This window comes from Eubalaena glacialis, chromosome 1, assembly GCF_028564815.1.
Source record: "Eubalaena glacialis isolate mEubGla1 chromosome 1, mEubGla1.1.hap2.+ XY, whole genome shotgun sequence".
In the NCBI taxonomy this organism is placed as follows: domain Eukaryota; kingdom Metazoa; phylum Chordata; class Mammalia; order Artiodactyla; family Balaenidae; genus Eubalaena; species Eubalaena glacialis.
In genome coordinates, this window is record NC_083716.1 from 85,922,458 (window position 1) to 86,167,442 (window position 244,985).

The window sequence follows — 244,985 nt, forward strand, 5'->3', positions numbered from 1 at the left end:
CGCCCACCCCCATGCCCCACCTCTGTATCTATGAGTTTTTTGGGTTTTGGTTTTAGGTTTTTTTGTTTTTACGTTTTTTGTTTTGTTTTGCTTTTTAAGATTTCTCATATAAGTGAGATCGTATGGTATTTGTCTTTCTCTGTCTGACTTTTTTCACTCAACATAATACCCTTAAGGTCCATCCATGTTGCTGCAAATGGCAGGATTTCCTTCTTTTTTTATGGCTAACATTCCATTGTATATGTATACTACATTTTCTTTATCCGTTCATCCATCAATGAACACTTAGATTGCTTCCATGTCTTGGCTATTGAAAATAATGCTGTAATGAACATAGGGATGCATAGATCTTTTCAATTTAGTACTTTTGTTTCCTTCAGATAAATGCCCAGAAGTGAAATTGCTGGATCATATGGTAGTTCTATTTTTAATTTTTTGAGGAACCTCCCAATTGTTCTCCATAGTGGCTGCATCAATTTACATTCCCACCAACAGTACATAAGCGTTCCCTTTTCTCCACATCCTTGCCAAAACCTGTTATTTCTTGCCTTTTTGATAATAACAATTTTAACAGGTACGTGATATCTCATTGTGTTTTTTTTTTATTGAAGTATAGTTGATTTACAATGTTGTGTTAGTTTCTCCTGTACAGCAAAGTGATTCTCTTATACATATATACACATATTCTTTTTCATATTCTTTTCCATTATGGTTTATTACAGGGTGTTGACTGTAGTTCCCTGTGCTATACAGTAGGACCTTGTTGTTTATCTATTTTATATATAGTAGTTTATATCTGCTAATCCCAAACTCCTAATTTATCCCTTCCCCATCCCTTTTTCCCTTTGGTAACCACAACTTTGTTTTCTATGTCTGTGAGTCTGTTTCTGTTTCTTCTTTGGAAAAATGTCTATTCTACCCATTTTTAATTGGACTGTTTGGTTTTTTGCTCTTAAGTTGTGTGAGTTCTTTGTATATTTTGGATATTAATCCTTTATCAGATATCTGACTTGCACGTATTTTCTCGCATTCAGTAGGTTGCCTTTTCATTTTGTTGATGGTTTCCTTTGCTGTGCAGAAGTTTGATGTAGTTCCCCTTGTTTATTTTTGCTTTTGTTGCTTTTGCTTTTCGTGTCAAAACCAAAAAAATCTTTGCCCAAACCTCAGTCAAGGAGCTTGCCACCTCTGTTTTCTTCCAGGAGTTTTATGGTTTTAGGGCTTATGTTCAGTCTTTAATTCATTTTGAGTTGATTTTGGGGTATGGTTAAGTTTTATTCTTTTGCATGTGGCTGTCCAGTTTTCCCATCACCATTTATTGAAGAGACTGTCCTTTCCCCATTGTATATTATTGGCCATATTTCATGGGTTTCTTTCTGGGCTCTCTATTCTGTTTCACTGACCTATGTGTCCAATTTTATGCCAACATCATACTGTTTTGATTACTATAGCTTTGTAATATAGTTTGAAATCAGGAAATGTGATGCCTCCAGCTTTGTTCTTCTTTCTCAAGATTGCTTTGGCTATTCATGCTCTTTTGTGATTCTATACAAATTTTAGGATTGTTTGTTCTATTTCTGTGAAAAATGTCATTGGAATTTTGATAAGGATTGCATTGAAGCTGTAGATTACTTGAGTAGTATGGACATTTTAATAATATTAATTCTTCCAATCCATGAGCATGGAATATCTTTCCATTTATTCCTGTCATCATCAATTTCTTTCATCAATGTCTTATAGTTTTCAGTGTACAGGTCTTTCACCTTCTTGATTACATTTAGTCCTAGATATTTTATTCTTTTTGATGCAATTGTAAATGAGATTGTTTTCTTAACTTTTCTTTCTGATAGTTGTTGTTAGTATATAGAAATACAGCTGATTTTTGTATATTGATTTTTTATCCTGCAAGTTCACTGAGTTTGCTTGTTAGTTCTAACAGTTTTTTGGTGGAGCCTTTAGGAATTTTTAATATATAATATGTCATCTGCAAAAAGAGACATTTTTACTTCTTCCTTTCTGATTTGGATGCTTTTTATTTCTTTTTCTTGCTTAATTTTTCTGGCTAGGATTTCCAATACTATGTTGAATAAAAGGGGCAAGAGTGGGCATCCTTGTCTTGTTTCTGGTCTTACAGGAAAAGCTTTCAGATAGATAATACTTTATTGCAGTATTTAAAAAAAAATCAAATTGACAAACTATGGCCTGTGGGCAGCCACCTATTTTTGTAAATATAGTCTTACTTCTAATTTAAAACAGAACTCTTATTAACACTCTCATACCAGCAAGCATATAAAAGAGTTCTAGAATATTTCCAGACCTTCACTGACACACTGATAAAGGTTCATGTTCCTAGCTTTGTATGTTTTTTCTTTGAATGCTTTATAACAGATCATCATTATCCAGCTTTGGATATAACGTCAGAAAATATAACATTACCAAAAATTTACAGAAAAAGCTCTCTATAAAATGACTAGCTGATAAAGTCAGTCTTGGATTATTCCCCAAAACTACATAATGACACTACATAATAAAGTTCTTTTATACACAAAGTGTTTCACAATATACTATTCAACCTTAGAAAGCACGAAGGGAGTATGGGGAAGGCCTATTCAACCGTGGAGTAGCTATAACACGTGTTATCCACATGATTTGTGTCTTTCCTAATACGCGCATTCCCAAACAAAGGATATTTATAGGAATTGTGTGCGCATCAGAATGATGGCACCCTGCCATACTCAGCAACGTTTTTTCAGTTTTGAACCCTAGTACTTAAGAGAAAAATGATAATTAATTCACGATAAGGCTAATTGGACTCTAGACCTCATTAAAAAGTTCTTTCTCCCTTCCGTCATTCTTTAAGGCCCAGAAATGTTAACAAGCAACACTACAGCTGCCTTTTTTGTCTCTAAGAGAAAGACAGAAAATGAAAGAAAGAGCTTTGCATCTGATTTATGAAGGATGAGCAGCTCTCCTCCGAGAGAGAGAATTGTCTCCACGTAACAGTGGCTACACCTGCTTATCAACAGTCTGAGCTGCGGCAGGTTGCTCACCTGTGCATCAGTCCCATCATCCCCCCAAAATGGGGAGAACACCTCTTGCGGCTTTTGTACTGAGTAAAGAAATCAATGCAAGCAAAGCACTTAGAATATACGTAGCACATAGTAAGTGCTCAATAAATGATAGCTATTATTAGCAATTAGCGATTGGTTACCGAAGTCTAGGGGAAATTGGAAGGCAATGGGAACAAGATTAACAAGCATGGAAGAACAGATAACTAGAGAGGATGCTAACTACATCTATCTTTCTCTCATTCCAGCTGAGGACAAATGTTGGGGTTTCCCTGGGTACCATCCTTGGGCCACTGCTTGTTGCATTTCACATGCTCTCCGGAGAGTGACGACTCCCAAACCTTGAGTTCCAGCCCTCCTTTCGGGGCCTGTTTCTCCCAGGTTCCTACAAACACCTCAGATTCAACACATCCCAAACCTGATGGATCACCTCACTCTCTCTGGCTCACCAAACCTGCTTCCACAGTGTGCCCTTGGTTGATGCAATCCCATCATCATCTCTGCATCCCCCAAGCTCTTGACTCTTTCTCAGCAACCTTCAGCCAACCTGCCCCACACTTCATCAGTAACCGAGTCCTACCAGCTTGACTTCTTAAAGGTTCTGGAAACTGTTTCTGACTCTCTCTGTGACCTCTGCCCCAGGTCAGAGCCTCATCAAATTCACTGCGTCTCCTGCCTCAAAATGCATCCTCTCAAATCCACCACCTCCCGCCCCACCACCCACCCCTCATTAAAACTTTCAGGGACCTCTCTTCCTACTTAAACGTCCAAGCTTCTAACCATGACTCCAGTGCCTCCTCATCGGGCCCCAGCTCATTGCTCTGACTTATTTCTCTGACTGCACTTGATTTTCTAGCAATGCTAAAGGGCTGACTGTTTTCCTGTCCACAGAATGTTGCTCTTCTGTTCCATATCTGGGCTCATGCGGTTCCCTGTGCTTGTAATGCCTTCCTCCCCTTTATCTGGCTCAGATCCGATGACATGTCCTCCAGGAAGAAGGATCTTTCTCTCTCTCAAACTGGATTAGATCTCCTTCCCCTGTGAGACTGTCTTTGTCTTTTATATAGCAAATCATTGCACCTGCTACAGAGTATTATAATTATGTGCTTCCGTTGCTAGACTGGGAGCTCCTTGAAGTTAGGAAATGCTGTATCTTATGCGCCTTTGTATCCTGAGTAGTTAGTATACTGCCTGGCCCTTCATGAGTAAATGCTGAGTGAATTAATATTTATTGAACCCCCGTCCCAGTGCCCCCTGGGATGGAGTGCCATTTGAAGAAACTAGATTAGTGTTATGAATGGTTCCCTAAGGTGAGGGGAGGGACTTCAAACACTGAACAAACAATACAAAAGAGCAGATACTTCACTTCAGAGCTGCAGAAGGTGACATAGAAAACAGGAACTCAGGGACGGGGGAGATGGGAGGGATCAGAAATGGCCTGGGGGAGGCTCAGATCAGAAGGAGAGCTGCCCAGAGGGACAGGTCACAGAGATTTGACAGCTACCTTGCATATCACAGTGCTATGGGTTTATAAGCCACCAAACCAGAGGAAAAGTGAAATGGCTATTCGCTCATTGAACTAGTGTTTATTGAGCATCTATTAAGGAGGCAGGCAGTGGGGATACAACAGTGAACCAAACAGGCCTTGTCTCTGTTGTCATTGAGCTTACCAGGAGGTGGGGAGACAGAAAATCCCCAAGCAAAGAAATATATAATTACCTATAGGGATAAGAACTGTGAAGGGACGAAACAGGATGCTCCGTGAGAAAACGGCAGGCAGGGCACGGAAGGTCTCTCTAAGGGCGTGGTTTTTAAGCTGAAGTACAAGGCCAGGAAGGAGCTGGAGGAGGAGCAGTCCAGGAAACGGGCCTAGGGACTGAGAAGGGAACTGAAAGGGGCCGGTGCAGCCTCGAAAAGCCGGGCAAGGCAAAGCGAGGCCTGTCAACATCCAGCACCTGCCGGGGAGGCGGGCAAAGGCAGAGCGAGTGGAGTCAGGTCAGACGGGTTAAGGGGTTTAGATTTTGTTCTATGTACAGTGGCCGAGGAAGTGTTTTAAGAAAGGGTGTGATGGAGTGGTGGGACGCGATTTACATTCACAGGGGAACATCCAGGATGCCGGGAGGAAACGAGAGAGGAAAGGAGTTTCAGAGTCAGAGGTGGTCGTGACTAGTGTTGAGCTATCGAGCTCTTCTTTTTAGGAAATATCATTTATCTCATTAAAAAAAAATCTTTGGCCACGCCTCACAGCATGTGGGGTCTTAGTTCCCCAGCCAGGGATGGAACCCACGCCCCCTGCAGTGGAAGCGTGGAGTCTGAACCCCTGGACTGCCAGGGAAGTCCCTCAGTTATCTCATTTTATAGCTGAGGAAACAGGTTCTGAGCTGGAAGGAGGAGCCAAGTCTGTTCTATCCCGGAGTTGGAACTTCAACCCCTGTTGCCTCTTCTGTGACGCTTGTGCTCAGTTACATGAAATTTCCAGACTGGCAAAGATTAAAAAGAATGATAATATCCATTTTTGCAAGGCAACAGGGGGAAGGTGAACTTTCAACCCCTGTAGGTGGGAATGTAAATCAGTGCAGTCTTTCTAGAAGAAAACCCAATGCCTTAAAGATGTGTGCCCTAGAGTCGCCAATTCCATTTTCAGAATCTTAAAAAGATAAACCAAATACTGAGCAGAGATGTCTGAGCAAGTCTTATTTATCAGTGTTTGTAATAACATAATAGGGCATTGATAAAATAGACTCCAGTACTATGCAGTTAATAACATGCAGTATTACTGCATGGACCCTACAGTATATTGCCTGGTGATAAAACTGGGTTACCAAAAGATGTAGAATGTGATTTCATTTTCACAAAATATATGTTTACATAGAAAACATTCTGGAAGGATCTACATCCAAATATTTAGAGTAGCTATTGTCAGGGAGGAAAAAATTCCCTTCTAACCCTTAGGTTCTGTGGCTGGTCTAACAATAAAAATGACATAAGGCAGATTAATGGGAGAAAAGCAAATTTAATTATGTACGTACCATACAGGAGCCCTACAAAGACAGTGAGACTCAAGGCAAGTTGGGCGGTTGAGGCTCTTACGCCATCCAGAGCTAAGGAACTACAGTGGGATAGGGGCTTCAAAGGGGAGGAGGGCCATTCACAGGACAATAGGAAGAGCAGAGGTCTGGTCATTAGATGTTCGCCCTGCCATACAGTAGGTCTTTCAGATATAAAGTTACCTCTGGTACAAGCTCTCTTTCTGGGCCAGGCCCTGATCTAAATTATTTTAGGTAGTCAAGAGGGGGGTAAAAGTTCTCCTCCAGTCTGCTGTGTCTTGATTGCCTTCTGCCCAAAATAATCCATGTGCCAAAGTGGCACATTTTGGGCAGGCTTGTTCGGAACGCCTTCACTGTCTCTGGAAGATGGCGAAATCTGGAGATTTTATCGCTGTTGCTGTTGTTTTTTATCCGCGGTATCTAATTTTTCTAAATAAAAAATTTTCAGTTTTTGTTGAAGTAAGACATACGTACAGAAAAGGGCACACATCCTATGCTCAGAAGGGATGAGTGATCGCAAACTGACCACACCCGTGTCAACAACACACAGATCAAGAGAGAATGTTCCCAGCGCCCAGAAGCCCCTCTGTAGAATCACATAGAACCTACTGCATTGAGTCTGGCTTCCTCCACTTCACATTATGTTTCGTGCAGTTCTTCCATGTGGTTGCACTGAATTGCAGAAGATTAATTGCTTAAAATCTTATCATGTTAATACTTGTCTTTTCTAAATATGACACCTTAGAATGATAATCATCAGCATTTTGGTCTCTGTATAGAGTGCTTTTCATGGGCACTAGCTCCAAGCATTATTGTTATCCTCACGGGTGCCTTAATAGACAAGGGAACTGGGAGCAGAGGGTCATTTCCCTCCCTCCGGTTCACGCACAAAGCGAGAAGTAGCAAAGCCAGGACAGGCTCGTATCTAAATACATGCCCTTTTTGCCCCACCTCATGGGATTAAGAGCAAAGGTAGCAGTGGAGTAAATGAAAGGAATAGCTTTCTCACCATTAGGCTCATTTAGACATTGAGACAATTACGTGGGAAAGTTGTTTAAACTCCTTTTCTGAAAGTCATTCAGAATAGAATACACAGACCCTTCCAGTTCAGAAGCTGAAGGTCCCATCAATATTCAACCAATTTCAACATGCATCATCTCTGGAGAGAATTTCTTTTGCTAATAATCTGTGAGAGCAACACTTCTCATTTCACATTATTAATCACAGTGCCTTCATCATTACGTTGTGTATGTAATCTCTGTATACTTGCCATGTGGATTTTGTGTTTGCCTACGTCCACTTTGCTCTCCAGCTTTATGAACAACATTGATTACAGCCTCTTAGCGATCATATACAGGTGGTTCACTTCTCATGTACGGTCAAATATCTGGTGTCAGCAGGACTGGGGTAGAACTCAGGCGTTCCGGTTCACGGGTCTTAGGACCACACGTCAGTGCCTGAAGTGAGAAAATCCATTTCTACTTGGAAACATAAACGGTGATGGTCCTGATTGTTAAGAAACCTGTGAACGTGGTTTTTTTTTTTTTCTATAATGTAGAACTTCATGACTTAGCTTTATGTATCTTATCATCACGTTTCATTCTAAAATCCACAATGATCCTTCTTTAAAATCTTGTGATTCTAGGTGTCTGTAGTGTGAAACGAATTTCACAATCCAGCATGCTTTGTAGACTTTTCAAAAGAAATTAGGTAAATTAGTAGAGAAAACAAAGACCTATCACCTCAGATATTTACTTCAGTGCTGGCACAAGTAGCCTTGTCTTACTGGTTAGGGTTGTCAGCCCTTAAAAGCTGAAGTGAGGTAAACAAGCGGCTTAGTCTGAACTCCCCTTCTCCTTCTTCCCCATTCCTACTCCCCCTCCTGTGGATATTCTCTTTTTTGTGTTAATTTTAGAAAAAGCACAGACAAGTAATTCGTGTCTGCTGTCCTTCTGCCTCTGAACCTAGCACTAGATGCCCCGTGTGTGGGAGAACGTAGGAGACACCACTCCTCCCACTTTGCCTGGGTTACCTTTCAGGAATCCAAAGACTGCATGGTCTGTTTTTCCTGACAAAAGAACAGTATCTGCAGGTCAAAGGATAACTGATAAGCCTATTTATTTTCCCAGAGACTTTGGCCAGACACTTCCCCTTTCTTAACTCTCCGGGTCAGCCTCGCACAGCCCTGACCAGTCCTACTTGGCAGGCTGTCTATGCCTCCTCTGTGAGGGCCTCTGTGAACCTCTAGCTTCACAGTTACTTTTTTATAAACAACATGAAGGGGGAATCTTTTTTTTTTTTTGCTTTTATTTTTTTATAATTAAAAAAAATTTTTTTTATTGGAGTCTAGTTGATTTACAATGTTGAATTAGTTTCAGGTGTACAGCAAAGTGAATCAGTTATACATATACATATATCCACTTTTTTTTTTTTTTCTTTTAAGATTCTTTTCCCATATAGGCCATTACAGAGTATTGAGTAGAGTTCCCTGTGCTATACAGCAAGTTATCATAAAGTTATCATTTATCCGCACCCCCCTTACCCCCTGGTAACCATAAGTTTGTTTTCTACATCTGTGACTCTACTTCTGTTTTGTAAATACGTTCATTTGTACCCCTCCTTTTTTTTTAGATTCCACGTATAAGCGATATCATATATTTGCCTTTCTGTGTCTGACTGACTTCACTCAGTATGACAATCTATAGGTCCTTCCATGTTGTTGCAGATGGCATTATTTTGTTCTTTTTTATTGCTTAGTAATATTCTGGGGGAATCTTTATTTATTTATTTGTTATAATTTATTTATTTTATTTATTTATTTTTGGCTGCGTTGGGTCTTTGCTGCTGTGTGCGGGCTTTCTCTAGTTGCGGTGAGTGGAGGCTACTCTTCGTCGCGGTGCGCGGGCTTCTCATTGCGGTGGCTTCTCTTGTTGCGGAGCACGGGCTCTAGGCGCGTGGTCTTCAGTAGCTGTGGCACGCGGGCTCAGTAGTTGTGGCTCGCGGGCTCTAGAGCGCAGGCTCAGTAGCTGTGGCGCACGGGCTTAGTTGCTCCGCAGCATGTGGGATCTTCCCGGACCAGGGCTTGAACCTGTGTCCCCTGCATTGGCAGGTGGATTCTTAACCACTGTGCCACCAGGGAAGCCCTTTTTTTTTTTTTTAATTAATGGAACCTTAAATAAACAGACGAATGAGGTCTCAGAGCTATCGCCCTTCTAATGACCTTTAGACATAAGGGAAATACCTTGGCCTCATAAGCGAGGAAAGGGGCCCTCAGAGCCCTGTCCCTCCCCCGTCCCAGCGCAGGACCCTGTGTGTGTGGGCGGCTGGAGGGGGGGGAGTTGTCCAGGCGCACAGTTTGAGTGCTGAGGAAATAGCCTTCCGGGCTTTCAGTGGGAGTTCTCCCATGTAGAACACGCCACGTGGCATGACTCTTGTCTCTCCTACAGAAAAGGGCTGAGCCTCGGGGCTCTTGTCTGCTGGCCTGGATTGTAATAGAGACTGGCAACTCTCAGAGGTCCTCATGTGTCCTAAAGCTCAGAGAAATTTTGTCAGGGAAAGGTTGAGGGGAAGGGACTGCAGGGGGGCAGTGGCAATGGCCTCCTCGATGAGGTCTGGGGTGGGACCACGGCTGTGGGCTGGGCAGCTGGTCAGGATGAAGGTGAGTTGATGAAGGGGAGGGGCTCAGAGCAGTGCTGCTGCCTGGAGGAGGGGCAGGGTCTCTAGGAGGAACCTCCTTCCTGACCTCTCACTGAAGTCCAAAGGCCTTAAGAAATCTTGTTTAAGAAGTGGCACATATATACGATGGGATACTACTCAGCCATGAAAAAGAACAAGATAATGCCATTTGCAGCAACGTGGATGGACCTAGAGATGATCATACTAAGTGAAGTAAGTTAGACAAAGACAAATACCATAAGTGGAATCTAAAATAGAACATAAATGGACTTATCTATGAACAGAAACAGACTCACAGGCATAGAAAAGAGACTTGTGGTTGCCAAAGGGGAGGGGGTTGGAGGAGGGATGAACTAGGATTTAGGGATTAGCAGATGTATGTTATTATATATAGAAGTGATAAACAATAAGATCCTACTATACAGCACAGGGAACTATATTCAATATCTTATGATAAACCATAATGGTAAAGAATATTTTCAAAAATAATGTATATGTATATCTATATATATATATAGATCTATATCTATATCTGAATCACTTTGCTGTACAGCAGAAATTGACACAACATTGTAAATCAACTACACTTCAATAAATAAATAAATACATTCATCTGAAAAAAAAATCGAAAAGAGAGAAATCTTTAAAAATTGCTGCTCTTGGCCAACAGTTCAGTATACTTGCAGTTAGTTCTGTTAGGCATTTTTTTTTAAACTTTTTATTTTATATTGGAGTATAGTTGATTAACAGCAAACTGATTCAGTTATACATATACATGAATCTATTCTTTTACAAATTCTTTTCCCATTTAGCTTGTTACATAATACTGAGCAGAGTTCCCTGTGCTATACAGTAGGTTCTTGTTGATTATCCATTTAAAATATAGCAGTGTGTATATGTCAATCCCAAACTCCCTGATGTGGTACATATATGCAATGGAATATTACTCAGCCATTAAAAAGAATGAAATAATGCCAGTTGCAGCAACATGGATGGACCTAGAGATTGTCATACTGAGTGAAGTAAGACAGAGAAAGAGAAATATTGTATGATATTGCTTATATGTGGAATCTAAAAAAAAAAAAATGATACAAATGAACTTATTGACAAAACAGAAACAGATTCACAAACTTAGAGAACGAACTTATGGTTACCAGGGGGTAAGGATGGTGGGAAGGGATAGTTGTTAGGCTTTTTGAATGATTAGCATTACATTCTGGATAATGATTACCTCTGGGGAGGAGCCATAAGAGAAAGGTATCGATGATGTTTCATATCCATAATATGGTTATTATTATTTTCAATAAATGTTTTATTTTGGAATAATTTTGGATCTATAGAAAAATTGCAAAGAGAGTACAGAGAGTTCCCATATACCCTACACCAGGCTTCCCCTAATGTTTACATCTTCATAACCATCATAACATGGATCAAAACTAAGAAATTAACATTGGTACAACTAAGTATTAGACTTTATTCAGATTTTACCAGTTTTTCCACTATTTTTTATTCTGTTCCAGGATTCAATCCAGGATACTACATTGCATTTAGCACAGCCGTACTGTTTTATATTTTTAAAGAGTCTGAAGAAATTACAGCAAATATTAAGATTTGATTAAACTTTCTGGCAAGAACAGAAAGTTCATTATATTACTTTCTGGTTAATATAGGAGAGAAAGTATAATGTAGTGGCTATCAGGGAGGCTCTGGAAAGAAACTGCCCAGGTTCAAATTCTGGCTCAAGCACTGTCCAGCTGTGTTACTTGGTGGTTACTTAATCTCTCTGTGCCTAAATTTCCTATCTCAAAAATAGGGGTAACCACAGCACCCTTAGGATTACTCTGAGGCTTAAATGTACTAATTCCTGTAAAGCAACTAGAATAGCACTCAATAAAGGTTAGCCATTATTATTAATTACATATATAATATTTCACAATATATTTTAAATTTTTAAAAAATTTATTTTACTCAAGTATAGGTGATTTACAATGTTGCATTAATTTCTGTACAGCAAAGTGATTCAGTTATACATATATATGCATTCTTTTTCAGATTCTTTTCCATTATGGTTTACCACAGGATACTGATATAGTTCCCTGTGCTATACAGTAGGACCTGGCTGTCTATCCATTCTATATATAAGAGCTTGCATCAGCTAACCCCAAACTCCCAATGCATCCCTCCCCTGTGCCCCCTCTCCCTTGGCAAACCCAGGTCTGTTCTCTATGTCTGTGAATCTGTTTCGTAGATGAGTTCATTTGTGTCCTATTTTAGATTCCACATATAGGTGATATCATATGGTATTTGTCTTTCTCTTTCTGACTTACTTCACTCAGTATGAGAATCTCTAGTTCCATCCATGTTGCTGCAAATGGCATTATTTCATTCTTTTTTATGGCTGAGTAGTATTCCATCATATATGTGTACCACATCTTCTTTATCCATTCATCTGTTGAGGGACATTTAGGTTGTTTCCATGTCTTGGCTATCATAATATATTAAAAAAAAAAAAATAGGACTTCCCTGGTGGCGCAGTGGTTGAGAATCTGCCTGCCAATGCAGGGACACGGGTTCGAGCCCGGGTCTGGGAAAATCCCACATGCCGCGGAGCAACTAGGCCCGTGAGCCACAATAGCTGAGCCTGCGCGTGTGGAGCCCGTGCTCCGCAACAAGAGAGGCCGCGATAGTGAGAGGCCCGCGCACTGCGATGAAGAGTGGCCCCCACTTCCCGCAACTAGAGAAAGCCCTCGCGCAGAAACGAAGACCCAACACAGCCATAAATAAATAAATAAATAAAATTAAAAAAAAAAAAAAAGAATTCAGAGTTTAAAAAAACAAAAAAAAGCTCCTTTGAGCTTTTCTGGAGCCCATTTTAACAGGAAATCCCAATCTTCTTTGTGCATTCACTACCTGTGTTATAAAACATACCACATTGTATTATAATTTGCTTCTGTTGTGTCTCCAACAGTGGACCCCACCTAGCCCATCATGGCATGCACAGGATTAAAGTGTTTTCAGTCTGGAGGAAGGACAAAATGAGGAATGGGAAAGCAAGCTGAGTGAGTACGCAGCTCTCCCAGCAGCTTTAATGGGGGGCTCAGGCCAGAGCAGGAGCACAGCATGGGTTGGGATTGAGAGAGCCACATTTTTCAGAGCAAGGCTTTAGCAGTGACGGGAAGATGGTGTAACAGCGTGGAGGGCTCCCAGCATAGAGCAGGGGTGCCTGGACGTGTGGATGAAGACGCAAAGAAAGAGTTCTCTGCACAGTTCTTTGCAAGAGCATGAACAGGGCAGAGGCCTGGAAGCACTTTTCATCCCCAGGGCTGAACTGAAGACTCCAGTGCATTCTCACTGGAGCTCTGCTGGGACCATGTCCGCAGTTAGCTTTCATCCTTGGACACTGAGTAGCAAGTCCCCGCCAGATCGCTTTCTTCTTTAATTTATCCTTTTAAGTGAATAGTTCTGTGTGACTGAGCAACACTGACTCTGTTTTGTCCGCTCCATCTTAGGCCCGCAGTCCTACCCCCTCCCTTTTCTGGGTGACTGAGTTTTAGCCTAACTCACAAGCCATAGGCCCAAGCCAGATAAGTTCCCTATCAACTTTTACCCTTGCCTTCATCTGATATGAAAACTGGAAGAATGCCTTTTGCTGATGTAGGTGGTTAATGGTCCTCGAGGAAGGGAAGAAAAAACCCCAGTTCTCATTGGTGCGGACCTGCTTTTCCCTTAGTAATCAGATTCTGTCTTTGTCTTTGGCCCCTTTAAATTCCCTTGAACCCCTTTGGGTGTCCCGGGGTGCAACTGTGGATGCCTCTGGATCATCTTCCTCCTGGTCCTCCCTGTATGTAAGTTGCCTACAATAAACTTCATGACTGCACTTTGAAAGGATTCTAGGGGATGCGAGGGTGGGGAAGAGGGATGGTAGTTCTAAGAATCAAGAAGCAGGATTCCTTAGAAAGGAGGTTAACTGAGTTTTCAGTCCTCTCTGTAGGGCAGCGCACTACACGCCACCCAGCAGGGGAGTAACCATTACATCTTTCCTACCCAACTGCTCTCTCAACCCTTCCAAACCACGTGAACAGGTACTGAAGGCTTATGAAAGATAGTAACTTGAACTTTTCTCTCCACTCCACTCCTCCCCGTAACTCTGACTTTTTTTTTTTTTGGCCGTGCCACATGTGGGATTTTAGTTCCCTGACCAGGGATTGAACCTGCGCCCCCTGCAGTGGAAGCGCGGAGTCTTAACCACTGGACCGCCAGGGAAGTCCTGACATATTTTTAATATGCCATTCTCTCATCTCTAATAATAATAGTAGACAACCTATAAACAGGGGAAATATGTAATAACTTTTATCGTTTCCTGTTGATATGTTTTAAAGAGTACAATAACTCTTTAGGGATAAATGGTTTATCCCCCCCTTGAATTTAATGCCAATTAATTTGATGCTGATTTAGTGCCATTTATCTTTATCAGATACAAGATTAAAACTTTTTCCCTTATTTTGGTCTGACCTATGGCAACCTATGGCAACCATCTTCTTTCCTTTTGTGCATTGGTTACCTGGAATCTAGGCCAAATTCAGAGCCCAACTATAATAATCAGTTCATCTCAGGTAACTGGTTATATTCACCCCTTTACAGAGTCCCTATTGTATTTTCAATCTTAAATTACCCTATTTTTTATTATGTTTATGTGTGGAAAACTGTCTTGTGCCCTTTCAGAACTCGGCAGGATTATAAATTCTAAATAAATGAAAGAATAACACACCTTTACGAAGGTAACTCTTTCAAACTACCTGAGTCCCATTTAGTGCATTATAGTAATTGAGCTGCACAGATTCTGCAAGTTAGAAATATCTTAGAGAAAATCTAGTTTACTGTTTGTGTTGCCCTGACTGTTTATCTGGCAAAATCAGGACCTCTAAGACCTCCAAGGAAGGATCACTGCTACTGAAAATATATCAATAAATCAGGCATTTTGGAATCTGCATCAACTTTCAAGCCATTCGGTATCATTCTGTGCCTCAGAAGAGTGTTTAACTAAATGGTTGAAACCTGTAAAGGTACTCTGTCTTCCAGTGAATCATTTGCACCCTGTTCATTAACAAGGGTCTCTAAGTTCCTAATTGGGCCAAGACAGTTTTTCCTCCAGCAAGCTTCCAGGAAGAAAACATTAATTCATTACATCGAGCAGTAGTAAGTGATCATACAGCAGTAGTATTAAATGAGACAGGAAGCATCATGATAAACGCAAGGAACTCTTGGAGAGGCAAGCCTTCAGAGGTATTCAAAATACTTCAGGGCTTTTTTGTGTGTTACAACGTGAAACACAGGTAACAAACCTTTCAAAGTAAAGAAGGAATTTTTTCCCCTAGAAGTATACATTGATGGTGACTTTATTATCTATAGCATTCAGACAATTTTCATGTTGGAAAGATAAGGAACTTTCTCTCAGTCCCTTTGACCCTGACATCTCTGTTGGGTGTGTGTCACTGTGTTGTCAGCTAGACACGAGAGCTGACACAAGGATGGTAATACAGTCCACCTACACTCATTTCACTGAGCGTGGCTGGGGGAGTCCCAGACACGGCCCAAGCAGTGACAGTCACTACAAGCAGAGATTGCAATCACTATTCATTGAAAAGATATTCATCAAGGGCCTGATACGTACATGGCACATAATATATTTGAATACATTTACAGCTATTTGTTTAGGAACTATGCCAGGTGCTTTGGTGTTCAGCTGGGCATGGAAACTGAGAACCATAAGTAATGTGATAAAACCTATTATAAGCATCCACTTTAATAGCCACTGTTCTAGGTGCCACCATGATGTTATAATATGAATTTGTTTAGCTGTAATCTGTGTCCAGAATATAACATAATTAGCATCAATTTCTAGGTACAGTAATAACACTGAAAGTTTGGAGCAAATACATATAATATATAATAGTAACAACAAACATTTATTGTACACCTTCTTTATAGTCTATGTATACTTATATGTATTATGTATCTCACACACACCACACACACAGAGCAGCCTAGTAAGTAGTTAAGAGCTTGGAACTGGAAGTTAAACTAACTAGTGCTACCATTTAAAAGCAGTGTGACAAACTTATGGTTACCAGAGGGGAAAGGGTGGGGGAGGGATAAATTAGGAGTTTGGGATTAGAATATACAAACTACTGTATATAAAATAGATAAACAACAAGGTCCTACTGTATAGCACAGGGAACTATATGCAATATCTTGTAATAAACCATAATGGAAAAGTATCTGAAAAAGAATATATGTATGTGTATATGTGTGTGTGTGTGTGTGTGTATGTGTGTGTATATATATATATATATATATATACACTACTGAATCACTTTGCTGTATACCTGAAATGAACACAACATTGTAAATCAACTATACTTCAATAAATTTTTTAAAATAAAGTAAATATTAAAGCAGATAATTGACAGGAATAAAGCAACTACTTGAGAATAAAAAATAAATAAATAAATAAAGCAGTGTGACATTGGGCAAGTCTCAGATTTCTTATCCGTAAAATGAGAACAAAAATACTTATTTGGCAGAATTGTTGTGAGAATTAAATACAATAATGTTTGTAAGGTGCTAACCTAGGGCCTGGCTTAAATGCTGAATAAAAGGTAACAATTTATTGTTTTATATACATATATGCACATGAATTTGTTAATAAAAATATTAGTCCAGAAATCCATAACAGGCATGAGATTAAAAAGATGAGAGTATTTTTAAATCAAAATTTAAAAAAAAGAATAATAGCAGAAAGAAAAGGAAAGGGGCAGATTTCAGCACAAAAGAAGGGCCAAAAAAATCTACACTGCAAGTTTGGTGAAAGTTTGCAACCAGATGGTGAGTGGCAGCAGCCAGGCTCAGGACCCACTTTCTGGCATTTAGTTTGGTTCTAGGTCCTCCAAGGACTGCAGAATTCTCAGAACAGGAGTAATGATGATCCTCATGGTGTCAAACTCAGGCCCTCACCCTCTGCTGGAGAATCAGGGCGCTATGACTCACCGCAGCCATCACAAAATCACTAACTGGAAATCCTTGCTGCAGCTACACTGCAAAGGAATCGGACTCAATTTGCCAACTTCCCCATGTGATCCAAGCATGGCCATCTGCCAAAGAGCCAGAGGGAGAGAGGGCCACTCGCCTTGCCGGCAACACAGAGATTGCCTAGCCCCATCACCAAATGAAAAAGCAGCAGAGGGCTCACAAGAAGTCCTTTCCAATGACGATCTGGCTTTGAAAAGAGCAGCTGTAGTGCCGGAGTGTTTGGTGCATTGCCTCTTTTGGCCGAGTATCCACTCTTCCATGGGGAAGTGGTGTTGGGAGGTTCTTGTGGTGCACGAAGCTATTCCTCTGCCGTCTGCTCCCAGGGACGTCAGAGAGCGCAGCAGGATTTGCCTTTGCCATTTAATGGGGTTTCAGTTTGTTTGACTCAACTGGGCATGTTCTTATAATGCCAGGAGAATGATTCTATCCTAAGTCAGCTGCACAGAAGCCAGAAGTGAACTGCAAACAAGAGACCCGGCTTGCATAACAGCATGGAGTTTCACTGCAGCAACACAGCGTAGGTGGTTGCTAATGAGCCTGCAGTGAAGATGCCTGCAGAGTGACGACCAAAGGGAAGAGTTCCTTGCCCACCTGAAAAAGACAATCACTGTACAGGTAGGTTAAAGTGTTTCTGAGACCTCCCAGTGCCAGCCAAGCAGTTGCGCAGATTTGGTGGGCAGGCTGGGTACAGGCTGAGAGCTTTAGAACCACCGAGGAAGATGATTAACAGCTGAATTCCTGGCAGCCTTGGTGCTTTCAGGAGCTGGTTCCTACAGACTGCTTGCCCGGAGATACTGCGCAGAAAGGAAGGAGAATGCGGTGAGCCAGTGACCCTTATTGGAGAGAGTCCAGCTCTGATTCTTGGATGCCAGTAAACTGAGGTTGACTGTCATGGGCATGGCATAGGTACAAGGACTCACGCAGTAAGTGGGTGCAGGTGGACTTCTGTGAGATGTTATTAGACGAGGTACATCAAACCCAACATATCCAAAGTGCATTTTCTTTCTCTCTCTCTCTCTCTCTCTCACTCTCACCCCCACTGCTAGATCTCTAACCCTTCAGCCTCTACCATATTCCTGATCTGTGCTAAGGATAGCTCAAGTCCCTCTATCTCAGAGGCTAGAGACTGGTCTAGGAGGAGGAGGGAGACAGCACAGAACTAAGGATCAGAGTGGGGAATTATGAAGGGATAAATAAGAAATTCTGTGGCTGGAGTTGGAGGGGAAGGGAAAGACTGCGGGTGAGATTGGAGGGAAAGCTAGCAAGAGCCAGAATGCCTGCCAGATGGAGAGGCGGCTGAGGACAGTATGGAAGTCAGGGGTTTAGGGATTGGGAGGGAAGAGTAAGCCCAAGTAGGGTCAAGGTTGGGAGGGGTATTGAGCGCTTGTTATGAGACAGGAGACCTGGAGAACTTGTGGGTGGGTCAGCTGGGCTGGGGATGTGGATGAAGATGAAAAGACGGAAGTGGATGAAAAGACAACTCCGTGCACTCAGAAGCCAAGTAGCCTGGGCTGTCCTCCACTCCACAAGCCTTCTCACTCCCCACCTCCTGCTGGTTTCCACGTCCTGCTAAACAGCCCCCTCCATTCCATGTCCTCTCAACTCGGCCCTCATTGTCTCTCTCTCAGGCTATTGCCAGACTCTCCACCAGCGTCCCTGCCTCTAGTCTTTCCCCTCCAACCCATTCTTCACTTAACTACCAAGCATTATCTTTCCAAAATGCAAGCTTGATCGTGTCCCCAAGCTTAAAGGACTCCAGTCTTCCCATTGCCTACAGAATAAAGCCCAAACTTCTTGCATGGCATGCAGGGGGCGTCAAGATTCCCCCCACCTTGCCATTGCAGCTTCATCTCTTGTAACTTACCCTTAAGTGCGCAGTCACCTGCAAGTGTCCAGTCACCTGGATAAGTTGCTATTCCTTGAATATGACCTTGTAATTTGCCTTCCTACTTCCCGAAGTTATTCCCTCAGCCTAGAGGAACTTTTCCTTCTCTCCTGCCTACCAAACCTCTTCTCATCTTTCAAGATGAAACCACCTCCTCTGAGAAGCCTTCCTTATATTCCTCCCTCCAGATTAGGGTTAATTGTTCTGTCTCGTGTGTGTGTGTGTTAAACTGTATAAAACAGAACATTTATCATTTTAACCATTTTAAGTGTACAGTTCTGTGGCGTTAAGTACATTCACACTGTTATGCAAACTTCATCACCATCCATCGCTAGAACTTTTTCATCATCCCCAAGTAGTACTCTATCCCCATTAAACACTCACTCCCCATTATTTCCTCCCCCAGCCCCTGACAACCATCATTCTACTTTCCGTCTCTATGAATTTAATTATTCTAAGTGCCTCATATATGTGGAGTCATATATTCTCCTTTATGACTGGCTTGTTTCACTTAGCATAATATCCTCAAGGTTCCTCCATGTTGTAGCAAATATCAGAACTTCCTTCCTTTTTAAAGCTGAATTATATTCCATTGTATGCATAGACCACATTTTGTTTATCCATTCATCCATGTATGGATACTTGGGTTGCTTCTACCTTTTGATTGTTGTGAATGACGCTGCTATGAACATCAGAGTTACAAGTATCTGTTCAAGTCCCTGCTTTCAGTTCTTTAGGGTGTATACCCAGAAGTGGAATTGCTGGATCATATGGTAATTCTAACTCCCATTCTTTTCCCTCCCTTGAAAGTAATTGTGCATGGTAAGTGTGCATCTTCAGTATCATAATATAAATACCCTTGGAGTAATGCTCAATAATTAAAGCACAGCAAAGACCCTGGAAAGAATATTTAACTCTTCTCTGAAGTAAAAGTATGTTTTTCACATAGAGAAGTTACAAACCAGTTGAAATGTGACAATGCTGTTAACACTTGAACTCTAAAATTAGACTCTGGCAAAATGCTTTTAAGAAAATCCTTTCAAGAAATCCGGTTAGTAAGTTTTGTAGTTATTACTCTGTCATGACCTGCTTAGGAATTTGGAATCAGGAAACCTGAGTTCCAGCCCCACCCTGCCAGTTACTAACAGTTAAGTTACCTAATTTCTCTAGGCTCTAATTTTACCATCAGTAAAATAACAAATGCCCCTGTACATTCACAGGAGAAGAGCAATCCAAATGAAAGCATTCTGGTAACCTCAAAAAAAAAAAAAAAAAAAAAAAGGATCGTCTGAAATATCACAGTGACTGGCATCCCGTGCAACATCTGGGGCCTATTTAGCCAAGCTGAGCGATAGTACATTGAACTCATGTCCTTCCTCAAAGGAAGCTAAATGGAACTCTTTAAAGGATAAAGTGCAGCCATACTTTTTTTTTTGAGGTTTGAATAGAACTTTTTTTAAAATTTAATTTTTATTTTATATTGGGGTATAGTTGATTTACAATTTGCATTAGTTTCAGGTGTACAGCAAAGTGTTTCAGTTATCCATATACATGTATCCATTCTTTTTCAGATTCTTTTTCCATATAGGTTATTACAGAATACTGAGTAAAGTTCCCTGTGCTATACAGTAGGTCCTTGTTGATTATCTATTTTATATATAGTAGGGTATATCTGTCAATCCCAAACTCCTAATTTATCCCTCCCCCCTCCCACATTTCCCCTTTGGTAACTATAAGTTTGTTTTCTAAGTTTGTGAGTCTGTTTTGTGAATCAGTTCATTTGCATCCTTTTTTTAGATTCCACATATAATGATATCATATGATATTTGTCTCTCTCTGTCTGACTTACTTCACTTAGTATGATAATCTCTAGGTCCATCCATGTTGCTGCAAATGGCATTATTTCATTCTTTTTTATGGCTGAGTAATATTCCATTGTATGTATGTACCACATCTTCTTTATCCATTCATCCGTTGATGGACATTTAGGTTGTTTCCATGTCTTGGCTATTGTAAATCGTGCTACAACGAACATTGGGGTGCATTATCTTTTCGAATTATGGTTTTCTCCGGGTATATGCCCAGGAGTGGGATTGAAAGTGCAGCCATACTTCATCATTCCCGTTTGGATAAGAAAAATCTTTGAGTAAGAAGTGGAATTCCAGGGACATTTGAAGAGTGATAGGAAAACTGCTGGAGGAATTTTAACACTGGGCAGTTAAGGAGACAGCTTTCTATAAATAAGAAATAGGCACAGAGAAAGAAAGCCCTGAGCCAAGATTGCTAAAAAATACTCTCGGTAAAAATAGATGGTAATAGTCCTATACACTATGCGTGTATTTCATCCAGGCAGTCTTTATGTTTTTATGAAAACTTGTAGATAGAAGAAAAAACTCGAACCTGCTTCACATGGTTATTTCTGGCCTATAGTACATATTACATGTGGTAAAGACTGTGGAGAGTCACTGTTAAGATGTTGGTGCCAAACCATGAAACTTTTCCTGAGTCATAAATCGGCATAGCTTTCTTACCTTAGAAGAAATGACCAGTGAACTTACTTTTAGATCTTACAGCCTACATTCTTCTCTTCTGTGTTTTCAGAATGTCTGTGTTATTGATTCTTTAGAAGGGAAGGCAGGATAAGGCAAGACTACTGATCTTTTTTTCACATAGACTGGTAAATTACCATTGAATGGGATATATTCTTCCTCCTGCATTTCTCCCTCTTCACTCCCTGAAATTGAAGAAGTGGCCAGTAAATAGAATACAGGTTTGGAACAATTACAGAATTCAAGTGATGTAATCAATCACCCGTGTATACAAGACAGAAGGCACAGTGCTACATATGTAATAGCAGTGAAATCAAAGAAAAAATGAGACAGCAGTTATTCCTCTGAAGATTGAGATCCATTTTCAGGGCTATCAGTTTACAGGTGTATATTTCTCTATTTTAGAGAGTTCAGAAACAACCTGGAAAAGAGAAAGAACGTTAGTATGGAATAAAGATGACATTTCTAATTAGAGGGGGAAAGATGAGTGTAATGCATGGTGTTCAAACAAGAGACTATTTGGAGGAAAATCTTTCTCCCTGTTCTCTTTCCCTTTAAATGGTGTCTTTCACACTAATTCTCAGGCATCTGGTTAGGGAGCCCAGAAACAGAGGTGGCACTTGGGATGATGGCATTTTCCATCAAATGTTCCTGCTTGTAAACCGGTCTCCAGTGGCCAAGGATTTATCTTATTTTCGAAGACATCTATTATAGGTCTGACTTGAATTTATCCTATTTCAGGAAACTCCCACATACCTGCAAGTGCATTTGCCCTGGGGATGAATGTTCTAAAACCAGGTCTCTTTATTAAGAATCAGCCACAGGGTTCAGTGGTTAAGACTCCGCGCTCCCAGTGCAGGGGACCCAGGTTCGATCCCTGGTCAGGGAACTAGATCCCGCATGCCGCAACTAAAAGAGCCCGCACCCTGCAACTAAAGATGCTGACAACTAAAAAAGATCCCGCATGCCGCTAAGAAGATCCCGCAGGCAGCAACGAAGAGCCCGTGTGCTGCCACTAAGATCTGGCACAGCCGAGAGAAAAAAAAAAAAGCATCAGCCACGGTGGTGGGTAGGATACTTACCTGAGAGCTGCCTTCAACGTGTGAAGAGCTGGCTTCGCTAAATTGCCTGAGTTGGGCGTGGTGGTGGAGAGCAAGCATAGGGTCAAAAGCCAGGTTTCCAACAATTAGCAGAGGCACAGCTGCCAGCAAACACAGTGTTGTCTGCATCCCGTCAGGAAACTCTTGCTCTCTATTAGACCTAATCATCAGTCAGCAGCTGAGTTCCACAAATGGTGCTATAGGTTGGGTAGGACAAAAGTCAGGAGAGGTTATCCTGAGGGACGAGTGGTCCTGTGACAGTGCTTTATAGTACATTTCCTGGCCATTTATTCCTTTGATTTGGTGACCTCACATTCTTGGTTGATGCTTTTAAGGTCTGGAGAAGAAACTCGTGCAGTCTAAAATCATTCTTTTTCTTTCAAGTGGCTGGTATCTGATTCTTAGGGATGTTGGGTGGGGGAGGGAGAGTGGGATGGAATAGGGGAGTATATTCCAGAAATCACATCGAATTCAGGAGAATCTGAGTCAAATGGCAGCTTGTACCCTGGCCACAAAGACCACCCAGAGAGCCAGAGCCACTTGCCACAAAGCAGCTCTCCCCTTGCCCAGGGAGGCAGTGCATTTTGGCAAGACTGTCTCGTGGCCAGGAGTCTTTATCCAGCTGAAGGCTGAGCTCACTTGCTCCTGAGTGTGACTGCTTGGTGTGACTGCCTTGGGGCTTTGCTGACTAAACTACTCTACCACAGTGACCCATGTGAAGTGACATGATCTTTTAAAAACTATGGATGAAAATCCAGAAGATTATGTTATTAAATAGACCCAGATGTTTTTAAATACCTTGCTTATTTAAGGTCCTTTACAGTTCACAAAGGTGCTTAAAAATGTCTTACTTGTATTCCTCAGATTTTTAGAATTTTTTTCCGCTGCGCCACGTGGCTTGCAGGATGTTAGTTCCCCGACCAGTGATCAAACCTGGGCCCTCAGCAGTGAAAGTGCCGAGTCCTGACCCCTGGACCGCCAGGGAAGTCCCCACCCTGTCTTCTTCATTTTATATTTCAGTGATTGATTTTCCAACATAATGTCTGCATTTTTCCCAATATTATTGTGTGTTTCAGATTACTTTTTACAGGTTGGATATTGTTATACTTCCAAACAGAGTCTATATTTTATTTTCAATAAGATAGCATGCCTGGGCTGCATCTCTACTACTAAGTGATACAACTGTCTCAGAACTTTACTCACGGAGTAGCTGCTTGAAAAAGGCAAAAACTGGCCACAAGCTAGCTGTTTACAAAGTGAATTCTGTGTTCCCGTGGAGTCCTTCATTTCCTGCATTGCTCTAATGTCAGCGCAAGCTGGGCAGGGAGAAAGGTTTTTGCTTCAAGCCAAGGCTCCGGGCAAATAGCTAAGGAAATGAGTGCCCTCCCTCCGCTGTGGCTCGCGTACCGCAGGCCCCTCCCCATGGCACAGTAGAGCTGTTCTCTTTTCTCTGGTGTGACTGCTTGCTTGCATGGATCTTAAAGGCAGAGCTGCCTGGGACCAGGGATTCTACAGACATTTTAGTGAAAACAGGCCTTTCAGTTTTTCATCTCAGATCCCTTTGAAATATCTTTGAAAGCTCAGGACTTAGAAATATCTCAGATGCTGGTGAGGAGCAAATTTGGATACCAGACACCATGCTGTACATACATTCATCCCTTCCCTTCTGCGGCCCAAGTTTTATTATTAGATGAGCTTGTGTACCAGAGAAACTTAGAATGAGAGCTTCCCCAGAATACTCTTCACTCGCTCATGTAGGCTATTCCTGGACAGCCCCACCGGGACCCCTACAACTCCCACAATCTGAATTCGACAGGTAAATATAGCTTAGGCTGAAGATGGGGTCACACTACATTAATATTCAGTTCTGATTCCAAATATATGACAGGTCTATGCCTCTCAAATTAGTTTACATTGTGAACTGGGGAAATGATTATGTAATTTTTACAAGTTTGATTTCTCGTTGCATAAAATAGCACTATTTTTTAAATTTATTTTAGTGAAGTATAATTGATTTACAATGTTGTGTTAATTTCTGCTGCACAGCAAAGTGATTCAGATATATATTTATATATTCTTTTTCATATTCCTTTCCATTACGGTTTCTTATAGAATATTGAATATAGTTCCCTGGTCTATACAGTAAGACCTATCCATTCTGTATATAATAGTTTGCATCTGCTAACCCCAAACTCCCAATCCATCCCTCCCCTCCCCTCCTTCCCCCTTGGCAACCACAAGTCTATTCTCTATGTCTGTGATTCTGTTTCTGTTTTCTAGATAAGTTCATTTGTGTCATATTTTAGATTCCATATATCATATGGTATTCATCTTTCTCTGCCTGGCTTACTTCACTTAGTATGATAATCTCTAGGTCCATCCATGCTGCTGCAAATGACATTATTTCATTATTTTTTTATGGCTGAGTAATATTCCATTGTATATATAGACCACATCTTCTTTATCCATTCATAAAATAGCACTTTACTATCAGGATGCCACATCAGAATGCACATAGATATGAAATATTCTGATATTCCAGGCACAAAAGTCAGGATTTAAATGAAATCTCCCAAAGTGTAAAAGATACATAACCTCTAACAACTATTGACCATGAGACCACAGGTCATGGAGGATTCTTTCAGCTACCGTATTCTTCTGTATCCTCCTCCTCCTCATTAAAAAAAATTATTGAGCAGCTACTGTCTCAGGCACTTGGGAATACAGAATGCTAAAATGCAGTCCTCACAACTTACTGAACTCAAAGTATATTTGAGAAGACAAACAAATTACAAAAATAACGATAGGTACTGGGAGTTAAGGAACATAGGGAAGACTACTGTATTCGATTGTGTTCTGGCTTGTCTGTCACACTCACTTGGGATATTCTTTCCCTATTAGCAGATAAAAGAGATAATGCATACTTTATATCTTAACTTATAAATACCAAGAGGGCAAGATGTGCCTTTTGTGCATTCAGTACAGCCTTATGCTGGCACAGGACAAAGACTAATTGAGACATCACAGCAGTTGGGTGGGACAGGCTCCTTCCATCTCTGTGATGTAGCAGTACCCTGGCTTAGGGTAAACCTTTATCCTTTGGTGTCTGGTCCTTATTAAAACAGACTCTCCACCAGTCCCTCTGGAGAGTCAGCCCAACCTATGATTATAGTTACGATATGCTTTATCAGAATCCCACTAATTGCCACACAATAGGCCCCAAATAAGATATTTACCCCACAAGAGTTTAACCTGTGTTTTGTGGTTCTTCAACAAGTGATTAGACGTTTTAAAAAATATATTTATTTATTTATTTGGTTGCATGGGGTCTTAGTTGCATCTCCAGACCTCCTTAGTTGCAGCTCACCAGCTCCTTAGTTGCGGCACGTGGGCTCCTTAGTTGTGGCATGCAAACTCTTAGTTGTTAACGGCATGCATGTGGGATCTAGTTCCCTGACCTGGGATCAGACTCGGGCCCCCTGCATTGGGAGCGCGGATTCTTAACCACTGTGCCACCAGGGAAGTCCCTAGTGATTAGACATCTTAAGCAGCATGGAACATGGCTTAGTTAAGAACAACCAGGATGAAATAGGGAGCAATTATCTATCTGGCTACAGTTGGAGCAGAGGGAAATATTAGTTATCTTCACCCACCTGCCCACCTGCCTTCCTAACATCACTCTCAACCTCCCTGAAATGTGGCCTTTACTCTTTCTATTTTAAAAAGGATCTTCAAGCCACCACAGTCTCTCTCACCAGTTTTTTTTTAATTGAAGTATAGTTGATTTACAATGTGTTCATTTCTGCTGTACAGCAAAGTGATTCAGTTATACATATATATATATACACATTCTTTTTCATATTCTTTTCCATTATGGTTTATCACAGGATATTGAATATAGTTCCCTGTGTTATACAGTAGGACCTTGTTGTTTATGCAGTCTATATGTAATAGTTTGCATCTGCTTACCCCAAACTCCCACTCCATCTCCTGCCCCGCTCGGCAGCCACAAGTCTGCTCTCTACGTCTGCTCTCTCACCGGTTTTTACACATGTTTTTCCCCCTCCTAAAAGAGTGCTTCTTAAACTTTAATGTGCATAGAAATCACCTGAGCATCTTGTTGAAATGCCCGGTGTGACTCAGTGAGTCTGGGGCGTGGCCTGAGATTCTGGATTTCTCACATGCTGGTGCTGCTGGCCTGAGGAGGAGCATGGGCCTGGAACTCCCTGCCGGCCCATCCTGGTTTCTGGACACATGGATTTTATAGACTGCTACCAAAAAGTAAAAAATTAGGAACAAAACAATAAACTCTTTCAGGGACCAATCAGCTCGCCAACTTTTTATTGCCACTTAATTGGTCAAGAAAGGCCATTAAACATATGCATGGCTCTGATTGCCGTATCATGAAGAAAGGTTATTTAAATTCCAAAAAGTAGGAAGGGCATAGTTTCAGAATACTAGAGGACAGTCTTTTGAATTGAATAAACTCAGCTTTGCGGAAAAACTGACTACACTGATCTCATTTTTAAAATTTTGTCCTAGATTGGGGGCACTAAAAGCAGTTAGGAAAAATTGGCCTGCCTGAAGCCTACTGAGGCTTTTAAGTCTGAAGTCTAGAGTCAGCTTTTCCAAGATGTCTTTTCTGATCCCAGAGGTGGGGTTGGACGTCCCTCCACAGTGCCTCAGGGATCGCTGTGCATGACACTGTCGTAACCTTCATCACCATTCACTGTAATTGCTTGTTTACTTGTCTGGAGCTCCCAATAGTCCTAGAATGTCTTTTTTTAAAAAATTAAAGTTAATTTACAATATTGCGTTAGTTTCAAGTGTACAGCAAAGTGACTCATATACATATATTTGTATATTCTTTTTCAGATTCTTTTCCATTATAGGTTATTACAAGATATTGAGCATAGTTCCCCATGCTATACAGTAGGTCCTTGTTGTTTACCTATTTTATATACAGTAGTGTGTATCTGTTAATCCCAAACTCCTAATTTATCTCTCCCCCCACCCTCCTGCTACCCCTTTGGTAACCACAAGTTTGTTTTCTATGTCTGTGAGTCCATTTCTGTTTTGTAAATAAGTATCATTTTTTTAGATTCCACATGTAATTGATATTACATATTTGTCTTTCTCTGACTTACTTCACTGAATATGATAATCTCTAGGTCCGTCTATGTTGCTGCAGATGGCATTATTTCATTCTTTTTTATGGCTATTATTCCATTGTATGTATATATACCACATCTTCTTTATCCATTTATCTGTCGATGGACGTTTAGGGTGCTTCCATGTCTTGGCTATTGTAAATAGTGCTGCTATGAACATTGGGGTACACGTATCTTTTCAAATTATAGTTTTCACTGGTTATATGTCCAGGAGTGGGATTGCTGGATCATATGGTAACTCTATTTTTAGTTTTTTAAGGAACCTCCATACTGTTCTCCATAATAGAATGTCTTTTATCTACCTCTATATCCGAAAGCCTCAAACATTGCAAGTACACAGAAAAGACTCAGTAATTGAATGAAGGCCTGAAATAAGGCATCAGTGTTAAAATCTCACTAGTGGATTCCGTTTGTGGTGTTAGGTAGAATCAGAGACATTTTCTGAAGTGGTCCAAACTAGTGGCATGTATGAAATTATAGAGAAAATGTACATTAAGAATATTCTTATGTAGCACAGGTTTCTTTGAGTAGGCAGTGAAACACACACACACACACACACACACATATATATGTATAAAATCTTTACCTGTGCCTTACTTTGAACCTGACTGGCCCTTTCCAACTCTTGCTTTGAACTGGTCAAGTAATATTCTGTTCTGTGAACTTGCTGATACCTTGAACTGTTTCTTTGTTTTTCTGGTCTGCTGAATGAGCTACCATGAGCTTTAGAGGGTTCTTATGAATTTTTAATCTGCTCTGATCCCCTGGGCTCTTGGCTTTTAAACAGGAATGGATAGCAAACATGCATTTCTTATGATAACATTTCTTAATTTCCTTCCACTTCTTAGCCTGTCTGTTGTATAGGATAGACTTAGTGTTCTCTTCCAAAATAAACAGCTCATGCAGCTCATAGCTCAAAGTTAATCAGAAACTTGTTTACCACAGGAATATATTGGGAATTAAGACAAATATCAACTATAAAAATAAGAAATGGCAAGTGAGAAAGTAGGACACTAAGACACACTCAGTATGAACTTTCCACAGCAAAGAAGGGAATATTTGGGTTGTTTTAACACTTTTAGCTGGTTGAAAAGATCTTCCCATAAATATTTTTTTGCTGTTTACCAGTCTTTTAATGCAATGTCATAAGAGTTTTAAAGTAAAGTATACATATTTTGGGGGATTTAAAATGTTATCAGTGATTTAGTAGAGAAAAGTACATAAAAGAATCTTATTAAAACCTACTCTGATAACCTTTGCAAAAAAGAGTGGACGTTACTAGTAACCTAATGGAGACATTAATTATGAATTCTTCAATAAAGTTTCAAGGTACCTATTAAAAAGCATGTTTTTTAAAGATCCATATACATCCTAATAAAGCAAAGCACTCCAAAACTAAATTTATACAACTATAATTTTTTAATGTAGCAATTACTTGGTCTGTAGGCAAAGGTGGACCATCTGTATAATTTTGAGCATGTTACTGTTCCTGAAATGACAGCCCTGCATCCCCTCTACCACTTCTTTACAAATCCGTTTCTATGCCAGTGCAGTGCAGTAGGCATTAGAGTTGTCAAACGTCATCTCAAAGTATGAATAACTTATTCTTTGGATATTTACTTGAATTTGAACAAAATCTTCTTAATTAAACTATTCATTCAAAAAATATTTACTGAGGGCTTACTATGTACCAGGTACTGTTCTGGCACATGGGATACATCATAAACAGAGCAAGTGTTGCTGCCTTCGTGGAGCTTATAGTCTAAATGCAGGAGACAATAAAAATAAACATAATAAATGGCTAAAATATGAATGTTTGAAGCTGATAGGTTCAATGAGAAAGACGATGTTTAGGATCACACAGTGTTGACTTCGGCACCAGATCCCAAGCTGACAGAAAACCCGTATGTTCTTTAATAAAATTATTTTGGTGGGTATGTTAGTCTGCTAGGGTTGCCATAACAAAATACGACAGCCGACATGGCTTAAACAACAGAAATTTATTTTCTCATTGTTCTTGTGGCTGGGAGTCCCAGATCAAGGTACCAGTGGGGCTGGTTTCTGGTGAGACCTTTCTTCCTGGTTTGCAGACAGCTGCAGTCTCACGGTGTCCTCACATGGCCTTTCCTCTGTGCATGTGTGGAAAGCTCTGGTGACTCTTCCCCTTCTCATAAAGACACTAGTCCTATTGGATGAGCCCCCTACCCCCTTATGACCTCTTTTAACCTTAATTAAAAGGCTAATTACCTCCTTTAAGGCTCTGTCTCCAGAGTCATGTATGGGTTAGCACTTCAACATATGAATGTGGTCAAGGGAGCGGGAATCAATTCCACTCATAACAGATGGCATTTGTGACATGAGGGAGACTTAAGTATGGGGCCTAGGGCAGAGTCCTATCTTGTTCAGGTTTAAGGGCAGTGTTGAGGTAAACTTCATTGAGAAGATGAAATTTGAGCCAAGACAGGAAGGAGGTAAAGGGGTTCTCTATGTGGCTATCTGGAGAAAAAGCATTGCAAGCAAAGGGAACAGCCAGTGCAAAGGCCTTAGGACAGGAATGTATCTGGAATGTTTGGTAAACAGTAAAGACGCCAGTATGCTTGCGGGATGGCAGAGTAGGGAGAGATGAAGTTGTGAGGAGCTGGATGGTGCAGAGTTCTGCAAGCCATTGTAAGGACTTTGGTTTTACCTGAGTGAAATGGGGAGCCATTGCAGGGTTTTGAGCAGTGGTGTGACATGGTCTGATTTACATATGCATGTAGTCACGAAATAAGTATTTTAACATATTTTGGTGAATTCAGTGTGAAATGATGCACATATACATTAACCGCATCTTTTAAAACCTTGATTTTAATTTTATTTTTTTATTTATGGCTGTGTTGGGTCTTCGTTTCTGTGCGAGGGCTTTCTCCAGCTGTGGCAAGCGGGGGCCACTCTTCATCGCGGTGCGCGGTCCTCTCACTATCGCGGCCTCTTTTGCTGCGGAGCACGGGCTCCAGATGCGCAGGCTCAGTAATTGTGGATCACGGGCCTAGTTGCTCCGCGGCACGTGGGATCTTCCTAGACCAGGGCTCGAACCCATGTCCCCTGCATTGGCAGGCAGATTCTCAACCACTGCGCCACCAGGGAAGCCCAAACCTTGGTTTTAGACTCTCCTTTTAGATTCTAATTTTAGAGTCAAATTATCTGGAGAACTGCCCACTTACAAAGTTTTCCAGTATGCGATAAATACATAAGTAGGGCTTCCTTCTAGATCTCTTATTACTTTTCTTTATTCTTTCTTCTATTGCATGCGCTTGATTACACATTATTTTGTGTGTTCATTTGAAATATTTTAAACTAAGTTTTATCTAATACGTATACTTAATATCTACGTTCTAAGATACTCTTGCACAGAGTCAGTACTATGGTAGCTTGGTTTAAATACTTTGTAACTCAGATATGAAGAGAAAAGAATAGTCACAAAAGACATTACTTTGTGCGTTTTACAAAAAAATAATACCTTGAGGGCCGGTTGTGTACCATTGTCATATAAAGTCTGTTTCGTTCTCTTTGACTTTAACGAAATCATGACCATCTATTATTTTCCATTCAAGAGAAACAGAAACCGGCTTGTTACTTAACACTTCTATGGCTTATTTTTTCCATTAAAGAAAAAAAAGAGGTGTTTTTGAGATGAGTGTGTGAAAGTTGACGTATAAACAAGAGTAGGTTTAGTTATAAGTAAAACTGTGAAATATGTCAAGTTTGGCTTCCTCTGAGTTCAGGGAAATTCACCAAAGCACCTTGGGCACTTAGCACACAGTACCCAGCACATAGTAGGTGCCCATTACATATTTGTTAGGTGAATAACATCTCTTTCACTAACTTGCTGGGGACTTCGTGTGTTGCCCATCCCTGGAGTATTCCAGTTTTACAAGATTGCTGTAGGAAGTGTGCGACCTCTGCACAAACGTATGAATTGCTAATAGTTGCACTTCAGATGTCAGTGGGGAGATATTTTAAAGTACAGGATCTTCCCCGAGAGCCCCTTCAAACCACATCACTGGGCACCTATTTACTTGGTTTGTCGTTGGGGCAGATGGAAGTTGCATTTGGTATACAGCCTTAGGATATAATATCCTGAATTATTTCTATTTCTTGATTCCTATGCAAAAATTACTGGAGTTGTTGATTCTAAAGCAGCTCCTGTCAATTAGTAAACCATTGGTTATACAGCTGACCCTTGAACAACAGGTATGAACAGCAGGGGTCCACTTACAAACAAAATTTTTTCACTACATCTGTTTTACAGTACTACACCATCTGAGGTTGGTTGAATCCACAGGTGGAAGGCTGATTATAAAGCCATATGCAGGATTTTTAACTAGCAGGGGGTCAGTGCCCCTAACAACTTCCCTCTTGTTCAATGGTCAGCTGTACTTTGTATAAGGTAGGACTTGAACCCCCGACCCTCAGACCTCAAAGCCCAAGCTCTTTCCCAATACCTTTGACATTCCACCGCAAGGCCAGCCTCAGTGACTGGGTGGTGACGAGGGGTGTCCTCTAAAATGCCAGACTGTCGGCATCAGTAGTCTGTCAGCCGTGTGCTGGACCTGACAGTCAATGATGCAGCTAAAACATCCTTATATGTAACCTAGGGTTCCCGCCCTCTGGAGGCACTGCTATTATAAGACATACAACGTTGACAGTGCACGCTGCCTACAACTGTGTTTTAAAAGGGCTAAGTTGGGGCTTCCCTGGTGGCGCAGTGGTTGAGAATCTGCCTGCCAATGCAGGGGACACGGGTTCGAGCCCTGGTCTGGGAAGATCCCACATGCCGCAGAGCAACTGGGCCCATGAGCCGCAATTACTGAGCCTGCGCGTCTGGAGCCTGTGCTCCGCAACAAGAGAGGCCGCGATAGTGAGAGGCCCGCGCACCGCGATGAAGAGTGGCCCCCGCTTGCCACAACTAGAGAAAGCCCTCGCACAGAAACGAAGACCCAACACAGCCATAAATAATAAATAAAAATAAAAATAAAAATTATAAAAAAAAAAAAAAAAAGGGCTAAGTTGAAACATACACCTTTGCGCTGAATTAATTCTAGGGTAGCTTCGTAAACCTCTTTCCGGTTTTGTAAGAAGCCTACAGTAACCTTTGTAAACTGTTTTTTTTTCCAGCCCCAAAGGAAGGGCAGGGTTCCTCGTGGGTAACCTTTTCTCCCTCTCGCGACCCCTTCCCATATTTCTTCTACCCCCATCCTCCGGAGCCACACAAGGGGGACGGGATGACAGTCTGTGTTGAACAGAGAGAGAGGACGCTGCGCATGTGTTTGGTGCTTTTCAAACTGAGCAGGCTCACCCTAGGGGGCGACGCAGCCTCCTCACAAGCCCCTTGGAAAGTGAGGACTAGGCGAACCTCCCCCGCGCGGGGAGGAACCCCGCGGCCCCAGCCCAGTGGCTCGGCCCGCCCTCCTCCCTTCCTCATTGGCTCCCGTGCTCTACGTGTCACGCCTGCGACGCTGCCGCTGCTCTACCGGCGAGGGGCGGGGCTCGGGACGCGTCCGGCGGGCAAGTGCGCAGGCGCAGGAGAGCGGGTCTGGGGCCGGACGGGGGGAGGGAGGGGGTGGTGTTCCCGGTTTCCTGGGTTACCTGAGGGGGCGGTGGTGGGGAGTTCACGGCGGCTGTGGCAGCGGCAGCGGCAGCGGCGACGACTCGGTGTTTTCCCTGTGAGACGGAGCGCGCGGCGCCGACGGCGGCCAAAGAGCAGGTAAAGGCGGCCCCCGGGCCCGGCGATGCCGGCAGAGGGCTAGGGGTCCCGGACCCAATCGGTGGCCTGGAGGGAAGGCGGTTGGCGCGGGGGGCGGGTAGCAGTCAGCCCGGGATGGGGGTCGCGGAGGCCGGGCTGAGGGCGCGGGGGACTCGGCCCGACGCGCCGGCCCGGGGTTTCTGTCCGGCTCCGGGACGTCTCCCTGCCATGCCCGGGCCGCCTCTGACAGCAGCTGAGCCGCGGGCAGGAGCACTGCCCGGCCTCTCCGGACCTTTGCGGTGGGCGCGCGGCCACCAGCCACTAACTTTATTTCCTGGCGCTTGGAGGGCGGAGGTCAAGCAGGCTGGGGGCGATTTGCTGCGATCTTGATTGTATTTTTTATCCTGTGCCGCGGCACAACCTGCACCCCGGCCGGGCCCACACTGGCAGGTTGACGGTTGGAGTTGACAGTTTCCGCGCCACCACTCTGCGGGTCGCTCTTTACGATCTTGCCCCGCGGTTGCTCGCCCACCTGTCATCTCCGCCGTGCGCCTTGGTCCGCTGCTTTTCTCCTGCCTGTAACATCCCTTGCCCGGGCGAGAGACTCTCCAGAGGATCCTCTGAGACATCTGCCGTCTGTCCCGGGCATCATTGGAGCCTTGGCTGAGATGCCTGTTGGCCTCTGGTGGGATTAAACTGTATGGGAAATAACCCAGGGAGACCCCGGCACCACTGTGTGGAGGCCAACGGGTTGCTTAGTGGCGGAGTGGGTAAGCTCAGAGGCTTTAAAAAACGCTTCCTAGCTCTGAGTCTTACCAGGTTAAACAAAACAAAACATTCCCTATATGCTCAGCAGACCATACACACCCAGTAACAGCACTTGGTAGTTGATGAGGTTGCTTTAAGCAGATAGAACATTTTAAGGGAGTTGAATCTCGTGTTGAATACGTCGGTGTTGAATTCAGACCAGTGTTTCCTCGAATATTGAATTCAGCTTGCACTTTCCTTAGGGTTTGTTTAGCAGACTGATAGGACAAACTGAATTGGGCTTGTCTTCCTGATGATCCTTGACTGTTCTGCTCTGTTACTTTAAACTTCCATACCCAGGAACCTTATGCTAATAAAGATGTTGACTCTGAGCTTTCATTTTATAAATGTAGTTAATTACTATGGGAGATCTGTTTTAAAGAGCTTTGCAAGTAGCCAGCAACTTTTCTTTTCTGATAGCTTTGTTGTCATCCACATTGTTACTGCAAAGATTGGAGAATTTGGAGAAGGGGGGGAGCATAAGGAGAAAATGAGTTACTATATAATTTAATTTACATGAAAGCAATTTGTAAACTATAAAATTGTATATGAATATAGTAAATATTTTTTGAGCACCTACTGTGTGCAAGACAGTTTCCTAAACAGATAAATATTCCCTCCTACACGGAGCTTACACTAGTGGGGAATCGCAGATGATAAACAAAATATGTGCTATGTCAGATGGTATTAAGGACTATGGAGAAAAAGCAGGGAAGAGGGAGAGACTTGCAGTTTTATTTTATTTTATTTTATTGAAGTATATTTTGATAGTTGATTTACAATGTTGTATTAATTTCTGCTATACAGCAAAGTGATTCAGTTATTTATATATATATATATATATATATATATATATATATATATATATATATATATATATATACACACATTCTTTTTTTAAAATATTCTTTTCCATTGTGGTTAATCGTAGGATACTGAATATATTTCTCTGTGCTCTACAATAGGACCTTGTTTATCCATTCCATATAATAGCTTACATCTGCTAATCCCAAACTCCCACTCCATCCCCTCCGCCTTGGCAACCACAGATCTGTCCTCTGTGAGACTTGCAGTTTTAACTAGAGGTAGCCAGGGAAGACTTCCTAGGGAAGATGACATTTGAGCCCAAGACCAAAGGGAAGTGAGAGGGTAATCCATGCACCTCTCTGAGGGAAGAGTGTTCAAGCAGAAAGAAAGGCACTTGCAAAAAGCTTAGAGGCAGGAGTGGACTGGGTACGTTTGAGGACAGCAGAGAGGCTGATTTGGCTGTGGTGGAGTGAGCAAAGTAAGAGAAGTAGAAATGAAGGAGAGCGGTAAGTGGGAATGGGGAATCAGATTGTGTAAGGACTTGGGCTTCCACTCTAAGTGAGAAGGGGGCTCACACTTTTGAATGGAGAAGGGATATAATCAGACTTGCCTTTTAAAAGGGTCACTCTGGTGGCTGGATGGAGAATAGATTTTGTCTGGGGTAGGGTGAGGGGTTGGGCAGAAGCAGGGATATCAATTCCAGGACGCTTGCCATAATCCAGGCCAGAGAGGATGTACCTTGGACCAGAGAGGAATTGATGGAGTGGTTGATTTCTGGACAAATTGAGGGTAGGGTCAACAGGAGACTTAAAGGACACCAAAATTTTTGTCCTGAGCAAGTAGAAAGATGGAGTAGACATATAGCGAGATGAGGTTTATGAGAGGAGCAGTTTGGTGGGGAGAAGGTTAGGAGTTGTTTAGAAAATAATGAAATTAGACTCCAAGTGGAGATTAGTAGTAGTAGACACTAGTGACTTTGTATTGAAGACACTTTTTATGTTATCCTGACTATAACAGGGGTTTAATATTTTCAACCATGAACTCCCAACGTTTTTTCACGCTCATTTTCTTTTTAGCCATTTGGACCAGCCTAATCATTTTTTTCACCAAATGTAGCTTTGCTTTTATTTGCTTGCACTTAGAGCATCTGTTTGTTAGTTTCATTTGCAGAGAAAGCCATATAATCCAGAATTTCAGAGTGTTGTATCTATAACTTGAACACCTTCATCTGATTAATCTTTTTCTGAATTATATTTAGATGCCTGGCTTAAGTTCAAGAACTTTTTTTTAAGCCTCAGAAATCTTGTTATCAAATGTGGCTTCACTTGGCCATTTGCAAAATTACAATGGTAATGACCTATATTTTTAATACTTTACTAATAGTCAGTAATATACAGGGATTATCCTAATTCTTCTGTTTCATTAAAGATGGCTTGAAATAAATGGGCCATCACATGTTAAATGGAGATCTTTTTCATCAAATTATGCAGTATTTGGAGCAATAGAATTTGACCTGTAAAACTTGTATGAAAAATATATCAAGCTCTTAGAATTTATGGCTGCCCCTTACATTTTAAGAAACCAGGTAATATGCTGATATTTTTAAATGGATTTTTAACCTAAATGTGTCATGAAAGTATATAAAAATCTGTTAGATAAATAGCTATAAACCGATCTTAGAGTTGATATATTCTCTTTGATACTACTTTCTTTTGCTATTGCTTCTCAGCAGTGTTTGTCCTGTGCCTCTTAATTCTCCTGGCTTTGTTTTACAGTAATTGAGATATTTGGAAAATTTGAATGCTCTCCAAATCTAACTTCTGGGAAAAGGAAAACAAAAACAAAAACAAAACAAAGAAAAATCTTATCCTATAATATGAAAGAGTAATGCTTAAAGTGTAACCATCTTAATTAGCCAAGAAAGGAATCAAACAATTTTCCAAAAGACTAGTCATTATTCCATTCAAATGTGATTCTTTGAAGTTGAAACTCAAGATAGACCAGGAAATAAGAGACCTTCTAGCCACTTTAGAAGAGTGGAAGAAATAGATGAATGATAAGGTAGAGTACTACACATACTTCTACAACTACTGCCACTTGTCTTTAAAAAGTAAAGAGAATAGAAGATTTTTGCCAGAAACCTGAAGAATTGCATATTTTAAATTAAAAAATGTGTGGGGAGGTGAAGCCCAGAAGCTATACATTAAACATCTTGACACTGACTGATTCCTAGAAAAATTGTAGACCAGATTGCCAAACAGATGCTTTGTGATTTGTGATTAGAAAAAAAAGCACTGATTACTAAGATGCAGAGTTGGTTTTTAAAGAACACGTTGTATTACGCTAACCTCATGCTCACTTTGCCAAAGATATAATAATATTAAATAATCTTTGTAAGCACCTCACATCTTACAGAGTGCGTTCCCATTTATCATCTCATTTAACCCTCACGTCATCCCCCCTGTGAAGTACTGTTAGGTGAGGAGGGCCTCAACAGTAAGAGTCCTGGGGAGACCCAAAGGGACAGATATGGGAGATTTTAGAAAGGAATTGCTTAGATATGGGGGAAAGTTGAGGGAGGAATCAAAGTGGGCTTTAAGGATTCTAGATTGTCTGGGGGAATGGTGATGCTGGTAATTGATCTTAATTCTAAAAATACAAATGGGGCTTCCCTGGTGGCGCAGTGGTTAAGAATCCGCCTGCCAATGCAGGGGACACGGCTTTGAGCCCTGGTCCGGGAAGATCCCACATGCCACGGAGCAACTAAGCCCGTGCACCACAACTACTGAGCCTGCGCCCTAGAGCCCGTGAGCCACAACTACTGAGCCTGTGTGCCACAACTACTGAAGCCCGCGCGCCTAGAGCCCGTGCTCTGCAACAAGAGAAGCCACTGCAGTAAGAAGCCCGTGCACCACAACGAAGAGTAGCCCCCGCTCGCCGCAACTAAAGAAAGTCTGTGCGCAGCAACAAAGACCCAACGCAGCCAAAAATAAATAAATAAATAAATAAATTTATAAAAGTAAATAAATAAAAATACAAGTGCAGGAGTAGATGGGGAGACGTGAAATTCATCAGTTCACATCAGTTTGGTGGAAGTAGCTGTTTTCTTTCTTGGAACTGAATCTGGAATGAGTCACATATAATTAAAAATTTTAACATATGTAGGTCTGGAGCTCAGGAGAGAAGTCTGAACCAAATAAAAGAAGTCTTCATTCAGTAAATATATTCTTTCAAATACTTTTGGTAAAGAAAGGAGGACAGTGGGTAGAAGCTTGAGTGGGGAGGTGTGATCAGGGAAGGTTTGTTTTTCTTTAAAAATGGAAGAGATAAGGATACTTTAGTGGACTGAAGGAAGGGGGCCATTGAAGAGGTGAGAAAATTGAAGTCACAAGAGAAGGAAGGTGATTAGACATAATCTCAGAGGAAGTGGAAGGATTGGGAACAAGAGCACAGGTGAAAGGGTTATCCTGAAGAAAAGCAGTGATGCATATTCCTTTAAAAAAAAGAAAAGGAAATAGGGAGTAGATACAGATACAGATTTATAGATAAGTATCCAGGATAGCATCAGTTGTCTCTGTGAAGCAAGGTTATCTGCTGAGATTGAGAAGGAAGAGCGTGGATCGGGGTAATTTTGAGGGGAAAAGAAAATTTACCATTGTGATTGGAAAACGGCCTTGACCAGGGACCAGTGACCTAACTGCTGATACTGTTTAACACCCCTGCAATCACAAATGTAGGAAGAGGCTGTCAGTGCTGAAGCAGTTTTCTCTAGCAGCTCCCCATAACAGAGTAGAAGGCAAATAGGCTGAACCTGGAAGGGGATTGGAAGGGAAGGTATGATGGAGAACTTGGGTCGGGGTGCTGTGAAGTCAGGGGATTGCGGGTGGTAATGAGGTGGTTGATTGAAGGGCTGAACCTTAGGTATCCTGCTTGATTAAGGAAGAAAGCGAAGAAGCCAAGACAGGGCTGATGAATGTGGAGAATGAAGAGGATGAAGAATCCCAGTGAGTAAGCTGTAGGATTAATGGAAGTGAAGGAGAACTAGAGACACAAAAATGTGATGTGAGAGTCCTAAATTTAAGATTCTGGAGTTGGAGCAATTGCAGGTGATGATAAGGGCCAAAGTACGACCGATGGTGGTGAGTAGCTAAGATCAATAGTGCTAATTACAACAATAGTAATATTAATAAAAGCTACTGTTTATTGAGTACTGTATACTAGTCACTATACTGAATGCTTCCTGTAGGTTATCATACTTATTTTTCACAACCATCCTGTGAGGTACATAGTAGGAGCTCCATTTTTCAAATGAGGAAACTGGGGCTCAGTGAGGTTAAGTAATTTTCCCCAAGGCACACAGGAAGTACCTGAGTCTTTCTAGCCCCATAGCCCTTATGCCCAGCTATTGAAACCATGCTGGCCTTCTGCAAAGTAGGGGTCACTGAAGGAAAGGAAGTCAAAGTGCTCTAAATCCCAGTGTGTTGGCATTAATTTTTCTTATAGGTAGTGAAGCCCCCAGAATAACAGATCTTGTGTGGAGAGGAAGATAGGAGTTGTATCACAAAATTCTCAGTAAATGCAGATGAATGACTCAAAGGTCAGTCATGTTAACTTTAAATACGGTTATAATATAACATTAAAAGTAGACGAAATGGGATAATAATAATGTGCAAATCACCTTGGGAAACCAGGATAGTACTGACTTGTCCTCTGGCCTGGGATCTGGGTGTGTATAGGGGTTTATTAAGAGGAGGAGATGAAGTGATCTTCCTGTGTGAAGGTAGAGGATATAGGGAACTTTCCTAGCAACAGAACTAGGGATCCTAAAGGTAAGGGAGTAAAGAATTCAGGGGGAGGGGGAGGACTCATAGCTGTGAATGAAAAATCAGAAAGGATGATGGCAGGTAGGGTGATTATATAATATATTGACCAAACAGGTGTTATTTCGAAAATGAAAAGAATGTCATTAATAATTACTCTGGGACAAGAAGCATAAACTAGGACTGTCCTGGGCAAATAGAGATGTTTAATCATATCAGTCATGGGTAACCAGAGGACCTGTCACCCTGGAAAGGGGTTGTGGATGTTGAGAAGGAATGAATTGAGCCTTAAATTTGAGGGCTGTGAATGGAGCTTACTAGCCTAAGATTATTCTCTAGCCCCATAATACTGCTCCAAAATGCTCTGGGCATGCCTTGTTCTATAAGGGTCTGAAGGAAGTTATGAATTCATCTCTAGACGAAAATTTGGAGGCCATTAATATATAGATGGTACCTGAAACCTTAGAAGTGGATGATATTGTCACAGAACACAAAGGGAAGTGAGGCGGAGGGGAAAATGCAGAGGCTCACCTACATGAATGAGCTGGCAAAGAAGCATCCAGCCAAGGAGACAGAAGGAGTGGTCAGAGGGGAAGGAGGAAAACCGAAAGAGATTTGGCATCTTCCAAGTCAAGAGAGAAGACAGATTTAAGAAGTGAGTGATTGGGACTTCCCTGGTCGTCCAGTGGGTAAGACTCCGTGCTCCCAATGCAGGGGGCCTGGGTTCGATCCCTGGTCAGGGAACTAGATCCCGCATGCATGCCGCAACTAAGAAGACCACGAACCACAACTAAGATCCAGCGCAGCCTAGATAAATAAATAAATATTAAAGAAAAAAAGAAGTGAATGATTAATAGTCTCATATGCTTCATGTTCCTCAGAGAGGTCAAATGAGATAAGGACTGGAACATATCTGTAGGATTGGTCTTGACCTGAGCAGTTCCGGTAGAGTAGTGTGGGCAAAAGCCAGACTGCAGTGCACAGAGGGGTGGAGGGGAAGTGAGAAGACTACTTCCAGTGCAGATTACCCTGAGTAATCTTGAAAGAGGAAGGTGTCAACAGGATTTTTTTTTCTTTTTAAATATAGGCAGTGAAGAAGCCAAAGGAGATGAGTGGTTAAAAACTGAGAAGGAGATGGAAGTCCAAACTGTGCCTCCTAATATTGTCTAGTCAGTAATTTTGTAGTAATCAGAAGAGTGAAAGTAAGAGGAAGAAACATTTTAGATCAAGAAAGACAAACTTCATAATGACTATAATTTGTCAGAAGCTGGAGTGGGGAGTGTTTACTGAAGGGATCAAAGTCCTAATTTAGGTGAAATATTGGAAAGTGACATCTAGGTTGTGGACTAACTCTAGGATTCGGTTTTTTCCGCCTTTTTTTTTTTAAGACTTTTATTTTTATTTAATATTTATTTGGCTTTGCCGGGTCTTAGTTGTGGCATGAGGGATCTTTAGTCGCGGCACACAGGATCTTTAGTTGTAGCATGCAGGATCTTTAGTTGTGGCATGCAGGATCTTTAGTTGCGGCATGTGGGATCTAGTTCCCTGACCAGGGATCGAACCCGGGCCCCCTGCATTGGCAGCATGGAGTCTTGACCACTGGACCACCAGGGAAGTCCCTTTTCCTCTACTTTTAAGCCTGTTTTTTTTTGGAATGGTTTAACCATGTTCCATCCCCAAGATTGTTGTTGGGATGGGTTTGCTATTTTCTAGGGATTTGTCCTTATACTTCCTTCTTTTTAAAAGTTAACTGTGTCTTTGTACATTGGAAATATATTCTGGTTAAATATATTTAAATTTTCTGTTGTGGTAGCATTTGATTCTTGGCTGAATTCACTGCTCTTGGTAATTTCTATTTAGCAAAAGTGAATTCCAATCTATATGCTTGTTTTATATTATGAACCTTTAAAGAGCAATAATAGTATATTAATTTTTTCCTTTCTCGTCCCTCTTTAAAATTGCTCTGATCAAAATGTGATTTGCTGCAGTGGAATTCTTACTAAGTTTTGTAGGTTCACTTGTCTTGGTTCCTTAGATGGAAGAGTAATAGTCGTAATTGCATAGATATTATTTCAACAGTATAATTATTATACAAAGTTTAGATGAGTATAAAATTAAAACAATGGTGAGAATGACTTCGTCCTTTATTATAACTAGGTGCTTTATTTGAAAGGCCAACAAAACATGTTTATCAGTTCATAAAGTGCATTCATTGTTATTGCTTCTGGGTATTCATTCATTGAAGTACAAAATTCAGTGTATCCTCACCAATGGTAAAAGGAGGTTTTACTGCTGTGAATTGTAGGACAGCTGTTTATATTCATCAGCTCACTCTTATACTGCTTTTTGATATTTGCTTATCTGAACCTTTAATGCACTGTGACTTTATTTTTATTTTAGTCTATTAAAGATTAAAATCCTTTGCCATTTTCTGGATTTCCTCTTAATGATGCTTCCAAAGACAGTAATGCTGATAACTGTTCTTGTTTTTCTGTTAGCTTTATTTAAATATTTTGGAGAATATTTCTAAAGTCATATGTTCCACACTACTGAAATAAATTTATTTTTTTCTACACCTTATTTTTTTAAAATAAAATCTCAAAAAAAAATCTCAGTGGTTTTGACAAAACCTGATTATGCACAATTAAGGAAACATTTAGAATGTGTAATTTTAATCCTAAATTAATCTTGATGTTTACTATTACTGTATGACTATTACTATATTGCTATTTTCTGACTGTTGTACTGTCACAAAAGTCCATAGCCTAAAAAATATTTAGAGATCATCTACTTTTGTTTTTGTTTTTGTTTTTGTTTAAATATGTATAAGAAGAATGGGGATCAGGAAGGTTAAGCACTTTGCCTGAGATGCTAAAGAGTTTGAGGCAAAACATAAAACCAAATGTCTCTTGACTTTTAGTCTAGTATTCTTTCTCCTATACCACCAACTTCTTGAACATTTTAATGCATTTTGAGAAAGTAATCCCACAGCCAAAAGATGCCTTATACAACATGGAAAACAGAAGGGTTTGGTTTCTAGTGTGTAGTTTATTTCTAACTTTAACCATTTTCTTTGCACGTGTCTACATATAGATCACAGTGATAGAAACTAGATTGTAATGATACCAATGTGGTCGAAAAAAAATATTAAGTGTAGGTTGAATTTGAAATGCATTCACTCAGGAAGTGTTTAGTACATATTCCTGTTTTATTTCTGTTCTCTATCACTCCCAACCCCTGTGCCTTTCTTTCCTGCTGTCTATCCATCTTCATGAATGGTTAGAGAACAATAGATGAAACAACTGGATCTCAGTTTGGTCTCACTGTTATTTTTCTTGGTGTGAAGTGTTTTGTAACAGTAAACACATTTGTCTGTAATTGCCTCAACTAAATCTTTTTCTTTAGAAGGGAAGCGAATTTTCATTGTGTCTGTAAGAATTACAGAGCAATGAGGAAACTAGTACTATGTACATTTGCAAGGGGTCTTTAAAGCTTGTAAATATCTACGTTCAGTATTTCTGAAACTTATTTTGCAAACTCTTTTACCGTATGCAAAGTATATATTAAAAACTGTGGATCATTATGATGTTGCTCTATAAATTATTTTTTATTTTTTCATTTCACATTTAGGATAAGGCTCCAAGATGTTTTTTAGTGTTTCTTTGGGAGGTATGGAAAACCATCATGTCTACTACTGATTTGAAAGAACTTTGAAACTGTAAACTCTGAATTATACTCTTTAACATAGGAAGAATAAACATCCAAGATTTTATTGCTGAAGTTTTTTGTTTTTAATATCAAAAAATTTTGGTAAGGTTTTTAGGTGTTGCTGTAGCACTTCCTTAATACATCAAATTCTTGCTGTGGAATGGAGAAAGACTTTTGTAAACGTGCCTGTTTATTTCTCCATGCTTTAGCTGTGGGAATATTTCCTAAAGGAATTTGAATAACAAAATGTTTCCTATCAAAGTTAGTATTAAATGAATTGGTTTTAATTTATTGAGCTCTTCCCATTTGTGACAGTATGTCATGCACAAATGATTTTTTTTTTGAACAAATAAGACCTGATTTCCCTTCTTAAGGAAAGTACAATCTAGCTTTGAAAGAAACAGTATAATTCTGTAATACAATGTGGTGAGTCCTAGGATTAAGGCATGTAGAAAAGTAATTGGGAATTAATGGGAATTTCTGTAGCAGCAGCAACGTGATTTAAAAAAAAACAACAGCAACAACAGTGAAATGGTGTTGAGAAAGTATGTACCCTTAGGAGGAATTATGGGGTAGTACAGTGTGTTTGGGGATGTGTTGAGAGATTAAAAAGGTTAGATGGGGGAGGGAATCCCATAGCATGATAATAAGGAGTCAGGATCTTATTCCCTAGGAATTGGAGTGTCATTTATGATTTTTAAGGAATGTGGCTGACATTTTTAGCAGTTGTAGAATTTGAAGTGAATGGAAAATAGACCAGACAGGGTGACCAAATAAGAGGTTGCTGGTATGGCAAGTGAGGGAGATGAGGGCCGGAGAATGCTTAAGCATAAGTTTAGAGGGGAAGGACCAGACTCAAGATGATGATCATAATAGCTACTAATTATTGATCTTCCGACAATCTGCCGGGCCCAGCGCTGTCTCATTTAGTTTTAATATTCACAGCAACTTGAGGTGCCCTTAGGAACTCAGTTTTATAGATAAGAAACTGAGACTTAGAGAAAGTCAAGTACCCAGGGTCATAGAGATAGCAAGTAACAGATGCAGAGGTGAATCAGCAAGCTGTCAAGAGGAAAAATTGACTAGGCCCCGGACGAAGTGCTATTCTGTTTTTGCTTTTGTTTTTTTCTTTTTCCCGGAGTGACTGGGTAGAGGCCATTAACTGAAATAGGAATGAGGAAGGAAGAGCTGGTTTGATGGAGGTAGGAGTCACTGTTTTGGAGAATAGACATTTGTATACAGAGTACAGAGAGACGGCCTGGGTCTGAATCCTGCCTCTGACACTTGAAGCTCTGTGACCTTGAGCAGTTACCTAACCTCATGTGCTTCAGCTTCCAACACGTGACAAGTCGGGATCTATCAGTATTTGTACCTATGAGATTGTTGTGAGGATTAAACCAGCCACTCTAGGAGAGTGCTTACAGGAGTGCCTGCTGGGTAGTAGTTGATCTTGGTAGGTGTTAGGTGTATCACCATCATTATCATTCTGTGAAAACCTAGAGATCTACTATGAAGATGGATGAACTATTCAGTATAAAACTTCTAGCACAATTCCTTCTAGTAGGGATGTAAAGCCAGGGGAGATGCTTTACCTGGATGGGCCTTCAGAGTTCCTTCTAGTGCAGCCTTGCTATAACCACAGTGTCTCAGAATTTCCATGCTTTTATGGTGTTCAGGATCAAACACAGGTTCTTCTGAGTTATCTGGTTGCCCAATTTGTTTGGTTTAGAGAAAATGAACTGCTTGTTGAAGGGCTTAAGTTTAATACGTTTTGGTGTGACTTCCTCAGAATTTCTTTTAAAATTCTGCCTTGCTACACTGTTCCTGGGTTTCCTTTATTTCCTGGCCAGTTTTGTCATACAAGGAGCCAGGATGACCTCTCCTCTTTGAGCCAATCACAGGTTTCAAAGCAGCTGTGAAGGAAAGCAAGAATCAAGACTTCACCGGTTTGGGGAAGGGGAGGGAAACAGGCGGTGGTATTTGTTGGCTCCCTGAAATGTGAAAAAAATAGTATGTGCACTTTTCTGGAGCCATTGCTTTCTTAGATTTCGATCCTTCCCCCGCCAGATCATTTTATTGAGTTTTATTTGAACAGCCTACACAATTCTACATAATTTGAAAATATTTCATTCAACACATTTTTGTACTTTGACTTAGCCTAAATGCATAATACAGAATAGAAGTAGGAACAGTATAAACATGTTCTTCCATATTTATTAGTTAAGGATTATTATGGTCCTATATATTTTTTTTTAAGCTTCTCGAAACATTTTTAAATTTTCTGCTTTTCCCACCAAGACCTAAGTTTTACAAACAGGTGTAAAATTCTGAACCATCAGGGCATGAAGCGTGACCTCATGTGGTCCAAGTCCTTTCCGCTCTCCTTTCCACGTGTTTTCAAGTTGTGTCCCATTCAGTGCATTGCTTTCTTCCATGACATATCAGCCATAGGCAGCAAGAGCGCTTGGAGGTGTGGGGACAGTGGGGAAGGCACATGTGCCAGGAGCAGCGAGCTCCCACACCAGCCGAGAGCACTTCAGAAACAGCCTCAGCAGGTGGGTGCACAGAGAAGGGAGGTCCTGGCTGTTCCAGCTTCCTTGTACTCGGCTGGCAGGCCTGGGCTACTTTCTAAGGTGAGAAAGACCTAGGGGCTCCCAAGGAAAATGAGCTGTTAAGAATCATTCACAACCAGGCAGTGATTTCAAGCGAGATTAAAAGTTCTCTGACTATCATTTTCTATTGGAGAATGGAGGAGCAAAATCAAGAAGAGGGTTGAATCACCTTTCATTCTTCCATTTTTGTCATTCATTTGATGGTTCTTGGCTTTGATACAGCAGAAATAAAAACAAAAAGGCTTCAAACCAACCTATCACCTGGGTCCAGGCTACTGCATACAAAACTCTCCCAAGGACTGAGATAAAAGAACTTTTTCCCCCCAAGCCCTGAAGAAGTCCTGTTTTGATTAGGGAAATTTGTTGAAAGCTACAGCCAGCTGAGAAGCCATTGGTAACAGAGACTGAAAGCAGTGCACATATACTTATTTCATTGAATTGTAAACTGACAAGGTAAAGAGAATAAAAATCCTACTGTTTATGTAATAGAACCCTATTAAGTGGTTTTAGGAAGGGACTAGAACTTAGGTAGCAATCTACTTTCCAGAGATTCCTGGGCATTCGTCATTCGTGCATTCATTTCTGGCAGAGTCCAGTTGGACACAACCTTTCTCCCCATCCCACCCTAGACCCTTTGGAATTGACTGCATCAAACATTCTGTACTGCGAAGTCCCTTTAGAGTTTATATGAAAAGCCAAACCTAAAGAGAAAAGAATCCTTACACCTTCTCTCCACTCAAGCATCAGTGTGAAGAAAACTCAGTCAGCTTAGAATATACCAAATAACATACCAAAGAAGGGAGTGTGACCCAGCAAACCAAAATGACCAGTCCCCTGCCCCCCTCCCACGGTGCACCCCACCACACTGTAGTTATTTTCTTATCCTCGGTGGCTTGCTTGATGGCCGCCTATAGTCCTATATTTTTAATATGGAACACCTAGGTCAGAGCCAACTTTTACCCCTCTTATGTTGCAATCCTGGTTAGAGCTGAGGGTGTTACTTCTTGTTAAAATGTAAATACTTGTTTCTAGCAGGAGCAGAATTTTCTTTTTTTCAGGTCACTTCTTGATGTAAATGAGAAATGGGGAAACATATGGAAAAGGATAACATGAACCTGTAGAAGACTAGGGTGGCAGGATATATTGCCTGGAGGACAGACAGACAGGCAGGGTTACTGCCTAATTACAGTTGCACTTAGTGCCAGACGTAATCACTAAAATGCTCTGACAGGTAGCATTCTAAAAGACATAGTTGGGCTGTGAGAAGTCTCTCAAAAATTTCATGCAGTATTAGGAAGAACATTGGACAGGATCTGAAGACCCAGGTGTGAAGCCCTATGACTTTTGGGAAATCTCTTAACCTCCATCTGCCTTAGGGTTCTTATCTATAAAATTCTGAGGAGGTACTAAGATCATTTAACTCTCTGTGTGTTGATTCTCTAATAGATTTTCATTCTCAAATAATTCATAAAATGTAAACTCCATGGCAGTTTTCCTTTACTGGCAGTCAACCTGTTACTTACTTCAGTGTTAGTTGAAAAAACTTTAAGGATGGCAGTTACTTCTTATAAATGGTTGTGTTCCAAAGGTTCATGTCTAAGATAGTTATTCAGACTGTAAACGATTTGCCCTTATAGACAACGTTATATGAGGTATTTATATCCATAAGGCTGTTTAATCTACAGTATACCTGAGAGTGGCGTTGTGGGAGAACCCCGGGAAGAAGGTTTGGGGAGGTGCTGCGATTACCTCATCAAGCTTAGCTGGCCTACTGTTTGCCTCACATGCTGCTACCCTACTTTTGGAGCCATTTCCCCAGACCATCAGAGGCACCTCAGATGGCTTGGCGGTGCGGGAACACCTTCTCCCCTTGCCTGACAGGGTACTGGGGGGGAGCGGTGTGGCCAGCTGTGTTGTTAGCAGTCCAAATTGGAACTGTCAGTTCAGTTCCCCAGGGGGTCTGGGGGAGTTACTCAGACTCTGTAGGGTCTGGCGGAGTTCAATGCCTTAATGACATTTTTTTCATGAGACCACATTAGTATCTAAGGAGCTGGAGGCCACAGTCCAAACTTCATAAGGATGTGTGTGTGACATCCTGACTTCCAATCAGATATTCTTTAAAGCAGAATTCAGAAAGTCAAATTCAGTATTTGTCAAGAAGGGCCTGAGCTCAAACAACTGCTCTAGTCTAAAACAACTGTTATAATTCCTGTTGAAGTTATTGATTAAATGGAAGTTGAGCATCCTCCTCAAGTATGGTGACTTATCAGTAATTACGGGATTGTGCAAAAAAGATTTATCTTATTGCTAAAGTGGTTTTTAACGGATCTCTGATTCAGCTGTTTAATTTAGAGCTGTGTTAAAGTGTCACAACCTTTCCTAACTCTCATTTTATTTTATTTATTTTTTTGATGTGGACCATTTTTAAAGTCTTTATTGAATTGGTTACAGTATTGCTTCTGTTTTATGTTTTGTTTTGTTTTTTTCGGCCCCGAGGCATGTGGGATCTTAGCTCCCCAACCAGGGATCGAACCCGCACCCCCTGCATTGGAAGGCGAAGTCTTAACCAATGGACTGCCAGGGAAGTCCCCCCTAACTCTCATTTTTTTTTTTTTTTAAATGTTCATGACATTTTAATTATTGTTTATTTTTATTTTTTGGCTGTGTTGGGTCTTCGTTTCTGTGCGAGGGCTTTCTCCAGTTGTGGCAAGCGGGGGCCACTCTTCATCGCGGTGCGCGGGCCTCTCACTATCGTGGCCTCTCTTGTTGCGGGGCACAGGCTCCAGATGCGCAGGCTCAGTAGTTGTGGCACACGGGCCGAGTTGCTCTGCGGCATGTGGGATCTTCCCAGACCAGGGCTCGAACCCGTGTCCCCTGCATTGGCAGGCAGATTCTCAACCACTGCGCCACCAGGGAAGCCCCCTAACTCTCATTTTAAATTCCAAGAATTTTATAAAAATAAGCCCACAAAATATATTTTAATTTTTAATATTCAATGACTATGAAACTTTACTTCAATTTTCTCAAGAGAATATTTATTATCTACTATAACATAGGTTGTAAAGATGCTTATATTAATAAAAATATACATAATAAAATGGATAAGCAACAAGGATATATTGTACAGCACAGGAAAATATAGCCATTATTTTATAATAACTTTAAATGGAGAATAATCTATAAAAATATTAAATCACTATGCTGTACACCTGAAACTAATATAATGTTGTAAATCAACTATACTTCAATTAAAAAAAAAGAAAACAAACTACTTGCAAGAAGAAAAAGAATTTTGGTATGTAAGTAGTATCCTAATAAACTTTCTGTCTTAAGTCTGTAGTTGGGAATCATTCTGATGGTTATTACTTAACATATGTAGTATGACCAAAAATTTACAGGGTAAAGCCTAGATTAACAGACATGTGCTTGCTTAAATGTTGTATAATTTAGTGCAACCGATATGCCTTAACTAGCTTATTCCTTAAAGAGAATTGTGTTGATCTGAACAAGCTCAGTTCATAGTATCTTCTCCCCTCTCCCACACAAGTTTCCTGTATTTCAAACATATGGCTCTGTGTTGTGGTTACAAAAGTGTGTAGAGAGAGATTTTTAAATCTTGTTTCCTGGTGTACAGATTGCAAACTAGTGGACTTGAGTAAAGGTTCTGGGTAACATTTAGAGATAGCATTTGGTGTTAAGGAAACTTCTTTGCCCACTGTCTAATTTTTAATTGACCTGACAGAAGAAAGGCTGTGTCTTCTAAACTTGGGTTATTTTAGTTCTAGTTAATTAGCTCCAAAAATATCGTATAACTCCCAAGACAACTGTCATGGGATCTTGAACCTGTTGGCTTCAGTTTTTGTCACCTATAGAATGTGGGGTTGGAGAATATGATGTCTAAAGTTTCTGCCATTGTGCAAATGTACGCTTCTAACTTATTCATGTTTATTCCTTTATTCGTGTCATTTACGAAATTGTATAAATAGCGTTATCATTTTTCTCCTCCTAAGTTTTTTTGATTTTTAGTAATGTATTGCAAAGAATGTGTGAGATCTTTGGGAAAGTCATTAATTAGTCTCTAATCAATATATATTGAACTCTGGAGAGATGGGATTTAGCATAGTTAAGAGTCCATATGAACCAACCCTTATTTTCATGAAGGCTGCTTCAAATCGTAACAGATTCTGATTCAACAGAATTCATTGAGTACTAATTATTCTGTGCATTATTTTGTTTAAGCCTCACAATAGTCGTGTGATTTGTAGTACTCTCCTCCTTTTTGGTATATAGTACATTTCTGAAAAATATTCTTTCTAATGGCAATTTCTCTAATACTGTTGTAATTAACAGATTTAGGCAAGTACATAGTATTATTTTAAAAGACAATTTACCAGGATTTTTGGCATTTGATGAAAGATTAGGAATTGAGTCCTTCAGGTGGCACTGTTTGATGAGAAAAAAATATGCTTTTTAATCAAGCTATAAGAATAAACTTCATTGTTATCATCTTTTTTTCTTGTCTTTTTCCTTTTCTTGTTTTCTGTAGAAGTCACAAGGTAGGGAAAAGATAAAAAATGCAGGTACCCTCTGCTTTTATTTTCAGTGTTTCCTTGGAAACTACATCATCATAAAGCAGAACATTAACATTTCCATGCTAACTGGTCTGTGAGGAAAGGTTGTAGTGATCTTTTCTTCCTCCAGATGGCACTCTCTGTTGGAACATGTTCAGCTAGTGCCAAGCATTTAAAATAGAACTACATACAACATATTCCAAGAATGTTTACTGATATTATATAATCTCCGAAGATCCACATAGCAACTCTATGGGATAGACATTTTATGGAAAAGGAAGCCAAACTTCACACACCTCTGTGTGACGGACTAGTAATTGCTTGATTCCAAATCTGCCGCCTTTGTTTTCACCACTGTCACAGTGCTGACAATCTGACTATTCAGAACAGATTCAGAAACTAACAAAAATAGAATGAGTAATCAGACTCGTAAATATTTATTGAATAAGTAATAAATATTGATTGAATGAATGAATGAATGAATTAGTGAAAAAGTGAACTGTAGCACAATGGACTCCACCCTTCTTATCACCATGGCCACTTGTTATGTGACAGTTCTTGAGAAGGAAACTTGGTGACCTTTAGAATACTTCTTGCCATATTGTTGCGCTTGAGATTTTTTTTTTTTTAATTTATTTATTTACGGCTTTGTTGGGTCTTCGTTGCTGCGCACGGGCTTTTCTCTAGTTGCAGCGAGCGGGGGCTACTCTTCGTCGTGGTGCCCGGGCTTCTCATTGCAGTGGCTTCTCTTGTTGAGGAGCACTGGCTCTACGCGTGTGGGCTTCAGTAGTTGTGGCTCGCGGGCTCAGTAGTTGTGGCTCGCGGGCTCTAGAGCGCAGGTTCAGTAGTTGTGGCGCACGGGCTTAGTTGCTCTGCAGCATGTGGGATCTTCCCAGACCAGGGATTGAACCCATGTCCCCTGCACTGGCCGGCGGATTCTTAACCACTGCGCCACCAGGGAAGTCCTGTTGAGCTTGAGATTTTATCTTCAATGGTAAATGTAATATCATTGGTTGCACTGATTAAAACACAGAAGTGACAAGGTCTTTTCAAATGCCGAAAAGTGAAGAATGTATGTAGTAATGGCTTGGTGTAGGGGCAGGTGTAGTCATTCTATATGTCAAGAAAATAAATGTTTGAAAATCCACAAGACTGAGGGTGAAAGTTTAATTCTGTGATCTTTTGGATAATAGGTTGTGGAAGTTAATCACAGAAGCGGATCAGAGCTAAAATATCAAAGTCAGCTATCCAAATGTCGTGGGAAGTCTCACTCAATAAAGCAAAACTTATGTTGTTGACCATTTCATTTCCAGAAGGTAAAGGAAATAATCGGGGAGCTGATACTCTGAGCCTAATTTTGACCCACTGTGAGGGCTTAGTTAGACAGTGAACATAATGGGAATCCTGAGAGAAAAGTCATGTCATTCATTCAACAAATTCCACAAATGATTGCCTTCTCTGTGCCACATACTATTCTAGATGCTGTAGATTTAGCAGTAAATGCAACAGAAAAATTCCCTGTCATCAAGGAGCTTTCAAGAGCTTACAGTGACCTGTTGTCCAGAAAACTAGCTTCATGGTTATTTAGCTACAGTGACCTTTCACTTCACCTCAGACACTGACTTGCAGGGTCACACTCTGGATGTTGTCATCATCTGGAACTGCTTGCTTCAAAAATCTGCGAATTCCAGTGTCTTCCGTAGCACATTCTCTGTTCTTCTCTCTCATAGGGATTGATTACCTGTGTGTCAACATTTGCCTGGCGTCTTTCTCTTCCCTACCCAGCCTGTACACATTTTGACCATATGGATTGTTCTTTCACCTGTACCCCTGATTCCCTTCCACTTATGCTTCTGCTGCCTCCACCCACCAAAACCCTCATCAAGATCAGTGATACAATCTGTATTCTCTCCTGTTAGATCCAAGCAGCTGAATGCTGCTGGAGAATCTCAAATAGCTGAGGAAATTGACACCATCAGAAATTCACGTTTTCAGCACATCAGTAAATCCTTTTATTTATCCTTGGTCACTATTCTCTCCATCCTTGTTTTCCTGCTTCTCATTTTGCTTTTTGATACCAAACTTATTGTAATTCTTCCAAGGACTTGACTTGAGCCTCTCTTCCTGTCTGTAATGCCTTCTCTCCTTTTCTCCCTTTACCTGTTCTACTTTTTCTTGAAGATTATCTCCTTCATGAAGCTTCCCCGACTCCTCAAATTGGGTTCAGTGCTCCTGATCAGTATGCAGTACCCTGTGTGTTGGTTTGCCTTTGCTACCATAACGTGATCTTCCTGAGGGGCAGAGACTGGGACTGCTTTCAAAGGGAGTGTTTGGTAAATGATAGCTAAATGAATAAATAATAAACAGGAAGAAGTATATGAAGCAAAGCTGGAATATAGAGAATTGGAAATACAGAGTTCCTAAATTTCAAACAAAAGATAGGTAAGGTGCCATGGATACGGTTTCTAGAAGGGAAAGTGGTTGTAAGATGACCATGGACTGGTCTTTATGGAACAATTGGAAATAATATGTGAAGAAAGGTAGAGGTAAAGTGGCCAAATGAACTCAGATTTTAAAATAACATGTGCAGAAGAAGGAAAGAAGGATATGAAACAAATAACAAAAACAAAATTATTTATATATAAAAGAGGAACACAAACCTCTGAAAATAATGAGCTGAGGTTTTGAAAAAGGTTAAGGCTGACCTTTTTACATTTTATATATAGAAGATGAAAACAACAGGCCAATAATAGATTCTTCTTTGAAACAAACTGACCCTATAATCAGATACAGAGAGTAAGTGAAACTTCTCAAGTTCTGTTTTCTTTCTGTCTTCTCTGAGACGAAGAACAATCTACACACAGACTTATAAGGGTAGAAGTAAGAAGAATAATAGAAAATTTAAGCCCAAGAGTGAGGAGGCGATTGTATCAGAATCTCTGGTTGCTCTAAATGAATTCACATCTCAGGTTCAGGTTCTGAGAAAATTTGTTAATGTCATTGCTGAACTGGTAATCTTTGAGTTATTATGGTAAATTTGAAAAATTTCAGAAGACTGTGGAGGAATAAAGTTCCAAAATTATAAAAAAGAATGTAGATCCCATAGATTTTAGTGAGTTTGAAGTTACCTTCACAAAAGATTCTAGCGATCATTTTAAAAGATTTGCAGACGTTTACAGAAGGACTAGATGGGCAGTAAAGGTTAAGGGGATTCTCTAAAACGAATTCATGCCGATCACCCAGTTTCTACTTTTGATGGGGATGTACAGATACACATCAGGAGAATGCTGCAGCTGTAACATACGTAGATTTCCACGAGGTGTTTGACATCATCTGTTCTATCATTCTGTTCTTGGGGACACACTGGAGAGTGGGACTATAGTATGGGTACAGTTACTAAACAGCGGAACTTGATCTTAGTTACTAACTGGCAGCCGTGTGGGAAATCTCTTAGGGGCTGCAGTTTTGACCCTGTTCCACTCATCAGCTTAAAACACCTCCCACTTCTGACTCTCAGCTGGTAAACTTGTGGTTTATTTCACCGAGAAGATAGAAGCCTCCAAATCTTGGTCCTCCCACTGCCAGATACACGAGTCTTCCTGCATCTGTACTCATGAGCTCTGTCGCGCTTCTTACTCCACCGGATGAACTGTCACCGTCCCTTCCACTTGCACTTGGATCCTCTTCATTTTGCCTCCTCACTGTCCCTGATATTATCTTCTCTCATTCTAGTTTTTCGTCTGTTTTCCTTTCTCTGTTGGAGAAACATGCTGTACAAACATGCTATGATATCTCAGCTTACAAACATGCTGTTATATCGTTTTTTCTTAAAAAAAAAAAGAAAAAGCCAACAACAACTCCCCTATCCAATGTACTTTCAAGCTGCCACCCATTTCCTTGCTACCCTTTTGGGCAGAGCTTCTCTAAGGAGTTTTCTAAACCCCTTGCCTCCATTTCTTCACCACTCTTTGCGACTCCACTGAGGCCACTCTTTGACACGGTTGTCTGTAACTTCAGTGTTGCTAAATCCAGTGGTCAGTTCCCAGTTTCCATCTTACTCAACCTCTCAGCGATATTTGACACAGTTGATCAGTCTCTCCTATTTCAAGTTTTCCTCCCCTGGTTTCTGGGAAGGACCACTCTCCTGATTTTTTTTTTCCCGCTTCACATGTTATTTCTTCCTGGTCTCCTGTGCTGGAACCTCCCTGAGTCAGTGATGTTAACCCCAGAGCTCAGTCCTAGAACCTCTTCTCTGCCCCACTTACACTCATTCTCTGGGTCCCCACTGTTCAATACTGTAGCCACTAGGCACAGTCCCCATCATTGCAGGAAGTTCTGCCAGACAACACTGCTCTGGGTTGTTTCATCCATCTGGTCTCATTAAACTCCATCTATATGCTGATAACTCCCAAACTGACTCACCAGTCCCAGCCTCCCACCTGAACTCCAGTTGGGTATATCCAGCTGTCTGCTTGACCTCCTTTACTTGCTTCCTGAGAGACCTGTCAAACTTGACGTAGCTAAAGGCGAACTTTATTTTCCCTCCCAACTAGTCTTACCTATCCGTGAACAGCGCTATTCTGTCTCTTTTTTTTTGGGGGGGGGTGGGCAAGGAAAGGAGGGTGGGCAGCAAGGAGGCTTCCATTCCTCACGAGAGACAGTTCCAGAGGAACACTCCTGTTTCTTCTTTCTACATCTTACTTCAGTCCCTGAGAAGTAGGAGCGAGAGACTTTTCTCACTTTTGTGGGAATGTTTAACTTCTCTCTTTCTTCTCGTTACTCAGTATCCAGTGCGTCAAACATACACTAATCTCAGAGCCCTGGAATGCTCTTTCCCCGGATACTCACATGGGCTGTTTTCTTACGTCATTCAGGGTTTTGCTCGGATATCACGTCTTCAGACGTTCCTCGCCAGCCCTATCTGAAGTAGCATTTTTGTCACTCTGTACCCTTATTCTGTTTTACTTTGTTTCATAGCGCTTAGTACTACTACCTGATATTACAATAGGTTTATTTTTTCTGTCTCTGCCCCACTAGAATCCATGAGGGTAGGGATTTTATTTTTGCTCTATACTCAGTGTCAAAATAGTAGCTGGCGTATAATGAATGCTCAATAAACATTTGTTTAATTAAATGGCATATTGATGAAATTTCTGATGACATAAAACTAGGGGGTATAGCTAATACATTGTCAGGTTTTGTTTTGTTTTGTTTTGTTTTGGGCATTTATATTTTACACTGTACCAGTCACTGAATTAGAGAAAGTGAAACCTACTATTTTTCTGGGAAGGTCATTTATATGATTAGAGGCATTTTGTTATTATGCTTTTCATTTATGGTAAATTTTAAGAATATAAAAATTCTAGTAATATTGTTGGGAGCAAGTCTTATTTATTATGTCACTGTAACAATAGTTGTATTAGAAGGTGAAAATTGTAATGATGATGAATTTAAAATTTGGTATGATAGCTATAAAGTGCAAAAAGTAATAAGACAGGGTTCCTGGCCTTAAGGAACTCATGACCTAGGAGGTAAGACAGTCATATAGATAAGTAGCTACAGGATGTCCATGTAGTTTGGAAACAGGGGCAAAAATATATAATGTCCTAAGCACATCTTCAATTTATTTTTTAAAAAACCCTGTATTTTCAGACTTTATGGGCACCCAGCATAATGTAGGGTGATAAAAGTTAGAATACAGCTGTGAATAAAGCGTGATGGCAGAGTGAAGGAGGGCACAGCTGATTGTGCTGGCAGATAGGATTATGATCTTGGATGGAATGAGACTCCATGGATATCCAAGCTGGGCTGTGTAAAATATGGAGATAAAGAAGCCATGTCAGTTAAGAGCATTAGAAAAATCCCTCAGCTTGGCCTAGAAATGTCCCTCGGTAAGAGAGAGAAACAGATGGATCCAGTTGTCTGTCAGCTTTCACTTCTAATGGCCAGGCTGAGTGAGCTGGAATCGTTTCAGTATCGTGAGCTAAATGGCTCCACCTTGTAGCAGTCCAAGCCAGAAGGTGCCGGTAGTCAGCTCAATTCATACAAGCCCTCCTCATGCTCATGATCTGATTGATAATTTCCCTGCCCAAATTTTAGAGTTAAAACTGCAGGGATGATGCAGTAGGAGCAGGTCTGGAAGGTGTTTTGAGACTCCATTCCAGGGCTCTTTCGTGTGGTTGAGCGGTTGATGCACTGGTGCTTGGCCAGTGGAGCGGGCGAGTAGAACTGAAATCTAGCCTGTGCTTTGATAGCTGTGTGCCATGGGCTGCCTCAGCCTAGGAGGAAGTGTTTTTTCCCTAATTCACACGAAGTCCTATGTAGTCTAACAGCAGCTCTGTCCTATTTCCTGCCTACTTTATTCTCAAGGGCCTAGAATAGTGTGGTACAAGAACTGTTTGTCGTGCTGAAAGGAATTCAAGACGGTTCTCTAGATTAAGCATTTTAAAGCAATTAAAGGTCATTTTGATTTTATAAACTTGTGGTTCAAAATAAACCTTTATGTTTGCCTTATAACTGTAATAAGGAAATTTTTTCTCATGCCTCTGCCTGGTAAAAACTATAGAGAAGGAGAAAACTACAGAGAAGCACCTTCTTGCTACCCCAGAAGTAGGAATTTATCCTTTGATATTCTAGAAATAGCCTTCACTGTGTTATACACAGAAGTTAATTCATTTTTAAAAATTCAACAAGGATAGGAAATTTGGTGGTGGTTTATTCATTGTTTGGCTGTAGTATTTTCTGAATTCTCATATATCCTCAACCTAGATTTCATTGTTAAGAAGACTGATGTTGCCTGATTCTCCTTCCTTTGTAGTGATTTACCTGGAGGTTATAAGTTGGGGGTTGGGAGAAGAGCCATGGGGAGCTACAATCAGGTTGCCTTTTTCAGATCAAATATGTTCCAAGACTCCATCTCTCAAGACACCATTCTTGAAGCTACAGGCATTTTTTAGTGTGTTCTTGAGATTCAAAAAAATCGTTGTCTGTTTCATACATCAGATATGAAGACTGGCCTCTTGTTTTTATGTCAGAACTTCAGTTGTTAAAAATATTTGTTTTACTATTGCTGTTAATATCTTTCTCCCTTTTTTTTTTTTTTTGGTAGGTGAAGCTTTGTTCTAAGATTGTTTGTTTCGTCTAGTTCATGAGCTCAAATCATAAAGACCCTAAATGTTACAGAAGTGTTGAAAGATTGGTAAGTATTTAATGTAACATATATTAGCAGTCAAAATCCTTGGTTCAGTCCAAGACTTTGAAACTATATAGTTATGTGACATTAAATTTTTAAACCACAAAGTGAAAACAGCTAAACTTTCTAGATATGTAAATTGTGGTTTATTCATACCATGGCATATTGCACAATGGTTTAAAGGAATGAACTTAATGTCGAGAGGGAAAAGCAAAGTTATGAAATGATGCATATATTATACTATTTTTTATTAATTTTTATTGGAGTATAGTTGCTTCACAACATTGTGTTAGTTTCTGCTGTACAGCAAAGTAATCAGTTATACATACACATATATCCACTCTTTTTGAGATTCCCTTCCCATCTAGGTCACCACAGAGCACTGAGTAGAGTTCCCTGTGCTTTACAGTAGGTTCTCCTTAGTTATCTATTTTATATATAGTAGAGTATATGTATCAATCTCAATCTCCCAATTCATGCCACCCCCCTATAATATACTGTTTATATAAAGTGTTAAAAATAACTAAAACAATACTGAATATTTTATGGCTATAACATATCAAAATTATAAAAATATGTATGGAAAAGGTGTGGGTGGAGTGTGGCTTTCCTGTACTATAAGGTTTGATTTCTTTACACACATACACACACACACACAGACACACCCACACATGGGAACTGAACGGAACATAGCATAATGTTAATACTTGCTAGATCTGAGGTCTGAGCATTGGCTATAACCTCATGTTATATGTTCTTTGCACTTTTCTGGGTATTTGAAATATTCCAAAAAAATCTTTAAAAATTACCATGCAATCATCTTTTCAGTTGACATTCAGAATGGCTGAAAGGCAATAGGTAAATTCAGCATTCCTATTAGATGCATAGGAAGAAATAAGTATTTCTTAATGTGCAAAGCAAAAGTGTCCCCATCACCCCTACCAGTGTTGTTCTGCTAGTACTAATGCAGTTGAAAGAGTGGAAAGTGTGTGAATATTGGATAGAAAAATTCAGAATTTTTGTTATTTGTAGATGATAGGGTTTTGTTTATTTATTTATTTTATTTTTATTTTTTTATCTGGAAATTCTGAGAAAATCAATAAGAGAGTTCAGTAAGAAGTTTGGACATATGAGTAAAGTTTGGATATCTCAAAATAAATCTACTTCCTATAGGCCTCCTATATACCAGTTTTCTATCCGAGTAAGAATGTATCAATATAATGGAAAATAAAATCCCATTCAGAATAATGGCAAAAACTGTAAAACACCTTGGAATAAACCTAACAGAAATGTGTGAAGCCTATTATATGAAGTAACAGCAATTTCTACTTCAAGGAAATAATAGGATAAATGTGCAAATATTGTAAGGATGTTTATTGCAGCTTTGTTTATGATAATAAGAAACTAGAAATAACCTAAATGTTCAACAGTGACAGATTAGCTACATAGTGATAGTACATCTAATAATGAAATATATGAACTATATGTAATATATACATGCAGTGGAATGTATTAAAAAGAGTAAGCATGCAGCTATTAAACAGAGTAAAAGAGAGCTCATGGGAAAAGATTTCTGAAATATCTAAATGAAACAAGCAGGTAATAGATCATCTATATGTAATACCCGATATATGTAACTGTGTATATATTTTATACATGTTTTTAAATCAGGAAAAATGTTTCTGCATATATTATAATACTTTTTACTGACGTGGCATCTTGTGCTTTTGGGAAGTGGAATTGAAATTATTTCCTCATTAATTGTCTAAAAATTCACGTCAATTTTCATTATCTTAATTTCTTGAAGATAGGCCCTAATTATTGCCACAGTTTTTTAGTTTTTCACATTTTTATTGTTCCTAAAGTTGCAGTGTGCCTTGCAAATGATGGTGTCTTAGAAACACTGTCAGAGGGCTGCACTTGTGGAAGAGTTGTTCTTGCATGCCCATGAGGTGACCTTGGTCATAGCTGTTCACATTGTCAGCGCTTCAGTTGAGTAACATGAATTGTTGTACTATATCTGATGAGTTTTCAATGTTTCCTGGTTATTTTCTGAAATTTTCTACCAACCTCATCTGGTAAGGTTAAGAAGGCCACCAGCATCAAAACTTACAGAATGATGTCAGCCTCTTTGGAAGAAAATCCCCGGAACAATAGGGTAACACTCTTAAGAAATGTTGCATGGTGGATGGTCCTGATGGTCTAGAAGGTGATATTGTATGGAAAATTCTAAGTGATAAGAAAGCATTGTATTATAGTTTAATTGGCAGTGTTTTTTCTTTTGTAGTGGTACACTAAATAATTATGTATCTTAAAATCAATGACAGATTAAGTGAAATAAATTAATAAAGTTGGATGAATATGGACTGAATATAAATCAGGTTATTTGATTTATTGAACAATTTTACTTTACAAAAGCTTATAAAGAAGTAATATTATAAATAATAGCGGCTGTTGCTGCATTTTGGGATAATGAGCGATGTACCTTTTTTTATACTTTTCTTTTCCTAATGTTCAATATTTAAAATAATGATACTTGTTATATTATAGAGGGGATTGTTATTGTAACAGTACCTAGAATTCTGATGGGAATCCAGGAATTAAACCATCAGGCTCTTGAATGAATAGGAACCAAAGTAGTATTAGGAATTTCATCGGTCTCTCCCTTTCATGTTTATCTGTTTCTCTCTGCATCCTCTTGGTTAATTTTCACTCAGTTAGCCTCAGCTACCTCATAGTGATCACCACAAGGTCATCTCTCTGTGACTTTCCAGCACAACTATGCCCCTAATCCAAATTCCTATGAGAGAGAAAGAAAACCTGATTGGCCAAGGCCTCTTTGCAGGCTGCACCATATGAGTCACATCTTGCAGCCATCGTATTTGTTGGCTGATCCTGAATCAGGTGTGTGTCAGCTGATTCGGGCCCAGAGACTGGCAGTGCCTCTTGGTAGTAGACATAGTCACATGGCCCACTGCCTTCTCAGCAGGGACGATGGAAGGTCTTCCCCCAAAGGGTGAAGGAAGACTGCAATACACATTTCATTTAATTTAAGCTGTCAGGTTACAAGGGTCTCAGGGTAACTGGATGTCTCAAAATTACTTTTAATCCTAAGATTAAACTATTTTGAAATTCTTTGGGGATTTTGTTCTTCATGCTTTTTCCTTTTCTGAAGATTTATACATGTGTTTCTTTACATTTGTGTTTTGCGTCTCTTTTGTCTGTTTTACTATACTGTTTTCCTTAATCCTAAAATGTCACACTGCCCTTTATTTGATTCAGATGTGTAGCAAGAAGTGAAGTGCCATAACTTCAGCTGCTAGAATTCTTGTATTTTTATTCACCTGGTGGTAAATCTTTTCCCCACCCACCCCGCATGTGTTTGAGGACGTGGGTCAGTGATTGTGGCTTCTATCAAGTGAAAAACAGTTTATATTTTTAAAAGATCCATTTATCTTTCAAAACATGTACAGCAAGAATATTTTATAAGTTATGTGTTTATTTTTATTCTACAGTGAGACGTTTAAGAGAGGAAGTCAGCATCTACCTTAACTGCCACCACTCCCTAGTGTCTTCTCTCCCGGCGCTTTCACGTACCCATGCGTGGTTCCACTCAGCCATTTCACACCCAGGACTAATTTCTGCCATGTAGGAATATTTAAGGAGCCCCTGACTAGGTCGGAACTATGTCTGAAAAGATTATAAGGTTAGATACCATGCCCAGTAATTTAAAGTCAGTCTTCAGTTAAAAACAAACAGCAACAAAAACACATAGTTTTAAACATAATTTTTAGTTTTTCTAATCTCTTTTGTATTACTTATTTTATAGCTCGGTCATGAGCACTGACAGTAACTCATTGGCACGTGAATTTCTGACCGATGTCAACCAGCTTTGCAATGCGGTGGTCCAGAGAGTGGGGGCCAGGGAGGAAGAAGAGGAGGAGACACACATGGCAACCCTTGGACAATACCTCGTCCACGGCCGAGGATTTCTGTTACTTACCAAGCTAAATTCTATTATTGATCAGGTAACATTTTCATATCAAATCATTTTTTTCATCAGTAAATTTTAGTTAATTATAGATATGTAATTTCTGGGTTACATAATTTCTGAGTCTCTTTGAGATAAAGTTCTATCTCTCACATCACTCAGACAAGGAAAAGTAGCCCCATTTGTGAACATATTATTTATTTGGTTACTTTTCAAAATGTCTAAAATACCTTACAGTTATATATAGCCTTTCTTCTAAAATGGTTTCATATATACTATGCTTTTTATCCTAATTCCAGTGTGAGATAACTATGATTATTAGTAGAGATAAGATCACGATTCAGAAACATCATGCATTTGCACTTTCAGTAAGTATCAGGTATGTTTTTGAAAAGTTTAGTGTAAATGATATTTAGGGGACTTGCCAATTCTGGGGTGAAAAAAGTAGAGAATCCTTTGTGTAAACTGATAATTACTAAGTCTTTCATCTTGTACACATCTAGTTTTTCATACACTACTGTGTTTGCTTAAACTATGGTAAGACCATATGGTATTTTGCTGTTTCCTTATTATAGAATTAACAGAATTTTAAAGCTAGTTGGGACTATGGAGATGTTTTCATCTAACCTCCTTTGGTAGGTGAAAGACTGAGATCTGGAAACATTAAGTAGCTCAAACAAGGTTAACTTGAAGCCCAGATGTGATTTATATCTATTTCATTTTAGTAGAAAACAAACACTTATTTTATGAAAGAAAAGTCCACCATCTGCTTTCACCATCTACTAATTAATGCAGTTAGATAATAATATTTCAATTAACTTGAATTTAAAGGATAATAAGGGCTCTGTAGCACCAATATGATGGACAGCTTTAAACACTTTAAATGTTACTGGCTTTAGATGTAAACTTAACCATTGTAAAATAAAATTTCTTTGCCATGAAAGCATTTTGCTAATAAATACATATATTGGTAAATATAGATACTAAAACTAAACAGTATCTGTTTTCACTGTAAGCTAAGGAACCTAACAAATATAAATCAGGATGTATTTGTTCACTGTGGTGTCTACCTGTGATGGAATTTTCCAGAATATTTGCAGGTTTATGTATTTTTAAATTTTATTTTTATTGAGGTAGCATTGATTTATAACATTATATAGGTTTATATAATTTTATTCTTTTTTCTGAATGTGGTTTATCAAATGTGACTAAATGTAATTTAATTTTTATATATTTGTATGACTTTTCCATAAATAAATTTTCAAATCAGAAAAAATTATTTGTTAGACCACGTGTAGTGATTTTTTATTTCAAAATTTTTATGACTTAGTATGCGTATCATGCTCTATTCATCTTCTTACCCCACATTAGGACAATTCAGTGCTTTCTCTCTTTTTTTTTTAAGATACTATGTAAGTAGCATCAGAAATATCAGTTACCCAGGAATAAATCTGATAAATTATGTACAAATTTCTCTATAAAATTCTATAAAACATTGTTGAGAGAAACTAAAGAAGACCCAAATAAGGGCAGAACTACATAATTTTCATGTATTGGGAAAAATTAATATTGTAAATATATCTGTTTTCTCCAAATTGATCTATAGATGCCAATGCAATCCCAATCAGAATCTCAATGGCTTTTTTTAAATGACAGCTTTTTTGAGATATAGTTCACATATCATAGAATTCACCTATTTCATATGTACAATTTGGTGGTTTTTAATGTAGTCACACATATGTGCAACTGTCACCACAGTCAATTTTAGGACATTTTCATCCTCTCAAATAGAAACTGGTGCCTTTTAGCCATCACTCCCCTATCCCTCCCATCCCCCTTGGCCCTAAGCAAACATTAATCTACTTTCTGTCTTTCTCTTTTAAGTTGTGAAATATCTTTTAATGTACTATTAAATGATTGAACGCATTCAAGTCATAATTGCAACAACATTTTTTCCTATGGTAATATTTTTTAATGCCCTCTTTCGCCTAGTCACTCACTTTTTGGAATATCTGTAGCAATGGTAGTAGGGACAGTAGAAGTAGAAGTAGAGTGAAAATAAATAGCCATTTTAAAAATGAGACTTCTCAAGATTTAATTGTTTAAACCAGAAAATGGAGAATGATCTTTTGGCTCTTTAAGGGGAATTTAATTGCATAAGATTTAATCATTTAAAATGGAATCAAAACACTAGATGCTGTACAGGAGGAACTTTAGCTTTTTTTTTTTTAAATTGGGGTGTAGTTGGTTTACAATGTTGTGTTAGTTTCTACTGTACAGCAAAGTGAAGTAGAGTTCCCTGTGCTATAGAGCAGGTTCTCATTAGTTATCTATTTTATACATATTAGTGTATATATGTCAATCCCAATCTCCCAGTTCATCCCACCCCCACTTCCCCCCCTTGGTGTCCATACGTTTGTTCTCTTACGTCTGTGTCTCTATTTCTGCCTTGCAAACTGGTTCATCTGTACCATTTTTCTAGATTCCACATGGAACTTTAACTTTTGTATCTGTGCTTCTCATGAGTTGGAACACTTCTTGGATACTCTAGAGAAGAGGCAATTTAAGCCCTTGTCCTTCTATGCAATACTTTTGCTTTATTAACAGATATTTAATATACAGAATTAAGCAGACTTTTTATTGATATGTAATTTACATATAGTAAATGCACAGATGTTAAGTGTATTGTTGGATAAGTTTTGACAAATACATACACCTCTGTAACCACTACCCAGATCAGTGGTTAGAACATTTCCACCACCCTAGAAAGTTTTGTCATACTCCTTTTCAGTCAGCCACTCTCCTTCCCCCACTGCAAGATAACCACTGTTCTGGCTTTTAACATCTAAGTGTAGTGTTGCTTGTTCTAGTACTTCACGTAGATGTAATCATGCAGTATGTACCCTTGTATCTCGGAGATTCATCCATGTTGCTTGAATCAGTAGTTCACTATTTTTTGTTTCTGGTTAGTATTTTGTTGTATGGATATACCATAATTTCTTTAACTATTCACCTGTTGTTTAACCTTTTGGGTTGTTTACATTTGGCTATTTTGAATAAAACTGCTGTGAATATTCTTATAGATGTCTTTGTGTGAATATATTTTCATTTCTCCTGGGTAAATATCTAGGCATATGATTTCTGGGCCAAAGGGTAGGTATTTAACTTTATAAGAAATTGCCAAACTGTTTTTCCAAGTGGTTGTACCACTTTTCATTCTCACCAGCAGTGTATGAGAATTGCAGTTGTTTTACGTCCTCTCTAATATTTGACACTGCCAGTCTTTTTAGTATTAGCCATTCTAAGTGAATATGAAGTAGTATCTCACTGCAGTTTTAATTTGCATTTCTCTGACAACTAATGATGTTGAGCATTTTTATGTGCTTATTGGCCATCTGTATATCTTCTTTTGTGAATGTCTGTTCAAGTTTTGTGCCCATTTTTTTTTTTAAAACATCTTTATTGAAGTATAATTGCTTTACAATGGTGTGTTAGTTTCTGCTTTATAACAAAGTGAATCAGTTATACATATACATATGTCCCCATATCTCTTCCCTCTTGCATCTCCCTCCCTCCCACCCTCCCCATCCCACCCCTCTAGGTGGTCACAAAGCACCGAGCTGATCTCCCTGTGCTATGCGGCTGCTTCCCACTAGCTATCTATTGTACATTTGGTAGTGTATATATGTCCATGACACTCTCTCACCCTGTCACATCTCACCCTTCCCCCTCCCCATATCCTCAAGTCCATTCTCTAGTAGGTCTGTGTCTTTATTCCCGTCTTGCCACTAGGTTCTTCATGGCCTTTTTTTTTTTTTTCCTTAGATTCCGCATATATGTGTTAGCATACTGTATTTGTTTTTCTCTTTCTGACTTACTTCACTCTGTATGACAGACTCTAACTCCATCCACCTCATTACAAATACCTCCATTTCATTTCTTTTTATGGCTGAGTAATATTCCATTGTATATATGTGCCACATCTTCTTTATCCATTCATCCAATGATGGACACTTAGGTTGCTTCCATGTCCTGGCTATATGTAAATAGAGCTGCAATGAACATTTTGGTACATGACTCTTTTTGATCTATAGTTTTCTCAGGGTATATGCCCAGTAGTGGGATTGCTGGGTCGTATGGTAGTTCTATTTGTAGTTTTTTAAGGAACCTCCATACTGTTCTCCATAGTGGCTGTATCAATTTACATTCCCACCAACAGTGCAAGAGTGTTCCCTTTCCTCCACACCCTCTCCAGCATTTATTGTTTCTAGATTTTTTGATGATGGCCAATCTGACCGGTGTGAGATGATATCTCATTGTAGTTTTGATTTGCATTTCTCTAATGATTAATGATGTTGAGCATTCTTTCATGTGTCTGTTGGCAATCTGTATATCTTCTTTGGAGAAATGTCTATTTAGGTCTTCTGCCCATTTTTGGATTGGGTTGTTCGTTTTTTTGTTATTGAGCTGCATGAGCTGCTTGTAAATCTTGGAGATTAATCCTTTGTCAGTTGCTTCATTTGCAAATATTTTCTCCCATTCTGAGGGTTGTCTTTTGGTCTTGTTTATGGTTTCCTTTGCTGTGCAAAAGCTTTTAAGTTTCATTAGGTCCCATTTGTTTATTTGTGTTTTTATTTCCATTTCTCTAGGAACTGGGTCAAAAAGAATCTTGCTGTGATTTATGTCATAGAGTGTTCTGCCTATGTTTTCCTCTAAGAGTTTGATAGTGTCTGGCCTTACACTTAGGTTTTTAATCCATTTTGAGTTTATTTTTGTGTATGGTGTCAGGGAGTGTTCTAATTTCATACTTTTACATGTATCTGTCCAATTTTCCCAGCACCACTTATTGAAGAGGCTGTCTTTTCTCCACTGTATATGCTTGCCTCCTTTATCAAAGATAAGGTGACCATATGTGCGTGGGCTTATCTCTGGGCTTTCTATCCTGTTCCATTGATCTATATTTCTGTTTTTGTGCCAGTACCAAACTGTCTTGATTACTGTAGCTTTGTAATATAGTCTGAAGTCAGGGAGCCTGATTCCTCCAGCTCCATTTTTCGTTCTCAAGATTGCTTTGGCTATTCGGGGTCTTTTGTGTTTCCATACAAATTGTGAACTTTTTTGTTCTAGTTCTGTGAAAAATGCCAGTGGTAGTTTGATAGGGATTGCATTGAATCTGTAGATTGCTTTGGGTAGTAGAGTCATTTTCACAATGTTGATTCTTCCAATCCAAGAACATGGTATATCTCTCCATCTATTTGTATCATCTTTAATTTCTTTCATCAGTGTCTTATAATTTTCTGCATACAGGTCTTTTGTCTCCTTAGGTAGGTTTATTCCTAGATATTTTATTCTTTTTGTTGCAGTGGTAAATGGGAGTGTTTTCTTAATTTCACTTTCAGATTTTTCATCATTAGTGTATAGAAATGCAAGAGATTTCTGTGCATTAATTTTGTATCCTGCTACTTTACCAAATTCATTGATTAGCTCTAGTAGTTTTCTGGTAGCATCTTTAGGATTCTCTATGTATAGTATCATGTCATCTGCAAACAGTGCCAGCTTTACTTCTTCTTTTCCGATTTGGATTCCTTTTATTTCTTTTTCTTCTCTGATTGCTGTGGCTAACACTTCCAAAACTATGTTGAATAATAGTGGTGAGAGTGGGCAACCTTGTCTTGTTCCTGATCTTAGTGGAAATGGTTTCAGTTTTTCACCATTGAGGACAATATTGGCTGTGGGTTTGTCATATATGGCCTTTATTATGTTGAGGAAAGTTCCCTCTATGCCTACTTTCTGCAGGGCTTTTATCATAAATGGGTGTTGAATTTTGTCGAAAGCTGTCTCTGCATCTATTGAGATGATCATATGGTTTTTCTCCTTCAATTTGTTAATATGGTGTATCACGTTGATTGATTTGCTTATATTGAAGAATCCTTGCATTCCTGGGATAAACCCCACTTGATCATGGTGTATGATCCTTTTAATGTGCTGTTGGATTCTGTTTGCTAGTATTTTGTTGAGGATTTTTGCATCTATGTTCATCAGTGATATTGGCCTGTAGTTTTCTTTCTTTGTGACATCTTTGTCTGGTTTTGGTATCAGGGTGATGGTGGCCTCGTAGAATGAGTTGGGGAGTGTTCCTCCCTCTGCAATATTTTGGAAGAGTTTGAGAAGGATAGGTGTTAGCTCTTCTCTAAATGTTTGATAGAATTCGCCTGTGAAACCATCTGGTCCTGGGCTTTTGTTTGTTGGAAGATTTTTAATCACAGTTTCAATTTCAGTGCTTGTGATTGGTCTTTTCATATTTTCTATTTCTTCCTGGTTCAGTCTCGGCAGGTTGTGCATTTCTAAGAATTTGTCCATTTCTTCCAGGTTGTGCATTTTATTGGCATAGAGTTGCTTGTAGTAATCTCTCATGATCGTTTGTATTTCTGCAGTGTCAGTGGTTACTTCTCCTTTTTCATTTCTAATTCTATTGATTTGAGTCTTCTCCCTTTTTCTCTTGATGAGTCTGGCTAATGGTTTATCAATTTTGTTTATCTTCTCAAAGAACCAGCTTTTAGTTTCATTGATTTTTGCTATTGTTTCCTTCATTTCTTTTTCATTTATTTCTGATCTGATCTTTATGATTTCTTTCCTTCTGCTAGCTTTGGGGTTTTTTTGTTCTTTCTCTAATTGCTTCAGGTGCAAGGTTAGGTTGTTTATTCGAGATGTTTCCTGTTTCTTGAGGTAGGCTTGTATTGCTATAAACTTCCCTCTTAGCACTGCTTTTGCTGCGTCCCATAGGTTTTGGGTCGTCGTGTCTCCATTGTCATTTGTTTCTAGGTATTTTTTGATTTCCCCTTTGATTTCTTCAGTGATCACTTCGTTATTAAGTAGTGTATTGTGTAGCCTCCATGTGTTTGTATTTTTTACAGATCTTTTCCTGTAATTGATATCTAGTCTCATAGCGTTGTGGTCGGAAAAGATACTTGATACGATTTCAATTTTCTTAAATTTACCAAGGCTTGATTTGTGACCCAAGATATGATCTATCCTGGAGAATGTTCCATGAGCACTTGAGAAAAATGTGTATTCTGTTGTTTTTGGGTGGAATGTCCTATAAATATCAATTAAGTCCATCTTGTTTAATGTATCATTTAAAGCTTGTGTTTCCTTATTTATTTTCATTTTGGATGATCTGTCCATTGGTGAAAGTGGGGTGTTAAAGTCCCCTACTATGATTGTGTTGCTGTCGATTTCCCCTTTTATGGCTGTTAGTATTTGCCTTATGTATTGAGGTGCTCCTATGTTGGGTGCATAAATATTTACAATTGTTATACCTTCCTCTTGGGTCGATCCCTTGATCATTATATAGTGTCCTTCTTTGTCTCTTGTAATAGTTTTTATTTTAAAGTCTATGTTGTCTGATATGAGAATTGCTACTCCAGCTTTCTTTTGATTTCCATTTGCATGGAATATCTTTTTCCATCCCCTCACTTTCAGTCTGTATGTGTCTCTAGGTCTGAAGTGGGTCTCTTGTAGACAGCATATATATGGGTCTTGTTTTTGTATCCATTCAGCCAGTCTGTGTCTTTTGGTGGGAGCATTTAATCCATTTACATTTAAGGTAATTATCGATATGTATGTTCCTATTCCCATTTTCTTAAATGTTTTAGGTTTGTTATTGTAGGTGTTTTCCTTCTCTTGTGTTTCTTGCCTAGAGAAGTTCCTTTAGCATTTGTTGTAAAGCTGGTTTGGTGGTGCTGAACTCTCTCAGCTTTTGCTTGTCTGTAAAGGTTTTAATTTCTCCATCAAATCTGAATGAGATCCTTGCTGGGTAGATTAATCTTGGTTGTAGGTTTTTCTCCTTCATCACTTTAAGTATATCCTGCCACTCCCTTCTGGCTTGCAGAGTTTCTGCTGAAAGATCAGCTGTTAACCTTATGGGGATTCCCTTGTGTGTTATTTGTTGTTTTTCCCTTGCTGCTTTTAATATGTTTCCTTTATATTTAATTTTTGACAGTTTGATTAATATGTGTCTTGGCGTGTTTCTCCTTGGATTTATCCTGTATGGGACTCTCTGTGTTTCCAGGACTTGATTAACTATTTCCTTTCCCATATTAGGGAAGTTTTCAACTATAATCTCTTCAAATATTTTCTCAGTCCCTTTCTTTTTCTCTTCTTCTTCTGGGACCCTATAATTCGAATGTTGGTGCGTTTAATGTTGTCCCAGAGGTCTCTGAGACTGTCCTCAGTTCTTTTCATTCTTTTTTCTTTATCCTGCTCTGCAGTAGTTATTTCCACCATTTTATCTTCCAGGTCACTTATCCGTTCTTCTGCCTCAGTTATTCTGCTATTGATCCCATCTAGAGTATTTTTAATTTCATTTATTGTGTTTTTCATCGTTGCTTGGTTCCTCTTTAGTTCTTCTACGTCCTTGTTAAATGTTTCTTGCATTTTGTCTATTCTATTTCCAAGATTTTGGATCATCCTTACTATCATTATTCTGAATTCTTTTTCAGGTAGACTACCTATTTCCTCTTCATTTGTTAGGTCTGGTGTGTTTTGACCCTGCTCCTTCATCTGCTGTGTGTTTTTCTGTCGTCTCATTTTGCTTATCTTACTGTGTTTGGGGTCTCCTTTTCACAGGCTGCAGGTTCGTAGTTCCCGTTGTTTTTGGTATCTGTCTCCAGTGGCTAAGATTGGTTCAGTGGGTTGTGTAGGCTTCCTGGTGGAGGGAACTAGTGCCTGTGTTCTGGTGGATGAGGCTGGATCTTGTCTTTCTGGTGGGCACCTCCACGTCTGGTGGTGTATTTTGGGGTGTCTGTGGCCTTATTATGATTTTAGGCAGCCTCTCTGCTAATGGATGGGGCTGTGTCCCTGTTTTGCTAGTTGTTTGGCATAGGGTGTCCAGCACTGTAGCTTGCTGGTCGTTGAGTGAAGCTGGGTCTTGATGTTGAGATGGAGATCTCTGAGATTTTCACCATTTGGTATTACGTGGAGCTGGGAGGTCTCTTGTGGACCAGTGTCCTGAAGTTGGCTCTCCCACCTCAGAGGCACAGCCCTGATGCCTGGCTGGAGCACCAAGGGCCTTTCATCCACATGGCTCAGAGTAAAAGGGAGAAAAAATAGAAAGAAAGAAAGAAAGAGGATAAAATATAGTGAAGTAAAATAAAGCTATTATAAAGCAAAGCTATACAGACAAAATCTCACCCAGAAGCATATACATATATACTCACAAAAAAAGGAAAAGGGGAAAAATTAATATATGGGCCCATTTTTAAAGTCAGGTTATTCGTTTATTATCCAGTTGCTGTAATTCTTTATGTATTCTGGATAAAAATCTTTGTTAAATTGCAAATACTTTCTTTGTGGCTTGCCTTTTCATTTCTTTCTGCATGCAGGATCTTAGTTCTTCCCTGACTAGGAATGGAACCCATGCCCCCTACAGTGGAAGCGCGGTCTTAACCACTGGACCACCAGGGAAGTCCCACCTTTTCATTTCTTAACAATGTCTTTCGAAAAGCAAAAATTTTTTTCCTGTGTGAATAGTGCTTTTTGTATCTTGTCTAAGAAATCTTGGTCTTGCAAGTCCAAAGCTGCAAAGATATTCTCTGATGTTTTTTCCCCCTAGGGGCTTTTTTGTTATTATTTTTACTTTTAGGTCTGTGATCCATTTTGAATTAATATTTGTGTATGGTGTGAGGTAGGAGTTACGGTTCATTTCTGCCCCTCTCTCCTGTATAGTTACCCAGTTGTTCCAGCAACATTTCTTCTTAAAAGTCTGTTCTTTCCCCCACTGAAAAACCTTGCCACCTTGGTTAAAAATCCATTGACCATATATTTATGGTTTATTTCTAGACTCTCTATTCTACTCCTTACCTGTCATCTATTCTTTCACTAATACCATACTGTCTTGATTACTATAGCTTTTATAGTAAGTCTAGAAATTACATGGTGTAAGTTCTCCAATTTGTACTTCTTTTTCAAGAATGTTTGAAGAACATTCTAGATCCTTTGCATTTCCATATACATTTTAGAATCAACATTATTTCTACAGAGTGCCTGCTGTGATTTCACTTGTGATGTCATTGAATCCAGAAATCAATTTGGAGAGAATTGACATCTTACATCTTAACAATCCTGAGTTTCTCAATCCATGAGCATGGTATAAATCTCTGTTTGAGTCTTCTCAAATTTCTCCGCAGTATTTTGCAGTTTTTAGTGTAGCAGTCTTATATTTTTTGGGGGTAAATTTATTCTAAATAGTTTATTCTTTTTTATGACATTATAAATGGCATTTAAAATTTTTATTTTTCTGTATACTGCTCATAGAAATACAGTTGATTTTTGTACGTTGACCTTGTGTCCTATGCTTTTGCTAAATTTATTTATCCATCTTAAAGTTTTTCTGGGTTTCCTTAGGATTTTCTGTGTAAACAATCATGTCATCTATAAATAATGATAATTTCACTTCTTTTCAAATTTTTATGCCTTTTATTTCATTTTCTTGCCTTTTGCACTGGCTTCTCGTACAAAGGTGGATGGAAGTGATGATAGTGGACATCCTGCCTTGTGTCGACCTTAGGGAAAAACGTTCAGTATCTCACCATTAAATCTGATGTCAGCTCTAGATTTTTCCTAGATGCCTTTTATCACAATGAGGAAGTTCTCTTTTATTTCCAGTTTGTTGAGAGTTCCTATCCTGAATGGATGTTGGATTTTGTCAAATGCCTTTTCTGTGTCTATTCAGACTATCGTATTATCTTCCTATTAATGTAGGTGAATTACATTGATGGTTTCTAAATGTTGAAGCAACTTTGCATTCCTGGGATAAACCCCATTTGGTCATAATTTATTATATACAGACATGTTAATCTACTTATTCTTAGGGAAAAAATGCTCTGCTTAAATAGAAAAAACGTAACCTTTTTAATGGTTAAAGATAGAGTGGACCTATACTGAGACCTTTACAAGTTTTAAACTTGTAAATTTGAAAACTGCCCAGCCTAAAAAGTAACAATTATCCTTGATTTTTTAATCTTGGTACCAATATCAACCAGATGGGTGGCTTTAGTGACTTAATTGCTCCAGATCTCAGTATCCTCATCAGTAACATAAATACATCTAGTTGGATGACTTAAAAGATCTCTTCTAACATAAAAATGATTTGTTTCCATGTAATATTTGATAATAATGGTTTCTAATTTCTTCTGTACCCTAATTATGAATGTATATATAGCTCAATTCTAATGTAATCGGTAGAAAATTACATGATTTATTACCAATACAATATACCAAAAAAGAGCTAATATACACAACCATGTGTTATAAATATACTTTAAAAATTTCCAGTATGTATAATTTCCATACCTATTCACATTCTATGGATGTTCTATAAAGTTGTTACTTATTTTGCTGAGTAAAATATGAAGTTTTACTGAAAGAGGCTGTACATTTATGGACAAAATGTAATTTAAAAAATAGCTATTTTATGTGTAAGAGAGTACTTTATTCTTCTTACATTTCTGTAGCATTGTCACTTTAATATATAGTACTATATAAACGGCCTGTCATAATAATACATAAAATAAGTATAATTGGAAAATATCAGACTTTTAAAACTGTGGCTACACAGTTCATTCACTGGTTTATTCAGCAGACCATTAAGTACCTACTATGTGCTAGCACCTCTGCTAGATGCAGAAATACAAGAGCAGAGACTGTCTTTACCGGGAGCTCATAGCTTTTGAAGGGATGGACAGATATATATTTTTTTAATGGTGACAAAACAGTGTGAAAGTATTTGGGGAATGTAAAGGAGAGAGTCCTCAGGAAATGCTTCTTAGAGAAATTGACATGTCTAAATAGGGATTGGCAGTGTAAAGGGGGGAGGCGGCATTAGACCAAGGGAACTGCAAATGCAAACACACTGAGGGTTGGAGAACGATCAGCTAGTAGGGTAAGAGCAAAGGCTGCATGTGGGGGGTTGGCTAGTCGGGAGACTGGAAGGCATAGACCATGTGATGGCAAGCCTTGTCTACCGTAGTAAGGAGTCTTAATTTTATTCTCACAATATTGGGGAGGTTTTTAAGTAAGAGAATAGGCAATGAAAAGTATTCTTCAGATTGGACGAGTCAGTCATTGATAATATTATTAGCAAGAATTGCTTCTCTTGGAGAATAATGCAAACTTTTAAATTTAGTAAAGGTAATAATAATAAAATAAACTTTAACTTACTACATCTAGTTCTACAGATTCTGTTTACACACATGCCAGGATTTATCTATGTATGGTTGGTCTGGCAGGGATGAGGGGGAGTGTAGGGGATGCTGGCATTCCTACTTATTGGAGGAGTGGGAGTATGAGTGCAGTGGAAATGTTAGCCACTGGACAGCAGTAGATAATCCACTGCATTATCTCCCTTTGCACCCAGGCTACTAGATAGGAGCAATGAGTACATCAGTTGATTGCTGTGTAACAAACAACATTCCAAAAACTTAGTGGCATAAAACAATGACCTATTTGCTCATGATTCTAGAGCAGTTCAGACAGGCTCAGCTGGGATCACAGGCTCTGCTCCTGTGGTGTTGGCGGGGCTTACATCCGAATGTGCAGTTGGTTGGCAGAAGACTGAGGGCTGTCGGATGGGGCCATAGGCCAGGCTGCCTCAGTTCTCACCCACGCAGCCTCTCATCTTTCAGGAGGCTAGTCTCAGCTTCTTTCCATGGGTGGACGCATTCTAAGAGGGTGAGGGGGAAACTGCAGGAAGTCACATAATCTCACTTCTGCCACATTCTGTTGGTCAAAGCAAGTCACAAGGCCGGCACAGGTTTAAGAGATGGAAACAGAGTCCAGCACTTGATGGGAGGAAATGACTTGTGGCCACGTTTTATCTACGTAGTCTCCCCTCTGGCCACGATTATTAACGTCCCTCCCACACCCGCTCCCTACCAGAACTCTCAAAGTAATGCTCCACAGTGGCATCAGGCCCAAAGTCCATGAGCTCACGATGTGCGTCACTTCCGGATGTACTCGGGGCTTCCAGGTGCAGTACTTTGGTTGCAGCTCTTCTTGATTGAGAGGCTTGTGAATAAAAAGACAAGTTGTCTGCCCCCTGCACACCCTGCACACAATGATGAGATAGGAACAAGTTAACCACACTACATACTTGTATTCAACAAGCAGGTGACAGGAGGCACGTAGCAGCCATTAATCCACTGAAATGCAGCCAGGCATGCGTTATCACACACCTTGCTCTGGAAGCAGGAAATACTTTTCTATTCCTTAGGAGTGGTTCCCTAGTCTCTGGTTCTCCAGGACTCTTGGCTCCACCCTCTGAGATGTCCTCTCTTTTCCAGAATAGATAGCCCATAATTTCAGCTTTCTCATTCTGCCTCCTGCCTGTAAAAAAGTGGGCACCCAGAAGTCTCATCATTTTAATCTGTCTCTGCCCCTTTTAGTCCAAGCTGTTAGTATTTTTTAGTAATACAACTTCTTGAAAAATATTGTGAGTTTCTTCTGAACCTTAGTGGAGTTCACTCCATGCCCCCAAAGCCACATCTATAATAGTTTTTGATACAGACCTCTCTCTACCTTGGGCATGTAAGGCTTGTGTGGAACAACGCCCTCAATATTCTTAGTAGTACTTTTGTCTAGCTAACAGGGTCTGCTAGGTACCACCTTAAGTCTTCCTGGAGTCTTAACTAAGAGTATTGCAGCCATTTAATAACCATTTTTGATGGGAGAGGAGGAGGAGAGGGAACGGGGGCTGGTTGGGCGAACTATGGCCTACAGGCCAAATCCTGCTGTCAGTGATCTCTTTTTGAGCAGCACACAAGCTAAGAAGAGTTTTGGCGTTTTTAAAGCATTGTTAAAAGAAACAAGAATATGCAACACAGACCATATATGACTCACAAAGCCTAAAATATTTACATTCTGGCCCTTTACAAAGTGAGTTTGCAACTCCTGGTCTAATGCAAGAAAAACTATTAGCATGATGTTTGACATCAGTGGGAGAAAATACATACAATTATCCTGAGACATCAGAATAACATTTGACAGAATTCATCTATTCTTGACAAAAACTCTAAAAATAAATTAATAGAGGGTTTCATATACAAAGAGTAGAAAAACCAAAAAAAATTTAAAAATTTATTTTATTGAAGTATAGTTGATTTACAATGTTGTGTTAACTTCTGCTGTACAGCAAAGTGATTCAGTTATACATATATACATTCCTTTTCATATTCTTTTCCATTATGATTTATCATATGGTATTGAATATAGTTCCCTGGGCTATACAGTAGGACCTTGTTGTTCATCCATTCTATGTATAATAGTTTGCATCTGCTAACCAAACTCCCAATCTATCCCTTCCCCACCCCCTCTCCCCCTTGGCAACCACAAGTCTGTTCTCTATGTCTGTGACTCTGTTTCTGTTTCTTAGATAAGTTCATTTATGTCCTATTTTAGATTCCACATATAAGTGATATCCTGTGGTATTTGTCTTTCCCTTTCTGACTTACTTCACTTAGTATGATCATCTCTAGGTCCATCCATCTTGCTGCAAATGACATTATTTCAATCTTTTTGGCTGAGTAGTATTCTGTTGTATATATATGTACGACATCTTCTTTATCCATTCATCTGTCCATAGGCATTTAGGTTTCTATGTCTTGGCTATTGTGAGTAGTGCTGCTATGAACATAGGGGTGCATGTATCTTTTTGAATTATAGTTTTATCTGGATATATGCCCAGGAATAGGATTGCTGGATCATATGGCACATCTATTTTTAGTTTCTTGACTAGCCTCCATACTGTTTTCCATAGTGGCTGCACCAATTTACATTCCCATCAACAGTGCAAGAGGGTTCCCTTTTCTCCACACCCTCTCCAGCATTTGTTATTTGTGGATTTTCTGATGATGGCCATTCTGACTGGTGTGAGGTGGTACCTCATTGTAGTTTTGATTTGCATTTCTCTAATAATTAGTGATGATGAGCATCTTTCATGTGCCTGTGGGCCATCTGTATGTCTTCTTTGGAGAAATGTCTGTTTAGGTCTTCTGCCCATTTTTCGATTGGGTTGTTTTTTTTTTGTTGAGTTGTATGAGCTGTTTGTATAGAAAAACCAAAATTATTTTTAATAAGAAGCTTTGTAATAGAACCAATATAAGAATAACTCTTTATTATTATTCTGTTTGACATCATGTTTTAAAAACATTCGATAGTAAAGTGGAGTATGAAAAGTAATGACAGCTAAATGTGAGAAAGATGGAGAAATAAAAATTTTTAAAGTGATGTGTACAGAAAAATCCAAAAGATCATCCCGAAAACTGTTCGGCAAAGTTATGGAATATAAGTCAAATATATTGTTTCCTTTAGCTAAAGCTATATAGCTAGGAAATTTTAAAAAGATGCTGTTTACAGTACTATTGAAGAAATGTTCACATATGTGTGTATGGATACACATATTTTAGAAATAATTATAAAATTCTGATAGAAGAAATAAAGGACTTAAATAAATAGCACTTGGGACTTCCTTGATGGTCCAGTGGTTAAGACTCCGTGCTTCCTCTGCAGGAGGTGCAGGTTCAATCCCTGGTTAGGGAACTAAGATCCTGCATGCTGTGCAGCACGGCCAAAATGAATGAATGAATGAATAAATGAATAAATAAATAACACATATTTCTGCTATGTCTGGAACATTAAATTTAATTAGCATGTCAAAATTAAAGGTAATACCATTAATACCAATTAAAATAACTTCATTCCATGTTCCTTAGCATGTCATCCTGAGGTCCTTGATCTGGTGCCCACCTGCCTTTGTAGCTTCCTAAACATCACCTCTGGTTTGGGATCTCAACCTTTCCCCCCAATAAACTTGCCCTTTCTCTCCCATCCTGCCACCACTACTTCTGGATGGTTAGGATAGGTAGTTAATATAAAATCCAGTCAAAACAATAGAATTGTGAAAGGGATGGTGCCTGGCACCTGGTAGGTACTTACAATATGCTTCTTACTACCTGGATGAGAGTGATTTCACTGTTTATTATTGGTATGGGGAATTTAAAAATGTATGACACAGTCATTTTCCCTGCACAGTGGGAAACATAAAAATGTAAGTATTAAATGAGGAGTAGTATGATCTCTGTAGATTGGACAGTCTAGGAATAGCCAAGGAATGGAGCTGTTTGTGTCATGTATTGCCTAATTTGGCATATTGAGCCCTGAGCTAAGTGGGAAGGAGCGAGAGAAGTTCCAGGCCGCGTGTTGCAGAGGCCAGGGGCAGGAATGCCAGCTCACACAGCAGTGGTGATTTGCCAGTGTACTGTGGGGAAACAAGGGTTGAATTATAAGGACAGCGTGTCTATAGCACTTCTTCACACACCGTTGAGGTTTCACCAAGCTCTGTTAGAAAGTTATTAGTTCATCTGCTAAAGATAAAGACTCAGCTTAGGAGGACTCTGCAGGAATGACCTGCCCAAAATCGGTTTACATTTTTTTTTTTAAAGACTGTGTATCTTTTGCTGGCATCTTAAAAAATGTTGAGATACAGAGTACAAGCTATACGTGTGAATGTTATATAGACATCTTTAGTCTTATTAATCCTGAAGTAAAGCACATAAAAATGGGGCCCTTTGATATAATTTTTACTTCACATCCAGAATTCAAAGTCATTCATGCAGGTAATGTTTATGGATATCTGACTACATACTAGGCATTGAGTGGCAGAAAAGGGAGGTGATTACTAAGGACTAGCGCCTGAGCCCTGGAGTTCATGCTCTGAGAGAGGCCTGGGAAGTATGTTTGGAAAAGTTTCCCATCGTATTTAGAGATAAATCCAAACTCCTTCACATGACCCCCAAGGCCACATTGGATCTGGCACTGTCCACCTCACTGACCTTCCAGGCTTATCTCCTAGCGCCCTCCCCCATGCTATGCTTCAGCCACACTGGACTGCCTGCTATTCTATGAAAAAGTCAAATCCATTCCCAACCCTTTATATACTTCCTATGAGCCCTTTGCTTCCCTGTCTTTGCATGGATTCTTCCTTCTCATCAGTTAAGTAGCTGCTCAAGTGGCCCATCCTGACTAGCCAGTTTAAATGTTCCCCTTTCCATTACTCTGTCATCCCTGTCCTGTTTAATTTTCTCCATCGCACAGCATTCTGTCTGAAATTTTCTTATCTGTGCCCATTATTTTCTGTCTTCCCTGCTAGAGTGTCAGCTTTGTAAGGATGTGAGTATCGTCTTCCTTGTTCACCACTACATCCAAAGCGTCTGGCACATAGTAGGGGCTCAATAAGTATTTGTTGAATGAATGAAAAAGGAAAATGGGCATTCAGACATTAACCGTTCAGCAAGTTGGTTGCTGTACTAAATTAGAGGCATGAAACCCAACTTGACTTAGGGGGGATTAGAGAAGTCTCCCCACAGAGGAATTAAGACCTGAGGAATGAGTTGGCATTTGGCAGACGGGAGGATGGTGAGAGAATTGCAAGAGCAGTGTATGTGAGGAAGACGTTTGCAAAGACCAGTGGTGTTCAGGAAACCCTTAATAGCTGGACATGTGGGGAGGGGTCAGATGTGGTGATGGGAGCTACAACTGGACAAGTCAGTAGGAATCGTGTCATGAAAGGTCTTCCAAGCCTGAGAAGGAGTTTAAATTTTACTTTTGCAGAATTTTGAGGCTTTTCATAACCAGGACACTAGAAAGTGGTAGTCCGAATCTATGTCTCTGCTTTCTCATTCCCTTCAACTCTTCAGCCTATCGTAATCTGACCTGCACCCTCATCACTCCATTAAAACTGTGTTTGTTAAGGTCACCAGTGACCCTCTACTTGCTAAGTACTTTCCTGCCATCATCTTACACAATTAAAGAACAACAAGTCTTGACCTGGTTGACCTTTCTTTCCTGAACTGCCCTCTTCCCTTGATGTTTCTTGTTCTCCTTCTCTTTGGGGGAAGCTACTTCTCAGTCTCCTTTGCAGGCTGCTCTTCAGGTCCACCATCCACAGTTCTTTCAATGTTGTTCTCCAGAGCTCCATTCTGGGTAGAATTCTCTTGTCCTCCTGCATACTCTCCCTAGGAAATCTCACCCATGTCCTTAACCTCAGCCCTGATGACTCCCCTGTCTTTTTATTTACTTCACATCTTTTTCTTAAGCTCCAAATCTGTATATCCAACTGTTTACTAAAAAGCTCTCTCCATTTGGATATCTTACAGACATCTCAAACTCAGTATGTCTAAAAAGTGAATCCATTATCTTTACCCCAACCTGACACCACTGCTAAATTTCCTGCCTTGGTGACTATTATCAGTTGCCTAGTGGCCTAAACCAGAAACCTTCAAGTTCTTTTTGATCTTTTTTTTTTTTTTTCTCCCAGTATTATACCCGACAGGTAGTCAACTGCAAGTCATTTCAGTTCTCCCTCACAGTTTCTCAAATATGTCTCCTCCTTTTCAATTTTACTATCGGAGGCTTCAGATCATTATTATCTCTCATCTGTATTGTTTCCCTGCCTCTGACACTGATCAATCCCTTCCCCTCCTTGCCAATTGCATCTTCTATATAGTGGCAAATCTGATTGTATCACCCTGACCCCCTCCCCACTGATTGATGTGAGGAATTTAAACTTGATTTGTCATTAATTCCTTGACCACCCATGTCCCAACGTTTCCAGGTCTAGCACTTCCACACCTCTAACTGATAATGATTGCTCCTTTTTCTTAACTCCTAAACTGAATGCCTGTACCACACCTGGGTATGTACACATACTACATGCCTTCTGTTCTTTAACTGTTTTGTGTATATGTATTCTATGGACCAAATGAGGGGACCTTCTGCAGGGCTTGGACCATATCCTCCAGAAAGGGTAAGACAGTAAATGCTGTGGACCTAGTGTGCAGTCAATAAATATTTATTGGATGACCTTCACTAATACGTCTTTCTCTCTTTAGGTATATTATTTTATTAATAATGTCAGTTTCTCTTTTTAAAATTGTGTTCTCTGAGTTTTAAATTTAACTGCATGAAGACTTTGTTTTCTAGTAACTTTTGTTATTGGTTTGCTAATTAATAGGGCTTAACTTTTCATTTGCACCTAGCAAATTTTTTTTTTCGTAGGTAAGGAATTCTTACAATGTGCATGGTGGTAATAACAGCTATTTTTGGCAAAATCAGCAAGAATGTGCTAAATACCGTCAAATACTCTTACATTCTTCTGTCATTGGCAGGGTTATAAGTTGCAAAGTATCGCAGCTTTAACTGGATTTAAAATAGGTTAACTTGATTCTTCCTTCTCAAGAAAAAGGATTTTTTGGTTCAATTTAAGACAGAATATTAGGAATTAATGTGTTTCATGACCTTGGAACATGAAGGATTCTTTTATTTCTAATACAGGCATTGACATGTAGAGAAGAACTCCTTACCCTTCTTCTGTCACTCCTTCCACTGGTATGGAAGATACCTGTTCAACTAGAAAAGGCAACAGGTATGTTTCTTTTCTTTATCATATCACCTGTGTTATCACAATTCCACTGGGGAAAAAAGTTCCATTGAAAAGTTACTTCTGCTGTAACGGTTGATACGGCTCAAAATCAGAATGGTATATATATATATATTAGTATGATACTTAATAGGAAAAATTCTTTAGGCAAATACATTTTTATTTCTTCTAATAATACAGAAACCATGGTCCTTCTTAGGGGATTCCTTGAATGTAATGATGATTAGAAAATAGATGAAGAAGCAGAACACTTAGCAAAAGGAGTAAATCTGGGTTTGTAGCCTAACATTTGAGAAGTGGAGAGTGAAAAGTTTGAAGAAAGAAATTAAAGATTCTTTGCTTATTTTAAAGGCTGCTCTCCATTACCAGTACTCTGTCAATGACTTTTGTAGTTTAGTTTTTCTAGTGTTGCTTTTAAAGGATAAATTTGAAGGAATATTTTGTTTCAGGACTTGGTAGAATTATTACACTTAAGGTCACTACATACTTTTAATTTCTGATTCAAAAAAAATAAAAATATGTGTATACATATCATATTAAGTATATGAAACTTAGTTTAAATGTTTCAGTGGAGGGATTAACAGTTTTCCCCCTTGACCACTTCTGGAATATGCAAATTGTGAGATGCTTAAGGATATCTCAGGTTGAAAAAAAAAAAAGAAAAATCTCCTGAATTGTATTTTAATGCCATATATGCATTTTTAATGTATTTCTGATATGGGGCTCTCTTTTAAGGAGTTACCTAAGTTCTTGTAATATTGTTATCCTACTTATTTGTTGATTCACTGATTCTGCTCTTGTTTTCTTCTTAATTTATAGAATTCACAAATTGTTAATCACTTAAGAAATCTAATTTGTGTCCTTTTGGGGAAGTTGTCTTCATTGCCTGCATCTTTTGCATACATGGAATTTGTCAGACTCCTTTTAATCTCCCTTAATTAAAGCACAAGTCTTTTATTTACAGATTTTTAAATTTATTCATTCTGAATTGTAACTATATCTTTCGTATAGATCTTATTACATGTTATTGCAAAGGGAAAGACCAATTTCATTATCTTTTTAATTAGTGTGGAAAATTTATTCATTTCCCTAAGAGACAGGTATTGAGTGGTGACCACGCGGCAGCCCTAGGTTCTAGGCACTGAGGATGAAACAGGAATGAATGCCTGTACCTGTGCCTAGTTCAGTGCGTAGCACATGCCGTAGATATTGTGAATGAATAACTCTTTTAACCTCAGTCTTGGAGAACATTTGGTATCTACTATATGATTTTAAAATAATTTTAGAAAATCTTAAAGTTTCTAAGTTATATCAGGGCTCTAAACTAAATACTGTTTTGAGAATATAATATACCCCTGTCTTAATTAATGGCATTATCAGAGGAGATTTGTAAAATGGTAGGAATAGTAGTGCTAAATACCAGCACTACTTTCCTAATACTGTTCTCCCTGTTGTTTTCAGAATCAATTTGTATCCTTTGAACCAGTGTCACCTGGTACTTAATGTGAGCGGGATAAGGAAGTGAAGTGATAAGGGGAGGAAGGGGAGTAGAGACATAACAAAAGGCTAAAGGAAATCAACCCCATAATAAAAATATACTGAGGATAAACTCCTAAAGTGAATGATAAGAGGGTAATCACCTATGCAAACTGAGTTTTAAAACATATTAAGGTATTCTAAATTTTCTTTCTTCATGTTGTTAGATTTTAATCTACCGTTCTCAGCTGATATAATCCTGACCAAAGAAAAGAATTCAAGTTCTCAAAGATCTACTCAGGAAAAATTATATTTAGAAGGAAGCGCCCCAGCCGGTCAGGTTTCTGCAGAAGTAAATGTTTTTCGACAAAGCAGACGACAGCGTAAAACTACCCATCGCTATTCTGTAAGAGACGCAAGAAAGACACAGCTCTCCACCTCAGATTCAGAAGTCAATTCAGATGACAAAAGTATAGTAATAACTAAGCATAGAAGGTCCCGTCTGCTGCAGCATTTTGTAACAAAGTCTCCTAAAGAAGACCACCTTACAGCTAAGCTTGACCACTTATCAACCAAAGAACAGACCCTTCCTGATACCATGGCTTTGGAAAATTCCAGAGAGAAGATTCCAAGACAGGAGTCAAACACTGACATTTTAAGTGAGCCAGCAGCCTTGTCTATCATCAGTCACATGCACAATTCTCCATTTGACTTATGTCATGTTTTGTTATCTTTATTAGAGAAAGTTTGTAAGTTTGACATTACCTTGAATCATAATTCTGCTCTAGCCGCCAGTGTAGTGCCCACTCTGACTGAGTTCCTAGTGGGTTTTGGGGACTGCTGTAATCTCAGCGACAATTTGGAGGGTCGGACAGTTTCTGCAGGTTGGACTGAAGAACCGGTGGCTTTGATTCAACGGATGCTTTTTCGAACAGTATTGCATCTTATGTCAGTAGATATTAGTATGGCAGAGATGATGCCAGAAAGTCTTAGAAAAAATTTAACGGAATTGCTTAGAGCAGCTTTAAAAATTAGAACTTGCCTAGAAAAGCAGCCCGACCCTTTTGCACCAAGACAAAAGAAAACACTACAAGAGGTCCAGGAAGATTTTGTGTTTTCCAAGTATCGCCATAGAGCTCTTCTTTTACCTGAGCTCCTAGAGGGAGTTTTACAGATCCTGATCTGTTGTCTTCAAAGTGCAGCTTCAAATCCTTTCTTCTTCAGTCAAGCCATGGATCTGGTTCAAGAATTCATTCAGCATCATGGATTTCATTTACTTGAAACAGCAGTTCTTCAAATGGAGTGGCTGGTTGTAAGAGATGGGGTTCCTCCTGAGGCCTCAGAACATTTGAAAGCCCTCATCAATAGTGTGATGAAAATAATGAGCACTGTCAAAAAAGTGAAATCAGAGCAACTTCATCATTCAATGTGTACAAGAAAAAGGCACAGACGGTGTGAATATTCCCACCTCATGCATCACCACAGAGATCTCTCAGGTCTGCTGGTTTCGGCTTTTAAAAACCAAGTTTCCAAAAGCCCGTTTGAAGAGACGGCAGATGGAGACGTGTATTACCCGGAGCGGTGCTGTTGCATTGCAGTGTGTGCTCACCAGTGTTTACGCTTACTGCAGCAGGCTTCCTTGAGCAGCACGTGCATCCAGATTCTCTCGGGTGTTCAGAACATCGGCATATGCTGTTGTATGGATCCCAAATCTGTGATCATTCCTTTGCTCTATGCTTTTAAATCGCCAGCACTGAAAAACTGTCGGCAGCATATATTAAATATCCTTACCAAACTTATTTTGGATCAGTTAGGAGGAGCCGAGATACCACAAAAAACTAAGAAAGCAGCTTGCAATATTTGTACCGTTGACTCAGATCAACTAGCCAAATTAGAAGAGACCCTGCAGGGAAACGCATGCGATGCTGAACCTTCCTCAGGTTTATCCAGTCCTTCTTACAGATTTCAAGGGATCCTGCCCAGCAGTGGATCTGAAGACTTGTTGTGGAAATGGGATGCCTTAGAGGCTTATCAGAATTTTGTTTTTGAAGAAGACAGATTATGTAGTGTGCAGATTGCAAGTCACATTTCCAGTTTAATCCAGAAAGGCAATATAGTTGTTCAGTGGAAATTGTATAACTACATATTTAATCCTGTGCTCCAAAGAGGAGTTGAATTAGCACATCATTGTCAACAGCTCGGCATTACTTCAGCTCAGACTCATGTATGTAGCCATCATAACCAGTGTTTGCCCCAGGAAGTGGTTCAGATTTATTTAAAAACTCTGCCTACCCTGCTTAAATCAAGGTTCGTGTGTGTGTGTGTGTGTGTGTGTGTGTGTGTGTGTGTGTAGATATTTTTTTCTCATTGTATGCTTTTGAATATCTTTATTATTTATTTTTTCCTAGGATTTAATTTTTAGTTTAACAACTACCAAAAAATTCCCATCCCATGTCAGATTTTTTTTTTAACATTTATGTATTTGTTCATTTGTTTGTTTTTACTGGGGTGGTCATAGAGAAGAGGATAGAGCCATTGATTTTAATTTCTCTGAAAAAAAGTAAAGTTTTAAATATATTTCTGAGAAAAAAATGGACACAACACAAATATCCAACAGCAGGGGCAAGGTTAAATTAATTATTTTATATTTTCTTGATGTAATATTATTAGCCATTAAAAAATAATGTTTAAAAGGATCATGTTGGGACATGAAAAAATGCTTATAATATTTTATCAATAAAATAAAAAAGTAAAAATATCATCTGCTTATTTACAACTAGGTAAAATATGCGTATACATAAAATGATAATTATTTATGGAGGTAGTGAAATTAAGGGAATTATTATTTTTTAAATACCATATCTACATTTATTGCCTAAGCAATATATGTGGAAAATACAGATAAGCAAAATGAAGAAAATTAGAATTACTTAGAATCCCATCAATGAGTTTTGCAGATTTTTTTAAAATTAATTAATTAATTTATTTATTTATTTATGGCTGTGTTGGGTCTTCGTTTCTGTGCAAGGGCTTTCTGTAGTTGCAGCAAGCGGGGGCCACTCTTCATCGCGGTGCGCGGGCCTCTCACTATCGTGGCCTCTCTTGTTGTGGAGCACAGGCTCCAGACGCGCAGGCTCAGTAGTTGTGGCTCACGGGCCTAGTCGCTCCGCGGCATGTGGGATCTTCCCAGACCAGGGCTCGAACCCGTGTCCCCTGCATTAGCAGGCAGATTCTCAACCACTGCGCCACCAGGGAAGCCCAGTTTTGCAGATTTTGTGATTATCAACTCTGATACTTAAAAAATAGGTTTATAAATAAAGCTTGCTTCTGATGGGTAGTTTGGCCTTTCAAATTAACGCATGTACCATTTAAAAAAACGTAATAAAATACAATGCATCTGTGATCATTATCTTTACAATCATTTTTTAAAAAATTCCTGACATTCTGACATTGTTTAAATAGAACTGACTTTGCTTTGAAAGCTTTTAACTCCTTGGCCTATTTGTGGACAGGGATCCAGATCCGTGAGTCTTACCTGAGACAGAGCTGAAAAACTTCACATCTGCAGTTCGGTTCTTTCCCTGTGTGACATACAGATTTAAAACAAACAAAAGTCCTGGGTGAACCATCAGGCAGACAAACAAATGGACACACAAATGCCTTCTATCAAATGTGATGGTGGCTGTGGCACTGAGAATTTATAGAGAAATTTGCCATTTGGAGAAAAATGCGCTTCGTTTAACTTAACTTGAGATGCGTTGCTTCGTTTAACTTGAGATGCGTTGCTTCCTTTAACTTGAGATACGTTGTAATCTGTTCTTTTCAAATGCTGCTGGAGTGTTTGAAGAAGGATGTAAAAGTAACTAGAAAGCCACTTGAGATCCTGGTCATATCTGAGGACTTAAGCCAGATAATTGATGAGTTGAAATAGGTAGTGTTTAGTATTTGCAGCAATGACATTTAAATAGTATATGTACCTACTTATAAATGATGTTGCTATATGTAAAAGCTCTTGTATTTTTTTTTTCTCTCACAGGGTAATAAGAGATTTGTTTTTAAGTTGTAATGGAGTGAACCAAATAATTGAATTAAATTACTTAGATGGTATTCGAAGTCACTCGCTAAAAGCATTTGAAACTCTGATAATCAGCCTAGGGCAACAACAGAAAGATTCTTCAATTCCAGGTATTGATGGGACAGACCTTGAACAGAAGGAGCTGTCATCTTTAAATGTCAGTACTTTGTACAACCAGCAAGCTTATTCAGATTCTCAGAGTCTTAGCAAATTTTATGCCCGCCTCAAAGATGCTTATCCAAAGAAACGGAAGTCTGTCACCCAGGATGTTCATATCAACACGATAAACCTCTTCCTCTGTGTGGCGTTCTTGTGCATAAGTAAAGAAGCAGAATCTGATAGAGAGTCAGCCAATGATTCAGAAGATACTTCTGGCTATGACAGTACAGCGAGCGAGCCTTTGCAGCACATGCTGCCATGTTTCTCTCTCGAGAGCCTCGTCCTGCCCTCTCCCAAACACATGCACCAAGCAGCAGACATTTGGTCAATGTGTCATTGGATCTACATGTTGAGTCCAGTTTTCCAGAAACAGTTTTATAGGCTTGGTGGTTTCCGAGTATGCCATAAATTAATATTTATGATAATACAGGAACTATTCAGAAGTCCTGAAGAGGAACAAGGGAGAAAGGAGGGAGATATAAATGTAGATGAAAACCAAGATTTACACAGACCTTCTCAATCTGAGATCACTGTGAAGGAAGATTTATTATCTTTGACTGTGAAGAGTGACCCCACACCATCAGAACTGGGTAGTCTGAAAAAGAGTGCTGACAGTTTAGGTAAATTGGAGTCACAGCCTATTTCTTCCATGAATGTGGAACAAATTCCAGCCACAGAAGCTGCTCCTGAGGAAGCAAAAGTATTTACGAATCAAGAGAGCAAGACCTCACTTCAGGGCATACGACTTTTGGAAGCCCTTTTGGCTATTTGTCTTCATGGCACCAGAGCTAGTCAGCAAAAGATGGAACTGGAGTTACCTAATCAGGTAGTAACTTGTCCTTCATCTAGCTATTGTGTTTTATATATATATATATATATATATATATATATATATATATATATATATATTATTTATTTATTTATTTATTTTATTTATTTTTATTTTTATTTTTTTAAAGTTCTAATGTAATACTATTGTCATTTTGTTTTTCCAAAGATTCTAAGTTTTGAGATGCTCCTGCATGCTTAGCACAGTACCAGGTACCGTGGCGGACACAGAGGAGTACATGACCCTGTTCTTGCCCGCAAGAAGCTTACGTTTTAGTTTGGAATTCAGAACCCACATGTGACACATTTACCAACTCTGAAAGGCATTAGTTACTCACTGAATGTCAGATGAGTAATAATGAGTATTGTATTTCAAAGTTCAGACTCTTCAGTCTTGGTGTGATTCTGTTTGGTGCCCTGCCCAGATCCCCTACCAAGCTGATCCCCCCGTCCACCGTCTGCTGCAGATGTTGGCTGCTGAGGACTCACATCTGCACCCATCTCCCAAGGAGTGCCCTTGGCCGACCTGGGGAGGGTGCTCAGAGCCGGTGATTGATGGGAATGGGTCTGGGATGGGGGTGCCAGTTTCTGTGGTGCAGCTGAGGCTCCAGAGCTTCCCATGGAATTAGGCTGGGGCTACACATTTATTCTGGAGCCACACCTTTGCCTGGCTTCTTCCCCCGACATATTCTGCCTCCCTCACACCTTTACAAATTTCTCCTGAGAGCATGTCTCAGAGAAAAAGGAGTCCTCAGTTTCGGACCTTGCTTCTAAGGACACTTCGAATATGGCAGATCCCTTCTTTCCTTACTAACTCACCCCTAACCGTTCTGTCAGCCAGCAGGCTCTCCCGACTGCAGTCCCACCCTCCATAATGCCTCCTGTCTAAAACATCTTGATGCCTCCACGTTGCTCACAATTAAAATAGACACTCCTTAGTATAGCACGCAGAGCCCATCACAGTCTTGCTTTCACTTCCTTGTTTAGCCTAATTTCCTGCAATCCTTCACCATGCTGCAATCAGCCATACTGAGCTGACAGCTTCTTGAGATGCCATTCTTTGTCATCACTTCTGTACTTTTGTACCTGTTCTTCTGCCTGGCGTATTCTCTCTCTCTGCTTCTATGCCTGCTGTCTCCAACTTGTTCTTCATTGTTCATCTCATACAGTCCTTCTTCTGGACACTTTGACAGGTCTCTCAGGCACATCCTCTCTTTTCTGTACTCAGAGAACTTTATTTATAGCTCTCGTATGGTCACCATCATATCTTGTCTGTATGTATTTGTGTCTCACATTGGATGGAGATAATTCCTTAGGGAAGAAGTCAGTTTCCTATCCATCCTTATGGCCTCATCCCCTAGTAGAGGAACGAAGGCAAGCAGTGAGAGTTCCCCTCAAGGACAGATGGGAAGGAGTAAAGAAGGGAGGAAGAGAAAAGGATTAGAACATAAGTGCTTCTTAGAGTCTTAAGGAATCTCCAAGAAGAAGGAATTTGTAAAATCTAGAGATGGTTAATCAAACCCCTGAAGTTTTAACTAAACATTTTTTGCAGGATACAATTAATTTATGGTACATTGAAATTCAAAACCAAATAAGATGAGTAAAGCATTTGATAAATTAAAATGTTGTTATTAATTGTAACAGTAGGATGTTTGTATAAGCGCTAGGTATTTATAGTCATTTTAATTTCATATCAACTGCAAATAAATGGACTAGCGTTTACTTAAGTAACTATTAATTTATCATTTGTTTTGTCACTTTAATTTTTTCTTAAAGCATGTTAATATTCTTAGTCTCTTTTTTTTTTTTTTTACCTTAGAACTTGTCTGTGGAAAATATACTGCTTGAAATGAGGAGCCATCTTTCCAAGTCAAAGGTGATTGAAACAGAATTAGCAAAGCCTTTATTTGATGCCCTGCTTCGAGTTGCACTGGGGAATCATTCAGCAGATTTTGATCACGATGATGCTATGACTGAGAAGGTATGAATAACTGACAGTTGTGTTGTTTGGGTGTGACTGGCAGAGGCAGAAGCGTGTGGGATGGGAGTAAGGCACCAATGAATGTGGTTAGGACATACGGGCCAGGATTTGGTCATGTGAGTTCGATGGGCCGTGTTGCCATCATGTGGGGTGGATTGTATTTAGTCAGTGCCGTATCTCATAAAAAACAGGAGAGCAGTATGACATGCTTTTCTTCATCTAATCTGGAGATTTCTGAGAATTACTTCTAGTTAAGTGGAAAGGTATTATTTGATAAGTCTTATGTATAAACTGATAAGTTTATTAAATAACAATTCAGGGATGGCAGTGACTCAGCTGTCTTATTTGATCCTATATTGGTGCAACTAATATTTCCAGAACTCTCTTCTCACTTTAATTTTAAATCACTCAGCATTAAAAATGACTAGTACTTGCATAGAAAATAGCAGTCATAGTTTTTTAGTTCTGTTAACGTTGTTTTCTAAAAGAACTATTTTAATTTTTTTTCCTGAAACTCGGATACATATTTAGTTAATTCCCTCTCCTTTCATGTTTCTTTACCGTTAGTTAATTGTCACCTCTCCTTTATCCTTATGTAACTTCTTTTTAAATTCCTTGGTCTGGACATACATTGGCATTTTATAATCTTCTGCCATAATTTTTTATGTTACTGTTTGTCATAACTTAAAAACTTACTGAAATAACTACTAATGCCTTCATCATATTACTGAATCAGTTGGTTAACTGGAAAATATTAAAATACCTACCTAGACACATTCACAGAAAGACAGACAAGATGAAAAGGCAGAGGGCTATATACCAGATGAAGGAACAAGATAAAACCCCAGAAAAACAACTAAATGAAGTGGAGATAGGCAACCTTCCAGAAAAAGAATTCAGAATAATGATGGTGAAGATGATACAGGACCTCGGAATAAGAATGGAGGCAAAGATCGAGAAGATGCAAGAAATGTTTAACAAAGACCTAGAAGAATTAAAGAACAAACAAACAGAGATGAACAATACAATAACTGAAATGAAAACTACACTAGAAGGAATCAATAGCAGAATAACTGAGGCAGAAGAACGGATAAGTGACCTGGAAGACAGAATGGTGGAATTCACTGCTGCGGAACAGACTAAAGAAAAAAGAATGAAAAGAAATGAAGAAAGCCTAAGAGACCTCTGGGACAACATCAAACGCAACAACATTCGCATTATAGGGGTCCCAGAAGGAGAAGAGAGAGAGAAAGGACCAGAGAAAATATTTGAAGAGATTATAGTCGAAAACTTCCCTACATAGGAAAGGAAATAGCCACCCAAGTCCAGGAAGCGCAGTGAGTCCCATACAGGATAAACCCAAGGAGAAACACGCTGAGACACATAGTAATCAAATTGGCAAAAATTAAAGACAAAGAAAAATTATTGAAAGCAGCAAGGGAAAAACGACAAATAACATACAAGGGAACTCCCATAAGGTTAACAGCTGATTTCTCAGCAGAAACTCTACAAGCCAGAAGGGAGTGGCATGATATACTTAAAGTGATGAAAGGGAAGAACCTAAAACCAAGATTACTCTACCCGGCAAGGATCTCATTCAGATTCGATGGAGAAATCGAAAGCTTTACAGACAAGCAAAAGCTAAGAGAATTCAGCACCACCAAACCAGCTCTACAACAAATGTTAAAGGAACTTCTCTAAGTGGGAAACACAAGAGAAGAAAAGGACCTACAAAAACAAACCCAAAACAATTAAGAAAATGGTCATAGGAACATACATATCGATAATTACCTTAAACGTGAATGGATTAAATGCTCCAGCCAAAAGACACAGGCTTGCTGAATGGATACAAAAACAAGACCCATATATATGCTGTCTACAAGAGACCCACTTTAGACCTAGGGACACATACAGACTGAAAGTGAGGGGATGGAAAAAGATATTCCATGCAAATGGAAATCAAAAGAAAGCTGGAGTAGCTATACTCATATCAGATAAAATAGACTTTAAAATAAAGAATGTTACAAAAGACAAGAAAGGACACTACATAATGATCAAGGGATCAATCCAAGAAGAAGATATAACAATTATAAATATATATGCACCCAACATAGGAGCACCTCAATACATAAGGCAACTGCTAACAGCTATAAAAGAGGAAATCGACAGTAACACAATAATAGTGGGGGACTTTAACACCTCACTTACACCAATGGACAGATCATCCAAAATGAAAATAAATAAGGAAACAGAAGCTTTAAATGACACAATAGACCAGATAGATTTAATTGATATTTATAGGACATTCCATCCAAAAACAGCAGATTACACTTTCTTCTCAAGTGCACACGGAACATCCTCCGGGATGGATCACATCTTGGGTCACAAATCAAGCCTCAGTAAATTTAAGAAAATTGAAATCATATCAAGCATCTTTTCTGACCACAACGCTATGAGATTAGAAATGAATTACAGGGAAAAAAACGTAAAAAACACAAACACATGGAGGCTAAACAATACGTTACTAAATAACCAAGAGATCACTGAAGAAATCAAAGAGGAAATCAAAAAATACCTAGAGACAAATGACAATGAAAACACGATGATCCAAAACCTATGGGATGCAGCAAAAGCAGTTCTAAGAGGGAAGTTTATAGCTATACAAGCCTACCTAAAGAAACAAGAAAAATCTCAAGTAAACAATCTAACCTTACACCTAAAGGAACTAGAGAAAGAAGAACAAACAAAACCCAAAGTTAACAGAAGGAAAAAAATCATAAAGATCAGAGTGGAAATAAATGAAATAGAAACAAAGAAAACATAACAAAGATCAATAAAACTAAAAGCTGGTTCTTTGAGAAGATAAACAAAACTGATAAGCCATTAGCCAGACTCATCAAGAAAAAGAGGGAGAGGACTCAAATCAATAAAATTAGAAGTGAAAAAGGAGAAGTTACAACAGACACCGCAGAAATACAAAGCATCCTAAGAGACTACTACAAGCAACTCTATGCCAATAAAATGGACAACCTGGAAGAAATGGACAAATTCTTAGAAAGGCATAACCTTCCAAGACTGAACCAGGAAGAAACAGAAAATATGAACAGACCAATCACAAGTAATGAAATTGAAACTGTGATTAAAAATCTTCCAACAAACAAAAGTCCAGGACCAGATGGCTTCACAGGTGAATTCTATCAAACATTTAGAGAAGAGCTAATACCCATCCTTCTCAAACTCTTCCAAAAAATTACAGAGGAAGGAACACTCCCAAACTCATTCTATGAGGCCACCATCACCCTGATACCAAAACCAGACAAAGATACTACAAAAAAAGAAAATTACAGACCAATATCACTGATGAATATAGATGCAAAAATCCTCAACAGAATACTAGCAAACAGAATCCAACAACACATTAAAAGGATCATACACCACGATCAAGTGGGATTTATCCCAGGGATGCAAGGATTCTTCAATATATGCTAATCAATCAAAGTGATACACCATATTAACAAATTGAAGAATGAAAACCGTATGATCATCTCAATAGATGCAGAAAAAGCTTTTGACAAAATTCAACACTGATTTATGATAAAAACTCTCCAGAAAGTGGGAATAGAGGGAACCTACCTCAACATAATAAAGGCCATATACAACAAATCCATGGCAAACATCATTCTCAATGGTGAAAAACTGGAAGCATTTCCTCTAAGATCAGGAACGAGACAAGGGTGTCCACTCTCACCACTATTATTCAACATAGTTTTGGAAGTCCTAGCCACGGCAATCAGAGAAGAAAAAGAAATAAAAGGAATACAAATTGGAAAAGAAGAAGTAAAACTGTCACTGTTTGCAGATGACATGATATTATACATAGGGAATCCTAAAGATGCCACCAGAAAACTACTAGAGCTAATCAGTGAATTTGGTGAAGTTGCAGGATACAAAATTAATGCACAGAAATCTCTTGCATTCCTATACACTAATGATGAAAAATCTGAAAGAGAAATTATGGAAACACTCCCATTTACCATTGCAACAAAAAGAATAAAATACCTAGGAATAAACCTACCTAGGGAGACAAAAGACCTGTATGCAGAAAACTATAAGACACTGATGAAAGAAATTAAAGATGATACCAACAGGTGGAGAGATATACCATGTTCTTGGATTGGAAGACTCAATATTGTGAAAATGACTCTACTACCCAAAGCAATCTACAGATTCAATGCAATCCCTATCAAATTACCAATGGCATTTTTTACGGAACTAGAACAAATCATCTTAAAATTTGTATGGAGACACAAAAGACCCCGAATAGCCAAAGCAGTCTTGAGGGAAAAAAACGGAGCTGGAGGAATCAGACTCCCTGACTTCAGACTATACTACAAAGCTACAGTCATCAAGACAATATGGTACTGGCACAAAAACAGAAACATAGATCAATGGAACAAGATAGAAAGCCCAGAGATAAACCCACACACCTATGGTCAACTAATCTATGACAAAGGGGACAAAGATATGCAATGGAGAAAAGACAGTCTCTTCAATAAGTGGTGCTGGGAAAACTGGACAGCTACATGTAAAAGAATGAAATTAGAACACTCCCTAACACCATACACAAAAATAAACTCAAAATGGATTCGAGACCTAAATGTAAGACCGGACACTATAAAACTCTTAGAGGAAAACATAGGAAGAACACTCTTTGACATAAATCACAACAAGATCTTTTTTGATCCACCTCCTAGAGTAATGGAAATAAAAACAAAAATAAACAAATGGGACCTAATGAAACTTCAAAGCTTTTGCACATCAAAGGAAACCATAAACAAGACGAAAAGACAACCCTCAGAATGGGAGAAAATATTTGCAAACGAATCAACGGACAAAGGATTAATCTCCAAAATATATAAACAGCTCATTCAGCTCAATATTAAAGAAACAAACAACCCAATCCAAAAATGGGCAGAAGACCTAAATAGACATTTCTCCAAAGAAGACATACAGATGGCCAAGAAGCACATGAAAAGATGCTCAACATCACTAATTATTAGAGAAATGCAAATCAAAACTACAATGAGGTATCACCTCACACCAGTTAGAATGGGCATCATCAGAAAAATCTACAAACAACAAATGCTGGAGAGGGTGTGGAGAAAAGGGAACCCTCTTGCACTGTTGGTGGGAATGTAAATTGATACAGCCACTATGGAGAACAGTATGGAGGTTCCTTAAAAAACTAAAAATAGATTTACCATATGATCCAGCAATCCCACTACTGGGCGTATACCCAGAGAAAACCATAATTCAAAAAGACATATGCACCCCAATGTTCATTGCAGCACTATTTACAATAGCCAGGACATGGAAGCAACCTAAGTGTCTATCGACAGACGAATGGATAAAGAAGTTGTGGTACATATATACAGTGGAATATTACTCAGCCATAAAAAGGAAGGAAATTGAGTCATTTGTTGAGACGTGGATGGATCTAGAGACTGTCATACAGAGTGAAGTAAGTCAAAAAGAGAAAAACAAATATCTTATATTAATGCATGTATGTGGAAACTAGAAAAATGGTACAGATGAGCCGGTTTGCAGGGCAGAAGTTGAGACACAGATGTAGAGAACAGACATATGGACACCAAGGGGGGAAAACTGCGGTGGGGTGGGGATGGTGGTGTGCTGAATTGGGCGATTGGGATTGACATGTATACACTGATGTGTATAAAATTGATGACTAATAAGAACCTGCAGTATAAAAAAACAAACAAACAAAACAACTAATACTATCATTGGGTTATTTGTATGGAAATATGTTAATATAAATGTTTCAGACATTACGTGAAATTTCTAAAAATCTTATATGTGCTGGTATAATGTTATAAGTCATAATTCTAGTTATTACTTTAAAATGTATATCTCAGAAATAACTAAATTTCCTTGTCAATTGCACTATTATGAACTTCCATCAAATCTTTTAACTGTGGTCATTTTTAAGTCTTTTGTCATTTACAGACAGTTCTGGGTGTACTCTGATGCTTTTGCAAATATGTTCCTATAAAAGGGGTTCATCTTCAAGGAATTCATAGAAAAGACTCTGACAAGTACAGGTTTCTGGTAACTGTACTGCTGAAGTGAATGAATAAGCATTTTCAGAACTCTAATGAAAAACTGATGAACTCATAAAAGTGCTAATAAAAGATCAAGATAAAAAAAAAATTAATTACATGGGACTGAGTGAACTGATGAGGATGATTATAATTTTTGTGACTTTCTGTTTGAATTAAAAAAAAAAAAATCCCACAAGGACTCAGAGGCAAAGAATATACAAATCAATTTTCACTGCAAAGTAAAGGAGCTGTTACAGTGGAGGATTACTGGACTGAATGTCAATATTATGACATAGTATGAGTGTGTTTCATGTTTGGTAATTGCAATCATTGTTGCTTTTGTTGTGGTCATCCATTTACAATGCTTGGTGTCAGTCTATTTATCTCTTGTAAAAATAAAATACAGTGTGTGTGTGTGAAGAAAAACCAAAAACAAAAAAAACAAAACCTTCTTGATAAAACAAAACAAAAAAAAAACAAAAAAATAAATAAAATAAAATAAAATACCTACCTAAAATGTCAAAATACCTAGGTAGGTTAAAATACCTACCTACTTATTAAAAAAAAAGTTTACTCTACCTTTTATTACTGTTGCAATGATAAAATACTCTGAGCTTCTTCCAGTGTGTTTTCTAAAATGAAGATATTAGTAGCATTTTTATAAGAGAAGGAAAATTTCATGCCACACGATATTGCACAGGGAGTTAATGCTGGAACTCTTGATTTCTGAGATGCTTGTATATAGACAACTGCATTCTGAAATCTTAAAATTAATTTCCTTGAAAATTTTTCATCTCTTCTCTGGTTGTCTAATTTATGAAACACTTTATTTATAAAAATCCTATGAAAAAATCTTTTCCATGAACAAATATGTAAAAATAATACATGTTTATTCACGTGAAGTTGTAAGAAGTACAACTTAATTCTACCTCATTGTGGTTTTTAGTCATTTCTTATCATATAACTAGAATGAAATTTCTTAGACTTATTTTTCAGTAAAACTGAAATGGCCTATAGCTTAATCTTTTGGGACAGCTATTTTTTGAGGTGTTAATCAAGAAAATTATTCTGCGTGAATTTCATAATGTGTAATGGTTAATATCGATGCCTAAGATTTTTTTTTCTTAAAATACCGAAGCTGTCCTTAAAATGACTTTTGAGTAGTAAATACCTTATTTATGAAAAATGAACAAACATTACAGCTTTTGCCTTTTAATTACACTGATCTTGTAGAGTCATCAGTCTGAAGAAGAATTGTCATCCCAACCTGGTGATTTTTCAGAAGAAGCTGAGGATTCTCAGTGTTGCAATATTAAACTTTTGGTTGAAGAAGAAGGTTATGAAGCAGATACTGAAAGCAATCCTGAGGATAGTGAAACCTGGGATGATGGTAAAATATCACTGAAGTACTTGTGATTGGATTTGAAGTCAGATTATTAATTAGCAAATGGTTCATAATAATATCACTTTAGAATTTTGTATTGCCTTACATTTAAAAAGTGCATTGCATCATCATTTCATTTGATCTTGACAACAAATTTTGGCATTCTTGTAAGCAGTTTAAAACAATGAGATATATTTTGTTATCACAAACATTGACCGAGTGCCTAAGAATACAGGGTAGAGGAAGTCCCTGGTTTCATATATATTCTAGTGGAAAAGACAAACAATAAGTATCAGAAATAAGCAGTATGAAGAAATAAAACAGGGTGATGTGATAGTGATTGGGTGGTCGGAGAAGGCCTCTCTGAAGATATGTTTACGTTGAGGCCTAAATACAAAAGGAAACATTGACAGGAAGAGCATTGCAGGCAGTTTGTTATAAAGATTAAATAATATAAGGAATGCAGACATCTCTTTGTGGCCTCCAAGGATGCTGCAGCATAGATTTCTTCTTAGTTCACCGCAGCCCAACTTGTTTAGGATGGAACGACATTGCATATGATCCTTTGTTTCCAGGCCTAAAACTTGGGTAGAATGGAAAATATGGATTGTCAGAGCCAAGAGATTTCTGGGAAGGCTCCATCTTTTAATCTGCGGATCTTGTGACTGTGCCAGTACTGTTAGTCTTCACTAAGTTTGCAGTAGTTTATCTTCCTCAAAGTCTATTTTCTCTTTCCCACTGAGTGAATGGGAATAATCACTGATGTCCTGCTGAAAGGGCTTGATGGGCCCATAGCAGATATTTTTTGTTTCTTTGTTTTTTGTTTTTTTTTTACCATAAAGAGAGTGAAAAGAACAAAGGAACAGCCACGAATTGAGAGCCACACACATATATATTCATGTAGCTTACTTGATTCATTAAACAAACTACTTTAATATGTTTTTTCCAGTTTTATTGAGAAATAATTGACATACGTCACTGTATAAGTTTAAGGTGGTTGGATTGACATATACTGTGAAATGATCACCACATAGGTTTAGTTAGCATTCATCATCTCATATAGATACAATAAAAAGAAAAGAAATAAACATTTCTCCTTGTGATGAGAACTCTTAGAATCTACTCTCTTAACTTTCCTGTATATCATACAGCAATGGTGACTATAGTCATCGTGTTGTACATTATATCCCTAGTACTTACTTATCTTATAACTGGAAGTTTGTACCTTTTAACCACCTTCTTCCACTTCTCCCTCCCCCCCACCTCCTGAGCAGGTGCTTTTGAAAAAATATTGGTTTAATAGTGTTAGTTTTTTTTGTTTGTTTGTTGTTTTGGCCGCACTGTGCGGCATGCGTGATCTTAGTTCCCTGACCAGGGACCTAACCTGCGCTCCATGCAATGGAAGCACGAAGTCTTAACCGCTGGACTGCCAGGGAAGTCCCAACAGTGTTAGTTTTATCAGAGTACAGACATGATTTTATAATGATAGGTTTCCTCCTTTTTGTAAGTTTGCTAAATAGATCTTAATTTAAAGAATTTTGGTCTAGGTAGAAATTTATACATTTCTTACCTATATGAACTTTTTAAGAGTACAGCAGTTTCTTTAAAGAGCATAACAGTTAAAATTTCCAAAATGTAATATTCATTGAAATTACTTGAAATTGAAATTCATTGAAAGTCTTGTCTGTTTCTCATTTATGAAGAAGACAAAGTATAAAATTCTTCCAACCGATAGCCAGACCTACTGTTTTCACAGAGATATGGGCAAACAAATGAACTACCCTGTGATTTAGGTATTTTGGTGTCAGAAAGTTTGGGATAGTATTTTTTTCCAGTTGTGTCAAAGGAGTGTGTTAAATCTGTGTCACAGGTCTGTAAAAATTACAGTTGATAATATTCGTGGTTCTAGTGAAGATCAAAATTACTTTTAAGGCTACTCATTTATCTTCAAAATATCCATATGACTTGATTTTTCAGGATACGTATTGTAATCAAAAGTCAAGCAGTAGGAAAAGGTTTTGTGAGCATCTTATAAATAGCACTTTTGCCACTAGATCTCCTAAATGATGAATGAGATTTGAAATATTTTTTCAATGTTTAGGGAATAAAAATAATCTTTTCTTTTCCCCCTTTTAGGGGTAGACTTAAAGCCTGAAGTAGAAAGTTTCAGTGCATCAAGCAGTCCAAATGACTTACTTGAAAACCTCACTCAAGGGGAATTAATTTATCCTGAGATTTGTATGCTGGAATTAAATTTGCTTTCTACTGGTAAAGCCAAACTTGATGTGCTTGCCCATGTATTTGAGAGTTTTTTGAAAATCATCAGACAGAAAGAAAAGAATATTTTTCTACTCATGCAACAGGTAAAAGATGTATTTAGTTAAATGTGATCAATATTTACCACACGCATGCCCCAATTACTCACCTCTTTGTTTATATATAACCCAACTTGTCTGAAAATTGAGATGATTACTTACCTTTTATAATACCTTAATGTATGTTTTTAGTACAAGTGATATTCTAAAAATCCTCTATTTCCATAGTTCTCCGAAGTAGCGTAAAAATTAATGTTGTCATTGGCTAACTAATAAGAATCCTAGTATGTTTCTGAGAATGGATAATATTTGAAAAATTGCATTTAATTTTAATATATGGTCATTGTTTTGAAAACTCAGAAAACAAAACAGCATGAAAAACAAAATGAAAATTATGTATAATCCTACACATAGCATTCTCTCCACTTATTTAAAAATACCTAGAAATGTGTATACAGTAGACTATCAAGTAGTCTATTATGATATTACAGTTGCTTCATGCTTTCATGAGGTAAGAAATTTAATTTCTTATGTTTTGTTTTTTAATCTTCAGGGAACTGTGAAAAATCTTTTAGGAGGGTTCTTGAGTATTTTAACACAGACTGATTCTGATTTTCAAGGTGCGTTGAAACTGTTTTAAACCATAGCTTTGAAATAATTTTGTTGCCATGTGAAATGAAGAGTTGACAATAATGGCTTCCATTGGCATAGTGCTGTGTGGTTTCAAAAGTAGCTTTATATGCATCATCTCTTTTGTTTCTCAGAACCATCCAATGCGGTAGACATAGTATAAGTATCTTGAGTTTATAGAGAGGAAAATCTAGATTCCAGGGGATCGAATTAGTTGTTCAGGGTCGTATACATAGAGGTGGCATTGCGAGGGCTGTAACCCAGTCTAAACACTGTGTTGCTGCTTGATCAGGTATCGCTTGAGTGCCCGCTCTCTACTCTGTACTTTCACAGACATTTGAGAAATTCATAATGAATACGTAATATGATTATATTATATACACTAGATAGAAACCTAGATTTTAGTTGGAGAAACCTAAATTGTAATTGGAGAATTAAGGCTGACATACACAAAATGTTAATTTGGGTTTGTCACATATTTTCTCATGATCCAATTCAAGTTATGCATTTTGGGCATGCATACCTCACAAGTGATGCTATGCCTTTTCACAGTGCATATCTAGGGGTTCATGATATCTGTATCTTCTTATTACTGGTGATGTTGACTTTGATCACTTGGTTAAGGTGGTGTTTTGCCAGGTGTTTCCATTGTTAAGTTAGTTTTTTCTCTTTATAATTAGGAAGTTTCTTATGGGGAGATAACTTAAGGCTATGTAAATATCCTTTTTTCATCATACTTTAACCCACTCGTTTTAGCATCCATTGATGATTCTTGACTGAAACAGTTAATATGGTGGTTTGCCAAATAGTAATTTTCTGTTTCCATCATTCCATCTTCATCTGTTAATTGGGATTACACTGTAAGGAAAAGCCTTCCCTTCTTCCCCATCTACTTAGTGTATGGGTATATTTTTATTTATTGTGCTGGGCACTTAGTGGACTTTTTTGATCTGAAGACTTATTTCCAGCTTAGCTCTGAGAAATTCTATTCCATTATTTTTTAATAACAGCTTTACTGAGATATAATTCGTATACATGAGATATATTTGTGATATAATTGAGATATATTAATACACTATACCATTCACCCATTTAAAGTGTACAATTTACTGTTTTTTAGTAGGTTCAGAGCTGTCCATGTTAAAACGTTTTCATCGCACCAAGAGAAACCCCATACCCTGTAGCAGTCACTCCCTCTTTCCCCTTCACCCTCCCCCACGCACGTGCCCCAGCCCCTGGCAGTCACTAATCTATTTCCTGTCTTATAGATTTACCTATTCTAGATATTTCATGTAAATGGAATATGTGGTTTTTCGTGACTGGCTTCTTTCGCTTAGCATAATATTTTCATCCATGTTATAGCATACATCAGTACTTCAGGTTTTTAGAAATCATTTTTTTATTTTATTTTGATTTAATGTAGATTGCTTTTTAATTTTTTTATTAATAAGCTTTATTTTTTACAACAGCTTTACCTTTACAGAGAGATTGAGCAGATAGTACAGAGAGTACCCAGATTAACCTTAGTATATTTGCTATAATTAATGAACCTATATTGTTATATTATTATTAACTAATGTCCATAGTTTATTCAAATTGCCTTAGTGTGTACCTAATGTTCTTCTGTTTAAAGATCTTAGCCAGGATTCACATTGCATTTAGTTGTCATACCTCCTTAGGTTCCCTCTTGGCTGTGACAATTTCTTAGACTTTCCCTGTTTAATGACCTTGAGAGTTTTGAGGAGGACTGATCATACTGTAGAATGTCCCCCTGCTGAATTTGTCTGATGTTTTCCTCACTGTGGTATCTCACTGTGGTTTTGATTTGCATTTCCGTAACGATTAGTGACATTGATCATCTTTTCGTGTACTTGTTAGCCATCTGTATATCTTCTTTGGAGACATGTCTATTCAAATCCTTCACCCTTTTTCAAAATCAGGGTGTTTCTTTTTTTGTCGTTGAGTATTAGGAGTTCTCTGTGTACTCTGTATACTCTTCAATTCCTATTTTTCCCCTTGGTTAGGCAACTCGGCCAGTCTGCAGACTTTTACAGTTATACCTGGTAGCCCTGATGCTAACATCCCACCATACATCTCAGCTTTTTCTTGGCAGAAGCCATTCAGTTTCTTTTGAGAAGAGTTTACAGGTTTGGGGCATAAAGGTAAAAGGGGACTTATCTATGCTATATACTCGGAATCAAGGAGAAAGGTGGATGTCACAGACAGACCTTTTAGTAATCCCTGTGCTTGCAGCCCCGTCTTACTTCCTCCCCAGATTGGGGACAGATCGGCTCTTCGTTCCTCTGAGCCCCTTTGTAATTCAAAGAGATTCTAGGCTGCAGCTTTCTCTTTTATCTGTCTCTCCTTCCATCTTCAAGAAATATTTTTAAATCTCTCACTTGACCTGCTCCCAATGCCCACTGCCTCCCCACTTTTTTCCTGTTATGGGTTTCTTCCTTTTTGTTATTCTGAACTTTCAGTTCAGTGACTTTTTGGTGGTAGACAAAGGCATATGTATATGTGTGTGCATATCTCTATTCCCCCATTTTGAACTGGAACCTGTTAGTTTTGAACTGGAAAAAAAAATCTAAGCACATACACTTTACATCGATCATGTTATTTTCCTACTCTAAAACCTTTAACTGATTGATGTAACTTACAGGATAAAGTCCATGCTATTTTATAGTCTTGTTGCTCAAGTTTCTTTCTAGATATGTCTACCATTACACTACTGTATCAGTTCACTGCTTCTACAAAACATGTTGCTGAAACATGACTTCTATTCTCAGGTTTTATATCAGAATTATTTTGTCATGTCCAAAAGGGAGATAATATTTATTTTGTAGGACTTATTTTTGGTTAGGATCGGCTGAGATTATGCATGCAAATATACTTCGATCGCTGTAATATACGCTACAAATATTTGTTTTACTCTAGAAAGTTATATGAATGTGTGTATTACCAATTATATTTCATACTAAACCCCATGATAGAATAAAGTGTTCAAACTAATCATTTGTCATATTTTAGTGTTTTCGTAATTTTTAATACTTCCACTTTTACTTATGTCGTCTAATTTTCTATTTAGAAAGTTATAGTCATAAATTAAACATTTTCAACATGAGAAGGTAGCAGACTGTTTTATGGTACCTAACAGCTTATTTAAGAAATACTGTATTAATTTATGCTTCTTTAAGTAATACCTTTATTTTACTTTGAGCTAACCAATCTTTAAGAAAAGTGGTTTTGTTGTTGTTTGTCAGTTGGTTAGTTGGTTTGCATTTAATTATACTGTTATTTCTTCAGCAAATTTTTGGATTATTAGAGTATTTATAATCCATTCAAGATGTGACAATAGTGTTTGATCCCTTTCAGTGAAATTGCTTATTCCGTTCTTTTAATTATTGTATATCGGCTTTAATTTTCCCCCTCTCTCTTTCTTTAATTTAGCATGCCAGAGAGTACTGGTGGATCTTTTGGTATCTTTGATGAGTTCAAGAACATGTTCGGAAGAGCTAACCCTTCTTTTGAGAATATTTCTGGAGAAATCTCCTTGTACAGTAAATATGCTATAATTTGCCATTTTTTCACTGATACCTAATAGAATATTTTTTTATTATTTAGAAATCACTAAGCTCCCTCTTTTGATGTGGTAATTATTATATAGTCAGCTCCATGTTATTATATGTGAAATTCTCGATTATTTTGTTATTTACACAATTTTAACCATTTTGCTTCGATTTTGGCTAGCTAGACATATCATTGGGAACATAGTCCCTTTACCCCATTCCACCCCAAGTCTTTGTGCTTAAGAAATGCTAAATAATTTTAATTACTAAAGATAATTATAAGTAATTATAACCATTTTGAGAGTTACCCTGTTTTTTAAGAAAATTATTATTCACTCTTCATTTATCTTCTATCACTTGTCCATTGGTGCAGCTTAGTGATTTTTAGACCGTTCTTTGCTGAGAAACCCATTTTTATAATGAAATCTTGACTAGAAGCATAAGCAAATAAAACAGAAAACTTCGGAGCTACTTTCTTTGAAGCAAGGTTGGAGGATGTTCCTGAGCCCTGCCCATTTCACCACCCCACTTGAGCCTTGTAGACCCCGAGGGAGCTCTGTGGAACACAAGGTCAAAAACCACTAGTGTAATGGAGAACAGTATGGAGGTTCCTTAAAAAACTAAAAATAGAACTACCATATGACCCAGCAATCCCACTACTGGGCATATACCCTGAGAAAACCATAATTCAGAAAGAGTCATGTACCACAATGTTCATTGCAGCTCTCTTTACAATAGCCAGGACATGGAAGCAACCTAAGTGTCCATCGACAGGTGAATGGATAAAGAAGATGTGGCACATATATACAATGGAATATTACTCAGCCATAAAAAGAAATGAAATTGAGTTATTTGTAGTGAGGTGGATGGACCTAGAGTCTGTCATACAGAGTGAAGTAAGTCAGAAAGAGAGAAACAAATACCGTATGCTAACACATATATATGGAATCTAAAAAAAAAAATGCTTCTGAAGAACCTAGGGGCAGGACGGGAATAAAGACTCAGACCTACTAGAGAATGGACTTGAGACGCGGGGAGGGGGAAGGGTAAGCTGGGACAAAGTGAGAGAGTGGCATGGACATATATACACTACCAAATGTAAAACCGATAGCTAGTGGGAAGCAGCCGCATAGCACAGGGAGATCAGCTCCGTGCTTTGTGACCACCTAGAGGGGTGGGATGGGGAGGGTGGGAGGGAGGGAGACGCAAGAGGGAAGAGATATGGGGACATACGTATATGTATAGCTGATTCACTTTGTTATAAAGCAGAAACTAACACACCATTGTAAAGCAATTATACTCCAATAAAGATGTTAAAAAAAAAAACACTCATGTAGACAATTGAGAACTGACTATATATTTATGGAATGTTTCTATTCTATTTTTCTGAGTTCATTTATCATTGTAATAATCAACATTAGATGTTATTTTATGCATGGGTAGGGCATTGTACTGGGTTAATCTTTTCTATTTTTTTACTTGTCTCCTTAGTCATTGCTTTTCCCTTTAATTAAATACTTGTTTCCTGTCATCTCTTCTGTACATTCTGTGTTTGAGTTTAACCAAAAACTTGTAATTATAAATAAACCTAAAAACCTTATTTTAGTTTACCAAACAGAGATGAAAGAAATTTTATTTGATTAGGGAAAAGGCATGTAAAATAAGGTGGAAAGTAACGGAGCACTCAATTTTGTGAAGTCAGTCATGCTGTAAATGCCATTCAGAAATATGAAGAATTTGTAAGGTCTCTGATTCTATCCCTCATTTAAAAATAATTGATAGAAGCAACTATAGTGTACTTGGGAATAAACATCTTTCTTTGTTAGAAATGATTCCTGATATAATCATTGTATTTAATTGCTAGTACTTAAAACCAACTCATAACTTTTCAGGTTTGTACCTTAAAAGCATCTAAATCTAAAACAAATTAACCACAAGAGATTATATATTTTAAGACCGAAATCTCTGTTTCATATTTTATCTTAACTACACACAAAAAATGAAAATTTTAATGATATAGTAGATAGGAAGGTATTTAAATAGGAATGCTGATATGCATATGTATATGTTTGCATTTTCATTTATAACCTGACTTTCAAGATTATTATGTACCTTGTAACATGATTGTAAAGTTTTGTGTGGTTTTCTTCTCCTCTAGGAAATTCTTCTTCTGGGTATTCTGAAAATTGTTGAAAGTGACATTACTATGAGTCCTTCACAGCATCTAACCTTCCCTTTGCTGCATACTCCAAATTTAAGCAATGGTGTTTCATCTTTTTCACAAAAGTGTCCCGGGATTCTAAACAGTAAGGCCATGGGGTTATTAAGAAGAGCACGAGTTTCGCGGAGCAAGAAGGAAGGTGACAGTGACAGTTTTCCCCAGCAGCTGCTTTCCTCTTGGCACGTAGCCCCCGTCCACTTGCCATTGCTAGGACAAAACTGCTGGCCACACCTGTCGGAAGGTTTCAGCGTTTCACTGTGGTTTAATGTGGAGCGCATTCACGAAGCTGAGTGTACCACAGAAAAAGGAAAGAAGACAAAGAAAAGAAACAAATCGTTAATTTTACTGGATAGTAATTTTGGTGGAACAGGTATGACAACAGCGTTACCTGTTGCACTAAGATTTTTCCTACGGTGGTTTTATAGTAGTTGAGCACGGAGAATGCAGCGATGCTCTGACTTACTCTCAACATGTTCTTCACGTGGAATGCCTCAGCAGGGGCAGGCTCTGACTTACCGGAGCCTGAGTTGTCAGATAGCCCTGAAAACTCCATTTTCTTCTGTTCTTTTGCCTAGTGTGTATTGGAGCGGGGGGACGGGGGAGGCAGGTGGGCCACATCTGCAACTGCTGCGGGGCTCACCAACCCCATTTCTTGCCTCTTTCCTGGTCCCGTCACTGGGTTAGGGTGGCTCCTGGTGTTTGAAAAGGAAAGGATAAAACCCTGTAGCCACTTTTGCATCCTTCTGCTACCGGTTTCCCACCTCCTATTAGTCCGCCTCCATTTCGTCTCCTTTCTTTCTCGTAGTTCAAGCTTGCTTTCTTATGCTGTATCTTACCTCGGTGCCTCTCTCCTCGTTCCCATCACAGAAAGTTTAAATGCGTCAGCCAACCTCCAGAGTGAGAATAAATTTCATTCCAGTTCTTTCTATAACTGCTCGAATTGCGATTATGCTACTAGGAAACTGCTAGGTAGAAAGAAGCTGTTCGTTAGAAAGCAGTTTATGGTGGTGGTAAGTAAAGCAGGTAGGCTAATTCTTAGGGTCCATGAATGAATGAAATGACTGAATGAGACAGGTGTTTAGGGGGTTATGATTATAGGGAGGTGCTGGCCTCAATAGCTGCTCATTCCACAAGGTTTACACACGCCAGCAGAGCCTCTGCTTCAGGACACTAGGCCTTCACCAGTATCTGGTTTCCAGGGAGGTCTTCTACCGCTGACCTGTAGATGGAACGGAAAACCTTAACGACACTGTCGAGATTGAAGGGTGGGAAATGTCACCTGATGTCCACAGTTGGAGCTCTGAATCTACTTTTCCACAGACGTTATTTCCAAGTTATTAGCAGAGCATACTTAGTTACTTTTACGGGTTAGCCTAGGAAGCTGAACTTTTAAGAAATCTTAGCAGATAATTTAATGTTTCAGGTAGTTATAGTGTTTTCTTTTGTGAATTGAATTTTGCCACCTAAGAATTGATAGCTCTGAACGATATACATGTGATGTTATTGATGATGGTGCTGTCTGATGTACATGGAGAGCTTTCTGGATTGTGTCACTTTGCTCTTGCTATATACATTTTTAATCTTCACAACATTTCAGTAAGGTGAGTGCTCATACTGTCTGTATTTGTCGATGAAGTTAAGCAGCATGACCAATTTATGTGGCTGGTAAGTGCTGGAAATGGATTTAAACCCACCTATATTTAATTCCAGAACTTAAATGTCACCACTACACTATAAACTGCAGATCTCTTTCTTACATATTAAGTGGGAGCAATCACAATATAAACAGTCTCCTATAAAATGAATAAATATACACAATGACCTGAGAAAACTAAGTATTGGGAACATTTTTAAGATTTCTTATTGTAAAGATGTATTAGAAAACGTGTGTTTTAGAAAGATAATCTTGCATAAACATTTAAAATTAACATTTAAAAATAGTATACATACAAAAAAATTGAAGAAAGGTGAAGAAAATATTACAGTGATAACACATCCTTTGCCACTAAACCACTGTGTGCCATTGAGCAAGTTATTTAACCTCTCAGCACCTCAGTTCTGTCACCCTCAAAATGGGGATAATAATATTTACCTCACAAGATTGTCATGAGCACTAAATTAAGAAATATTTATAATATAACTACTCTGAATTCCTGAATACATACTGGTTTCTGTTCTGGTCTCTTAATTGTACAAGTTCAGATTTGATATGGAAACATTTTTTTCGATATCACTTCAGATATGAGTTCTCTATATATCTTATATCTTGGGCAATAGTCCTCAAGATAATCAGTGAATTTAACTGTTCTTTTTTAAGACTATTATCATTGCTAGGGGGAGTATTTTTAAAAATTGGTGGTGGTTTGTTGTTCTTTTTAATAAGATTTTTTTTTTTTGATATGGACCATTTTTTTAAAGTCCTTATTGAATTTGTTACAATGTTGCTTCTGTTTTATGTTTTGGTTTTTCGGCTGCGAGGTACGTGGGATCTTAGCTCCCCAACCAGGGATTAAACCCGCACCCCCTGCATTGGAAGGCAAAGTCTTAACCACTGGACTGCCAGGGAAGTCCCTGGCGGTGGTTATACCCGTAGAAAATTGACAACCAATATATATGCAATCTGATAACTGGCAGTGTTTATCTTCTCTAAAAGTCTGAGCCTTTGGGCATGCATTTTATATTTTGGTACATCTTAATGGAGCTTTACATGAAGTCATGAATCATGGTAATAGGTCGCATGGCTGAGGATTGAGCTCATCATACATACTCAGGCAGTACTAGGTTTTAAGTGGTGAGAAAGAGAAGTCAGGATGATAACCCGATGGCTCAAAGCCTATAGCATTTACCTTCGCTTGCCTTGGAGAGACATGTTAGAGTTTCAGAATCACTCAGCAATTACATTCAGAGATCACGCACCAGGGAGTCTAAACAAGGAATATATTCAAACCACAATTTTTCTAAAAGGAATTTTAATATCAATTTTTTTTTTAAAAAGCATGCTATTATTATTATTATTATAGAGATTTTTGGTGGTGCAAGGCATGTGACAATGGTGTGTTCTCCCTGGGCTGGGGCCCCGATGTCACCGTGACCCAGTCCAGTCGATAAAAGAATCATGGCACAGTGACATCACAGTGGTCTCTTCATTCCTGCAATTAGCCCTTGGTTATCATGTATTTTAAAACATTTAACAACTTCCATTGCGCTCAATTACTGTTTTCACTCTTCATGCCTTTTTTTGGAGTTAACATCTAAACTTTGGAAATGTTGTTTGGAAATAAATGTTGTTTACCTGGAATGTCTGAACATTCCAGGTAAATAATTTACTACAAATGAACAACCATGCTTTGTAATCTTTTAGATTCACTTTTCCACTCATTTTTTATCAGTTGCTTAACTGATCATTCCAACATCTTTTTCTCATAGAGCACAACAGACCGGAAGACGCAGAGTACGTGAGTCCTGGTGGAAGGCTCATAGAGGAAGGCTGTATTCATATGATCTCACTGGGATCCAAAGCGCTGATGATCCAAGTGTGGGCTGATCCCCGCAGTGGCACTTTTATCTTTCGGTAATGATTATCCTCAACCCATCATGAATAGCTCATGTATTTAAATAATTTATGTAAGAGACATTAATGTGAAATCTGCTAATAAATCATTACAACAAAATAGAAAATTCTTTAAAAAAAGAAGATACATTCTAACAGTTATTAATACAGCCTTGTAACAATATATTATTCTATCTAAAAATCTATAATTAAACTCTGAAGTACATTATGTTAATTCACAGTTGTATCTTAGACCAAATACTTACTGAAGTCTTATCTATGAAAGTATTCCATCAGATTGCAGTGATCTTATGATGCTGTTATCAGACAGCTGTTTTTCATGCAGATTATATATTTAAGAGCCACTATCCAATAAGCTTAGGTTCTCCTTGCTGTCTTGTCCTTTTTTTCCTACCTCCTTTGTTAACTAGTATAGATACAAGTCTTTTATTTGTATTGAGTGAGTATGACTAGTATGATACTATCTTTATAAAACTTTAAATGAAACATGTTGCTTAGGGATCTATGCTCTGTAAATGTAATAAAGGTAACTTGGTACATTATATAAATTATATCTTAATTCTCTTAGTAATCCCTTGAAGTAGGTTAGACCAACAATACATCCTGGCATTTAGATATTTATGTATAATATGTATTAATTTTTGTATGAACCAAATATTACACTGTAATTTCTAAAAAGGCAATGACTGTATAGATAGTACTAATAAAAATTTTTTTTGCAAATTGAATTCTGAAGATTATTGCCCAAATTGTTAACACTAGCAATGAGCCAAATCTGTTTTAGTTCATGAATTGAGGTAATAGTATAATAAAATAACTAAGCAGATTACAGTGTAAAACAAAGACCTACTGACTTTTCAAGTTAGTTTAATAATAGAACTGATTTTTAATTTCACTTAAATATCTAGAATTGTAGTTGATATACATGTTAAAAACTGACATCAGAAATTTCATGTTTTTAGCCTGTACCTTTTCTCTTCTTGTGCAGTGTATGCATGGATTCAAATGATGATATGAAAGCTGTTTTACTAGCACAGGTTGCATCACAGGAGAATATTTTCCTTCCAAGCAAATGGCAACATTTAGTACTCACCTACTTGCAGCAGCCCCAAGGGAAAAAGAAAATCCATGGGAAGATCTCCATATGGGTCTCTGGACAGAGGTATGAAACATTTTTAGTAAATACTTATTAATGTCAGTTATAATTTTAATTATTCTGTTACAGCTTCTGAAACAGATTACAGAAAACTATAGATGAAATTTTACTATATATTAACATAAGAGTCTGTCAAGTTAGATATTTTTTCCTATTTATCACTTTCATACAAAATTAATTCCCCTTAGAAATAATTGTTGAAGATTAATATTTGGATTTGTGGAGCATGCAGAAATCTGAACATTTAGGCATTCATGTAGAACGTATATTACATCAAGCAACTGAACCTATAATTTAGTCCATCAAGCCCATATGTTATAAAATGAATCCATAAGGAATTATTTAAATTAAGTGGCTAATAAAGCTAATACCTAAATTAAATCAGAGTTGCAAAAGAAATTAGAATGACTAGAGAAAAACATAAGCCAATGTATCAGGTGATAGATTAAGATAGGGTCCTAGAAATATGCCAGGTGATAGATTTGGTTATAGTACTATATGACTTTTACAAACCAGGAGAATTGTGAGTCAAATTAATAAGAAATGTTTTATAGAATATCTTAATGTAAACTGTAACACTAAGAGAACTATAAAGTATCTTGGAAATTGTAAGCATTGGGAAGTATTTTATTGAATGAAATAGCATGAAAGGGGATACGGAATTGGAAACTAGTGTAACATGGGAAAGGCCCAAGCTGGCTGGAAGGAACAGTCTAAGTTGAATAATGAGCAAGAAAAGTGAGTGGGCATGGTGATACTATGTGACAGCAGCTTTGAATCCAGGATGAGGTGTCTAGATTTAATCGAATGGTCTAAAATATTGCGTACCTGTTATGTTGCAGACCTTTTGCCAGGTGCATTATATACATGATCTTCCAGTTCTCTCAAAAGTCCCTCGAAGTAGATTAGATCATAGAGATAACATATACCCTTAGCACAAATTAACCTTTTTTTTCATTCATTTGTTCATCCAATACTTATTGAGGAATTATTATGTGCTGAGCACATGGTATATCAGGCTTGGGGGCTTGGTGAACAAGACAGACACGTTCCCTGCCTTTTGGGGCTCGCAGTCCCGTGAGGAAGCAGACAGCAAGCCTACACGATTCAATGAGTGTGTACAAAGCATGACAAGGACTGTGGGGATAACAAATGTGTCCTGAGACAGAAAATACCAGGTTTGCTACTTAAGAGAGGTACATCAGGGAAGACCTATCTAGGAACAGTTTATTTAGGCTGAGACCTGAAGGAGATGGAGCTTTCCATGAGCAGGAGGGAGGAAGAGTGAGTGGGCCAGGCAGAGGAAAGGGCCTGTGGGAACCAAGGGAAGGCTGTGTACCGGTCAGCGCTGCAGTGGCTGTGGGAGTTGATTGCTTACAGCCGTCCAGCCTCAGGAAGGCAGGGGAAGGGGCTTGTGAACGGCTCTAGGGTAGCCAGTCCACAGTGTCTGCCACAGGAAACAGTTTATTCATTTAAAAAAAATACATGAGGGCTTCCCTGGTGGCGCAGCGGTTGAGAATCTGCCTGCCAATGCAGGGGACACGGGTTCGAGCCCTGGTCTGGGAAGATCCCACATGCCGCAGAGCAACTGGGCCCGTGAGCCACAACTACTGAGCGTGCGCGTCTGGAGCCTGTGCTCCGCAACGGGAGAGGCCGCGATAGTGAGAGGCCCGCGCACCGCGATGAAGAGTGGCCCCCGCTCGCCGCAACTGGAGAAAGCCCTCGCACAGAAACGAAGACCCAACACAGCCAAAAATAAATAAATTAATTAATTTTTAAAAAAATACATGAAAATATGTCATTGAAGCTCAATTTCCATAGTCCAAATAAAATATTTTCTGAGAAGTTCTGTCTTCACAACTGCCTAAGCCTGAATGGCAGCGGTAGCCAATCACTGTTTGTTTCCAGAGCCTTGAGTTAGATCGCTTGGGACTGGGGATGGGGCTGGGAGAGAGTCTCCTGGACTCTCTCCTCCTCATTTCTTGAGTTCTCAGCACACACCAGGCAGTGTAGTAAGCACTTGACGTGGATGACCTCAATTAGTCCTCCCAACAGCATGATGAAAGAGGTGTATTCTACATGTGAGGCGGCTGAGACCCAGGGTAGGGCAAGGTAACTGACCCGAAGCCCTACCAGCAGTGAGGAGGGCGGCTGGAACTCAAACTGGACTCTTGAGTCTGGATAGAGCCTGCTTTAAAACCCTGTGCTTTGCTAACCTGACAGCGTTTTGGTGAATCAGGCCAGCTGACAGATGCAGGAATCATAAACTAATCATTAGACATGTTCAGAGTGAGAGTCTAGCTGTTCTCTGTGGCCAGTTCTGAAGCTATGAGTATAGTCACTTGATTCACATAGCACTAATTTTTACCCACCCACTTATTTCTTCATTACTTTGAGGGAATTTTTTCCCCTTTGGTACAAGTTAATGATTTTATCTATTAATAGAGCAATGAGCAAGTGACCAAGGATGAATATATTATTCTGTTGATTTAAATTCGGCACTCTCTTCATCACTCTCTGAACTAAGAATAATTTCCACAAATAATACATTTCAAGATGTAATGACACTGGAAAAAACCTATTAATATTTTCTATTAATTTTTATTTGATGAACAGCACACAAATATGGTAGGAATGTATGGCACATAGTAGATAGTATGAATTATTTTAGTGTTTGTTGAACGCATCTTGCATTGATCTTACAGTAGGTTTTCTTTACCCATAAAAACTGTATTGTCATAATGCCACTAGGTGGCAGTACTGTTTCAGTCACAGCCATTTAGTTGGTTCAAGAAAGATGCCTGTACAGTAATAGAAGTTATCTCACTCTAATGTTGTATGTCAATTATACCTCAGTAAAAAAAGTTAGCTCACATCTTTCCTTTGTTAAAAATATTCCTATTAAAATAGTTAAATTTATTTGCTAAGTATGAAACAGAAAGCCTTAGGGGAAAGTTTTTAAATACATACATACCAAAATAGAATATCTCATTATTAGCTTATTCTAAGTCCTTTGTCTTATTCACAAACTTTGTCTTTATAAGCTACCTTCATTATCTTAATATGGAGGTTAAAACATTTCTAAAATGGGGGTAGAGCTTGGCACTCCACCGTTTCAACTAGAGGATGAAGTTCTCCCATCATGGGTGTCTCTCTAGGAGAAACCGTTAGTTTACCTCTTCCTACTCTGCCTATTGTAAGGATTCCTGTAACCTTTATGTGAAGAAAAGCAAGAGACTAATCAAAAGCTCGGTAATGATTTAGCACTGAAAAAACAGAAAATGCCAAAAAGCATTGGCGTTTTAGTGCCTTGTCAGAGCAAAACCTGAAGAAGTGATATTCTTTTTCTGATTAGTTTTTGAAGCCCTCATAGAGGACATGAGATTTTAGGAGTTGTTTACTGAGATGGGAGACTTTCTGGTAAAATCAGGGGGAGGTGGTAGATTTATATCTTAAACCAGGAAGGTGAACATGCAGAAGTCAAGTGGCAAAGAAAGCTTGCAGCAAATGTCCGGTCATACTTCCTATGGCCTGGTGTAGGACCATCAGGCATCTCTGTTCTGCTCCCGTCCTCTGGGGGCTTGTGGACCAGCAGCACCTTGGACCAAGACACAAGAGAATCAGTCCTCCTCTCTCTCCCATCACCAGCTATCTGATACCGAACCAAGAAACTTGTTCAAGAATTTCCCGTTTTTAAACATTCATACTTTAAAAATCCCTAGTACTCACTGAAGTAACTGATTTAACTTTGTTTTTAACGTAGGAAGCCTGATGTTACTTTGGATTTTACGCTTCCAAGAAAAACAAGTTTGTCATCTGACAGCAGTAAAACATTTTGCATGGTCGGCCATTGTTTATCATCCCAAGAAGAATTTCTGCAGTTGTCTGGCAAATGGGACCTGGGAAATTTACTTCTCTTCAATGGTATATTTTTCCCCTTCAAAGCATTTCCAAATTTTTCTTTCAGTTAACAAATATTAAACTAAGTTAATTATCCTGGATAAAGTATTAATCCCTGTTCCTTCACTTGTACTTAGTAAGTACTGTATTTCCTAGGTTCCAAGATGTACTTTTAAAATATTTTAACATTTTTATAATCTAGGTGTTTCTTATAATTGATACATACATTTGATGTAGAGGTGTACATCCTACCCCCATACCCTCCCCAAAAGAGAAGTTTATATTAAATCAACTTCATAATCCTGGAAAATGCACTGTTATGACAGGTACCCTTACACTGGTTGTCTCTTTTATTTATAATTTTAGTATATTATATTAAAAAATACCACATTTTAGGGGAAAAGGAAATATGTGATTTTAAAAAATATATCACTAAACCTGGCACGTAATAGCATTCAGACAGTGTTTATTGAATAGATGGATGGATGAAGGAATAAAGATCCACATGTTATTTTTAAAAGGAATTTACTGAGGTATAGTTTCCATTTCCAAAAAAAAAAAAAAAAAAGAGGCAAAACAAAACAAAACCTGCTTTTAGCCTAAAGAGCAACTAGAAATTTCATGACTTCATTATACCAAGAGCTTTCAGTTAACTTTATATATGTATCTAGATTAATTCATCTTACATCCAGCAAATAATCTTGCTGTAAATTATTTGCTCATTACACCAATTTGGAAATTGAGGCTTTATCAATTTTGTAAGATACAGTGAACAACTATAAGACTTAATGTAGCAAAAAAAACCTCTTGGTTTCTTGTTTTTTACGAAAAATTTTGGTTGGAGTATTTTAAGTAAATAACTTAATTTTTTTGCTATTCAGGAGCTAAGATTGGCTCACAAGAGGCATTTTATTTATATGCTTGTGGACCCAATCATACGTCCATAATGCCGTGTAAATATGGCAAGCCTGTGAATGACTACTCCAAATATATTAATAAAGAAATTTTGCAATGTGAACAAATCAGAGAACTTTTTATGACCAACAAAGATGTGGACATTGGTCTTCTAATTGTAAGTTTTCATTTTATAAGTTTTAACTTTATAGTAACTGTTATGTATGTTTATTGAATGTGTCATTAGCTGGGAATTAGAGTTTTAGAGTTTTTCTTTTTTGTTTCTCAATATTTTCTTTACTTAGAAATGTTTTTCTTTTTAATTGAAATACTTTGACCACCTCAGAATTCGTTTTCTGGTTTCAAATTTTCATCTGCTTTTCCTTGGAACTATATTTCTATACTAACTATCAGTTTAGTTTAGGTTATACCTATTAATCATTTGAGAAAAATGTTTATGATATAATGAAAATATAACATGTGTTAGCCTTAAAAAATTGCTTATTACCTTTCTTTCCCATACTTATAAATACTAACTTTTATTTATATTAATTTTAATTACACATATTCAGATTTTAGAATGTTTCTTTCTTTAATATCAATAACAACTAGGAATTTTGCTTTCAAATTTTTGCTAACTCTGCTTATATGAGACTCTTGATTGCATTTTATACATCATTCTAATATTTTGTTATACTAATATATAGATTAGGAGCTTGTGATGGATATTTTTCATTATAGCAGCTAGGAAATTGACCCTTCATGGTCTTAGAAGATCTGCTAAAAGCTGGTAGGCCTAGCCATGAAACTGTGTTCCTCCTTCTCTTGCTTTCTTATGAGAGGTACAATTATAGGTCAGAGATATTTCTTACTTGGAGACTACTACTTTGGGATATATTTTGTTGTTATTGTTGTGTTAATGAGGTGTATATTTTACAATCAAAATATATTTTAAAGCTGTAACATTTGACTAAAGTAAAAGAGAAGTTCTAGTTCAGCTATTTTGTAAAACATATGTAAGTCTTAAGTGGTGTTAAATATATATCTGTGGTAAAATAAATATAGAGTAGATACCTGTGGAATTTAACTAAAGATCTGGTATTAGGCACACAATCATTTTCTCCCTAAGGAGTATTTTAAAATGGAGGTTGGGGGCGTTTTGGCTGTCCACTATTATTGAGTGGGGGCCAGGGATTTTAAATATTCTACAGTGCATGGGTGGTGTCATACAACTAAGAATTAATCCCACCCCAAATGTCCCACCGTTGACCAAACATGCTTTAGTGAAATGATTCTCCAAGCAGAATCACCCAGAGGACTTGTTAAAACATAGATTGCTGGGCCAGAGTTTCGGATGCAGCAGATCTGAAGTGTGGTCCAGGAGTCTGCATTTTTAACAAATCCCGGGTGGTGCTGATGCTCCTGGTTGGGGACCACACATTGAGCATCTCTGCTTTAGGAAGACGAAGGCGCTCGTACAACAAATGTCTGTTCAAAACATAACTTTAACTCTCTAGTTCTTGGTTAATCCATTTGTTTTTACAAAACTTACATATTCTTAATCCTTTTATTTTGCCCGAAAAGAATATAGGTTGTAAGTCATAAAATTCAACAGAAATTATCACAGATAAAAATTATACAGGTTTTATGTGAAAAGTCTTTTTTTAGAAAGCAGATTTTTTAAGCCTGACTTCATTATTTTGGGGTTATGAGGTATGAGTGAGCAGTCAGGCAGAGATGGTGCCCTCCTGGCAAGGCATTGATGTCAAGTGGGACTTGTTTCAGGTAACTGGGCATTTTATCAGGTTTCTAATGAAAACTACTACAGATATACAATTTTGTTTTACCCAGCATAGTCATATACAGTAGACTGTGTAGTCAGTTTAGTTGGTATGCATATATGCTAGGTGATGCCTGATGAAACTATACTTAAATCACCATGAGTTGAAAATGATCGAAGCCCAAGGCGCCCCCGCCCACCCCGGCTTCTGTGAGAAGATCTTGAATCTACCTGATTTCCCTAAGCTTGAGCTCCTGCAGCTGCCTCCACGGAGAGCGCCTCAGAGTATATTTTGCATTTAAAATTTACCATCATTTTAAAAGTAGTTAATAGAATATTTGACAGACAGCCAGAATCTGATCAAAACTACCCTCTGCATGGGAGAAATATTGAAAGTTCCATTCAATTTCAGTTAGGTACGCTGATAGTCTGGAATTTTATTCTAGTAGAAAGAATGATATAGTTTAGAGTCATGTTTAAATGAGTAGGCAGCCCATGAGCAAATTCAAGACCAAGATACATTTGAATACATTGACCCAGAGTCTCCAACTCATAGGGTTGTAAAGATTGGTTAATATTTATAAATGCATAGAACAGTGCCTGGCATGCAATGAGTGTGGTATGGGCTTGTTGTTGTCGGTGATAGTAGGTATAATTTCATGTTTATTCTCAAAAGATCAAAGCTGGAATTTTTCTCAGCCTTGATGTGGTTTACACATATTGATCACTGCTAAATGAAACTGATCTTTTCCTTTGTGGGGAGCTGTCTTGCTTCTCATGTCCATCTTTGTTTAGTGTAGTGTCTCTCTTTTTTAAAACAAAGAAAAAGATTTGTTGGTTGTCTTTTCACTTTGAAATATTCATTTGCTAGTTAATAACTTACTTTTTAAACTTTGTTTAGTTACTGAAGGACAATATTTGTGTTTCAGGAAAATCTTTCAGTTGTGTATACCACTTACTGCCCTGCTCAGTACACCATCTACGAGCCAGTTATTAGACTTAAAGGTCAAATGAAAACCCAACTCTCTCAAAGACCCTTCAGCTCAAAAGAAGTTCACAGCATCTTATTAGAACCTTATCATCTAAAGAATCTCCGGCCCACTGAATGTAAAACCCTTCAAGGCATTCTGCACGAGATTGGTGGAACTGGTATATTTGTCTTTCTCTTTGCTAGGGTAAGAATCACTGCTTATAATTTTATTTAAAGAGAAACTACCTCTTTATTATTGATACATTTTAGGATTTCTTTTCGAATACAAATAAAGCTATATATCAACTATATTAAACTTTTAAGATTAAAAAAGCACATATTGTTTAGAATGTCATCAAACTTTCTGCCACAGGTAATTTTTGATTAAAATTTCTTTTTAATTTATGAAGATTTCAGAAGTTTCCTATTATCCAGAAATGCAATTAGAACAATTAAGTGTTAAATGTACAAGATTTAAAATTGCCAATGAGAAAAAAGAAAAGCATACCATAGTAAAAATATAGAAGAAATGTATTCCTTAAAATAATGTTTGTGAAACTTGTTTTTTCCCTTGAAGCTTCCAGATGCATGGGGAAAAAAAAGGTCAAATAAGTACAAAAATGATTTGTTCGGGTTTGAAGTTTATTTAAAGCGAAGGAGAAATACAAAAATTTTGACTCATGCCATAGGTACTGTTTTAGAGAAACATGTTTAATTGTCTGTTCTATTTAGTCATCTGAGGGCCAGCACGATATCTTTCCTGATGCAGAGTAGGCAGTCAATAGTATATGTGACTGTTTCAGGGATTGGTAAAATCCAAATGGGGGTACAAATGGTCTCTCTTCAGTACAAATCATTTCTACTTCCTTGTGGTCCATATCCTTGTTTAATTAAAGCAGCCGTGATCTTTTTTCATCCGCAAAATTTTCTCCTTAAGTATAACTTCTGCAACATTATCATACTGTCTCCCTAACCGGCCTTCTTTCTTTTAACCTTTTGATTAATTTTGCAATAAGAGACATATCAGTGTTTGTTGTTATTGTTACTGTTCTTATAAATATTTGATTAGCATTTGACCCGCCATACTCTAAGCTGTCTGTCTTTCCTCCTTTTCCTTTTTCAAACTTTTTTTTTTGCATCTAGTACCTAGTGTTTTAAAATTAAAAGCTTTTCATTTAACTTATCAACATTTTGTGATCTACTTTTATAGCTTTGTATAATTTCAAAACGGTTTTTCCTCTTTCATCAAGTTATTGAATATAATTTTGTTATGTTTACTGTTACACAGTGACTAGATCCTAGAGAAAATGGTTAATTTTTTATCTTGCATACGTATAGGATCTTGCCAATAAGACTTTTAAAGTATGTTTTTACACTTAAAACTTAGAAACTTTGTTCAGTATCCATCCTTTCCTACAAAAATAAAATTTGGTCTCCTTAAAATCCTTACACGTGGGACTTCCCTGGTGGCGCAGTGGTTAGGAACCCTCCTGCCAATGCAGGGGACACGGGTTCAATCCCTGGTCCGGGAACATCTCACATGCCGCAGAGCAACTAAGCCCGTGCGCCACAACTACTGAGCCTGCGCTCTAGAGCCCGCGAGCCACAACTACTGAGCCCACGAGCCACAACTACTCAGCCCACGCGCCACAACTACTGAAGCCCACGCGCCTAGAGCCCGTGCTCCACAACAAGAGAAGCCACCGCAATGAGAAGCCCGTGCACTGCAACAAAGAGTAGCCCCTGCTCGCCGCAACTAGAGAAAGCCTGCGTGCAGCAACGAAGACCCAACGCAGCCAAAAATAAATTTTTAAAAAATCCTTACACGTATAACCTGCCCTTTGAGCCTAACGTCCACCATCCAACCAAATAGGCAATCTGCATCCTCCTAGATGTACCATGAACTTCCAGTCTTCGCCTCTCTCCTGACTGTGGCCCACCCCTGGCCACCCATTTATCCCTGCTTACCAGGGTTTTGCTCTCTCTCCAGGCCATCTTCTCCATGTAGACTTCCCTGTCCCGAGCAGAGTGGATTCAGAAGTAGTTTCTATGCTCTCGTGCATTCACAGTGTCTCACTCTTCTTTGCCTTTTATCATCATAATAAGGTGTGTGTTTCTTCCATATAGTAGTTTCCAGAAAGCATTGGGGGAATCAAAGTACAAGTCACAATCCATAGTTTCTATACATACATCTTATCATTTGACCCCCATTGGAGGCAGGTAGCACGCCTATTACTTCTTCATCTCCCACAGCACAGAACACAGATCCTGTTTGTTGAGTGACTAATCATCAAAAATTTGAGGCATTTCGCTGAAATTTCAGATCACTAATAAAATGCTACTGACTTCTAAGGTTATCAGTGTTATTTTAGTCAATTTATAGAATATTTAAAAGACAAATGAACATGGAATTTATGGGGTTTTTTTTGCACTGTGTATTCATTATTTTTTTTTAACATCTTTATTGGAGTATAATTGCTTTACAGTGGTGTTTAGTTTCTGCTTTATAACAAAGTGAATCAGCTATACATATACATATATCCCATATCTCTTCCCTCTTGCGTCTCCCTCCCACCCTCCCTATCCCACCCCTCTAGATGGTCACAAAGCACCGAGCTGATCTCCCTGTGCTATGCGGCTGCTTCCCACTAGCTATCGGTTTTACATTTGATAGTGTATATATGTCCGTGCCACTCTCTCACTTCGTCCCAGCTTACCCTTCCCCCTCCCCGTGTCCTCAAGTCCATTCTCTATGTCTGTGTCTTTATTCCTGTCCTGCCCCTAGGTTCTTCCGAACCTTTTTTTTTTTTTTTTTTTAGGTTCCATATATATGTGTTAGCATACGGTATTTGTTTCTCTCTTTCTGACTTACTTCACTCTGTATGACAGACTCTAGGTCCATCCACCTCACTACAAATAACTCAAATTTCATTTCTTTTATGGCTGAGTAATATTCCACTGTATGTATGTGCCACATCTTCTTTATCCATTCATCTGTCGATGGACACTTAGGTTGCTTCCATGTCCTGGCTATTGTAAATAGAGCTGCAATGAACATTGTGATACATGACTCTTTTTGAATTCTGGTTTTCTCAGGGTATATGCCCAGTAGTGGGATTGCTGGGTCGTATGGTACTTCTATTTTTAGTTTTTTAAGGAACCTCCATACTGTTCTCCATAGTGGCTGTATCAATTTATCAATTTACATTCCCACCAACAGTGCAAGAGGGTTCCCTTTTCTCCACATCCTCTCCAGCATTTATTGTTTGTAGATTTTTTGATGATGGCCAGTCTGACTGGTGTGAGGTGAGAATTTATGTTTTTTAGTTTTGTTTCTTTACAATTCTTAAGTAATTACAAACAGTATCAGCAATAAAAAAAATAAGCTTTCAAATGAAACTAATGGGTTGGTATTACTTAATGGAAGATAACCACACATGTTAAATTTTTAATCTCAACAAATTAGAAAAAATATATCTACTTTTTTTTTAGGTTGTGGAACTCAGTATCTGTGAAGAAACTCAAGCATTAGCACTGAGAATTATACTCTCATTAATTAAATACAACCAACAGAGAATACATGAATTAGAAAATTGTAATGGACTTTCCATGATTCATCAGGTGTTGATCAAACAAAAATGCATTGTGGGCTTTCACATTTTGAAGGTAGGTTCTCATAAAACTTATTCTCAGAGTTTCATATGCAGTGATACCTCTTCATTAAAGTCTTCCAATAATAGAGTTTTGTGTTTCAGTTATTCCTGAAGAAAATGAAGGAAACTCAGTAGTATATATTTAATGAAAGTAAGGCTCTCCTGGGTTTTTCATCATTTAAATAATTACATTTTAATTGCCTTTAAAACATTTTAGAAGAGTAAAAGAAAAAAATTAAGATTTTTAGACCTTGATTAGCCAGCAAGGTCTCCTTGGCCGGCCCCTCATTCTGTAGACTAGTGAAAGTGAAACCCACAGAGAGACGGCTGTTTGCTTCAGCTCCCACAGTTATGGAAGAGAACCTAGTTCTCCAGACATCTAGTGCTGTGCCGTTCCCGTTAGGCAATGCTGCTACAGAGTTAGCATCTTAAAGCCTTATTAGCTTTTATTGTGATCCAGCTGTCATCATATATTTAAGTACCTTTCTAACTAAAAAGCATTTGGTAACATTGTGAACGTATTTCTCTCTGAGGGTACTAGTACTAAGGCAAAAGACCATGCCTCTTCCCATGCCCCCAAACCCCAACTCTTGAAACTATCAAGATCCATACATTTGCGGCATGAATGCTTCTTGGAAAAAATTTAAAACCCAACAGATTCATTGAATTTAAAAAATAGGATGTGGTTTCTTTTACCCCATATTTGAAACTGAATAGTCATTTATAAATATTTGAAATTTGGGGGTTTTCGCATTACTTGAATTGTTTTACAAAACAAGTTAAAGATACTTGGTGAAATGTTGAGTTATTCACTAGTTTTCCTTTGAATTTAATGTTATGACTGCTAAGATTGAAAGCTTAATATTTCTGTTGAATTTTTGGATTAACTGATTATTGATGCATCTTGTATTAACGTTATTTTTCCATAGACCCTTCTTGAAGGTTGCTGTGGTGAAGATATTATTCATATCAATGAGAATGGAGAATTTAAGTTGGATGCCGAGTCTAGTGCTATAATCCAGGATGTTAAACTGCTAGAGGAGCTATTACTAGACTGGAGGATATGGAATAAAGCAGAGGCATGTACTATTTTTGTGGTAAAAAAACACTTGTGAATTTACCCTCAACAATTTTTACGTGTACAGTACAGTATTAACTGTATACACTTTGTTGTATGGCACTTCTCTAGAACTTTTTCATCTTGTTTGACTGAAACTCTACCCATTGGACAACAACTCCCCATTTCCCCTGCCCCCAGTCCCTGGCAACCACCATTCTACATTGTTTCTATGAGTTTGATTACATTAGATACTTAATACAAGTGGAATCATTCAGTGTTTGTCTTTTTGTGATTGGCTTATTTGACTTTGCATTATGTCCTCAAGGTTCATCTGTGTTGTAGCATATGACAAGATTGTTTTCTTTTTTAAGATGGAATAATATCCTACTGTATGTGTATCCCACATTTTCTTTATCTGTTCATCTGTCACGCACACTTAGCTTGCTTCCACATGTTGGCCATTGTGAATTATGTTGCAGTGAACATGGATGTGCTGAGGTCTCTCTGAGATCCTGTTTTCAATTATTTTAGATATGTATGCAGAAGTAAGATTGCTGAATCATATAGTAGTTCTATTTTTAACTTTTTGAGGAACCTCCATACTGTTTTCCGTAAGAGAAGCACCATTTTACAATCCTACCAACAATGGGCAAGTGATCCAATTTTTTTACATTCTCACCAAACAGTTGTTATTTTTTGATAGTGCTATTCTATAGGGTATGAGGTAATAGTTTGTTGTGGTTTTGATTTGCATTTATTTCCCTGATGATTAGTGATGATGAGCATCTTTTCATATACTTATTGGCCCTTTGTATATCTTCTTTGAAGAGATGTCCATTCAAGTCCTTTGACCATTTTTTAACTGGGTTATTTGATTTTTTGTTAATGAGTTATAGGAGTTCTTTATATATTCTGCATATTAATCCTTATCTCATTTATGGTTTGCAAGTATTTTCTCCCATTCTGTAGGTTGCCTTTTCACTCTGTTGATTGTTTACTTTGGTACACAAAAAAGGCATTTACTTTTAAATATTCATCCAGTCATTCTTTTGGAGAACAGAACAAATTTACCGCTTCAATGTAATGTTAATTGTAGATGGAAATCTGGAGATTAATTTCTGTGCAAGGTTTTAGACAGCCATGGATAATGCTGATCTGGAGGGTCAGGATCAGAGCTTGGGCTGCTGGTAGTAGCTAGAGCAGTACTCGGCTGGAGAACATTTGAATCAGTTGGAGACTTGCATTTACCGTAAACTCTGAAAGGGGTCCTGCTAAGAGTGTGGAGAGTCGAGTCAAGGAGAGGGAAATAGACAGACTTCTGAGTAAGGGAGCCATGTTACCCAGAAGTCATAGAGCTGTATCAGTATACAGGGCAAGGCTATGAAGTCTTGGCTTCATGATAGGCATAAGCTAAGGAGCATGCTTTGATCTTAGGTCTAGGCAAAGCATCTCAACAGCTGGATGGATCAGGTAGTCTTCACAAGGACCCAGCCAGGGAATGAATATAGGGCTGTTTCCTTTCTGCCCTAGTTATAAGCATAGTCTTCATGGTGTGGCTCATAGAGCCTCCTTAGTTCTAGTGTAGACTGTAGATTGTCCAGAGTTATTTAGCATATAACAGCAGTATCATCAAACGTAATTAAAGACCAATTCAAAGTGTGTACCTTTAGAATTTTTAAAAATTTGGTTACTTCCAAATTTGGCAACAGCCCCCCCAGATTTACTCACTATCAATAATGAGTTAGGAAGCTGAAGGAAACACTTCTAATCTGTCATTAACAAAAACAAATTTTGACCAAACATGCTAGAGGAAAGACAGAATTATTTTTCTGTTCTTCCTATATGAAATTATATTACAAAAGTATTGTTATATGAAGAAGCAGTCAAAGAATATGCTCCTGCAAAACACAGGGGGAAAGTATTACAGAGCTGTGTCAGGCAGCTAACTATTGCTTTTTCTGGATTTTATGATATTGTCAGTTTTTAAAACTTTCTATCTTGTTGTGATTTCTCATTCTGAATAAATACTCACTTTCAGAATTTAAAAAATCCATATATATATATATATATATGTATATACACACATATATATGTATTAAAATACACTTAATGTTTCAGGGAGAGAAAGCAAATGAACATAGTGATAGTAAATACAAACAAGTTGGATCAAAGGCAGTATAAATATAAACATGTAATAAAGAAATAGCTCAATTGTAGATTGGAAGATCGAATCTTAACTAAAAATTGGACAGCTATTTTAGTATTTCAAAAGAGGATGCTAATTTGAGCATTAAAAAACAGTGTGATTAAAAAACAAAACATTTTTTATTGAATTCAAAAGTGATATACACAAATACTTCTATGGGTTTGAAATAAGATTTTCTTTCCTAATTATTTTTTTAGCTGAGTTGTTTTGTTTTTGTTGCTGGTTGTCTGTTTGCTTTGGCACTGCTCTATTTTAGTACTATTTTTCAGGCCTGAATCAAGTTTTCATACTTGGCCTGCCTCGTCTTCCAGTTTTCATATGTCTTTTTCTCTCAGGGCACCTTGGCCCTGTCTTATAAAGAGAGAGGCCTTCGTTAGAATAATATGATTAAGTCTATCAATTCCTTGGCCTTTTCATTATTCATTTCCATTGATAATGGCAGGAAAAACAGCAAGACCTGCAACCCAAGGCAGTTAATTTTGCTTTTTGTTAATGACTTTGTTGAAAGGTTATTTGGGCTAATAAAATGAGGTGAAGATCATCTTTCAGTAGTAGTTATCTATGTAAGATTCCTTTTTCTCTATTACTGTGGATAATTTAAGATTGATTCAGTATGGGAGAAGCATTTTAAAGCACCTCAAAAGGATGCTAACTACTGTTTGAAACTGCACACCTAGTAATTGTGCAGAGAATTCTATTATTTGGACTTAAAAGTAAATTAATCCAAAATGCAGAATTTCTACAGTCTAACTTTTTTCAATTTAGTACATCTTGTTCTAAAATTATTTGATTAAATGCTGCATACAGAAATTAGCATTGAAATCCGTACATTTTTAATAATGCTCTTTGAAAATAAATTATTTGTAAATAGTTAATATTGATAATGTGTTTCATGTGTTTCTTTTTCTTTTTATAAATTTATTTATTTTTGGCTGTGTTGGGTCTTCGTTGCTGTGCGTGGGCTTTCTCTAGTTGCGGTGAGCGGGGGCTACTCTTCCTTGCGGTGCGCGTCCTTCTCATTGCGGTGGCTTCTCTTGTTGCGGAGCACGGGCTCTTGGCGCACGGGCTTCAGTAGTTGTGGCATGCAGGCTCAGTAGTTGTGGCTCATGGGCTCTAGAGTACAGGCTCAGTCGTTGTGGTGCACAGGTTTAGTTGCTCCGCGGCATGTGTGATCTTCCCGGACCAGGGATTGAATCGGTGTCCCCTGAATTGGCAGGCGAATTCTCAACCACTGCGCCACCAGGGAAGCCCCCTCATGTGTTTCTTTATAATAAATAAATCCCCCAAGATAATTCATCTTTTGAAAATACTGTATATCATTTAATGCCACGGAAAGGTTAATGTAGTAAAGCACCTAATGCAATATTGCATTCAGTATAAGTATTTAGAAATGACCTATTGTTAAAAAAAATAATAGTCTGGGAATAAATTTTAAGATTTACTTTTTCAGACAAATTTAATCTTTGACCCTGAGTATATACACAGTGTTAAACTGATGTATTGCACGTCTTCTAAAAAGCATGCAGCATGTTTTTAAGTGACTCTGTGCTAATTGGTATGTGTTTCTTTTCTCAGCAAGGTGTTTGGGGAACTCTGCTGGCAGCCCTAGAAGTCCTCCTCAGAGCAGATCACCAGCAGCAGATGTTTAATATTAAGCAGTTACTGAAAGCTCGAGTGGTGCATCACTTTCTACTGACTTGCCAGGTTTTGCAGGTACTTTTCATGTAACTTTACTTCTGGAGATATTTTCTGCGATGATTTCTGTTTAATAACTCAACGCTATGGGCTCAGATTTTTGAGGGACTTTCAGCGAGGTTATTTTCTGTCTGCCCTGCTCTCCAGGATCCCTTCTTTCAGCTGATAGTATCGGAACTTTTTAACCCCTGCCTCTTGTAGCTTGACCTTTCCTAACTCAGTTACAAAAGAAAAACTTCTAAATTCCGGAGATATTTCTTTATGTTGGGGTAAAATAATAATTTTGTAGTCTCTTGGACATCAACAGTAGTGATATTTTAACTTGTTCCATATTCCTTCAATAACAAGTACCAGTATGTGTTGTTTTAATAAGTGCGTATTTGTTGAAGATCTGTTATATGTACTAGAATTAGTATACTGAAAATATATCAAAAATATTATATCAGGGCTTCCCTGGTGGCGCAGTGGTTGAGAGCCTGCCTGCCAATGCAGGGGATGTGGGTTCAAGCCCTGGTCCGGGAAGATCCCACACGCTGCGGAGCAGCTGGGCCCCTGCGCCACAGCAGCTGAGCCTGCGCTCTGGAGCCCGTGAGCCGCAACTGCCGAGCCCGCGTGCCACAGTTACTGAAGCCCGCGTGCCTAGAGCCCGTGCTCCGCAACGAGAGAGGCCACCGCAGTGAGAGGCCCGTGCACCGCAACGAAGAGTGGCCCCTGCTCGTCGTAACTGGAGAAGGCCTGCGAGCAGCAACAAAGACCCAATGCAGCCAAAAATAAATAAATAAAATAAATAAATTTGTTAAAAAAAAAAAATTATATCAAAAAGTGGCACTAACTTCACCAGTCACGTTGTAGGGCCTGTGCTGCGGCCTGGCTTCTAGTTCAGTTATTTTCTCTGCCTTCACAGGTGTCTGGTTTTAGCTTGGTTGGTGTATTGAACTATTTTTCAAGTTAGTTTGATTTTTCAGGGTCTGAGGCATATATTAGAACTCTATCAAGTCAGATAAGGACAGATGTTCCATGGGATCAGTAATCGTTTCTTTGTTTTAAATGCCTTTGTTTCAGTTGCACTACTGGCTTCTTATTGTACTTGGGATAAAATCCAAAATCTGTGACAACTTCTGTAAGAAGGCTTGTAGGATCTAGCCACTGCTCCAGCCGCATCTTATACCGCTGCAGGCCCACCCCACCCCCAGCCTTGTTTCCCTTCCTTAAACAAGTGAGCCTCTTTCCCACCGCAGGGTATGTGATGTTCTTTCCGACTGAAAAGTTATCCATCCCATTCTTTTCATCTGGCCAACTCCTGCTTATCCTTTGTGCCTCAACTTAAAATCACCTTCCTGAGAGAAGCCTTCCCTGCCCTTTCTGTCTAAATTAACCCTTTCTCCTTCCTGCACTTACTCTCACTCTGCCCATATACGATTTGTTAGTTTTATGTCATTTAGGACATTATGGTTTATTTCTCTCTGCAAACTTCCTGAGGGCAGGGATAAGGTTGTTACAGTTTGTTGATCACACTGTAATCCCAGTACCTGAAACACATAAGCACACAATAAATAATTTTTGAATGAATGAATTGTGAAAAAAAACAAAACAAAAACATTTAATGCCTTTCTTGGCCCCTGTGGTAAATGAGACTATTGTCTTCAGGAATACAATACAGTGATCTCACAGACCCCTTGCTTACTGAATGTTTTATGTATCATCTATGGGTCAGTTTTCCTCTAACTCACTTTCTTTGTCTATCCATTTTGAAACTCGTTGGCCAGTTTTAAGTGAGTTCATATGACAGTGTGAAGTTCTTATTCAGTCTTTCCATGTCAGAAAAGTGACACTTATCAACTTGGAGATTTCAATAAGTATTCTGACTTCCATTTTATTTATAAAAATGCTAGGGCTTCCCTGGTGGCGCAGTGGTTGAGAATCTGCCTGCCAATGCAGGGGACACAGGTTCGAGCCCTGGTCTGGGAAGATCCCACATGCCGCAGAGCAACTAGGCCTGTGAGCCACAACTACTGAGCCTGCGCGTCTGGAGCCTGTGCTCCGCAACAAGAGAGGCCGCGATAGTGAGAGGCCCGCGCACCGTGATGAAGAGTGGCCCCCACTTGCCACAACTAGAGAAAGCCCTTGCAAAAAAAAAAAAAAAGGAAAAAAAAATGCTAGAAAAATTCAGGTACCAATTTCTTTTAATGAAAGTATATTTCTTCACCCTTCTTTATTCAGAGAGCCTGTTTTTCAAGTTAACAGTTATTTATTAATGATAGCTTTATGTTAGGTATTGTGAGAAGTATATAAAGAATGGAACTTAGTCTTTGCCTTTAAGGTATTTGAGTGTAGTTAAGGAAGATTAATAAATTGGCAGTATATTGGTTGTGAGGTAGTCTCATTAGTCCATGAGTACAGTGTAAAGAACCTGTAGGAGATTTAAAATGGGAGTGTAAAAGTAAGGAGCAGCCAAAGCAGTCTTGAGGGGAAAAAAACGGAGCTGGAGGAATTAGATTCCCTGACTTCAAACTATACTATGAAGCTACAGTAATCAAGACAATATAGTACCGGAACAAAAACAGAAATATAGATCAATGGAACAGGATAGAAAGCCCAGAGATAAACCCACGCACCTTGGTCAACTAATCTACGACAAAGGAGGCAAGGATATACAATGGAGAAAAGACAGCCTCTTCAATAAGTGGTGCTGGGAAAACTGGACAGCTACATGTAAAAGAATGAAATTAGAACACTTCCTAACACCATACACAAAAATAAACTCAATATGGATTAAAGACCTAAATGTAAGACCGGACACTATAAAACTCTTAGAGGAAAACACAGGAAGAACACTCTTTGCAATAAATCACAGCAAGATCTTTTTTGACCCACCTCCTAGAGTAATGGAAATAAAAGCAAAAATAAACAAATGGGACCTAATGAAACTTAAAAGCTTTTGCACAGCAAAGGAAACTATAAGCAAGATGAAAAGACAACCCTCAGAATGGGAGAAAATATTTGCAAACAAATCAATGGACAAAAGATTAATCTCCAAAATATATAAAACAGCTCATGCAGCTCAATATTAAAAAAACAAACAACCCAATCAAAAAATGGGCAGAAGACCTAAATAGACAGTTCTCCAAAGAAGACATACAGATGGCCAAGAGGCACATGAAAAGCTGCTCAACATCACTAATTATTAGAGAAATGCAAATCAAAACTACAATGAGGTATCACCTCACACCAGTCAGAATGGGCATCATCAGAAAATCTGCAAACAACAAATGCTGGAGAGGGTGTGGAGAAAAGGGAACCCTCTTGCACTGTTGGTGGGAGTGTAAATTGATACAGCCACTATGGAGAACAGTATGGAGTTTCCTTAAAAAACAAAAATAGAACTACCATATGACCCAGCAATCCCACTACAGGGCACATACCCGGAGAAAACCATAATTTAAAAAGACACATGCCCCCCAATGTTCATTACAACACTATTTACAATAGCCAGGTCATGGAAGCAACCTAAATGCCTATTGACAGATGAATGGATGAAGAAGATGTGGCACATATGTACAATGGAATATTACTCAGCCATAAAAAGGAACGAAATTGGGTCATTTTTAGAGATGTGGATGGACCTAGAGACTGTCATACAGAGTGAAGTAAGTCAGAAAGAGAAAAACAAATATCGCATATTAATGCATATGTGAAATCTAGAAAAATGGTACAGATGAACTGGTTTGCAAGGCAGAAATAGAGACACAGATGTAGAGAACAAACGTATGGACACCAAGTGGGGGAAGTGCGAGGGGGTGGGATGAATTGGGAGATTGGGATTGACATATATACACTAATATGTATAAAATAGAGAACTAATAAGAACCTGCTGTATTAAAAATACAATTCAAAAAACAAAAGTAAGGAGCAAATAATGGAGGAGATGTAATGGCAGTTAATAGGGCTTGATTCTGTTTAAATAGAAGCTGCACAAGAAGTCAAATATATAATGTAAAATTTCAAGCTGGGAGACCAGAAGAATGATTGTATCATCAAAGAAAGCAGTATTGAACATGAATTGAGCAAGACTTGAGCATTCTGCATGTGAGATTACGGTGGGATGCTCAGCGACACTGACCACCAGGCACTTGAATGTGCAAGATTGGAGCTGGGGAGAGAGTAGAACTTGTTTGCATTGATGTGTTCGTGAAGCCATGGGGATAGAGAAGCACTACAAGATACACAAATGTAGTGAAAGGATCATAGGGAGTTGAGGTTTGCATCTCGGAAAATACCCATTTTCAGGGCATGAAACAGGAAAAAGGAGCTGTTGAGAGTGATATAGAAAGAATAGTCCAAAAAAAAAAAAAAAAAATAGTTGAAAAGGTAAAGAAGTACCAGGAAGCCCAGCAAAGTGAAAGCCAAGGGTGGGCAGAGGGAGGAGAACCTGCCCAGACAGAGGTGGTCTCTAGAGCCAAATAAGGTAGAAAGTTCCAAGAAAATGTTGTAGACAGAAGGCCATCAACTTGGAAATTCTTAATGGCTTATAAGATTTCAGCGGAGTGAAGACGGCAAGAACCAGATTTCTGGGGACTTTAGGCAGCATGTGTGGTGGATCATTGGAAGCAGTGAGAATTTAAAAGTGTTTTTATTAAAAAGTCCAGCAGCAAAAGAAAAGAGAAACAGAATGTTAACAAAAGCTTCCCAACAGGTCAAGTTAAGGGATTTTTTTTTTTTTTTAAATGAGATAGGTTACCAGTGACAATTTATAAGGAGTCAGTGGAGAGGGCAAGATTGAAGAAACATAAGCTGGGATGAACTTAGGAATGAATAATTGAGGTTGGGAAGTCACAAGGGGTGTGATTTAGAAAAAAGACAAATGGCTGTGGCAGAAATAATGCTGAATTGCACGTTAGGACACCTGTATTCTTGTCTTGGCTTGGCCACTTGGCCATTGTGAGATCTTGACAAAGGGGTTTTGTGCTTTTGTAGACTCGGTGTTCTCTTCTTAAATCTGAGGTAGTAAGACTAAACTGTGTCAAAGTTAGCATCTAGATTTTACGTTTTCTGATTGACCAGTACACAAGAGCAGATGAAAAAGAGTGGATGTAGAGATATATTGTATATTTGGACAGACAGGAAACATGAGGAGGTTTACCTCTGGTAGCCTTGATCTAGAGGCCAGCTGCTGCCTATTGGGGAGGTTGGGGTTGGAGAATATAAATAGTTTATTTATATCCGTCTTTATTTTTGGTAATTACTTGGCATTCTGCCAGGTCTCATTATTCCAGGCAGTAGATGATGCAGTAGAAAGAGATCAGATGTCTGAGTTTGAGTTAATAGCTGCACTACTCTGACATGTTTTCTATGTGGTTTAAGTTAGTCATATAACCACTTCGGGCCTCTGTGTTCTAGAAATGATGGATAAAACCTCTCAGAGCTGTTGTGAGAAATAACTTTGTAGACTGGAACATAGTGTATTCATGTAATCAGTTTTGCCTGTCAAAAAATTTCCCTTCTGAACCCATAGTAGTAGTAGCAGAAGTAGTAGTAGTAGTAGTGATAAGAGTACTAATAGTAGCTAACATTTATATGGGGACATTGGTTTTAATGAATTTTAATAGCAGGGTTGCTTGAATTGAGAAATAGCAACTCAATTGTATGGTAAATATGGTCAGTCTGGAGTAGTAAACCAACACAGTTCTATCTTAAACAGAATTATCTTGCTTCAATGAGAAATGTTAGTTAAGTTGACAGTTCTCTTTAAATCTAAAGAAAGTGTTTATTTTTTTCAGGAACACAAAGAGGGGCAGCTTACATCCATGCCCCGAGAGGTTTGTAGATCATTTGTGAAAATTATAGCAGAAGTCCTTGGGTCTCCTCCAGATCTGGAATTATTGGCAGCCGTCTTCAGTTTCCTTTTAGCAGCTCACCCTCCTACCAATACTTACATTTGCCATAACCCTGCAGGCTTCTACTTTTCTTTGCACATAGGTAGGTATGATCATTTTTGTTAGGTCTTGGCTGTTTCCACTTTTGTTTCTTCCTTCCCGCTTGCTTCGTGTTTGTTTGATACATATTGAACGGCCTATGTGCTAGAAACTAATTACACACTGGGATTGGGACAGGGCAGAGGGCCATAAAATGAACCAGACATAGTCTCTGCCTTCAGAGGGCTTAAATGCCAAGAGGCAAGGGGAGATATATATGCTGAAATAATTATAATAAGAAACAATATCTGGTAAGTACGTAAGAGATGCAAAAGAAGAACTAATTAGATTTCTGAAGAGTTAGGGTTTCATCAGACAGGTATGGAGAGAGATTTAATAGATTAATATCTGCCATGGGCATTGCAGAATTTAAGTAAAATTTAATAGGTAGATTGGAGAATTAGCATTCCAGGTGAAGAGAATGACTTAAAGGGAGGAAAAATAGAAAGAGAAAATAAAGAATAATGAATTTTACCTAATATAGGGGATTTATAAAGGAGTAGTGAGAAATAATACCATAAATATAGTTTGGGACCATCATTTATTCTACCCCACCCAAGCTCATATTAAACGAGTCCTTGAATGTAAGGTCAGAGAATTTGAACTTGTATTCTAGTTGGGGGTAATTGAAGGATTTTGTTTTGTTGTGTTTGTTTTGAGCCAAAGAATACAATGTAAGTAAATTATTACAGTAAAATTCAGTATAGAGAAACCACCTGCATAGAAGTGAGTTGAAGCTCTGGGAACAGATGCGACCACTGAAGAAAAGTGTGGAGAGAGAGAGAAGGAAAAAGGAAGCTAAGGATGGAACTGTTGGTGATAATACTATTCAGAGGGTGGAACAAGAAAGAGTAATCTCAGTGTAAAAGAAAGATGGAAGAATCAGAGTTTTAAAAGAACTAGGAAAAGGTGATGTGGTAAGAAAGCAAGCAAGAGTATACCTGTGAGAAAGCTAGATAGTAAATTTAGAGAGGGAAGCTGGTTGTCCAACAGCCATTTTAAGCAATATAATAAGTGAATAAAATGATTCCGCCGCAGTAAAAATCCAAGTGAAATTATACAGCATGACTTTGTGTTAGGTTCAGCTAACATTTAGTGAATAAAGCAATGCCAAGATTCTGGTAGCACAGGGTTGTTGCAACGATGGGTAAAATGTGGTCGCCTCCCTTAAGGAGTTTACAGTCTAGTAGAGGGGAGAGAGACATAAACAGATAAGTATACCATGTGGAAAGCACAGCGATGTCAATATTTTATTTTGGGTAGCATAGAGCATGGCGAGGGGATATTTCCTGGAGGTGGTGACGCCTGCTCTGAGTCTAAAGGCTGAGTAGGAGTTGAAGGGAAGGGCCTTTCAGACAAAGTGAACAGCTTGGTTTTGCTGAAGTATAATATAAGCAAAAAGGCTGGTAGAAGGGTGTGGAGACAGGTCATGGAGATTCTTGTAGCGGTAAGGAGGCAGCAGTGAGGATTTGAGGGTGACCAGAGGTCCATCACGGATACCATTTAGAAGTCCGAGGTAATAATCCAGGTGAGGGGGATAAGAGCCTGCCTTATAGCGCTATGCTATGCTAGGGATGAGAAGAGTTCCAGAAACAGAAATAAAGTCAATGGAACCTGGAGACTGACTTGACATGGGTAAAGGAAAGGTTGTGGTCAAGGGTGGCTCCTGGATCCTGCATGGGAAGTGGGTACTTCTACCAAGGGAACCAGAGAACAACACAGGAGTGAATTTAGGGCAGAAGGATGACTCAGATTTAGATTTAGATTTAGATTTGTTGCATTTGTGGTGCATTTAAAAAATCAAGCAGTTGAATTTAGAAGTATGAAGCTCAAAAAGGAAGATTAAACTGGAGGTATCAACTTTGGAGTCATATTGGGGCTGTGTAAAAATAGAGAAGACACAGCCTTTCCCTCAAGGAATGAATTGATGAACAGTCTCCTTGGAGAGATCATGTTAGCGTATAAAAAGTGAACAGTTAGCTGCTAAACTATAGGAATAACTATAAATACAGTTAGAATTCAAAGAAAATAGAAGTTAATGTGGCTAGTAATAGTCAAGAAAAGAATCTAGAGTAAGAATTTGTAGAGTGTCCTCACGTATCAAATGTGCATTATTATAAAGGATGCCGTTTTTTCTTTTTGCTTTGAACATCTTTTTGTAAACATTTGTATTTAACGATTTGCTTTTAAAGTTATATTTTTGTTTTATCCTTCTTTAAAATTGTCTGAAAACTTTTTTTGATCCTAGATGGCAAGATCTTTCAGGAGAAAGTACAGTCAATCATGTACCTGAGGCATTCTAGCAGTGGAGGAAAGTCTGTTACTAGCCCTGGATTTATGGTAATAAGCCCATCTGGTTTCACTGCTTCACCACCTGAAGGTAAACAGACAAACAAAAACAATGATGAAAGTATAACCCTTCTGTATTTAGTTCTGAATATTTAATAGATAAATAAATTGTACATGTTTTAGCAGCATAATACAACCTGATATTCAGAATAAATAAATGGAAGGCTAAACTTAAAAATAATAGAATATGTTTAAGGAATCCATTTCACTACTTTCTGATATCAGTAACTCACACTCAGGATAACAAGTGACTCTCAGGAGGACTTAGGGAGTGGATGAGGCTCCTGCTATCTTGCTCTGGAATTCTCTCTCCCCTTCTATCATAGTCATTTGTCTTTCATTAAGCTTCTGATTTATTTTCCCATTTTCTTCAAAAGCTTTGTTTGGCTTACTGTCTCCTTTCCACCTGAACTCATCCTAGACAGCTTCACTTGCCATGTGAGTGGCCATCTGTACTCCAGCCTTGACCCTGGGGACCATCCCCTCTACTTTATCTACCAGTCTGCTTGCATCTGTCTTAGACACCATCAAAGAACGCTTCCCACCCCTAAACTCCAGTCTCCCACTCTTTATGACAACTTCCTATCCTTCTGGTTTCTTGATCATCCTCCCAAGTTCCCTCTGCCTGTTTTCCCCTTCCAGCCTAGATCCCATCAGCCAATAATTTTATTTCTTCATTTTCCTTGTCCTCTTGGCCTTTTAGCACGCTTGACCTGAAAAAGTCGAACCTTTCCTCAATCTAACCATCCTCACTCTGCTTAGAATTCCTGCCATTAATAGGGTCTGTGGCATAGTTGACCTTTTAATGCTGCCCTATAATTTTTCTGTATATTCAGAATCAGTTGCCTCTTCTATCTCTGTAGCAAGTATATTCAAGTCTTTAAGCTAACAGTACTTTTCTTTCTTCCTAGCTTGTTCTTAACAGACAACCTCATCTCTATTTTTATAGAGAAAAAATAGGTACATGTCTCCTGGTTGTGAACTGACTGTATGTCTTTTCCTTTCCTGACTGCCATCCTCTCCCAGACTGAGACATTCCTTCTCCCAGACTGTTAGTCCCACCTACTCTTGTCTCCAGCTCCAATACAAATCACTAAATAGGCCGGTAAGATAGAGACATGGATAGATAGGACACAGTATCTGGGTATTAACCTCCAGTTTTCCTTCTCTCCCAAAGTGTTTCAGTTATTCTCTAGCACATTTTATGGCCTTTTATTATAATATTTTAAGGCTATGTTTTTATTAGTTTTATTTGGAATTTCATAGGAAGTGTCATTTTTTAAATCATTGTGCATCACTCTGAAACATTTTCTAGTACAATCATGCCACCATTTTTTCCAGGTCGTTTGAACAGTCTCTTTTGGCAACCTTATTCCTCCAGCCAAAACCCAGAAATAACTAGGAAAAACTTCTGAGCTATGGAGCTGTTTTATTGCCACAAAGCCTGAGCTCTGAGCAGTGCATTCAGTGCTTGTTTACTTTATATCAGTGCTTCTCAAGTTTTAGCTTGCTGAAAAATCACCTGGAGAGCTGGTTAAAACATAGATCCCTGGGCCCCTGCCTCACACGTTCTGATTCAGTAGATCCGGGGTGGAGCCTGAGAATGTGCATTTCGAACAGTCACACAGAGAGGTGCTGATCCCATGCTCCTGGCCCACAGACCATACCTTGAGTAGCATTCACTTATATCCCATGCACTAAGGATGAGAGTGATTTTTCTGGTCTCCTCCTACATAGAATATAAGAAGCAGAAAATTCGAGAGCTATAGCAAGAAGAGAAAAAACTCTTTCTTCTCAGTAATAGCAGCAAAAAGTGACTACAGAAAGGGAGGAGTGAGAGAACAGTCTAGGGACATTTAGCCTAGTAATAACACCACCAAGTACAACTGTCACTAACATTTATTGAGCACCTATTGTATGGTAGGCACTGTGCTAGGTGCATCATGGGTATGATCTCACTTAATCCTTAAAGCAGCCTTGCAAAGTAGATGTTCTGAACCCTCATTTTACATTTGCAGAAATGAACACTCATCTAATTAAATGATTTACCTAAGCCACCTAACTAGCTGAACTATCGCTTGAATCCTGTTACATCTCGTTGCAAAGCCCACACTCTTTCCACTGTATCAAACTGCATCCTAGTGACTGCTAGCCTGAGGTACCTTGAGTTTCACTTAATTCACGTAATTTCACTTCAGTAGCACCATTAATCCTAATAACTTCGAATCACTCAGGCAATATTGTATTTTGTTAAGGAGACAGGTAAAGATATGTATTTTGGGAAAATTTTAAGAAAAAGTAGTTAAAAGAAAAATAGTTTTAACCTTAAGAATTTTTAAGCATTAGTTACTGTGATCGTTAGCCTGTGTGGGTTCTTTAATATCGCTAGATAAATGGGTTATTGCTCTGTTTGGGACCGATAGTGCAGAAAAGAAGTGGGCCCGCTCATAAGATTTTTCAGTACTGTTTTTCTGTCTACTCTCACCAGGAAACAATTCCTCCAGTACTGTTCCACAGCAGATGACTGCCAGCATGCTGCGTTCTAGAAGCCTACCAGCATTTCCTACTTCTTCACCTCAAATACAACCACGAAAATTGACTGGAAGTTTGGGTTGTAGTATTGACAAGTTACAAAGCGTTGTAGATAATGATGTTGCTTCCCAACCAGAGAAATGGAGCCCTCTGGGGAGTTCCGAGACGCTGAAGAAAGGCAAAGAAGATGCTTTTGTCAGTAGCTGTGAGTCTGCAAAAACGGTCTGTGAAATGGAAGCTGTCCTTTCAGCCCATGCCTCTGTCAGTGGTGTCCCAAAAGAAACATCGGGACTTCCAGTGGTCAAAGTAGATCAGAAAGAGGTGGGAACAGAACCCAGATCAGACGATGACAGTCTTGGGGATGAGTTCTGCCCACGCCGACCTGATTACCTGAAGGGACTGGCCTCGTTCCAGGGAAGCCACAGCACTATTGCAAGCCTTGGACTAGCTTTCCCCTCACAGAATGGCTCTGCAGCTGTCGGCCGGTGGCCAAGTCTTGTTGACAGGAACACCGAAGACTGGGAAAACTTTGCCTTTTCTCTCCGTTATGAGCCAAACCACAACCGAACTACAAGTGCTCACAGGTACTCACATGTTTTTGTATGCCAAACCCCTCCCCGCTTTTTTTTTTTTTTACTGTTCTTTGAAGAATTTCTGTAGTTGTAGAAAAGTCTTTATTATGGGATCTCTTATAATATAACATATATATTAATAACAAACAAAGGTACCTTTCTCCTTATTTTTATACTAGGTGATATTGAATTCCATATTTAACCAAAGGATAAACCATAAATTGTTCCTGAAGAAAAAATTCTTATGGTTTATTTAATTCCATATGGTTATTAGAGAAAAACTCTTCAGTTTAGGGAAATTATACGATTTATTATCGTTCCCAAAAGCATCTCAATTAGCACCGTCAGTGAAACTTTCCGCACGATGATGGAAATGTTCACCTGTGCTGTCCACTGCAGGAGACACATAACGCACTTGAAATGTGGCCAGTGCAGCTGAGCAACTGGATTTTTAATTTAATTTTAAATAGTTTAAATAGCACAAGTGGCTAATGGAAATCACAGATGTAGAATAGACTAGTGTTTAATAGACAATATACCTAAAAAATACCAGTGATAAAAAGTGACGGCAAATTTGTTAATCACAGTTAAATCAGGAAACATTTCTTAAACCTTATGCAGTTTTGTTTCACCTGTGAAAATTATTACTACTCATCACAGTTCTTAAGGTAATCATGAGGCACTACTTTCCTCCCTGATCTTGTTTTGGTAAGACTTTCTGGGTCTCTGTTTTAGTGTAACTGAAGACTGTTTGGTACCTGTATGCTGTGGGTTGTATGAACTCTTAAGCGGAGTTCTTCTCATCCTGCCTGATGTTATGCTGGAAGACGTGATGGACAGGCTCATTCAAGCAGATACGCTGTTGGTCCTCGTTAACCACCCATCACCTGCTGTACAACAAGGAGTTATTAAAGTAAGGGCAAATGCGAAATACGTTGTCTTCATTTGGAATGATAAACATATGCATAATTTAAAATTTGAATGTACATATTCAAATAGACCTGAAGCTTTCTTTTATTCTTAGGCATAATGAGCTGACGTAGTTTGTTACTTCTTACCCCTATTTTTCTATGTCTTATCATCCAGCTTTAAGCCCTCCTCCATATATTGATTCATATCAGTATGTTTTTTTAAGTCTACTACTTACAAGGAACACACAGGTCATTGGAAGTCTCTCCTGCAGGGTAGTATCGTTAAATCTTAGACACTTACTTCAGGTTTCAGCTCAGATGTCACCTTCTCAAAGAGGCCTTCCCTGTTCACCTTTCAAACCAGCTTCTGTCTAGCCCTGCTCCTCACTTGTTCTATAATAGCATCCTAGGTGTGTCTTGTAATTATCTTTTTAATTTGTTTGTGTATTCGTTTTTTTTTAACCTCCCATACTGAAATATAAGTCCTGTGAGGGTAGGCATCTTGTGTCTAATGTATAAACAGTCCTAAGTACATGGTTGAAAGAATAAATATTTGATATGAATGGTTCCCATTAGGAGACAACCCAATATTGAAATGGTCTTTAAAGATTCTCATTTTCTTAGTTTGATGTGGGATATTGTTAAATCAGTTGCAACCCACTATTTACTTAGCTTCCATTTCATGTGTAAAACACTGGGCTAGCTGCTATGTGGGATATAAAGGGGAATAAGCCTCTGTATTTAGGAGTTTATAGGCCAGTGGGGAAGAGAGACATATACCCAACTAAGTAAAATGTAAGGACTTGTGTGATGAGTGCTTCAGTGGTAGTATTAATAAAGAAGAACGGGAGCACAGGAAAAGCAAATAATTCTGATGCGGGAACCAGGGAAGGATTCATGCAAAAGGTGTATTTTGTATTATGCTGTAAACTTAGAAAGCTTTTTAAGTAGGGTGGTAAAGAGGTGTGTGTTTTGGGAAGAATAGTCTGTCACCACTGTGAGGGAGTGATCGCAGGGGAGAGAGAGGTGGAAGCATTGTGTTCGCAGGATATCACAGTGGTCCAGGGGAGAGATGATGAGTCCCTGATCTGGGGAAGTGGAAAGTCAAAGGACAGACAGATTTGAGAGACATTCACTGGAATGGAGGTGAGAGACCTTCATAATTACATGTGGGAAATCAGGACAAGAAAAGCCAAAAGTGAGATTAGCCTTGAAGTCTCATAGGATGGTGCTACTGTGCTCTAAGATCAGAACCATGGAAGAAGTGAGTTTGGAAGGAAAAATAATTACTTAGATTGTACACATGTTGCATTTAAGATGCTGGGAAAGGATGGAAGTTTAGGCCTATGCTCAAGATAAATAAAATGTTAAGAAGTCTAGAAAAATAGAGGTCTGGGATATATATATATATATATATATATATATATATATATATACATTTTTTTTTTCAGAGAAAGCATCATACAGTGTTGACTCATTTTTGTTTTTTCAGAATTAGAATTAGGCACAAATATTCTACTTATACTCAGCTAAGGCTGCCAATCTGCTAGGTGTCCATGCTCAGCTAAAAGGCTAGTTTCCCATCACAAAAGTATTAAGATCTCCAAGACAGGGTCATCATTAGCATTCCATGATAAACAGAGACAAAGTTCATTTTTGTTTTGCTATGGAGGTGGCATTTTTTTGAGCTTTCTCTGTTCTATACAGATGAAATTAAACAATAACTTACAACTACAAATATAATACACTGTCTGACTTGTATACATTATATAAAATTTTAATATATTGTCTAATTTAATTTTTTTCCTTAGCTATTAGATGCATATTTTAATAGAGCATCTAAGGAACAAAAGGATAAATTTCTGAAGAATCGTGGCTTTTCCTTGCTAGCCAACCAGTTGTATCTTCATCGGGGAACTCAGGAATTATTAGAATGCTTCATTGAAATGTTCTTTGGCCGACATGCTGGCCTTGATGAAGAGTAAGTGGGTTCTTCCCTCCACCAGAATTGGGGATCTTTTGTCTTAAATGTAAAATTTGTCAAACTGACTCTTAACAAAATTACTTGGTCACTCTTAGAAAAAATCTGCTAAAAGTCATTTTCCAGGTGAATCAATTTATTATTTTCCATATTAAATTCTTTCTAATATAATTTCTTCCTTTTTATTTCATTCATTAGCTAGGAACTAGTAAGAAAGAAAGAAAGAAATGCTGCATCAGATGAAAGAAAGTGATAGTTAAGATTTGGTATACAGTGTTAACCTGAGGCTAACTGAGAAGAAGGTGGCTTCTGTGGTCCCAGCAGCAGATTAAAGGAGGGCTCCATAGACAAGCTCCTCACTCCCTCAGAGACCCGGGTTATCTGGGTGAAGAATAAATCCCCCACCTGGAATTCCAGCACACTGATTACTGAGCTTTGTCCCTGGTATAATGCTGAAGGATTAGCAAATAAGTACAAAAGTTAAAGAATATTTTTCTCCCAAGCCAAAAGCTTGGCAGAAAAGTTAAGCTGTTATTTCTGTGTATGATAAAGTAGAGAGAAATGTGTGTCTTTGTATTATTATTAAGTGTCTCCTACTTATTTGTAAGTAGACCAATTCAGACCTTGAAGAATTTACTTATTAGTTGCAGCAATGACAATAGTACTTTCCATTTGCATACAGCTTTTAGCTCTTTCAAAGCAATTCTGCATCATCTCATTTGATTCTCACAGCAGTCTTGAGAAGAAAGTAGAGCAAATATCACCACACATATTTGACAGATAAAGAAAATGAGGTATAAAACATGTAAATAATTTCCCTCCATCCCAGAGACAAAGAGTATTGGAACAAGAACTCGAGATCCATTCCTTTCACTAGACCTCTTTTTACTAGTTCCCTGAAATACTGTGTAAAATAATAGTCATTTTTTTTCCTGCACACTTGTTATATAGATCCCTAGAGCAGGGGATCTTTGGACAACTTAGTGGTTCATGGACAAATTAAAGTGAGTCAGTTAAAACCATGAAATTGTATAAATGTTTCCCTTGAATATTTGTGTATTTGCCTTGGAACAGACTTCTAGCAACACCTTTTATCTTTTTATTGTAGGGATTTATGATCTAAAAAAAGGTTAAGAATCCTTGCTTCCCTAATTTATGCTTTATAGCTTCAAAATCAAGTCAACAAAATGGCCCATATTGCAATCATTTTTCCTTATTTCATGGTTAATTGCTTCTAATGTGCTCTTAACTGTATTATTTATTATAGATTTGATCTGGAAGATGTGAAAAACATGGGACTTTTTCAGAAGTGGTCTGTCATTCCTATTCTGGGACTAATAGAGACCTCCTTATATGACAACGTGCTCTTGCATAACGCTCTCTTACTTCTTCTTCAAATATTAAATTCTTGTTCTAAGGTAGCAGATATGTTGTTGGATAATGGTCTACTCTACGTGTTATGTAATACAGTAGCAGCTCTGAATGGATTAGAAAAGAAGTAAGTTTTAAATCATTATTTAAAACTATATCTGATAAAAACTTTGGAAAGGGAAAAACTTTACTAGCAGGTTACATTAAAGCATCTGATATTTCATAATACTTTCAAAGAATTTCTTTCCTCCAAAACTGATTAAATTAAATTAAATTAAATTAAATTTGGAGGGCATATTTTTCCATCATTTTCAATAAAGTTTCGTTTAAAAAAAATAAGGTATTTATATGACGTACTTTTAGGTATTTAGAACCTGAAGACAAGGTGAATAAATTTAACTGTCCTCAAATATATTTACCAAGCTTCCACTATAGTCTTATAAAAATTATTATCCCCATCAGGAATAGGAAATTGAGGATTAGAGAGATGTAATAACTTGTTGCAGATCACACAGCTAGTAAACAGAGAACTTGAGGCTGAATCTTCTCACTTCAGAAGCCTGTGCTTTACAGTCACCATGCTCTCCCACTTTTAGCATGCTGTACCCCTGTCTACTACCATAAACGAATTTCTAGTAGCGAAAAGTACGTTGGCAAATGGCTGCCCACCAAATTGATTAACAGCTTTAAAAAATATGTTAGGCAATTTTATTTTTATTTGGATTTTGTGCCTTCGGTGTCTGCATTTATGATGTACAGTATAACATTTTTATTAGCATAATGTTAAGATACAAATCTCCAGAAGCATCATCTTACTGCACGTTAAAACATTAAATATTAAATATATTTTTGCAGAGAAGGCAGAGCATATCCTCGGTGATTCTCTAGGCCCAGGAGGCTCTCTGGGTGCTAGAGAGGACTCCTTGTAGTCAGCTCAGTTCGGTTTTTATTGGGCACCTGTTTTATTTAGGATCTGTGTGCTGGGCCTATGAGAAATACAAAGTATTGTATTCCTCAAAACATTTAGTCTTGATTATAATACAGTGCATGAAATTGGTGGAACTTGGGAAGAGTACCAGCAGGCTCCTGCTAAGAGCAGTTTGTTGCTGTTGTTGTTTTAAAGAAACTGTACTTACAGAATGTCCCTATATGCTACTCTATTGATTGCGCCCCCGCCCAAATTTACCATTTCTAACCCTTGCTCGATTTTGAAAAAGTAAGTGGAGAGGCTTAATATCACACACTGAGGTAGATTATCAAGGTTAAAAATTGAGGGACAGAAGATACTAATTCATATTTATTAGGTAGTTGTAAGTGATTAATATATATGTTCAAATCTGTATCTCTTTTAATCCTTAAAATAAACATACTTTGTGTAAGTGAGATTCAGAGAGGTCAATTAATGTATTCAAATTCACCATCTCTGTGAAGCCATCTCAGAATATCCCTCTTCATACCCACAGAATCTTCACCTTTAGTGTGTTGGGAACCTGCCAGTGCATTCCCACAGTATCTTGTGTTAGTCTCTGTTGTTACATTTACCACCACTTACTGGTTATATTTATCTGTTCACTTGTCTGGTCCTTTGCAAGCTGAACTTTCACAGGAGTCAAAGCGTGTCTTCTTATTTCTGTTCCTAGCATGTAGTTTATGTAACCTGCCATAGAGTAAGCATGGATAAATATCGAATGAATGCATGAATGAATGAATGAATACTGGCAGAACAGGAATTTAAACCAGTTCTTTTTGCCTTAAATTATTTGTTCTTTTTCTTTAGCGTTCCTTTGAATGAATACAGATTGCTTGCTTGTGATCTGCAGCAACTTTTCATAGCAGTTACAATTCATGCTTGCAGTTCCTCAGGCTCACAGTATTTTAGAGTTATTGAAGATCTTATTGTACTGCTTGGATATCTTCAAAATAGCAAAAGCAAGAGGACCCAAAGTAAGATTTAATTTTCATGGATTTGTGGGGGGCAGTTGTATAATAGCCAAAAATGTTAGTAGAACCTAATCTCTTTCTCTGGCTTCTGTAGAGAGAGTGGGATAGAGGAGAGAAACTGTTTTACTAAAGGTTCATCCTTAACTTTGTTTACTGGCTTTAAAAAGAAGCCTTTTTAAGTGGCAAAAATTTAAAAGTGATGCCCTGATGTAATTAGTAGCTGCCAACACATCACTAAAAGAAGCTGCTGGGACTTCCCTGGTGGTGCAGTGGTTAAGACTCCACGCTCCCAATGCAGGGGGCCTGGGTTCGATCCCTGGTCAAGGAATAGATCCCACATGCTTGCCGCAACTAAGAGTTCGCATGCTGCAACTAAGACCTGGTGCAACCAAATAAATAAATAAATAAATAAATATTTAAAAAAAAAAAAAAACACTGCTGATTTTTCTTACCAAGTAGAATGAAAAGGCTTATGCTGAATAGTAACATAAAACATTAGTTTTCTTTAGTGGCAAATATTATAGTGAATATGGGGCAAAAAAATGTGAGAATTTCTGGTTAAACTTTTGCCTTATATATTAAAAAGGCTGTTCTTTAAAACAATTATATAAAATAAAATAAATTTGTGAGCTAGTATTTTTCTATTGAATTTTTTTATAGTAATCATTTGGAAATTTGCTTTAAAATTGCTTTTAAAGACAGTTAAGAAATGTTTACTACCATTGAGAACCCATGTTGATCAAAAATTTTAAATTTATCTCTAATAAAACATTATTGGCAGTTTTGATATTGCATGAATGTAAGAATCAATTCAATTAAAAAAAAAATTAACAACCACATAGCTTGAAAACATTCTAGTATCTTCTGTTTTTAGATATGGCTGTTGCACTGCAGTATAGAGTTCTCCAGGCTGCTATGGAATTTATAAGGACCACCGCAAATCATGACTCTGAAAACCTTACAGATTCATCACAGTCGCCGTCTGCTCCCCATCATGCAATATTTCAAAAGCAAAAGAGCATTGCTGGTGAGTGCTGAAATAATATTTTAATAATTATAAATGGAAGGTAGCTTGACTCTCCTGTATTCTGATGGCATTCACATTTTAAAACATTTCTTTGTTTCAAAAGCTAAACTATAAAGTTTGAGAAGGTTTTCCTCCCAGAGGAGGAAAACTGCTCCTTTCCTACTGCTTTCTTTTCAGTGCTGTTCTCATTCAGTTATCTCTTGAGCACCTGCCATGTGCCAAGCACTGTGTTAAATGTTGATGATACAGTGATGAAAAAAAAAAAAGACGCAGATTCTTCCCTTCTACCATAAAGCAGTAGAGAAATGTAGAAGGTAGGAATAGAGACCGTAACAGGGCAGCCTGATTTACATCCAGAGTTAGGGAAGTCTCTGAGGAAGTGGGATTTCAATATAAGGGATGAGAAAGGAGTTAGCAGGAGCCGGAGGAAGAGTATTACAGGCAGAATGAACAGCTGACGTGCAGGTCCTGGGGCAGGAAAAAGCTAAGGTTGTTCAGAGAACTGAAAGAAAGCCATGTAGCTGAAGTATAGCCCTTGATGAGATAGTGCTGCCAGATGAGGCTATACAGGACGGCGTGAACCAGGTCATGTGTCATCATATGGGCCATGTTAAGGAGTTTATTAGATTTTATCCTAATGGGAAGTTGTCAGAGGTTTTTAAGTAGCTGGCATGACATAACCAGATTTTCATTTTGTAAAGACCATTCTGGTTTCTGTGCAGAGTGGATTAGAGGAAAGTAGGAAAGGTAGTGGGAAGTGCAAGGAGGAGGCTACTGCAATAGTCAGGGCAGGAGATGATGGTGGCTCGGATATGGTTATGTTATGCACGTGACTGTAGGGCTTGCTCTAAATGAGGACATGTCATCAAATTCTAATTTTTAATATTGTTAGACTTATTTTTTCCACAAAATCTGCTCTGCCCTATATACACATTAATTCTGAAAGATAGCATAAACACCCCCCACACATACACATTGGCTCTATATATGCGCGCGCGCACACACACACACACACACACACACACACACACATATACGTCTATATATACTGGACATAGGTACATGCGCACGCACACACACACACACACACACACACATATATATACGTCTGTATATACTGGACATAGGTACATGCACACACACACACACACACATATATATATACACGTCTGTATATACTGGACATAGGTACATGCGCACACATGCACACATATATATATACATCTGTATATACTGGACATAGGTACATGCGCACACATGCACACATATATATATATACATCTGTATATACTGGACATAGGTACATGCACACACACACACACACACACATATATACATACACGTCTGTATATACTGGACATAGGTACATGCGCACACATGCACACATATATATATACATCTGTATATACTGGACATAGGTACATGCGCACACACACGCACACACAGACATATATATACACGTCTGTATATACTGGACATAGGTACATGCGCACACATGCACACATATATATATACGTCTGTATATACTGGACATAGGTACATGCGCACACATGCACACATATATATATACATCTGTATATACTGGACATAGGTACATGCACACACACGCACACACAGACATATATATACACGTCTGTATATACTGGACATAGGTACATGCGCACACATGCACACATATATATATACATCTGTATATACTGGACATAGGTACATGCGCACACATGCACACATATATATATATACATCTGTATATACTGGACATAGGTACATGCGCACACATGCACACATATATATATACATCTGTATATACTGGACATAGGTACATGCACACACACGCACACACAGACATATATATACACGTCTGTATATACTGGACATAGGTACATGCGCACACATGCACACATATATATATACATCTGTATATACTGGACATAGGTACATGCGCACACATGCACACATATATATATACATCTGTATATACTGGACATAGGTACATGCGCACACATGCACACATATATATATACATCTGTATATACTGGACATAGGTACATGCACACACACGCACACACAGACATATATATACACGTCTGTATATACTGGACATAGGTACATGCGCACACATGCACACATATATATATACATCTGTATATACTGGACATAGGTACATGCGCACACATGCACACATATATATATACATCTGTATATACTGGACATAGGTACATGCACACACACGCACACACAGACATATATATACACGTCTGTATATACTGGACATAGGTACATGCGCACACATGCACACATATATATATACGTCTGTATATACTGGACATAGGTACATGTGCACACATGCACACATATATATATACATCTGTATATACTGGACATAGGTACATGCACACACACGCACACACAGACATATATATACACGTCTGTATATACTGGACATAGGTACATGCGCACACATGCACACATATATATATACATCTGTATATACTGGACATAGGTACATGCGCACACACACGCACACACAGACATATATATATATGTCTGTATATACTGGACATAGGTACAGGCGCGCGCACACACACACACACACACACATTTCTCCAAACTGAGGACTTGGTAAATTGTTTGAAGTTTAATCACCCATACAGTCTTGAGGGCTTTTAAATCCAAATCTTTCTTCTACCTAATTAAACTACTTCATTGTGTTCGGTGCTATGCCGAAGTTTAAAACCATGTGAAACACTCATCTGTAGAGAAAAGCTATCAAATATATATTGTTTCGGAGGAGTATGTTTACATTATGCTAAATGAAAGCTTATGTAAATAAAACTTGTAAAGCATCCACATAACTAAACTTATCTCCCTATACATCCTTCTTTAATTAATTAATTATTTTTAACATGTTTGTTGGAGTATAATTGCTTTACAATGGTGTGTTAGTTTCTGCTGTATAACAAAGTGAATCAGCTATACATATACATATATCCCCATATCTCTTCCCTCTTGTGTCTCCCTCCCACCCTCCCTATCCCACCCCTCCGGGTGGACACAAAGCACCGAGCTGATCTCCCTGTGCTATGTGGTTGCTTCCCACTAGCTATCTATTTTACATTTGATAGTGTATATATGTCCATGCCACTCTCTCACTTCGTCCCAGCTTACCCTTCCCCCTCCCCGTGTCCTCAAGTCCATTCTCTACATCTGTGTCTTTATTCCTGTCCTGCCCCTAGGGTCTTCAGAACCTTTTTTTTTTAGATTCCATATATATGTGTTAGCATATGGTATTTGTTTTTCTCTTTCTGACTTACTTCACTCTGTATGACAGACTGTAGGTCTATCCACCTCACTACAAATAACTCCATTTCGTTTCCTTTTATGGCTGAGTAATATTCCATTGTAAATATGTGCCACATCTTCTTTATCCTTCCTTGATGTACTATCTGAATATAATCTCTCCTCATGAGCTTCCCTCCCAGTTGTGCCTCTTTTGTCCCGGGTAGAATTCCATCTTTTCCCAAGCCTGGCAGTAGTGTTCAACTGCCTGCATGCCAAAAGGTGACTTTTGGACCATTTTCCCTTTGCAGGATTTCTTAGTCAGAGACTGCTTAGATGGAATTCACCCTCTTTGACAGAGGAAGGTATACCTTTACTACCTGCACAAATACCTGCTATTTCTTCCTTCTTGACGTTTCTCTTTCTCATATCTGTTTCTTCCCTTTTCCACCTAGTTCCCTGGTTTAGTTTATGATCAGCTGGTGCCTGGGCTAACACAGCAGCCCTTTTGCTATTTTCTGTTTGGTCTGTGATTTCTCTAACAGTCTGTCATCTCTCTCTTTATGTAGTAGCGCTTTTATCACCCTAAGCCTAAGAGCCCCGCAGAGCTCCACGTTTGTATTATTTATTTTTTCTTTGTGTGAGTCATTTTAAAGTGGATAATAGACTTTTAGTCCTTTCTCTAAACCATTCTCCTTTTTGTTCCTGACTCCTCTAGCCTCTTCTGCTGGGGCTTATATTTTTCACACTATCTAAGTAAATGCAGTTACTGTAAGGCCACCTGAGGCTTATAGAATCCTAAAAATTTTGAACTTGATAAAAGACCTTGAAAGTCATCCAGTCCAGCTTGCTCCTGTTGCAGATGCACCGAGGCCTAGACTTAGAGGCTGCTGGAGCGAGGCCCCTGCACCCGTCTCTTTGTGTCCTACCCAACACCCACTCCTCCCAGGTCTGTTGTATCTTTATGTCTCTCTCAGGTCTCTCCCAAGAATTCTTCCTGTTTTAAATACTACCTTATTTAAATTCTGTCATTGTGAATCCAGTTTATAAAACTCCACTTTACATGTGTTAAACTGTTGCTTTGTATTTCCTTCCATGTTGTTTTACACATGTATTTGGCAAAGCCTGTGTTTTATTTGTTCAGTATTAGTCAAAAATTATTGTCAAAAGTGTGTTGGCCTTGTACACTGTCGGTGCAAAACATACACAGTGCTGAAGCTCCTCTGCTTCTGAGCAGTGTGGTTATTAAAAACTCACTTAAGTCCATTTGTTCATGATACTAAAGTGACTGAGAGGGATTTATATTTCCATCATTTAGATAATGAACTGTTCCTTCAAAGATTTCATACACGCTGTTCTCATTAGTGACAGATGTTTGGAGGGATGCTTTTTTCCTGGATAGACTTGTTTAGCGTTTACTGAAAACTGCTGAGACGGCGGGCGTCTCCAGCCCCACAGCCGCCACCCCTGCACCTCCCGCGGGCCTCGTTGGGGCAGCTCCTCTTGTGGCCGCACACCACAGTGTTTGATGGCAGACAGGTTCACTCAGGCTGTGAATCCCAGGATACCCATGGCCTGGGACCAGCGTTTCTTCAGCAGCACGTTCGCCACATCTAGATTGTGAGTTCTCATACTCTTGGAGGCGTTAGGTAATATTTTATTGCCAGCTTAATCTTCTTGCAGCCTGACTCGTGTACCATTCTGCTCAACAGCTCCGATGGTTCCCTACCACCCAGTGAACAAAGCGCCGATTCCTTAGTGTCTGTGTCTTTTTTTTTTATATACATAGATATGTATAAGAGAGAGAGAGAGAATTCTGCTTGAATAGTATCATCACTATTTAGTATCACTCAACCTTCTGTTTGTAAACTGATTTATATTTCTACTCAATATAGTATACTTTTCCATATAATATATTCTTATATTTAATGAATGCCTAATAATCTGTTAGATTTGCCATGATCTTCTTCCCCAACCATTATCAATAAACAAAGGTTTTTTTTTTACTTGTTTGTTTTTGCTATTATAACAGGATAGCAATGTACATTCTTACATATGTATTTTTTCCCTTGTCTGCTTATCAATATAAAAAACTTTACACATCACCTTAATACACAAAGGAAGAAGTAAGTGTTAGGGTATTATTTAAAGAGCTACACATACATTTAAACTGTCATAAATAATCATATATATGTGTGTGTGTGTATATATATATATATCGTGTTATTGATATAATTCACCTGCCAATGAATTTCCTTTCTATTTCAACCATTAATAACAATACCAACTATTAACTTTTAATTCTTTGTATGAGACAGACATTGTGTTTCACGTATATTATTTTATTTAATCCACAGAACAAACCTCTTTATCCATTCATTCAGCCATCAAATATTTATTGAGCATCAGCCATGTATCAGTTATTATTTCATCTGGTCTCATGAAACTTATATTTTACTGGAGAAAATGGTCAATAAGCCTGTAAACAAATATATTTAGTATAGTGTCAGATAGTGACAAATATCTACCTGTGAGGTAGGCTCTATTTTACTTTGTAATCCACATCTTACATATAAGGAACCTGAGGCTTAGAAAGCAGAGAATGTGAGGCCACACCAGCTCAGTGCAGCTTCACAGCCTGACTGCTGGGATACCCTCCCACTTTTTCAAGTACATAGAACTGAAGAAGACTTAACATTTCCTTATTTGGTGTATTGCTGTGTCTCTGAATTGTGATTATCAGCTGCTTATACAGCATGAAAGCTGTCAGAGATGTAGACATTTGGAAGAATCTGCTTAAACTAAGGACATCATCTGATAATATTATTCTTGAATATATCCCAGATATGAATTTTTCTTCTTTTCATTTGCTTCATTTTTGTCTCAAAGGTGACTCCACCTACCAAAATGTATTAACTGATAAAAAATACTGATTACCTAAAATACTGGACAATCTAAAATGCCATTAAAATATTTACATATCTTGCAGGATGCGTCATTAAAACCTATTGTAAGTAATGTGTATAGAGGCTATTTGCGGACTTTGATATATATGCTTTCATAATTTAAAAAAAGGTTCAATTCCAATGAAGGATTTCATTATTCCTCACCTACCAAGACGTCATTTTGGTTCCTGTGGTCAACTGCTGATGCCCTTCTCCTTCAGTCCATTAAATGAAGACTCAGTCCCCTCCTTTTCTCCTGGATCCGCTCCCTGTGTGGTGCCTGTCAGAGCAGGTGCAGTAACGATGCAGGAACCCCATTCCTGCCTCTTTAACCCGAGGAAACTTTTCTCGGGAAATGCTTTTTAGGATTGAATCCCACGTGATGCATATGTTCCAAATCACTTTAATATCTGAGCTCTTCACTTTATTTGGCTGATTTCTACTATGTCACTATATACGCTTTTCAAAACTAATCTATAAAATTCAGCAATGTTAATTACCCAGAAATAGTAATGTTCATGCTAAAATGTGATGTGCTTTAAAAATCTGTTGATTATTTTGGAATACAAGGAAGTGAAACAGTATTTGAAAATATTTTGTCAAAACATTCTGAACTGTATGTGTGTATATATATATACACACACAGACACACACAGACACACACACACACACACACACACCCTTCTAACAGTTCGAGGTTTTCAGAGGACTAAAATTTTGCCAAATGATATCCACCCCACTAAGCTGTGTCACGAGCTTCAACATTCTTGTTTAGGACTTTGACATCAGAGGTACTGTTGCACTTCTTCAAAGAGGGAAAACATACTTTCTCTTAATCACTCTCTTTCCTTTGTATAAATTACCTTTGAATTAAATAAAGTTCTTTTCATGGTCTGATAATCAAAAAGTTATAGCAGAAATAGTTTCTTTGGTCCTTGTTAACTCTGGCATTTGACGTTTTAATTTATATACTTGAAGGTCCTCGAAAATTTCCCCTTGCTCAAACTGACTCTCTTCTGATGAAAATGCGTTCAGTAGCAAGTGATGAACTTCATATGATGATGCAACGGAGAATGAGCCAGGAGAATCCTGTCCAGGCAACCGAAACAGAGCTTGCACAGAGACTGCAGCGGCTCACCATTTTAGCAGTTAACAGGATTATTTATCAAGGTAGGACTAGAGAATAAATATGTTCTTACTCAGATATTGAACTAAAAGGAAAATAAGAGAGAACTGACTAGGTTTCAAATTTTTTAACAGCATTATATTTTCATCGTTAGTATCCACACTGGTAAAAGAATCTCTCATTTGGAACTAATAGCCTTGAATAAAATTCCACTTTTTAATATGTTAAATGCTGGCCTAGACTGACCATTGAAGTTTAAAATAGTACAGCACCTCCAATATATTTTTTAAACTTTTCTTTGAGATAATCATAGGTTCACATACAGTTGTTAGGAAATATTACAGAGATCCTGTGTACCCTTTACCCAGTTTCCCCCGATGGATCTTGCAAAACTATAGTCCAGTATCAGTACCAGGATATTGACATGGATACAGTCAAGAAAAAGAACATTTCGGTCACCACAAGAATCTATATGTTGCCTTTTAGCACCACACCCATCTTCCTCCCACCCCCATCCCTTCCTCAATCCCTGGCAACTATCAATCTGTTGTCCATTTATATATTTTCATCATTTCAAGAATGCTAAATAAATGGAATCATACAGTACGCAGCCTTGTGTAGGACTGGCTTTTTTCACTCAGCATAATTCTCTGTAGAGTCTTCCTGGTTATTGCATGTATCAATAGTTTGTTCCTTTTTTGTTTTTGGTGAGTAATAGTCCATAGCATAGATGTCACAGTTTAGTCATTTAGCTGTTGAAAGTTGATCTGGGTGTTTTTCAGTTTGGGGTTATTACAAATAAAGCTAGCTGCTATAAACATTTATGTAAAATTTTTGTGTGAACATGGGGCTTTCCTTTTCTGGGATAAATGTCCAAGAGTGCAGTTTCTAGGTTGTACAGTAGTTGTATGTTTTGTTCTTGTTAAGAAACTGCCAAACTTTTCTAGAGTGGCAGTATAATTTTATATTCCTACCAGCAATGTGTGAGTGATCCAGTTTTCTTCATGTCTTTACCAGCATTAGGAGTTTCACTGTTTTTAATTTCAGCCATTCTGATAGGTAATATAGGGGTATAGCCTTGTGGTTTCAATGTGCGTTTCTACAGGTGCTAAATGATTTATATATTTATATATAAACTTTAATACCTACAGCAACCACTAAAAAGCTATGCAAAGAAATATACTCAAAAACACTATAGATAAGTCAAAATTCTAAAAAACGTTCAAGTGACACACAAGGTGTTTTTTTTTTTTAACTTTTCTAATTTATATTTGGGGCAACCAGCCTCCAGGGTAAACTGTGAAATTGAACCATTTTTATCACATGCATGGCATTTGATGGGATAGCATGTCTAGTGAAACAGGTCTGCACATCTGTCTAATGTAAATATCACATGGTCTTTATGTTTAATTTGTACAAGAACCTTTATGACTTTAATAATTTTGCAGTTTAATTCATCTTCATTAGTAAAATAGACCTTTAATTTAGAACTGCGTGACTTATGTATGTTTAAATTTCTACATTGTTTTAGGTGAATTCATTTTCTCTAGTATATTGTATTTTCTACATCTAATACACCTACTACACATTTATATTGTGACAACTGAATCAGAAATTACATAGAATATTTTTGCCAGCATCATTACCATTTGTAATGGCTAGTGATTTGACTAATTCAAATTTGACTAATTTTTTGACTTGATTTGACTAATTTTTTATTCTTCTTTTAATTCAAAGAGTTTAATCCAGACATTATTGACATTTTGAGTACTCCAGAAAATGCACCTCAAAGCAAGACCTCAGTTTCCCAGACTGAAATTTCTGAAGAAAATATTTATCATGAACAGCCTTCTGCTTTCAATCCATTTCAGAAAGAAATGTTCACATATCTGGTAGAAGGCTTCAAAGTATCTACTGTAAGTAAATTAATTAATTACATGGGAAACATTCATTCACAGAAAGGGAGCAGGGGTTTTGTGTGTCTGTATTATATGTTTTCAAAATCATATTCCTACACTTTCACAGCGTTTTCTGAAACTCAGACAACTTGAATGTTAATAACAGAGTAAAATGTATTGCTAATTTACCCTTTCGAAAAGGACTCACTTCATGCAGCATTGGTTTTTAAGCCTGTAACCCAACAACCATGTTCTAATGTTGTAATTTTGTAAATAAGAACAGCATCAGAAAAGAGTAGGAATTTGATGATTACTATGAGGTTTAAACTAATAACCTGTTTTTAACGGACTTTATTTATAGCTACCTACTCTAGAATTATTATTATTATGAGTAATTATGAAGTGTATGTAGATGTTGCCTTAAGCATATCCAACACCTTCAAAGTGACACAGAGAATACTGACAAGCGTCAGGCTCCATTTATCATCAGCTCACTTAGGGTTCTGTGGGCCACTTACAATTGACCATAGGGAACAAATTGGTCAGTACACTCCGTAGATACCAAAGGCTAATCTAATTCTAGCAGAACTCATAAATCATGATTCTGCCAATCTCTAAATCTAAACTAGATTTTGTTGTCTGCAGGTTCCACTTAGAACTGAATCATTCACACAGAGCCCTTAGGACTAGGAGTAATTGGAGAGCCTTTTCCAAAACTCAGAATAAACTCTAAAATGTACTGATTCCAGTTTTTAAACCAGATGCAGGATATTTGATCAGGATTGGGTTAGCCTTAGTGGGACCACAATCAAAACAACTTATTTGGTTATTTGTTAGGGGATATTGATGATCAATTTACATGCAGTTCTTAATTTGTGACAATTATACTCAATGTTTTAGTACTAATTCAAGTCTTTATTATGAATCCTTTCTCTTTTATATTGCAAAATCAATGTAGGCTTATCTACCACTGTTCTTTGATGGTTCTTTTTTTTTTCCTTTTAAGATTTCCAAGCCCTAGGTAATTTTTTTAAGTGGCTTAGGACTTTAGCTTCTTTGTCTCTCCTTTTTAAAATTGTGGTAAAATATACATAACATAAATTTTGCTATTTAAGTGTACATATCAGTGACCTTAAGTCCATTCACACTGTTGTGCAACCATTACCACTATCCATCCCCAGAACTTCCTCCATTGTCCCAAACTGAAACTCTGTACCCATGAAATAGTAACTCCCCATTAGCCTCTCCCCCAGCCCCGATAAACTGCTGTTCTACTTTGTCTCTATGACTTTGACTTTCTAGATACCTCATATAAGTTATCATACAATATTTAATATTTGTCCTTTTTGTATGTGGCTTATTTCATGATTCATTTTAGTAAAATGTTTTTAAGTTCATTCATACTGAAGCATGTATCAGAACTTCCTTTTTAAGGCTGAACAGTATTCCATTCTGTGTATATACCACATTTTGTTTATCCATTCATCCATCAATGGGTATTTGGATTGTTTCTACCTTTTGGCTATTTTGAACAATGCTGCTGTAAACACTGGTGTACATCCATCTCTTTTAAACCCCATTTGTATGGATGTATATGTCTTTCTAATTTCAACTGTTTAAAAATTCTAGAGTAAAACATGTTCTGTGATTTTTAGGACTGTGTTGAGGTTAGGATATTATTGCTTAAGAAGTTTGATCCTAATTCATTCCTGTTTTGATTTAAGGGTTCAAGTAAAGCCAGTGGTTCCAGACAGCAGTGGGCTAAAATCTTATGGTCTTGTAAGGAAACCTTCCGAATGCAGCTTGGGAGACTGCTCGTGCATATTTTGTCACCAGCCCACCCTTCACAAGAGAGAAAGCAAATTTTTGAAATAGTTCGTGAACCAAATCACCAGGAAATACTACGAGACTGTCTTAGCCCATCCCTGCAAGTAAGTACCCCAGTACTTCGTAAGTAAAAACTATTGGTCAAATATAAAACTGTACAAAACAAGAACTGAAATTAAACTGTATTTTCATGCCAAACACCATAAATTAGTTTTCTTAGCAAATAAATATTTTCTGAGGTCTTTCTTCAGATGCTCTTTACCAGAGTCAATTTGACCTCTCTGTTTATTCCCCATTTTTTTCCAGGGTTTAAGAAGTTCTGTATCTGAGTTCTTATAAGACCCTTTGTAGTTTGTTACTAAATCTTGAAGTGTTTTCTTTAAGAACTGTTTGGAGACTTTTTTAAGCATTTATATTATCCATGAAACATCTATAGTGAATAGCTCGAACAACAGTACATATAACATATTTCAAAAATATTTACAGTAAGTTAAAATAAAAAATATTTGTTGATCATCTGGAATGATAAAATCAAAATACTTAAAGAATTTTAAAGTCTATAAATTCTATCACTTAACTAGTGATAGATGGAGAATTTAAATGGTACAACCATTCTAGACAGCTGTTCAGCAGTTTCTTATAAAATTAAACATACCCTTAACCTGTGACCCTAAAATCCATTTTTAGGTATTTACCTAAGAGAAATTACAACATATGTCCATAAAAAGACTAGTAGAAGAATATCCATGGCAGCCTTTTTACTAATAGCCAGAAACCAGAAATAACCCAAGTGTCTGTCACTGGGAGAATGTGTAACTAAGTTGTGATATATTTATACAGTAGACTACTATAGAAGCAATAAAAAGGAACAGACTACTGATACACCCACCAATATGGTTGAAGCTCAAAATCATTGTGTCGGTGAAAGAGACAGCCAAGCACAAAAGAGTAGACATTCTGTGATTCTATTCATTTGAAGCCCAAGAACAGGCAAAATTAAGATATGGTCATAGAATTCAAGCAGTAGTTGTCTCTGTGAGGAGAGGGGCTGTGAGAAGGGGAGTTGATTGGAAAGGGGCATAAGGAAACTGCCTGGGGTGATAAAAATGTGCTGTATCTTAGTTTGGGTAGTGGTTACATGGGCGTATGCAGTTGTCAGAACTCGTAGAAATGAACATTTAATGTCTATATGCTTTATTGAATGCAAATTATACCCCTATAAATAAAGTATTAGATGATATTTAAGAAAGGACAGGTATCCCTTTTATATCCCTGGGAAACTCATATTTATCATACTAAGAACCAAAAGGTTATAGATTTGAAGTGATACTTTTAGGTGCTCTTTCCAGTATTAAGACTCTCTCAGGTGCACTAAGGGCATTGTCTTCCCTTTCCCAAGGCAGAAGCATAACTAGCCCATAGTTTCCTTCTATGGAGAATTCAAAGAGATGTTCTTTCTTGCTTTATACTTAGCAAAGCTGCCGTCCCCCTGAATCCAGCCCTGATGTTCCCACTCCTCTCCCACCAGCCTCCCTTCTCTACTGCTCCATTTCTGTTGGTGGTTTCCTTACTGCTTTCGGCTTGAAACATTGGAACTACGGTTGACTTTCTTCTCTCTTGAATCCATTTTATTACCAAGGCCAGTTATTTGTCTAGTCCTGCCCTTCTCTATAGTCTGCCCACCCATCCTAGTTTACACTTTCACCCCTTATGCTTGAATCACTAGAATAACCTCCTCTCCACCTCAAGACCAAAAAACTGTATCTGGTAATTTTTTTAAAGTTTATTATGGCAACATTCAAGCATACCTAAAAGTTGGGAGAAATCAGAAAAAGAACCCCACGTGACATTACGCAGCTTTAATTTTTCTTTGTAGTATTTTGAAACAAATGTCAGATGTCAAATCGTTTTACCTGTAAATACTTCAGTATGTATCTCTGACTGATAGGACTTTGTTTTAACTTATCACTCTCTGTGATTGTAACAATAATTCCTTATTATCATCTAATACCCAGTGTTTAAATTTTCCTAATTTTCTTATATTTTTTTTAAATAGTTCTCTTGATTCTGGACCCAAACAAGGCCCTTATACTGTGTTTGTTTGATGTGTGCTACATCTTTTTAATCCTGGCAATTATCCTCCCCAACGCTTTTTTTTTTTTTAATGTCATGTATTTGTTGGTGACACTGGGTCATTTGTTCTGTAGAATTTCCCACATTCTGGATTTGGCTGATTGCATCCTTGTGGCTCTAGATCTAGAGGCTTGACTAGATTTCAGTTCTTGATTTCATATTTGCCTTTGTGCTTGGTTTTTTAAAAGAATACTTTAGTAGGAGTGCTTTGCATTTTCCGTTACATCATGGCAGGAGGCAGAGAATGTCTGGTCGCTCTGCTCTTTGAGATGGTAGCAGCATGATTCATCCGTTATGAAGTTCATCCTCAGTCTTTAACCTAATAGTTTTAGCAGCCATCGATGATACAGCTGCCAGGATCCATTTTTTGATTAGGACCTGCAAAATAGTGATTTCTCTACGTTTCTCATTCCACCAGCATCTATTAGCTCTGATTCTTCTATTGGGAAGAATATTCCCTTATCAGCTATTTGGCTACCCTGAAATATAGTGTGTATAGGAAAGGCAAGGTAAATGCTTGCTTCTTTCCTCTGTTTGTTTTTAGAATAATAAGTTGGTGCCCTGGCAACCTTTAATTTTTGTATTTGTTTTTATTTTTGAGGTCTTGTCATGAACTCAGGTATTTTTTTAATAAATTTAATAAGTAGTTTCACACCTTTGCAGTTATTTTTCTGTTTGATGTTCAGATTAACACCTCTGTAGATTCAAGTTGTTTTATCCTTTTAACATGGCCTTTTTAATTTTTAACAAGTTAATATGATTAACTTCCTTCCATTCTGGAGCAGAAGAATGTCCCGGGCTCATCTTGTACATTTCCTTCCCTGGGCCTGGAACCAAACTCTTCCCCCAAGAAGCCCCTATTTCCTTTTAATGAGATAATAGTATTTAGAGACTATAAAGCTAGGGACTAGGTACGTTTATTTCTATTGGGTTGTCATTTCTTCTCAGCCTTTTTAGTGAACAAAGCTAAGAATTGTGTATTTTTTTAGGAAGAAAAATAAATCATGAATTCATGATTTTCTTGGATTTTATGTTTATATTTCTTTTTATTAATGTTGATAAGCTTAATTCCTGATGACATTACCATAATTACTTATTTGCTCTATCTATCTATAAAACATTTTCAAAATAAGATGACAACATTATCACTTATAACAAACCTACTGAATGCAGTTTAAGATTTCTTGGTGGTTCTTCTGTCCTTAGGATACCATTATGGGTGTACCACGAAAATAGTGTATCATAAAAGCATTTAAAATAATTTTCTCTATTTGGTTATGCCACCAACTTGGCATCAAGTAACTAGTTAGGTTCTTTTTTTTTTTCCTTCAATTTGCTTTCTGTTTTTAGAGATTCCACTGGGTATTTATTTGTTTAATTTTGTTTTTAATTACATAAAATGTCTGCCTGGTTCGAAAATCAAAATTGTGAAACATAGCACATTCAAAGAGGTTCTAGCTTTCATCTCTATACCCTTCCCTCATTCTTTCCCTTTCCCTGTAGGTAACCATCCTTACTTGGTTTTTTAATTTCTTTTGGACATATAAGCAAATCTGTGACACACACACATGTGTATATTATCTCCCTCACTTCTTAATACAAAGAAAGATAGTGAACCATACATATCCTTCTCACTCTACTTTCTTCAAGTAACAGTGTATCCTAGCGATCGTTCCGCAGCAGTATAGAGAGCTCTTCTCATGCCTTTTTACAGCTGCCTACAAGCTGTGTTCCGTTTGTAATCTGCCCCCTTTTTTTTTTTTTTTTTTTTTAATTCTGCGTGGTTTTTAAAGCCCCAAGCTTCTCTTCTACTGTTACAACTTGAGTCTGGTTAATTCTCTAGTCTATGGCTCTTCCTTTTTTCAAGATAGTCCCATCTTTTCTCTTATAACCTCTTCACATCCCTGTAGTCCTACTGACAAGCTGCTTTATTCATGGTGCCCACTCAGCACACAACTCCGTCTCTCCTCCCCTTTGTCTGTCTATATGCCCGTTCTGTCCATTTAGGCACGTACCCACATCACGTGGTACCACCTTCAAAGCCTTCCTTCCTTTCTTAGTCCACTCAGAACTCTTCCTTCTTGAAACTTCATTGAAAATTTTATTTTTACACATTTTAACGTTTTATTATTTTCTTAGGATTTGTGTTTAATAGATTCGATTCCTTAAATCTGTTTTCTGAGAGCTGAAAACAAGACTCTGTGTGTGTGTGTCTCCAATAACACCTTTTCTAGTCCCAGGAACTGCAGCCAATAAATGATTGATCAGAGGATGTTAAAATGAGATATTAGAAACAACTTCAGTGTCTAGAAAAATCATGTGTTTCTTTGGATATTCAGAATGAATAAAAACATTTCTGCTAGTTTTTCAAGATGATTTTAAAATGTCACTGAATACTAAACTGAAATATTTTTAGAGTTCTATCAAGAACATTGCCTTTAAGATACACATATGAAAATATTCTAGTCATTTACCATTTCTCTTTATTTGCCAACTCTTCAGGCCTTTTACTTGCAGAGCATCTGTTCATTTTTCTCTTTTGGTCAGGTAGCAGCTGTCTCCTGACTAATTTAAAATGTTGCATTAAAATGAGCTTTGCTATTTTCATCATTGCATATGTTCATCTTATGCTTTTGCGAAATGACATGATGTGATTCAGCGTGTTAATTTAAATATCACCCAAAATGTAATAGTTTCCAAATCCATTTGTTGACTATTCACAGTTTAAAATATCATAAAGCCAACTGCAGTGATATTTGTATCAATGTAAATTTTTAAAAAAGTAAAATTATGTATGTTTCACTTGTTGGCAAAATTAATGTCTAAATATACATAGTGTACACATAACCATCAGGTGTAATATCTATGGCATGAAAGGGCCACTTAAAAAATCATGAATCAAAGTTTGGTTTAGGTTTACACTGGGAAGGACCATTGTCATTACCTTAAGTAACACTCTAATTTTCTTTATAGGGTCTGTTCATAGAAGATTGGCCTAAACCAATCCTTCTCTGGACATGCACAGAACTGAGTGATGACATGTTATTGGTTTAGAGTTTTTCACCTTTTGTTCCCCCTAGGGAATAGTGAATGCTTACAAACAGATCCAAAGATACATTTTTGTTCTGGAATTTTCTCCAACGTTTATTCTCCCAGGCAGAAATTAAAGGAGAAAGAATAATCATGCATAATCCTCTTACCTTAAGGTTTAAAGGAAAGTTTTCCTTCCAGTTCAGTTCTATGAGAAGAACTAAGAATTATTTTTCTTTATCCCAGGCTTATTTTCTGTATTCCTTTAGCAAATCCTCTCCAAAATTCTTTCCCCAAAAGGTTATATGCTTGCTTTTTTCCTTCTTTCCTTCTTTTCTTTCCTTCCTCTTTTCTTCCTCCCTCCCTCTCCTTCCTTCCTTCCTTCCTTTCCTTCTTTTCTTCCTTTCTTTTCCTCTCTTTCTTTTTTTTTTTTACCTTTTACAATGAAAATTTTCAAACATACTAAGAAAAATGGAGACTAGTGAATACTGTATGAATACCGTATGAATACCATATGACCATCACATAGATCTAACAATTGTTAATAATTTTTATCATATTAACATCATTTCTTTTTTCTGAAGTATTTTAAAGTAAATTATAGTAATCATGACATTTTTCAAAAGACATTTTTTATGTAAACATAGCAACATTATTATACCTAACAAAATTAGCATGTACCCTAATGTCATCATATACCCAACACATAATCGTTTGACAGTTTCTTCAGTTGTTTCCAAAATGTCTTTTTTAGCTGATTTATTTAAACCAGATCCAACCAAATAAATCTAGCAATGTAATTTAATTTACTGTTAAATAATTTAAATGTAAGAAATAAAAATTCTTTATGACTTTAAAAAAATTTTTAATTAAAAAAAATTGTTACTTTTTTTTTAAAGCATGGAGCCAAGTTAGTTTTGTATTTGTCAGAGTTGATACATAATCACGAAGATGAATTGACTGAAGAAGAACGAGACACAGCAGAGCTGCTTATGAATGCTTTAAAGTTATGTGGTCATAAGTGCATCCCCCCCAGTGCATCGACAAAATCAGACCTTATTAAAGTGATTAAAGAGGTGAGTCAGTGAAAGCATAAGAAACAATTTTCTTAGGATAGCCCATTGAATATAACTAAAAAATGATTGAAAGTGTTTTTTTTATTACAGAGTACCATTCATAAAGAATTTGATTTTTTTTTCTTTTTTTTACCTTATATTGCTTTTTTACTATGAGAGAACAAATAGGCCTGTTTTAAGGAGCATTTTATTCTCTGTGGTCATGCTTATCCATTATCACTAGCTTTCAGGGAAGGAAAGATTTTAATAGTGACAAGCAAGTTGAATCATCAACCTTAAGTTCTGGGTTCTTTAATGAAAAGGCAAAATAAGGAAGCAAGCAACTATGCACACCCATCGGGTTTGGCAACCCTAGTTAACTATTCCACCCTAATTTCTGTGACCCAAATTGTGTGGAAACAAAGGGGAGTTATAGCATTATTTAAGTGGTTAATGTATTTTAATATCTTGGTCTCGTGGGGACAATATTTTTTTCCTTTGTTAACTTTGTTTTAAATTTAGTTTGTTGGGCTCTGTGCCAGTGTTAAATGATAAATAATAAGTTTTATATAATATATTATTATCCAAATCTTTTAGGAACAAAAGAAATATGAAACTGAAGAACATGTGAATAAAGCCAACTGGCAGAAAACAGTTAATAATAATCAGCAAAGGTAGGATTTTATGTGTCCTAAAAGCTGTGTCTTTTTAGGAACCCATTAGATTTCACATATACTGTTAGTTTTAAAGTATCATGTTTTGATATACATTTAATGTTCCACATATGCTTAACTGATGGGCATCTTGTTTGTTTAGTCTCTTTCAGCGTCTTGATTCAAAATCAAAGGATATATCTAAAATAGCTGCGGATATCACCCAGGCAGTGTCTCTTTCCCAAGGAATTGAGAGAAAAAAGGTGATCCAGCACATCAGAGGAATGTATAAAGTGGATCTGAGTGCCAGCAGACATTGGCAGGAGCTTATTCAACAACTGACGCATGACAGGTGAGCATGGATTTTCATATATTGGTGTTATTTTCACTCCTGAGTAAAGATTCATTACATTATCTCACTAGTTTAAATATTTTTTGTGTACTTATTTGTGATTTATTTCAGCTTGAAGAATAATCCTATGAGAATATTTTTTTTTAATTTTTAGGGAGAGAAAAAATAATGAGAGGGAGAGGCATTAGCTCTTCCAGAGAGAAAAATCTATATATCGGCTTTCATTTTAAAATATGATCTTTGAAAAAGAATAGAGAAATCACTGAAACAGGATAGTTGGGAAATAAACCTTTTTCTAGTTAAGACTTTAATAACACAGTTTAAAAGATGCGTCACAAATAAGGAAAAGAGGGAAATTAAAGTATTATTCTCTGAATTTGATTAAGATAAATGATTAGTATTATGACTTCGAGGCACTAAACATTATACGCTAATCATTATACACTAAAGCAAATTCCAGGTGAATGAATGAACGAAACTCAAAAAGTCTACAAAGTAGAAGAAAATAGGATATTTATCAATGGTGATGGACAGATAACTTTCTTAAGATCAAACACAATTGAAGAAACTACAAAGAAGAAATGAATGGCTTTGACCTTTCACATTTTCCAGTGTATTTAACAAGCATAACCACAACAAAACATCAAGGTTTATTTTTAGCAAGTATTTCACAGGGTTAACAGGTTTATGGTTTTAAAAATGCATAAAGATTTGAAAATAAAATATCAAGATCCCAAAAGTTTGAATAAGCAAAAGACATGAATATACTCTTCACATAAGACAAATAGAATTAATAAACAGATGGGAAAATATTGACTATTGCTAGAAGCTGATTTAAAACCTTTAGTTACCATATTTTACCTTTTATGTTACAAAAAAAAATTTTTTTTAGGTGCTAATCTCCACAGCAGGAAGAAATGTATCTTAGCCCTTGGTCAGAGGTTTGGTGGCATTGAACACTTTGACATGTGTCAGGAACCCTACAAACATTTTATTTCTAGTTCCACTTATCCTGTTTTAGTGATTCTGTCCTAAGGAAAATATTCAAAATATGGAAAAGCAATAAGCATAAAGGTTTTCATCTCTGCATTATTTGTTAGTGAATGAATTGGAAACAACTTAAATATATAATAATAGTAATAGAGTTAAATACATTATTATGCATCCACTCAATATAACATTAGCCATTTAAAATGGTAATAATAAAGACTATACTGTGTTCAGTGAAAAAAGGCAGGATATAGAAATGTGTATACATAATTTTAACTGCAATTTTAAAAACTGAAAGAAAGTAATCACTACCAGTATTTTGGTATGTTTGGGGTAGTGGGATTAAGGGTAATTTTTTTTTCCTCTTATCTATTTCAAAAAATGTATTTAATATGGTTCTACTATTTCCTTTCATTTAAAATATTAATTTACTTTAAAACATTTTAAGAAATGTGATTACTACAAAAGTGAACTCATTTTGTTTGTTATATTAGATAATAGGCAAAATGGGAAATGAAGAAAATTGATTTTTTTCTGTAGTTAACCATACTAAGTCTAATATATTGCTAAAGCATACATAGTAGTCATGCTATATCTTTTTTAAAATTTAATAGATACAAGAAATTGGTAGCAGAGCTTGCCTCGAGGCAGGGACACTGGGACTCCGGAGCAGGAGGATACTTTTTTTTTTAATGTTATCCTTTTGTACAATGTGTATGCATAGCCTAGTCTAATTATATAACTGGTTGGGATTTTTCAATTGCATAGATAAATTTTGATTTATTTGTTCAATTTCTATAATGTTTTTTTTCAAACTACAAATACTTCAGGTTACCACTTAAAATCTTTTCTTTTCACTTGCAGAGCAGTCTGGTATGACCCCATCTACTATCCAACTTCATGGCAGTTGGATCCAACAGAAGGGCCAAATCGAGAGAGAAGGCGCTTACAGAGATGTTACTTAACTATTCCAAATAAGTATCTCCTTAGGGATAGACAAAAATCAGAAGGTGATAGTGGCTTCTTGACTCAACATGTAAATACAGCAGATTAGCTATGGGCATTACACAAAGATAATAATGTCCTTTTTTTCCTCAGCAGATGTGGTCAAACCACCACTCTCTTACCTATTTGAAGACAAAACTCATTCTTCTTTCTCTTCTACTGTAAAGGACAAAGCTGCAAGTGAGTCTATAAGGTAAATTTGAATCCATAAGACATTTTCTGTTTTGTTGAAGGTGTTAAAGACTTTAATAGTCTATTGTTGCGCTTATGTAATATTTATTTTAGATAATGCCGTGGTTTGGGGAAAGATCCCAAACATGGCTCAAAGAGAAGACAAAGCTGAATGGCCAGAATCCAAAAAGAACAGACATTTTTGTTAGGGAGGATTCATTGGACTTCAGTCATCATGCTCTGGCCCTTGGTTGCATACATATATTTTTGTAGTTGATTTTTCTAACAGCTCTGTGAAATAGATAGCGCTGCTGGTGGCATCGCAAGAGGCAATCTAGTGTATTGATTAAAGGTTCAAATCCTAGTTCCTCCTCTTACTAGCTATCTGATCTTAGCCTCTCTCTGTCTCAGTTTCCTCATCTGTTACATGAGGAAGATAAGTCATAGCACTATTCAGTGGGTCAGTATGGTAACTATTGATAGTCTTATCATTATTGTTGCGGTCGAGGTTGTTATGATGCCCATTGTATAGATAAAAAACTGCGAGACTCAAAAAAGATAATTGACTTGACTAAAGAATAGAGGAACTTTTCTGACTCTGAAGCCCCCCTTTTTCCTAGAATGCTAAGCTTCTTTTCTGTGTTTGAAGTATCAGAGCCATGAACCAATGTTTGCTTATTTACTGGAAAATATAAAATATTGAAGTCTCTTTTAAATAACGGAATCCCTGTATTCTGCATAAGAGTGTTGGGATTATTCACCTTTTCTAAAAGTTTCCGCTATTTTCTCCTCTATTATAATGTCAAAAAATGAGATATTTTCATGTGGATTTTAACAAGATGTTTTATGCTTTTGAAACTCTAGTCTGCTTTGCTGAAATCTTCTATGATAAAATAAAGCTTTTACTCTCTGAAATCGGTCAAAACATTTAATCATAGTAATTTTAAATATGTTTTGACAGAGTGAATCGAAGATGTATCAGCGTTGCACCATCTAGAGAGACAGCTGGTGAATTGTTGTTAGGTAAGTCACATTTTGCAGATATTTACACATATTCACCCTGCCTATTTTATTCTTAGATAATTTGAAGCATTGTTTTGACACACTACCATTAAATGAGATGAACTTTCTATAACAGATAACCTCTTTCTTATAGGTTATTTTGCCTTAACATTGTATATAACGTGTATGACTCATGAATGTGAAAAATGACAATCTTATTCTCTGAAAAGCACATGAACAGCATTTTAATTTTTATAAAATTGACTTTCTTCATGAGTATACATTTTTATATTTAATCATTCCTTTTATTATATATCAATTTTTATTTTTAAAGTAAAGAATTATTGGTATACTTATAAGCCTACTGTTTTAACAGATACCCCTATGCATATGAAATATATCCACCTTGAGATTGTTCATAATTTATATTCTCTATTGTACTTCTGAGAGAAAGGCCAAGACTGTCGATCCATGGATAGTTACATTTGGTGAGAAATTTTTTCCTCAAGACGTGAAGGAATAAGGTTTTATCACTCTAGTCTCTATTCCCTTAAAGAACCAACTTGTACGCTGTGGGCCAGTTGTTCTCAAAGCGCGGTCCCCAAATCAGGAGCATCAGTATCACATAGGAACTTCTAAGAAATACGCATTCTCAGGCCCCAGCCCAGACCTGCTGAATCTGAAACTCTGTGAGTGGGGCCCAGCGATCTGCATTTTTATGAACCCTGCAGAGATTCTGATGCACCCTCATATTTGAGAGTCACTACAGTTGGCTAAAGCTATAGCCCCGAAGGCCTGACAGGCAGAGTTTTGAGCTTGCCAGGGCTGAGCCCCATGGTCATGAGGGTGGAGATGGTGCCTTTCTCCGAGCCAGCCGTGCCAGTGCTCAAGGTGACCAGCACCCACTGCAGAGCCCCAGGGAAGTTTCTACTGTTTGGATACATGACGTAGGGACATGCATTAACAACAGCCTATCAAGCAGGAAAAATTGGGGAAGTATCTTGTAAGGCCTTTTCTGCCCTATTGAGTGTTTAAGTCAGCAAAATAATTAAGGGTTCCTCTTTTGCTAGAAAATTTAGTTGATAACTTGACTTCAGTTAATGTATGACAAAATAAAGCAAAGTAATATGCTAGTAACCTAAGAAGAATACTGGTAATAAGTAATAGCCTAAACCTGTTAACACGAAGTGGCAGACACTGTTAATAAACATTTTACATATATTCTAATTTAATTCCCACAGTAACCCTGTGAAATAGAGTCCTCCCTCTTCTTTTTATAATGAGGCTAAAGTACAAAGAGGTTAAGCAACTTGCCTAAGATCTCATGGATGCTCTTCAAAAATATTTATTGAGTATTAGGAACTCGTTCTGGGTTTTGGGATTCAAATTCAGTCCAACTGACTCCAGAGGCATGCCTTTAACCATATAAGGTAATAGTGCGTATACATTTTTAAACTCATACCAATTATTTTCTGCAGGTAAATGTGGAATGTATTTTGTGGAAGATAACGCTTCTGACACAGTTGAAAGTTCCGTGAGTAGAGGCTTAAGTTTACATTTGTATGAATCTAGACAAATTCCCAAAATGTATAAATTTAATACAACCAGAGAGCTTGTAGAACTGTTAGAGTTCATTAATTGTCGCACTCTGTGTAAATTTGTCTGAATTCCAATGTTTTTTTAAAGATAATTTTAAAAAGAAGACCATGCCATCCCCTCTGGCTCATGGTCTGATTCGCAGAGCCGTGAGTATTATGAGTCATATTCTAAAGTGCTCCTGTTATTTCTGTGTATGTCCACTCAATTTCTCACTACTGTCCTCAGTAGCAACAAACTCCCTGCCACTCCCCGTTTACTATCATGTACATTTGCCTTCAAAAAGAAAGAAAAATATTGTCTAATTGAATAACTTAAGTAATCCTGATATTCACATAGCTTAGTAGTCATGATTTTTATCCTTCTGGAAATACTGATATCAATCAGAAAATAACAAAAAACACTCAATTCACATTTTTGTACAGAAAAGCATTTTATCCATTTGAATTCATTTACATGCCATTAAAATATTGTTTTGAGAGCCCTGTAACAGGAGAAGTAAGGTTCTTTGTTTCAGAACTTCTAAAGCTACAAACTGCTAAGGATGTAAGTAAATAAGATTATGTATGGTTTAATGGTGAATACATATTTGATTCAAAGAAATTAATGAGTGAAAACATAAAATTCGGTTGTAAAGCAAATCATGTTAAAAAATAATTAATTTAATATAGCCCCCGAAAATTGAGTAGACATTATTTCATGATTCATATAGCAATTACTACAGTATTTATCCTAGCTAGTAAAAATATAGTTATTTTTCAAGATGTATCTTTTCAGCAACCAAAGAATTTAATAGTTGATACATGAACCAGCTTTTTTTCTGGATCCAAAAGGTTACATATTCCACCTGTAAAACTCTAAAAAGACCCTTGCTTTTTAATAGATTGAAGGCTTCTTCTTTTCTCTGTCCTTTTGTAGCATTTTTTCTTACTTCCTGTATGACATTTGCTATCTTGCCTTTTAAAAGTGGGTGCAAATATCTCGTTCCCCCTTTTTATCATACATAGATTTATTTTATGCAGAGCACTTATCAGAGCACCTTGCCTGTAGATGCTTAATTAACGCTTATTAACTTGAATTCATGTTGAATGTCGAAGCTAAACGGGGAGGATTTTGGTTTTAAGAATGAGAATATTATGTTTTCATTAAAATATTTTATTTACTTTGTAATATATTTCCTGTCTCTACTTCTAGAAATGAGTTGGGACCCGGTACAATAGTAAAGCACACATAGAGCAGGCCAAAGTGTCACTTCCTCCTTACAGCTGTTTTTCAAATTTCTCTTTATTTTTGACTCCTGGAGATTTCATTTCCCTTACTTTCTTGCAAGCTCAACTATACATTTAAAAGAATATTTGCTTAGTAAAAGAAATCTGTCTGAAAAGTCTACGTACTGTATGATTCCAACCATATGACATTCTGGAAAAAGGAAAACAGTGGAGACAATAAAAAGATCAGTGGCTGCCAGATGGAACAGAAGGGAATTTTAGGGCAGTGAGACTAGTCTGTATGATACTATAATGGTGGATACATGTCATTAAACATTTGTCAAAACCCATTTAACTATACAACACCAAGATTAAACTATGGACTTTAGTTAAGAATAACCTATTCAATAGTGGCTCATCAGTTGTAGCACACGCACCACATGAGAACAAGATGTTCACAGTAGGTAAACTGAGTGTGGGGAAGCTATACACTGGAACGCCATGCTGTCTGCTCAATTTTGTAAACCTAAAACTGCTCTAAAAAATACAGCCTACTAAAAAAGTTTAAACAAAGTCTATTTAAATTCTTTTTCTTAGATTTTTTAATGCAGCATTTTGAAGTGTTTAGTAGTGGGAGGATTTTCAGAGAATCTTACCTGCCATTTTGCCACAAAAGGAAGACTTTCTATTGCATTTTGATAGTTTTTAACAATCTAAAATTAAAACAATTATTTCTATTTCATGTAGAGCAAATACTTTCATGTTATTTCCTTTGTCTTTAGAGCCTTCAGGGAGAATTGGAACCAGCATCATTTTCCTGGACATATGAAGAAATTAAAGAAGTTCACAAGCGTTGGTGGCAATTGAGAGATAATGCAGTAGAAATCTTTTTAACAAATGGCAGAACACTCCTGTTGGCATTTGATAACACCAAGGTAAATTTGCCTTTATTAATACATATACTTTTTCAAAGCGATCATGGATCAGTGTAACTACACTCATACTGATTAAATGAAGTTTAACTTATTTAAACTTTGTTTCTGAAATCAAATAAAAATTGCCTTATTTCTTAGTACTGATTAAAGTAAATACTTAGTTATATTAGGATTTTTTTTGTCCTCCAAAACTGTATTAAATTCTCATTCCCCAGAGTGACAGTATCTGTAAAAAGCAAATGAACGAATGTATAACCAACCTGAAAGTAGTTTAACCTTGATAGTAGATTCCATTTTTGGCAAACCCTTTTTTGACCGCCACATCCTTTCAGCTACTGTGTGTCCGCTAGCCTTTATAGAAAACCTCTTGGAAGAAACTGTGAATGCTTGCTGCTTCCAATTCCTCCCCTCCGGTTCTCTTTGGAAATGCTCCAGTCAGATCTTCTTCTCACCACTCCGCGTGTAACTTCTCTGGTTAGCATCACCACTGACCTCCATGTTGCTAAACCCTATGGTCATATTTCTTAGTCTTCATCTTACTTGACTCCTCAGCAGCATTTGACACAGCTGATTATTCTCTCTTTCTTTAAAGAAAGGAAAAATGAAAAACCTTCCTCACTGGGCTTCTGAGTTACCACTTTCTTAGTTCTCCTTTTAGCTCACCAGCCATTCCTCCTCAGTCTTGTTTGCAGATGCTTCCTCTGGGCATCTCGGCGCTCACTCTTCATTTTATTTTTTATTTTTTATATTTTTTGGCCGCAGTGCACGGTTCTCAGGATCTTAGTTCCCGGACCAGGGATTGAACATCCAGGAATTGAACCCAGGCCATGGCAGTGAAAGCGCCGAGTCCTAACCACTGGAACGCTAGGGAATTCCCAGGCTCACCCTCCAGACCTCTTCTCTTCTCATCCCATCTTGTGACTTTAAATACTATCTGTGTTATAACAATTTACAGATTTATATCACCACCCAAACCTCTTCCCTGGATGCCCACTCAAATATTTAAGTTTCTACTTGGCATCTCCACTTGGAAGTCTAATTGGCATCTCAAATTTTACACGGACAAAACTGAACTTCTAATCTCCCCCGCAAAATCTCTTTGCAGTTTTCCCCATCTCAGTAAATGGTGACTCCAGTGTTTCTGATTGGCCAGGTCAAAAACCTGGGGATTATCCTCTACTCCTCTTATTCTTTCATCTACTACATCTACTCTATCAGTAAGTTCTGTTGGCTCACCCCTCAGAATATATCCAGAATCTGACTGCTTCCACTGCTACCATCCTGGTCCAAGCCACTGTCATCTCTTGCACAAATCATTACACTAGCCTCCTAACTGGCCTCCCTGCTTCCATACTCCCTCTTCTTTCAGACTGTTCTCAACACAGCAGCTAAAGTGTGTCAGATCGCGCCATTCCTCTGCTCAAAACCCTCCGACCACTTTCTGTGTCACTCCATTAAAGGCAAAGACCTTACAGTGTTGAATAATCTGGCACTTCCTTATCTCTCTGACCTTATCTTCTACCATTCTATCCTTCACCCTGTCTAATCCATCTGTGGAGACCTTGTTTACCTTGACTATAGCAGACACACTGATGCCTCAGGGCCTTGGCACTTACTGCTCCCTAGAATGCTGCCTGGAATGCTTTTCCTCTTAGAACTACATTACTCACTCCCTTACTTTTTTCAGGTTCCCTGATCAAATGTCTTCTTATCAGAGAGACTTCCCTGATTACTCTAAATAAAACAGTAACCCCTGCCTCACTGCTACCCCCAAGCATCCCTTACCTCCTTTGCTTTGCTCTATTTTTCTCACAGCACTTAAAAGCATCCAACAGTGTCTCCCCAATAGACTATAAGGACTTTGTTTTGTTAAGTGCTTCAGCTTTAGCACCTTAAACATGCTGGTATATAGGTGCTCAATAAATATTTGTTGAATGAATAAATGTTTCCTTTTTCTTGCAGAGGTTAGTATGCAAACTGTCATAAATTCTCTTCCACCAACCTTAGCTTCAGCAGTAGGCAACCTTCAGATTTATTTTTTTTAAATTTTTATTGGAGTATAGTTGCTTTACAATGTTGTGTTAGTTTCTACTGTACAGCAAAGTGAATCAGCTATATGTATACCTATATCCCCTCTTTTTTGGATTTCCTTCCATTTAGGTCACCACAGAGCACTGAGTAGAGTTCCCTGTGCTATACTGTAGGTTCTCATTAGTTATCTATTTTATACATAGTATCAATTGTGTTTATATGTCAATCCCAATCTCCCAATTCATCCCACCCCCACCCTTCCCCCTTGGTATCCGTACATTTGTTCTCTACGTCTGTGTCTCTGTTTCTGCTTTGTAAATAAGATCGTCTATACCAGCTTTTTCAGATTCCACATATATGCATTAATATATGATATTTGTTTTTCTCTTTCTGACTTACTTCACTCTGTATGACTGTCTCTAGGTCCATCCATGTCTCTACAAATGACCCAATTTCGTTCCTTTTTATGGCTGAGTAATATTCCATTGTATATCTGTACCGCATCTTCTTTTTTTTTTTTTTTTTTGAACATCTTTATTGAAGTATAATTGCTTTACAATGGTGTGTTACTTTCTGCTTTATAACAAAGTGAATCAGTTATACATATACATATGTTCCCATATCTCTTCCCTCTTGCATCTCCCTCCCTCCCACCCTCCCTATCCCACCCCTCTAGGTGGTCACAAAGCACCAAGCTGATCTCCCTGTGCTATGCGGCTGCTTCCCACTAGCTATCTATTTTACATTTGGTAGTGTATATATGTCCATGCCACTCTCTCACCCTGTCACATCTCACCCCTCCCCCTCCCCATATCCTCAGGTCCATTCTCTAGTAGGTCTGTGTCTTTATTCCCATCTTGCCACTAGGTTCTTCATGACCTTTTTTTTTTTTTCCCTTAGATTTCATATATATGTGTTAGCATACTGTATTTCTTTTTCTCTTTCTGACTTACTTCACTCTGTATGACTGTCTCTAGGTCCATCCATGTCTCTACAAATGACCCAATTTCGTTCCTTTTTATGGCTGAGTAATATTCCATTGTATATCTGTACCGCATCTTCTTTATCCATTCTTCTCTTGATGGACATGTAGGTTGCTTTCATGTCCTGGCTATTGTAAATAGTGCTGCAGTGAACATTGGGGTGCATGTGTCTTTTTGAATTATGGTTTTCTCTGGGTATATGTCCAGTAGTGGGATTGCTGGGTCACATGGTAGTTCTATTTTTAGTTTTTTAAGGAACCTCCATATTGTAACCTCCAGATTTAGAATATAAGTTTAGTTTTTGTTTTTGCCTTGAACTGATTCTTTTTTTTTTAATTATCATAAAAAATACATAACATAAAAGTTGCCATCTTAACCATTTTCAAGTGTACAGTTCAGTTGTGTTAAGTGTATTCACATTGTTGTGAAACAGACCTTCAGGTTTAGGTTCTTAAACACCCTGTAATCTTGCCTATTCCATAACCAAGATCATTCTTCTCATTCACTTTTAGTCTCATCTTTGATTATCCACATCCGTGGCTCACCTTCCTATGCCTAAAGCATATACACATTTAAGAGGGGTAATTCAAATTTGTTTTTAGCAAAGGCCTGACTCGTCTGTTTTTTTCCATTTATTATCAATTATCATTTAATTGCTTTAGAAGAAATCAGAATACCTTTTTTCTGTGACAGAACTTTTGTGCCTCTCTAAAAAAAGAGTTTATATACTAGTTTTCAATCAGTAGTGAAAATCAAGTATTCTGTTTTACATAGGATAGTTTATTTCATTCTCAGGAAATAAATATGATTACCCTCATACTACAGGTATGATAACTGTAACACAAAGAGTTTAAGCAAGAAAAACGACCAGTTCTGTCTGTCAGAAAACTATGCTCTTTCTACTACATCATGTTGCATTTATTTAGATGAAGACTCTTCATTTTCCTTTATTGATTTTTTTTCTTAGGGTCTGTATATAAGTGACTTCTCTATACAGACTTCTTAGTTTCTTACTGATTTCTCCAGCTGCAAAACATAGTGGTTAAGAGCCACAAGTGAATGAATATAAAAAAAAAAGAAATAGGCTCATAGATATGGAGAACAAACTAGTGGTACCAGTGGGGAGAGAGAAGGGGGAGGGGCAAGATAAGGGGAGAGGATTAAGAGGTACAAACTATTATGTACAAAATAAATAAGTTACAAGGGTATATGGTACAGCACAAGGAATGAAGCCAACATTTTATAACAACTTTAAATGGAGTATAATTTATAAAAAAAATTGAATCACTATGTTGTACACCTAAAACTAATATAATATTGTCAATCAACTACACTTCAATAAATAAATAAATAGCTCAACCTTTGGAGGAAGACGTGGATTTGAATCTCAGTTCCCCACCAGTCCGTGTTATTGGGCAAAAAGTATTTTCTTGGAGGACTTGAGATTAGTAACATGCCTATAATGTCATGGATTCTTTGGAGGAAAATGTCAAGCCTAAAAATAAAATCTGGGTTTTTTTCTCTCCTTCCCTTATAGGTTCGTGACGATGTGTACCACAGTATACTAACAAATAACCTCCCTAATCTTCTGGAATATGGCAATATCACCGCTCTGACAAATTTATGGTATACTGGACAAATTACTAATTTTGAATATTTGACTCACTTAAACAAACATGCCGGCCGATCCTTTAATGATCTCATGCAGTATCCAGTGTTCCCGTTTATCCTAGCTGACTACGTTAGTGAGACCCTTGACCTCAGCGATCCATCAGTGTACAGGTAACTAAAGACATCATCACCTTTTGGCTTTGTCAATATGCTGTATTTATTTTACTGAAGTTCTTATTGTGAGAATTTTCAAACATGCACAAAAATAGAATGAATGTATAATGAGCCCCATGTGACCATGACCCCAGCTCAACAATTATCAAGATTTTTGCCAAACTTACGTCATCCTTTTTTTTCTTCTTAAGGTGAACCACACAAATCTTTTATGTCATTCATATGATCTTTAGTACACATCTGTTAAGAAAAAAGTGGAACATTTTCTTTCATAACCTCAGTGCCGTTATCATATCTAAGAAAATCAACAGTAATTTCATGGTATCATCTAATATCCAGTCCATTTTCAAATGTCCCCTGATTATATCAGAGGTGTCTTTCTATAGTTGATTTGTTTGAGTCAGGCCCACTGTCACCTTTGGTTGCTTTGTGTCTAAAGACATAACATCTAGAACAGCCCTTATTTTTGTGTATGTATTCTTCTCTTTCTTTCTTCCTAACATTGACTTGTTTTTAAAACAAAAATAAGTCATTTATCTTGTAGGATGTCCCCCATTCCACATTAGCATTTAGCTTTTTCCTCTAGCCTCTGTACTTCCTAGAGACTGCAAATTACTTCTAAAGGCTTGCTTAGATTCAGATTCAACTTTTTTTGGCAAGAATCCTCTAGAGGAGGTGGTGTGGACTTTATATTGCCCCATATCAGTAGGCCTGTGATACCCCACTCTAAGGATGCTCAGGCTGGTTCGTGGGTTCAGCCTCCCATTGAACTTGTTTCTTCCATTGATGATTATTGTTCGAGTCTATTATTTCACTAGGGGTTACAGAATGGTGATTTACTATTCTCTCATTTCTTCTGCATTTATTAGAAGAAAACATACAAGATGAGCCCACGATATTTTGTTGTGTCAGAGAGCAAGGAAATTACTATAGTCTTGTCAGAAGGACTCGGGAGCCATATTTGCACACCCATGTTCATTGCAGCTTTATTCGCAGTGGCCAGGAGGTGGAGGCAGCCCAGGTGTCTGTCTGTGGATCAGTGGATGGGGAAAATGAGGTGCATACATACAGAGGAATATTATTCAACCTTAAGAAGGAGGGAAGTCCTGTCACATGGATGAGCCCTGGGGATGTTGTGCTAAATGGAATGAGCCAGCCACAGAAGACAAACACTGTGTGATTCCTCTTCATGAGTTGTCTAGGGCAGTCAACTCAGACAGAGAGTGGAATGGTGGGTGTGGGCGACAGCAGGAGACGGGGTGGATATAGGGGGTTGTTGCTCAGCAGGTTTAGAGTTTCAGCTTTACAAAATGAAAAAGTTTTAGAGACCTATTGCACAACAATGTGGATATTGTTAACACCACTGAACTAGGTACTTGAGGATGGTTAGGATGGGAAGTTTTGTGATGTGCATTTTTTTACCACAGTTACAAAAAATAAAAGACTTAGGAGCCAACTTGAAGTGGCTCTCACTGCCAAAGATAGGACAATCTGGGCATCAGAAAGAATAATGACTGCAGTTGATTGAACACATTTGAATTTAAAAAATACTTAAGTTAACAGTGATACTTTTTAAAGGCCCCCAAAACAAAGCAAAACTAAACTCACTGGTCACTGTTGGGTAGGGCACCAATTCCTTGCTTTTGAAATTTGACAACTGAGGAAAACAATTAAGCTTTTATCCTGCCTTTCCTGAATGAGTTGCCTTTTAGAGTAACCAAATAGCCCTAGTTGATGAGGGAATATTCTGTTTCTTTAGTTTTAAATAACATTCTCTGGCTAGGATCAAAAAGTCAAGAAATAACAACTGTTGGCGAGGATATAGAGAAAAGAGACCCTGTGCACTGTTGGTGGGAATGTAAATTGGTGCAGCCACTGTGGAGAACAATATGGAGGTTCCTTAAAAAACTAAAAATAGATCTGTCATATGATCCAGCCATTCTACTTCTGGGTATTTATCCAGAGGAAATGAAAACACTAACTTGAAAAGATATCTGCACCCCATGTTCACTGCAGCATTATTTATAGTAGCCAAGATATGGAAGCAACCTAAGTGTCCATCTGTGGGTGAATGGATAAATAAAATGTCACACACACACAATGGGATACTATTTATCCATAAAAGAGAATGAAATCTTGTGACAGCATGGATGGACCTTGAGGGCATTATGCTAAGTGGAACAAGTCAGTCAAAGACAAATACCATACAAATAAGTATGATCTCACTTGTATGTGGAATCTAAAAATAAAAACAAAACAAAAACCGAACAAACAGAAAACCTCATTGATACAGAGAACAGATCGGTGGTTGCCAGAAGCATTGGGGGGGTGGGATTGTGGCAAAATAGGTGAAGGGAGTGAAAAGGTACAGACTGCCAGTTATGAAATGAGCCCTGGGATGCAACAATGCACAGCGCAATGACCTTAGCTAATAACACTGCATTACATGTTTGAAAGTTGCTGAGAGAGTAAATCTTAAAAGTTCTCAGCGCAACAAAAAAAGTCCTGTAACTACGTGTGGTGATGGCTGCTACCTAGACTTACTGTGGTGATCATTTTGTAATATCGAATATACAAATATCGAATCATTATGTTGGACACCTGAAACTAATATAGTGTTATATGTCCGTTACACTTCAATTAAAAAATTATCTATGGGGCTTCCCTGGTGGCGCAGTGGTTGAGAATCTGCCTGCCAATGCAGGGGACACGGGTTCGAGCCCTGGTCTGGGAAGATCCCACGTGCCGCGGAGCAAATGGGCCCGTGAGCCACAACTACTGAGCCTGCGCGTCTGGAGCCTGTGCTCCGCAACAAGAGGCCGCGACAGTGAGAGGCCCGCGCACCGCGATGAAGAGTGACCCCTGCTTGCCGCAACTAGAGAAAGCCCTCGCACAGAAACGAAGACCCAACACACCCAAAAATAAATAAATAAATAAAGTTACATCTGTTTAAAAAAAAAAAATTATGTAGTTTAAAGAAAAATTGACTGCCAATATACTACTTAGTGTATTAGAATATTTTAATTATAACTGCTGAATAGTAGGCCTAGTTCAGACAGTTTTCAAGAAATCAGATTCAATTTAATGTATTTGTCAATTTAAAAAAGAGCAAATGGCACATTATTTAGCTTTTAGACATTTTTTTACACTGCTAATGTATATTTAAATTTTTACACTACTGAGGACTTCCCTGGTAGCACAGTGGTTAAGAATCCGCCTGCCAATGCAGGGGACACGGGTTCAAGCCCTGGTCCGGGAAGATCCCGCATGCTGTGGAGCAACTAAGCCCGTGCGCCACAACTACTGAGCCCACGTGCCACAACTACTGAGCCTGCGCTCTAGAGCCCGCAAGGCACAACTACTGAAGCCCGCACGCCTAGAGCCCGTGCTCCGCAACAAGAGAAGCCACCACAATGAGAAGCCTGCACACCGTAACAAAGAGTAGCCCCCACTCAACATAACTAGAGAAAGCCCACGTGCAGCAACAAAGACCCAACACAGCCAAAAATAAATAAATAAATTTATATTAAAAAAAAAAAGAATGGTATTGTAGAAATGTATATTATGGGAGAGGGGGAGATTTTTATTTAAAAAGTAATTATACATACACAGATAAGGAGAGAGCATCTGGAAAGGTATGTACCCTTCCAGATATATTGTGAGTGATAGTATTGTGGTTGATTTTTGGTTTATTCTATTTGCTCATCAGTAACTTCTGATTTTCCAACCACAACAGTATTACCTGTGTTCAAAAAAACTACTTAACACTGTTTAGAAAAAAATTGCATGCCAGGATCTTGGACATGATTTCTCCTATATTGAGGTGAATTTGTATCTATGCTATAAAACTGTCTTTACTTTTTAACAAAGTTTTTAGGATTATCAAAGTCTCAAAAATGAAATTAATGTGTTTGCTATCACTAATTTTAATATCCCTAGGAAATAATTTTCCCAAAAAATAGATATATCAGCATCTGGCTAAGCAGACCTGGTTTGACCTAACTGAAACTTGAGCAAATCTTGATGTTGATCTAGTTGTGGTGCCAGATGTTGAAACTCCAGGTGGTCCCATCCCGGTGCCAGACCAGATGGCACCTCAGCCGGAGAAGCCTGCCTTTCCTCGTTGGATCTTGTTCTCTTGCTCTTTCCTGGGCCTCACAGAGATGCTGCTTGACTCTGTAGCTTGTGAAAGTGGAGAGTCATCCTTGAGTTCTCTTCCCTCCCTGAGACAGTGTGAACACCAGCACAGACATGCACACGTGTGCACACGTTTGCTACACTGTGCACATGGTGTCAGTCACTGTCCACGAATTAGCTAACAAAATGTTTCTGTCAGTACTCGCACTCCAGATCTCAGGGTGGTCATTGTAAGCATGTGCTGTTTCTTCAGTTTTCACTAACCTAGTAATTACATAACATCTCCTCACGATCATACCTCCCGTCCAAACTGCCCTTCACTCTTCCTTGCCGAGCTGGGTGTGGAATCTGGAAATGGGGGCAGGAACTTCCAGGGCTTCATAGGAATCAGCTGCCATGGGCAGCATCAGTTATGATTTGGAGGAGGTAGAGGAACCAGAGAAGGGAGGGAGAACAGCAGCTCTTCTTGTGTAGGTTACTCGTAAGTCAGGAATTCCTAATAATGGTACGCATCTGTTTAGAAAAATTCTATCTTCATAGGTTATGAAATCATAATTGTGACTTAATTGCAAAGCAACATGTGTAAGCGCTAAACCAAGGGCTGAGTATTTTGTTGACCACTTACTTACTTGTAAACATCTAAGGCAGCTTAATCCTGACAGTATCAGCATACTTCGATGTTTTCCATCATCTCTTCCTTTGTAGAAATCTCTCCAAGCCCATAGCTGTGCAGTACAAAGAGAAAGAAGATCGTTACGTGGACACATACAAGGTAGGTTTAGGTTTTCCTCATGTATTTTGATAAGTAAAAACTGGATTTTTGTTTTACAGACTGTTTTACCTAATTTTAAACGTATAGTATTGATTTTTCTGTTTCCCACTTCCTTGTACTTTGATTGACAGACAACTGGAAATCATTATGTGATTTTAAATATTATTCTCTGTCTTAATTCTCTGAAAACATTTTGCCCGGAAAAAGAACTGCACTTACTGTTACATAAATTGGAAGCTCATAATCCGTTGTAATGTTCAAATATATAAATAATTATATTCCTTATAAAAATCACAAAGATTTCCAGGGACCTGCTATTTGTATCCCCTAGTGTTATATATAATAATATCAATATATTTATAATGTACCATAATCCCTTATTATTCATCTCAGCAAATTGTGCACAGGTTTATTAACAAAAAATACTGGATTGTAAAGTTTAAAATAGAAATTAATTACCCATTTCTGTGAAATTAATATTAATGGAATCCTGCTGGAGATTTTTAAAAACCCATTAGTCATATGTTACATTCTTCACAACAGTATCAAGATAGGAGCAGCTGAAGCAGTTTTCTCATGTTCACCACGTTATCTGATGTCAAAGTTCCAGAAAGGTCCATCCAAGCATCTTACAACTGTCACTGCTTGATTCTTCTGCAGCTAAAAATGCAGCAGTGCTATGGGAATCAAAGAGAAGTGACACCAGAAAATTCACTGTCACCTGACTTTGTTATTAGAGACAGACAGAAGCTACAGGAGATGAGAATAGTGACAGATATTAAAAATTTGGTTGAGCTTCTTACTTTATGATGGACAGACAGGAGTAGTTGAAAAATCACCACAGTCTTGGTTATTTCTGTGTAACTCCACTGCAAAACAGCTATAAAATGTTATATTAAAGAATTCCAATAATATGATACAGGTTTTACATTTCTATTGCAGTTCCTCTGCTAGAGAAGCATTTCTCTAAAGAATGTAGCATTACAGCTTGACACCTTCTTAAGATGCAGACATCTCTAGTGAGAATGGCAGCTCTTATTTACTGAGCCCTTGATCAGTTGAGATATATTAGATATATATTATCTAAACTGATATTATTATCAGTTTAGATTTATGTATTAGTTGGGAGCCAGAGGGCTGGGAGGTGGGGTACAGAACAGGTGGGTTCTCTGTGAGCAAATGAGAGGGTAAGCATGCACACGGTGCGTGGTCAGGCCTTAGTGGGGCACCAGACCCCCGGACACTCAGGAGGGCTGAGGGCAAGCCATGGAGAATGGCATCTAACGGGCAGCAGAGAAGGATGGGAAAGAAGACAAGTGAGGCGGCTCCAGCTCTGCCTGGAGCTCACTGTCACGAGTTCTGGTCCCTGTGTCCTTCAGTACCTGGAGGAGGAGTACCGCAAAGGAGCCCGGGAAGACGACCCGATGCCCCCGGTGCAGCCCTACCACTACGGTTCCCACTACTCCAACAGCGGCACCGTGCTCCACTTCCTGGTCAGGATGCCTCCTTTCACAAAGATGTTTTTAGCCTATCAAGGTAAGGGTTGTTTCATAACTACCTCAAAGGTCAGATTGGTCATCGGGGATAAAACACTTGACTGACGTCCTGAGAACGTACTGAAACTAATCAAACCATAGAAAAAAGAATTCTACATATTCTCGCAACAAAATTCTCTTCAAGAAACCAGCAGTGGTACTAGGAGGACGCGGAATTCGCGTCTCCGCACAACTAGGGCACCTACCAGGCCCCAGTGGGGGACCGCGGACGCCTAAGGGGACGGGAGGAACCCCCAGCGACCGGGTAGGACGCGGGGCGTGGGGGGAGTGAAGGGGGAGGAGAAGTGGAGGCGGGACGGGACTGGCGCCCCTGAGGGGACGGGATCCCACGCCCGAAGGGGGAAATTGGGGAACCACTGGGAGGGCAGAGGATCAAAAGGGAGCGTGGCCAGGTTTCCCCTGCCCACTTGGGCCCCCAGGAACCTGCTGAGATCCCGGGCCTGATCCTCTGCCCACCGAGGCCCCCTCCAGCTGCGTGGGTCCTGAGGGAGAGGGGGGGGGAAGGGGGAGCAAAAGTAAAGGCTGGACCTCCCGGACCGGCACCCCTGAAGGGCGGCTGGGGGAGGGAAGGAGTTCCTACACCCAGCGGGACCCACCCACACTTAGGGGTCCAGTGGCGATGGGGGAGACCCTGGGGGAGATGGTGGGGGAGGGGCACGAAGGAACAGAGGGGAATGGGGCCAGCGCTTTCCCTGTCTACTTAGGCACCAGGGAACGTGTTGGGCTCCTGGTCCTAATCCTCGGCCCTCGGAGCCTCCCTCCTGCCGTGCAGAGCCCAAGCCCCGCCCCTATCCCCCCACCCGGGGCCCCACCTCTACATGCGGAGACACCCTCTGAGACCCCCTCCAATGTGCTGGGCCTAAACCCCACCCACACACCCTCACCCAGGGCCCTGCCTCCAAACTCTGTAACTCCACACTCCAGAGGCCCTCCTTTCCACGTGCTGCCTATCCCCTTCTGCACAGGTCCTAAGCAGAGGCCCCGCCCCACACTTGAACGACACCCTGCCTAGGCCCCACCCCACGCTGAAACTTCACCCCCCCACCCGCCTAGGTCCCGCTCCACCCTAAATCCCGCTCCTGCCTAAGTTCCACCCCCTGCCTAAACCCTGCCCCTATAGCCAAGGATTTTTTTTTTTTCTTTTTTCCTATTTTAGATTGGGGTTCTGTTTTGTTGATTCATTGTTGTTGATTCTTTTATATTTTTATTTTTCCTAAAAAATCTTTTATTTTTCTAATTTTATTTTATTCTTTATACTTTATCGTTCTCTCCTTTTAGCTTATTCCCCCCCCCTTTTTTTTTCTTTTTCCTGTTGTGGTTTTATTTTGCCTTGTTGCAGTTGTTTCCATTATAGTTTTATTTTTCCTAATATATTTTTTCTCTTTCTAATTTTATTTTGTTTTTTATTCTTTGATACTGTACTGTTCCTTTCTTTCTTTCTTTTTTTTTTTTACCACGCCACAAAGCTTGTGGGATCTTGGTTCCCAGGCCAGAGGTCAGGCCCAAGCTCCTGTGATGGGAGCTCTGAGTCCAAACCGCTGGACTAACAGAGAACCTTAGACCCCAGGGAATATTAATCACAGTGAGGCCTCCCAGAGATCCTCATCTTATCACCAAGACCCAGCTCTATCCAACGGCCTGCAAACTCCAGTGCCGGACGTCTCAGGCCAAACAACCAGTAAGACAGGAATACAGCACCACCCATCGAAAAAAAAAAAAAAAAGAAAAAGAAAGAAACGACAAAAAAATATGTTACAGACAAAGGAGCAAGGTAAAAACCTACAAGACCAAATAAATGAAGACAAAATAGGCAACCTACCTGAAAAAGAATTCAGAGTAATGATAGTAAACATGATCCAAAATCTCAGAAACAGAATAGAGAAAATACAAGAAACATTTAACAAGGATCTAGAAGAACTAAAGGGCAAACAAACAGTGATGAACAACACAATTACTGAAATTAAAAATAACTCTACAAGGAATCGATAGCAGAATAACTGAGGCAGAAGAATGGATAAGTGAGCTGGAAGATAAAATGGTGGAGATAACTGCCAGGGAGCAGAATAAAGAAAAAAGAATGAAAAGAATTGAGGACAGTTTCAGAGACCTCTGGGACAACATTCAACGCACCAACATTCGAATTATAGGAGTCCCAGAAGAAGAAGACAAAAAGAAAGGGTCTGAGAAAATATTTGAAGAGATTATAGTCAAAAACTTCCCTAACATGGGAAAGGAAATAGTCAATCAAGTACAGGAAGCACAGAGAGTACCATACAGGATAAACCCAAAGAGAAACACACCGAGACACGTATTAATCAAACTATCAAAAATTAAATACAAAGAAAAAATATTAAAAGGAGCAAGGGAAAAGCAACAAATAACATACAAACAAGGGAATCCCCATAAGGTTAACAGCTGATATTTCAGCAGAAACTCTGCAAGCCAGAAGGGAGTGGCAGGACATATTTAAAGTTATGAAAGGGAAAAACCTACAACCCAGATTACTCTACCCAGCAAGGATCTCATTCAGAGTTGATGGAGAAATTAAAACCTTTACAGACAACAAAAGTTAAGAGAATTCAGCACCACCAAACCAGCTTTACAACAAATGCTAAAGGGACTTATGTAGGCAGGAAACACAAGAGAAGGAAAAGACCTACAAAAACAAACCCAAAACAATTAAGAAAATGGAGCATACATATCGATAACTACCTTAAATGTAAACGGATTAAAGCTCCAACCAAAAGACATACACTGGCTGAATGGATACAAAAACAAGACCTGTATATATGCTGTCTACAAGAGACTCATTTCAGACCTAGGGACACATACAGACTGAAAGTGAGGGGATGGAAAAAGATATTCCATGCAAATGGAAATCAAAACAAAGCTGGAGTAGCAATTCTCATATCAGACAAAATAGACTTTAAAATAAAGACTATTATAAGAGACAAAGAAGGGCACTACATAATGAACAAGGGATTAATCCAAGAAGAAGATATAACAATTGTAAATATTTATGCACCCAACATAGGAGCACCTCAATACATAAGGCAAATGCTAACAGCCATAAAAGGGGAAATCAACAGTAACACAATCATAGTAGGGGACTTTAACACCCCACTTTCACCAATGGACAGATCATCCAAAATGAAAATAAATAAGGAAACACAAGCTTTAAATGACATATTAAACAAGAATGACTTAACTGATATTTATAGGACATTCCATCCAAAAACAACAGAATACACTTTCTTCTCAAGTGCTCATGGAACATTCTCCAGAATAGACCAGATCTTGGGTCACAAATCAAGCCTTGGTAAATTTCAGAAAATTGAAATCATATCAAGTATCTCTTCCTACCACAATGCTATGAGACTAGATATCAATTACAGGGAAAAAACTGTAAAAAATACAAACACATGGAGACTAAACAATACGCAACTAAATAACCAAGAGATAGCTGAAGAAATCAAAAACTACCTGGAATCAAATGACAATGAAAACACGACGACCCAAAACCTCTGGGATGCAGTAAAAGCAGTTCTAAGACGGAAGCTTATAGTAATACAATACTACCTCAAGAAACAAGAAAAATCTCAAATAAACAACCTAAGCTTACATCTAAAGCAATTAGAGAAAGAATTTAAAAAAAAAACACCCAAAGTTAGCAGAAGGAAAGAAATCAAAGATCAGATCAGAAATACATGAAAAAGAACTGAAGGAAACAATAGCAAAGTTCAATAAAACTAAAACCTGGTTCTTTGAGAAGATAAACAGAATTGATAACCATTATCCAGACTCATCAAGAAAAAAAGGGGGAAGACTCAAATAAACCAAATTAGAAATGAAAAAGGAGAAGTAACAACTGACACTGCAGAAGTACAAAGGATCATGAGAGATTACTACAAGCAACTCTTATGCCAATAAAATGGACAACCTGGAAGAAATGGACAAATTCTTAGAAAAGGACAACCTTCCGAGACTGAACCAGGAAGAAACAGAAAATATAAACAGACCAATCAAAAGCACTGAAATTGAAACTGTGATTAAAAATCTTCCAACAAACAAAAGCCCAGGACCAGATGGCTTCACAGGTGAATTCTATCAAATATTTAGAGAAAAGCTAACACCTATCCTTCTCAAACTCTTCCAAAATATAGCAGAGGGAGGAACACTCCCAAACTCATTCTATGAGGCCCCCATCACCCTGATACCAAAACCAGACAAAGATGTCACAAAGAAAGAAAACTACAGGCCAATATCACTGATGAACATAGATGCAAAAATCCTCAACAAAATACTAGCAAACAGAATCCAACAGTACATTAAAAGGATCATACACCATGATCAAGTGGGGTTTATCCCAGGAATGCAAGGATTCTTCAGTATACGCAAATCAATCAATGTGATACACCATATTAACAAATTGAAGGATAAAAACCATATCATCTCAATAGATGCAGAAAAATCTTTTGACAAAATTCAACACCCATTTATGATAAAAACTCTCCAGAAAGTAGGCATAGAGGGAACCTACCTCAACATAATAAAGGCCATATATGACAGACCCACAGCCAACATCATTCTCAATGGTGAAAGACTGAAATCATTTCCTCTAAAATCAGGAACAAGAAAAGGTTGCCCACTCTCACTGCTGTTATTCAACATAGTTTTGGAAGTTTTAGCCACAGCAGTCAGAGAAGAAAAAGAAATAAAAGGAATCCAAATCGGAAAAGAAGAGGTAAAACTGTCACTGTTTGCAGATGACATGATACTATACATAGAGAATCCTAAAGATGCTACCGGAAAACTACTAGAGCTAATCAATGAATTTAGTAAAGTAGCAGGATACAAAATTAATGCACAGAAATGTCTTGCATTCCTATACACTAATAATGAAAAATCTGAAAGGGAAATTAAGGAAACACTCCCATTTACCATTGCAACAAAAAGAATAAAATACCTAGGAAGAAACCTACCTAAGGAGACAATAGACCTGTATGCAGAAAACTATAAGACACTGATGAAAGAAATTAAAGATGATACAAACAGATGCAGAGAAATACCGTGTTCTTGGATTGGAAGAATCAACATTGTGAAAATGACTATACTACCCAAAGCAATCTACAGATTCAGTGCAATCCCTATCAAACTACCAATGACATTTTTCACAGAACTAGAACAAAAAAATTGCACAATTTGTGAGGAGACACAAAAGACCCCGAACAGCCAAAGCAATCTTGAGAAAGAAAAACGGAGCTGGAGGAATCAGGCTCCCAGACTTCAGACTATACTACAAAGCTACAGTAATCAAGACAGTATGGTACTGGCACAAAAACAGAAATATAGATCAATGGAACAGGATAGAAAGCCCAGAGATAAACCCACGCAGATATGGTCACCTTATCTTTGATAAAGGAGGCAAGAGTATACAATGGAGAAAAGACAGCCTCTTCAATAAGTGGTGCTGGGAAAACTGGACAGCTACATGTAAAAGAATGAAATTAGAACACTTCCTAACACCATACACAAAAATAAACTCAAAACGGATTCGAGACCTAAATTTAAGACTGGACACTATAAAACTCTTAGAGGAAAACATAGGAAGAACACTCTTTGACAGAAATCACAGCAAGATCTTTTCTGACCCACCTCCTAGAGTAATGGAAATAAAAGCAAAAACAAACAAATGGGACCTAATGAAACTTAAAAGCTTTTGCACAGCAAAGGAAACTATAAGCAAGATGAAAAGACAACCCTCAGAATGGGAGAAAATATTTAAACGAAGCAACTGAAAAAGGATTAATCTCCAAAATTTACATGCAGCTCAATATCAAAAAAACAAACAACCCAATCCAAAAATGGGCAGAAGACCTAAATAGACATTTCTCCAAAGAAGATATACAGATTGCCAACAAACACATGAAAGGATGCTCAACATCACTAATCATTAGAGAAATGCAAATCAAAACTACAATGAGGTGTCACCTCACACCAGTCAGAATGGCCATCATCAAAAAATCTGCAAACAATAAATGCTGGAGAGGGTATGGAGAAAAGGGAACCCTCTTGCTCTGTTGGTGGGAATGTAAATTGATACAGCCACTATGGAGAACAGTATAGAGGTTCCTTAAAAAACTAAAAATAGAGCTACCATATGACCCAGGAATCCCACTACTGGGCATATACCCTGGAAAACCATAATTCAGAAAGAGTCATGTACCACCATGTTCATTGCAGCACTATTTACAATAGCCAGGACATGGAAGCAACCTAAGTGTCCATTGACAGGTGAATGGATAAAGAAGATGTGACACATATATACAATGGAATATTACTCAGCCATAAAAAGAAATGAAATTGAGTTATTTGTAGTGAGGTGGATGGACCTAGAGTCTGTCATACAGAGTGAAGGAAGTCAGAAAAAGAAAAACAAATACTGTATGCTAACACATATATATGGAATCTAAAAAAAAAAAAAAAAAATGGTTCTGAAGCACCTAGGGGCAGGACTGGAATAAAGAAACAGACATAGAGAATGGACTTGAGGACACGGGGAGGGGGAAGGGTAAGCCGGGACGAAGTGAGAGAGTAACATTGACATATATACACTACCAAGTGTAAAATAGATAGCTAGTGGGAAGAGGCTGCATCGCACAGGGAGATCAGCTCGGTGCTTTGCAACCACCTAGAGGGATGGGATAAGGAGGGTGGGAGGGAGACGCAAGAGGGAGGGGATATGGGGATATATGTATATATATAGCTTCACTTTGTTATACAGCAGAAACTAACACAACATTGTAAAGCAATTATACTCCAATAAAGATGTTAAAAAAATAAAAAGAAACCAGCAGTAAGCCACATGATCTTGTTAATGTCTTACATTTTAGCTTCAAATTGAACATGTCTAAGTTTATAAAAGTGTAATTCACTTTTTAAAAATTAATGTCATTCACATAGCATAAAATTTACCCTTTTTACCCTTTTAAAGTGTATGCAATTCACTTTTTTAAAAGGTTCAACTTAAAAATTATTTGAGATCACCTAAGTTGTCTTTGGCCCCTAAAGGGGAATATGTTATTGTCAGTTGTTCTGACAACTGAGTGAGTTGTAAGTGGTTATAGGAGAGCCACACTGCCACCTTCACCATAGTAACTGTCTAGTTAATCTTCTACCTCGGCATTTTCAGTGGCAGCCCTCAGGCCTGAGGATGACTTAGATAGAGATGAAGTTACTGCTTTGCCTGCAAACAGGGACACACTCACGTATCAGTTTCCAGTGAGAGCCGTGGTACTAGTCCTGTAGTTGTTCCTCCTGGTGCCCAGAATCATTTATGGAATCATTATCCGTTCATTTACTCAACCCTTCTTGAACTTCTGTATATATTTATACTCATATGCAACCTCTTGGAGGAATGAATTTTATAGACTGTAGACTACTTGGTCTATAAAAGGGGCTTTTTTATATTTGTCCCTCTGTCTGTACACAAAACAAACGTTCTGTATGACAGCTGTTCAAATATTTGAACATTACTGCCCTGTCCCCCTTCTCCTCTCACTCTTGTTTATTCCCAGGCTAATTATCCTTAGTTAATTTGACATCCAGTTGAGAGCCTCCTATATGCAAGGCCTTATCCCAGCTGCTACAAGGAATACAAAAATAAATAAGACAGTTCTGTACTTAGTAAAGCGTTTAAAAACTCATATTTAAGCCGTGTTTGCTCTGGTTTCCAAACCTGTCACTGCTCTGCTCATCTTTCTGGACATGTTCTGATTTGTGAATGCTCTTATTAAAAAGTGGCAGTCAGAATAAAAAAGAATATTTCAGATGTGGTTTGGGATGACTGCAGTGTATAACAGAACTGTTACTGCCCTCTGTTTCTTTTCATGTAGCCCAAGGATATAGTAATATAAAACTCCCAATCAACTATTATGCTAGGTTTTCCTCATTGTGTATTTAAGAATGATTAAAAAAAAAAAAAAGACAACAGGGACAACCTAAGTCCCCATTCAGTTTCTTCTGATTAATTTTAAATGATGTGTGATGGCTTTTTAATTTATTTCTAGACTTCTCATTTAGTCCAGGGTTTCTCGCCTTGGCACTGTAGTCATTTTGAGCTACATAATTCTTTGTTATGGCGACTGTCCTGTGCATTGTAGGACATTTAGCAGTATCCCTGGCCCCTACCTACTAGATGCTAGTGGCATCCCCTCCCACCCAGCCGTGAGAACCAAAAATGTCTCTAGGCATTGCCAAGTGTCCCCTGGGGGACAAAAGTGCTAGGTTAACAACTACCAGTTGAGTTCATACATGTTCTAAATTATAGGAAATGTAGTATTTTTTTTTATTAAGAAACTGCAGAGAATTTAAAAATCCAAACAGAAACGCCAGTGTGCTTCTCCAGTTCCACAGTTCTGTAGTCTCTACTCTAGATGCTGTGAGTCCATCATAGCCTCACAGAACTGCCTGTAATTTTTCTGGATTCCATTTAGATTAATAACTTTTTCTCCTGAGTGAGTTAGTAAATATTTCTTTAAGTGGCCCTCCCTACTTTCTGAGAAAAAAAGAAATATTTATAAACCTAATTTCTCCCCAGATTTTATTTAGTGCCCAGTCAATGCTGACTCAACAGAATAGATGAGAAAGTAGTAATAGAAAATGTTGCTCGGCAAAGCAGGTCAGGCTCGGGGAAGATTTAGCATATTTTTAAAAAATCATGCCTTGCTTGATGCTGAAATTAGTCTCTAACAGTCTCCAGATAGAAAGATGTGTTCAAATTTCAGCAAGTTGAGAGGAGTTTTGGATGGTACAGCATGGTTCTGAAGAAGCATCCACGCTGCTGCTGTTTTCATGGGCTGGTCTTTAGGTATCATTTCATATTCTAGGATAGAAAGTCTGATAGCTGTTGACAGAAAAGACAGGGTCAAAACTCAGTTCTTGATTATTAATAGTGTTCACCAGAAAAACTTAACAAAGGAGTAAGTATTCTTAGTTTTATTTTCATTCATAGGAAATTTTACTTAATTTTTTAGGTTAGAGTTAGAACATCTAAAAAGCAATGCCCCTCCCCCCACAAAAAGAAAAGAGAGAAGAAAAGAGGTAAAGAAATAATCTTGCTTCTTGATGGGGGAAAAAACATTTTACCTATTTGAACTTTAATTTTCCTTCCTTATTCTTTCATTCAATAAATAAATGATTATCCAATTCCTAGAATGTGCTCGGTATGGTTGATATCCCAGGTCTCTGCTTTTATGGAACTTTCATTCGACTTGGGCAGACAGTAATCAATTAAACAAATAAGTGATATACATTTATCTAGTTATATGTACTATGAAAGCATAATACCGATTAAAAATAACAATGCAGTCGCAAATTATGTAGAGAAATATTTATTTTCAAGAACACGAATAATCTCTTTTAAACTGTGGACAAAGTGAACATCATTTTAATCTTTTTGAAGTAGTAAAAGTGAATTAATTGTAACAAGTTTCAAATGGAATCAAGTCTTTGTGTCTTAAGTATGTTATTTGTATTTCTTTTCAGATCAGAGTTTTGACATCCCAGACAGAACTTTTCATTCTACAAACACAACCTGGCGTCTCTCCTCTTTTGAGTCCATGACTGATGTGAAAGAACTTATCCCAGAGTTTTTCTATCTTCCAGAATTCTTAGTTAACCGTGAAGGTATAACAGTAAATCATTTCTAATTTAAATTTCTAAGTGTTTGTACTTACTTTATAATTTTCCAAAAATAAAAATACCTTTTGTAAGTCCTAAAATTTGAGTCCCCAAATAAGAGAAATACCTTTACTTATTAAGTATATAATGTTATTTCCAAGTGAGCTTGAGGATGTTAAATATTTTCTAGGACTAGGTATATCTGAAAAATGGTAACTTTTAACTATTAAAAGTATTTGTAAACGTGTATTTTAATTCTGTTACAGAACTTGCTTTATTATTTTCTCTGATTACAAAAGTTATGCTGATTATTAAAAAAGTCATGAATTTATAAAGAACAATGTAAATTAACCAAAATCTCAATGATTTTATGAGGAATGACCAAGTTAGAAATAAAACACTCTAACTAGAGTTATCTAATAATGAAAAGGAATACTAGAAGATAAAATCAGATTTTCTGTGATGCCAGTGACCAACAATCTTGGTAATCTTACCTGTTCTTTAATGTAAGATCAGTTCATCCTTTACAGGGTATCTTTGGGTCATTTTCCTACATTACTTAATTTCATATTTTTATGTGACCTTTAGGAAGTACATGAAATTGAGAATTATATCTTTAGAGAGGTTAATGTTGGACAAATTACTTCAGAATTGTTTCCTATATTAACTGGCCTCTCTGGAGTTATTTAGATAAATCCGTGCTACTAATTACCTGGAGCAAGCTTCATAGTGTTGCCCAAGTGGGAAATGCCTCAGTGAAATATCAGCACCTGCAGTTGGGGGTACCTGCCTTGTGGCTTTCAATCAGGGACTCATTTCTCTGTCCAAAAACCACGTTCCTCTGTGGTTTCTTATATGTACGTTCCTGTTATCTATGGCTGCATAACGAATAACCCCAATACTTAGTGACTCAGAACAACATTCAGTGTATTATCCATCACAGCTTTTGCAGGTCAGAAAGTCAGGGACAGCTCAGCCAAGTGGTTTTTGTGGTTTTGGCTCAGGGTCTCTTGTGCATTCAGATTGGCTGTAGCTGGAATATCCAGGGGAACAGAGCAGCGCGGGGCTGGTGGGCATCTCTCTCTTCAGGTAGTGTCCATGGTTTTCCAGGTGGTTTCTCCACGTGGACTAGTGTGGACTTCCTCACAGCATGGGGGCCTCGGACACCCTACTTGGCAACTCAGGGTCCCAAAGGCAAGTGTCCCTAGAGAGATGAGCAGAAGCTGCATGGCCTTTTCCAGCCTAGCCTTGGAAGTCACACGGTGGCACTTACACTGCATTCTGCTTGTGAGGTAGTCACAAGTGCCTGCCCACATTCAAAAGGAAGGAGCATAGACTTCGCCGTTTGATAGGGGAACAGCGAGATTCTAGAAAAGCATGCACAACAGCAAATGTTGTTATAGCCATTTTTGGAAACGATAACTTGCTATAGCATACATCCTGCTATTTCCTATGAGCATTCCTATAGGCCTCTCATTGTACCTCCAGGCATCTGCTCTGGGTGAACAGTGTCTACCTCTGTGATGTGTCCCCAGAGCACCAAAAAGTTGGGAATGATTTGAGTTCACAGAGACCTCCTGCGGCTCAACCCCTCCTAGCTCAGCCCTGAGATGCCTCATCACCATTGTTCCACCAGTAAATCTCTGCTGCTTCCCCTGAAGCCGCCACATAAAGTATGGAGGTGCTCAGCCAGTACATCCTAACGCTGTCACCCTGCAGCTGTCTGTTGGATGACTGCTGGGATTTTTGAGGTGACCCTCACCCCACCCCGTATTAATTTTATATAAGCCCTTAGTTTATATTTTATATCATATCATTTCAGAGTACTTCCAAAATTAGTGAAGATCCTTCTAACTGTTTTCACAAGATCAAGAAGTAGGCAGACAGCAACTTAATTTTACATGGAACATAATTAGCTTCTAAGAGGTCTTTTAAAATTTGGATTCTGCTATGGTGTTCGGATTTTCTGTCCATAAAAAAAAAAAAAGGTAGCACAAAAAAAATTTCTGTTCAAAGGTAACATTTCCTTTAGGACAATTTTTTAAAGAAACACTTCTGAGATTTTTGTTTACACTAGCAGACTAAGGAGGCAATTAGATAACACCTTATTTACATCGCAGAAGAACCCTCTTAGTGTGTTAGTATAATTCTGTTGTCCACAGGAATGCTTAGTGGAAATGAAATCAGAACAGACCTATAGATTTACCATAAAATTAATAGACTAAGACAGTTCATTCTAGGAATGTGTATACTTTGTATTCGTTGAGTTTTTAAACCACAGAATGCTAATGCTTACTCCATATAAGTAGTCTTGCGTTTATTATATGTTAACACCAATCGTTCTGAAATGCTTATACAAAAGCCTTCACTTTATTTTAATCAGGTTTACAATTCAGATATTTTCTCACTCGATGCATTTGAAGATTTGATAACTGGAACATTGGAATTAGTGGGCAATGATTTTCTGCTTGTTTTTCAATATGATATAAAGTGGTGGAAGGGTAAAGTTGAAAGATCTCAGATTCAGTTAGGATAGATAGCGTTAATCCATGTAGCTCTGTGAGGGGTAAGTCAGCAGGTGAGCAACGGTGTTACTATCCCCTCGCTGCTCCTTCTCCAGGTTATAGCACACAGTAGCTATTTCTGTGAACTCGTATGATCTGCTCAGTGGGCCAAAGGAAGCATGCTCTGGGGAAGATAAACATTGACATTAATCTTCTCTTTTAGGTTTCGATTTTGGTGTACGCCAGAATGGTGAACGGGTTAATCACGTCAACCTCCCGCCTTGGGCACGTAACGATCCTCGTCTTTTTATCCTCATCCATAGACAGGCTCTAGAGTCTGACTACGTGTCCCAGAACATCTGTCAGTGGATCGACTTGGTATTCGGGTATAAGCAGAAAGGGAAGGCCTCTGTCCAAGCCATCAATGTTTTTCATCCTGCTGTAAGTGACTCTTTTAAAACTCTGCATTTATATAAGGTAGAAGGTTAGACTGTTTCTTTACAATACCCACGTTATCAAAGAGAACTGACAGAGACACTAAACTTGCCCAAGATTTTTCAGGTTTTATATTTCACCTCTTTAAGAATAACTAAGATACTATCTGTCAGGGGTTCCCCAAGACCATCCCCAGGTTGGATGAGGACTTAACAACTCAGCATATAGTTGTAATTATAGCTAAGGTTTATTACAGTGAAGGGTACAAAGCAAAATCAGCAAAAGGAAAAGATGCACCGGGCAAAGCTGGAGGAAACCAGGCACAAGCTTCCAAGAGACTTCTCCCAGTGAATCACAAGGAACTCACTCACTTCCTCCAGAAACAAATTGTGACAGCACGTGTGATGTTGTCTGCCAGGGGAGCTCATCAGGGATGCAGTGCCAGCGTTTGTATCGAGGACTGGTCATGTAGGCACCCTCTCTCACAAGTCCTGAAATTCCAGGCGTCCAGCAGGAAACAGGTATTCAGTAAACATCACACTGTTTGTATAGTTTGGGTGCAGTGAGCCACTCTTACCAGGTAGAGAAGGTGGGAACTCTCTTGAAATCCACGTTCCCAGACACCAGCCAAGGACCACATTTGCAGGCATGCCATCCCAAGGAGAGCAGTTCAGGCCTGCCGTGTAACTCTTTTCTGCATACTGTCCTGTATATCAATACATGTTCTATTTTTTAAATGGCCTCATTTTTCCTTATTGCATGAGCAATATTTGTGCCTTGTTAGAAAAATGTATAAGGTACAGACCGCAAAAGGAAGAAATTTTAAAATCAACTTTGATATCATCATCCAAAGATAAATATCAAACCACCTTCTAGACTTGTATCTATACATATGTATCACTCCATTTATATAATATTAATACTACTTATTCCAAAGTATGGCTATCCAATAATTTATTTAACCAGTCCGCTATTGTTGGATATTTAGTTAGTATGCATTTGCTATTAAAATTAATATTCCTCAGATTATTTCTTTATGTACCTCTTTACTTCTTCAAGATAAATTCCTAGAAGCAGAATTGTTACACTTTAACATATGTTTTTTAATGTTGTTAGGTAGTCTACCTTTTTAAAAAAAAGATCTATCTATTCAGGAAACATTTATTTTGCTAGGCTCTGGGGATACGAAGGTGAATAAGATTCACGTAGGGAGGGAACATATATGAATGGCCAGTAAGCAAATGATAAAGGTGCTGGCATCTTTAGTCATCAGGGAAATGCAAATTAAAGCCACGATGAGTTACCACTTTATATCCCTGAGAATGACTGAAAGTAAAAAGACTAACAATTCCAGGTATTGGGTAGGTGGAATACTACTCAACAGTGAAGAGGAATGGATTTCAGATGTATGTGACAGCATGGATGAATCTCCAAAACATTTTATGCTGAATGAAAGAAGCCTTACAGAAGAGTACACTCTGTATGAATCCACTCCGTTTACATGAAATTCAAGAACAAGGAAAATTAATGTCTTAGTGGTAGAAATCATGGGGAATTTATCTTAAAGATGGTTCTTTATTTCTTTAAGATAATTTCCAACCTAATTGCCTCTGGGGAGTAGAGTAGTGACTGCCACAGGCGCACCAGGGAACTTTCTGGGGTGATGGAATTGCTCTATACCTTGATTTGCGTGATGGTTGCATGGGATGGTACTATAAAAATCTGTATTGTTTTATTGTATGTAAAATATACCTCTATAAAAATGTATATAAAATTTTTATAAGTTTTAAAGACTGAGGTGTAATTTTTACACTTTGTTCATATTTGATATAAAATGTAACTTTAAAAGCAATTAAGAATTTGGACATTAACCTCAATATACTCTGTGCCTATAATACTGGCACAAATTTTCAATTGTTCTCATCTAAAATTCACATTAAAAGTATCTGCATGCTGAAATATACCATTTAATTCTCATCTTACTAGAATTTTTTTCATTAATTCTTTGGGACTTTAGAGCTTTAAAAAGGATAGAGTTTATACCATTGTTCTAGAAATTTTAAATACAATTTATTTATTTATTTTGCCACGCCACGCGGCATGTGGGATCTTAGTTCCCTGACCAGGGATCTAACCCGTGCGCCCTGCAGTAGAAGCGTGGAGTCTTAACCACTGGACCACCAGGGAAGTCCTGTTCTAGAAATTTAGTAATTCATAGGACAAAACCAAGTGTCACAATTAAGCACACAGTCTCTAAATCCACAATTGAGTTCAAATCCTCACTCTGTGACTCTGCCACTTACTGTGTGACCTGCAGTGTGACCTTAACTTCTCTGTACCTTAATGTACAAATTTGTAAAATGTGAACAATAATACCGGCCTCATAAATAAGAAAATGCATACAGGGTAATGTCTGCCATCCAGTTAAGTGCAAATAAATGTTAACTTTTTAAAAAGGAATGTAGGCGCTTCCCTGGTGGCGCAGTGGTTAAGAATCCACCTGCCATTGTAGGGGACACGGGTTCGAGCCCTGGCCTGGGAAGATTCCACATGCCGTGGAGCAGCTAAGCCCGTGCACCACAACTACTGAGCCTGCGCTCTAGAGCCCGCGAGCCACAACTACTGAGCCCACGTGCCACAACTACTGAAGCCCGTGCGTCTAGAGCCCGTGCTCCGCAACAAGAGAAGCCACCGCAATGAGAAGCCCGCGCACTGCAACAAAGAGTAGCCCCCGCTCGCCACAACTAGAGAAAGCCCGTGCGCAGCAACGAAGACCCAGTGCAGCCAAAAATAAATTCATTCATTCATTAATTTAAAAAAATAGAAAAAATATTTTGAAAGGAATGTAAAAATGCCTTTTGATCTTAATTAGTCATTCACCAATATTTGGGTTCACTAGAAACTGATACCACAGAATGTAAAGAAGTACTAATTTAAAGTAAATTTTAAGAGTCCTGGATATCGGATTATTCCATTCTTCATTTGAATTTTCGAGTATATTAAATCAGGCAACCATTAGGAATGAGCCTGCTTAGATAAGCGTTTATAACAGGTATCTGAGCCCTTGTGGTCGTGTGAGGGTGGTGGCGAGGGGAGTGGATGTTGAAGATTAACTTCTGAAGAATCTTTGAAACTTTTTTTTGGTATTTATAGAGATGTTCTATGCAGATATAAAAATGAAATTTGCTGACTGGTTCAGTGCTAAAAGCTAAATTACACAAGCGAGATGCACAAGCATGACAGATCTATACCCAGCTACTGACTGCTAGCTTTAAAAATAATAAAGTAAGTGCACACCACCCTCCATCTGACTCTAACACTCAGAAGAAAAGTGCAACAACACCCTTCACATTAAAAAGCTTGTGATTTTCACTGCTGCTCTTTCAGATCCACTTACAGTTTTCATTAGAACCTAAATAATGGTCTCTTAAGCTACCTACCAACATTCTATCGCAATTTCATTTGTGTATACCTTTTCTTATATATCACTTTGGACACATGACTTTTTCAATAATTTAGTATTACACATGAAGTCTTTTTATATATATATATGTATGAACACTAGGTGGGAAAGAAAAGGACAGTGACAAATCCTGAATTTTTACTCCTTGTCTAGACTGATTATTGCCCTAACCCCCTTTCTCTCTAGCTTCATGTCCTAAGAAAGGTGACAGCATGGAGGACACCAGTCGCGTGGAACATTAAGTGTGCCAACCTCTCTGCAGTGTTTTGGTTGAAGATGGAATACCTTGACTTTGTTTCTCATCCAGCCTTCTGCCCCGTGTCGGGGAGGTGAAGCTGTCCTGCTTCCTGCATTGACAGCTTTGCCTGGTTGGCTGAGGGAGGCTGGAAGGATATACATCACATTACAGCCTTCTCACTGCCAGGTTCTAGTCAGGTTCAGCAATATATGTGGAAACCTGCAAAGCAAACACAGAGAGAGGGAATCAGAATTCAATTAATCCTCTCCAAGGATAAATAAAGCATGGATGAGTTGCTCTTGAGCTCACAGGATGGAAATCACAAAGACTTTGCTTGGGTTTCAGTGATGCTGGTGTTTAGAATCCTGATTTTTCAGCCCAGACAGGAGAAGAGATATAGACCTTCAAAAATCTAGGTTCCTTACTAATGTCTCTGTATGTAAGAAAATACATCTCAGTAGTTGATTTTCTTAGACATCTTCAAGATGGGGTAGCGACACAAAGTCATCCTGTGACACCAGCCATTGTGTCTTGAGAGGAATCAGACTCTTTCTTTGAGCATATTCCCATCAAAGAACAAAAGAGCATTTGGATATCACATAATTTCAGGCAGACACAGATGGTTTTGAACTTCTAGTTCTCATTTTTAGGAATTGAGAAATTGAGGTGGGGCAGGTTCCCCTAGTTTTCTTCAGTCTTCGTGTTGCCATGTAGCTGCATTCTCTTGTCTCTTTTGATTTTGTTGACCACCTGAAATGATTTTGACCAATTCCCTGACTCTAGTTTTCTGACCAATATCTGACAGGCAGCCACAGAAAAAATAGAGCCACCTACTAACCTGCTTGCAGAAGCTATTTTGGGTCAACTGAATTGAAAAACCTGATCAGTTTTCATCAACTCTCACTGAAAGACAATACCAAAGAAAAACCTCATTTAGTTTTTCTTTTTTTTTTTAATTTGAGGTATAATTGACATACATTATATTAGTTTCCAGTATACAGCATACTGATTTCGATCATTTGCAAAATGATCACCGCAGTAAGTCTAGTTAACATCCACCCCATACGAAGTTACAAAAATTTTTTTTCTTGGGATGAAGACTTTTAAGATTTATTCTCTTCGGAACTTTCAGATCTGCAGTACAATGTTATTAACTGCAGTCACCATGCTGTACGTTACATCCCAGGACTTATTTGCTTTATAACTGGAAGTTTGTACCTTTGGCTCCCTTCACCCATTTGCCCACACCCCACCTTTGGCAACCACCAATCTTATGAGCTTGGTCTTTTGTTTGTTTAGATTCCACATATAAATGAGATCATACTTATTTGTATGGTATTTGTCTCTCTCTGTCTGACTTGTTTCACTTAGCATCATACCTTCAAGGTCCACCCATGTTGTGACAAGATTTCATTCTTTCTTATGGCTGAGTATTAATTCCATGGCATGTATTTACCACATCGTCTCCATCCATTCCATTGGTGCATGCATAGGGTGCTTCCATGTCCTGGCTATTATAAATAAGGCTGTAATGAACATAGGGGTGCATGTATCTTTTCAAATTAGTGTTTTTGAAATACCCAGAAGTGAAAATGCTTGATCATATGGTAGCTCTATTTTTAGTTTTCTGAAGCACCTCCATACTGTTCTCCACAGTGGCTGCACCAATTTACATTCCCCACCAACAGTGCAGAGGGACTTCCTTTTCTCTACATCCTCGCCAACAGTTGTTATCTCTTGTCTTTTTGATACTAGCCATTCTCACAGGTGTGAGATGATATTTCATTGTGGTTTTATTTGCATTTTCTTGATGATTAGTGATGCTGAGTATCTTTTCATATACCTGTTGGCCGTCTGTATGTCTTTTTTGGAAAAATGTCTATTGAGGTCCTCTGCCCCTCCCCACCATTTTTTTTTAATTTATTATATTCCTTTATTTATTTATTTATAATATTCCTATGCAGAAAAGTTACGTAATTTTTCCCATTATTTTTTTTTAACATCTTTATTGGAGTATAATTGCTTTACATTGTTGTGTTAGTTGCTGCTGTATAACAAAGTGAATCAGCTATACGTATACATATATCCCCATATCCCCTCCCTCTTGCGTCTCCCTCCCACCCTCCCTATCCCTATCCCACCCCTCTAGGTGGTCACAAAGCACGAGCTGATCTCCCTGTGCTATGCGGCTGCTTCCCACTAGCTAGCTATTTTACATTTGGTAGTGTATATATGTCAGTGCTACTCTCTCACTTCATCCCAGCTTACCCTTCCCCCTCCCCGTGTCCTCAAGTCCATTCTCTACGGCTGCGTCTTTATTCCTGTCCTGCCCCTAGGTGCTTCAGAACCATTTTTTTTTTTTAGATTACATATGTATGTGTTAGCATACGGTATTTGTTTCTCTCTTTCTGACTTACTTCACTCTGTATGACAGTCTCTAGGTCCATCCACCTCACTACAAATAACTCAATTTCATTTCTTTTTATGGCTGAGTAATATTCCATTGTATATATGTGCCACACCTTCTTTATCCATTTGTCTGTCGATGGACACTTAGGTTGCTTCCATGTCCTGGCTATTGTAAATAGTGCTGCAAGGAACATTGTGGTACATGACTCTTTTTGAATTATGGTTTTCTCAGGGTATATGCCCAGGAGTGGGATTGCTGGGTCGTATGGTAGCTCTATTTTAGTTTTTAAGGAACCTCCATACTGTTCTCCATAGTGGCTGTATCAATTTACATTCCCACCAACAGTGCAGCCCCTTTTTAATTAGATGGGTTTGTTTGCTACTGAGTTGTGTAAGTTCTTTATAGATTTTGGACATTAACCCTTTATCAGATATATGATTTGCAAGCAATTTCTCTCATTCAGTAGGTTGTCTTTTCATTTTGTTGATGGATTCCTTTGCTGTGCAGATAAATGAAGTCTTATATGATATTCTCTTAAATTAAAAATTAATTTTATAAACATACCTAATTAGCACCAATCAAGGTACATTATTTTCATTCATCCATTCAGAAGCATTGATCATTCCTATTCTGATCTCATTGAGATTATTAATGATTGTTAACCTGTTCAAAAACATTTAAAAATCCTTTTCATTTGAAACAGAGAAGAGTAAACCATTGCCTAGAGAATAAAACAAGTTGTTGTTTTCCCCTTCAGTGTTATCGCCAAGTCTTGCTTTTTACATACCTCTCGTTTTCTTTTATTCTTCAGACATATTTTGGAATGGATGTCTCTGCAGTTGAAGATCCAGTTCAGAGACGAGCACTGGAAACCATGATAAAAACCTACGGCCAGACCCCTCGTCAGCTGTTCCAGTCGGCCCATGCGAGCAGACCTGGCTCCAAGCTCAACATCGAAGGGGAGCTTCCTGCTGCCGTGGGGTTGTTAGTGCAGTTTGCTTTCAGGGAAACCAGAGAACAGGTCAAGGAAATTCCCTATCCGGTATGTCATTTGGATTTCAATAGAATTCAGCAAAAACTGGCTCAACTCCTGAGCTGTCAGGTCCCCTTCCAGGCTCTAGGGGCAGGGAAATGAGTAGCATGGTCCCGGCCTGAAGGTGAGTGCCAGCCAGTGAACACGGATGCCTGCATTACGTTCTGTGTGTGGGAAATGCTGCGTTAGTGCTATGAAGAGAGTACTTTGGGAGCTCAGGTCGGATTGTAACCTCCCTGAGGGTCATTACTGGGGAGAGCCTCACCAGGCAGTGACATAACAGGCATTGCAAATGAGAGGAAAGGAACCATCCAGGACCCGAGAAGAGTCTGAGCATGGCTGTGCCAGTGCAAACATGCCTAGCGTGGTCCTGGTTATCATCTTCCACCAGAGGTGCTGGCCAGAAGTGTGAATGTTTGGGTTTACAGTTAAGGGGGAAATCGTACATGTTTTTTTGGCCCCTCCAGATTGTAATGATAAGAAGTATTGCCTCTTAAAATGGGAAGTAGGTATAATTTTTACTCTGAAATAGAAAAATAAAGCAAGCAAGCCTTAAGAGTAAAATGGATTCTAATCCTCAACTAAATTCTTCATTATAAAAGCAGCAAAGATGGGAGATTGTGAATTGTAAAGTGTTACAAAGGTTTGCAGAAGGAAATTGCAGAAAATGAAAAGGCAAGGGAAAGAGGTTGTGAAGGACTTGGAGATAAAGTAAAGCACAAATGTCAAACTGCAGTCATCTGTGAGCCACTTAAAGAGAAAATGCTTTTTACAGATCTTGCTTTGATAGTCGTTTCTTATAATAATGTTTCTTAAATACACTAAATGTAGAACACAAATAGAACACTAAATGTAAGTTCTTTATGCTCAGAGCTCATATATATCAAATTTGCATGGTAAATACAAACAAAACTTATACAACTAGTAAAATTGAAATTTAAATTTTAAAACATCACTATGAGAGACAATGTTGTTTTGCTGAACCCAGATCATCAGTGTTGTGTTTCATAGTTGAAAGCTGTATTTTTTGTTTTGTGTTTACTTGTCAATGAAACTCATATGCTTTTGAAGCCTTACAAATCATTTTAGTCATTGTCATTACCAGGGTCATTATTTTTAACTAGAATCTATTATTTTAACATGTCAAAATAACAGTACGTCCCTGAGAAGTAATAAATGCCATTTAATTTGCCACTATACTTATTGCTCATTAACTGATTCAAGTTGGTGAGTATGAAGGACCTGAACAGTATGTCTGTTTGCAGTGGGAATTTGTACCGACCTGCCTCCTTCCCACCCCAGGACCTTTGCACTGGCTGTTCCCTCCGCCTGGCGTGCCCTGTCCCCAGATAGAACCCCAGTTTGCTCTCTTATTTCACTCAGGTGTCTGCTCAGACATTATCTCCGCAGGCAGTCTTCCCCGACCCCCGCATCTAAATGGGCAGCTCTGTCACTCTCAGTCCTCTTCCCCTTCTTTGACTTTCTTCATAGCACTTGCACCAGCTGACATCTTGTGTATGTATTTGTTTAGTTGTCTGCCCTGCTTCCCAGCTATCAGACAGCTCCACGGGCACTGGGACTTCGTCTGTCTTGTTCATCACTGCGTCTAGCAACCAGGAACACGTATTTCCATATGCTAAGCACGGGGGAAGTAAAAAATTATAAAATAATTCTTGCCCACAAAGGGCTTATAATCAGGCTGCTTTCTCTTACTCTGTTTGGAGTTTAAATTAGAAGTGATTCTATATTTACTACCTTTTTTAAAATTGTACTTTTTACTTTCCTCGGTTGTAGAGTCCTTTGTCATGGATAAAAGGCTTGAAATGGGGGGAGTATGTCGGTTCCCCAAGTGCCCCAGTACCTGTGGTCTGCTTCAGCCAGCCCCACGGAGAAAGATTTGGTTCTCTCCAGGCTCTGCCCACTAGAGCAATCTGCGGTTTGTCCCGAAATTTCTGTCTTCTGATGACGTACAGCAAAGAACAAGGTAAAATCAAACATGAAAATCATCCTAGGTGTATCTTTCGTGAGAGTTGAATGTTTCCTCTCATCTGTGCTGATATTTTGTTTTATTTCTAGGTTTTCTGAGTCCTTGGTGAAAAACTAAACTCAAATTTGTGTTCATTTAATGCAACGTAGGAATTAAAACATAGTACATGAAAAAAATGGGAACTAAATGCAATGTCATTTGAAATGAGAGGAGGTGTTGAAGGAGACAAGAATAAATGTCTCACAAGATGAAAACATTAACAGTTTTATATAAATGTACACTTTGAGACTCTTGAATTCCAGAATAGACAGACTTATTTGACCAGCAAATCTAGTACCTCAGAAGAGACAGTCATGGGATTAAAACAAAACAAGGAAGTCATGATAGCCTTGAAAATAGGTTTTAAAAATATGTATGTCTGGAAAGCAATGTTTTTCTCACCTGTCTGTGCACTGACTCACTGAAAGCAACACATGGAAAAGTGCTGTCAGTAGAGGCCCTCTTCATATTTCTAAATGTCACCTACACCCTGGAAAACTAGTGACATTTTCCGCTCAAGTAATCCCGCCATCCTCCCAAATTAACCGTTTTACTTAATGCGAAAGAACTGTTCCTACGTCCTAGGCATGGGCTTTAAGCACTAAAATGAATGACTGAGGGCACCCGTCTGTTCGTATCAGGTGTGTGCAGATTTGCCCGGAAGCCCGCGTGTGGACCAGACACGTCTTAGCGTTCCGCGCAGTTAGTGTTGAACCTTGCGTTCTGTACACTGTGCTCCGCGGTCCACGTGGCCTCCCCCCCCATGGAGCACCGCAGTGCAGGGATGCCAGGACCCATGCCGAACACCGGCCACCTAAAGGGATTCAGTGTGCTGGCTGGGCCACAGTTCTTTTACACTCATTCTTCATTCTGTCATGAAATGAATGATTGATTGCCTTTATAGTTGTCGGTACTAAAAGAGGCTGCGTACCATTTTATCTAAGTTTAGTGAACTAGGAGGAGAAGGTAAAATCTGTTTGATCATCGCTGTAATATCAGTAGTTTATTCTCACTAGTATGCTGCAATTAGCTATGAGGTATGTCACGAGTAATTTACTACTAATAATACTTAAAGTACCAAAATGCGTGAATAATTTATCTTTAAAAAATTAATTAGGGTGGATTGAAGTTTCTCTCTTTAGAGCAGAGAGAAAGGGCTGGTATTATCATGCTAATGATGGGACTTAAATATGTCCAGTATAATTGCTAACCTGTCTTATTTGTGCCACTTCAGTCACAAGCCCTTAGTGGCCCTTAATAGCTGTGTTCATTCAAATTACACTTTATTTCCTCATAGAACGTATTTGGGATTTATCAGAATCTAGGTGTGTCCTGGGAAGTGGTATCACACAAGTTACAGCCATGGCCTCGGGCGGCACGGTGCGGCCCAGTTCTGCTGCCTAATACCTGTGTGACCTTGAGAAAATGACTTACACTTTTGGAATCCTGGCTTTTAATCTATAAAATGGGAGTAAATGAAAGGACTTATCTCACAGGGTAGTTCACTGTAAGGATTAAATGAAATAATATAAGGAACGATTAACACAGCGCGGGACTCATTCTAAGTGCTTAATAAATAAATGCCCATCGGACAGTTAGCACCCTGGGGCCAGGGGCTGTGTGAGTGTTCACTGCTGTACCCAGCGCGGAACCGTCCACGGGGGCGTTTCAGAGAGGCCTTGACTGACTGGGAGTGCACCTGGCAGATGGAAGGTCATGTGTGTTAAGCACTGTTATATCAAATAACTGTGTCATTTTGCTTAGTTATATATGCATGATACAGTCTAGCAGCGAAACTGCCATGGTTTTCATGATCTTTAGCCCAGCATAGGCCAATTACTTGAGAACTGACAATGCCTCAAAATTGCCTGAGGTACTTTTTTTCAAAATATATTGATACTTGGTTGGGTCCCGTTGGAGACATACTGCTTCAGAATCTCTGGGGCTTGAGTCTCAGCCTGTGCATGCTACAAAAGCCATTTTCTTGCAAACTCCTGTTTAAGATCCACTGTTCAAATAGATAAAGCAGAAGTTTATTTTTCTTTTTTAAAAAATATGGTGCCTCTTGTGTTGCTGGAATGAGAAACCAGGAACAGTTACTGAGTTCCTACTACATGCCAGGCTTTATGGTGGAATTTGCAAGGTCCCAAGGCTCATGAAGTGTGGTTCCTTTCCATAGCAGCTTATGTAGAGAGGAGTTTATATTTAACAAGGATATCCCAATTTCTTTATTGCAAAAGTGATGTCCACATTTGGGATTATACTCAACAAAACAAAAAGAAATCTGTGAATTACATTTTCAGTGCACTGTTGATTCATTCAACAAATATTTATTTGTTTTATTGCTTTATATGCTGGGTATTATGCTAGGTACTCACATTCTCTCTCTGTAAGGAACTCAAAGCTTCTAAGTTTCCAGGGCAGCACCAGCTATAGCATTTATGCTGCATTTGCCCTAGTCAATGTGCCAACAAGGCGTAGATTATGAGAAACGCTGATGTCAGGAGGTCCAGATCTTTATCCCAGAAGGACATAATACCATGTTACGGGTCCAATGAGAAAAGAACAGAACCTTGTTAAACGAAGGCCTCCCGTGCAGTCCTTGCGGTTGAGAGGATTAAATTATCCCTTCTCAGGGTTGCTTCTGCTCTAGCAATGGCCCCTTTCTGGTATTACTAGTTGTCCGTATTCATTTTTCAACAGGGTATCTAAGTTTTTTTAAACATTTTCTCGTTCATATTTATTGTTAAAAGTAAGGTGTCACAGAACATGAATAGAGGAAGCTTGATTATCGTTGTCTTTTATAAAAATTTCTTAACAGAAATTTTAGTACTAAGTCATATAAATCCCAACCAAAACACCACAGGTGAAAAAGAATACAGTTCCACCCTTAGAATCCCATTAGCCTTAAAGGAATAAAACTAACACAATTCGGTCCATCTTATGGATATAAAGATGATTTTGCACTGGAATGACCGTGTTCTGCTGTGTGAACTTGAGCCTTTAACCTGCCACTGTGGCCGGCTGTCCAATAATAACTGAGCAGTGTCAACTGATGCTTTTATTTCTCCTTCTTGAGGTGTGAGAAGCATGAACAGTACTGACATTCAGTGGTCCGCCATCCTGAGCTGGGGATATGCTGATAACATTTTAAGGTTGAAGAGTAAACAAAGCGAGCCTCCAATAAACTTTATACAAAGTTCACAGCAGTATCAGGTAAACATTTTTATGAAGTACTTTATAATAATAATTAAAAATAATGCTTTAAAAAGGAGTCAGACTGATGGCAGCCAGTCTTTAATATCCTGCAGTCAGGCCAGGAGCTGGTGATGCTGTATGTATGCCTGTTTACAGTGCTGACAGACTCCCTAACTGCTGCTGTCTGTGTCCCCAGAGTTTGTCCTCTACCCAATCTCTTGTTGAGGCAGCATCAGCTCATGGCTCAGTATTGGAACAAAATCAGCATTGCTTTCTTCTCCGTGTCCATTTACCTTTTGTCACTGTGTCATTTTCTTTCTTTCTTTCTTCCTTCCTTCCTTTCTTTCTTTCTCTCTCTACAGCTGCGTTGGGTCTTCGTTGCTGTGCACGCAGGCTTTCTCTAGTTGCAGCGAGTGGGGGCTACTCTTCGTTGCAGTGCGCGGGCTTCTCATTGCGGTGGCTTCTTGTTGCAAAGCACGGGCTCTAGGCACGCGGGTTTCAGTAGTTGTGGCACATGGGCTCAGTAGTTTGGCTCACGGGTTCTAGAGCACAGGCTCAGTAGTTGTGGCGCACAGGCTTAGCTGCTCCGCGGCATGTGGGATCTTCCTGGACCAGGGCTCGAACCCGTGTCCCCTGTGTTGGCAGGCGGATTCTTAATCACGGCGCCACCAGGGAAGTCCCTTTACTATGTCATTTTCAATGACCAGAGCGCCATCTTCTACACCTGGTTTTTTCCTAAATGAACCGGTATTTAGGCATCACAACATGGTAGAAAGAGCCTTGGGGCTATAACTGTAGCTCTGTGATCTGTGCTAGTGTCCAGCTCTGTTATTTACTATGTAGCCTTTGGCAAGTAATTTAATCTTACCCAACTTGAGTTTCTTTCCTCTTCTCTAAAACTGGGCTAGTCATACTCCCACCACTCTCTCATAAAGCTGTTATAAAAATGTCTCCAATGTTTCTGAAAGTGCTTTGTAAACTATAAAACACCATGTACACACACACACACACACACACACACACACAGACAGACACAGTACTGCCATAACTTTTTCCGGTACTAAATTTTATGTTAAACCTTCTTTCTTTGACTGTCTTTCCATAGGAAGTTCTTTTACTGTTTTCTGACTTCGTTACCTACATAGCACCTGGTGCCTATTCACATAGTCCTAACATTCGTCACCATTCCCTCAGCACTTTAAAGATAGAGTAAGCTACTTTTGGGGAATTTTTGGCAGTGAAAGAAAGGAGAGCAATGGTTTGTTTGCTTAACCTTCAATATGCCTGGAAAGAAAGGTCACTGCCTTTTGTCATCTGGCTTACCAGTAAACTAACAAAAGTAAGAGTAAAGGACAGTGAAAAACAACCTTATTATAAATTTTAATAAGAATTTAAGCACTGAAAAATTATTTCTATCATGTAAAGTTGGGCACAGAAACATCATTAAAGATGAAAAAATACTCTCATTAAGTCCTTTTAGCAAAACAGGATGATCCAGATTTCTCGCAAACACGGTGTGATAAAGTACTTCCGGTCAAGTGCCTAACTAACTAGATAAGAATACCATATTTCATTTTGTTCTTAGATATATGTTGTTCACTCATTGGTTGTTTAGTTTGAGAAAATTTGTCCAGGGTATTATCATATGAAGACTCACACTCTGAGATTTCACTTATCTGATCAATTTCATCATCATCATTACAGATTATCCTGCTGTCTCTTAGCCTTTATCTTCTGATTGATCTCATAATTGTGAAACATATTCCTGTCAATTTTCTTCTCTTTTCTATTATTGCTGGAAAATGAAAAATTCTCAATTTCCAACTGTGTTCGATGACAGCTGAAAGTAGACTACAGAAATGGTGTCTTTGGTCTTCTTTTATACTTTCTCAAACGATGACAACATTCTTTTGACAATGCAATAAGAAAACCAAAAGATGACAATTTAGGGACTTCCCTGGTCGGGCAGTGGTTAAGAATCCACCTGCCAATGCAGGGGGCACGGGTTCAAGCCCTGGTCCAAGAAGATCCCACATGCTGCAGAGCAACTAAGCCCATGTGCCACAACTACTGAGCCTGCGCTTTAGAGCCTGTGAGCCACAACTACTGAGCCCGCGTGCCACAACTACTGAAGCCTATGCGCCTAGAGCCCGTGCTCCGCAACAAGAGAAGCCACCGCAATGACAAGCCCGCGTACTGCAACAAAGAGTAGTCCCCGCTCACCACAACTAGAGAAAGCCCATGCAGCAGCAAAGACCCAACGCAGCCAAAAATAAATAAATGAATAAATAAATAAATAAATTTATTAAAAAAAAAGATTTATTTCACATTTTACATCATCCTTCCGGGAGATCCATCATTCTTCCATTTTATTTTGTTTGTTTTGTTTTAGCATAGTTGGGAATAATTGAAGAGTAGAGATGAAATAATTCCTAGGATGATGAAATAGCAAAGTGTTTCAAAATAGAGAAAAAAATGAGATTATTGAAATCCTAAAAATGTAACTTAGGTTTATAAAAGAGTTCAGTCGACCCATATGGTAATTGCAAGACAGAATGAGTTTTATTCTACATGTAAGAAATAGGTACATTTTCTTTTTGCTCTTTGGAAGACCTCTAAGAAAGAATAAAAATTATGAAATATCAATCTTTACGAATAGAACTATTCAAGAAAGAAACTCAAAAAATAAAATTAGATCCAATGGACTCTGAAGATATATTGAGAGTTAAGAAGAGTCAGGCTCAAAGCAAGTCATCTTTCAAGGTAGCAGACACTTGAACATGTTTGCAAGGCCAGGGGAAGAAGCCAGCAAATGACAGTTTGAAATTCTGACAGTTGTTTGAGAAACACTGGGGTGGGGTGGGGCTGGCCTTAAAAACAGAGGGGCTTCTCTAAATCAGGAGGTGACGCCAAGACATTTTGAGGCCCGAAGGAGGGAAAGGGATGAGGTCTGTGGCTGATGATCGCCGTCTTCTTAGTGAAGTGAAGTATGTGGGTATTGCTGACCAGCTGACCGACCGGGAGAGGTGGGACTGGAGAGGGGGCAGAGCAGATGGGGACAGCTGCTGGGGGCGTGGTGCTGGGGGTCAGCTAGTGCCAGAGGAAGACTGTCAGGCCGAGCAAAGAGGTGAGCTGACCTTGAATAGTGTCTTCATGGTTGGGACTCAAGGGTTTATAATCCCCAAGGAATAATCCCAGATTTTTTTCTCCACATTTATCTTTCTTTCTTCTCCTATCTAGCAATCTTTAGAACTGTTAGAAACAATACCTCTATTTATATATATACTCTGTTTCCCTACCAAAGACAGAAAAAGGAAAAAAAAAAAAAAGTAAAAATCAGGTAAATGCATCTCTCTCTCACACACACACACACACACACACACACACACACACACACACACACCCTCTCAACCTTGGATCTAGTCAATCCTGGATCATTTTGTTTAAATTTCTGAGGAACAAATGGCCCTATGTGTATTTGTGTGTGTGTGTGTGTGTGTGTGTGTGTACAGAAAAATGTAAAATCATAGACAATGCATTGTAATACATTTTAATTTGGAAACAGCTTTTAGATAGCTTAAAGTTACAGAATATTATTATATCTTACACCATTCTAATCATTTCAAGTAAAATGTTTACCTTAAATTTTGTGATCATATATTTTTTTAAAAATTGTCAGAAAAGTAGAAGCATTTCTCATGCTTTTTAAACATGATAATCTTTGATTTGTCCTTTCTCTAGGTGACTAGTTGTGCTTGGGTACCGGACAGTTGCCAACTGTTTACTGGGAGCAAATGTGGTGTCATCACAGCCTACGCAAACAGATTCATGAGCGGCACGGTAGGTCTTGGGCGCGTTTTGTGGGATTTTCATGTCAGTGAGGGGAAGAAACCCTTTATGAAGTATAAATTTGATATAAGATTAAATTTTTTGTACATTAATCTTTTGTACTTTAATCTCTTCACATAAGCTCTTAAAATGTAAAAGGTCACATGTCTAACTCTTTAATTTTAGGTTTATTAACAAAAATTTTGAAAATAACTGTAAAGGTCAGAGACAGACAGTATTTTGAGTTATGACCTGTTTTGAGTTTAGGCTTTTTCATGGCGTTTTGATGCTTGCTTGCTTGCTTTCCTTCTCGGTATCAACCTGAGTGCTTACAAGTATCCCACAAGATTCTATAAAAGTTGGAAGTACAGAACTCCTAATGTTCAACATTCCTATGCCCTCTGGGTGAATTAAATGACAGAAAAATCCAAGTAGCCAGTCTTGATTTCTACCACTTACTGGAAGAAATTTTTTCATTCACTGAATCCTTTGGATTTGAGAGTTAAATTATTAAAACACTCTAGTGAAGAAGACATTATGCAATACTTCTTTTAATCTACTGTCATTCCTTTTTTTTTTTTTTTTTGCAGTAACAGTACTTACTTTATTAAGAGATTAAACCTACAGTATTTTAGTAGTTAATTAAAGGACCAATTCCTAAGAGGCATTTCCACTGTAGGTCTGTCATTCCTTTCTTGAATCAGCTGTCTGTGGTGCTGTTGAGGATTAGTGGCAAGTTTAGGGTGATAACTCAGTGATTATCATTCTAGTCTAAAATGTGCTCTGTGCTTTTTTTTAATTACAATTTTCTGCATTATTTTATAAAACATGTTTTACTGGGTGAAATCTGTATTTCTAGCATAGGGTGATGCTCAGTTCCTTACTTTTCTGTCCAAGTTTATTCCCTTTTAAGCCCTTGTTAAGGTTCTTTGCCACGATCCTTGGGGTATAAATGTGATCATAATATTGTTTCTGTCTCTTAGTCTAAGGAGTCATTAAAATGTTTGACGCAGGAGTGATATGATCCAGTCAGCATTTTAAGGCCATCACTGTAGCGCCTACAAGGAGAATCACTTAAAAGGGGTGTGAGGCTGGAGGGGAGGGTACCAGTTCAGAGGCGCTGTAGTGATACAGGCTGGCCGTGGTGAGGGCTCTGTGTCAGGAGGTCGGCATGTACAGGTTATTGCAGGACAGTGAGGTTGTGCTCTAAGAAAGATTCACACACAGCTTAGAAGAGCCAGAAGTGGGACCAACCAGATGTCAGGGAGCCTGAAAAGTTACACATGAGCTAGATCTTAAAGGACCATTTTACTAAGTGGAGAAAAGAGGAAAGAGTATTGTAGCAAAGTAAACCAACACATGGAAACAAAGGCATGGTAGTTTGGGGGATGGCAGATACTTTTATGTGTAGTTTAGAGTATAACATGCTGGGAGGAGTGTCAAATTCAGGGCAGGAACAGTAGAGTGAGGTGAGGGTCTTATACACAGGCCACAATAAGAAGAATGCCAAGGAGTCTGAGCAGAGAGGCGCCTTCACTTTTGGATTGTCTTCTGTTTTCTCCTTTTTACTCCTCAAGGCCTAAAGCGGATGTTAATTTTATAACGTCTCTAATATTTAGCACTGCCATTGCCTTTCACCTTCTGAGCTCACCCTCTGTTTCCTTTTTTCTACAAATATATTCTAATCTCTGCTGCCAGAGCAGTTGTCTGCTTGTACACTCAGATCATTTGCACCATCATAGACACCTATTTAAAAACTAGCTTCATCTTTTGTTTTTTATTTCCTCTTGCTTTTCCCAACACTGTGAACAGCCTTGCTCTTAGTTTTCCTTACTTCCATTCTTCCTATAATTTAAAATTTTAATTGTACGCTAGCACAGTATACAGTATTGGTTAAAAAAAAAAAAAGATTAAGCTGTACTCGGTATAGGAGTCATTTTGCACAACATAGCTTTGAAATAGATCAAAGATGTAGCTATTATCATTTGAATACAGCAAGACACATGCTTCTTTTAGTTTGAAGTTATTGTGAAGTCTGAGGATGCTTACCTTTCCTCAGTTCTGTACTTGCCTGAAAGTGGATTTTTTCAATTTATTTGTAAGGGTTTTCTTTTTCTCCTAAGTATTAATAGTATTAGGTAATCAAGTCATGAGATTAACAGTTACTATTTAAACCATGTCCAAAATTGTGTCTTAGCTGTGTGGTTTTATCATTGTTTGATCTGAGAGAAGGTTACTTGGGTTTTTGTAGATGTTGTTGTTGCTTTTTATTGGGGACCGTCTCATCATTTTGGGGTCCCCGAAGCTGCAGATGTGACCCTATGCCTGTGAGGTTGGCAGGAAACACCTCATGTTTACTAGCTTCTGTTCTCCCAACCCACTGAATGCCATGGTTCTAAAAGTATTTATGCTCTCGTTTGTGTTGGCCTTGACACATACGAAAGACCACCTCCCAAGCACCATGTAGGATATGACCAAAATAATTGTTGTCTGAAAATATTTTCAAGGGAATCTTATGAAGTACTTTCCTGAGCTAGTGAAGCATATGTAACTTTGAGCATTGTGAGGTTCTGTTGACTCTCCCAAGATAGTCTGCTAAAATGCATTCTACATGTGTCATGACGAATCCGTTGGTTGGTTACAGGGAATTGTTATCTATAAGCCATTTATATACAGTATTAGAGAAGAATGTCTTCTAAAAGTGATAACTGATTTTAAAATAGTTGGTCTTGAGTCATTTTTTCACTAATTAAATAGTGTGGCCACATCATCTTCATATAAGTGAACACCTGTATTTCTATTCTCTAAATTGATGGTGGTAGGAGAATATATATGCAGTGTATCCAAGGTAGTATTACACCATTCAAGAACATTTTATGAAGAAGTAGGCCAGCACAAGATTCCTGTTCTACCCATGGAAATTATTTTCTGATCCATCAGGGAATCATCTAGTAACACTAACTCTTGTAATCATTTTAAAGTGCAAAATCTATAAAATTTCAATAACCACTATAGGGTACCTATCTTGTGTTTACCCCATAAATATTATTCATGATCATGAAATAAAAAAAAAATACACACACACACACACACACATATATATATACATACATATATATATATATATATATATTTTTTTTTTTTTTTAATAAGCAAGGCGGGAGCTTTAGCCTTGAGGGCATTTGTCAATCCTAGAATATTGACACTGTCCTTGGATAGCCTCTTGTGAGAGGAATAGAAAACAACAACAAGGGGCAGAGCAAGCTGGGGAGTCCCAAGGAGGCCCTTGTCCAAAAGGCTGGTCCCTAAGAGTAAGGATGAGTCAGATAGGACCAACTCTTGCCTGGAATTACAGCCTGGATTGGAATTCCCTGGGTTGTCCAGGATCCTCAAGACTTGACTTTGGGTAAGGCGTCCCTAGCCTGGCATGGGGATCCAGGTCATCCAGCAGAAGAAACAAGGAAGGTACTTGCATTCTATTCCACAAATAGAGGAATTCCTTCAAATAATTTTTTTAATGTAGTAACAAATACACAAAACCAAGCACACAAATTTACATATAAGAAAATGAATATGTGAAAAAGTTAAACTTAGTTACAATAAGAGAAATTCAAGTTAAAGCAACCTTGATTGCTGTTTAAAACTCGGGAAATTTTCAAAGATTTAGAATGGGAATTGAGTCACAAACTGAAAGGCTGCAGAGTTCAAGCAGAGAAGGAAGGAGCTCAGGCCTTTTGGGGCAAGGAATTCCTTGGTCCCAGGCACCCTGAAGAATGGTCTGCAAGGGCGCTGGCACATCCCTGTGGCCCTGCAGGCTCCTGGCCCTGCGGGGAAGGTCACGGAGGAGAAGCAGAAGGGGCCCAGGACCAGGACTCGTGCCCTGGTTCAGAGCCATCTGGTTGCTGTGGCTGTGTGCAGCTGAAGGCCACAGGCCCTAGCTAAACAGAAGCCACTGCCACACAGCTCAAGCCCGCGGTTCCAAGGGGAACTGTAAGCCTGGTATTGCCTGGTCATCTGAGTCTTTAAGAATAAAATAGGTATTTTTATGTGAAAAATAAAGCACTTAAAATAGATGAGCTGCAGCTAATAACTCAACACAGATATGTGTCAAAAGCAGTGGTGATCAAAAAGGCAAGATGCAGCAGATACCTAAAGAATAATTAATACCATATATATAAAGCTTAGCAACATGAAAAACAATGCAATCGTTATAGTAACATATAGTAGAACATAAATTCTACATACATGGGAAACAAATACAAAATTCAGGATAATAGTAACTTCTGACAAGAGAGAGGAAATAGGATGTAAAACAGTACACAGACTATGTAATGTTTAATGTTTTCTTTATTTAAAAAATAAGCTGACCTTATAAAATGTTAGGATTAGTTTAACTGAGTGGTCAGTATACAGCTTTTTATTATACTTTCTTTCTACTTTTCTATATTCTTTGTATTGAAATACTTTATGACAATAAACTGCTACCCTAATGAAAACAAAGGTTAGACCCTCTGTGGACATCTGGTGTCCGTGAGCCATGTGGAACTTGGAACATCAGTTTGCAATGTTTGATTTAGAAAATCAGTCCACAACTATTGATGAGTAATACATTGCCATTGGTGGCATCATGAATTGGTACAAAGCCTTTGAAAAGTACACTCAAGAACTGTAAAATTATTAATATTCACTGATCCACTAGTAGGATCCTGGAAATTCTAAAGAAATGATTTAGAGGAGGAACAAAACTTATATACATGAAGGATTTAATTATGACATCTATAATTTTGAAAAAATTTGAAACAATTTTAAATGCCTATCATAAAGGATGCTCAAGGGGGCTTCCCTGGTGGTGCAGTAGTTAAGAATCTGCCTGCCAAGGAAGGGGACACGGGTTCGAGCCCTGGTGCGGGAAGATCCCACATGCCGAGGAGCAACTAAGCCCGTGCGCCACAACTACTGAGCCTGCGCTCTAGAGCCCGCGAGCCACAACTACTGAGCCTGTGTGCCACAGCTACTGAAGCCCGTGCGCCTAGAGCCCGTGCTCCGCAACAAGAGAAGCCACCGCGATGAGCCCGCGCACCGCAATGAAGAGTAGCCCCCGCTCACCGCAACTAGAGAAAGCCCGCGTGCGGCAACAAAGACCCAACGCAGCCCAAATAAATTAATTAATTAATTAATTTTTTTTTAAAAAAAGGATGCTCAAGTAAATTATGGTATACTAACTGTATAGAATATTATAACACTTAAAAATCATTTTGAAGACACTGTCAAAAATGGAAAATGCTTATGGGAGAATGTATAAAATACAAAACGGAATTATTTGTATGGCAATAATCACAGCTATAAAATACATATGTATTTGGCTAAAGACTGGAAAAGAATAGACAAAAATGAAAAGCTTATTTGTTGATGAAATTATGGTCAATTAAAAATTTTTTAATGTTTAATTAGTTTTACTCTTTAGAAAAAGTTGAACTAGATTGAAAAATGAGATGTTTGAGAAGAATGTTTGAATCACTTGGGTTGTTTTTATTTTTGAGATACGACACTAGGATACCTTTCGTCATGGTTTTTGTCTTAATACTTTACTTATTTTTTTAATTTTAGCCTTCAGAGATAGAAATGGAGTCTCAGATACATCTCTATGGGCACACAGAAGAGATAACCAGCTTGTTTGTCTGCAAACCATACAGTATAATGATAAGTGTGAGCAGAGATGGAACCTGCATCATATGGGATTTGAACAGGTACAGAAATCTCCAACTCTAAAATAGCTATTTTTAATGTTTCAGTTCTCACTGTGAGAAATAGATGCACTAAAATAATATCTTTATATCATAATAGCTTTAAGCATGAAACACAGACTTTACCTTTGTAATCTTATTGAACTAAACAATCAGTTAGGAATATAGTCAGGAATGCCTTATAAATAGTAGATACATATACACCGAGAAAAAGAATTATACAAATAAGAGAATATAATTATATGTAATGATCATATGCAAATTCATGTCTTTGGTGTTTCAGGTTGTGCTACGTACAAAGTCTGGCGGGACACAAAAGCCCTGTCACAGCCGTCTCTGCCAGTGAGACTACAGGTGACATTGCCACCGTGTGTGACTCAGGTGAGCTGGCCCCAAAACCAAAGCACAGGGTGGCTGCACTCACAGTGCATTCAGCCAGCTGGTTACATCATAGGTGCAACGGTTGCATTCCATCTCTCAGGTCCCTGCCAGATCTGTATACTTAGGTGATAGCATGTATGTGTGTTAAGACTCCACACTCCCAATGCAGGGGTCATGGGCTCGATCCCTAGTCAGGGAACTAAGATCCACCATGCCGCACAGCGAGGCCAAAAAAAAAACCCAGTAAGGTTGAAGATTGAGTTCATCAATTTAGGCATCTACTTATGCAAAAGTTAGTATTGTCATAATTTAACTTTTTTTCTGATATATGTAAGATTGCATTTGAGCACATGTAAGTTAAGCAAATTACTGTTACATAATTATCTGAATTTCCTTTGGTTTTGTTTTTCCATCCTTTTTTGCTTCTGCTTTTTAACTACTGACTTTGCTACCTCCCTCCTGACTAAATGAAAAGCATCAGCAGATGATCAGCTTCCTACATGTGTCTTGTAGTTCCTGTGAGAGAGTAGTAATAAAATAATAATGGAAGTATAATTTGCCCAAAATTTACATGACAAAGATATATCTCCTAATCAAAGGTCTGGCTTTTAGTTTTTGTTTTTTCATGTATACATATTTAAAAACTTGATGCATCCAGTGGGAAAGAACTGTTGAAAAGCTCATAAATTTTCTGTTTGCATTTCCACTAATTGAAAGGATCCTTTGAAAAACTGTTTCTTTTTGTCCACTCAGTACAGATATCTTTGACACATCTACAGTGGGTGGTCTTTTATCCTTTGCTTGCATTTTTCATATTGTTTGTTTTTTCCTGACACCAAATATGTGGTCTTTCCAGACACTAAACAGTTCTCCAATTCTATGACACCAACTGGGTGTCCAACAGTGCAATTCAATTCTGACACTAACTAGTTGAAGTTAGCAAATTTGGGAGTCCCAAGACCCCCCACCAGGTTTGATAATTCTCTCGAATGACTCACAAAACTCAGTAAAACACTGTGCTTACTACTATGGTTCATTACAAAGGATAGAAGTGAACAGCCAGAAGAAAAGGTAGGTAGGGTGAGGTCACAGGGTCTGTCCACCCTCCTGGCACGTCAGTGTGCTCATCAACTTGGAAACTCTCCTCCCCCTGTTGTTTAGGAGTTTTTCTAAGGTTCCATTCTGTAGGCACGGTAGATTCAATCATTGGCCAGTAGGAACTGAGCTCAACCTCCAGCCCCTCTCCCTTCCCTGGAAGTGGGAGGTGCTGTAAGTTCTAACTCGGGGTTGGTTTTTCGTGTGGGCAGTTCCCATCCTGAAGCTGTCTGGGCCTCCCCCCAGGAGTCATCTCATTAGCATAAAAAAGACAGTAAATTAACAAGGGTTTTAGGAGCTCTATGCCAGGGACCTGGGACAAAGTCCGAATATTTATTTTTGTACTATACCACGATAAAGCTCTTGTTTTTACAAAACACTCATTCATGCTTGTATTCAGGAAAAGTAACATCTTCAGTCATGCTTCAAGATTTCAGATGTGAAGTATTTGCCAGTCTTCACCCCTAGTCATAAAATAATGTCATGAAAACATTTTTATTTCCTAATCAGCATAACTAAGGGGAAAGATCTTAAATAGTTGACTTTGGTAATATAAGTGTGGGCAGATGATTGATGACTTTGCTGATTGTTCTTCCTTGATTTGTACATTAGTGGCTTTTAGTATGTCACATCAAGAGGGAATTTGGGGGAATCATATAATGATTATTTATATAGAGTTCTCTACTTTCTTGTTTTGGCAACATTTGGAAGTTAGGACTGATCCCAAGGGAACCGAATTTTGTAAAGTTAATTACTTTCCTGCTGCCAGTAGTGATTTATTATATCTGTGATATTATATTAGCTAGTCATATGGGGACAAGAAACCAGATTACTTTTGCTTACAATTACCAGCTCACTAGTAGGGTGTTCAGGTGCCCCTAGGTAGTGCGCACAATAGAATAGAGTAATGGCTAGAACTTTCTTTCCACTTTGAACAAAAAGGCCTTCTCAACTTGTTTGAGGCCTCTCAGTGCATATAGAAGGGGACTCATAAAGAGCATGTGGCATATAGAGAGCATAATAAGAATAATGATTCTTTAAAAGAGAGGACAAATTTATGTTTAGTGATCCAGAATATATTTCATTCTCCTATTCTTATAGTCCAGGAAGGGAAGAAAGTTATCAGATGTAGCCTACCAAAAGTCTTGACACTTCAGTGAGAATCATCCAAGTAACTTTAAAATCAAAATTTAAGAGAAATAAATATATATGCATGTGTATGTATATGTATATATAATATATGTATATGTGTATGTATACACATATATAATCTCAAAAATTTCTGTATTGGGGCTGAAGATAACACTGGCAAACTCACTCCTCCTGATCCTAATTTCCCAGGGCTTATTATGGGATGTGGTTGTTATAGTGATAAGATGTAAAATTTATTAAACTATGTAAATATTATAGTAGATGGTTTCTGTATTTTTTTAAAATCATTCTGCCACTATATCAAAATATATGCATTTCAACTAGGGTTCATAGCCTTTTCCTGTGTTGCCAGTGGTACTCTGAAGTTAATATAATATTCTAAGATTCAGAGTAGGGGGTAGTTCTCCAATGTCTTTTAATTTTGATGAAGATGTATAGGAAGAATAAAGATTTTTTCAGGAATGCCCAACTTTCTGACTTCTAGTTGATATGTTAAATTATACATGAAAGCAATCCGGTATTGGGTAAGGGCCTCGATTTTTTTTTAAATATATATTTATAATCTTAGGCAGATGAGTGGTTACTTGGTTTTGTGGTAGACCAAGTTTCTGGGCAATCTGCTAGGGTAATTCTTTGCCTATTAAGTTCCATACCATACTTCAGAGTTGAGGACCACATTTAGATTTTTTATTTTGAAGAACTAAGCCATGCAGTAGCTGTGTCTTACAGTTACCAACCCCTAAATCAATATCTTTTATGGATATGTATCCAATGACTTTAATAAGCCTTCTGACCTTACTAGTACACATCTGGTTACTTTATATATTTTTTAAAATCTTTATTAGATATTAAATTCAAAAGAAAGAGTGAAATCTCTACTTACGTAAAAGATGAATTTATCATCTACAATTGTATTTCTTTAGCATATTGAGTCTCCTATATCTTTTTTTTTTTTTTTTTTTTTTTTGGCTGTGTTGGATCTTTGTTGCTGCACGCGGGCTTTCTCTACTTGCAGTGAGCAGGGGCTACTCTTCATTGCGGTGCGCGGGCTTCTCATTACGGTGGCTTCTCTTGTCGCAGCACACGGGCTCTAGGCGCGTGGGCTTCAGTAGTTGTGGCACGTGGGATCAGCAGTTGTGGCTCGCAGGCTCTAGAGCGCAGGCTTAGTAGTTGTGGCACACGGGTAGCTGCTCGGCGGCATGTGGGATCTCCCCGGACCAGGGATCGAACCCGTGTCCCCTGCATTGGCAGGCGGATTCTTAACCACTGAGCCACCAGGGAAGTCCCAGAGTCTCCTATATCTTGATGCTTTATTTGGATAATCTCTCCTAATCGATATTCTACAATGGGAAGTAGACCACTGGGCATTTTTTAATCTTTGTGTGTGTATATGTGTGTGTATATGTGTGTGATAAAATATATTTAACATAAAAGCTGCCATTTAAACCATTTTAAAGAATACAATTCAGTGGCATTATTACGTTCACAATGTTGTGCAACCATCACCACTGTCCATTTCAAAAACTTTTTCATCACCCTGAACAGAAACTCTGTAACCGTAACTCCCACTCTTCCCTCCCCAACAGATCCTGGTAACCTCTATTCGACTTTCTATCTCTGTGAATTTGCCTATTCTAGATATTTTATATAAGTGGAATCATACAATATTTGTCCTTTTGTGTCTGGGTTATTTCACTTAGCATACCACTTTCAAGGTTTATCCGTGTTGGTGCCTGTATCAGAACTTCATTACTTTTTGTGGCTAAACAATATTCCATTGTATAGATATACCACATTTTTGTTTATCCATTCATCTCTTGATAAACATTTGGGTTGTTCCCACCTTTTGGCTATTGTGAATGATACTGCAACACACTAGGCATTTCGGTTGGTGACATTTGGAGGTCTTTCGCATACCTTTAGGTAAAGAAGTATTTCCAATATTTATTTCTTTGCTATAAAATCTTTTCATTTCCTTAATAAAGAGAGAAACACATTCTCTGCTTTTCTGTTAGTTCTAATGGAGAGATAAAATTAAGTGTAGTAACACACTATGTCGTCCAAACTTTATCATGCCACTTAAACTCTGTCTTATCAGTATGAGAATATTTCTCCAAAAAACGCTGGACACATCACCATGAGGCCCCAAACCACAGCCTGAGTTTATAGAGGATATTAAAGCAATTAGTGCCTCCTCCACCCCCTGGAAAACTACAAAAAGTTTGGTTACTCATGGTCTTTGAAGGGAAAAAAAATTTGTTTAATAAGACATTGATTTGTAAGAGTCAATCTTAGACATTCTGAAGAATTAGCTTTCTTTTTTTTTTTTAAGAATTAGTTTTTAACTCAGCTTTTACTGTAACATTTTTTTTCTTCAGAAGTCCCGGAAGTCACTTCTTATAGTTTCACAGAATATTTTCTTCTCTTTTTGGAGATTGTTTAGCTTTCTAGGTACTTTCAAATTCAGATTTGGCAGTTTGTATGCTGAAATATCATGACTACAGAAAGATTCATGGTTAATTTACATTGTTGCTCTACCTTGTAGCTTAATTTTTTATTTTCATTTTTTTCACTGGTCATCATCTCTAGATAAATATGCCAACTCTGTGTGACTTAATGCAGTAGTTCCGTTTATACCGTCCTCAGTCGTGAGTTGCCTATAAACTTCATCACTAAAACAAACAAGCTAGGCCCTCAGGGATGCCCCTCTGGGGCCCAGTGTAGGGGGCTCTGTGACACCCACAGCCTGGTAACCTGCGGGTGACTGTGGCGTTTTAGCTGGCGGGGGCAGTGACCTCAGACTCTGGACAGTGAACGGGGACCTCGTTGGACATGTCCACTGCAGAGAGATCATTTGTTCCGTGGCTTTCTCTAACCAGCCTGAGGGGATATCTATCAACGTGATTGCTGGGGGATTAGAAAATGGAATTGTAAGGTAAGAGGAGTTTTTTATTTCTTTGTGTACTTTTGTTTATGAGGGCACAGCAGTTTCAAAAATTGGTTTTTATTATCTAAACATAATAATATTTAATATTTAGAGATTTAAAATCACCTTCAGATATTGGTTCTTCAGTTCTTTGTTTTATTTATAAATGGTAAAGATAGCTTTAGTACATTTTTGAAATTTTATATTGTTTGTCAAATATGAAAGAGGAACAAATATGAAAATATACAGTTAGGTTTCCTTTCTCCCCACCCACCTGGGCAAACTGCCCAGAAGTAACTACTGTTAATCGTTTATTGTGTTTCCTTCCAGATGATTTTTAACAAGTAAACACGTAGGTTCAATTTTTAGGGAAGGGAACGTTAGTTTGCATAATTAGATGATGACTTTTTTCTTCCTCTAGGTTATGGAGTACTTGGGACCTAAAGCCTGTGCGGGAAATTACATTTCCTAAATCAAATAAGCCTATTGTAAGGTAAAACCTCCCTCACCTCTTCTTTTCTTCATAACATACTCTGTGCCTGTTTTGTTGGAGAGACAGTAAAGCACACAGAGGTACAGAAGTGCGTAATGAGAGTCATTATAAACAGCCGGCCATTTATCGAAGCCCAGGATGTCCGGGGCCCGGTGGCAAGAGGAGGCAAAGTGCTTGTCTTCATGGAGCTCAGAATCTGGGTCAGGAGCTCACAGCCCCGCAGGCAGGCATGCTGGGCTCGCGCCAGGGAAGGCCTCTTGAACTGCAGAAGTGATGGATTTTTTCCCTTTCCTTATGGAAAATCCCATAATGGTGATTGATGGCTACAGGAGTGTGCTTGACAGGACTGCTAAACAACCAGTTACCCTTTGCTCTGTCAACAAATTTGACTTTAAAAACTCAATTGGAAGGAAGTGATTCAAATTCTACCTTATTAAAATAAACTTATTTTTAACCCACTAAATGTAAAGTTTAATGAACCTAAATTAATTATGTATTAATGTTACATTTTTTACCCTTTCCCCTTTCAGGGAAATAAAATACCTCCATAAAATAATCACCATTTATTTCTATAGAGAGAAAGTGTAGTACTGCTGTATTTTTCGAAGTTTCCTATACCCAAGTATTTGTTGTTTAAGTAATCAGGCTAAACAAGAAGGGAAAAGGAAATATGCAAAAAAGGAACAGAACGTACCGAACCTTTTGGTCCTGGTTTTAGTCTGTATCACTTGGTTAGAAGGAGCTTCACAAACATGCCAGCAGAGCAAGTAAACTATATTAGAATTACAGTCAAACCAATGAGTTGTAGGCTGTCATTTTGTTTGTCTCTGTGCTCCAGTAAAGATATCTTAACCCCCTTACACTGATTTCCATATGATCACCAATATGCTGATACACTTTTCAGAGACACAATACACAAATGGGATTTTGTTTTCACAGCCTTACATTTTCCTGCGATGGCCACCATTTGTACACCGCAAACAGTGATGGGACCGTGATCGCCTGGTGTCGGAAGGACCAGCAGCGCCTGAAACAGCCAATGTTCTATTCCTTCCTCAGCAGCTATGCAGCTGGATGAGTGAGGAGAACCTCGCATTCTGCAAGGCACTTTAACTCCAAGCTAGATTTGCTGACTTCGCCAGTTACAGGAGGTCATACCCGAAGAAATGGATGACCAAACAAACCATCCAAGTAATGATAAAGTCTATTCATCGGCACAAAATTCTGCAGCCTCACAAGGTCCTGAGAGGAAAGTTTTGTTTAGTAATAACCTGGAGGGTGTGTCAGTATGCACTAACCAACAAGGTTGAAGTCTGGCACAGTAAATTAAAATCATATTCTTAAAGTTTTTTTTCCATAGAGGATTCTAAAGAAAAGATGAGCGTCTCTCTATTTCTGTTTTCTATTACTTTCTATTTTCTATTACTCCAAAAAAGCCAGTGGAATTTAAATTGGTTAGCTGTTTGTATAAAATGTTCTAAAGATTATATTTTAAAAGTTTTCTGCCAAGATAACACACCCACTCCACTATCCCCAAAAAAGGAAAGATAAGGATAAAGAATTCAGGACTTAATCATTGCTTTCTTTGAGAAGTATGAAATTCAGTAGGTGCCTCTGCACCAAACATTTTTTGGAATATCTGAATATTTGAATCTCAGTGTTAGGCAGTTTTTGCCTGTTGCCCTCTTAGCTCAAAGTAGAACCAGACTTTTTGACAGTCACAAACAACAACACAAGTATCTTTGATTTTCAGACACATTCTGTTTCTTCATAAAAATCCTACTTAAAATCCATAACACTAGATATGGAATATCCTTAGTTGAGTCACTAAGATTTAAACACAATGATAATTCTTTTAATATCTGCCATTTACAGAGCATTGAATACTTAACAATTTGCAATAGAAAGCCTCCATTTCAGAAAAAGTTTGCACAGATATTAATAATGCAGTCCAGTTAAGGCATTTAATCTAATATGCAGGAGGAGTTTTCTTCCCCAAAACAGAATTACAAAAGAAAAGGACACAGCTTACTTCGTTTTAAACAGGAGGCAGAATAATTCTTTTAGGAAGCAGTTTCCACTGTTTCTACTAACCTATACCACTTGAGAATTCTAGGAACAATAGAAAAATCTGTGTACTCCACAGCAAACTTACACATGATAAAGACAGAATTCCTAAAAATCCTGGAATAGTCTATCATGATATTATGGCTCTATTTTTACTTGGGGTGCTGCTTTATTGGCTTTGAAAACACTGTAAAATAAGCTCAGTAATGTTACCATGAGATAAAACGATGTATTCCTGCCTAAGAATTACTTGCGTGTTTGTTATGGAAATTTAATTCATATGGTGTTTACAGAACTACTTTTGTAACTTCCAGACTTTCTAAAACATTCCGCTTAAAAACTGTATAAAATACAATTGCAAAGTCTCTGCTGTCAAGGTAAATACAAGAGGAAGCAAGTGGCTACGTATGCTTGTAACCTTCAGTTGCATACATAGGTAAGAACACTTCACGGCTGCACTGAGATCATGGTTTGCACAGACCACCTATTAATTCTGAGGTCCAAATAGGTGCAGAGATGAGACTATTCCTATTCACGTTGAAGTGATTTGCTTTGTTTAAAAAAAAAAAATCGCAGCTATTGTCTAACTTTCATTTTTCTACTGAGAACTTTACATTAGTCCCTTATTAGAATAAGGTTGCTACTCAGTCTTTTTTTTTTTTAAGGCTGAATTTCATCATTTATCTAAAGAGAAAATATGCAAAATGACTGGTCTTGTTAAGAGTGCAATATTATATTTTTATGTAAAAATAAAAATGAAATAGGGGGGATTATTTATTCAGCATGAAACTTAATATGTATATGTTTGAAGCACTTCATAATATGCATGTTGTAACAAATATTTCTGTAAACTATCACAAGCTCTGTTACCTTTGTACACACTGCCACTTCAGAGTGGGGATAAATTTCATAAAAATAGACTGAGGACCTATTCTCATTGCAGTTTAAATATTATGACCGGATCTCAAATTGGTGGCTGTTTTTGGTAACCCATATAGTTTCTCTCTTTAGCTCCCCTATAAATTTATGTCACTAGAAAAGGATAACTTTCATTTCTTAATTATGGTCTTTGTGAGAACTTGTATATTTCAATCTTTACTGCCTTTAAATGGAGTTTAGACAGAAGTCCTAAGGTCAAACCACTCATTTTTAAAAAGAAAAGACTATCTGTCCCTCCCCCCTCCCCACCCCCAATAGCAGATCTGCACTGAGCCCCTACTTGTACCAGGTGCCACACTGAGCACTGAGGTCCAGTTTGTTCCCTGCACTGCCAGGGCAACATGCTGTCCGTAACACAGCGTGCGTCGTTACAAAACGTGGTAAGTGCTGTGAAGGAAGAGTGGAGGGTCCTCTGAGAGAATACAACCAAAGAATTCAGTCTAAATCAGGAGCATCCAGGAAAGTCAAATTGTTGCCGCTGTCTAATGGATGAAGAGAAATTTGACAGGTGCAGATGGGAGCAGATGTGTTCCAGGCAGTACACGTGCAAAGACCTGAGGCAGGAGCGTCAGTGAACAGAGGCTCAGTGAGGGAAACACCTCAGCTCCTCTGGTGGGCCTTGCAGAAGGTGGGTGAATTCAACCACCAGCACTCCAGGAACTCAGAATTACTCTTTTTTTCTGCTTTGCATCTGCGGTGTTGGAAGGATTCTCAAGACGAGGGCACACCTGCTTCTAGGTGTCTGTTCCCAAAAGAACTCAGGAGCAGCATCTATCAGTGTTAAGCCTGCCAACCTGAATGTCCCCACTTTACCTGCACATCTCAGCTTGACTCTTCCTTTCAGCAACGTTCACTGATTGCCAATCACGTGCAAGCCCAATACTAGGTGACGGGGGAGGGGAGGGGAGGAGTGGGGAATTCTTTCCAGCCCTCCAGACCTCGTTCCTGGTGATCTGCTTCTCACTCTTCTGGATGACCTGTTAATGTTTTGAATCAAAGACAGAAGAGCTACAAGGGGTTCCGGTTCAAGATGGTGACACAGGAGGACCCCGAGCTCACCCGCATCCCGCGGACACCCTGGATCTACAGCTACACACAGAACAATTTCCTCTGAAAGAAATCCAGGAACTAGCGAAGCAACTCTTAGAATCTGGTGAACAAAACCCACATCAGAACGGGTAGGAGAGGCCGAGACACGCGCTCACCTTAAACCCCACTCCTGGCACAGCGACCCACAGTCAGGGGTGGGCTGGGGGACTGACGGCTCCCAGCTTCTCCCTCAGTGAGGCTTTGACCTCCACATCGGGCACCCCAACTTTTAAGACCTACACCTGAGAGATGAACCCCCCAAAACCACCTAGCTTGGAAAGCCAGTGCGCCTGCGTCCCCGAGACCCACGAGGCTATAGCATCTGAGAAGCAGACCTTCAAGGGCTCTCCAGGACTCATCAGGCTAACGCCCCAGGGCCCAGCACCGAGGCTGGGACTGAACTGTGCCCAGTGTTTCTGTGTTAAGAGGCCTGTTGCCTATCTTGAAAGCTTCAGCCTGAGGGGTGGGCATTTAACACATTTCTGGAGGCCACTGAAATACGCCCCAAGGACGGCCAAGGCGGCAGGCACCATCTTTGTGCGCCCCCTCTCCTTTCCTGGGGTTGCGGGGATCTCCCAGAAAGGGGGGTGTGCACGTCTGGGGCTCCGGATTTGGTGCTGCCTGCCAGGGGGTGCCCTCTGACCACCTGGCTCTGGTGGCCAACCAGGCTTACGTTCCCAGGTCCCACAGAACTGTAACAAGGGGAAAACAGTTCTTAACCAGCTACCACCCAGGCCAGAGCCCAGAGGCAGCAAACTCCCCGGTCTTTCCGTGAAAGAGACTGTGAGCTTATCTTGATAGCTGCGGTGGGGGTGGGGGGGGTGGGGGGGGGGTGGGGGGGGTGGGGGGGGTGGGGCCGGGGTGCGACTAATTAAACACACATCCTGAGGCTGATGGCAGCCCTCTCCAGAGATGGGAGCCAGTGGGTGTCACATTCGTGCTCTCCCTCTTCCCCGCCAGGTCTCCAGTGTCTCAGAGAAGGGAGCCTGTGGCATCTCTAGCATTGCCACCCAGAGGCCATATCCCTTGAAAGCCTGGCTCTGGTGGCCAGCAGGGCTTGTGCTCACGGGTTCAATGGGATGGTAGCAAAGAAACAATTAACTAACACCCCAGGGCTCAGTGCAGAGGGAGCAGACAGAAACGCCCATCCTCCGGTCTTCCCCAAAGAGAGGTCTATTTGTGTACTTTAAAAGCTGCTGCCTGAGGGTCCAGCTTCCAATCAGCCTTCAGAAAAAAGCCTTTAGTCTCCTAGGCCTTCGCTGACTTCCAAAGAGCAGACTCAAGCAGTTACTGCTCAGAACAATAGACTCGAGGGAAGCCTAGTTCCTCCTGAAGGGAAATGCACAACAATTTGATGCAGACCGTTTGAGCTGTTCTACAGAAACGACGGCCCCCAACCCATAGACTCCAGACTAGTTGGAACCGGAAGGTTGAGATTCCGGAAACATCACCCTATTACTTCACCACCAGCCAATCCAAAGAAGGTCCACGAGCTGCTCACGCACCCTACGACCCTCTCCCCTAACACTGTCTTTAAAAACCCTGGCCTGAAAGCCATCGGGGAGTTTGGGTCTTCTGAGCACGAGTTCCCCTTCTCTTTGCTTGGCCCTGCAATAAACCTTTCTCTGCTCGAAACTCTGACATTTCGGTTTGGTCTCCCTGTGCACAGGGCACACGACCTTGGGTTCAGCAGCAATTTCTGACAAGCCAGCCAGGAGCCTGTGCCCGTGGCAGGTCGACCTTGACTGGGGGCAGCCCCTTCCCTGGGTCCCCAGGAGCTACTGGGGCTCATTTTGCTCCAGGGAACTCTGAGAAGAGGCATTCTGACCTACCATCAGCCTTCTGTTTCATCCGGGGGTAAGTCGCTCTGGCTCGTGCAGGCTGGGAATTACCCTGCTTCATCCAGGCTCATGCCCTTTCGAGAAATGAGCCAATCTGGGCTGTTCTCTTTTGGGAGCGGGGCCATTCTGGTCTTGAGGTCTGCATCTGGGAGGGGGGATGGAATTGTTAGGCTACAATTCCATAGTCTGATCTTTTGTCTGTGCGACTGTGTTTGTTGTTTGTATTTCTGTGTATCAGTACTTGCATTTTCAACAAAATGGGAAATACTAACTTCACCCCTGTCTGCCTGAGTCCTGGAGGCTGATCGGGACCCTGGTCACTAAAGGCTTCAGTGAAATAATGTGTGTCCCTCTTCCTGGTTTTGACCCTCGTTAGGGGGTCCTGGCTTTGACAACCCAAAGGGGCCCTGGTTATGACTTTTGTTAGAGGGTCCTGGCAACTTGAATTATTTGTAGAGGGGCGCCAGTTTGGTGTACGTGAACAACCTGAGTGTGCACTTTTAAATTATCAGTTGGAAGAACTTACTTACCAACTCTCTAGAGAAGGAAATTTTCAGTGGGCTGAGAGCAGCCGAATCTGTGTCTCCACCAACACTTATTATAGAGCTCTTGGTAGGTGAAGGCAAATTCTCAGCCGAGATCCAAGGGTGTGGGCACCAGACATCAGTCCCCTCGGACAGCCCATTAGGGTGCATTCTGAGTCATCAGAAACTCTGTGGCTCTACTCCAAATGACAAAAATATCCACTTATTTCCTTTTGTAATACTGTCTGGCCGCAATAACAACTAGGTGACCAGGGAAAATGGCCAGAGAATGGCTCATTAAATCACAGCACCATGCTCCAACTGGACTTACTCCGTGAGAAAAGAGAAATGAGGTGAGACTCCCTATGTACAGTGCTTTCTGGCCCTTTACCAGAGCAGAGGCTGCAGAAGAAATGCAGACTTAAGGCTGCTCAGCAATTTAACTCGGGGGGAAGACCTCGCTCCCCGTTTTGAAAGGATCCCCTGAAGACCCCTTAGATTTTCCTTTGCCCCTAGTGCTCCAAATACTCACTGCAAACTTCAAAAGATTGCTGTAGGGACCTATCACCCCAACCTACCAGCTGGTTTTCAATAACTAAGATGTGGCAGGAGAAGAAAAAGATGATGAAGAAGCAAGGCGCCTTGCTTGCAGTAGCGCTGCAGACCACCCCAGGTACCCGGGAGGAGAGAATAAGAAGACTCCAAAGGTGAGTGCCCCTGCCCCCAACATGGGACTTGGGACACACAGGCCACCAGCAAAGCTGGGACCTAGTCAGTGCACTTACTGCAAGAAAGTGGGAAGGCCCCGACCAACCACAGAGGGGGAAGGCCTGAGCTAAACCCCCTTCCTTTCAGCTCCTGCTAACTGAAGAAGCAGCCTGGGGGCTCCCCAACTGGCCCCTGAAAACACCACCCCCCATCTCCCCCAAGGAGCCCCAGTTACCCCAGAAGTCGGGGGAGAGCCAACTGAGTTTTTGGTAGATACCAGAGCCACATTCTCAGTGCGGACAACCTGAAGGGGCTCCCTCTCCAAGACATCAAAGGGGTGTCAGGAAAGGAAGACACAAGGAAATCTTGCCCTGAAAATTCCCCAGACGAGCCTCATTTGACAAGATAAAACTGGCTTTGCACACAGGCATACAAACAACACCAGGAGCTAGGGCAGGGCTGAACAAGATTTATCTCCTATACATCTGCTCCTTCAGGACTGGGAGAGGTGGCTGTTTTATCTGATGCATAGAAACCAACACAGGGAGTCCAGGAACATGAAGAAACAGGAATATGCTCCAAACAAAAGAACAAGATAAAACCTCAGAAAAATACCTTGATGAAACAGAGATAAGTGTCTTACCTGAAAATAGTCATAAAGATGCTCACCGAGGGCAGGAGAACAATGCACTGATGAAATAAAAATTCACATTTTAAGGCAAGACAAGAAAAATTTAAACATAAAACGATTTCTCTGCCCGTTTGGGCTTCCTCCCCGCCCCCCGCCCCCAGCGTGCATTGTGCATCTGCGTTATGTGTTACCCAGGCCTCCCCCATGGCCTCCTCCTGGCACCAGCCACGTAACTCCTTAGAAGATAGCGTTCGTTTCTCAATCCTGTAAGGGGTCACAGTGACCCACCACTCACCTTTTACGTGCAGACATCTTTGGTGAACTTTATGTATAATTTATCATTTCCCTTAAAGATAGTGATTGGTGCAGAGCAGACTGGTCAGATGATGCGGCGAGATACTGGGCTGCACCTAATGGAAGTTCTTAGCTTAATTATTTACTTATGATCTCATTAATGTCACTAGCTATATTACTTGTATTCTGCCTAGTTTACACGCTTATTGTTTCTTGTGTTACCAAATGTGTGACTGAGCCTCAGATAAAATTAATGCTGATAAAGCAACTTGCAACAATTGACCAGATATATAGTTCTATAAGAACAATGATTGTAATAGTGTACTCTAGATAGGGGAAGAAGCAACAAGAGGGAATGATTTCCTGGCCCATAACAGACTGGTGAGACAGCTGGTCCAGAGGCTTTTGGCTACTGTTAACACAACCTAGTCCAGTAATAGCACAGGAAGTGGCCTATCAATAAAATCCTTGCCTGGCCTGGGAATGAGCATCCCAAGCACCGTGGAACACATTGGTCATGAAATGCCTCCCAAACCTTGGCCAAAATTAAGACCAAAAGGGAAGGGACTGTAAAATAAAGAATATAGCTTACCGTCCAGTTCTACGAGAATCAAGCCATTAGCCACTGCAGTCATTGACCTACAATACACTTTGAAAGGAGTTCAGGGTGAAGATCAGGATGAGGCACTCTGTGCTCTGGGAAAACTGACAGAACTGGCCCTACGATAGATATTTTCAGGGGAAATTTTGTATGAACCCGGATTCTTGTATCTTTCCATACTTAGAAAAATACTAAAACCATTAACTAAGATGTCTGTTCCTCATGGCTAACAGCAAGCTTCTACTGAGACGTGTGCTTGGTTTCATGCACCCTTCACCAAAATCACATAGATACTGAACCTCCCCGACCCTCCACCGCTTTGGAACAGTTCTCAGAGCTCTCTGAGAGACTGTCTCCCAGATTATGATCTGCAGTTTGGCTTGCAAAAAATTTTCCATTTCTTTCTTAGATTGACTATTGATTTTTTGTTGTTGTTGACATTTACAAGAACGATGCATGAACAAAGTGAGAATTTCAACAAAAAAAGAAAGAAAATATCAGAAAGTACCAAACAGTAATCACAGAGCTGAAGAATATAATAACTGAACTGAAAACTATAATAAAGGGGTTCAACAACAGACTAGATGAAGTACAAGAAAGGATCAGTGAATCAAAGACAGGAAGGGCAGTGGAACTCATCCAATCAGAGCAGCTAAAAGAAAAAAAAGAATGAAAAAGAGTAAAGAGAGCTCAAGGGACTTGTGGGAAAGCGTTAAGCAGACCAACATTTGCATCACAGGGATCCCAGAAGGAGAAGAGAGAGACAGGCGGGTAAAAGACTTATTTGGAGAAATAATGGCTGAAAACTTCTGCGACCTGGGGAAGAAAACAGAAGTCCATATCCAGAAGGCCCAGAGAGTTCCAAATAAAATGAACCCAAAGGAACCCACACCAAGATACATTATAATAACATTGCCAAAAGTTAAGGAAGGGTTACAAGGCAATATTTAGAAAAGTGAGTAGGGAGGAAAGAAATTCAATAGCTTAACATTTGGAGACTGAAACAACTCGAGGTTTTGAATTATCCATGTTACCCTTACTTTGCTGATTATCCTTCAACTATTTCCAGTTTGTCCCAAATTGGGGGCAAAATATCCCCATTTATTTCCAACCTGTCCAATCCTTGGGCAGCTCTGTTATTTTTCAATATACTCAGGATAACACTCTATATACTGTGAAGCCAAAGCATTTCAAAATGTTAACAGGCTTAAAACCTTGCAGGAGCAGTTGGGGTGGGGAGGAGGGAAGATGGGGGATAAAACAAAACAAAGAATTGCCATTTGAAATAACAATTCCAGATTGAGATCAAAGGGAAACAAAAGAGGTTTCAGGTTTAGCACAAACTGGTATTTTGGAGTATCACACAAAGAGTAGCAACACACACGGTATTTATCAGCTTTTCCCCCCGGGTTATGTCCAATTTTAAACTCCACAATTTAAAAAGCAGCTACAAAAAAATAAAAATAAAAAGCAGCTACATTTGTCAATACAAAATATACACACTTGACTGTACACTGAGTTGGGAAGGAGGTGCCACTAATTTTATTGTGTTATATGAGCTGAACAGAAAAATACATCCTGCCACTTTGGGGATGCTGGGTTGCAACTCAGCTATTTGAGAGAAACTAAATAATACAATGTGTCCTTTGAGGCCAAAGTGACTAGAAGATCATTTGAGTCTGGGCTGCAATATTCTTGCTCAAGTGCTGAGCTTGTTTTTTCTCTCATGACCAAAGTTAATGAGAGATGAGTTTAGAAAAGAGTGTTTTGTGGCAAAGTTTGGCTGATTTCCAAAGTAAATTAAACTCATCTTACCAAAATTTCTGAAGGCTGATCACAATAAGTCATTCGTTCATTCTCAGATCTTAATTTTATTAAAAGAGCTTTAAAAATCATTAGAATCCTGTTTCAAGCATTAAGATAAAAGACCATCTTTTCTGAGATTTTAGGAAAAAACTAAACTGTAATTTTCATACTTATTGATATGACCTAAACACAAATGGTTACTTAGCTAATATCATTATGTGCTTTCTATAGATAATATTGTACATACAGTTTTATTACAGCTAAGTAAAATCAACTCGTGTACTCCTAGTTAGATAAGAATTACACATCTGCTTTATATTTGATGATGGTCTGGAGAACACAGTTGTGAGGTCTGATGCCTCTCAGCCTGTAGCTGAGACTGAAAGAACACCTTTCTAGCCTGTGCATCTTTATACACAAGCACTGTTCTTTGGTCCTCAGTACAGGCATCATTTGCATCATTGCAACTTCAGTCCAGCTGCGTTAGATTCATGTGCTTTATACCAGTGCTCACTTAGTGAGCCATCCTCTTCCCCACTGCTTTATGTTAGACTGGTGGTCTCTTTCCTACTGCATTTTCCTGAATTTTAAATCTTTCAGTTATTACAGTTGACTGTTCTGAATATACTCAGTGTTGAGAAATCTTTCTCCTATGAACATACATGAGTTTTGAAAACATCCAAAAGTCATTCCGAACTGAATCTGATAAATAAAATATTTGATAACTGTTTTAGTCAAAAACAAAGTACAATTACAAGGTATAAAAAAAAAGTGTGTGATTCTGCAGGTAATTCTGAAAGGAATTTTTAAATGTTTTGAGCAATTTACAGTATCATTGGAATAGGGTAGATTAGGTATATACTGGGAAAGAAGGATGGATGGATAGATGGAGGAATGGAGGGATGGTTGGGTGGGTGAATGGGTAAGTGGATGGGTGGGTGGACAGATACAGTATGTCTCATTTGTTTGTTTCTTTCCTTGTTTTTAAGAAAACGTTCTAACTCAAAAGAAACGACTAAAAGTCCTAGGTTACCTTTCCTTATCTTTGGATAATGTCTTTTTACAGAACCTGAAGCCCACACTTGGGTTATCTTCACTTACACACTTTCCTAAGTTTCTTCTTTGCTAAGAAACTCCCTACCTTGCAGTGAACTTATTTGACCATCTTTAACCTCTTTCTTGTCCTCTGTTTCAGTAGATCCATGTTTATCTCAGGATAATTATTACACAAATATAAAAATAGGATAAGAATGACAGAGTCGTATACACATGTCCATTCAGGGATCACAATAGCTCCTTATAGATCCACCAAAAAAGGCTCATTTAGACCCCTGTTTAAGACCAAAAAATTTGGTTATCACTCAGAGATGAATTGTGCCAGAAGCAATCAGTCTCTTTTAATCTGGTAATCCTTGTGTTTTCTTTGTGCAACAGATCACTCCATATCAGACAATATTTTGCAGTCTTTATTTATCACTCTATCACTGATCCTTGAAAACTTTTTATCCAGGAAAAATGTTCAAAAGGCAAGGCTTTTTGTAATTTTCCTCCTAAGTGGGGCCAGTCATACACCAAACCGCCTTTGCCAAATCCTTAAAAATACTTAAAATTAAGCAGATTAATAAGCACATGGTTTTTCTTGATGTCCCATTAAACATGGAGTCCCATTTCACATCTCTTAAGCCTCTACAACATACCAGACGCAAACATTTATAAGATGGGCTCTTAAAGAACTCATAGTATAGTGGAAAGAGGTATGGTTTTGTTTTTTTTTTTTTGATACAATGAAGTACATTTTATAATAGAGGTTTTATAGATCAGACCGACTAAAATGGAAAGTGGGGAAGCCAACAGGTCAGGTTTCCCAAAGATATTAGTGATTTAGCCGAATCTTGAAGAAAACAGAAATTTACTAGATTTGGGCCAGGGTAGAAGGAAACCAGAGTTGCCGAGACTCAAAGGTGTAAGAAAGCAAGAAGTAGAAGCAGTCCATGTGTCAGGGACAGAAGGTAAAAGTGAAGGGATGAGGGGAAATTAAACCAAAAAGATAGGCCAAGAACTCCTGCTCCTATCCATTCTGGGGAAACTGGGATCAGACTCACCCTTCCATCATAAACAACTGGAAACTGGAGATACTATGTGAAACAAGGATTTTCAAACAGTGAGAAACAGGCAGCACAGGTCTGCCATCCCTGAGAAAAAGGCTGCAAACTAAGTGAATCCTGTCATTGCCTCAGCTTTCTGCCTGGGGGCACTTAACAAACCAAGGTGCAAAAGGGGATCCTAAGAAGAATACACAAGAATACATCTTGAGATGAGGATCAGAGATTAGAGTTTGGGGAGGCTGAGAAACTGGAATTTGTGGCACAGAGTTCCATCAGAAGGTTGCTGCCCAGACAAAGAGAACTAGGTCCCCGGTTGTGGAGCCCCTGGAGGCTCTGGCTGAATGCTGTCATTTGTACAGAAGATAAAATGCCTTAGGTCTGAGCAAAGAATGTCCAAGGAGCTGTAAGCTGAACAATTCCCAGAGCTCCCGGGGGGTTGGGATACATTTGAGTTCCAACCAATCAGAGAGGAAGAGTTCATTGAACATACAGGCACCCAGCTGAGACCTCAGAAGAGTCATACCATAGTAGGAAGGCTAAACTAGTCCTAGAATAAATAAATATCCGAACTATCAAACTGTTCCATAAGGAACTTAACTGCCTGCCAGGACAAAGTCCCTGCTCTTTAAGTCAACAAAATCTAGGCACACAACAACATATATTTACAATGTCTAGCATCTAATTTAAAAATTACTAGATATAGGAAGAAATAAGAAAATGTGACCCAAAACAGTAGAAAACTTATTTCAAAGAAAGAGACCAAGAAAAGAAAGAAAGAATGGAATTCACAGAGAAGCATAAAATAGCTATTATAAATATGCTCAATATGCTCAAGGATTTAAAGAAAAACAAATCTAATGAGAAAAAATGGAAGATTAGAAAAACGAAATGCAACTTCTAGAGATAAGCATACAATATCTGAAATTTTAAGAATTTAGGTTTTATGTGACTTATATTTATTTTTTTCCAGTTTTATTGGGATACAATTGACAACAAACAACCCAATCAAAAAATGGGCAGAAGAACTAAATAGACATTTCTCTAAAGAAGACATACAGACGGCCAACAAGCACATGAAAAGATGCTCAACATTGCTAATTATTAGAGGAATGAAGATCAAAACCACAGTGAGGTATCATCTCACACCAGTCAGAATGGCCATCATCAAAAAGTCTACAAATAACAAATGCTGGAGAGGGTGAAGAGAAAAGGGAACCCTCCTACACCATTGGTGGGAATGTAAATTGGTGCAGCCACTATGGAGAACAGAATGGAGGATCCTCAAAAAAATAAAAATAGAACTACCATATGATCCAGCAATCCCACTCCTGGGCATATATCCGAAGAAAACAAAAACACTAATTTGAAAAGATACAAGCACCCCAGTGTTCACAGCGGTATTGTTTACAATAGCCAAGATATGGAAGCAACCTAAGTGTCAATCAACAGATAAATGGATAAAGAGGATGTGGTATATATATACAATAGAATACTACTCAACCATAAAAAGTATAACATTTTGCCATTTGTAACAACATGTATAGACCTGGAGGGTATTTAGTGAAATAAATCAGATAGAGAAAAACAAATACTATATGTTAACACTTATATGTGGAATCTAAAAAATAAAACAAATGAATGAATATAACAAAACAAACAGACTCACAGATATAGAGAACAAACTAGCGGTTACCAGTGGGGAGAGAAAATGGGAGAGGGGCAAGATAAGGGTATGGGATTAAGAGATACAAACTACTACTTATAAAATAAATCAACTACAAGGATATATTGTACAGCACAGGGAATATAGCCAATATTTATAATAAATTTAAATGGAGTGTAATCTATAAAAATTTTGAATCACTATGTTGTACACCTGAGACTAATATAATATTGTAAATTAACTATACTTCAATTATAAAAAAAGAGAGACAGGATAAAAGGAATGCACAATAATAGGACAAATAGAAAACAAACAAATAGCAAGATTGTAGATTTAAACCCAACCACATGATAATTACATAAGAAGTAAATGACCCAAACACTCCAATTAAAAGGCCCAGTTTGGCAGGAGGAATAAAAAAGCAAGATCCAAATCTATGCTGTCTGCAAGAATAGAGAATCCCACTTTAAGAATAAAGATACAGATAAGTTAAATGTAAAAGGATGGAAAAAGATACATCATGCAAACACCGATCTAAGAAATCTGCAGAGGCTATATCGGTATCAGACAAAGCTATCAGAACGGGGGGCAAAGGAAGGAAAATGGATGTCCAGGGTCTGGAGCCGGTGTCAGGTGATTGCTGCTAATGAAATAAAATTTAAATTTTAAGGCAGGACAAGAAAATTTAAACACAAAATTGTCTCGTTCTGTCCCTTTATGCCTCCTTCCTCCCTCCCTAATGTGCAGTGTGCATTTTTGTTACACATTAACCAGACTTTCTCAAAGATGAGAGTGCCTGCTGGGCCACAGGTCATTTTTCTCCCCCTCTTTCTTCTAATTTTATCAATGTAAAAGAATAGCCTTCTTTCCCAACGCTAGGGGGTCATGGTGACTTGCTGCTTTGTATGGGCTTACCTGGACTGTATTATCCTTGGGGAACTTTATGTAAAATATCAATATGTCATTTTGATATACAATCTTTTGTCTCGAAAATGTGTATGACTGCGCCTCTGACTTCTAACAGTTGGAACAGTTCTCAGAGCTTTCTGAGAGTGTGTCTCCTGGGTTATAATCCTCAGTTTGGCTCGAATAAAATTCCCTTTTTTTCTCTTTAGTTTGATTGTTAATTGAATTTTCGTCAACACAGCAGTCTTGGGTGATGGACAGAGATAGACAGAATCAGAATCACCTAGAGGGCTTAAAACACCAATTGCTGGGCCCCAGCCCCAGAGTTTCTGATTCAGTAGGTCTGGGATGGGTCCTGAGAATGTGCATTTCTAGCAAGTTCCCAGCTGATGCTGCTGGTCTAGGGATTCACTCTGGAGCCACGGGCTCAAACTGACCCTCTTCTTTCTCTTTAAAATGGACATAATTCTACTTTAAGGGGTATTGTAATAAATTAGAAAGATAAAATAAGTGAGTGAGGAATCTGAAAGGGTAGAAACTGATTTCCCTTACAATTGCCTGATTGGGATTGATTGAGATGGGAGGTGGGATAAGAATGACACTGAGGATTCTGCCTTAGCCAACCAACTGGGGAGTGGTGCCTCTGAGTCAGGAAGTACAGGAGAAACAGATTTGGGAGTGGAAATAATGAGCCCAATTTTGGATTTGTTGAATTTTAAATGCAGTTCTCATATATCTTTCTCACTTTTTTAAAAAAGGTCAGTGTAGTGGGTATTTACTGGCTGAGGCACTTTACCATAGTTTAACTCTGTGTCTTTAAATGGGCACTTCCAAGCTGTGACAAAAACCTGTGTGAGATGTTTGCTAGCCCCAGGTGAGGCTTTCTGAGCTCCACATTTGCACTCTATCAGACACTTGGAGCCTCGGAAGGTGAACAATTTGTCTGGGGCAAATGTCAAAGCAACGGGGATCAGAGATCCAAGAAACAAGTGATCCTCTAAGAAACAAGCCATTCCTCCAACAAGGAATGGCTGCTGATGGTGGATGAGGACGGCGAACGCAGGTTTTCAAGAAATATTTCCTCATTGTCAACCACGATTTTCTGCTGTTCCTATAAAGGAATTAACAGCGGCCTCCTTTTCCTACCAATCTTGCTAACACTGCTGTAAGTGTAACGTAGCTTCCCTATTCCAAAGGTTTTGTATTATTTTACCAGGAGCTGTAACATGGACGGCGCTTAAGCTGTTTTTCCCTAAAGGAAAAGGATTATAATAACCGAGAGCTTTTTAGTATCTCGATCGCAAAACGCTTACAGTTCAGAAGGAACGAGGAGTCGCCAAGGCTTTCCCCGTGGAAACAGCTTCTGCCCTCCACGAACACTAGGAATGTGCTCCCGCCTTCCCGGTCGCAGCCAGGGAGGAGAGCTCGCGGCTCGTTCCCACTCCCAACGCCTTGGGCTGGCGTGGCCATCCCTACATTTCCAGTTACTTAGCAACGTCCCGATAAATGGAGACAATGCCCTGTGAATCTTTACGGATATTAAGCATTTCTCCTTTCACTGCCCCCCTTGGGGGGTGGGGTGGGGTATACTGTGTATTCTTTGGTGATGGATGGCAACCGGCCGCGCCTAGCCGGGTTGGTCCACGTAGCTAACCCGCTGGCAAACAAGAAGATGCCAGAGGCCGAGGTCCCCGAACCCCGCGAGGACCACGGCCCCAACACCCCACCGTCCCCCCTCATCTCCCCTCCTCCAGCCCCTGGGCGATGCGCGTCCCAGGCGGAGAGCTGGGCCGGGCGGGGGTCGCGGAGCCAGGCGCTGGGTCGGGGATGGAAGTGCTGGGAGTGCGCGGAGCCCCGGTGCTGGAGCCCCGGTGACGCACCAGTGACGTCGACGGCGGCGGGCGGGATTTCCCGGCCCCTCCCGGGCGCCCGGCGAGACCCTGCTGCGGAGTGGGCGCTACCAGAGTGGACGCGACAAGGCGGGGGTCGGCGACACGCGCTCTGCACGCGCCGGACCCGGACGCACGCCTGGAGCCCGGCACGGGGGGTGCCGAGCAAACAAAGTACTTGGCAGCTGGGTGACTGCACTCGCCAGCGGGTCACGGGCTCGCCCACCAGCACCCCGCGCTCGGCCTCACGTGGTCTTTCCCCTGCCCGGGCCTGGAGGCACGGGGCGGGGCGGGGCGGGGCTGGTGACGCGACGCGGAGACCCCGGGGGCGGCGCGCGGCGCGAGGCGCGCGTTTCCACCGTGAGCCCGTCCGCGTCCAGGCGCGGGAGCCCGAGCGCCGAGCCGGAGCCGGAGCCGGAGCCACCCCCAGCCTTGCTCCCGGATTGAGGGGCGATGCCGTTCGGTCTGGCCACCCCCCGCGAGCACCGCTCCGGAGACAAAGCCCGCGCGTGAGCGGCGCCCTCGGCCCGGGTAAGTGCCGGCTGGGGCGTGTCGGTGGGGAACGAGAGGCACCGTCCTTGCTCCGGCGAGCTCGGGGCGAGCCAGAGACAAAAGGGAAACTCGGGCGGGACGGTCTCTGGAACTGGAGAGACGGTTCTGGTGCCTGCGTTTTCCTGCAGCTGTCAGCGGAAGCTCGCGAAACGAATACCTGTGATCATCTTGGCCGCCCGCGGCGAAACCGGCCTGCGCGGCGCCCGCACAGGTGGGCATCGTCGGCGGCCCGGCGCCGGCGCGTGCGGGGGCTCCTCGAAGCCAGGACCCTCCGCCGAGCCCTTGGGAAACCCGAGCGCAGGTTTGGACAGACAGCTCGGACCGTCTGAGGGGTCTCCTGGGGGTCGGGGTCGCCCGATCTCTCCGGCTCGTGGCGGGGGAGGCTTCTGGGGACCCCTTTTTCGTATCTAGGTCACGGCCGTTCGCTCTTGCCTTGGCAGGGGCGTCCCCCGTTGAGGAGCGCCATAATGGGAGGGATGGAGTGGCTAGTTGGTCATTTTATTTGGGGAAATGCTTTGGGCCTGAAGAAGCCCTCTTGATTCCCCAGCACCCGGGACACCTGCCTCGGGAACAGTTCGGGTGGCGACAGTGGACGGAGGGGCGACGGTTTGTCCCTCCCTTATGGCGTCTGTCCCGGAGTCTGGTGCTGAAATGGGCTGCGCTCGCAGCGCGCGCACCCAACGGCATTGCGGGAGCTTTGGTTTAATTTTTTTAATTACCTTAGAAATAAAAACAAGAGGATGGGATGGGGCGGTGGACAGAGGTGTGACTAGAGAAGACTTCTTAATTTAAAAACAAGGAGTACTTATTTCTGTGTATCTTGAGCTAGGGTGTTAGGAAATGCAGAAATGGTAAAGTTTGATCAAGTGATAAAGTGGATCCTGGACACGGGTTCTCCCACCCTCTTCTCAGCTCCCCACCGGCGCCTGTTTTCTTCTCTCTCTGTTGCCTCCCAGGACTGTAAAAGGCTGGCATAGGGCCGGCTGGGCTGCGCTGGTGTTTCCCATTAAACCGTGTGAGTCTCATCATCTGCTCAGGAGTCCTCACTGTGGTGCTTCCTTCTCATGGTGCGACAGGAAAATTCAGTGGCAAATGCCTCAAAGAGGCAGGGAGGGGACCCGGGCCCTTTGGCTGGCTTCTTGATCCTTTGGGGAAATCCTTTTCCTGGTTTCTGCATGCTGGGGGGAAGGAGGCACCCGCCATCTGATCTGGCCCCGTTCCCTACTGGGGGAACAGCTGAGGTGATAAATGGAAAGCCTTTTTCAATCCTGAGAAACAAGACACGGTATACTGTAAACTGTGAATTATTTTTGAAGTGTGGGGTTGGCTGCATTATCAGTCGTGATGAGACATGGATATAGCCGGGCATAACTAGTAGGCGTTAATGTAAGGTGTATTGTGATGCTTTGCTAGTTAATGAGTAGCCGCACCATGGGGTTATTAGGCTGAAATGACTATTTAGGACAATGGGCTTCCTGTTTTCTCCTCCGCCCACACATGGCTCCTATCCTTCAGCCTCCTTAACATAAAATTGTTCAGAGGAAGCCTCTAGAAGATGTTTGGGCAGCTGAGAAAAAAAGCAGTGCAAAAGGGTCATTCCCAGTAGTGCAATGATTGGCCGGGCAATCGCCTTTGCCGTTTCTCGTGCAAGTTGATGGTGGAGAAACGCGGAAAAAGCTTTTCCTGTATTCATCTTACAGTTTTTAAAGCCAAAATGACAGTCCCTGAAGCCCTCCAAATCTCAGTACGTTCTTCGAAATGGTGGAACATCAGGTGGGAACTGGACACTGTCCTCTTGTCCCCTGGTTCCCTGGGAAGCTAGTGCCTGGCAGCTGCCTCAGGAGGATGGGGCTGAGCTTACCGGTGATTGTGAATAATGTCGTCTTTCTCACACACACACACACTGACTCACCACATAGCTACTCCTTACTGAGGAAAGCAGCCAAATGGCTGAGAAAAGACTGAAGTGTACTAGACGAATCCTTCTCATTTATTTATAGCCACATATCACTGTCACATTTTTCTTACCTTGTCTGATTTTTTGTTCTAGTTGAAGAAGGGAGAATGCCTAATAATGCAATGCATGTTAGTAGATTGACCTTTTTTCTTCATGGAATTTTGAAACAGTGTCTTTAAGGTATTACCTGATTTGTTCTCAGAACACCTTTATGAGAATTTACTATCAATATTATCTAATCTTGCAGATTATTCCTGGTTTGTTTTTTTTTTTCACTCTAGACATATTCAGGCTTCCAGAGGAGTATTATTCAGGTAGAGAAATTGTTCATCATTTTTCTTAAGCCAGAAACTGAAATTTAACTTCTTTCATGCACCAAAAATACTACCAAAATATCCTTTCAGCAGTAGCCAGCAAAGGAATTTTAATTGAAAATCGGAGAAGCTGAATGAGTGTCAGAAAAGAAAAACAGGGAGATCAATTATAGTATAGAAATTAATGTAATACCACTGAAAGGTTTTAACTAGCTGGTTGAAGCCACATGAAGAATAAACCAAATATCTTTTTAAAAATGATCAGAAGTGAAAACATGCAAATGAAATTTCCATTTAGGGAAGGAAGTAGAGGCAAGAAGTACTGCTGGAAGAAGAAAAATTACTGCAGAGAAAACAATGGGTACTTAAAAAGAGCTCCATCCAACAAGCTAGCTGGAGCATTCCAAATCACTTTAATTGTCAAGGAGCTTTTGTTAGGTCAAATGGCAGCTGGTGTGCAATCAGTTTTTCTGGTGGAACTTGGCAAACAAAATGGCAGGACCTGGGACTTCCCTGGTGACTCAGTGGTTAAGAATATGCCTGCCAATGCAGGGACACAGGTTCGAGCCCTGGTCTGGGAAGATCCCACATGCCGTGGAGCAACTAAGCCCGTGTGCCACAACTACTGAGCTTGCGCTCTAGAGCCCGCGAGCCACAACTACTGAGCCCACGTGCCTAGAGCCCGTGCTCCACAACAAGAGAAGCCACCGCAGTGAGAAGCCTGCGCACCACAATGAAGAGTAGCCTCCGCTCACCGCAACTAGAGAAAGACTGTAGGCAGCAACAAAGACCCAACGCAGCCAAAAATAAAATGTAAATTAATTAATTAATTAATTTTTTAAAAAGTCAGGTCCTGTGCAGATGGGGGAGTGCGGGGTGTGTTGAGGATATGGTGCTTCTGGAAGGGGCCCTGGGTGTGGAGAAGCTAACTCTGTCCCTGAAGCCCTGAGGTTCCCAGGTATCTGCAAGTGAGTCACCGGTGGCCCAGCCTAGGAGGACCAGCCAGCAGAGGGAGCAGCGGGCAGCGGGGTGGAGGGAGGGCCAGGCTTCACCTGGATGCCCCTTGTGGATGAGCCCATTTAATCCTCCCAGCGTACCTGGAAGCTTTCTCTTCAGCAAAACAAAAAAAACCCAACAGTGTCCGTAGTGTCCTTTTTATCCAGGGGTATTCGGGCAGGGTACTTGTGGTGGGTGGTGACTTTTTTAACTAACCAAGGAAACGCACATACCAGTGGGAGGCGAGCGATTGAGACGCGTGGAAGAGACCCACCCCCAGGGACTGCACTTGTGCTCCCTTCCCAAAGAAGAAGATTTGTTCCTCACACTTAGAGTTCTCAAACCATTTCTCCCTGGGCAGCTGGGTTGACTCTCTAGTGGGACATCTGCTGTGAGGCTGAGGAAGTAGGTAGAGGAGACAGAAGATAGAAGAAATGCTTTAAACACCCCTCTGGGGCCCAGGTCACCCTCTCTGCCCCATCAAACGCATGCACGACGCGGAGCAATGGCCCTCCGCCCAGGAACTGGCGTGAGCTGCGCTTTCTGCTTTTCTCATTCGTCCCTGTGCTTCCTCCTGGTGCTCCTGTGTAACTTGCCGCTCTGGGGCCTTCTCTGCCACCCCCTGCCCAAGGTCGCCACCAAAGGAAGAGGGGCAGGACGATAGCAACAGGAAGAAGGAAAACATTTAAAATTGTTTCCAAAATTCTTATTAGAACACCTTTACAACTGCAGCAAAAGGGGTTACCGTGAAACATGCATGTGTCCCCATAGCGCCACCACCCGAATTCAACCGTAATTACTTCTTCCGGTGTTTTATCACACAAATATGTAAAATTGAGAGATTTTCGCCAAACAGTACACGAGTATAAAGGTCCAAGTAGGAGAAACGGAATTAGAAAACAGGAAGGAAAGAGCAAGGGAATATTGAGAGGGGGTAGAAAGCAGAGCAAGGTAGGGGATTGCTGAGGACAGTCTGTTACAAGTAGGTGATTTTCCACGATGGCCCCTCGGACTCTGTGGCTCAGGTTCTGGACGCTGTTGGAGAGGCAAAGACAGGGATGGCAGACAGTGGGTGGTGTCAGGACCCTCACATCCTGGAGGGACCCCCTTTTTATCTGTGGGACCCACTATCACAGTGGCCTCTACCTTCCCGTCTTTCCTTACCTGTATGAGGGTCCAGGCATATCCAAGAATTGGAATCATCCTCCGGCGTGTTTTTCCAGCCTAATTTGGGCAGGCATCTGTCCTGTTGCTCTGTAGTACCTGCTGTGCATACCCTTTATGGAAACTGTAGGAGAGGAAAAAAACTTCTCCTCTACCTTCTTATGTTCTGTGCCTGGGGCCTGGGAATTAAACTGAGGACAGGCAAGAATAACAAGAGAAAAGAGCCAGGTTAACAGGGGAAAAGGTTTATTATGCATGT

At 38.8% G+C, this 244,985-nt stretch overlaps 1 protein-coding gene across 1 annotated transcript; it reads left to right on the forward strand.

Moving 5' to 3' along the window:
- Positions 1–61,480: 61,480 nt before the first annotated feature.
- LYST (lysosomal trafficking regulator) lies at positions 61,481–224,300 on the forward strand. Its single transcript, XM_061182169.1, has 52 exons — positions 61,481–61,529; positions 61,653–61,851; positions 81,201–81,291; positions 83,010–85,089; positions 86,819–87,842; positions 89,664–89,825; positions 97,178–97,334; positions 99,465–99,691; positions 100,197–100,263; positions 103,724–103,833; positions 106,001–106,433; positions 109,490–109,634; positions 110,623–110,796; positions 114,554–114,714; positions 115,572–115,762; positions 118,294–118,539; positions 121,827–122,000; positions 122,917–123,066; positions 126,829–126,966; positions 132,726–132,924; positions 135,169–135,300; positions 137,758–138,385; positions 139,109–139,286; positions 141,096–141,265; positions 142,533–142,763; positions 144,414–144,580; positions 145,452–145,604; positions 152,807–152,998; positions 154,692–154,870; positions 156,577–156,783; positions 162,742–162,918; positions 163,495–163,571; positions 163,714–163,902; positions 165,757–165,902; positions 165,994–166,090; positions 167,030–167,091; positions 168,549–168,604; positions 170,657–170,809; positions 175,361–175,605; positions 180,451–180,517; positions 181,897–182,053; positions 191,620–191,760; positions 194,482–194,699; positions 201,616–201,846; positions 203,632–203,821; positions 206,943–207,079; positions 210,803–210,901; positions 216,497–216,636; positions 216,917–217,014; positions 222,040–222,196; positions 222,609–222,680; positions 223,620–224,300. The coding sequence occupies exons 1-52, from the start codon at positions 61,510–61,512 to the stop codon at positions 223,756–223,758; spliced, it is 11,433 nt and encodes a 3,810-aa protein (XP_061038152.1). The 5' UTR covers positions 61,481–61,509; the 3' UTR covers positions 223,759–224,300.
- Positions 224,301–244,985: the final 20,685 nt, after the last annotated feature.

Coding starts and splice junctions, on each gene's coding strand:
- LYST (XM_061182169.1), top strand. CDS start 61,510: ATGTCTGAAAAGATTATAAG. Junction 110,797..114,553: donor ATATGGGTCTCTGGACAGAG/GTATGAAACATT, acceptor TTTTTAACGTAG/GAAGCCTGATGTTACTTTGG. Junction 163,572..163,713: donor GTTAATAATAATCAGCAAAG/GTAGGATTTTAT, acceptor TTGTTTGTTTAG/TCTCTTTCAGCGTCTTGATT.